This window comes from Phasianus colchicus, chromosome 13 (genome assembly GCF_987193195.1).
Source record: "Phasianus colchicus chromosome 13, bPhaCol1.hap1.1, whole genome shotgun sequence".
Taxonomy (NCBI): Eukaryota; Metazoa; Chordata; class Aves; order Galliformes; family Phasianidae; genus Phasianus; species Phasianus colchicus.
The window spans coordinates 17,898,464-18,146,352 of NC_143448.1; the positions used below are offsets into that span (position 1 = coordinate 17,898,464).

The 247,889-nt window shown below is 53.7% G+C and overlaps 7 protein-coding genes and 4 long non-coding RNA genes across 31 annotated transcripts; 2 read left to right on the plus strand and 9 right to left on the minus strand.

Annotated features, from left to right (window-relative positions):
• Positions 1-4,881: 4,881 nt before the first annotated feature.
• Positions 4,882-10,510, minus strand: LOC149916191 (uncharacterized). Of its 2 annotated transcripts, none has more exons than XR_016470677.1 (3): positions 10,477-10,510; positions 8,102-8,168; positions 4,882-6,225 (listed from the first exon to the last, which is right to left on the minus strand). It is a non-coding gene; the product is annotated as an uncharacterized LOC149916191 (long non-coding RNA). The 2 variants fall into 2 exon arrangements; XR_016470676.1 differs by having other exon boundaries at positions 8,102-8,578.
• An 18,342-nt stretch (positions 10,511-28,852) lies between these two features.
• Positions 28,853-34,746, minus strand: LOC149916192 (uncharacterized). Its single transcript, XR_016470675.1, has 3 exons — positions 34,528-34,746; positions 31,802-33,788; positions 28,853-31,372 (listed from the first exon to the last, which is right to left on the minus strand). It is a non-coding gene; the product is annotated as an uncharacterized LOC149916192 (long non-coding RNA).
• A 6,047-nt stretch (positions 34,747-40,793) lies between these two features.
• On the minus strand, positions 40,794-55,803 carry LOC116243857 (uncharacterized). Of its 7 annotated transcripts, none has more exons than XR_016470679.1 (7): positions 55,663-55,803; positions 55,195-55,260; positions 54,770-54,862; positions 54,460-54,540; positions 53,667-53,768; positions 50,546-53,540; positions 40,794-41,957 (listed from the first exon to the last, which is right to left on the minus strand). It is a non-coding gene; the product is annotated as an uncharacterized LOC116243857 (long non-coding RNA). The 7 variants fall into 7 exon arrangements; XR_004170067.2 differs by lacking the exon at positions 55,663-55,803 and adding an exon at positions 55,557-55,646; XR_016470680.1 differs by lacking the exon at positions 55,663-55,803 and adding an exon at positions 55,506-55,608.
• A 16,894-nt stretch (positions 55,804-72,697) lies between these two features.
• On the minus strand, positions 72,698-80,153 carry IRF8 (interferon regulatory factor 8). 2 transcript variants are annotated; one of them, XM_031614982.2, is made up of 9 exons: positions 79,056-79,801; positions 78,445-78,619; positions 77,255-77,438; positions 76,310-76,398; positions 75,755-75,866; positions 75,362-75,409; positions 74,853-75,239; positions 74,404-74,519; positions 72,698-73,637 (listed from the first exon to the last, which is right to left on the minus strand). In XM_031614982.2, exons 2-9 carry the CDS (start codon positions 78,616-78,618, stop codon positions 73,470-73,472), a joined length of 1,278 nt encoding a protein of 425 aa, XP_031470842.1. In that variant the 5' UTR covers position 78,619; positions 79,056-79,801; the 3' UTR covers positions 72,698-73,469. The 2 variants fall into 2 exon arrangements, with proteins under 2 accessions (XP_031470842.1, XP_031470841.1); XM_031614981.2 differs by lacking the exon at positions 79,056-79,801 and adding an exon at positions 80,042-80,153 and having other exon boundaries at positions 72,699-73,637.
• Positions 80,154-80,348: 195 nt separating this feature from the next.
• LOC116243888 (dual specificity protein phosphatase 22-A-like) lies at positions 80,349-90,648 on the minus strand. 2 transcript variants are annotated; one of them, XM_090149451.1, is made up of 8 exons: positions 90,440-90,648; positions 90,272-90,347; positions 89,220-89,253; positions 88,921-89,003; positions 86,737-86,786; positions 84,144-84,218; positions 83,540-83,711; positions 80,349-81,984 (listed from the first exon to the last, which is right to left on the minus strand). In XM_090149451.1, exons 2-8 carry the CDS (start codon positions 90,290-90,292, stop codon positions 81,811-81,813), a joined length of 609 nt encoding a protein of 202 aa, XP_090005577.1. In that variant the 5' UTR covers positions 90,293-90,347; positions 90,440-90,648; the 3' UTR covers positions 80,349-81,810. The 2 variants fall into 2 exon arrangements, with proteins under 2 accessions (XP_090005577.1, XP_031471198.2); XM_031615338.2 differs by lacking the exon at positions 90,440-90,648 and having other exon boundaries at positions 90,272-90,433.
• A 1,951-nt stretch (positions 90,649-92,599) lies between these two features.
• Positions 92,600-96,813, minus strand: COX4I1 (cytochrome c oxidase subunit 4I1). Of its 2 annotated transcripts, none has more exons than XM_031614996.2 (5): positions 96,660-96,813; positions 95,875-95,954; positions 94,814-94,981; positions 93,604-93,735; positions 92,600-92,866 (listed from the first exon to the last, which is right to left on the minus strand). In XM_031614996.2, exons 2-5 carry the CDS (start codon positions 95,951-95,953, stop codon positions 92,730-92,732), a joined length of 516 nt encoding a protein of 171 aa, XP_031470856.1. In that variant the 5' UTR covers position 95,954; positions 96,660-96,813; the 3' UTR covers positions 92,600-92,729. The 2 variants fall into 2 exon arrangements, with proteins under 2 accessions (XP_031470856.1, XP_031470857.1); XM_031614997.2 differs by having other exon boundaries at positions 96,575-96,716.
• Positions 96,814-96,848: 35 nt separating this feature from the next.
• Positions 96,849-104,192, plus strand: EMC8 (ER membrane protein complex subunit 8). The gene is made up of 5 exons (XM_031614995.2): positions 96,849-97,167; positions 100,872-100,948; positions 102,278-102,347; positions 102,845-102,939; positions 103,062-104,192. The coding sequence occupies exons 1-5, from the start codon at positions 96,958-96,960 to the stop codon at positions 103,219-103,221; spliced, it is 612 nt and encodes a 203-aa protein (XP_031470855.1). The 5' UTR covers positions 96,849-96,957; the 3' UTR covers positions 103,222-104,192.
• Positions 97,151-99,113, minus strand: LOC149916193 (uncharacterized). 2 transcript variants are annotated; one of them, XR_016470683.1, is made up of 3 exons: positions 99,025-99,113; positions 97,953-98,186; positions 97,151-97,199 (listed from the first exon to the last, which is right to left on the minus strand). It is a non-coding gene; the product is annotated as an uncharacterized LOC149916193 (long non-coding RNA). The 2 variants fall into 2 exon arrangements; XR_016470682.1 differs by having other exon boundaries at positions 97,174-97,252.
• Positions 104,193-105,039: 847 nt separating the features above from the next.
• Positions 105,040-118,491, plus strand: GINS2 (GINS complex subunit 2). Of its 6 annotated transcripts, none has more exons than XM_090149458.1 (7): positions 105,040-105,237; positions 110,334-110,417; positions 111,603-113,386; positions 114,358-114,472; positions 115,118-115,217; positions 116,287-116,413; positions 116,749-118,491. In XM_090149458.1, exons 3-7 carry the CDS (start codon positions 113,063-113,065, stop codon positions 116,872-116,874), a joined length of 792 nt encoding a protein of 263 aa, XP_090005584.1. In that variant the 5' UTR covers positions 105,040-105,237; positions 110,334-110,417; positions 111,603-113,062; the 3' UTR covers positions 116,875-118,491. The 6 variants fall into 6 exon arrangements, with proteins under 6 accessions (XP_090005584.1, XP_090005583.1, XP_090005579.1 ...); XM_090149457.1 differs by lacking the exon at positions 105,040-105,237 and adding an exon at positions 107,436-108,703; XM_090149453.1 differs by lacking the exon at positions 105,040-105,237 and adding an exon at positions 108,729-109,075 and having other exon boundaries at positions 110,220-110,417.
• Positions 118,492-118,972: 481 nt separating this feature from the next.
• GSE1 (Gse1 coiled-coil protein) lies at positions 118,973-204,710 on the minus strand. 2 transcript variants are annotated; one of them, XM_031614941.2, is made up of 17 exons: positions 202,776-204,710; positions 178,844-179,000; positions 131,650-131,868; positions 128,532-128,731; positions 127,109-127,287; positions 126,614-126,811; positions 126,275-126,466; positions 125,863-126,170; positions 125,187-125,511; positions 123,264-123,844; positions 122,508-122,620; positions 121,977-122,247; positions 121,749-121,871; positions 121,312-121,662; positions 120,809-121,078; positions 120,488-120,591; positions 118,973-119,435 (listed from the first exon to the last, which is right to left on the minus strand). In XM_031614941.2, exons 1-17 carry the CDS (start codon positions 204,708-204,710, stop codon positions 119,301-119,303), a joined length of 5,661 nt encoding a protein of 1,886 aa, XP_031470801.2. In that variant the 3' UTR covers positions 118,973-119,300. The 2 variants fall into 2 exon arrangements, with proteins under 2 accessions (XP_031470801.2, XP_090005578.1); XM_090149452.1 differs by lacking the exon at positions 202,776-204,710 and adding an exon at positions 186,664-186,753 and having other exon boundaries at positions 121,749-121,856.
• Positions 204,711-232,550: 27,840 nt separating this feature from the next.
• KIAA0513 (KIAA0513 ortholog) lies at positions 232,551-241,511 on the minus strand. 4 transcript variants are annotated; one of them, XM_090149462.1, is made up of 13 exons: positions 241,355-241,511; positions 238,350-238,679; positions 237,983-238,082; positions 237,723-237,796; positions 237,566-237,636; positions 236,897-237,104; positions 236,458-236,498; positions 236,212-236,290; positions 235,891-235,968; positions 235,435-235,464; positions 233,784-233,864; positions 233,429-233,523; positions 232,551-233,338 (listed from the first exon to the last, which is right to left on the minus strand). In XM_090149462.1, the coding sequence occupies exons 2-13, from the start codon at positions 238,673-238,675 to the stop codon at positions 233,289-233,291; spliced, it is 1,233 nt and encodes a 410-aa protein (XP_090005588.1). In that variant the 5' UTR covers positions 238,676-238,679; positions 241,355-241,511; the 3' UTR covers positions 232,551-233,288. The 4 variants fall into 4 exon arrangements, with proteins under 4 accessions (XP_090005588.1, XP_090005586.1, XP_090005587.1 ...); XM_090149460.1 differs by having other exon boundaries at positions 238,350-238,808; XM_090149461.1 differs by lacking the exon at positions 241,355-241,511 and adding an exon at positions 240,745-241,131 and having other exon boundaries at positions 238,350-238,808.
• Between the last annotated feature and the right edge of the window lie 6,378 nt (positions 241,512-247,889).

Here is a 247,889-nt window from a genome sequence, read left to right on the forward strand (position 1 = left end):
TCCTACGACCGTGTTTTTTCTCGTCCCGGATTGAAATGCAGAGATCCAAATCAACAGAAACATTTTGGGAAAATCGCGTTGATTTCACCGGACTGTTACCATCATCAAAGGGTTTTCGAAGGTCGCCACCTTTCCTTCTGACATGAAATGAAGCATTGCAGATAACGCAATGTATTTCTTTATTTTAAAAAAAGTTCAAAGGTCCATTAAGGCTTCCACATCGTACAAAAGAATTAATTCACCGGAAGCCATTTTTCTCTCCCAATTGTTTGGAGCAGCAAGTGAACCAAACAATCCGTTATTCACACAGATCTACCCAGAAACGTATTTCCCATGCCCAAGCCATCTACACTTTGACTTAACAAAAATAACTTCTAACTGGGCAGTTTTAAAGCACTGAATTGGTTCGTATTTGAGAGCTTGGTTGGCTGATCTGGGTAGAACTTATAGCTACCTGTGGTAGGTGGAAGATAAACTGAGATGAAGAGCTGTATGAGAAAATACATTGAATCTCTTTGTCCAAAATCTGGGTCCGTAGTTTGAACCTACAGCTCATAGCTCCTTGTCAAAAGATGTGCTAGAAGAGGAGAATTGGTGTGGACAGACCATTTTCTGGTACAATTGTTTCATATTAAGTGAAATTTCCACTTTCCCATCAGTGTGGGTAGGCCATTTTCCAGTGCAATCATCTCGTTTTAAGTGAAATTTCTACTTTCCCACCATGGCTTTGGAAAATAAGAGCTTTCGGCTCCTTTGAAGAGCGTGGTTCACTACTCCTAGATCCAGGCTGTCCAAGTTGCCCTGTGTAATACCAATGTTATTTCCTTTATATTATAAATAGGATTTGGGTTGAATATGAATAAACTCATACCCATTGGTATGCTTTGTAACTCTAATCAGTGCTTTCCTGAAAAAAAAAAAGAAAGAAAGAAAGAAAAAAAAAAGAAAAGAAGAATGTTTATCCAAAAAATAAAGAGGTGCTAATTTTATCTTGTGAAAGTGGATATCTCCTTACGTCCCTCCAACTTCGAGGAAGATAACCCGAATGGATTATATCATCTAAATCCAGCATCCTACGAGATCAAACAGAATAATGTACACATATGCCAAAGATGATTGAAGTATTGCTGGTGCTCACTTCCGCTTCACTAAGTATGTGTTTCATTGATATACGTAATTTGCCACCGCCATGAAAGAAACTCAAAGTCCTCTGTTTGTGCCAGTTGATTTCTATGATATCTGGAGGCTTTTAAAATAGGGATCCAAAATAGATGTGCCCTTGTCACCCCTGTGTTTAAGCTCTCTCCAACAGGAAATGGCACGGGTTCAAATTTTTTTTATACTGGAAGCCACATGTAGCTAGATAAGAATCATGTCTTGTCTATGACTAAGCATTGACATTTCAGTGTTTAAAATATAGTCAAAATGATCCATGGCGAACCCACCTGAGACTATTTTTCTTTGTCTAAAGTCCCACTTTCTAACTTCTTGAAAGGGAAGGTGGAGCTCCGGGGGTTGTGACATGACGATGTTATGTTAAGGAAATGGAAGTTTGCTTTATTGTTCACGTTCAAAGATGTGGCTGTGAGAGGAGGCTTTGCTACCGGGCAGAGCATCGCCTCCACCCGCACCAGCGTGGATCCCTGCCTTCTCCATCCTCACCAACAGGTTTAAAACACAGCGTAGAGGTAGGGGGAAAAAAAAAAAAAAAAAAAAACACAACTATTCGCCTTTGCCAAATCGCAGATGTCAAATTTAACACACTTGGGAAGAAAAAATGAAAAGGAGAAATGAGTGGTATTTCCTTCGAACTGCTGGTTCTCCTAGAGGAAGGGGCAGCTGGAGGGGTGAGAAGGGCTGCGATGTTTATGAAGTGTGCCGGGACTTTTGAAGGAAGCTCACTGAAGGAGGACAGATGGTTTGGGAGAACTGGCAATGCGATACCAAGCCTTTCACTTAGAGGTCGCCCGGTTCAAAAGCAGCCTAGGTCGGGGATGGCACCGAGCCATTTCCATCAAATGGCTGTTTGGTGCTGCATGAGAAAAATGGCTGGTGAGGCTCAGCCCCCACGGCGCTGGCGGGTTTGCATCCTGGTCTGTTAGTGAAGATGCATGGGAAGACAAGGAATGGGAATTCCCGACGCATGGGATGGGCAGAGGGCATTGGGTACTCATCCGGTGGCATGGTCCAGGCACATGGCATCAATTCAGCAAGCCAAGAGAGGTGGCTACCATGGGTGCACTGCTTTGCTAGCATCCCATCTTCTAAAACCAGCCCCCATTTCCCTTCTGTCTGAACCTGTAAAAGGAAAACCTCCAAGTACAAATGTCTAATCTCTAATAACGTTCCCATTAGCATCAGAATTACACTAGGCAGACAGATGGACCAGCATCTTCCCTTGTATTCTTGCAGCATTCTTGTGTTCATTCCTAGAAATCAAGGAGAAAATCTCACTGGAACTGCAACTTCCAAATTCCTTGCACCTTTGGAGATCACTCTATGTTTTAGCTTTATTTTACTTTCACTCTTTAGTTTCATTCTAAACTATACAGTGATTCGATGGCTTGGGTTTTTTAAAGTTTCTAGTTCATTTTTCTTATCAATCTTTGATTTTGGATTTGATTAAGTGCATTGGGATAAGAAAATGCATATTGTTAGCAGTACTGTTGTAGGGAGGAGAGGAGAGGAATAGGAAAAATGAATATATAGAAAAAAAATCCTACGTAAGTCTGCAAGCCACAAAATGCTTTCTAAGAATGCTTCTAGATTTTTAAAGCAAAAGCAGCTGTTGACAGGATACTTCTTTTCTGCATAAATGCTACCCACAAGTATCAGCTGGAATCCTACACAAGTTCAGATTCAGAAGAGTGCAGAGCACATTCACATTTGCTGGGAGGTTAAAGTTTGTCATGCATTATGTATTGGTTTACGGATTCAGTAACACATCAGCATCCCAAAGTGTCTCATTCCAAATTAAATTGCCAAGATCAAAGGCTTGGTGATTCGGGACCCAGGGATTGCTGTGCTTCCTCAGCTAAGGGGCTGGGTTTGGACCACAACACAGAATTGTAACAAGGGAATCATGAGTTTGTATCACAGCTTGCAGCTGGATTGTGTCTGATGTGGATCAGTCTTCTCTTACATATTACTGGTGCTTAAAACAATCAGGGATGTCCACATCCATAAGTGTAAGTAGGCAAATATACAAAAGAAATTAGGCTGCCAGGACTTTGTGTTTCTCCAAGTCTTGCCCACGCTGAAATCACTGGCAAAATTATCTAGCAGGAGAAGGAATGGCCATCCAACAGAGCACAGGCAGAGAGACAACATTGATTCTGAAAGAATGGACAGAAAACTCAAAGCAGGACTTCTCACAGCTCTGGACTCCATCACTTCCACATGCAGCATCGGGCTCGGTACCAAAATCACTGCAGCTGATAAAAGTTCCTGGTAAGATTCAGCCAAGTTTAAAATGAGCCACGGATCTCAGCACATCTCACTGCAGTAACGAGCTGCAGGGGACAGGCACATGCCCAGCTCTGTTCTTGGGGTATATGTTTTTATTAAGGTCGGCCCTTTGTTGGCGAGAAGTACATGTAAAGGGGGGGGTGGGGGGGGGAAGGAGAGAATCCAAGTCTGTCCTTGCATGGGGATTTCTCTGTGCAAAGCGGTCATCCTGCCAGCAGAAGGAGCTCCAGCTAAAATCCTGGCACCTCGCTTTTGTTACCGATGAAATCCCAAATGCTCTTGAGAGAACGAAAGGAAAAAAAAAATTAATAATAATAAATGGAAAGGAGCCAAGTTTAGGAGAGAAGAAAGGCAGAAGGAAATCCCAGCAGGAGCAGGATGAATGGGGAGCTCAGATGGCCCAGTTGGCACATCCCAGCCTGCAGGAACCTCAGCCCCATCTCACGTCCATGCCCACCTGAACGGTACAGTAGGAAGAGGGCTGTTCCAAAACACCTCTGCTGGCTTCAAGCTTTAATATCAACCAATGGAAGAAAGATTTCAGTTATTGAAGAAGAAGAAAAAAAAAATGTAGAAAGTTCTGTTGTTCTTACAGAGAAATTCTGAGATTGAAGGAGAGAAAATAAAGCTGCGTAACTCCAAGCTGAAAATTGTCTCCAGCAGGTCTTTGCTATAATACTAGCAATAATCTCTTTTCAATTTAAAATATTAATATTTATGCCTGAACAAAGCAAAGAAACAGCATGTAGGAAATGCAAAATATTGTCAAACAAACAAGAATGCAGGAAGTGCTGGATTCCCTAAATAAAATACCCTCCTTAGCTTAGAGCTGATAACGGTGATCTTCTGCCTTAGTCTGTTACATGGGCTGCATTCTCCTGCAGAAAGTTATCCACGCAAAGTATTAGCTTTGTTTATATGTGTTGATGATAGTGCAAAGGCACTGAAGAGCTCTGATAAGAGATTGTTACTTCTGAGTCCTGGAGACACTGCAAAAATCTCTCCCTACGAGATGAGAAAAGTCCAGGAATTGTGCATCATCTTCCTTTTTTTGCAAATTCATGCTGCTTTGTTATGCCAACATTAACTTCATCAGCTCTGAGATGCTGGTGAATGTCTTTAAAGAGGTTTGTCATTGCAGCTATTCAGCTCATTACCAGAAGTAATTCAAAAAGGAGGATAGATATTCTCTATTATATTGCCAGTTTACAATAGCAGAATGAAATTAATGAAAGAAAAATGGAAAAATAATAGACATTTGAAAAGCAGCAGCAACTTTTTCATAATGTTTGGCTGATTTAAATTCTTCTTATTTAAAAAATACATGTATGTGTATACGCACATATGATAGATTTATATGCACGTAGCAGAAAGAAGGAAAATATCTGATGGCTCTTTTTTTGTGCAGGAAAAAGAAGCTATTGGAAGGAGCAAGCTTTGCTGCTATTACCCTCTCTGCAACACTTCTAAGGTTAAAGGAATAAAAATCCATCAATTTGTACAGCCTGACCTTGCGGTGTTGGTTTTTAGCTAAATTCAGATGTGCAGGATTAACCCAGCAAAGTTTACATGACATTGATTTAAAAGCTGTGTTACAGGACCTTCCTGCAAGTTACATTAATTGGAATCTTTAATCGGGCCTTGGGATAAAGAAAAAAGTTGCTTATCAGACGTGCAACATATGATAAACAGATGTCTCTGCGCATCAGATAAATAGAAGTGCAGCATGCATTGCTAACCACTGCAAGCCCATGAACAGCACCAAGGATGGGGCCAGGAATAGTTTCTTAGCCATGTATTTTATTTTATTTTTTTTTTAAGATGAAGACAGAGCAGAGATGTCTGAGCTGGAAATGGGATTTCTCATCTCCAGTGCACACTCAGGTGTCCCCCAGTCTGAGCAATAGGCTCTGTGTGCCAGCCCAGTTGCCATTCACTGGCTATTGGAAATATGTCCTCTGTGTGCATGGTTTGGCAACTCAAAATGGGACAACAGGATCGATCAGGACACCTCCTTCACCAGACCAAGAGACACTGTCCTTGCTACTGAGGCTCATGCCCATGACCTCAGTCCCCTGGAAAGTCCCACCCGAGCCCCCAGCTGGAGCACACCCAACACGAACCAGTATCTGCAGGGAAGTCAGCTGTCAAATCTGCAGAGATCTCCCATGCACAACACCATTTTTCAGCCTCTTATCACGTTGTTCCGCTGGGGCAGCTCTTCACAGGGACGGGAAAAGGGCAAACAGTCGCTCGGAAAGCCCACGCCTGCCAAATTCCCCATTGCTTCCCCAGCGCGGCGGTGCCAGGGTTTCACGCGGAAAAGCAAGCCACAGCTTTTGGAGGTGAGTTTGAAGGCTCATTTCCTGAGTTATTAGGAACGAAATTCCTCAGAGGATAATGGTAATATTGAATCAGCCTCGGGCGAGATGTGCACGAATGGAAGGATGTAACCCAAAGGGGCAAAATTCTCATCACCTTCTAAATAACCAGATAAAAGTTTGCAGCATTTTTAGTTTTAGGACTGATTTCCATTGGGAATGTCCACTCAATATCCACAGACGTCTCCCCACGCAGCTCTCCAGGGTCGGTCTCACAAGGGTTTCCATTTGGGAGCCGATGCACAGCTCTGACTTTGGCCAATGCCTTCAGAGGATGTGCTAGGAGCAGTTTGTGATGTTCTTTGGTCTCTGGAGGCAGCCCAAGCAAGAGCAGAACAAAGCTTTGATGCAAATGAAAACCTACCAGTGAGCAGAGCTAAATAAAGAAAAATGATTATTTGTTATGGAAACGAGTGGAGGAAATCTTGAATTAGTCAGTGCATCTTGACCCCTCTCTGCCCTCCTGTAAAAGTACGTCTTCTAAAAGAATCTAGAATTTCAGCCGCCAAAGAGGAGAAGCTATGGGGCATTTCCAGCCACCTGGTGCAAAACCCAAACATTATTTCTTGGGGAAAACCATCCCTATTGTACAATATGTATTTAAAGCAAAATAATAATGAGTAAAAAGCATAACTTCTGCAGTGTCCAGTGGCTAAGTCCAGTCACCGCGCAGACAGGAAAAGCCTGAGTTGATATTGTGAGTGAACCATGTGGTAATTGTTTCCGTACATCCTCATTAAGATGAAAGGCTACACAAATAAACAACAACAAAAGCTGCTATGTGCCAATCAGAGGGCTATTAAAAAAAAAAAAAAAAGGTGGGGGGGGGAGAAAAGGAAAAATTTGGCTCTGGATACCTCTTCCCATGCTTCCTACCAGGAGTATCCAGTAAAACCAAGGCTGGGAGAGGTGGCACTGTGCCTTTCGCCTTGATTTGTTGGACACATTTAGGTAGCAGCAGTCTGGCACGAGTCTCAGCTGGGTATGAGTAAGCGGAAGGTGAGGAAGGACATGGGGAGAACCAGAAGTAACAGGGAAACACGACAATAGACCAAAGAAACTGCTCTTGAGGGACTCAACGGAGACATAAGATGGAGAACGCTTCTCCAAAGGTGAGTAACGTGGTTACCACCTACCACATTTCCACAGCAGGATGAAGGAGCTCATCAAAACATCTTGCTGAGTTTTTGCATGGGACAAGGCAAGGGTGAGCTCCATCCAAGAGCAGAGTGCACACCAGGAGCAGCATCACAAGAGCCCTGGGGCGCAGTCACCCACATCCCCATCGTGGGGATGGCTTTGACTCAGAGCTGGAGACGCTCCCCAGCTCCACAGGTTTGAGGAGACAATTATGCGCCCCTTAATTGTCCTCCTTATCAGTGCTGGTGAGTGTGCAGTAGTCTAAATCACACAGTCATGACACTGCACATGGCTGAGCAGGAAGAGCCCACTTGGCCTGGGTTAGATTAGTCTAATCCCACCTCCCTTGTTCTGTCATAATACCCCTCTGTCTCTTCACTCCCCATAAAAATATCCAGCTGGTGATTAAAATTAGTGAACTGTTGGCTCTAAGAAGAGAGCTGGCAGCTTATTCTGTGTATTTACTAGATATCTCTAAATGAATTTCCCATTTACTCGGCAGCCCGGTCCTGTGAGTTGCCAAGCAGTATCAAGCCTTCTCTCTCTGCAAAGAGGGACAAATGAGGCAGACCCCAGAGCAACCTGTTCCCAGCATCCAACATCTTCCTGAACAAATGCTGCATTGCTCATCTTCCCGTGGTCTATACATGAATAAAATTCGTTTTCAAGAGAAGATTTTCTTAGTATATATATATTTTCTTATATCTCGATTGCAGCCACACATGAAGAGCACACCCAGAGAGGATTTGCATAAATTCATCATTCTACAAGAGTACTGTGGAAAAAATAATTTGCAAAGAATTTACTTGGAAGTGTTTTGGGAGAATATCCCCAAGTTTTCACTCCCCCCCCCCCCCCCCCCTTCTTTTTCAGCTGTCTGAGACATGGAAGAGTTGGATTCAACCCACATGGAGGTACACATGTGACTTGGTGCACTCCTTAACTTTCCTGAGCCTCAATTTCTCCAAGAACAGGCCTGACCTCAATGCTTAATTGCCAGAACACATCCATGACAGAGCAGCAATTGCTTAGGTCGGTGAGGGAATCAAGAGAGCAGAGCCAGTGGGTCCACAATGGAGTTGTGCCAGGAGAATGGCTGTTTTTTGACTTACTTTGGTGGATAAGGATGCTTCAAGAGAAAAGAAATGGACCCAGGAGAGCTGGATTCTCTACTGATACCTGTAAAAAACAAAATGGAGATGGAAGAGGCTTGAAGGGTGACTCTGAAAGCATCACAGCTTGCAAGGGCGAGGCTTTTTGCTCCAGGAAGCCCAACATGAGAGCTGCACAGAGATCACTTTGGGCTCCCCATGCCATCTTCCTCCCCTTCCATCCTGAGCACCAGGTCAGGCTTCCTCCTCTCAAAGCAGAAAGCAGTGTTTTGTCAGGATTCCAGCATTCTGCTCATCGGCTTCTTATTATTTCAGACTTCAAGCAATCTGGTTTTGGTATGTCGTTAACTTATCAGCTAAGCCTCTATTTATCTGCATTCACCAAGATCTGAAGTTGTGATGTTTATTCCCACCACTCTGTGGGCGGAGGGAGGGAGATCCGCTGTGAAGATTTTCCAGTAATTTCTTTTTTTGTTCCTTCAGGAAAAAAAAAAAAAAAAAGCATTTTATACAGCTGTACAACTGTCATCTGGTCTCCGGATAGGATAGAAGGGATGGCCGACAGCACAAGATGCAGCATGAATCACATTCAGGCATTAAAACGATCTGATGGGCACCAAGATAGTCGTAGTTTCCAAAGGTCTCCTGGAATTCAGTGCTGACGTACGTTAGCCTCAAGTATGTGGCATACATAGAGAATTGAAGATGTTTCTGTCTCGCATCCTTTTGAACCTGATGGGAGCTTTGGAAAGGGGACATCATCTCAAATAATTGATTGGAGGTGAATATTTAAAGATAAAGAAAAAAAAAAACCTCTTAAAATCAGAAAGGCACAATGAGGGGATGGCATCCATGTTTAGGGAGGGCATCTCAAAAGATGGATGCAGTGATTTCCCCAAGAGTGACAAACAGCTGTGCTAACCAGGAATAAAAATAGGAAAGGAGTGAGAAGTGGTGCCTCGGAGATCTGCATGAGATGGATGGAATGCAAAGGGAACCTTTCCATATATAACCAATGGGAGCACTGCTCATCCTGCCCAATTCCCACCTGGCTCAACAAGCTTATTGGTCCAGGTCCATCTCAAAACCCTCAAAAGAAAAGCAAACTATGAAAAATTAAAAAAAAAATATTAAAAATGCAGTCCTGTTTCAGCACAGACCTCTGTTTGTCCACCAAGCTCTATCTTACAGCAACAGCATTCTTGCAAACTCAGCTTGATGAAGAGACTATGAATGGCATTTGCAGAGCAAAGGATAAGATTTCTGCAGGAATGTGCAATGGAGCTGCAAGATTTCCACGTAACGGACGCAAGGGTGTGCAATACCCATTAGTTTCTACTGTTTCTGGAGTTTGTGCCTCCCTTTGCATTCCAAATGCTAAAGGCAGTAGCCATATTACCATAAACCACTGTTTGCTACAAAGTTTCCCTTTGATGATTATTACTGGGAGGAACTTGGGCTACTTTGAGGCTTTTTTTTTGACCAAGATGATGTGGATGCTGAACCTGGATTCAACAACTGTGTGCAAGAGGAAGTCCATAGTCAAGTTAGACAAAGGGGATCAATCTAAACAGCTTGTATTTTATTACCCTGATATGTTTAACTTTTTTTTTCCACCCGTTTTTAAAGATGGGGGCTGTAAGATTTGCCCTTTGCAGCAGTATGAACTGTGTGTTAAGAGTAACAGAGCAGCCTCAAATCCCTTTGTATTCTGGGGACATTTTTCCAAGGCATTTTGTCTTCGTAACAATACCCAGAGCTCCCTAAATTTTGGGAAGGTCATTTGTTTCCTAGCAGATAGATTCCCTTATCCAGAGCTTACTAGAGCCCAAACAACAATTTATAAACTCTAAGCTCCTTTCTCCTTCAAGATGAAGTGCTTTAGTGTTGAAGCCAAACTAAATCTTTAAATGGTATAAGAGGCATTTGGATTTTTTTTTTTCTACCCAGCTGACAGTAGGTTTACAGTTTATAATCTGGCCTTTGTAAAGGCATTTGTCAGCCTGTATATTTCATTTTAAAACGCGACCACCCATGAGGACAGACAGACAGGAAGCGTTTGTTCACTTGCACCAACAGCCCGTTTGAAGGTTGGCTGCAAAATAACAGAATTTAGTCGCAAAATGCAAACTTTTTTTTCTTTTCCTGGCATTATCTTGCTAACATCTCGCTTTAAAAAGCAGTCTTTGTTTACAGGGAGCCAGTCCTACACTCTAAATTTGGAAATTCCACGTATTCTCTTAATCCACGCGCCATAGCAGGATGCTGGCTGTGCATCTGTACAATCAATGAATGTACAGATGTTATAACTAAGAAATACACAGAAAAGTTAGGCTAAACAGGTTATCACACCAAAGAACAGATGGAAAGCTTACCCTCATCCTGGGCTTGCTGAAAAGACTCCAAGAGAAGTCATCTCCAGAAGAGATCCTTCCCTACATGTATTCAGCTCTTAAATGGGATCTAGGAGAGATAGAGCCAGGCTCCACCCCTTCTGGTAGCACAGGTGAATTACCTTCACCTGTGCTCCCAGGGCTGACTCATTGCTCACCTCAGATGGTCAATCAGAGGTTCAGGCTGTGATTCAGCAGTTCCCGTTCAGCATCTTTGGCCTCACGAAAGACAGATCTGCTTTTATCTCCCTCCTGTTTAACTGCCTCACCAAAGGAAGAACAGTCTTAGCACTCAAGGGGCAGAGGGGAAACGTTCAGCATTTTAACAATTTAGCAGAACAAATCCAATCTGAAATCTGCATCATCTTGATGTCATCTTTTTTCGGATGAGTTTCCGTGTTTAGCGGCGATTCGGAAGGAGCCATTGTGCCAAATGGTGATCATTTTTTGCAACTTAATGGAAACTTGTCCAAGTGGAAGGAGGACACCAAGTGATAGGGCTTCACATTAAAAGTGATTGGCCTCCATCTCTGGAGCCAATGTATGCATGTCCGTGTCTCCATGCCCAAAGCTGGGAAGGCCAAAGCAAGGCCAGATGATAGGGGCTCTTTCAGACAGTAAAAGATAGAATATTGCATTCTTTCTCCCAATATCACAAGTAACACTCACTTTTTATCTCTATTGCTCAAAGGTTTAAAGGGAGGAAATAGCACAATTCCAGCAAGTGATAAAGCTCTGGACTTCTTTTTTTTTTTTTTTTTTTCCCTAGTTGCAAAATATGATAATAAATAACAATTAGCTAAAACACTCGTGTCCTAGGATCGAGCACTTCCTAAGCAGACCCTTTTAGGACATCAGCAGGACATCAGATCTTTTAGGACAAAGCAGCAATTTTCTGAGCATTATTGGCCTTCTGGTCCCCTAAGTAGTTGTAAACCTCTTTTATTCTTACTCTGTCCTTCCTACGAGGTTCCATTATTGGTTTGTCAACCCACAGAGTCTTTAAACCCCTTTTTCTCTGTTGAGAAATCTCAAATGCAGAATGAGCAAGAGAGCCGTGCTTCTGCAGATTCCCAAATTTTTCCTGCATAGGCATAACTGATTGGTCACCATCTCCACGAGGCACTGATTGGTCCTGGTGGGTGGGAAGCATGGGAACCTGAAAGACAGCAACAAAGTGCATAAGAACTATGTAGGACACTGAAATTCCCAAGAACCACCCATGTTCTATAAACACGGTGCAAGGAATCACCTAGGGATTAATTAAGTATCCATAAGGCATGAAATTCAAGCACTGGGGCATGATCATTTATGTTAAATGATGGAAATGATAAAAAAAGAGCCTTTAAGAGTATCAAGCAAGGTCTGATGAACATGATTCATGTCCTGGATCCACCTCCACTTTCTTGGGCTCTTTCTGTCATTGAAGGACAGCACCTTCTCTGCCAGAGCCAATCCTTGGGCTTTCCTACATATGGAGCACTAATACCACATATTGTGGATTTCAGAAGAAAATGGCAATAGTTGGTGGCCCTGCCAGCACATCTTAATGCAAGGATATGGCTGAGGAGCATGGCTTAGTGGGCATGGTGGGGACGGGTTGGTGGTCGAATGAAATGATCTTAGTGGCCTTTTCCAACCTTAAAGAGTCTGTGTTTCTAAAGAGGACTCAGGGAACATGAAGTTCTATAGGGAGACACTCAAAGAGGATACTGGGGGAAAAAATGGAACTGCATTAGAAGGGCAAGGGGAGAATGTGTGCACCATGGGAGGGGGAAAAAATGCATCAGCCAGGGGATTTTAAGTTGTCTCTTCATGCTATGACAGCAAATGTCACCGTGTTTTGCCACATGACTGCAAGCTTGTGGCACTGCCAAGGGTAAACCTGCTCTGTGTCCACCTGTCCTCCCACTGAAAGCCTGGCTTTATTCTGCACAGATCTGGCAGGCGACATCAGTTTTGATGTATCCATGATCAGTTTCTTGGCTGACAGAGGAGGTATTCAGAGGGCAGGACTGCAAGGCATCCCTGTGGCACTGGGGCTGTTTCTCCCTGACCATACCTGATCCCATTTCTCCCTCCAAAATTGGCTATTTCAGGGCTGGGCTGTGAGCATCCACGGTCAGCAGGCTGCCACTGCACAAGCCTTTCCAGGCATCCTAGAGAGCAAACACACTTTCCAAAACAGGCATCAGGTTTCTCATGGTGGCTAATAGCTTAAACTATGCTTTTAGCAATGGGGCTGTGCAATGTAACATCAGCAGATTGCCATGTTCCTTTCTCACTTGTACACGTTGTGCTAATTTGCAGTGGGCAACGAGGGCAAAATTCAGCTCTAGGAGGAAGCTGCATTTATTTTTGCACATCTACTCCTGGTCTCCTCTACAGAAAGAGCAGCAGGAAGATCAAAAACCAGAAATACAGTTTTGATGTCTTTAGAGAGCAATGTAGACCTATGGCAGGTGTTGAGGTTTCCCCCCTTTTCAAGAAAAATGTCACTCTTGAAATAGAAGATACTAATTCCTCTGGAGTATCAGCATCTCTCATGGCTACACTTCTTCCAAATACATAGGTTTCCTTCTGCTTCTTTTGGGGCAGATCTGGGGCACATCTGGGGACATGAATTCTGACCCAGCAATACCAGGCTAGTCCATCAGTTCCTGTTCTGACTGTTGGCTGTGTTTTATGGGGATGTGAATTCCCTCTGCCTTGCTGGAAATCAGTGTGGCTTTGCTAAGCTGTGACTACTGGGACTGCATTTAGGTTTTCTAGGAAACCTGGAACAACCCCACTGACCCACATCCTCTGCATAGACGATAAAAATGGTTTTATAAAAACATTTAAATCACTCTGCAGCATTTTAATAAACAGTAAATTTAAATAGAGATTTCATCCCAGGGACCTCATTTTCCTCAATAAAGACCATTTCTTCATTAGTTTTAGCCTTACGAATTCTATTCCCAACACTCAACCTTTATTTATTATTTGTAAGGGGTACAGATCATCCTGCCTTATAACTGTAAATATTCTACTTGCACAGAACGCAGCACATCCTCTTCGTTTAAAACCCAAGCTGTGATGTTTTACATAAATTTGCTTCCTCTCCAAGCTGTAAGGTCCAAAAGATAAACCTGGGGGTATCCCAGCTTGGGAAGCCTTTACCAGAGCCCCAGCCCACCTGGGCATTCCGTCCAGGATGCTCTGTTTAGGGCTGCAAAGCATTTTATGATGGGGCCATCACTTGGGGACTCACATAAAGCAGGTACAATGGTGGGAGCATAAATCTTGTATAGCTGATCCAAATAATTTGAAGGGGCATCCTGCTAAAACAAGCAGAGGGGAGCAGCCTAAAATGGTACCTGAAACATTTCTAAGAGGTCAAATAAGGAAAATAAAGACTCACCAGGCAGCTTTTCTACAGGCATGGCTTTGCACCTTGAGAAGCACCTCCATCCTCCCGGCCACACCTGCCAAACTCTATTTGCAGTGTGGTGCCAATGCCAACGCTTTGGCTTCGGAGGAATGATGTGTTTTTATTTGCTTCATTTCCAGCAGAACGAGACACTGGCAGGTGCAGAGGGGTACATTTATTTTTCATTAGTTCAAAATGAGTTCGACGATGAGACGTCTTTTCAAAGGGAGAAGTTGGAGGGCAGCTACTTTCTTCTGAAGGTTGGAATGAAGCACTTTGCGGTTTGTTTGGCTTTTGGATGGTTTCTGTCCCCTTCTCACTGCAAATAATCTTCATTCAGCCAAAGGTACGGCTGAAATATTAAGTTACATGAAATAGGGGAATGAAAAGATCTCCCCAGCTGCAGGGATATAAAAAAAGGCATTTTTATACAGCTTCTGCTTAAGGATTCGCAGTGGGGATGGAGAACAGTGATGCTTAACCCATCTCTACTCCCGAATGTGCTGAGAAAGGATCCCATTACCCATCTGAACGTGTCCTTCTCCAGCCCAGCTCAAGCCAACCGAGCCTTCATTTCTATTACAATGGGCTCTGGCACTCTGTCAGCCCAACCACCACCTGGACCCAATGGGAAAGAGCACAGGGAGAAGATCTATGGCACTAGTGAGTCACCACTTGGTGACTCAGCACAACAGGAGGAACAGCATAGGGGTCAAAGCAGCCATTCAGGGCAGTCACCACCATCCACATCATTTGTTTGGAGTTGCAATTTCTCTTCTTTTTTTTTCCATCTCCACTTTCCTTCTGGCCCTCGAGCATCCCTCGGTCAGCACGGATGGGATGGAGAATGAGGGATGCTTCACCAGTGATATCACTAGCACCAAGTAAATTCTCTGACCAAAAGTTAAAACCAAGAGAACAATCTGTGCTGCAGCCTCTAAATGCCAGATCTCCATTTGCTCACAGCACTGCAGGAACAAGCAGGACACTTAATAGCCAGCTGCTAAGTCATCAGGTATAAATATTTACAGAGCCCCGTTGCAGCATGGACATTCCTCCAGATGTGAGAGGATCCTGGTATTTCGTGGCATTTTCACCTTATACAAAAGAATCCAGTTTTAGACACACGCTGCCTCATGGACCATAAAACTACAGAAATAGAATTTTATGGAGGACGTACGCATGCAACAACACCCGTTCACAGCCATTCCCTCCCTTTTCTTCTTACTGTCATTGTCAAATATCTCTGTGTCGACGTCATTGCCAAATACCTACGTCTTTGTGCATCCCACTAAGACATTACAAGGCAAACGCAGAGCTGGCCATCTGATACATACATAGGCAGCACCCTGCAGAGGGGAAGTAATTGCAGAGAGCAGTACAAAGGGATTCAGTGAAGGGTAATGGGGTGGAATTAAGCAAAGGGAAATCCCTCTCTAATAGCAAAATACTGTCTCAGCCCTCCAGGAGAAGGGATTACTGCTGAAGATATCCCACACCCTGAAAATCCTCACAGTAGAATCATTAAGGTTGGAGAAGACCACGAAGATCATCAAGTCCAACCATCAGCCCATCACCACCGTGCCCAATAAAGGACAATTCACCAGTGGCTTCAGGGAGTTTTCTTTGATGGGGAAACACAGTCTGGGACATGGGGATGCCTCAGCCTCTTTGAAGCCACCAAAGGTTCTGGAGCTTCCCCAACTTTTCTCCCCAGGCGCCTATATTCAGCTGGGTTGTAGGCACTTGGTTATCTCCTGTTATCTCTGCTCTCCCTCTCCACACACCAATTGCATTCCTCCCACAGCAGTCGTTAGTGCTGGGTTTGGATTGGTGAGCCCACTGCTGTCAGAATGTTGAGATTTCATCCTTTTTATGCACTCAGAAACTTCCCCCCTTCACCCGTGGCGTGAAACAATCACAATGCAGCTCAGCCTGGAGCCAGGATCCAGGAAACATGGCAAGTTTTCAATGAAAATCGCATAGGTCGGCTTACTAAAAATAATAAAAGGTGCCGATTTCGTGCTGGAAAGGGAACAGAAGTTCTCTTGCAGTATGCCTGACTGCCTCCTTTTACTGATTCCAGACGCCAGGCCAGGGAGGCTCTGGCTATTTTCACTACCGTGTTATCACTCCGCAATATGTCAGCAAATTCTTGTACAAACATGATTTTTTTAAAAGCCATGTTTTATCACTTCTTTTACATAATCATGAATGATAGTGAATCTAATCTGAATTGGGCTTGAAGGAGGCACAAGAACAATTAAGTGTCTTTACCACGGGTGAGCACATCGTGTGCTTTTCTTCTTCGAGCCAGGCATCACTTCATAACCAATTCCATTCCATGTTGAACCTAGAGATAGGTCTGAGGGTAAAACAGGCATCTCTTTAGGCATCTGAGATTTGCAATAAATCATCACTGCTATATGCAGGGAAGTCTGCATGCACTATAATAATCCAACACATAAGGACCACACCAGAGAGATTATCACATCTGGGCAGAAGGAATTGGGGTTACATTTAAAGCACAGCAGGTTATGGATGGGGTGGACATGGGGAAGGCAGGATGGGTCTTTAAAACTCCTTGTGTCTCCCTTGCAAAGCCACTGCTTGCAACAGCCCTCCCATTTCAATTTTTTTTTTAAATTAGTTGTCTTTCTTAGGCCAAGCAAGACAGAAAGCACTGCTTTGAGTTATTTCAGAGGGAGCTGGCATCTGATGGATGGCAAAAGGCAAATCTGTTGCAGGGATCAGCCCAAAAGTTCATATTTTCTCTTGAAACCTAAACGTTAAAAAGAATCAAATCTCTTCTGGGTGATATTCAAGAAATGTTGTGCCTGCTCTGCTGAACCCTCTGCCAGCTTCGCCAATGACTCAGATTGCATTTCATCATGTGATTCCTGTATGTGACAGATGAGAAATGTGGCCTTTTGTCCCCAAAATACCATCTGCCTATACTGACAGCTTCATATGTCTACAGGACACCTTTTCAGGATTGATCCCTAAGCAATCCCTTCACCACATCCACTGCCTTCACACAGATGGGAACTCACCTCATGAGATCACCAGGTGGCTCACGAAAGCTGGTGGCTTCCTATGCCAGGAATGCACACTTTCTGACTTCATCTTTCAAAAATGTGCCCAAATTGCCTGAGCAAGGAAAACCCCATCCACCCCTGCCCTGTCGCCAAACGGGGAGATTCTTCAGAGCAGCCCCTGCATACCAGAGGTAATAACCTCCAATACCTTAAGTCAAAAAGCCAAGCCAAGCTCACTAGGTAATGCATTTGGGATTAACTTTAAATAGGCTCCAGCCACTCACAATGCATCCGCTGGCGATGGGGAGATTTGGAAGGACTAAGGCCGGCATTGAGGGATGGAGCCCACCGTTGAGTTTCCCATGGCGTGGGGATGGGGGGCTGCCCCCTCTCCCACCCCACATGGCAGGGGGGCAGCAAGGAGAGCTGGCCTCGCTCCATCCCAATGTGTCTGGGACGTAGACAGATGCTGTTTAGACAGGCTGATTCGGTGGGTGGCCGGGCGAGGAGACCGTGGCTGTACAGTTTATAGAAGGCTCCCGGCATAAATGAACTGTTGAAGACCATTGGAAGCCTCAGTGAAATCACAACATGCAGGAACACGGGGGAGGGAGGGCAGGCAGAAAAAGGCTCTTTCTGAACAGGGAGACAGAGAAAGGGATGTTTTGGTGGAGTTTGTGAAAATTACAATGAGGGGGGGGGTTCACTAAAGCCCGCATTCATTAGCCCCTTGAATCCCCCCAAATAAAGTAAACACTCCTGCACAAAAAAAAAGGAAAAAAAGCAGATTTAAATAGTTTCCCTGCATCAGGGATAAGGAACAGACACAGCTTTTCCCCGCTCCTGTCTGGTCTTGCTAGGTGGAAAGCTAATATTTGAGTTCATGCTTCAGTGGGGAACATTTGTATGTTAAAATGAAAAAAAAAAAAGCCATCCACCCCAGTGTGCCAGCTCACCAGCCAGCGTGTGACAATGAGGGACTGATTTGGGTTTTCCTGGGTTTATTTAGAAACAAGCCCAAGCTGACCTTTCCCACACACACACGCACTTTGCCTAAAAGTTGAGCCATCGGATCCTTGAGTTTGCAAAACTCCTTGTGTGTTCAATATGACAAATTATGCCAGAATCCTCCAATTTTCAAGGTGAATGGCGCTGATATTGAAAAGAAATTCAGTGGGACTGGCCTCCCTCCTAAGTTCCCCACTAAGCTGCCAGCAATCTACACGAGATGATGGTTAAACCACAGTAGCCACAAACCAGGTCATCACAGTGGATATTAGGAAAAGTTTCTTCTCATAAGGAGTGGTGGGGTGTTGGATGAAGCTGCCCAGGGACTTGAGGGAGTCACTGTCCCTGGAGGTGTTCAAGCAAAGGGCAAGTTTCTCACTGATGGACATGGTTAATGGGCATGGGGGGATGCGTTGGAGTTTGACTTGTTGATTTGAAAAGTCTTTTTCAACCTGAAGGTTTCTATGATTTCACTCCTACATGTCACATCCCTGCTTCAAGACAAAACCCAAAATCTTAAAATTCATGCACAATCAGACAACTTCTGAGAAGCAAACATTCACAGGAATATTTTCCTTTCCATCAAGCTGCTGGAAACCTGCAGGAGAGGAGACCATCTGGATGCTCAGCTGCCTAGAGGTGCAGATGCAAAAGATCTCTCTTCTCCCCTTTGTCCACCCCTCATAGACGCCAACAGCTTAGGCTATCTGATAAATGCTGCTAGGAACAGCTCTTATGAACCGAAGATGTTTCCTTTGCTTCCAAGGCAATTTCCTGCCTCCTGTGCTTGCCTGTGACCTCCTGCTCCCTTGGCTCCTGGTTGGGTTTATGACGCTGTAGTGGTAGGAAAAAAACTGAAAGATTAAAGCGAGGCTTGTAATATATAAAGGAAAACCCCCAAAATCACCCATTTGGGTGGTAGTTGCTGTGGCTTTTGCTCAATAGCTGCATGGAGAGCAAGATTTGGAGGTACAATGAAAGAGGTTTCCTTGGGGTCTAGATCCTGTGTGAGCTCTGGCAGCAAATCCTATGCTCATTTCACCATAAGTGACCAAAATTATCTGGGTTTGGTAACAGCAGCAAGACTGGGGGCAGTGGGGCTGTGCCTTGGTGATGGCTTCTCCTCGGATGAAACATCTGTTCAGAAAGCTCAATGGGATAAAACTCTGCATCGAAACCATTGTCCATCCTGACAGCCAAATGATTCCAGGCCAGAAAAGAAGAGCTAAAATGGATCTGAAAATAATTTACTGCTCTTGAACCAAACCACGACAAATTTATCTCCAGAAGTTGGAGGGTTTTGTTCCCTTTATTAACATTTCAAGTGTTATGATGAAAAATACGGGCGTAGGAAATAAACCCTCATACTTTGTGTTTACACCCATGTGCTTTTCTGCATCCTTCAGAATTAGTTTGCTTCCCAAGGTCACAAAATAAAACTGTCCAGCTATTAAAAAATGTTCAGCCTCATACTAATTAGTGACTGATAGAGCAATGGAAACCATATTTCTCCCCACTTCAGATGTACAGAGCTAAGATTAGAGTATTTAGTAATAAAAACTCCTTTTCATAGTTAAAAGAAAGAAAGAAAGAAAGAAATCAGAACATATTTCATCTGGTAAAGGTCAGCTCACTTTAATTACATGTGCCACCGAGTATCAGAAAGTGGAATATTAAATGATATTAACGCCGAAGAGGTATCTTTGTGTCCATACATTATGCACTGAAGCAACGGTTCAAACATGACCTCATCTAATTGTTTGAAACATCTCCAGCTCCCCAAAAAGCCGCTCCATCATCCCGGGATCAATCCTGCTCCCATTTCTTCTAAGGGGAAATTGCCCGTCCGCTCCGTTGCCTCGTTTAAATTGCTTGCAAGAAAATGAGCCATATCATCAGTGATTTTTCTTCTGTCTCGCCCCTGCTGCTGGTATGATAAGGAGAGTGCTCTCCTTGCAGGCGACTCCACATTTAATTAGCTCCAGATGCAGCCTAATTAGTCAGTCTGCAGGGCGAGCATTGTTCTGTTGTCACTTGAGCCTTCCCTCACGGCGAAGTAAAAGGGATGAGATTGAACATGAAAACCAGATGTCGTGTGTGTGCAGCCCTGCTCTGGGCTGTCCGCGGCCATCGGAGGATCCCCGTAATCTGGGGGCTAAGGATAATAAATGTTGTGTTTAAAAGCCACGGGCATGGATGGACCTCCGCATGGTTCAAGTAAGACAGTAGCATGTGCCGAGCGAAGGGGTCATAGCTTAAAACAACCCATTCCCACTAATGCTCCTGGAGAGGAGGACGATGCGTCGGACCCGCGTGGGGTTTCGGTACAAATTGGTTTGACGTCTCGTGCTGTTGTGCACAGCTGGCTGGAGGGCTGTGTCTTTCTTCACTGGATTACACCCCTACTGCCTCTGCAATGCCACTGAGAGAGCTCTACTTGTCATGTCATGTTTTGTTCCTTTTTTTTTTTTTCCTTCCTACTTTAGGAGGTTGGCTCGCTGGAGTTGGGGCTGCAGGGTAATAGCAGGACGCTGAAAAATCAGGCTTACCGTAATGCCATCTGACACGCTCATCGGCTTTACATGATTTGTACAAATCAGGAGCCTGAAACCCTACCAGCAGCCTGGTTTCTGCTCTTGGAGCAATAGGAGGAGGGAGAGGATTCACGTCGATGCGGACGTAAGATTGGTTTTGTCTTATAGCACCAGCTGATCTCCAAACAGCTGCTGAATCTGGGCTCTTCTCCATATCCAAACACCCCTAAAATGCCATGTTAGTGGCACAGAACAGGGACGTCTCCCCACCCTCTGGCAACACCTATGGTATATAACCATACGAAGCACTGTCAGATCCAAACCGTGAACATCAGTGGCCTTGTTCTGCCCATTTCCTTGCATTTCATGCTATGCCCATGCACGTATGAATTGGAGCATTATCCAGGAGATGCGGGCAAAGCAACTGACCCCACAGTACATGCCATGCACGGATGAGTTATTGAAGAAGAGTGCCTGAATGGATGTTGCTTGAGCTCAGGAGAGCAGCTATGCGGTATGCGTTGCTTGTTTATTATGATTTTGGATGAGGAACTGGCCTGACTTCTCTGTAAATGACATGAACACCCAAACTGCCTCACTAGAAACTTCATCCAAACATCATGACTGTGTTATCACCCCAGCCGGGGAAAAGAACTATTTCCTTAAAAACAATATTTGGCTTGATTGGACATCGAAACGACAGAACGAACAAGTCCTGTAACTCAGAGGGACAGAGCTGAAGAACAGGCTCCTTTCATTTCCCAGAGAACAAACAAACAGCAAACGCTCGAGCTCCTACTGACTGCACCATGGGGCTGCCTGCATCCCATGCCCAGAGCCCCATTGCTCCACCCCTGGGGACACAGTGACTATCCTGGGTGATTCCTCTTGGGGACAGAATCATGGAACTGTTTGAGCTGGAAGGGACCTCTAAAGGCCATCTGGTCCCACTCCCCTGCAGTGAACAGGGACAGCCACAGCTCCATCACATGCTCAGAGCCCCATCCAGCATGACCCTGCATTCTACTGAATTGAAATCCCCCCCTCCTTAGCTCTCTGCACGGTAAGGTTGGCTCTCTCTCAGCTGAGATTCGCACCCAAGTGGCACCAAGTTTTTCCTTATTAATACACTTGAGCATTTCAACAGGTGCTGCAATGAACTCACCAGAGGAAATAAGAAGAACGTAAGATCACTTTCACGAAGTCTGGAAAAAATAATCTATTGAACTTCTACAGTACATCATGTTAAGGAAGAGACATCTGGCTCTTATTATGTTTCACAAGGTTGACAGCAAATAAGGGCATTAGAGTTAATTTACTTATTTGGGGAGAAACGACTCAATCACAGAAGCTGTGATTGTGACTACATGCTAAGGGAACTCTAAAATTCAATCAGATCTCCTCCAGCAGTGCCAGTGGCTGTGCCAGAAGATTTCAGATTGGATATTAGGTAAAAATTCCTTCTCTAAAAGAGTGATGATGCATTGGCACTGACTGCCCAGGGAGATGGAGGAGTTACCTTCGTACAAAAATAGGGTAAATGTGGCACTGAGGGATGTGGTTAATGGGCATGGTGGGGTAGGTTGGGGTTGGACATGGTGGTCTTTGTGTTCTTTTCCACCCTGAGTGATTGTGTGACTCTATGATTCCACCAGCCATCCCCATCCCAGCAGCTTTCGGACCCCCAGCACACGAGGATGGGTGGTTTTACAAAGGCAGACGTGCAGTTGGAAACATAAGGAGTTCCTCAGCTGTGGCCAAGAGCAGGGACGGGATATTTATACAGATATCAAGTACATCCAAAGGCTCTCTAATAAACAGAGAAGGTTTCAGCGGGGATAGCCAACTTTCTGCTTTGGGTTTGGGCCAAGCTTAGCGCCCAGACACCTTGGGCCCAGGGGAGGTGCTGCCTCTGGATGGGCTCGTGGGGCACACAGAATCACACAGAATCACAGGCACACATGTCCTACAGCCACAGCCCCACGCGTTGCTCTCCGAATGCACTGCACTGGGTGGGCTGTTTCAGCATTTGGGCTCAGAAATTTGGTGTCGTGAACAAAAAAAAAAAAAATAGTAAGACTCTCAAATCTTATCAATATCTACGTGGTAAGCAAAGCACGTGTCCAGAGCAGGCACCCAGGCCTCCTGGGGGGATAATAGCCTGTATTTCCACGGTCTTATCCTACCCACAGCAGGGTTGGGAAAGTACTGCAAGGCAGGGAGCTGAGGAAAGCTGCTTCCCCTGGGGGTCATTACACCCTCACAGCACCTGATAGCTCCCAGGGAGCTTCAAGTGCCCTTTCAGCACCCTCCACCCGCACGGCACATCCATCCATCCATCCCAGAGCGTCCTTTTTATCACATCTCTCTGCTTTTACTTTAAATACAGGATATTTTTTTTTCCCCTCCCCTTTTAAGGAAGCAATAATTACTTTTTATCTCATTTTTAAGAAACGCACCTGAGCTTTCCAGCAAATTGCTTGTACATCTCATTCCAAGGGATAGATACATAAGAGATACGTAGCCGAGATTTACTTTTTGGCAGAGTTTTACTTTTTGCTGCCCTCATCTGGAGCTCTTTGGAAACAGCATGAGAACGTTACACCTCATCCCACAGGGCTCAGGCTTCCATCCCTGCTGCAAACGAAGCCCAAATCAGCTCGCTTCTTGGAAACAGAGAGCAAAATCATACACGATGCAGTCAGTTCAGAGGCAGTTTATTGAGCGTGGTGGTGATGAGTTGATGTGATGACCTTCGTGGTCTTTTCCAACATTAGCAACCTTACGATTCCATGAATCTTTTTTTAAAAACGGATCTGTCCGTTTCAGTCATCTATCCAGGAAATATACAGCTAAAATGCAGTCATCTCACCCGTAATGCCATGAATTAAAGCAGGAGCTGTGAGCAAGTGAAAGTTTAGAGAAGCAAAAATGCTCTGAGCTGCCATGCACGACTGTCAAAATTAAGTTATCAAACTTTGAGACGGTGATTAAATACAATGCAGGGGTGTCTCTGCCGTGATTAATCTCCCGAGTGAAGGTGAAGAGCTGTGAATTCGGGAGAGATTGAGGCTGGCTTTGATTTCTGTGAGCTTGCTGAGAGCTTTCTGGGCTTTCAAAGAGCTGCAGGGCTGAGCTTGGTTACCAACAGTGCATTGAAAAGCACAATTTGGTGAAAAAAAAACAACCAACATCACTTTTTCCCCAAGTGCTGGATCTCAGTTCAGTTTCCCAGCTTGGATTTACTGTGACTGGGAGCAGAGCTGTGTGCTGCATACAGGAGGGGCACAGCAGCCCCCAGCCCAGCATCCAGGCAGTGATTTATGCTTGGAGCAGCCGAGGTTCCAGATTAATGCTCTGGCTAGTTTGCAGTAATGCCACTCAAGATAATTTCTGATTTAATCCATGCCACATGAGGCAGTGGCGGTGCTGACCCTTGGCTTTTAACCCGGAGACCTTTGCTGTTCTGGCTGAAGGAACTACTGTCTGTCCCCTGATAACCCCTGTGACACAGCTCAGCTGGCTTTAATATTGCCTGCTGTTGTTTATTGATAAAGATGCAGAATCTGCAGGTCACATTAGCAGCTGGAGGAGAGCACCCGTGCGATGTGCTGTGCCTAACATGGCCCTGGGTGCTGCAAGCTGGGGACATGGGGATGTCACCTCCCATCTTTTATTATACCAGCTGGGGAACAGATCCACAGATCCCAGACGTGGTCACTGCAGCATGTTTTAGGGCTGTCCCAGCGCAGGATTGTCTCCAAGAATTCCTATGTCACTGAACCAAAACATCTGTCTTATTTGACTGCATCTCATGCTGGCACAGACTGGGTTTGCTGAGCTTAGTGTTGAGCTAGCAGTTTCTATTTTAAATCTGCTTCCTTTCCTACCAGCTCAAAGTAAATTTGGCTTTTCCAAGCCAGAAGCATCACTATTTGAATCATAGAAGCAAAGAAACGTGGAATCATTAAGGTTGGAAGAGATCTCCAAGATCCCCAAGCCCAACCCACCCCACTGTGCCCGCTGCCCATGTCCCTCAGTGCCACATCCACGTTCCTTGAACACCCCCAGGGACAGTGATTCCCTCTCCTGTCTGGGCAGCCCATACCTGTGTGCATCACCACTCTTTTGGAGAAGAAATGTTTCCCAATAACCAACCTGAGCTTGCAACAGCCCTCCCATGGTGTGCACTTGGCTTCCCTCAAAACTACAGGAATTAATGTCTGCCTCGAAGAATTTCTAAAGGAAAACTTCTGCCATGGAACACCTTGATCTGAAAACCAGCTTGGCTGTCTAACTGCCACATTGCACAGAGCTTTATGCAAGGGAAACAGAAAGAAAAAAAAAAATATATCAAAATGATGCTCAGAAAGACCAGGAATCCATCAGGTAAGAAAGAGGAATCCATCAGGATAGAAAGGGGCTGCCTTGGAAGCAGGCTGATGGACACACAAGGAGAAGGAGGGAAGAATTCGGGTGCCTCCCACCCTTTGCCCCACCAGATTTATCTCTTTCATTCCCTGAAGCTCAGCAGTGATGGATGTGGGCAAGCAGCAGTAACTGCCCATTGTACAGCCTACCCAGCTCGGGGGCTGGATGCTGCTGCAGATAAGGGGCTAGGCTGTATCTCCAGCAGAATTTTAGACTAATCTGGGCTTTTAGAGAGAAATGCAGTTGGGAGGAGCCTGGCTGAGCACACAGGTGGCTCGGCAGGGGGATGCTTTGTGGGTTTCATGGGTCCTTGCAGGTCGCTGGGAGGGCAGCTGTGGGTGAGATGCGTGTTGGGCAGCTCGGCTGTACCCAGCTGCAGATAACAGCAGACAGGAGACAGCTGTGCATGGAGCTGTCAGCCCAGCCACACTCCGCAGATTGGCAGGAGGGAGATAAGCTGCTGACAAGCTTTCAAAAGGAGCCAAGCTTTCCAAAAGTTGGGTTGGCAGGTGATTAAAATAAACGTGGTCTTTATTGTTAGGTGTCCTGGGTGATGGCTTCCCATGCACGAGAAGCTGGGTGCTCCCTTGCTCATCGTGCAAACCTCACTCTGGGCAATGGAAGCCCCAACCACAGCCTTTGACCAACGCTGGCAGCCCCAGTGGGGCGGTTTGATTTCTGCTGCCTCCCCATCCCTCAGCCAAAAGCTGAAGGAGGAGCAGAGAGGAACGAACGCAATAAAACAAAATCGCTATAAATTTCTTCATATCCATAAATCAAGTCTACAGCTTCGGCACTGCAATTCGCCTTTTCCTTGCAAAGCTGACACTTAACAGCCGAGCAGGAAAATAACTTGCAGTCTCATCCATCCTGCTTGCGATCAATAAGATCAGCAATTAATTCTGGAAGCAAGCAGGCAGCGCTGCACTTGGAGCAGGCAGGCAGGACGCTTTCCAGGATTAAACAACACAACGAGCTTGAACTCTGTTACAGAAGGCAACGTACTTATTTACTCTTGACCGCCGGAATAAATAAAACCCTCAGTAAAAATAGGTCAAATCACTGGATCCTCAGTAGTGAAACGATAAGGAGATCTGCAGCTGACAACAGGATCTGAAGCATGGAAGTTTTCCAATATCAAAGAAGAGCCAGCCAGGCGGCTTACGTATCCCTGCATCGCCTGGCCCTGATGGGAACCATTGTGTTGAGGTCTATAAACATCCAGGGTTTATCTGGGGCTGCAGAGGGGAAGGCTGAGGAAGGGATGAGGGAACTGCAGACATTGATTGCCCTCATTCCTCTGCAGGATGCTCAGAGTCCTGCACGGTCTGTGGTGCACTCCCCAGACTCCCCATACGGTCTCAGTTCAAGCAAATTCTTGATGCAGTGGAGGGACCACATGCTAAGTAAAGCAGGGCTTTTTCTCAGACATTGTTTTAAAGACGTTAGAAGTAATGAAGAGTTAAATGAAACATTAAAAGCCATAAAAATCTTAACAATAAGTGAGGACTCTGAAGCTATTCTCTTTCCTACACGTGCAAAATTACTCTTGCTTTAGCTAAGTCCGTGAAAAGGGCAATAGGGCTTTGCCCCCACCCTCCATCTTTTGATCTCCAGATGGGAGACCTCTGGGCTTTAGTTGCAGCTCTTTGGAGCAGAACCCATCTTTTCCATCCACAGTCACACCATACTCAGGGCAGTGAGTCTAGAGTCTGAATCTGGGTTCCCAGATGTAAGATAAGATACACAAGTGCCCAAAGGAACAACAGGAACTTGGGTGCAGCCACCATGCCCAGCACTTGCCAAGTATTTATACATACATATGAAAAAGAAGAAATAACAATGAAAGAACTTTTTTTTTTTTTTTTTTCTTCTGTAAAGGTAAGCACAGAAGAAAAATGTGAAGGAAACATTTGGCAAAACATGGTGGCCAAGTTCTGCTGAGGGATGCCAAGGAAAATCCAAACAATGGCCTGGGAGGGACCGCAGCGGGGCGGAAGGATAAGGCTGCATTCCCCGTGCCACAGGAAGGCTTTGGTTTAATGGGAATGGGGCTCTTCAGGAGAGGAATCCATCTTGGGTGGTGGGGGATGCGTTCTGCTGGACCCAAAGTGTTTCTCCATGGCCCACTTTAGATTCCTGCCCATCATCGTGGCGAGGTTTCATTTTTTTCCATTGTGGTTTTGGGCTTTTAATTTGTTTTGGTTTTGGATCCCTGACAATGCGACGTTTGCACGTTAGTTTGCCTGTGCAAGTCTTTACTTGGGTCTCATCCATCATTTTCTGAGTTAAAACATAGCTGCTTGTCAAGAGGAAGTCATTTGTCTCTCACGAGAGAGTCACCACTCCCACCCCCGCCAACCACTCCGGCGCACTGCAAGCACATCCATTAGCTTCCCTGGAAAATGCATCACCCGACGCCGGGACTGAACTTCAGACTAACAAAACCTCATTGAGGACACGGAGGAGCCATCCCTATCACTCTGCTCAATGGTCAGGTCAAAGCCTGACCTTTCTTTCCATTAAATCCTTAGCATCTACATTTAAGAGAAAATACTGTGTGTTTTGTGACCAGACCCAACGCCCTGATTTCCAGCCTCCCAAGTAGCCTGTTCATCTTTGGCTCTTTTCAAAGCCCATCTCCTTCTCCCTTGCCACTCCTCACGAGTGACACAGGAGAGGAAACACCTCTTGGGGGTGGGAGGTTGGAACAACCCTGGAAGAAACCCAGGGAGAAGCTCTGCAGGAAGGACAGAGCCTGAGGAAGCAGCCACTCGTGCCAAAATCACACCAAACACCCATCCACGCACATTTTCTCCAAGGCTTAAGGCTATCTTCTACTGTTAGCTCTTCATCCGTGGTCAGAACAGAGGAGTGTTCCCTTTATTGCAGATAACTGAGGCCAGAAGGAGCACAAGAGATGAGTTTTCCCACCCCAGTATCCAAGAAGGATCCATGACAGTGCTGACTCAGTTGGGTCCATCATGTACAAACATCTCCAACACCTTCCATTCAAACAGGGTCTTTGTGCATTCCTTGAGGCATGGCAGGACCAGGGTGCTGCATTTTGGCTGGGAATGATAGTGGAAACCATGCCTCCTGTGGCGACAACCAAGCTGCTCCATGCAGCAACTACTTCATCTTCAATGCTGCGCCAGTCCTGTGCTATGACCAAAGGAGGGAGCCATCAGTGCCCCTCCTAAAGCACAGAAAAATGCCTGGGGCTTTGCTATGTGAGCACCAGCAGCGTAGATTTAGATGTTAAGGCAAAAAAAAAATCCTGGCAAGGTGGGTGCTTGCAGTAATTTCCTTTGATGGGAGCCATCAGGTGCAGCTGAGAGGAGCTATTCACCAAGGTGTTCTATCACCCAAAAAAGGACACATCGAAATTCAGGACTAGAAAGTTTTCTTTCTAGGAAGTTCCATTTCACATCATTTTAATATTCCAGATCAGCAGAAGAAAAGAGCATTAGTTCTATTAAACATCACATCAAATGATGAATTTTGGATTCTTTTTTCAAAAATTCAACTGGCAAATCCAAACAAGATTACTGAGCCAAAAAAAAAAAAAAACAAACCAACAAAATAAGACTGCTGTAAGTTAAAGGAAGAGCAACAGAGCAACTTTCTCCCTCTGTCAGGCTAGGAAGTGAACGTCATTTGTATCACAGTCATAGGAAATATAATAAATATAAGAAAAACAAAGATGATGAATGAATGAGGCACCCCAACAAGTTTCTAAAAGCCCTCATGAAAAATTGAGCATCTTTGAAAGCTCATTCCTGGAGTTTCTACAATGAAGCTGTGAAAGCAAATAGAGCTGAAGCCCGACGAGGTGCTGCTTGGAGGCAGGAGTTGTGAAAGATTCAGATTTAAAGACAACGGCTTTATTTTCCTATGGCCTTGGAGGGATTAAGATAGGACAGCAGCACAGCCTCACCACTGGAGATATAAATCCTAGAGGGTCACTCTGCAGCCATCTGTCAGCTGAAAGGAAGGGAGGAGGCAGGCTCGTTTTCAGTAGTAAATTTTGGGAAGAACGAGGACTAATGGCTTAAAATTAAGAAAGAAAAACACAGGGCTAAATAGTAGGAAATGCTTTATAATGGTGAGGTCAGACAGACAATGGAGAAACCTGTCAGGAGAGGTCAGGGGCTCTCCAATAAGCAAGAGGTGGGACGGAGGGGGCTCTGCTGGAACGCTCATCTCCATGGGGATGGTTCCCCCAGTTTGGGCTGAGGGAGATTTTTGAGGAAAACGCATGGCTTCTTGCAAGGCTTTCCCATCCAGGTGCAAGGGGACAACAAGGATCCAATCCCTTGGAGATGCCCTAAAGACCACGTGCAGCCAGGCAAGCACAGAGCCAGCAAATAATCCAGAGAGATGCACCCAAGCTGTTCCCATTTCCAAAGGAAAACAGCAGCTGTGGAGGAGGTGGGATCATTAGGAGTGGGGGAAGGAAAAAGGGGCCTTTCAGCAGAGCCCTGCCAAGGGGGTGGGGATGGAGGATGGAGCAGGGGATGCTCTGTACATGCTGGGTTGCTGCAGATGCCTGCATAGGATGGGTTTTCAGGGCTGTCAGGTTGATTTCCTCTCAGCTCCCTGCACAGACACCTGCGGTCTGTTACATGACACGTCATTATATTTCTTAAAACTTATGGTGTCCATCATCACCCCCAGGCAATCACTGCGGAGCTGTGATAAATGATACACAGGCAGTTTATTATACACACTAAATCCTCTTCACTTGGTGGTCCAGAGGTTTACCTAATACATTCTATTCCTCTCCTGCTTGGATTTGTGTCTTGGATCCATTTGATGCTCTGTAGCAAAAGCTGAATAAATGTGCTTGCTGCCAAATGTGGCTATTTCCTATCATGTCCTACCCGGTGAGAATACAATTAGCACTCTGATTCTCTTCTGTATGACTTGAAAACTTAACTGTATTAGAAATATGAAATAGCAGAAGTTGGGAACGCCATCCTGACAGCTCAGAGCAGCAGAAAGCTGCTGGGATGGGACAGCAGCTGGACAGGAAAGCAGGAGGGGCTGCGACAGCCAGCTGAGCTCATAGGTGGCATTTAGGAAAAGCCAGAACTACGCATTCTCATTGGAATTCAACCATTTGGAGGCCAGCACAGTCATTAACAGCACTTAAAAATTAATATCCCAGCTTCAGGTCTTGCCTGGAAGGCAGCGCAGAATCACATACTCATGTCCTTATGGCTGCCCTCTCCTTGGGAAGTCCCTCCTGCTTTGACATGTTGTCCCAAACACCTCCTGAAGCGTGTTGGTGAGGGCAGGGAAGCCTTCCTGAGCTTTACAGTGTCAGTAAGTGCTGGTAACACACAGCAGAGGGCACAGCTCGAAGGGATGAAGCTTCTCATGGCTGAAGACAGCAGGAGAAGGAGGTGAGGGCGGTAGGGCTGCTGAGGATGCTGAAGGAGGAGGAAGGCTCAGTTGATGCAGGAGGTCATGGGAAGTCAACAAGAGGAAGCTGAAGGGGGTTAGATGGGATATCAGGCCTGGGTTTGGCCAAACAGAGAGCACAGAGGAGAAATAAGCCCTGAGTGTTAGGGCACTGATGCTCTCAAGAGGAAATCACAGAATCATAGATAGAATCATTCAGGTTGGAAAAGACCTCTTAGATCTCCAAGTCCAATCTCAACCAGGGACAACGACCCCACCACCTCCCCGAACAGCCTGTCCCAAAAGGGCCCTTTTTGTTGGAGATAAGGGTTGAAAAGCAAACAGGGAACACATTGACCTGGGGGCTCCAGAGATGGGAAGAGCTCCAAAAGAGCAGCACAGTCTGCTGGATGGCAGATCAGCTTTTCCTCCACAAGAGTTCTGTTTCTGCTGCGCTCGTGGGGGAGGAGAGTTGGCCTTCAGCTCCAACAGTAACTTTGAGAAACAACTCAGGAAGCAGCTTATTTAGATAGCACTGTTCTTCTGAGAAAAGAAAAACTATTGCTGGTTGCTAATGAATGGCTTTTCCACAGCTGATGGTGTTTACGGGGGTGGATCCTCCAAAGTCTCCACATATCTCTGCTAAAGGGATTGATTTTGCCTTCAAGAAGCACGGCTCATTCATGCCCACACCCCGATAGGACAGAGTTAAACATCTCCTCTGGTTTTAATGGAAAATAAAGCAGGCATGACGCATCTGTTTAGGAGATTTTTTTTTTTCCTTATCTCCGAGATCGAAAAGAATTCCAGAGCTGGAAGACCAGAAACGGAGAGCAGCTCATTCCCTGCCAACTCATGCATGCTGGAGGAGTTCAGGTTGAGCACAAGCTCAGGCTTGGATTCTCTGTCTGCTGCTCTCACTGGCCGCAGAAGGAGCAGTTTGGACCTCAATTTCTGTACTGGAGTTTGGGGTAAATAAAAGTCTCAGACAGAACCCATTGAAGTGGTTTCAATTTGCAGGCTCCAGGCTTCCCAGAAGTTAACTCCTGTAAGATTCAACATACACAGATGTTCCTTGGTTGGGTGGGAGAAACACTCGAATAGTCAGAGGATCATTGTAACCTCCTGGGTCAAGGATCTCCCTCTAACGGAGCCTGTGAATATGGCACCCAGACTGGAAAAGGCTGAAGAAAACAGCTCCCAGGAATAAGCAAGATTTCAAGGGAAAAAGGAAAAAAAAAAAAAAAAGCAATTCTGAAAACACTGCTAAGTTGAGGCACTCGATTTTTGCACTGCAGCAATGCGAGCATCTTATGCTCCTTGCATCCATATTCTCCTTGCAGTGAGGAGCTGCTGCATGCAAACAGTGCCCGGGGCACAAGCTGGGTTGAGAGAACAAACTCTTTAAAAAAATAATAAAAAAAAAAAAGTACAGCCACTCTGAAGGAAAGCAAACAAAACTTAATAGCTGCTACCTCATAGCGGTTGGCTCCGTGCACTCTGTTCCAGGACAGGGTTGATCCATAATTCAAACTGTTGGCTCTGGGAATCTTTACCATGGCTGGGTTCTTGTGGGATCTGGCTGAGCATTACATTTTAGTAATGTCATTTCTGATCAAGGTAGTTCTCCATAACAACTTTCAGCGTATTACAGGTCAAGGTTAAGAGGGAAAGGGAAATTGCAGAGGGGCAGTGCTCAGAGCGCTCTTTAGGATGCTGAAGAGGGAGGACTTGCTCTGGAATTAAAGAGGTTATTGTGATCCAGAAAAGGAAAAAAGTAGCTCTTGTGACACCGTTAGCAGACTGCAACAATATGCAGCTGCCTGGAAATGAACCAGCCTTAAACCCATCCGTACTGAACCGATCTCAAACCATCAGCTATTCAGTACAGCCCATTACAGTTGCCTTGAGGAAACACGCCATGCACTTGGAAAGCAGTTTAACAGAGTCTGGAAAATCTCTCTCAAACCACGACCTGTCTCCCAGCAGAGACAAAACTCACGCAGACGCTCTCACTTTTTGCTGGTGCAGGTTGGGAGCGGAGCTGCATTGTCAGGTTGTAACTCACACCCACTCGCAGCTTGAATCCACAGCATCACCTGCTCTGCAAGCTGAGGCCAATGGGAACATGCTGAGTTTGCAGCCATTTGTACTGCTGGGGGGGAAGAAGGGGGTGAAAAGCAAGATACCAGCTTTGCAAAGCAAAACAGCCATCTGATTTATCAACATGAAACTAACAGCCTCTGAAATGCTGAAGATGAACCTAGACAGCATCTGCTGATTCATTATCCTGCACCAAATACAAATTTCCTTCCAGCCAGGCAGAATCAAGACCCCATCATTTCCCAGGCTTGTGTCCATCAGGCTGGAACCACAATTATTTAAAATATTGGAAGGATGAAACACCTCTGCTTTAGGTGCTGGTTTATTGACTTTATGAAGCTGCCAGGGACTCCCAGCTCCCATTAGTGTCAAGCTGAGTTGTGGCTGCTCATCACTTTGGAGAAAAACAGCACTCTGGGGAGGCAGCTTTGGCTGCTGGAAGTTTGTAGGAGTTTTGCCACTATCTTCAATGAAACTGGGACTTCTTCCTAAAAACTCAGCCCTTCAAAAACAGGAAATTGTGCACTGAAAACCAACAGTGTTGCAAGGCAAAAGGATTATAGTAGAATCCTATGATCAACCTGCTTGTCTGCCTCAGAGATATGGTGTGGTAATAGGAAATGAATACAGGGTTGTAAAGTAAATTGAGTGATGGAGCATTAGGGCTGGTGGGTGCTCCCCAAACAGGTTACTTTCCTTGCCCTATGCTTATGGCTCCATTTTTCCCTATGAAGCTTACTTTGGGGTATGCTCACTCCTAACCCTTCTTGAAATGCTTGTATGACCAGAGTATCTCCAGGCAGCAGTTCTGGGGCTACTTCCAGCACTCTGAGCCCCAATGAGGGAAAGCCAGGCTCCTAGCCCCAACCAGGGCTAATGAGCCCCACCACAACAGCCAAGGGAGACATTAAGTCCTCAGGCTCCTGGGAACTGCAGGAAGTCAGGAATGCCAGCCCCAGCTATAAAGACTAATTGATGGCGACAGCAAAATTTGGCAATATCCTTTCAAATTCTCCTTGTCAACTCTGGTGGGATTTAGAGAATCCCAAATAATTGAGACCCTGGGCAAAGGGCTCCTTGGGGCTCTCCCCCTCCAGCATCCCTGACCCCATAAGTACATGAGTAGCATTCACCCAGCCAGGCTGAGCTGAGGCATGACAAAGGGGTCATGACATTAATTTGTACCTAATTGAGTCTGTTTGAAAATCTAAAACTCAAAATGCTGCCTTTTGCCTTTACTTTCCCAATCCAGACCTTCTTGGGCTCCCAAAAGAAGAAAAAGACGCTTTCCAAAAAAGCATCCATCGATGGAAAATTTGGCTGCTCCCAGAGGAATGGCCCCAAAACATCTCAACCCAGCTGCAGAAACAGAAAGAAAAGGCACTGAAGCACATAAGGGACAGGCAAGAATGAGAGCTCAGCTAGGAAGAGACGCTTGACCAAGATACCACCTCTGCCCTCAATATCTTGGTTGTTGCCACCCGGCACCCCACAGAGAGCCCCAGTAGCATCTCCAGAACTGGTGGGAAAGCTTTAAACAACCCCAGAAGGTTGGATTCAACTCATCACCTTCATCCCATGTTTCTGGTTGACAAAGCTGGGAAATGCAGAACATGGACTACACCGAGGCACATCACTGCTTCTCCTGCATCATCTCCCATCTTGCTTACCCCATCCTCCCCAGTGCTCCTTGCTCTTCTCTCCCACAACCCTACAAATGCCTTTTCTTCTTTTAAGAGCCGCCCCATTGTTCCTGGCAGGATGGGCAGAGCGGCCAGCCGCACAATGCAAGCACCCTTTTCTCAGGATGTACGTTGGTCATCCCAGGGCAGGAAAAATGCTTACGATGGGGCTTCCTCAGCACACTGCCTTCCCCTTCCCAGCAGGCTCTCACACCAACCCTGTTTATCAGATTACCATTCTCCCTTGGTAGAAACTCGCTTTGCACAACTGAAATATTGTGCATCGTGCACAGCTCTGTGCAAAAAAAACCAAAACCATAAATACTCAAAGTTGCAGAGCTCCATCAGTGTCATCAACTCTGCATTCCACCCAGTGCTGGATGAGAACCCCACCACGTCAAGAGTGCTGTGCCCACCTCATTGATGAGTGCAGCTTCCATCCTCATTGACAGAGTTCTGTGGACACCGGTGCAGTAAATGAGAGCAGAAGTCCTTTCATCGCTTGCCAGCCTTTGTCCTTGGGTGCTCGTGAAACCTTTGGGCATCCTGAGCTTGAGGTCAGAGCTGGTCTCCATGTGCTTGTCAACCTTCAGAACAAAGGGCTCTGTCTGTGCAACCCCACGCCTACACTGGGCTCTGCAGATGACATTAAGTGGACGTGTATAATCATTAGTACCACGTGTTTCAGAACAGTGCGTTCTGCTGCTAAGGGCAGCATCAGCCCCATGTCACAGACATCCTCCCTGGGGACATGGACAAATCAAGATTCTCACTCCCTCCCAGACATCAGATCTGACACAGATTTTCACATGTCAAGCTTCAGTCCATGTCCTACAACAGCTCAAGATAAATCAGAGACCTACAGCCGTGGTCCAAAATCATAGAAACCACAGAATCATTAAGACTGGAAAAGACATCTAAGAGCATCAAGTCCAATTCCAACCCATCCCCCACCATGCCTAATAACCACGTTGCTCAGTGCCACAGCTCCACGTTCTTTGAACACCTCCAGGGATGGTGACACAACTGACACCCCTGGACAGCCTGTGCCAGCGTCTGACCACTCTGAGTAGAAATTTTTCCTAATATCCAACCTGAATTTCCTCCAAAGTTCCCAGCCTACATCTCATGGTGATGTCATTGCACATCCGTGTAAATCTGAGACACCAGGTTCTATCCAGCAGAGCAAACCTTGCACCACTGGTGAGCTCAGTAAAATGCTCTCTCATTGCTCTTCTCCACCCCTGTCCAGGATGCATCTCCTGGGGGAAGCATTTCCACCTTTCTCCCCTTCATCTCAGCATCATTGCTAACGGTGATGGCAACATGAATGTCCTTCGGGCACCCCCTGAGTGCTTGGGGTGAGAAAAGGATGAGATAACAGTTCCTCAAAACTCCTTCACTTTATAATTCAGGTGACTTCCACAGGTCTTCAGGCAAGCTCAGCATCTATATGCAACCTATAGCGCAAAGACCTTCCCTTCTTCTCACACTGAACTACAGACCTTCTGAGGTGATGGCCCTGCAGGTTGTCTCAACCACTGGGAAAGAATTGGTTAAGAACTACCAAAGCAGTTCGAAATGTTTTTCCTCTGAGGCCTGAATGAGCCTTTGAGAGGAAAGTGCTTCTCAGCATCCTGACATCTGAATGTGTTGTTAAGGAAGAGGTGTGTATCACAAGCACGGTAATTCATTTGGGCTTGAAAGCCAGAAGTGGCATTTTGAATGACAATTTGCTTAGGGAGTCCATAAATACACAGTGTGATTTATCAGGCCTCGGTTAACATGGGAAACAACCCAAGAGAGGGATTTTGTAATTGTGGCTTTGCAATGATGCATTTAATATATGGTCTGTCCAATTCAGAAGCTTGAGGAAGAGGTGGTGTTTGGGGAGGAGTGAGCATATGGCCCAGCAGTGAAACATAAGATAACTGTTTGAGAGCAATTAGCAACTCAACCTGCCATCTGTGGTTACTTTTATTTGATTAAGTGTGCGCAACTGCCTGGTGGAGTTCCCAGAATTCTGGGAGAAAGAGATGTTGGAGGGATGGTAGAAGCAAACAGGGAAAGCAGTTGATTGTCTCCAGCATGTTTGAAGCCTGGAGTAAGCTGGAGAAGTCAGCGTGACACAGGAGCCCACAGACAGGAGTGCATACACCCAATAGGATGGGAGTGAGCAGCTCAGCTGAGTGCAAGGGGCTCCTCAGATTCCCCTTCATAGGTTTATTTGGAAGCAGAAAACACCCACTGAGAGGAAATAATCCACGAGAAGAAACCCTGAAAGCAGAGCAGATTCCTCCTTTGTCTTTCTGCTACGCTCAGTGATGATGTAGCTGTTGGAATTTGGTGGCTGGACCAAACGATCCTGGAGGATCTCTCTTAAGTGTACTATTCTATTCTCCCACATCTGACATCAGACAGTGTTGGTGTTCCCACAGGGCTAGCTTAGTCATCAATTTCCCAACGATGCCCATAAACTAGATAGGGCCTTCTCCAACCAAGAGGGGTGTTTGCTAACTGCATAGCACCTACAACACTGTAATTCAACAGAAAAGGCAATAACGACTACAGAGCAGCAAGATCCCAAGCTGCAGCAAGCAGGAGTCACTCAAACATAACATAGAAATAAAGGAAAGAAGCTGCTTACCTTCAGAAGGTCCTAGGTAGACAGAGAGATACACTCACCTCCGACCCTTAAATGAGGGTTGGGAAGGGGTGGATCCTGGCTCCTGCCCTTCCATCACTCAGGCACACTGCACACACCTGAGCTCCCCTGGGCTGGCCCTGCCTTCCCACCAGGTGCTCAATCACTGCTTCAAGCTGTGACTTAGCATTTCCACTGCACATGCCCTCAAAAGTCAGGCCTTTATGCCCCAGCTAAAGTTTCCATCCCTTCCTTTGCTTTCTTTTCTCCATGCTAGTGACAGGTTGAAGGCTGAACTACGTGATCCTTTCCAACCTTAATGATTCTATGATTCTCTTTATACTCAAGATATGTTTCTGACCTGAGCCAGCACAACTGCTTCCCTTGCTTGCAAAGCTGTATTTTTGTCTATTTAATCATCTAAAATCTTTTCTGTCCTTCATTCTTCAGTGCACATGGAGCAGACAGGCTGCAAGAGGTCATAGCAGAGAGGTTGTTTGGAGATTCCATAGGTTGCTCTGGCCTTGAGAAGAGATTACCCACATGGCCATCCTTAGTGGTATCAGACAAGTGCTGCAACTGCTGGACCTTGGCTAAAGGCAATGAAGACAACGGCTTTGCAGGGATCACATCCAAGGTTTGTTGTTTTTTTTTTCACAAAGCACAAGAAGAATGTTTTCCAGAAACAACAGAAATCTTTGCAAGGAGAAGAAAACACTTCCAAGTTGTGTCTGGTTGGAGAAAACCTTGCATCCTTATCCAGTAGGATGAGATTTAGAAGGGAAACATAGCCTGGTCTGCAGGAAAGCAAAGCTCAGGCAAAGGAGAAATCAAATCGCTACCCACAAAAACGTTAAAAAAAAAAATCCAAAAGGAAGTTTAGGATCCCTCCTCGTGACTCATAACTTCAGCATTATTCACCAGAAATGATTCAAAATGACGCCGCTATTCCCTACCTCTGGAAGTCCCACTCATCCTGTCTGCCCCAGCAGCTGCCGCGATGCGGAGCAGCACCCGCTCTGCTGGGCCACCAGCTCTGCCTTGGGGACCCAAAATAACCCAGGGAAAACCTCTGCCAGTTCTATAAGGAGAAAAACATGGCACCCTTGTTTTTAGTATCCATTCAGCTGCTTAAAAGAGCAGGAAATTTGGGCCATTTGCTTTAACCATTGTATCTTCTGTTATTCATCAATTTTGGAAAACAGCCTCTAAAATTGTTTCCGGCTCCCCTTTCCCATGTAAATCACTCCAAGGTTTTGTGTTTTTGCTTAAAAAAAAAAAAAAGAAAGAAAGAAAAAAAGGCCAAACATTCTGTTGTTCACAGCAATATTTTTCAGTTCATTCTAATTTAGCAACTCCGTTGAGCTCTCCTTTCCCTACAAGCCTGCAAACAGAGGAAGCAGTTCCTGCCTGCGGCTGCACGCAACCAACAAATGCCACATCTGAGTGTTTTTTTTCCTGTCCCCTGTTAATGCTCGGTCAGCTCCCTCCAGTAATGAAGGGGCATTGGTCAGGCTGCGTAGCCTTGGATGTCTTCCAAGTGGTGTCTCTGCTTTGGCGAGCATTGGGATGATGGAGAAGGTCTTTTGTACCCAGAGGGTGATGTTGTGCTTTGGGAAATTGCAATGCTCAGGTCTGGGGAGAAAAATTTGGATTTGTAGGGGTTTTTTTTGTGTGTGTGTTTTTTTTTCTGATGTCAAATAACTTCTCCAGGTTTTAGGGAAAAGATGTGCAAAGCCTCCATGGGGGTGTTCAAGAGCCATGGAGATGTGGCACTGAAGGACATGATTAATGGGCATGGTTGGTTGAGTTGGGGTTGGGCTTGGGCATCTTAGTGGTCTTTTAAAACCTGAACAATTCTGTGATTCTAAGTTGGGATATGGTCATAACCAGCCATGGCAATGTAGCGTGCTCATGGGACGCCACCTCAGATGCTTCTGGAGACAAGCACAGCCAAATAAATCAAGTTTAATGGAGAATCCCTTTGTGCCTACACAAAGATCCTTGCCCAGAGCCTGGAGTAGATATTTCACCCACTGTTTTCCCCAAATCTCAGCTTCAGCACTCACGTGGTGGGGCAAAATTATGGCGTCGGTCTTTTGAAACTCCATTAAACTGCACAGCACTTGAGGCTCCTCTTGTCCTTTGCCCAAATACAAGAAGACACCACGCAGCTCCAGGATGAAGCTGGACCTCCTCTCACCCTTTCCAGGCAATGGAACCTGGAATATCTCAGCCAGGATGTGCAGAATCAGTTTTCAGCGTTCACATATGGGGGGCAGGGGGGAAATGGAGAAAAAAATAAATATTCACACAGCAGCTTTTCCTTCTGGAAATCCCCCACTTGGTCCTCGGTGAGTCAGCCCAAATGGTGACCTTGGAAGTACGATGGGAATGTCGTCGGACGTCAAAGGAGGGAAGGCTTTGCCGCAACAGCACAAAACGTGACTGAAATGCGAGCCTCCAAGCCAACAGCCAAACGGCTGCAAAGTGCTTCAGTGCTGGGAAGCAGGTTGAGTGGGTGCTCTGTGAGAGTGGGTTTTGGTTTTAGCAGAGTTTTGCAAGATTTCGAGGAAGTTACCCCAACGCCCCCATGCTTTGAAGCTGAGGAACAGCAGCCTGATGATTACTTTTTGGCTATAGATTGCTTCTCAAAAAAAAAAAAAAGAAAAACAGCTCTGATAAAATGCTCGTTTTTGGATCAGCTCCACCCGCAGAAACAGATGTGTGAGTGTGCTATTAGTGACTTTATATCATATCGTGGAAATGCATAGGAAAGGAAGCTCGTGGTTGGAGAGGAAGGTCAGACATGGCAAACGTAATTCCTAAATTTGCCATGCACGCAGAGCCCAGGCATTGAATTAAAGGCTGGTTGGGTTGGGGTCTGCGGAGAAGTCAGTGGATTTGGTGGCTTACCCTTGCTTACAAGCTGCCCTTCTTGTTTTTTAGACTGAAAAATTACCCATTTTCTTGGAAGGGGGAGCAAAAATGGGGAGCCAGGAACATATGAATATAAGGAGAAAATTGCTGTGACTTTTTCCATTGCAACGTTCATGAGTATTTCTTCACTTTCCAAGCAGAAAACCCCAAAAATACATCCAAGCCAAGCCAGGGTTATCACAGAGAAATCACATTATGGATGCAGAGGATATCACTCCCATGTCACAATTTCCCTAATGCAAGACCAAGCCCCTTTTCCCACTCAGTTCAGACCCCACTGACTATAGAGATGTTGGCGAAGGCAGAGAAGGGATATACCAGACCACAGACATTGCAGTAGCACTCAGGCTTGCCTTGATTATTCTATAGCAGCAATCTGGAGCAGGATTTGCCACCAGGAGACCAAAGCAAGGCATTTCCCCTGCCCCTTCCCGTGCCTGTGTGTCCATGCATATTCTTTGTTCCCCTTCTGACTTCCCAGGAAAGCACTGCATACCTCAGTGAGATAAGGGCAGAGAGGAGTCCTTGGAACCTCATGCTGACCTCAGCAGCAGTGTCTTGCTTACACCTTCTCCTTAAAGGATATGAACATGTTGCAACTAACCATCTGCTCTGCCCCTACCTCTTCCGCTCCAGCTCCGACTTCCGTAAGAATCAGAGCCATCAAGGAGCAGCAGATCAGTGCTAACGAATGGGTAAAGGGCAGCTGTGTCTCCTCATGCAGACAACCCTTTCAGCCCACACATGGGCATCTGTGGGATGGGAGCCTGCCCATTGCAGGAGAACATCCTCTGGGATGCAAGCCTGCAAGTAGATGGGATGGTGCCCACAAAAAGCCTGAGACAACACCAAGAAAAATTTCTGCAGCTCGGGGCTGTAAGGAGGACTCTTCACATCAACGCTGCAAGCAGGGGAAGGCATTGACTTGCATTTCTTAGGTCACAGTGGCAGCAGAGGAAGTCTGGCAGGGCCATGGTGTGGGATGGAGATTGCTCTCCTGGGTGACTCCAGAAGGCAATAAAAAAGACAATAAGGAGAAAGATAATAAAACCTTGCAGCTTTTATATTCTCTTCACAAAGACAGACTTTTCAGGAAGGAATAATGTTTGCCTACAGATTTACCAGCCCCCAGGTGCGGGGTGCAAAGGACAGCTGACGTTACTGGCAGCCCGGCCATGACCCTGTGAGGAGGTGGCACTGGGTTCAGACAGAGCTCTGGGGACAAGGATGGGACAACACGGACGCTTAGTCATCCAGTTGATGATAACAGCAGAAATAGGTCTGGAAGTATCCTTTCCCTGTAGTGCCCTAATAGGGGGCCAGCTCACACAGGACCTAGCACCAGCAGCCATTCCTTTTTGTCACTACGGTGAACATCATCGTGCTGTGTAGGGCCCTGCAAAATCAGTGCCACAATGCCATGTCCTTGGGGCATCCGGCTGGCATGTGAAGATTCAGGGTGAGAAACATCAGCATTGGCTTCTCCAAGGTCTAAGAGTGAGTGCAGTCCTTCTCCTCATCCTGAAGCCTTCGGCTTTTGATGATGCCTGCAGCACCTGAGGACCTCCATCAGCTCACGCTGAGCATGGACAAGGATAAGAAGTCCCAGTGTCAAAGCAGCAAGGTGCTGTGGTGCTGTGTCAAAGGCCATCACTCCTTGCAGGTTGTGTTTGCTCCCACGAGGATGTCATGAGATGGATTTTCAGGGCTGCTCCACACGAATCCCTCCCATCACCACCAGTTTTATATCCGCAGGATTACAAATCTCTGGGAAAGGAGGGACGAACAAATCCCTTCCCAGGAAGTATCCTTAAATGCACCATGTTACCCTGACAGCTGGCACAGAGGTGACAGCCCCATCAAGCCACTGTGATAACAATAACTCCAGCAGCTTCTCTGTCAGCGTGTTGAATTAAAACCATTTGAAACAGGCTCAGCTATTGCATCTCCTGGCAGAACCCACGACAGTCAGTGTAATTTATTGTTTCTGTTGCATGCTCATTTGTATTCCCAAGCAGCCTTGGGGAGTAATTTCTCAATGAGCAGACAGCTGCTGGGGGAGAGAAGCCGAGCCGGGAGGCTGGGAGCGGGCTGAGGACACGGGGATCTCACTGGGAAGTCTGGGCAGAGCAGCAGCAGGACACACGGACACAGCCCCAGGAGCACAATGAGACGAGGTACTACCAAGCAGCCAACGTTCCAATGGTGACATCCACTCAATTGCTTGAAACTCTGCCATCTGGAAGCGTGAGGTGGGAGAGTCTGGCACATAGAAGTTCAAAATCAGGTCAGAAGCTGGACTGGATCATTGATTCATAGACTCATATGGGTTGGAAGGGACCTTATAGATCAACTAATTCCAACCCTAGTTGGGATTGCCACCCATTAGATCAGGATTAGGACATAAAGGCCAACATTGTCTTCTACAAAGCTATCATCAGGACAATCATATACCTAATATAGCCCCAGCCTTCAGCTGTCCTTAGCCCAATGGCTTGCTGGGACAAATGAGGTTTCCATGCACCAATGACCAATACTGTAATTACAGCAGTGTCCCTGGACACATGTTCCCAAAAGTGAACCAAGGGCACCCCAGCTAACCTCACACAATTGGAACCAGCCACCTCTTCCTGGTTATTCTTGCACTGAAAGAGATGGGGTGCTTGACCCACCCCACCCTTTCCAGGCTGTTCATGATTTTGTAGACATCTACCCAGGTGCTGCACATCCTCAGGGTGCCACTGGAGGAAAACCAGCCCTATAAGGCCAAACCTGCTCCCAGATCAGCAATGAAAGGAACGGTTTGGGGCTTGGGATGGTGAAAGAGCAAAAATCATCTTCCAAGAAACGCTCCTGAGTTTGGTTTTCACCCTGAGGCAGTCTGAGCAGTTGGCATTTCTCTTTCATCTCTTCTTCCCCCTGGAACAAGAATGCCTAAATATATATATTCTGAACCATTGGAATGTTTTGTTCCAGGGCGACTGAAATATCATGCTAATATTAGAGGTACCATGTGATTATAGAATTACATGAACACCAGCATGCAATGAGAAGGCTCGAGCGGGTCTCTTTCATATTCTTCTCTCAACATTTTTCAATGATACGATGGCATTTCCTGCAAAGGATTCAATTGCAGCAAAGCCATTTCCAATGGAAAACTGTGCTGCCAGGCTCACTCAAGCAACAGAATTGGATGGATAATGGCCAACGGCATGAACACTGGTGAAAACACGGCACGGTTCCTCTGCACATGCAAAACACAGGGCAAAAATCCATCCCTCCTACCACCGTGGTTGAAAAACACATTAATCTTGCAGAACACGGCCAGCAGACAGGAGCCAAAAGGTTGACACTGGGGTGTGGTGGAGGGGAGACATATTTACATGCTATTGCTCAGCAGGTCACAGAAACAGGATGCTGATAACATCCTGCAAACTTCCTCCCTGAACCAGCGTGGAAAAAAAAAAATTACAGCCCCAAGGTGCATAATGACCAAAAACCATTCACAAATCCACCTTCTGGGATGCGGGCATTTCAGAGCAGACCAGCAGACGCGTCGCTTTTCTCTCGTTATAAAGGAGAGAACTTGAAAGCAAGGCAAACAGGGCAGCTGTGAGCCGAGCGCCGGCCGGACCTCAGCCCAGCGCTGGCACCAGTGATGCTTTTATTGTTCCAGATGTATTTTTAAATGGAGCAGCATTAGGAGAGAGGCCTTTTAATAGCTGGGTTTACATGCTTCCCTTGTGCTCTCAACAAGGGAGTTCAAAGGGTTCAGAGACACGCTATGCTCTCAATTGCACCGATATAAAAGCTGATGAAGTCAAAGCAACAGGCTTGGCAGGAGAGACACTGTGTGGGCTTGCACAAAAGCAGGGGAGAGGGCTGTGCTCTCACTTCCAACAGCTTCAAAATCCCTAGAATCCATTTGATTTAGACTTTGACAAGAGACGAGCAGAATTTCTGCAACGCAGTCAGGCTTGAGCAGGGCAGGAAGAGGGAAATTGTTTGCCAAGAGCATCAGAGTGATTTTTTCCTCCCTTTCCAAATGGAAACACAAAGGCTTGCTGTGAAAGAGAAACAAAACCTGCTTGCAGAGCAGGCTGGAAATAAAAATCATAATTTATCTTGGTTGGAGCAAAATAATTTTCCCCCTCAAAGTCACTGAACTATAATCCACTCCCATCAGAACACTCAGAAACCAACTGAGGACACAGCTCCAGGCACAGCTCCCAGCCTCTGAGGGATGTCAGGGCATTGCAGGTCCCCAGGGAAGGGGCTTTCCCCTCCAAGCAGGGCTCACTGCCCACAGAGCACACAAAGTCTCTTTCTAACAATTTCCAACCTCTGCAATTTCCAACATCCCAGGCTCTCCTTTCAGCCATGTGCTCTGATGCTGCAGTTACCAGAGCACTTCTGGAGAGGTAAAAAAAAAATAACCATATCTATCCACACAGCACCAGGTTATGTAGGTGTACACACATCTGTGTGTTTGTGCATGTGCAGATGTGCCTCTTCTTAAGAGAAAAGCTGCATTTTAGTGCAGGTCCAGGCTGTCGATCACAGCCCCATGCCTCTAAACCACAGTGGGTCACTGCGTCCCTTCTTTTTCCCTTTCCAAAATTCTTTTATGAAAGCAAGATCTATGCTGGAGCAAGTCTCCCTTCTGCCTGGCCACTCAGAAGAGGTTTTGCTCCATAGAAAGAGGGGCCTTTCCATAACCAGCCTGGTGTGCAACCTCCAAAAAATTACCACTGGCTGAAGGCACCCAAGCAGATGGGGCTGGTCCACGCACAAAAAGCTTCCAACCAACACCACCCATGCATCCAGCTCCTGCATGTCCAGGGTTGCAAAAACCAAGGCAAGATTTGCAGGGAGAGGTGATTTTCACCCACTGAGGGCACAGGATGGTGGTACTTTGTCTTGGGTTTGTGGCATCTGTAGGGTAGAGCAATAGAATAATAGAGTCATGAAGAAAGTAGAGTGGAAGAGAGGAGTGGAAGAGAGGAGTAGAGTAGAATCAGAAGAAGAGTAGACCAGGGTTGCAAAAACCAAGGCAAGATTTGCAGGGAGAGGTGATTTTCACCCATTGAGGGCACAGGATGTCTTGCGTTTGTGGCATCTGTAGAGTAGAGTAATAGAATAATAGAGTCATGAAGAAAGTAGAGTGGAAGAGAGGAGTGGGAGAAAGGAGTAGAGTAGAATCAGAAGAAGAGGAGAGGAGAAGACCAGAGGAGAGGAGAAGACCAGAGGAGAGGAGAAGACCAGAGGAGAGGAGAAGACCAGAGGAGAGGAGAAGACCAGAGGAGAGGAGAAGAGAGTAGAGTAGATTAGACTAGACAAGCCAGATATTTAATGCTACGTTCCATGACCATCCATCAGCGGGATAGAGCAGGGAGTGCGATGGAAGGTGTTGGGTGTTTTGGAAACTGAATTGAATGAAATTAAATGGCTTTCGCAACCTGAATGTTCCCCACTTGCTACTTTGATGCCAAAGTAGGTGGTATAAACAGAAATTTCGCGCTCTTCCTCTCCTCCTCACACACCTAGCTGACTCAAGAGGTGGAATCGGAAGAAGATCAGAGGGCTTCAGAGCAAAGCAGCTCAGCATGGATGGGATTTAAAGTAATAATAGTAATAATATAATAATAATAGTTACAATACAGCTCTTGGACAGTACAGCAGCTCCTTCATGCACCGAAGGCATTATCCCTCCGCAGCTGAACTTCAGGCTGAGGAATGTGACTGTCACCAAGAGGGGAAGGGAACGAGGACGCTGTCCCTATGGCTATCGGCCCGCCCTCATTAACGCGTTTGAGCGGCCGCCAGCCGCGAGCTGGGAAGTGAACTTTCCTCTGAACCCCATTCCTTGCACCAGAGGGAGCTTCTCACCCTGCCTCGCACCCCGCTGCACCGCGCCCCTTATCTCCCCCTCAGCCTTCCTGTTTATGTTTCCCATTAGATTACTGTAATTAATGCAATAACGGCAGATAGTGTTTGGGAACACGGTTAGCTACCGCTCGGAGGAGGAGGGCTTGGTGATGCTCGCAGGGATGAGCAAAGCAGCTCTGCAGTGGGATCTGCAGATGCTCATTCCCATACCCGGAGATGCTCTCCAAGCAATGCAGGTGCAGCTCTGAGCCCTGAAGGTTTGGTGACGCTTGCAGTGATGCTCAGAGGTTTGCAATGGGAAGAAAGCAAGTAAACCAAAGTGCAACCGAGCACTAAATGCATGGATAGGGGTCTGGGTTAAATGCAGAACAGCCCCTTTTGCTGCACTGGAAAGCATTGCAAAGGGATGCTCCTTCCAGTGAATCCTTCAGTAGATGCAGTTATACCCACATCACAACTCCATACAGCATAACACAGCAGATGCTTGCACCTTTCTGCTGCATATCCCCATAAAACATCCAAATTCTTCTCCCTATCCCCTGTACTACTTCTGTCCCATGGACAAAAGCACAAGAACAGATACTGCAATGCATGGGAGGGAGAAAAGCAGGAATACTGTGTACCCAAGAAGTTTTTATATGCCATTTTCTTCTATTTACCTTACCTTAATTTTAGATGAAATGGGCTTCCCTAACAATTTTGAATAAAATTATTGCTATTTTTCTATTTTTCTGGTGGGAACAAGATGGAAAACCCCCCTTTACTCCTCATTTCCTCCCAGGAGAGGATCTCCTGCAGCACACCATCACCCTGTGCTGCTGCTGCTGTTCCCTCAGATGCCAAAACGCAATCATCAGGGGGAAACCAGAGCCATAAACTCCAGCCCTGGCTGTTAATCAGGGTGATCCCCCCACAGATCACTATCTGAATCAAAGCCCCCAGCTGATGTATGGGCTCTGCTGTGTGTCAGGGACCCTTTGGTGGAAACAGCCCCCTCGCTGTTATATGGCACCTATGGGACTGTCACTATCGGCCCTGCAGACCTCGCCATCCCTGGGAGATTTAGTGGGGGTCACAGGAGTGTGACACGTAGGTAGCAGGGTAATAGGTGCTGTATAAGGGCAGGGGGAGATACGTATCTTCAAGGAGGGAGGAAATTCAGCAGTAGAGCAAAGCAAAACAAGGGCAGGGGGGCAAGCAGGCTTTGAAGTGAAAGCCCTGGCTGGTGGCTGATCCCATTAGCCCAGGAGAGGTGGGAAGGAAAGCAGCCCTAGGATGTGTGGTGGGAAGGACGTGGGTGCAGTGGGTTTATTGCTGCTATGCTGGATGCAGGCTGGATGGAGTTCTGCTTGACACTGGGTCTGTAGCAAACAGGGCAGAAGCACAACAGAAAAAGATCCCCATTGTAAGGAGTGCAGAGGGCACCTCGTACCCCACAATCCTGACACAAGCAAAGCTGCCTTGTGGCTTTTATTGCTCCACAATATTGATTTTCACAGCAACCAGCCGAATTAGCCGAGCACGCTCTGCAACACTGCTGTTTGGCAGCTGCAAACTCCACTTTTACAACACATTCAGCTCACTTATTTTGGCCTTTGGTGCAGTGCACCCTGCTCTTTCCCTATGTGAGATCAGTACAACCACTGCAGTCTGATGCCATTCATCAGCTCTCTTACCTATGCATCCTCTCTTATTCCCTTGCTCCTCAGGGGCCCAGTGCAGCTGCCATGCTTCTCAGATAGGCACAAACCCACCTCCCCAGGCACAGAAGAGAGTATCTTCTTATGAAACCTCCAGCAGCCTTCATTGCCCTGGGCAGCAAAAAGCAAGAACTTCAATCCTTGCTGCTGGGGAAATAAATTTCCCTTCAGATGTGCACGGAGCACCCTTGGATGGTGGTGCAGCTTTGTTCTGCCTGCACTGTTTGTTAAAGCAGCCTGGAGGAGCTAGAGCTGCAGGAGAGCCCTTGAGGATGCAGTGAAATCATACAGCTCGTTGGATGACAGCATGCCCTTAACAGCAAACAAATATCCAACTGCACAGCAAATCCTGCCTGGGGGACATCGGATGGGATGGAAAACACAGCAGCCACTCGATGCAGAGAACTAGCTCACCATAAATTCATGCTGCTCACTTACCTGTGTACTTGCAGACCTCTTGCAAGGACAAGAACAGTCTGCACTGCTGTCCTGGGCATTGCCACTCTTCCCTATGTAACAAAGCACAGTTGCTGCACCCTCAACTCAGATGCTCTGATTAAACTAACAGCTGTAATGTGCACAGCACACAAGGAAAAGGAGATATCCAGGGAGTGCACAACACCCAAAATGCAAGCAGAATGCTCAAGATGCATGCACAGAACCTGAGATGCATGCAGCACAACACCTGATGTGCATGCACAGCATTACACCCACACCATGCACAGCACCGAGATGCAAGCACAGCACTGCATCCATAGCATGCACAGCACCTGCAGCTCTCGCAGCACAGGGTTGAAGGCACTGCAGCTGCCTGCGGGTTCTGCTCGCACTCGCTAGGGGGAGGCAGCCTCCAACAGAAGGCAGATGAGGATCTGTCAGAGCAGCTCGGAAGGGCTCCATCTTCTCCATACAAAGGCATTTCCCTCGTACCAGCCCCAATCTGAGCCTCCCCAGCGCTAGGCTTGTTGCAGCTCTATTTGGGTTCCTGGGCTCGGTTGCTTTTGCCTCCCCAAATCCCCCTCCCAGGTTAATCCGAGCATGTGCCAACAATGAGACCAGCACAGAATGCAACAGCTCTGCTGTCCTGAATGACAAAGCCAGGCACCCTTTAAGTCTGTATCCTCTCCATACTGAAGTACTTAGAAAATTCCTTCTCAGGTGGCACAACTTAAGGAGCCATTTAATGATTATAAATAGGATGGATATGAGGGATAAGGCACAAAAAGACGTGCTGATCTGTTCCAAAAGCAATTTCTTAGACCTTTTACCTAAAGTCTATGGGGGTGTTTTTTGTTTTGTTCAGAAGCCTTCTGAAATCATCTGAAACAAAAGCAGTTACTTGCAAAGATCAGCACTGGGAGGTGGTTGCCCTCCCTCCTCAGCCTTAGGGAAAGAAAGCTTAATGAAGGATGCAGTCAAATTTTTAAGGAAGTTTGAGAACAGATTACATTTTGAAACCCCGCAGTGCCTTCACTGGGCTAATTTAGGGGGGAAAAAAAAAAAACAACAACTGAATTTCTGCTTTCTCTGGAGCTCTTGGGGTGACATTTTTGCTCAGCTGCGCTCAGTAACCCTGGCTCAGCTGCAGACTGGAGGGGCTCACTGCACACCCACTCGGTGCAGAAAGGGCTGAACGTGCACAGCCCTGAGTAAGGTCACAGCCCTGACCTTCATTTACCTGCACTCAAAGCAGAGCTCTGGGCAGAAATCACAGCACAGCAATCCTTCCCCTGCTGTGAACTTGGAGCTGCCAAAGCGCATCCCCTCCTGTGTGTTGAGCATCCTAAGCATCCTGCATTGCTAACCACCAGCAGAGAGTGGGGAAATAGGATTTAATCCTGTCAAGAAGCTTCCATAGAAGCAGGCTTTCTGGCTCCCCAGATATTTTAATGCCACATTCACCTGAATCACTGTCTCTAAACATCCATCTGTTACCAGCACAGCTTCATACAAACAGCTCGGGAAATTCAAAGGGGATTCAAGGCTTCAGGCATCCCAGCTGTGAAGTGATTTTTCTCTGCAGATGAGGGTTCAGCTCAGTTTGGGATCTCAAAGCAGGTGCTTTGCTCCAGAAGAGTCTCAAGCAGGTGGCCCCAAGCAGGTTTGCTCCCTAGCTGCATGCAGCCCCTTGTCTTCCCACCCCAAAACGCACAGGCGAGGACCTAGAGAGGGGTTTTGAAGTAAAACCCATCAGAAAAAGGGAAACTGGCTTCTGTCAGCATGCAGTTTCTGGTAAGTCGTAGTCATTGCTGCCACAGAGCCCTTTGCTTTGGCACAGAACACCCCCATCTCTGCACCTTTGCTTTGGCACAGAGTGAGGTAAGAACATTTGCTGAGGTTGACCCATGGCTGCATGCAGCAATGCAGTTTGGTCCCAGTTCACCTAGCCATGCCAGCAGAGCTTGGCCTGCTGCCCCCACACCTCATTCACCCCTAGGGATGGATGCACTACTGAGATCTACCTCCTTTCTGTGCACTCCATACACCTTATCCCAGCTTCCCACCTTCCACACTGCTGCTCCAGCTCACAGCACTTAGAGCAGCCCCAAATTATCACAGAGCAAAAATCCCAGTTCTACCCCCCCAAAGCACAGCCCAAAGGAGCTGAAGCAGAGTCTCATCGAATGCAACGAGCTGTGTTTGTCTTCTGGTTCAGCACTACCTCTCACAGAAAGAGGAAATGGTTTGGAGACAGTTTTTTTTTTCTCTCTCTATTTCCCCCCCCCCCCCCAGATGAGCAAAGTGTAAACTAAATGCTGACACAAAGGGAAGAAATTTTGCAGCAAGAGAAAGTTAAGCCATGGCTGAGCAGTTCCCACGAATGCTGTCTTGCAAGGAGGAATTGGGCCATATCCTGACTCTGGGCAGCCTGATCTGGTGCTTGGCAACCCTGCACATAGCATGGGGGGGGTTGAAACCAGATGGTCATTGTGGTCCTTTTCAACCCAGGCCATTCTATGCTATAGAGCACAGAGCAATTTGCACAAAGCAAAAGCAACCCCAGAGCCAGGTTGCAACAAGCAGCAACGTTCCCCTTGCAATAGCACTGGGTGATCCTGAAAGCAGGAGGCTGAGGTTTTGTAGGATGCTCCCTATGCCTCAGGAACACAACTAATAGAGGGATTTCTTCTTCACCAAGCCTTGCTCAGAGCCACACCAGGACTGACATTAGGTTTGCCCTGGGGGTGCCAAGCCCTGAGAAACAAACCCATGTGGAGCACTGGGGCCTTCCCAAATATCATGCAAAAAATAATACTCCACCTGAAGAGATCATCTTGTCATCTTCCCTCAGCTTTAGAACCGAGTCACTTCTGCTCACTAGGAAGCTTTACAGAAAGCCTGCTAGCAGGCTCAGAGCATTTTCAAGAGATGCTTCATAAGTAATACCCATAGGACAATGCTGCCCTGATAGCTCCAGCAACAGGAAAAAGGAACAACCAAGCAGTCCATCCCTTTACCAAACACAACCCCAGGACACATCACCTACAAAGCACACAACTGCTAAGGCAGCAGCCAATGCTGCAACAAAAGCACCCTGCTCCTAATTAGCTTCATTAACAGCAGCTGAGTTGAAAGGGACCACCACCAGCTGACAGGGAGGTGTTTATATGAAGGTGAGACTCACTTAATTAGTGAAAATAGGGGTGAGGAACTTGCTGTAGGGGCAAAAATAGTTGTGCTGCTGACAGTAGGAGCAATTCTTTAATAGTGATGTCAATACAAAAATACAGCTGTAGCCCTGAGCCCTGCACCCAGATTGCAGATGGAAGGCAAAGCAGCAGATTCGTGCCTGCAGCAGTGATGCTGTATTTTTAGGTGCTCACAGGGCTGAAGGTGGCACTGAGCACAGCCACTGGGTGGCAATCTCCATCCAACAGTGACACCCCTGGGACTGCCACATCCCCTCCCTTCGCCATACATGCAAATGTGCTAACATCTGGTAGCCAGGCACCTCATACAGATAGAGCCAGGCTATGCAAATAAGGAACAGGGCCCAGCTGAGCTGTCATCTACTTACAGCTCTTGGGTTTTAATTATTATCATATTATTTTTTTTCCCCAATGCTCATTTGCTGGTTGCCCTTCTCCCTGCTGCTTGCTGGGCTCTATCACTGTGCCTAGGGCAATGAATGTCCCCATCCTAGAAGGGAAAAACAGCCCTTTGAGATGGGGTGCCATGCTTTGTGTGAGGTCTGTGTTACCACTAAATCTCCTGCTTTTCTCCCACTCAGTATTTCCCATTTGCACCCTGCACAGGATCAGGGCTCACAGTATCCTGGGGATCCCCAGGCTGGAGCAATGGGAGCTCCAAATGCAGCCCCTCACCTCTGTGTTCAACAGTGGGGACATTGCTACAGCTCTGCCCATGGGATATTATGAGGACAAGCCTACATCCACAATGCCCAGAGGATGTAGGCTGTGCTTCTAGCAGCTGATGCCATGCACACTGTAGAGCAGCACAGCTCAGACCCAAGGACCCAATGACTCCAGTCTGTGTAGCAAAACCAGCAGCAAACCACTGCATAAACTTTTGGTTGTGTTGGCCCTACCCGTATTCCTGCTGCAGCTTTCAAAGCTGCTTCATCACCAGCGTTACCCTGAACCACACAGATAACAGCCCTACCAGTGCCACCATCATCCTTATCTAGCAAAAAAGGCTCCCTCCAGGCTTTGGCTATCCAAAACCCAAGCATTGCAGATAACCCACAATGGTGGAGAACGACACCAGGAACAAGCTCTCTGCCCCAAGATGAGCACAGCCACCTCTTCCTCCTCTCCCAAACCGCTGCCCAGAAGCAGGAGGGAGGTGATGGGGTACACTGCTCCAATACCAATGAGTAAGATCCTTTGGTTCCCCTCTGGTTTTGTGGGGACAAGCAGTGATGCTGCGATAGGTCTCAGTGCTCATCGCTGCGGTCGCTGCTGAAGAAATAGCACCAACAAGAGGAATTGCAGCAGGTGGTGAAGTGATGCAAGGCACTGCTGTCGTGGGAGAGAAATGGTACCCATGGGGTGAGAGCAGAGCGAGTGGCCTGATGGAAAGGTGGATGATGGTGGAAGGTCTCTGGAGCTTACCTGCAAAGTGCTGCCTCAAAAAGAGGGAGAATGCTGACATCAGGAGCAACAGGGAAGCAGATTTGCACTTAGTACCAAAGAAGCTTCAATGAGCACTGGAACAACCAGCACTGGGAATGTTCCCCTTGCAAAAGGGATTCCTGCAAGCAGGGGGCTGAGAAGAGTTTTGGTAGGAAAAACACTGTGCCTTGAGAATGCAGCTAATAGAAGAATTTCTTCTTAACCAGGGCTGGCTCAGAGCCCGCTAGGACTGGCACCAGAGCTGCCCCAAATGGAGGGCAAACAGGAAGAAGTTGGTGACAACTGGGAGCAGTTTCTGGCTTCAGGGCCAGTGTTACCCACAGCACCAGCTTGTTCCCACTGGGTGAAGGCGACGAGAGGAGAATTTCTCTGGGTGCGGCTTTCCCAGAAGGGTGAAGCTGATCACAAACGCTCTGATTCAGCCTCGAGATTTCTCAGGGTAATCATTAAACAGGAAAATGCCTTTATAGCTTGAAAGAACTTTGCTTGCTGCCAACATCTGCTCCCAACTCAAGGCTGACAACGTTTCCAGGAAACCTTCTCAGCTTCTTTATCATTTTTATTAAAGGTTGTAAGTCAGTGCTGGTGGCACATTTTAGGCAAATGAGTCACGAGAGTGAAGTCCTATTTTAACCATAGAAATTATCTAATGAGGGCAGCCACAGTGCAGCTGGGTGGGAGGGATGTCCAAGCACAAAGGCACTTTGTTCTGCCAGGTTTTGGTTGTGGATATAGGATACACAACCACAAGAAGGAGGTTCTTGGGTTCTCCCAACAGGTTGGCAGAAGGCAGTTGTGGTTCCTGGCCAACGTGGCCACCAAATCACTCCCATTCACCTCCAAGATAGCATCAACCAGTGGTGGCCACAGAGACGTTGGATGGGAAACAGAGCTGCCGCGCACACACAGAAGTGAGGGCTCAGTTTCATGCAGGTGGAACCAAAAACAGTAGGAGGCACAGACACAAAAAGTCCTGCCTTGGTTTCAATGGTGAACCACACGGTTTGGTCTCATTGTTTTCATTCTTGACTCGGGACGGGGGGAGAGGAAAATGACTCCGACCTGGTTATTTCCCCCGAAACCATCACGAGAAGGTGCTCAGCCAATCGGGGCTGTCGTCCAACATTCCATTCTTCCCTTTTATGGTCAAAATCTGGCCTCTCCAATAAAAAATAATCAGTCAAACGTGGACCGCACGGAGATGCGGTGGGGGCGTTGAGGGGCAGGCTGTCCCATGACCTGCTCTGTTGGCACACCGCAGGGCCAGGAAAGGGGAAAAAGCTCACCAGGCAGGAGGTGACGCCTCTTGTGGGCACAGTCTTGGCTCAAAAATGGAGTCCCAGAAGGCCTTGAGATACAGTGGAGGAACTGTTGGGCATCTTGAGTACCTAAGGTGACGATAACCAATTAATTGGGGGTCAAGAAAGCACCACAACTGCTGATGGGAATGGTCCTGGGAACAATTCCGAGGTTGAACATGGCTTACACCCCCAAATACAACAAACTTGTATTTGTTAACACAAGTTGATCCCAGCTCTGAGAGGCAGGATCACCTGCAACTTCACACCGTGGGCTGATACTGGGATCTGAGCACCCAGATCGAGATGTAGATGTCCATGTTCAATGCAGAGGAGTTGGACTAGATGACCTTTATAGGTCCCTTCCAACTCAAACAATTCTGATCCTGTGATGTAGAGCATCACTAGATGCCAAAACAAATCCTTCCAGAACTGAAGATGTCTGGATCTTCACGTGGTTTTTCCAGGCACAGCCACACAGCCCTTGCCAATCTTTACTCAGCAGTGAGAGAACTGCTGTACCCTGCCCTCAAGAAGAAGCGGATGAGACAGATAACTAACGAGCCATGAAGGAAACCACTTTCCTACTCTGACCCTGAGCATCCTTTCTGGCTTTTGTTCTGACCTGAGGCAGGATCTGCAATTACCTGTCTTTTTCAAGCGAGATGAACTCAAGGAAGCTTTGACCCCTGATCAGTGCAGTCCCATCAGATCCCCAAACCCTGCACCTTTCCCCAGCCAGTGCTTACATCCCAATCCCCCATCAGTACTTATCACGCACCTTCACAAATAGCAGAAAAATTCACAGATGTGATCTCACTGTATTTAAATTCCAGACTTGGACAGAACGTGGAGCAAATTACTGGAGGAAGGAAAAAGGGTCACTTGAAGCAATCTGCCACAGGGTAAAGTTAGGCTCCCACCTCACCCAGTCCCAAATCTTAGCCTAAGGCAGCCCTGTAAAATGAATAAGCTCCCCAGGAACGTCTCTATTCCCAGCACACTTATGTATTTCCTCATACTGGTTGTGCTTAAGATGCCGATGTGACATAATCACATTGAAGTGTTTGGTTAGAAGGCAGAGCCCTTACCAAGTGAAAAAATAGAGGTGCCACTGCTGAAAGTGGGTTGAATAATGTCAGGTTGGGCACTGGTTGGGTCTTCATCACACAAACCTATTGGAACTGAGATAAGAGATTCAGTATTGGTGAGCAGAGGAGCGGTCCCTGGGTTTCCCTTTGCCTATCAGCCCTTGTAGGGTGATGCAGCCACCAAAATAACAGATTTCATTTCTCTCGCGTTCTTTCTGATGATCCCCTGGTGTAAAATTAGCAGCAGGGAAGTTTCAGAAATGAATTCTCAAATGCACTTCGGTTGCAAGAAGAAAAAAATTAGCACCATGGGGAAAATCTCCCAGGCTGAAACTCCACAAATGAACAGAAAAATGCTCTGCTGAGACAGAGGTGGGAAAGCATAGGGGATGTGCAGTATTCTTGACCGAGACTTTCATGCTTACCTGTGAGAGAGATGAAAGCAAAGCACTTGTGCCACTTCTACTTTCAAAGAGCTGATGATCCAATTACTAATGGGAAGGAATAAAGCACAGGTATTAAGGAGATGGATTAAGAGCTGTTTCCATGGCTCGCAGTGCGAGCTCAAGGAGCAATTAAAGGAGAGGAATCAATGGGAAGGCAATCCCCCAGGGCAGCACTTCACATGGCACACTCAGTGCCACATGGCCCTCCAGCTGGAGCTACCAGCCCACCAGTGCACAACAGGAATATGTCATGCTGACCCATTAATGGCAACAAAAGGCTGAAAAAGAACCTTTCCCAGTATGTATTTAAATCAGCCTCATAGCACATCCGAAAGGATGACCTTAGCTCAACAGATTCCTGGAAATCCACCGTGGAGGCAACTTGTCAATGTTTAACTGCAGGTTGGTTGTGCTGCTCTCAGTGCACAGGGGAGGACGTGTTCTCACCTGGTAATTAATCAGGGTTAATTAAGAGCAGCGCATCTAGCTGATGGGTGCTTAGGGCAGCTCCCTGCCCCAGGTGGGTACGACCCCATGCAATCAGCCATACTCAAGAGGCAAAGCAATGACAGCTCGCTGCAGATGCTTTCTCACCACTTGATCAAGAGCTGCTTGCTATTTGCTTTTTTTTTTCCACCATAAATCTCCAGCTCCCGGAGTCCTGTTGTTACATCAGAATCATTCTTCCTTTTTCTGCAAAACAAGAACTGCACAGACTCTCAAGTGGAGAGACAAAGCCGAGGAGGCGATGGGTGTTCGTGCAAAGGCTGTGCCTTTTGACATGAGTTCCATGTGTCCTCCAGGCTCTGACTTGTGGCGTTCTGGGATATGATGATTTAGGAAAATTACTGACCTTGGCCGAAGCAGGATGACGTGGTGGCCAGAGAGATAAAGCAATTAGGGGGATGAATCCTGCTTTTTTCATCCTGCCAAGATTCTTAAACCGCCTGACCTCTGGAAGGCCAGAGCCTGAAAATGAAAATAAAAGGAAAGACAAAGGTCATTTGTTAGAGGAAAAAAAAAAGTGCGCTGGCCTTTCACAACCCCGCCTCCCAGTAGCTGTATGAATATCTTTTCATGCTTCTGGGCAAATCCCATGTCCCCAGGAGACCTCCAGCAGCTGGGAGGGGTCCAGACCCAGGCATGGGGAGCAGGAGGGTCATGCAGCAGCACAGGAGGGACACAGAGGGGTTTCATCCCTGCACTGCCTGGAGATGAGGTTACCTTCCCAGTCCATCGCTCTGTGCAAGCTCTCCAGGTGAACAAGCATTGCTGAGGGGAAATGGGCATGACAGAGGGCTTTCACTTTCCTTTTCAGCCCTGGGACATCTCCCAGCATCAGGAGGTGACATGTGAAGGAGAGCAGCCTGAATACCGAGGACCTTCCCCTTCAGCACTGCATAGCAGGTGTCCACCTCCAAGCAGTACTTTCAAGTCAGAAGCAACATCTCTGCCTGCTTCTTCCCCATTGCTATTGGTTATAAATCAGAATTCCTGGAATCTCTGCTACGGATTCGTGACCCTCCCCCCCCAGGGGTTTGAGCAGGAGTGCTCAGAGTTTACTATCATTGGACCACTAGTCCATTCTCTCCAATCACCAAAACATTTTACTCTCCAGAGTGAAGTCAAGCTAAAATCCTTAAATTGCAGGCTGCTGCATGGTCCCTGTTGGAGCTGCTGACCTGGAGGCTCAGTGGATAAGGGTACAGCTCTGTGCTTGAGGAAGGATGCCCCAAGCTGAGGGTGAGCTCTGAGCACCACATCCCTGCTGCCTATGGAGTGAACAATCTGCATGCCAAGCAGCAGGGCAACAGCACTTCTCCATTTCCAAAGCACAGTGCTGTGGTCCTTTCAGGCTGTCACTTTCCTGCTGCACTACCTGGGGCTGGGGGGGGGGGATTTCTTTACAAAAGAAGAGCATGCACAACAGGAGCAACCTGCTGCGAGCATTTGGCCAGCCAGCCAGCAAGGTGCTGCCAATCTGCTTGAGTTGTCAGCAGATTGAATGAAGCGGCTCCACTCCCGCTTTGAGCTGCGTGAGTCTCTCTTACAGGAAGCAGATTTCCTTGCAATTTCCTCGCAGTTTCCTCCTCTGCTGCTTTCTAATGGGATTTGAGGTGCTGTTTGCTCACTCTCCCTTTCCGTGCCAGCATCCCCCGCACGCAGCCCATGCAGGGCAGAGCCGTTTGCTCTCTTGCAAAGGCACATCGGTGCGGTTGTGTTTCCTTTTCTGGCAGAGAAAGCGAGCAGCGAGCTGATGCCGAGAGCACAGCCACTGTATTGCACAACGCCAGGGCAACGCCAGCTCCAACCGTCAGGGGCTGCGTGGTGGCAGCGGCGGCAGAGGAGGGTGTGCAGTTGGTGCCTTTGTGGCCCCCGGGGTCTTTTTATACTTTTAGAGAAGTTGGGCTCATCCTAAGTTCCTCTCCCACAGATTGTTCCTGTTGTTGTCGCTGCTCCGACCCCGCAGATCATGTGGCTTGGCATGACCTGGCGCCTCACTGCACTCCTGCTAGTCCTGGGCTGTGGGGACAGTGGGGACAGTGGGGACAGTGGGGACAGCAACTCCTATGCACCTACAGCTTTCCACCTCTCAATCCGTTTTCCTCTCAGTCCATCCCCTCAGGGAGCTCCTTTGGCTTCTGACATGCAGAGAGCTCTCTGTTCCCCTGGGCAATGCCATGCACGTTTGCAGCCCCAACGTGTGCAGCAATCTCCTTCCCCAAGCAAGCACAGATGGATGGCATGGTAGGGTTGCTGCAGCTTTTTTCTACCTGACCCAAAGGTGTTTTTACCTTATCTGAGCCCAACCTGCCTGCCCTTTGGGTCATTTGTGCTTGGGGTCAGCTTTGCTCCAAGGGACCATCTCGTTATTCCAAGTGCATTGGAAGGATGTGGCTCCATAAGGAGAGCTCAGGAATGGGGAAAGGTGTCCTCGGTTAAGACAACCTCAGGCTGTGCCTGGGGGATAAAGAAGGATAGAGCCATGGGCAGGGACCCACAGTGCCATCCCCCAGGGCAGGGCAGGCACCCTCTTCATTCTCCCCCATGTTTTCCCCCAGTACCACCCGGTGCACATGTCTATGTTTTGCAGCAGTCTTTGTTGCTTCCAATGGTGGCAGAGCAGCAATGAGTTTGAGGAAGTGGTTTGCACAGCCCTCAGACTTTCTCTGAAGTGCAGAGCACCCCAAGGCCAGGCTCCTCGCGTCGAGCCCAGGTGTGCAGGGCTCTGCCTCCAGTGGGATAATGGAGATGGGTCTCCATCCTCTCTGTTTTCATAAAGTCATGGAGTGGTTGAAGTTGGAAGAGGCCACTGAGATCATCTAGTCCAACCATCACCTTCCACCTTTTGGTACTGCAGTGGCTTCTCCATCCATCTCCACGTTCCTGGGATGCCTATGAGAGAGCAAACCACTGCCTCATTGAGCTCCATTGGCTGCAGTCAGTGCCCACACAAGGAGCAGGCAGACAGGTCCACACTAAATGCTATTTGTGCAATGCTCCATCACCCAGCACCACGGAAAATCCCACCTGCAGCCCAGTGCTCTCCTTTCCCCAACCTTGCAGCACGTGGTTCTCCATGACTCAGCCCTGTGATCAGAGCAGAGCTCAGCCAGCCTCTGCTTTCAGTCAACAGCTCTAATTAATGCTGCAGAGCCTTTTACTGGCTGGGGATCATACACATGAATATTTCCATTGCTGCTCTCCAGCTGTTAATTCTAGCGAGGTACTTTCCCCAGTGATCCTCATGCACCTCTTCCAGCAGAATTTGTCCCTCCTAATTTCAGGGATGGCCTTGCCTTGCTTGAAAGTTGCATTTTCCTTTTGCAAGCGACGTGGTAATATTTTGCACAAGCAGAAAAATATCGTTTTTTCTTCAGTAGCAACTGCTAAAACTCACTGGCTGTAAAGAAATCCATGCACTGAATAAACTTCTTGTATTTTAGCTGTATGAAGTTGCAGCTCTGTGGCTGATCTTCATCTCATCTCAGGGGGCATTTGGTGCCAGCAGAGGCTGATGCACACTGCCTATGAGAGCATGGATGATTTAGCAAGCACATAATTGCCTGGAGGGGTTCTTCTTGCATAATGGATGCCATGCTACTGCAGCAGCGTCAGTCCCACAGCATGCACACAGGCCACAGTGGTTTGCACAGTGTCAAATTCACACTTCAGAGCAATCTGTGCAACGCTCCATCTCCAGCTTCTATGGATCTGATAGAGCCAACTCTGCGTGAAAGCACTCAGCAGAACCAACCCAGCTCTGTAGCTCTTGGTGCTGAGTAACCCAGCCTTCTTTTGGTCCTGGCCAGGAAATGATTCGGAAAATGAAAATCAAGTTACCCTCCCCAGCAAAAACTACAGCAGCAGGGCTGATAATTTTGGGTGAGAGCTGCAGCGGAGCAGAACGGCGCGGGCTGTCCCCCGCCCTCGAGCAGCTCACGCTCTCACCCCGCACTGCTTCCTCCCCTCCCCCAGCCCCTTCTGGGATGGGTTTTGCATGTTTTTCCCCAACGGGGTAGGATGAGAGGGGCCAACGTCGCCGCCAGCATCACCCCAAGCATTGCCCCCCACCTCTGTCCCCAGCACCACGCCCATCAGTGATGCATGGCTGCAAAATGCACCTTTATTTCCTAGCAATCCCCTTTATCACGATACAGAGCTTTGTTTCCCCTATGGATGCAGCTTGTTGCGTGCAAAGAGCCATATAAACCCTTTCTCAGGAAAGTGGCTCTCAGGGGGATTTTGCAGAGCCAAGCAGCTCTGCTCTGCAGAAGGGTGAAATGGAGAAACCCTCCCGCTGCGCTCGGCTGGAAGCTTTTTCGTTTCTGCACTACCTTGTGGCTTTCTGGGAACTCATGGGAGCCCTCCTGCACAGATCGTTTTCATTAAGGAACAAGAATCCTGTTTTCTTCCAATCTTCCTCATCACCAAACCCAATGGGGACAAAGGAACTTATCACCCACGAGGTGCCAAAAGCCATTTTGCTAAATACGCCGCCTCCTTCTGTGCCATGCAATGGATGCAAATAGCAGGGACAGTCCCTGTGCCCTTTTGGAAGGGACCAAACCTGCTCCTGCTCAGCTCCATCAATCCCAGAACAGACCTCTTGTATCACAAGGGGCCCCCAACCCCTCTTTCAGTCCCTGCAACGCGCTCCGTCGCATTTCATAATTGCCTTTTTGCAGAGGTTCTTATTGAGTAATGCCTATTTTGTTGAAAAACTACACCACAAACAGCCAACGGGGAAGGAAATAAATAATTGCTAATAAATGTCAAAGTAGATCAGCAAATGAGAAAGGCCAAGAAAGAACTATTTTTTTTTTTTTAATCTTGGAAAATAACTGTGGGGTTACTGCAGAGATTGTATGTAATGAATACCTTGCAGGGGAGTTAGTGCTTGGTCATTTCCTCAGCTGGCTTAATGTTGTCTGCCTCCTCCGTGGGCTACAGCAAGCCTGAAAAATAGCCTTTTCTTTTGTAAAATGAGAAAAAGCAGGCAGAACATGGTGGGTTTCTTCTGAGCACATTGCGGGTCATGGGGTAAATGATTCTACCTGCTCCCATGTTGGAAAATTTGGGGTTATGGCATCTCTGGGCTTCCGTGTCAATGTTTGGTGTTGGCTTCTTGAAAAACTAGGCAAAGAAAAACTGGGGAAATCAGAACTGCAAATCTTAAATAAAGATCAAAATAAGCAAGAATGGTAATAATCATCATGAATATGACAGTGCTGTTACTTGGCTGGCTGCTGGTGTTTGGGATTTTCAGCCCTGCACCGAGTTTCTCTGCGTTTCTGAGTTTCAGACATGGCGTGCACCCACAGCCCATCCCTTTCTGGAAGGAGAAGCACAGAACCATTTGGCCAATGCATCCCTTCAGTGATGCCTTTGATTTAAGGACCCATTAAGATCAATGCGAAACTGCGCTTCCCAGAAGGACTGCGGCAGATTCACAGCTGAGAGCCATAAAAGTAAATGATGGAGCAGCAGAGAGGGGAAGAAGGGACACAGCCACCCCTAAATCTGCTCCTGGAGCTGCCCGCACTGCATCCCATGCATTGCTCTGTTTCCCATGGTGACCTCAAGTCTCAGAGATCAGAAATTCGCCCGAACACGAGCTGCTTCAGCACAAATCCCCGGCACTTTTCCCTTTTAATTGCCCCCTCTTTACTCAGCAGAAAGCCATATTTCCTTGCTCTCGCCTTGAAGAAATAAAAACCTCAAGAGCAGAGAGGATGCAGAAACAAACAGCGAGCCCTTCGCTTATTCCTCGTGGCTCTCCTAACTACTGCCAGCTCAACTTGTGGTTGAGATTACAGCCATAAATCACAAGCTGCGCTGTGAAATAACAGCTCTGATTTCACCCAGTGTGAGGAAGGAGAAGCAGCAGGGCTTGTGCAAGGAAGGGCACAACGACCCGTGGGCTCAACCCAGGCTCAGAGGGGAGCCAACCGTGACCTTCAAGCATGGCACCACCAAATGGCTGAACGTACATGTGACTGCCAGCTGGAGCATCCTCTGGGCAGGATGGTTGGCACGGGTGTTGTCAGCTGCATGGAATTATAGGGAGCTTCATCCCACCCAAGAGAAATTTGTGAGTATGGCACAGATTTAACAACTCAGGTCCTCAATAAGGCAGCCCCTTGTGCTGACGATGAGCCCCAGATAGCAAACAGCAGTGGTGCACGGAGGTAGAAATGATCATAAAATCATAGAATTGTAGAATATCTTGAGGATTCCCCACTAAATACATGCGTGAGCTCCTCAGAAATAATAAAATAACACCAGTAATGTAGGGAGGTAGTGGTAATGCCCTACTAAACCCATGTGTGAGCCCCACATAGCAAACCCTAGATGACCTTTGAGATGTGGCAGATGATCTTTCAGGTCCCTTCCAACCCAAGCCACGCTATGAACCTGTGAAATCCATGCATGAGCCTCTCATAGCAAACACTGGTGGAGCAAGGAGGTAGTGGTAAAGCACCACTAAATCACGGAATCATTCAGGTTGGAGACTTTTATGAACACCAAGCCCAACCCCAACCCATCCTACCATGAGCACTGACCATGCCCCTCAGTATCACATCTCCATGGTTCTCAAACACCTCCAGGGACAGTGACTCCACCACCTCCCTGTACTGTTCCAATGCCTGACCACTCTGTTGGAGAAGAAATATTTCTTAACATCCAACCTGTGATACATGCATGAGTCCCACATAGCAAACACCATCGGTGCAGGGATGTAGCGAAGATGCCCCAATAAAGCCACGCATCGTGCTCCTCTATTCCTCCTCCATGAGCAGCACTCAGCCCTTAGCCACACTCAGCTCACGCAGACCAAGTTTCATCCCACATTGGGTGATCTTCTGAAACTCGCCCTATTTTTAGCTCACCCCTCAGTCCCAGCTGCAGGACCCTCGGTAGCCACACGGTATTTTTAGCCGTGTCCATCTGGGCGAAGGCGCTGTGGTTTGAGCATCTGCAGCGAGGTGGCCGGGCAGCGGGATCAAAAACGGCTCCAGGGCTTTTTGGCCGTGGCCATTGTGGGGGGAAATGTGGAAGTGGCTCCTCGATCCTGCACTCGGGGAGGGTTAAATAAAGAAAAGAGCCGGTGCGGCCGGTGGGTGCCCTTGGGTGCAGCTGAGGCCAAGTGTGTCAGCAAGACATGAGCATGTAGGGCAGCAATGGAGGAGCCTCGTACCCAAATCCATCCATGTAAGCCCTAAAGGCATCACCCCTGTGTCCCATCTTGCAGCACCTCCCAGGTTCCATTACAAAGACCTCAGCATTGCCCTCTGCATCACCCCAACTCACCCCTCTTTACTTTCCTGGGGGGGTCACACGGAAGGGGCCAGAGGACGCACGGCCCCATGGAGCCAATGGCCCCAATGCTTCCCCTTTCTCAGAACAGAGCACGACGTTTCTCCAAAAACAAGAGTGACAACAACAAAAAAATAGCAACACTGGAGCTTTTACTTTTTTTTTTTGCTCCCTTTTAGGTGAGTTTTGCTCCTTTTCGGGTGGGATTTGGGAAGTTGCCGCAGGTTCGGTAGCTTTCGACTTCGCGTTTTCACTTTTTAAAAGTCTGTTGCGGTGACTAATATCTGTCCGCCCGTATCACACTACCTTGCTCTGGAAATACCCACCACTACATGGAAAATATAATTCAAAAAACGTTTCCAAAGGGGTCTCTCGCTTTCCTTCACATCTCACCAGAGCCCCCAGGGAACTGACACCAGTGGGGACCTCGGTGACTTTGTAACCGAGTGGTGATGTCCCCAAGCACTGACTTGCTACAGTGGCCGTGGTCTGGAGATGCCACTTTCCCATCCTACAGCCCTCCATGGCCACACAGCATCAGGCAGATGCTGTCTATTCGTGTCCAGCATCACCTTCACACCACCATGACCTTATGAGGATCTTGTTGGGATCTCCATTTCCAAACTCTTCTGAGCCTTGGTGTCTGCACCACTGCAGTGCCTCATTGTTGGGCTGTCCTAATAGATGGTATCCCATAATGTTCAAACAGCTAGGCCAGGCTCTGAGCAACCTAATCTAGCTATAGATGTCCCCGTTCATTGCAGGGAGTTGGACTAGGTGGCCTTCAAAGGTCCCTTCCAACACAAATGTTTCTATGATTGTAAGATTCTTTGACATCCCATAATGCCCCATGGGGCATCCAAACCAAACTCTTCACCCACAGCCATCCAACCATTGCAGTACCACCTTGTTGGGCTGTGCTGGTGCTAATAGATGGCATCCCATAATGTCCCACGGGATGTCCAAGCCTGGCCCAACCCCACAGCAGCACCAATTTTCAGACGGACGTTCTTCCCCTTGCCCTGTGCACTTCCTAGCAAAACAAGAGTGTGTGCCTGCCTTCAAAGCAAAAGGCTCAGGATTTATAAATAAAAGAAATAAATGAGTTGTTGGTTTTTTTTTTTACTGTTCCAAATTAGCCCCAGGCAGACAATGTGTACATGCAGCAAAAGACTCGGTTTCCTGTCTGTTTGTCAAGGCTCCTAACAAGCTTCCTCTGTATAACAAACCCAGCCAGGGGGCGGAAAGGGTAAGGACGGAGCTGAAATGTGTGCAGTGATTGCACAACCACCCTGGCTATTAGGGGCTGTCACTGGGGGGCTTGGGGCAGCGCATCATCCCCCCTGCAGCCACCCATGGGGATGGATGCTCACAGTGCCCAGCAAGCTGCTCGCATAGGGCTGAGCCTTCCTCCCTTCCCAAAATAGTTCTTCAGATATCCACGGATGAGTCATTTGATTTCTTGGCCAAAAATATCTTCCTGCTTGGCGCTTGGGTCTTTAAAGGATGGGAATGGGTGGTGGGTAGTGCTGCTGCATGGGACTGCTGGTGGTACCCAGAGCAGCGTTGGAGGGATGCTGGGATGATCCATGCGGGAGTGTGGGAAGCATGGGCAGCGCTGAGAGTGATGACGCAGCGTTGTTCTTGTGGTATTTCAGGCTCAGCCAGAAGTGGGAAGTGTCAGAAATCTCATGAGATGCGGCCTGGCCTTGTGAGATTTCCAGCTGTATTGCAAAGCCTTGAGGTCCGGATTCATCTCTGACCCAGTTTTCTCGCTCTTTGTTGCTTATCCCCATGGATATTGCTTCTCATAGTTCCTGCTGGGGCAGTACACCATTATTATCATCTCTGAGGGTACCCCAAGGACAGGGTGAGCTCCTGCCAGTGTTGCTACAGAACCCCACAGAGTGGGGATCCATGCAGACCCCATGCAGAGAGCCTGTAGGGACAACACGTGCAGGGCTGATGCACATGGGGCCAGAGGATGCTCTTGACTTCCTGTGCTGAGAGCTTGCAGGTGCTTCCTCACATGTCTGCACCTGCCTCATGAACTCGTGGCTACATTGGGAGCTGCTGAAAATCAAAAATGCTAAATCGCTACAAGCAATAGCAAAAACAGCGACCCCACCAAAGGTGAGGGGGAATCACGTGCCCAACCCTGATGCTAGACACCTGAGAATCCACTCAGTCCTCTCTGCGTGATGTAAACGAAACTGGGGACCAAATTCAGCACACTGAGTTTCACCCTGTCACTGCTGCTGTGAGATACTTACAGTAATGCCAGAAGGGAAAGCATGGAAGGAAATTCTGATTGAAGCAGGGGCACCCCCAGCGCAGCTCACAGCAGCCCCTGCAGTATTCAGTATTCAGGAGGGATTTAAAGTGAGATCTCATGCACAGCATTGCAGAGCCATCCGGCTGTGTCACGGTGTTTGCTTTCCCCCATCTCAGAGCTGCATCTCGGGCAGTCAAACACAGCTCCAAATAGCTGAGGACCTGATAAGAGCCATGCAGTGTGCTCATTCCTGGCACAGATTGAAGTTCTAGCTCAACCCCGAGGCTTGGTTTGCTATCAGGGTGGTGGGTGTTGGTGGATGAAGGGATGCAAATTGGCTGGATGCAAAATTCCCAGTTGGAAATGGTAGAGCGACGCCTCATCGGGTTGGTCGTTAAGTCAGCATGTGTCCCCTTCCCTACACCAGCCAACCATGGGCACCAAAATCACCTCCTGCTTGGCACACCCATTGGAAATTGGGTGGGAGAAGACTTGGAGAAAAGGTCTTTTCACAACGATTGCCCAGTGCCATGCAAGCAACAATGCATGCTTATCCCACTGCTGTCTCTCTAAGTGAAGCCGTTGCTCCAATTTGACTCAACAACAAAGAGCTGCAGAAAGAAGAGGGGCTGTAGCGGTCCCTGAAGCATTTGGAGCAGCTCTTTGCAGTGAAACTCCACATGGCCAGAATACAAAACCGAGAGCAGCTCGGTGTCGGGGGGGATTTTTGTAGCTTTGTGGATTTTCGGAGCCGAAGCGCGTGTCTTCCGGAGGGCTATTTCGGAACCAGCTGAAATTACTGCACCTGCAGCTTCAGATGATGAAACAAGGGCTGGAAAGGTAAGCATTTGGGGGATAATTGGGTCTGTTGTGAATACATCCTGAACACAAACTGAATTTTAGTGCAGAGAAAGGTGTTGGGTTCGACTATCCCTTCCAAATCGAGATATTCTGCCATCCTTTGCCGCAAGAAGATTTCTGAACAAAGCAAAAACTGCCTCTTTCTGACGGTTGAGGGCCCTTTCTCTGATGCATCCAAACCCCATGCTGAAATTTGGGGGTTGGTGTGGAACAGGAACTGCCCTGCTTTTCACCCAGGGAAGTCACGCACCATGAATCTTGCTGCCCAGCACGGTGACTTGTAAAGCCCATTTGTTTCTCACAACCTACAGCCAGGTTATAATTACCCCAGAGTTTCCAGTGGAAACTGAGAGTTTCCCACATTCACCCCAAGGTCAGAGCAGTAGCCAAGAGGCACGGCAGGCTCACTTTCCTCTTGCTTGGCCTGATACTTGTCTCCTTTCCCCATACATCCACCAGAGAGAAGACAGCACTGTCACTTGTCACAGCCAGGAAAGAGGAACCAAAGCAGCACTTCCCACTGAAGTCACTCTCGGGCACATCAGAAGAAATCCAGAAGATTCCTGCTTTTCCATGCATGACCAGTGCCATACTCAGCCCCGTGGAGACAGTTCCCTCTCTGCCCTCTCCCTTGCCCACAGTCCCCTCCTAAACATCACCATGGGGTTGAGAGCACTGACCAAGTCCATGCAGAAAAGCTGTGCTGGGGGCCACCGCCCAACACCTTGAAGGTACAACCTGTAATCTGGGTTGCCCATAAGTCACATTGAGTTCAGGACAGCAGGTTGGCAGAGCTCACAGACACCCAATATTGGCTGAGGTTGGTTATGGAACATCCTGCTGGTCTTGGTATGGAGATATTTACCCTTATCTGTTGACTTGCATCCATTATCTCCTCCTTGGCTGCCTTCTCATTGCCTGCTTTCCTCCACTTTCTCCATTTCCTGCTTGATGGTGAAGACCACAGCCCATCATCGCCAGCAACCCATCTCCTGGTGGAGTGGATCTGCTCTAGGGCCCAGGGAACCCCATGGCTGGACAGGCAGTCATCCATTCATCCACCATTGGTGATGAGCACTGAGGAGCTGAAAAAACCCCGCAGCAGGAATTTGGGTAAGAGCAACAAACCAAACCAGCAAACACTAAATGTTCAAGATTTTTGTAAAGGAGGTGCTGAGACTCTCCTCCCAAATGAAACCAGGGCTAAGAGTTGATACCATCCCCTCGCTTGCCCCTTTCCCTGTTTTGTAGCCATTCTCACTGGGAAGACCAACTGCAGATACACCACCTCCAGCACCCTGCAGACGTGTCCATGAGCCAGATTTATCTCAGGGAGAAGTGGTTACTGCTCAAAAGAAATACAGAACAGAAAGATCCAGGCGAGGGAATCACTTGTTTCAACGCCCCATGTTGCTTCCACCTACATGCTTCTTCCCAGCGGGGGCTGCTGTGCAGTGCGAGGGGCTCCCCTCCACCATCCAGCATCACTCTGCAAAAATAGGGAAATGTTGATTTTGGTAGGAACTTCACTGGGGACCTTGGGCAGTTTCGAGTCGCAGAGTGGATTTAGAGCCAAGCCCATGGTTTTGGTCCCAGGACATGAGATTGGGCAGGGAATTGAACTGCTGGGGATGAGAAGAGAAGGGCACCATTGGCATGGCCATGGGGACCTTGCTTATGTGCATGGAGCACTGGTGTGCAGGAAATGTGAGGTTTTATTATGGCCATGGTGAGCAAACAGATCGTTACCAAATTACATCTCCAATTCCTGAGCTGGAGATGGCATTAAGCTGAGATCTAGATGCAATTCCTAATTATAGCTGAGGCTTGATGGGAGACTGCTGTTTGCAGAACAATGCTGACATCATCCTCCAGCTGGGTGATGGAGATGGCTCTGCACCCACACCATGTACTTCTCCCTCAGTTCATAGCAATGGAAAAAAAGATTAAGATCCAGGAGACATCTATATGTCAAGGCAGTTGAATGAAGAACCATAACTTACTGGTAATTAATACGACTGAGATTCACAACTTGTTTCAAAATTCAAAATCACTCTGTAGTTTGTGGTTCCTGGCCTGTAAAAGATCAAGTAAGGAAGTTTACCACTGCCACTCTAGCAAGAAGTAGGAAAAACACTTTAACATCCACCTACTGTCACGCACTGTAGGAGAAATAGGGAAAATGAAATTTTCTCCAACTTAAGATTTATTGTTCTTTTAATTACCACATTACAAAGATTATTTTATTTTTTTTTGTGCAGCGACCTGGGATATCCTCTATCTTTTTTTTCTTTTTCTTGAGCTGGCTCAGTTTTAGAGCTGAGTCAAAGTTCTTTTGTGTTCTTCTTTCATACAAGCCCAGATTCTCTGCTATCTGAGTGGGTTGCTGTTGCATCAGGGTGTTTGCACTGTTGGAAGCAAATTGCACCCAGCAAAAATAGAGTAGGACACAACATCTAGAGACATGCAAACTCAGTGGGGAGGGAGGGTATTTCAACCTGGGCCTTGGTTTCACAGCCTTGGTGTCATAATAAACCCAAGGGTCTGACAAAACAAAATATGTATCATGGTATTTCTCTGTATTTTCACAGCTGTGGCTTAGGTGGAGCTTGTTTTTATGGTCTTATATCTGGTGTTATGGCAAAAACGATCAGAGAAATGGATTTGGAGAAACAAGTGGCTGTCGTTCTTGCTGGAGTCTGGAATCTCCCTTCCTCCATGTGAGCCCTAATGTTTGCAGCCACATTTTGCTTGGGGAACCCAGCACACTGCCTGCCCAAAGGTCTCAGCCCTTGTGAATGCAGTCCTCACTCTCAGCTCTCCCCACTGCCTCTTCTGCCCAATTCTCAGCCAACCCAAGGCTGGCGAAATGCTTTCAGAGCATCCCTCCCATCCCGTTACCTGCACAGGGTTGATTTTATGAGGGCTGTGATTCGATGCATGAACCAAGTTCCACCAGCAGGGTAGAGTAGAAATCCAAATCTTTGAGCTCTGCCAAAGATGACTGCAGTTGAATTATCTCACCAAGCTTCCTTCATGAGGCATCACAGAGGTTTCCTTGGCGTTAGGACTGGCCAGCTCTTTGGGGCAGGGAGATGTCCTTCAGCTGGTGACCATGCAGAGCAAGGTGCTTCCCATATTACAACATGCTCACAGGAAGAGCCTGGAGATGCTCATCGTGGACAGGCTGCTGTGCTGAAATGGGACATTGAGCAATCAAACCAGTTGGAAATCCTGGTGTCTAGAAATAAAAAGTGACTGTTTTTCTAACGCCTATAGGGGCCGGTGGGGCCCAGGCTAAGCAGCAATGAGTTGGAGGAAGCAGCTGTAGCTGGTTTGTGTTGTATTCCTGAGCAGTTTGACTGTGAGTTTGGACCTTCCATTGAGCTGTGGTTGTCTGTACTTGGCCTGCAGAGGGATAAGGATGGCTGTAGAGCTCTTCCTGTTTCTACAGAATGAGACAGACAAAATCTCAGAAGTTAGCTGGATCCAGACCTCAACATCCTTCTAACCAGCCAGTTAGAAGCCTGTTTATCACATAGGAGACTTGTCACCATGGTATTCCAATAATTCTGACTTCTTACACGGTATTTCAAGCATGTCGTAGAGATGAATAGGCACTGGTTGTACTTACAGACACAGAATTCTGCTTCTGAAGCCACGGGCGGTGGGTCTGTCTGCATTTGTTGAAGGCTATGTCATGGGAACCTATGGGAACATTACGCAACATTAAGGGTCAAGGCTGATAACACTGCAGGATATATTTTCTCCCAAGAAAAATGATTCCTAGTGGTGCAAGAGACTTCCAGCCTGACTTATCTCAAGAGACAGGTTGGCTTTGAACCCAAATAACGTTCCAGGAACCATCAGCTGGGGAGACATGAGCTGCTGTGGGGCTTGCTGATGGACGAGCTGTTGATGAAGAGCCAACACAAGGCACTGAGGTTTCACTTCAGTAAGGCCATAGAGAAGAACCCAAGTGAACAGAAACCAATGAAAGTCTTTGAGCTCCAAACCACTGAGATTCAATGCAGCTGCAGCAAGCAACCCATGAGGTCAGGTGAGGTGTAGGGATGGGTATCCAGGGTGCACCTTTGGGTCAGCATGAGATCTGCAGAAACTACTCAGAGCTCGTACAGAGGCCACAGAAAGTCTGGGCCAAAACAATGTGCAGTGTGGCACGGGTACCTCAAAACCTTCCTCCGTCTGCTGGGGCTTCTGGTCCTCTGCCTATGAGTGAGCATCAGCCTCGGATGCCTCTCTTGTGTTACATTTTAGAGATGAGTAGAGCCAGGGATGTTCACCTTATGCAAGGCATTAAACTTGACCCCAACTCCAAGTCCTGCCAAAGCCTTCATCTGAAAGAGGACAAACCCTGCATCCAACCATGCACCCTACATCGTTGTTCTTACAACTCCCTTCTGCCACCCAACCCCATCCCATGGTCTCCTTCCCACACCTTGGCCACCCACCAGCTGTCTCCTCTTGGTCTGGATGCTGTTTGGACTGGGAGCTGTGCTGCTGGCTTTATGGAGCAAGGTGCAGCAGCGGTCCTAAACCGCACTCTTGGCTCTGAGGCAGCATGGCAACACTAAAAATAAAGCACAGAGTGCTCCAAACAAAGGTACCTCTGTTCCCCTTGCTCTTCCGCGGTCTTGGGGTGGAAAATGAAAGAGCCCTGAATACATAGCAGGTGGCTCCAGGCAAGCCCAATATGGTGGTTTCTGAGGAAGGACTGGCTCTGGGACATCTGGGGAAACCGCAAGTGGTGTTTTGGTGTTCAAGCCTGCAGCCTGTCATATGTTTCACAAGCGGGCACATGTTGTTCCATCGCAGCCGCACAGACCGCAGGGTCACCTCGCTCCCTCCTCCTTCAGCACCTTGCCTGCAGAAAAGATGCTTCTTCGTGAGCCAGGAGGCCCAAAGGGAAAATTGCCCCCGGGGGAGGGATGGACGACGTGGGGTGGAATGGTTGATCTGAAAGGCTTAGAAGAAAAGGGGAAAGGTTGGCCCTCTTGCTCATGGTTTTGTTAGTTTGATATGGGTTGCAGCAGGACACACACAAGTGTGTTGATCGCTTCAGTTCTGCAAGGGATGAAATGGGATAAATCACCACAGTGACCCTAAGGACAGGAGAAAGGCTTGAGGGGTGCATGCTGGTGGTACAGCACCTCACCACCCACCTCCATGATTGAGTACCTCATAAGCCAGAGCTGTATTCATAGCAGGAGCTGTGGAAATCATTGCACTTGGGCTACTGACATACATACAGGACTCATGGTCTGCAGTCATTTCTTCTCCTAAGTTCCAAAGCCTCAGGCTGTAATGCCTGCAAGGGATGCACAGAAGAGCAGACAGGACCACAGGTATCCCACTGATACAGCTGGATCCCATGCATGATTTAGTAGGATGCTCGTGGCATAAATACCCATCCCATGTAGCCCAACAGGACAGATTACTAAAGGACTCTCACCCCAGAACAACCAAGAATGTACAGCCATCCTTTAATCCTAGCATGTAACCACTTTTCAGCTAGGTTTGCCATCTCAGAGCACTGTCTTGACACTCTGAAGTCAGCAGAATGTGAGATAAGCAGCTCTTTAGGACAGGGGAACAGAGAGGCCGCATGCTTAGCCTGGAGGAATGCAGCAGGGTCAGCTTCAAACCCCTGGTGAGTTCTTTGGTGTTTTTTCTTTCTCTCCTCTAAGTCTCATGATCTGCTTTGACACCCAAGCAAGGAGGAGGACAGCTTTGCACCCATCTCCTCAGCATTTCCCTTCAGTTGCCTGAATCTCAGTGTGAACCCCACCCACTACCTTGGGTATTGGGGTCACACCACAAAGACTTTCCCCAGATAAAGCCTTTGGCAGGGCTGGTCCAAAGCACAGAGCAGTTTGTTGATGTTTGTCCTTCACACAGGCAAGGACACAGATCCAACAAGGTCTTCACAGCCTTCCAGAGCCTCCTGCATTACCCCAAAAGCAGGCTAGAAAGGAAGGCAGATGAGGGTATGAATGCTCAGCCACCATTCCTGCAGTGTTGACTTCATCAACTAATAGAAGCAGATGCCCCCTTTTGGCTCTCACTTCTTCCCAAACCCCTCCCACAACCCCCCAGCAGATCAAACCCTCTGAGATGGATGTGGATGAGAAGACAGGGGGCAACAAGAACCATCAAATCAACCCTTCCCACCTTGGAGCATTATGGCCCAGGTCAGCAAGGTAAGGGCATCCAGTACAGTACCATGAAAGACAGGCAGGGACCTATCTTCATGCTCTTTTCTAAAAAGGCCCTACAGATATTGCATTTTTCCCCCTTCTCCATTGCATTTTATTGCATATTGTCCCCTGAGATGAAGCCAGTTACAGAGCAGGACCTCCACAGACCCCACACAAGGGAAGACTTGGGCAGGAACAAACTGAAGACCCCTCCACCAAGATTAGGAACCCCACTGACAGCACCAACAAAAAACACTTTACAAGACAAATACAAAATATAGCACTTTAATTGCAGGAAGATACAAAAAAAAAAAAAAAAAAAAAAAGAAATTACAAAACCATTTAACAAAAAAAAAACTTAGGCATAAAATAAATAGGCAGCCTCACTGCATACACATCTGCAAAGTCCTTTGGTCCACGGTGCTTTGTGGCTGCTGCAAGGCACGAGGCCATGCCCAAGGAACTCCCCAGCACTGGGCAAACAGAATGAGGATTGACACATGGAAGCTGCTGCCTGCTCACGCTTGGGAGAGACCAACACATGCATTTTGGGACAGTGAAGCCAACCTATTAACACTACACTGCTATCTTTAAAATAGAAGGTATCTGTTTGTATTAACTCTGGTTTGGGGTCAGAAAAATTAAGATTCCTATGTTCTCGTAGCCAACATTTACATATATAATTTCTGCATCGCTCTCCGAATTTCAAAATACTCCCAATATGACAGACAAAAATATAAACTTCATTGCTAAAATAAAGAGGGATTTGAGGAGGTTTTTCCATGGAAAGCATACCACAGACTTCAGCAGGTCTGCAAATTCTTTGGGGGAAAAAAAATTACTTCTGTTAAGGATTTACTTGAGCACTGTAAGGCCTTTCCAGGAGTCACCACCTCCTTCCAGTGGTGGTTCTCAAACCAAGTGGGGCTGTTACTTTGGCCCGCTGTGTTTACACAGATTTTTGGACTGAAAACAGCAAAGATCAAGAACCAACTTGCCAAACAAAGGGACATTTTTAGGCACTAATGAATCCCAACTGGTCTGGAGTCACCCAGACCCCACGTCGTGCCCATGGAGGCTCACACAGCAATCTGTTGATTCTCTCTGAACAGCGGCCGTTGGTGTGGCCCACAGATGTCCTGGAAGATCCTGTAAACCTGCTCCTGCTGCACCTCATCAGGCAGCATGGGGCTGCTGCAGGTCTTGCCAGCCTCCTCCATCACCTGCCTGACACACAGCTGCTCTACCTAGACAAAAAAAAAGAAAAGAAAGGAGTTGTGAGGGCACTGGGACAAGAGCAGCCATAGCCAGGCCTACCAAAGCCTGCAGGCCCAACGCCACGATGCACCATAAGGCATGGCCACAGGGGCTGTCACAGGGAGGAGAGGTCATTCTAGGATTCTATGACTCCGTGACCCAGTCAAAAAGTTGGGCAAGGATGAGCAGGACTGGGTTCTGAGCTTGGAAACCCCCACCTTCCAGAAACTCAGAGGTCTAGTGGATCTTGCTTGCTGTAATGCCCACCCCACACCATGGTCTCATGTCTTCTCTGCCACCCATAGGGTGCTGTGCCTGCAGTGGACTCCTGAAATGCCCCATGCCTTGCCCCAAGGAAAGGCTGTAGGGTTGAAAAGCCAGCCAGAGGCCACCACTTAATGCAGTCATTCCAGGGATTTATCCCCTCATTTTCCACAGCAGAGGGCACAGCTCGCAGTGCCAAGGGGCAGGAACAAAAGGAAGCACTGAGCAAGCAGCAGAACAAAGCAGAGAAACAGGAATCATGCAGAAAACCAGTAGGGAATCTACGAGCTGCACAGCACGTGAAAACTTTGCTTGTAGATGTGATCTAACCAAGGGGTCTGAGACAAGCAACAGCATCTCAAGAGGCTCACACCAAGCAGAGACTGGAGCCAGAGTCCCACTTTTAGGAATAAATGAGCAATACAGTACAGAGAAGAGACATAACCCAGTGTCAGGGACCAGAAGCAGGGCAGATCATAGCAGCTGCCATACCTGGACGAGGATGAGCTTACACCGCAGCGGCACCGTGTCTGGGAACTCCTCTCCAAAGCACAACATGACCCTGCTGTCTGGGAAGCGACCCTGGTTGTTGTAGTACTGCTGCAGCTCTGCAAAGAGAGGAGCACAGCTGGAGGCTGTCTGCAAGTTGTGATGCACCGTGTGTGGATCAAGCACAGTGTGTGGATCAAGCACCACTGACACAAAGCAGGCTGGTGTGGCTCTGCCAGGAGAAAACCTGCTGCACAAAGCCTCCAGCCATGAAGCCTCTGCTACGTGACAGTGCACTGCATCACTCCTTCCCAGATCTGATATCTGGAGTTACTCATCCACATCACTTAGGTAAACAGCAGTGATGCACAGTTATAACCTCAAGGCGCTCCAAGAGGAAGCGGAGCAAAGCCAAGAACAACATCAACCCCTCCTACAGTGCTCATACCAACCTCTAAAGAATAAGTTGGTGTCAAATATCTTCACCACTTCATCACGGTCCAGTTTGCTTGGCCTGTCCTTGTACACCACTGTGTTCCCACTCCAGAAGACCCTTCCCTGGCACAGCCTCTTGATGAAGATGCCCTGCTTGTTGCTGTGCAGCAGGACACCCCTCTCCAGGTGCCCAAAGAGCTTCTTGGTGATCTGCTTCTGGCGGTCATTCTGGATGGCTTCAGCTGAGGGGAACCTCACGTGCTCCAGGCTATCAGGGGCGTAGAGCTTCTCACCGTGGTTAGAGGGTTGGCTGAGCGACAGCCTGCAGCCCTCAGGATATGAGGTGGTGATGTGCCCCACCAGCCTGCCACTGTAGAAGAAGGTGATCACCATCTGGGAGTACCCTGGAAGAGAAGGACAGGTGAGATAGAGTCACTGTCTGCCATATAGCACACGTACACAAGCTCCAGAGAGGAGTGTGATGGCCACAGCCCAGTCTCACACAGGGGAATGGGAGCTGCCTTACCCGAATGATGCTGCTCGTAGCCAGTGTACCCATTCACCAGGGGCAAAGCTGTGGGCAGAGAGAGTAGAGATGTATCCAGCTCCAGCACACTTTGCCTTTCCCAAGCCCTGATCCCACCCTCCCACTATCCCCAAGCTTTTCCCACTCAGCAAACACATCAGGCATCTCATCTCCTGAATGGGAGACACCAGCAAACACTCCCAGGGTAATTACAAGAATTGTGCAATGAACATTGCACTGTGGGGTGCCCTAAATCCACCAGAATGCTGACTTAAAGCACTAAGGAAGGTAGAATCCAAGCACTGCCCAGAGGGAGCCTACACCATCCATCATCACAGGCACTGCTCTTGGACAAACAGCTGGGTCCCGTAGAACACCCCACACACTGCTTACAGGGGCTGGGCTGCTGCATCCACCAGTCTGGTATTGGGGGGTTTCTGCAGGTCTCCTGTGGGGGTGAAGGGCTTCTCTTAATGATCCCCAGGTATTCATCCACACAAGAAGGCTGGAGGAGGAAGAGATACCCATTAGATCAGGCAGGGGCAGAAAGCTGGCTAGGGCCTGAAGAGGGGCTGGAGAGGCCAACCAAGAAGGCAAAAAGGATGCCAAAAGGCTGGTGAATGCTTTTTGGTTAGAAAGAGCAAGTTTGGGATTCCCCAGGCCGTGTACCCAAATAACCTCTCAAGAGGCATGGAGCAGAACAGGCCCCACACAGTGCAACCAAGAAGGGGAACAGAAGCACAAGAAGCCTGCAGCCTCCACCAAACAAATGCAAACAAAGCATGCTCCAGCCATGAGTAACCACACAGAGACCTCAAGCTTGCTCAGATGAATGACCACAGCCAGTGCAGCTGCAAAAGCACAGTGCTCTTCACGAGGCAGCTTTAAACATGACTGGGCAACCAATCTTTGCCTAGTTAGGTCTGTGTCCATGGAAGAGGGGCTCACCTCTTTCATCAGGTCATCGATGGCAGAGGGGCTGCAGTCCATGTCTCCAACTTCAGCCAGGCTGCTCCCGTTCCCAACGCCGATTTTGCCTGCAGAGAGCAGCAAGGATGATGCAGCAGGGCAGCCATGGCCTCGCCACCAGATTTCAGAAACCCCACGAAAGTTATGAAACTGAGAACCGCAGCAATCCCGTGTTCCTCTTCTCCCCAGCAGCTGCATTTTGGGCCCAGAAACCAGCCTGCAATAAATGGCACTGGTACACGGTGATGAGCAGTGGGGCAAACTAAATTCAGCTTGGGGCTAGAGCAGAGGAGAGGGGTTTTTCTGTGCACCCCAGAGACTGGTGCTGCTTCTCTTTTTTCCATGAGCCGTGCTGCCGGTGGGAACCTGCAGTGCCATTTGCATACAGGGCCCCATGTGAACACACAAAAGGAGACAAGATGCTACAGACAGATCTGCATGATTTTTCTTGTTTTCTCCCCCCTCTCCTCCTTTTCTCTAAGACAGAACTAGCAAGGAATGAAAAAAGGAAAAAGCACACACACCAGAACAGCAGAGAGATGCATATTGCAACCTGTGCTGTACCCAATACAGCAGTGACTGCTCCCTGCTGAGCTGCTGTTCCTCCAGTAAGTGATAGCAAGAGGGAAAGGATTTACTGCAACTCCCTGCCAGGGTGGGTGTCAGGAGGACAAATGGCTGGGAGGGCTCAAGCAACCCCAAAGCAGGGGAAGGATTCAGGTTTGTGCATCTTTATTTCCCAAGCAGCAGTTAAACATGGAGGAAAAATAAAAACACTATTGGTCCTAACATTCCAGCAGCTCCTTCCCCACCTCCCAGCACTGCAGTGATGCAGGACGTGTCCCCAAGCCATGGGGCCAACCCCACACTGCTGGGTGTAGGGCAGCAGCACCCAGAGCCCATGTCCTTCAATGGGGCACTCACATTTCTGCTCTTCCTCTGGCACGATCCTGTACACCTTGTAGGGCTCAGAGATGTCCAGCTGGGATCTGTCTGTCACCTCCTCAAAGTCGGGGCTCTTGTTCAAGGCACAGCGCAGCCGTGTCTTCCAGGTGGCTGGCTCTGCTTTGTCACCTTCTTTGAATTTGCCTTTGAAAACAGCCCAAGCCTAAAGCAAAACAAAAATGAAATCATCATCCATGCAAGCTCTGCAAATCCCTTTGGACCAAAGAGCAATGAGCAGCACATCTTGGGCACACTGTTGCTCAGAAACGGGGCATCTCATAGAAGTCCTCAAAAGTTTGGGCACTGCCACAAGCCCAGCTCTGCACCAGCCACATCACACCAAGCTAAGGGAGCTGGAGTTGGTTTTTCATGCCCTTCACAGCACAGCTCAAACCAGAGCCAAAACAGCAGTGTGCAACTTCACTTTAGCACAGACTGATGCAAGGGTGCACATCCAAGTAATGATACTTGTCCTGATCCAGAAACACCCAAACCCATACTAAAATACCCCTCATCTTTCCAGGTTTAGACCAGTAAGTGACAGCTGGACACTTTGTTTAATACCAGAATGTCATTTGCGCTTTCATGGGGAGGTGGGAGAGTATATTTTAATACAGATAACAGATATGAATATATATATAAAGCCACCTCTACAAACCATTGCTCTGGTCAGTGCCCCGAAAGCCATCAGTCACCACGGATAGAGCAAAGTATAGGAATAGGGCAGAGGGATGGGAATTCCTGGGGAAGAGCCTGACTTTTTGGTTCAGGACAGAATTTTCCCATTATAGCTAAAATGTAAAGTCCCTCCTCTCTGAGAAAAGCTGACACTTCCTTCCTTCCCTTTCTTTTTTTGGTAAATACACTCTTATCAGAAAGAGCCCAATAGGAAGCTTAGGGCAGGTCAGAGAGCACATCAGGCCAGGATTAGAACGTGCCAGGAACAAACCTAAACCTGGCACCAACACTCAGCAAAAAGGAAAAACCACCCCCAAACGATCCCGAGGGGGATCCTACAGGAAGCAAGCTGCTGCAGGTCCTGCTGACAGCAAGGACATCTCCCACCAGCTGAGATCCAGACAACCCAGAAACCACTGACAACAGGGATGAACCACCTCACCTTATAGCCCAGAAGCCATTGGTAATGGGGACAAACCATCTCACCCTACCTTGAAAATCGAAGCGTCCACCTCCTGGTTGTAATCCTGCTTCCCTGCATGCTTCCATGGGATGCGGAACATGCTTTTCTCCTCATTCTCCCAGATGAGCCCTGGGTACTGCTCACTGTCAATCTGCTCAATCAGCCACTGCCGCAGCCGCCTCCCACCGTTGCGGTCACACATCCTAGGCAGAAATGGGAGCTGTCAGTCAGGCTGTCTGTCTGTCTATCTATCCATCCCCACACCCCCTTCGCCCTCCACTAACAGCAGGTGGGTCGACGGAGATATCTTAACACATTCTAATAGCTGCACTTCACTTTCAGGGCATCCAACTGGAGAGCCAGCAGATTGCAGCGATGTCTCCAAGTACAAAAACAAAGCAATTTGGATGCAAGCAATCACTCTCTGCTCTACTTTATCACGTGCAGCGTTGGCAACGAGCTGCCTGCAAACACCAGCAGCTGCCACGTGCCCCTCTGTACACCAAACCTCCCTTTTTTACACGGGAAAAGCCATGGCAGCAATTCTACAGCTGTCCCCCATCGCTCCGCCCCAGCCATGTGGGCAGGCACTGGACTGGTGCCCACACCCCATTTACTGAATATGACGAAAGCACTCACTAGCCTATCTGCAGCCTGCATGGAGCCCTGCTGGAAGGCACCTTTATCCTCCTGCTGCTGAGGAAAGCTCTGTCGCAGCAACAGGCTGACTTGCAAACTCCTCTTTTTGGGATCAGCCCCGTAGGAGCTATGCTGTCACCTAAAGAAGTGACGCTGTAGAGGCAAACAGCTCCCAGTACTATAGCAATAGGGGGAAAAAAATAAAAAAGGGTGAAGCCTCTTGCAGCAAGGAGCAGTGCAGGTAGCAGCAGGGTCACCGCAGGGAGCGGGGCCACGCAACCACATCCTCTCCAGGACAGGACCAGGGCCCTGCTGATGGGGGGTGAGGTCACCTCATGTCTGGTCTCAGCTCGTTTCTAGCAAAACAGCTTAGTGGAGCAGCCATGAGAAAGCAAACTCAGCCCATCTTCTCGTAAGCTTGTTCGCATTACCTTAAAACTTCACATCCCAGCACCCAAAGATCCTTCCCAATGCACTCCCAGCACCGTGCAGCCCTATTTCATGCACACCCAGCTCCCTAAAAGCACCCTTCCCAGCCACCCTAAAACCCTTATCTCTTACAACCCAGTACCCTACCTGCCCTATTGTGCACACACAGCACCCTAAAACTTCAACCCCAGAGCCCACAGCTCATCTCCATCCACCCCCACGACCCTGCCTGTCCAGCACCCTACAACCTCAGCATTTTGAAGTCCTATCCCCCAGCACTCTGAAGCCTCCATTCCAACACCCCCAACCCCACCTCCCACACCCCCACAACCCTAAAACCCCCAACCACCCCGTGTCCGCACCCTGCTCAGTCCCAGCACCCCATAACCCTACAGACGAGCACCTTAAAGCCTCACCCCTGCACCACCAGCGCTCTACATGCCCCATTCCAGCATCCAACGACCCGAAAACCACTCCGACCTCTAAAACCCTCCAGCCAAACACCCTACCACAAACCTCACCCCCCCCCCCCAGTCCCCGCACACCCCATCAATTACCTTCCGCACACCCCGCTCCGCACCCCAACGCGCGCCCGCGCCCGCACCCTTATAGCGCTCCGCAGGGCGCGCCCCACGTCGCCCCGCCCCCAGAGCCATTCAGCCAATGGCAGCCCTCTTCCTCCTCCTCTTCCCGCCCCCCTCTCCGGCTGCCCAATGAGGGATCGCGCCAGTGGGGGGCGCGCGCGCGCGCTCGGCTTGCGCGGCTTTCTCCGCAGCTCGCGCCTTTCCGGGAAATCAGCATCGTGGCGCGGGGGCGGGATGTGTCTGTATGTCCAAGGTCCGACTGTCCTCCTGCGGCCCATTTCATCCCATTTCCGTTATTTCTTCATCCCCAGGCTGCTCCTGGTGGTGCTCAGCCAAACCTAGGGTGCTTTGCTTATTTTCCTTGCCAGCAGGTGGTCTCACCCAGGCATCCCGTGGCAACGTGTTGGGCTGCAGGTGGACACCAGCCAAGGGTGTGCATCTCTGTACAGCCCAAAGCTCGGCTCCAGCCTTGGCTTCGGAGGGCTTTTCTGGGATGATCCCTGCTTACATGCCCGTTTCTTGGAAGTAATGCATAAGTGTTCCCATGTGGTTGATGCTGAGAAACGGGGAATGCGTGCAGATGGTGTAATAAAAATAACGAGCCAAGGTGCAAAGCCTTCACTCTGATGTGTAACAAATAGCTGCTGGGAGAGCCCACGTGAGAGGTGGGGAAACCAAACACATCCTGATGTGATGAGGAGGGTCGCTTTTAGCAGGAAACAAGCAGGGGTGGGGGGATTGCACTGCTGACCCCCCACATTGGTGATGTGGGAGTTGGCAAAACCAGGAGCAGGGCTGGAGAGGCAACCTCCAGTCCTCTCTGCTGCTTTCCACCAAGGACAGAACGTACAGTCATGTAGGAATACAGCTGTGTGGCACCTATGTGGGTGTAGGAGGTGCTCCTTGGGCAGCAGATGCTGCTGTGATGCTGTAATCGCTTGGGGCATCCCCTGTGGTTCCCACAAGCCGGGGTGAGTTAGGGGAAACACTGCAGTCCCGGGATGCCCACAAGGCAGGGCAGGCCGTGGGATGGGTGCTGAAGTGGTAGCATGAGGTTATCACACCTACTGCACATCTAATCTCTGCTTATCACAGATCTGCGATGACTTCCTATTGACACCAGAAACCAACTTTCTTCTCTTTTTCCTGTGCACGAGTTCCATTTTTCTGCTTCCTAAAATGATAACCGAGGCATTCGATGCAATATCTACAAGGTTTGCTCAACTTCCCTCCAGCTCCCTTGATCATCAGCACTTATTGGTCTTTTCCCCACTAATTGCCCAGGGTGCTTTCCCAGGTACTGCAGCACTTCTATATAGAATAACACAGCCCATCCCTCTATCCCTGCAGCCATCCCCATGGTTTTGATCGACCCCCCCCTTCCTTGGCAGCTCAGCACCAGCTTTGTCCCACTCACAGGCTCCAATACCCAGAAATTTCCACCAAGGGACTTCCTAGAAATGCTTGAATAAAGGATTGGATCCTCTTGTGGTGACCCTGAGAAGGGCTTTAATACAGAGTGAGGCTCTGTCCCTCTGTTTCTCAGTAACAATTGATTTTTCCCATACGACAGGGCTGGAAAAGCAACAGCAGAGCAGCCTCTGCATAACAGCAGCTGTGGGGTCCTGCCCCAAACTTTACCACACTGCATCCCATTGGAGCTGCACCCCATGGGTGCTGGGCACGGCAGCTATCACTTTTGCAAGGCACAAAGACAGTGTCCCTCTGGGAGCAGCTGCTGCCTATCTGTCCATCCACGGGCTCCTGCTGCTGGGCAGTGGGTGGGTGGGTGCTGAGGGAGCGGTGCAGGAGCCCTCCCTGCTCCCACTTTGCTCCTGCTGGGCCAACAAGCGCTGCAGCTCCTCCTGATCCTGGAAGGGGTTCCTGCCATAATCACGACGGATCCAGGCACGGTACTGCCAAAGCAAAGCCACAGAGGGTACCACGGTCAGTGGGTGGGCACCCCCAACCCCAGGCATGCCAAGCACAGCACAGGTGCCTGCAGCAGCAGTCCCATTTTGCAGGAGCTCGCATGCCACTCAATAAGAGATGCAGCATCGCACACAAACCAAGCATTAGCTGCATTGCCAAGACAGAGAGCAGCCTTGCTTGTTGCTCACAGGAACCACAGAGCTGGCAGCAGCCTCGACAGCACTATTGACTTTATTTAATCCACCTTATTTACTTTCCCCTGCCAAGAAGCTGCTGTTGTTCCTTACAGCCACGTAACCATAAGCAAAGCGTCCCCACGCTTTCTCCAACGCAGGGAAGGGCTGCACTCGCTGACCTCAGGCAGGTTAGCTCCTGTTTGCAGAGTGCTATGCTCACCCACTCTGCTCCTCTCCCAGGGCCAGCTGGCACCCAGCAGAGAGCTGGAACCAGTCCTGTGGAAGTCATTCCCGACATTGCTGGGGCACAGCCACGCTGCATGGGGAGGGAGCAGCAGTACTGTTGTGCACTGCTGACACCCAGAAATGGGAAGCCAGCAAGCAAGGAGCAGCACGCAGAGCACCCAGCAAAGCAAAATGCTTGCAAGAAATTGGAGGGTGCAAAACCTGCAGGGTGCCAAGGAGCAAGAAGCTGAGCCCCAGGATGCAGGCAGCACTGGGATGGATGTGGCTTTAGAAGGAGGAAGGGAGCTGATATAACAGCCCTGGTTTATGAGCATGGCAGATCCCTGTGCCCCACTCTCCATATCCCATGATGGCCATAGGGCTCCAGCCTCCTGGGATCAGGTGAAGGCCAGGGGAAAGCCCGAGAGCAGTGCTGGTGGCAGCCCCCTCCTGCAGCTGAGGAAAGTCAGCTGGGCAGAGGGGATTTCCAGTGGGAATGTCTGCATTTCCCATATCCACTCCCCCAGACATGGGACTCACCCGGCAGCTGCCCGCACACAGGAAGCCCCATTGCAGGGGTGGGAGCTGTGCTAGTTTCCTTGCTAGAAAACAGGCACTGGCAGCCAACTTTGGAGCAGTGACAGCATCTGTGCCAGGGCAGGGGCTGACACTTAGGCCACTGTCACACGCAAAGAAATCCCATGGAGCTGCCCCTTGCACAGTGACAACATGCCATATATTGGGGTTTTCCCTTCAGGGATGCTGCAGAGACCAAGCACACATTACCCATATGCACTCCCTGGTGCCAGCTCAGTGCCATTCTTGCAACCCCTCCACAGTGAGCAAGGTGAACTCTCGAAAAAACAAGCTTTATTCTAAGTGCACCTCACCCTGTCTAAGCACTTTTTAAGTTTTTGCATGCATGCATGCAAAAAGCAAAACCCCCAGGTAATAAATAGCATGGTCAAAGGGCAAACAGCTGGCTCACGCTGTTTGCAAAATTGCTGCATGCAAAACAGGCATGCTTATTTGCAAACACCGCAGATGCATCCAAAGAGGCCCTCAGCTGCAGAGCTCCCCTCCTTTGGCACGAGGTCACTGCACGCCAGTCACCGGCATGGATGCATGCAGGACCCACCTCCTTCAGCAAGGTCTGCTCGTACTCCTGCAGCTGCTGCTGGAAGCCGAAGTTGGGGCTGGCATAGGAGCGCACAGCCTTGGTGGCGGCCAGGCAGCGCTCCCAGCCCAGCTCTGTCACTGTCATCAGGTATGCCACCAGGATGGTGGTGCTGCGGGACACCCCGGCCAGGCTGGCACGGTGTGAGGACAAGGCACTGTCACCATGGGAACCCCACAGCAGGGGACAACCGTGGGATGCAGCACTGCATGGCAGGGGGGCTTTCCAGCCATGGTGGCATCTTTCCCATCAGTGGCCCCATGAAGGTCACACGGTTATGTCCCCTCCTCTAGCCTGTCCCATCTGTTTAGAGCTCAGGTTTATGGGACATGGATGATCTTGTTGACCTGATGCCACTCCTCATCTCCTCCACCACAACTGATGCTCAATATTGAGGACACTTATTGGGATCCCATCCCCACTGCCCAACCACATTTGTTGGGATTCCATCCCCACACCTCCTCCGAGCACCTGGGAAGCTCCCAGGTGTCCCTTGGATGACCCTTTTCCCCACCTTTTAGCATCACACTGAGGAAGCCCACAGGCTGCCAACAGAGGCTCTTACCAATGGACAAGGCAGCCTCCCCCACGGAGCCGGCACTCGTGGATGAACTTGATGCTCTCCTTAAAGTGCTGCATCCTGATTGGGGGAGAGGCAGTGAGGTGAGAGCAGAAGGAGCTGCTGCCTCCTGGAATCATCCCCAGGATTTCCCTGGGGCCAGCACAGAGATGGGTCCCTTGCCAGAGGAAGGGACTGGCCTGCATCAGCCAGGAAGGAAAAGCAGGAGAGCGTTCTGGAGGATTTCCTGCATCCCAAGGTGATGAGATGGAGCAGGCTGATGCCACCAACCCAATGGGAGGGAAAAATCCCCGTGCGCAGCTCATCCCTATGTCAGCGCTCATCCTGAACCATCAGTTTCTAAACAATGCCACCCTGTCCCCTCCATGGGGAGAAAGATGCAGGACAGGTCATTCCCAGGGCATTTTGCTTTACACATTCCTGAAAGCCTCCTGCTAGAAACCAGCAACTGCCAGTGCAGAGGGAGTGCATTAAACCAAACCAGCGAGTTTTGCAGCAGAACAGACAGAGATACGAGGCTTTTTGGCTGCTCAGCTGCAATGCAGCATGGTGCTTTGCTGCAGCACTCACCTTTCTGAAAGCATCAAGACACAGAGGTGGAAAAAAAGAGTAAAATAACTCAGCGTACACCGATGAACCCAAGGTCCACAGGAGGGTTACACGTGCTCCGATGCCATCCATCTCTCCTGTTTATTGCTGTTGAACAGCAAGCATCTCCCAGAGCTCATAGAGAACTGTTTGTTTGGCTCTTCAGCAAATATTCACAATGATTGCTGCCCAGCCTTGCTCACAACGGGGGAGTTTTGAAGCAGCAAACCTGCTCCTGGGTAACTTGGGGCCCTGCCCAGATTGACCATGGACTCACTGACCCAAAGCCTGGCGCACAGCCCTGCATTCCTTGGGGGGAGGAGGAGGAGGAGAGGAGGTGGCCCCACACAGCCCCCATCCCACCGCTGGGTCCCAAACTTCCTCTGCTCCACGTGACCAGGCTGGGCCAGCCCCATGCAGCCTTCCTGCTTTCTCAGAAGCTCAGACACATGCTGCCAGAGATATTCCCCTCAGCATCCTCCTGAGACCCCCCAGGGCCAGGAGACCAATCTGGGCACAAACACCATCCCAAAATTCCCTTCCCTTCTGTCTGCCCTGCAGGGATGCTCTGCAGCCTTCTGTAGAAGCACGGGGCTCAGGTGCCCCAGTCAAAGGCATATTCAGAGATAGCCATTCTGTGAGGAGTTTTAGGAGTTCTGCTGCCCCAAAGCCAAGAAGAGAAGGAGGTGTGGAGGATTCTTTGAAGCTGTAGTCATGCTAAGAATATTTTGTCTCTTGGCCCTGGATGGAGATGTCAATCCATCGCCAGCAGAGCATCTCCTGTTGGGAAATAGGGACTTTTCTATACTGCCTACACAACCCACAAGGCTCCAAGCTCTCCCAGTCCCACACCTCTTCTGCACCCCTTCTCTGGAACCAACAGCACTGAACCTTGGACATGAAAAGGTGGCTGTGTCTCCTCCCATTGACCCTCACTGAGCTGTCTGCCCATCCTCACTTGTGGTCCTTCCCAGCCAGCGAGGGGGGAACACCTCCCAGTTGCATCCCATAGGAGTGGTAACACTGAGAGCCAGCGAGGCCCTGAGTCACAAACATCTCCACCATAAGACACCAAGTTCACCAGGATTGTGAAATCCATGACTTAAAGTGGCAAGCAGAAAATAGTTCCTTGAATAAGTCTTCCTTCCGGCAGCCAGCCTTGTCCTTCTTTATTTTCCCCTTTCAGTAGACATACCACAAATGCAAAGAAACAAGAGGACAGAAAAAAAAAAAAAAAACCAAAAAAACCCTCCTTCTTGCTGAGGCAGGGCTTTCTTGTAAAGCTTCTCTTTCCGCTCAGCAGGAGCATGAGCAAGCAGAATCATGCCTGCGGAGCAGAATTTCTCCCAGGGATGCTGAAAACTGGAACCTCCACCAATAGAGCCTGGTACAGTCATTGCACATGAAGCTTTTGCCTTTTTAGGGGTGGATTGGCAAGAAAAATTCCCAGAAGTCACCCATTTTTCTGGTTATAATGAATGGTTCTTGGGTGCCTACTGCCCTAAGCAGGGGATGATGAAAACCACCTGCTACAATCAGCACTGCATCCATCAGCCCCACCATCACCTCTCCCCAAACTCATCTAGAGCATCCTTACGTGTCCAGTATTTATGTTCTGTACGGGGGAAAAAATTACTCATTTCGATAAATACCCAATTTCTCCTTCCAAGGAAGAAGCCTGAAAGGCCAATACAAATCACTGTCTGTCTGCACCAATGAACCTTGCCCCAGTTTAGAGCTCTGCCTGGTAGAATAATTCCAAGATTTGATGGAAAATTGAATTTACCGACCGCAAACACACAGAGAAACAGATGTTAGGCCATGCAAACACTATTAACTGCCTTAAAATGAGCTACAGCTTTCATCAAACTCAATGACACGAAGTTTTGGCAGTGCAAAGTGAATATTCATTCTGAGAAATCTGATCTCGTATCGACCGACAGCCACCAAAATGCTACCTTGGGAGGCAAAGGGAGTGCAGATGACTTACAGGTTTTGGCTAGAAGAATCAGAGGCTGAGATACAGAGATAAGTCATGTCCTGAAATAAAGAGAAAGTTGTGGTAGTAAGATATCTCCCATTTTCCCTTTTCCTTCTACATAACCCTTCTATTAGGTGCCTCTAAGGGCAAAGCCCCTCTTTAAAATGGGATGTTCCAAAGCATCTTGGACAGAGTCAGGATTGCTCTGATCCAGGGGCACCAGAGCCTTCCCATCCCTGTCCCCATCCCCGTCCATGCTCTGGTGACAGCCATGCCCTGTCAGATCAATGTGTGCGGATGCACAGCCATGAAGTCACTCTCATCAATGACTTATTTCCTCCTGGTTCCTTTAATACACAAGAAATCATCCTGCCACATGTTGGCGTAGGTCAGATTACACTTTCTTTAGAGCATCGCTTCCTCGATCCTCCCTGTTCCGAGCTAAAATTAGACCCTTTTCATCTGATTTTTTTTTTTTTCTTAGCAAACAGGGTGGAAATCTCACCAGAGCTGACACAGCCAAGCACAGCACACCAAGGGTTGCCACATCTCCATTCATCTCCCTATAACACCGCTGCCCAAAGCTGCTCTTGCTTCCTTTCATGAAAATGCTGGAGAAAGCCAATTATTCCAAGTGAATGTCAAAGGGAAGGAGTAGAGCTGGATGGGCATGGCCATCATGGGGACATTCCCACATTGGAAAGACCCACATTGCTAGGAGAAGTACACGGGGTTTCCCAAGCATCTCCCCTCCATCCCATTGCCTCTCCCTAGCCCTATCCCACACTGATCCCGCAGCCCCCAGTGGGATGGGGACCACCTGATGTATTTCTCATGGAGGTGGTAGAGTCACCATACCTGGAAGCATTCAAGACCCAGCACATAGGGACGTGGTTAGCAGGTGTGATGGGATGGGCTTGGGGATTATAGAGGTCTTTATCAACCTTAAGGGTACTGTGATATGATAGCCCCAGCCTGATCCTCCCCAACCTGCTGCTGGGTGCATTCCTATACCCCAGCAAACCACAGCACTCTGGCAAGCAAGTTGCAATGGAACCACAGAGCTGGGACACGGGGACAAGCAAGATCTTGTGGGATGATTTCCAGCTGGGATGAGCTATGATGCATTGCAGTTTCCCAGCACCTGGATGAGTGAGGAAACCCACCAAGCTGGGAAAACCAGCATGACAGTGGTAGTACTCAATACATTCAGCTGGACCCCGGGTGGCTTCCCCTTCCCCTCAGGACCATGTGCCACCATCCCACCTCGGGGAGGGAAGCTGGGCTGCAGGCATGGGAACGCTGCTGGGGTTTGCGGTCCCCGGCCAGGAGCTGTGATTGACACATTGCTCAACCCACCATGCTTTTCCTGTTCCCCTTTCCACTGATCCTGTGCACTGCTGTGGGCTGCAAGCTGCCTAGGCAGGCTGCTGCCTATATGGCCGTGCCCCAGCTGTTGCCCCTTCCCTGAACGAACCAGTTCTTTGACCCCATTTTCTGCACCCTCCTTCCTTCTCTCTCCTCAGTTTCGTTGCTCAATGTCTTTGAAGAGAAAAGCATCTCCCATGCACAGAACCATGGGCTGTTCATCCTGCATGCACCCAGCACACACACGCACCCAGCAGTTCATTCCTGCCTCAGTTTCCCCTCCCTCAACTCCTTTCACCTTCCCTTCCCATAGGACAGCAGCAGCCATCCACGAGATGAGGAAAAGCCATCAGGTGTCACTCCCAGAAGTGACAGAGCATTACACCACTCTGGGGACGTGGAATAGGATAGAACTACCTCCTCCACCTCTTATTTTTAGGATCCCAGGATTTTAAAGGATTCCTCAATGCTCATTCCCAAATCCAACGACAGAAAAAGGGATCAACGCTGGAAGGATGGGGAGTGATCTCAGGTGATTCGGCCCTGCATGGAGGGTCCTCAGGGGCTGCCCGACGTGGAGGTGAGCAGGCAGAGCCCTCTCAAGGCCCCGTCCTGAGCACCGGGGCTGGATGCAGATCCGGCAATGCCGTACGTGGGGCTCCGCTGCCCTCTCGTGGCCCCTACCAGGGGCAGCACCGTGGGTCGGGCACCTTCAGTCACAGCCTCCATCGGTTACAAACTCTCCCGGGAGGCTCTGTGCCCCCCCAGCTACCCCATCCCCAGCACTGCGTGCCAACGCAGCATCCCTCGGTGTCCCTCACTCACCTCCAGCACCGGCTTGGCCCCGTTGTGCACGGAAAGGATGTGTGTCACGCCATGCCTCCGCAGGCTGTCCCTGTCCTCTGAGTCTGCAAGCAGGACCAGCTCCAGCAAATACTTACAGATATCCCACTCCCATCCCACCGCCTCCCACCCCATGGCATCTGGGGGGCAAATACACCCAAACCCAGTGGTACAAGGATGGCCAACCCCATCGGTTTGATCTCTCCTGGGATGGACAAACCCATTTTGCAGCCATTTCCCCATAAAAAGACCCCTCTGCCAGGCAGGGTTCCCAGACTCACCACGGATGTTCCCCAGGTAGAGCCCTGTGACCACCTGCAAGGTGGCAAAAAAAGCAGAGCTGTTCTGTTTGACACCTCATCCCCTCTGCTTCCCACAAGCCTTCAACCCACAGATGCTTCTGCATCACTCAGGAGCATCACCTGTGTTCACAAGATGGGGCCCCACAGAGGAGATATCCCCAGCTACAGATAAACCAAGCAGCTAATGAATGAAGCATCTTCATTGACAAACAGCAGAGGTTGTTCTCACGGAAAGCACTCTGCCAGCATTGAATGCCAAACCAAAACCCTCAGAGCTCAGGAAAACTCAGCACACGGATGGATTGGGGCTGCTGGCTGCTGTGCACTTGGGTGCAAAGTGTTGCAACCACCAACCAAAGCCCAACCTGGAGCAGCTTCCTGCTGTGTTTGGCTGTTCTACAGCAACCAGTCTTGCAAATGGTTCCAAAGGTTGCTTCTGCCAGCTGGGTGAATGCACAGCTTATCCATAAGGAGTTTGCTGGGCTCTGTGCATCATGAACCCAGTGAGCAGCACCACATGGGGGCATTCCTAACCCTGGGTGGGTGGATATCATGGAGAAGGATGTTATGCTCACGGGGAGCCTATCCTGAGCCCGAAGAATCCCACATATCTAGAGCTGTGCTCTGAGATGGATGGATGGAGAGAAATCATTGCTTTATATTACCCAGAGGAGCAATAAAAAGAGCTCAGAGTGGCTCTAATTTATCCCAAGTGCTGCTCTGCTGCTATCCTGGTGTCTAATTTTAACCTGGATAATGCATACACCAGTGGTTATTTAAGGATACGAGCAAACATCGATCCCTCTGCCAGCCCTCAGCACCAACCCCAGCACAGCCCCACTGCCTGTTTACTTTACACAGACACATCCCTATGGGGGAACAAACGGGGGGAGTTTCCATACACAGCTCCTGGGACCCCCAATCAGTCCAGGAAGTTTGTGCCACCGTGGCTGTAACACCCAAAAGACAAGACCCAAAAGCCAGCTGCCACCTGTTGAACACCCCTAGGCACTCAGCCCTGCCCTCGGTACCTTGCTCATTCCACTCCCCATGGCTTTTCTCTCCCCAGGGTGAGGATGTAGACAGGCTCTCAGTATCCAGGGTTATCTGCAAGAAAACACTCAAAAAGCCCACAGAGAACAGTAAGAGTTGCTTTCCCCATGGGGCACTCAGAGCCTCAGCAAACTCAGCCTGCTCACCAGCTCTGTGTCATCAGGCAAAGGGAAAAGCAGCTGCTGCAGAGCTGGGGAGGATGAAATGGGGATCTGAGGCTCAGGTTTCCACTCTGGACTCTCTGTGGACTCTCAGTGGGCATTGCTCTCCTAAATCAAGGCACCACCTCACCAAGGTGGCACGGACAGTGGGGACACCCCACTGCCTTTCTGTGCTGCTTTGAGGCCAGGTTTCATGCTAGGATGCTGCTGTCTGCTGCAAGCCCCGGGCTCAGCAGGGTCTCTCTCACTCATACCAGTTTCTCCCAGTTATGGGAATGAGAGCAGAATTCAAAATAAGGTACTTACCCCAAAAAAACAGAGTGGCACAGGCGACGTGCAGCATTGGGAATGAGTCCACCTCCCCCTCCTTGCAGTGAGGAGACAAGATGAGCTGTGGAGCAGCTCTGTCATTCCAGCACATGCTCCCAAACCTCCATTTCCAAAGCAGATCCGTCTTGCTGCTTGCCAGCCCCCTCCCAGGTCGATGCTGTTAGCCTGACACAAAGAAAGAAAGGGAAGAGAAAAACAAAACCAACAAAGCAAACTGCTCGCATAGTGAAATCCCTGCAGTCCCCATGAATCTGTGACCCATGGCGAGGTGAAGTCAAGGTTGCTTCAAGTGCCAGAAAGCCCAGCCTGAGCCAGCAGACATCTCCCAGCAGACCAGATCATTTCCTACACTCCATTTGAGATGTTTCCTACAGGCACTGAACCAATGCTGACACAGAAAACAGCAGTGCAGCCTCAGGATGACACTTCAAGGCACTTGAAGCTGTGTTTGTTGTCGTGCTGTTGCTGGGTTGGTTGCAGACATCACTGTTTTGCTGTCAGATATTACCACTCTGATGAAGCCAGCTCTGCTGCAGGCACCCCGACATCCTTTGTAAAACCCTTTGCTGCACTCTGGAGGCAAACAGGAAGGGGAGCTTGTTGCTTCATGCCTGCTGAATCACCTCACCTTAAAGCCTTCCCAGAAGCTGCCTTATTGCAAGGGAAAGGCTGGCCAGCTCCCCATGAGCAGCAGCAGGGACTCCCTGGGCTTTCCAGCAGCTAAATGGATGGAAAAACACGACAGTCTTGTAGGCAGGAAACAAATTAATTGAAGGCAAAGCTTGTTTTAGTAGTTCGGATCTTTGGAGGGCTGCTTTAAAAGCAAAGACTGGGATTTGCCTGGAGGAAGCCTAAAATGTGCATTAGTGGATAGCCCAAGGGAAAACAAAATTTGGCAGCTACAGACAGAGCAAAGCAAATACAGAGGCGCCAGCCTTCGTAGCTCAGGCTCTGGAAAACTTAAGCCACGTCTGGGCTATGAGCTTCCTCAGAACACTGCATTTAGGTCTGGGTTGCTCCCACAAAGCATGGCTTTTCTTACCCTCCCCTCAACCACAGCCATCCTCTCTGAACAGCATCCAGCTACAAGAGAGGCAAGGCAAGGAAACACCTCCCAGATTTGCATCTAAACCCTGAACTACAATGGGTATTTCTCTCCCTTCCTCACTTGAGTCTGCACAAAACACTTAAGTGAGGTCTGCAGCCTGCCCATGCTGTTGAGATGGGAAAAGCAGTTGAAGACAAGAATGCAGAGCCAAGTCCCCTTTACAAGGACGAGGGAAGCAGCGTTCATCTCCACCACATACCCTACATGCTTTGATTCAGCACTGCTGCCTTTTGGAGAGCTGACATGCTATTTCTGGTGCTGAGTTATGGGACACTGAGCCTCCCCAGGAGCTGGGATCTGCTTACCTTACATGTAGTTCAAACCACTGCGACTCCTGGCTGTGTCCCAGAAATGCAGCCTTAAAGAGGAGTTTAAAAAAAAAAAAAGGTATTGCAGCTCCTAAGGACCTATTCCTGTGCCAGAACAGTAGGATGACTGTCCTGAACATTCAACAATACCCACTGCAGAGCTAGGTGGAATTTCATCCCTTCAATTTCAAGGCAATTAATACAAAAATCATACTTTCCAAACTACATTTCATCTTATTATCCCCCCCCACAAGATGTAGAAGCGTTTCATTCCCCTTAACTGATTAATGCTGTCTATATAACAATCATTACAAGGATATATGGAGAAAACCCTGCCCGTCAACCTGCACTACAAATTACCATCACAACAAACGCATCTGAAGACCAATAAAATGAAACTTTCAAGTTAACCAGATGTTTATTTTCATCTATTTAGGTGGAGAGATTGTTCCAGTACATAAGCAACGAGGTCACACACAAGTGATGGAATCATTTCATATTCAAGCAGAACAGGTTGCACTGAGTTGCTTCATTTCTTCCACTCATTCTTCTCATAATCCCACTGGGAAGAGATGCCCTCCACGGGATTAATTCGCATGTCCAACATTCTCTTTGTCTGCATTGACAGCCACTCATCAGAGAAGGTGTGCGGAATAGGGCCGTACACTGCAATTAAAAACAGAACAGAATTACATCACCACACTAAATTAACAATTCAGGAACACGGGTCCAAGTTTTGCTAACAGAAAGCTTTTCTCTCTGAAGCAAACAGTGCTGATCATATGTGCACCATCACCTGTTCAAACCAAAGATTCCCCAAATCAAATTTTTGAAGCATTCAGCTCAGCAGATTTTGGGGTTGATTCTCTAGCAGTTTTGCTCATCAGACAACAGTGCTCTCCTAACTTTCACAAGTAGATGAAGCCTCAAGATAGAGAGCAGCTCATTCAGCTGCGTGCTTTGCCTCATGGCAGCTGGAGGGCTCCCTTGAGGTAGGATCTTTAGCTGGGAAGGAAGCCAAGCGTGGCAGAAACCCAAATGTTTATGACCAAGAAGGCAGCAAGCTTTTGTAACAGCAGGTCTCACAGACAGGGAAAGCTCTGGGATTATCAGCACACTGCTATTCTTTCCCCTCTTTCCTCCAGAACTCTCTCCAGTAACTTTACCTCTCCACAAATCAACTTCCTGAAAATTTATGCTACATACCTGCTGACATCCACCCAGTCTCAACTCCAGAATGGAGTTTTCAGAAGCTAAAAACAGCAACTGCCACGTGGTCAACAGGATGGCTGTTCCACACAGCATTTTGAAACAGAGCAATTGAGGGAGAACTTCCTGATTTCTCAATCAGATCTCAACTGATCTCTCAAATTAGGGGGGAACACTATACAATGTTTACTTACTATACATTTTCTGCCAAATGAGGATGAGGCCAGAAACACCAAGAAAGAAAAGCACTCCACCAAGGACGGTCTTCCACTCATTTGTTCCTTTGTTCATTTCTGCATAGCTCTCATTGAATTTGATACGGTACACTGAAAAAAAAAAACCAGCATCAAATAATTTTTTTTACTTCTCCTGCAGCTCACAGGCAACACATAGCTTGCTAGAGGCAAACCAAAGCTTAAAGCTGTATGACACGGAAGAGATGTTAAGATATCTTCCAAATTAGCTGGCCTCCTTCATGCCAAAACCAAAGCATTTGTGCCAAAGGAAATGAGTTGCATTCCACCTTCCACTCATGAGCAAAGACAATGTTACTCTCCATTTTATGTGACTGTGAAGTTGTGCAAAGATTGCATAATAGAACTAAGAGAAGTAATGGAGCTTTCCTTCCCCCCCTCCAATTCCCAGTATTACTATTTACCACAAAGCTCCTTAACACAAAGGGTTTGAATGGGAATGCTTATATTTAAAAGGCTTCTCACAGTTTTGCCAACCAGATGTACATGTCATGAAGCTCAAAGCAGCATTTGATTTGGAAAGTGCCTATGAATATTCGAGAGAGCTTTACATCTTCCTGCTTTGACACTGGTGGACACTGAGCTCTTCACAAATCCAATAAAACACGTTCTCACTTGCACAACATGACAGCTGTTAGAAAGACAACAGATTTATCTGCAAATCAAAACACCTGCTTGGCACTTTAAGCAGCTGAAATTTGGGGATGCCAAGGTCAATACAGCAAAATATATAGGGCTCAATTAACTCAGCTTGACTACTTAAATACTGTTGATTCTAATTCAGAATACTGGTTATGACAACTGGAAGAAGACAGGCTCTTTGCTAAGGTATTTAGCTAACTAAATACCTTCTATCAAATGCACTGCGTGACCTCAGGCACATAACAGAGACCAACAGGCATATCTAGCTTTCTGTAATAGCAGTAAGAACAGAAGCCACACAAACCACTGATCTCCACTTGTGCTCCGTCATAATTAACAGAGTTCTCTCATGCCTCAAGTCTCTGCCCACAGAGCCACTCAGTAAAGCAGGGCTTAGCAGCAGCTTAGAGCCACCTTCTTTGAATGTCTTTCTAGTAAGTCATCAGTAATGAACATGCAACAGATTAGGTCTCATTATTGTCAGCTGTAAGGTTATTCAGAGGCTTACATTCAACTTTCTCATCAACAGACAAAGCGGTCCAAGATGCCTTTTCCTTTTCTTTCAGAGCTTTCTGCTGAGCAGAGAGCTCCTTTACAAAGGCTGCTTCTGGCAGGGGAACATCACGACGATCAACGTATGCTGGATGGCTGAAATCCTCTGCTTTGACAACACCAGCTGTGTTTGGGCACAGAAAAGACAAAGTCAAACTCCTGACTCCTGCACAAACATCTCTTACTGCTTACAATACAAACAAAAGGCCAACAGTGCAGTTAAAACATGATACAGTTAAGAAAACTTGGGGGAACAAAAAGAAGACTTCTGGCCAAAGCCTTCAACTGAGAAAGACAGAAGAGAGAAACTACTTAAAATGAGTCCAATTTTTAGAAGAATCAAGTAGCTATGATTCTATGGATCTAGTCAAAAGGTAACACGCAAAATGGCTTTAAACTGTTCATCTCCAAGCCAGCTCTGTTTCTAGCTGTCATATTGATTCCCTTCTCAATACACAGAAGTCCTCTATACTTTTCCATCCCAGTCTCCACCTGGCCCTCTGCTCTCCATCAGTTAACCCCACTGCCACCTCTGCAATGCCATCTGCTGGCAAAGGTGCTGCCCAAACACTGCCTCTGATGCCAGGCTGAGAAACCAACCTTGCCAACCCCGCTATCCTGCATCCTTCCTTACCCATGCATGAGCAGCAACAGGCACACAGGAAATGTCACAGGAAGAGCATTCAAAACAGCAATTTCTGCAAGAACATGTAATGCCAAAGAGCTGTCTCCAGCAAATAACATCACAGACTCAGAATTACTGAGCTACTCTGTGCTTTATACAAATCTTTTGGACAAGTTTCGTGTTATTTGTCTCCTATAGCTGTAAGGGGATACATCACTAATATATCTAACAACATAATTAACCACTGCAATTCCCTTGCTATTGGGAACCAGCCTGTAGCTGGAAAAAAGCTCTCTTTCTCAGCTTCAAGAATCCTAATAGTTGCACTTTGTATCCTTCCTCTCAAGCACCACTTTTATTGTCCTTACTAAAAGGAAAGCAGTGCCACCTACCATGCCCATGTGCCCTCACACAGATGGAGGTGGAAAGGGCTCTTCTCCCAATGAGGCTGAATGCTCTTGAAGCCAACATCCTGCCAGGACAGAACAACAACAGGTAAATAAATCACTGCCAGCTGAAGACAATAAACACATTAAACTGAAATAATATCCCTCAGTTTATTGCCTTTGGGCTTCCTGCCTCTATTCTGAAGGACAGAGCAAACAGCTCCAAGCTTTACAGTAGCATCACACCAGCTGAGCTGTGCAATGCATCCCATTTTCCAGCAGTCTCCAGCATCGTGTTTGGTTCAGCCATGCAAGATGCCCTCAGCAGCCCGGTGCTGGTGGCAGGGAGCCCCAGGCCGGGCCTGGAAGCACCTCACAGAGCACTGGAGCTCCAGCACCGGACAGCAGATGCTCAATAACGGTTTCTGAGAACGTTCCCTGCTCCAGGGTACGGATTTCTCACGGGTTTCAGCATAAAACCCAACACACCCCCGCAGCACCGCCTAGCCAGAAGTGCACCTCTGCCCTTGAGCTGTTGCTCAACCCCCAGCGCGGCGGGGACACCGCGTGACATGACGTCATATCGCCGATATGACGTCATCGGGCAAAGCGACGAGACCCCTTCGAGAAGCGGCGGGCGGCCCTCAGCGCGCGGTCGCCGGGACGGTGCCGACGCAGAGGCGGCGACGAGCGGTGCCTCACGTACCCTGGGCGTCCCCGCTGTTCCCCTAGGCCCTCCCGGTATCCCTTAGGCCCTCCCCCGGCTCCCCGCGGCCTCCCAGCCCGACGACCTGCCGACCGTCCTCTACGCCGGGCTTCCACCGGAAGGAGCCGCCGGCCGGAAGAGCAGCGCACGCCGGAACTCGGCACAGGAGAACGAGAGCGGCGCTGGGGGGTGTACTCTCCCTCCGCCGCGGTGGCTGATGGGATGCGGGAGGACCGCCTCTCTGGTTTCACGACAGCGCTGCGGGCGCGCTTTACGGCAGGTGGCAGTCTGAGGAAAGGCGGCGGGCGCGCTTTACGGTAGGCGGCGAGCTGAGGGAAGGCGGCGGGCTGCGAGGAGCGGTTGCGCTTCGCGGGACCGTCGGGATGAAGCTGACCACACAGGCTTACTGCAAGATGGTGCTGCACGGCGCCAAGTACCCGCACTGCGCCGTGAACGGGCTGCTGGTGGCCGAGAGACCGCCGGGGAGCCGGGGCCGAGAGCAGGCCGGGCCACCTTCGCTGTTCGTCGACTGCATTCCGCTGTTCCACGGCACACTGGCGCTGGCGCCGATGCTGGAGGTGGCCCTCACGTTGGTACGGCTGGGGGGCCGGGAAGAGATTTCAGCCTGGGAGGGAGAACGGTGGGGATGGAGTGCAGCCAGGCCTATGCTGCTCATAGCTAAATGTGGGAGAGAAGCGAGTTTGTGGAGCCCTGAGAGCTGCCTGCTGTGCTCTTACATCTGCAGGGCTTCTCTGTGGTTTTCGCTAGCTGCGTCTGCGTGGGGAATCTGCTTTTTTTGTTGTGGTGTTATGCTGGGAGAAATCTCAGCCTGAAGGGCTGCATCGTGCAGCAGAAAGGGCTTTTCCATCCTTACCTTCAAGCAGCATCACCTATCTGGACATCACCTACCTTACATCAAGGTCAGAACACGTGTACTTATGCACATGTACGTGTTTTAATTCATTTTTATCAATTTCTTTCTTTATGGCAGCAGTTAGTCTAAACAGGAAAACAAAATGAAGTCTCTTCATGCTGCACACCTGGTAAAGTCTCATCTTGTGTGTCACAGGCTCACTCTTCATCTCTTATCTCCCCTGGGCAAAGTGATGGGGAGTTCACTCGTGTGCAGACACAGTCTTACAGCAGTACCCTGCAGCTTGCCTGCTGCTGTGGGACAATCCCTCATAGAATCATTGGATCATTAAGTTTAAAAGACAGCCAAGATCACCAAGTCCACCCAAAGCCATCCCACAGTGCCCACTTTGTCCCACAGTGCCAAATCTCCACTGTTCTGGTACACCTCCAGGGACAGCAACCCCACCATTCCCTTGTGCCAGTGCCTCACTGCTCTGAGAAGAAATTGTCCATAATATCTAACCTGGACCTTCCCTGGCATAGCTCTTCCACCACATCATCAACATCAGCACTTCCCACATTGCAGTTTTCAGCCTCAGCCCCAAAGTCTTGAAGACCAGCAGCTGTCCTAGATTGTTTCTCCTTTCCATCTGGCACTTTAGGGCACTTCCTTTGTCAACAGCAAGAGCCAAGGGGAATGAAATGTGCTTGGATTTCATCTGTATGGTGATTTGTGGTTGGCTGGTGCCCTGTGAAGCTGGAAGCAGGGAAACAATTCAGCTCCTTTGCTGTAGGCATCATCACCACACACCTGAAGCCTGTGTATGATTTAAGCTGCAGGTTTTCTTACCCTTACTTACTTTCAGACATGTTATTAGCTGTAGAAAACTCACACCTCACTGATACCAGTAAGTATAACTAGGTTTTGACTCACATAGACTTCCTGACCTGAGCATCTCCCTCAGTTTAATAGATTGCTTCATCAAAAAGTACTTATTTGTAATTAAATTCCTGCTTTCTCCAAATGCAGTTACATCAAGGAAGTGTTAATGTTAAGATGTTTTTGGATTTGACTAAATACAGTCTTGAGACACTGGAATGCAAGCATGGTCTGACTCCTGGCCATGTTGGTTTGCCATATGGAGCATGCTGTGGAGCATACCAAACCTGGCAGTCGCAAATAGACCTACACCAGTGTAACAGCACAAGAGTAACTAAAGAGTGTATGCTGCTGGTGTAGTCATTTTCTGCTGTTTCCACTTACATTTTCTCTGTTATTTCCCAGGAAAATGCAATAATTCTGCTTATAAATGCTGTGATGTAGGGATCACCTTTACCTTTTTGGACCAGAATAATTTGTTTGTCCTGTAGGAACAAATAATGGCTAGTTTCTAATGAATAAGATACATAGTATATTTGAAATCTGTAGAGGGTTTGTCTTTAAATCAATTCTTTCTAGAGGATTTGGGGCAGTGAACTTCTACGGGCTTGTAGCAATTGAACAGATCAGTACAATGGGAAAGGCATAACACCAGAGGTGTGATGACAGAAGGACAAGCAAAGGTGTTATAAAAGAAGAGAAGAAGATTGCTCACCTGTATCAGAAGATTCCAGGTTCACAGAGGAAAGCTTCACCAAGCAGGGATCCCCAGAAAGAAATCCTTCCCTAGGGGCAGTCAGCCCTTAGATGAGCTCTAAGAGAGGTGCAGCCAGGATCCACCCCTCCTGGTCCCACACATGAATTGCCTTCACCTGTGCTGACTGGGTTCTTTCCCCAGATGCTCAATCAGTGGTTCAGGCCCTAACTCAACAGTTCCTATACAAAGCTTTAGGCCTTCAATGAATGTTCTGGTGTAGATGTTGCTGTACAATCAGATTATTAGAAAATAAATCCTGTTTCTTTTAACGTCTGAAATATATTGCTACATCTGCAGTAACCAGCATGTAAAATCATTATGGAACCTAAGAAATAGCATGGCCTTAAGTGTTTGCTTGTTGTTTTTGATACAAAAAGGCAAAGATGGGGAACCACCTGATACTTCCCACATTAATTAGGACTTAATAAAACATGTTGTAGTTTGTCAGTTGCATTTGATGGCTCCTATGATGCTTGGAAGCCTTGAAACACATCATTTGAAAAGAGCCCATGGCCTTTTGCTCCCCTTCTTTAGTTAAACAAAGGCAAAGGTGTCAATAAATGCTGGCAGAGCAGCTATAGAAGTGAGCTTTTATCATTGTAAAGCTGAGAAGGAGGGCTCTCTTGCCTGTCCTGTGCAGTGTAACACACGATTGCTGAATAAATCAGTGAGGTTAGCATAGCTGAAAGTGTTTGTAACTAAGTGCCTCTGTTCCAATAGGACTGAGAAACTGTGGCAGGTTTTGGTGGGACCTGGTTCTTCCAGGTCAGTTGCTGCTGTTGCTTGATCAAGTCTGTGCACTGTTGATCTAGAACCAGATCCATATGTTTGATCTGCTCATATCTGAGTTATCCCATAACACTGATGGAAGGAGCAGGCTCCAGGTCTAATCTGAGCACAACAGAACACAGGGTACACCTGCCCACAAACTTGTAGCTTTTGAAATTGCAAGTGCTGCTTTAGAGCAGTCTAGGTACAAAGAATCAGCAAAAGTAGCTTGTATTAAGATTGTTGAGATTGGTTGGAAATTGCAGGTGGAAAGACATGTGAAAGTCCAAGAGGGTGTTTTTGGGGGGTTGGTTTGGTTTGGGGTTTTATTTCAGAAGCAGGTTTTAATTACTACTGAGGGAACTGAGAACTTAAAAAGTCTCGTTTCGAAGGCAGCAAAAGCTAATGTAGGTCTTTAGTTTTTAAAGCAACAAATTATTATTGTTGTTATTTATTACATTTTCATGTCTGAGCTTCTGGCTTTAATGCCAAGCTTTCATCCCGCTACCAATTAAAACCATCATTCTAAACCCTCAGAATGGGTTCATAATTGAAACGTTAACCCTCAGCTGCAGCACAGCCTTTATTTTACTGTGTAAATCCATGTCATCCCTTGTAGAGGAGGGATTATTCACGTGGCTTTTTTGTTTATGCAGTCTGATACTGTAATTATTGCTAGAAATGAGATTGATTTGACTTAGAGGATGCCACGGGTCAGCATCAGATACGATTTTGGAATCCATTTGAATATAGCAGTTGAGGTGGGGTTTTTTTATGCACGCTCTCTAAGGAAAGGAAAGGAAAATTCCAGCTGCTTTCTCTGCTTCAGATGTTTCTGTGTTTTCCTGGCTCACTATCCTCAGTTATAAGGAGAAGCCCTGGTAGGTGAACTTGTAGTGCACACAAATATGTATGTTTAAAGAAGCAATGGCAAAGACATTGTAATGCTTCTTTTATTCACAGCCAGACACAGGATTTCCTTCTCATTTTTCTCCTCCCCTCCCCTCCAAGCTTAATTGTTCCAATTACTTTTTCAGATTGACTCTTGGTGCAAAGAGAATAGCTACGTGATAGCTGGATATTACCAGGCAAATGAACGCGTGAAAGATGCCAGGTGTGTTGGTGCAATATTTCCTTCTGTTTGCTCTTTTCTGTTGTACTTTGTACTCTGCCAGCAAAAATCATCCTCATAAATCGTGCGTGTTGATTAACTTTGACAACTGTCATCTGCTTTCATATTGTCTTCGTGGTGCTGGTGGGTATGGCCTTTGTTCAGGTGCAGAAACCTCAGGCTTTCCAGAATCACTCTTCTGTAGTGGATGCTATAAAAGGCCAGTATTTGAATGGCTGCCAGCCAGTTTAATTACAGTTGTCAGGGATATAGCCAAAATTTGCAGGCATGTTTGCTTGTGCTGTAAATATCTTACAAGCTCAAGTGACTCTAAATAGCTGTTGGAAAGTGTTTTAGAAGTGACCTAACTCTTACTAGTAAAACTGCTTAATTGTCAGTGAGTTCTATTGAAGGAAATTCTGACATGGCAAAGGCTCACTCTTGAAATGTAGGATGATGTCAGTCAAGCAGAGATCCTTTTTTCTTATTGTTTTCCCCAGGAATGGTCTTTTTTTTTCCCCTCACCCCTGTTAACTAACTCAGATTATGAAATTGACAGTAAAGTGGCCACGGATGTGTACATATATCACATATTTTTCCCTATATACATGAGAAAAATCCAGTATCAAGACTATTGAGGTTATATCATACTTGTTTAAAGTATCATGCTGTGTTCCAGTTACTTTGCTAGTGTTTATCTTTCAGTCTCAAGCATATTTGTAAGTAGTACTTGTGATTGCTTGGGTCCCTATCAGGGATAAAGGCGTTGCCGTTTCCTTACAAGGGAAACAGATCTGCTGATGGCATTTTAAAGAAGATGCAGCTTGTCTGTTCCAACTGTGGTTTGAAAGACTGTCATAGGTTTGTTTCTTCCAACCCCAAGACTTCATCTTTGGCACCATGTAGAGACTGCAAGCTTTGAAACAGAGTAAAGGTTGCCCTTTAGAAGAAATCTGGTTCTGTGGAGCAGCTGGGCATGAGTGAGCTCAGAATGGGAAGCACTCAGATGGAGTTTCTTTGTAAAATGCCTGTCTGAGTTCTTGGTCTGGCAGAAGGAGGTAGAAGACCACAATACCTTGGTTCTGCATACAATCTGCAGTGAGTGTTTTGCTGCTCAAAAATGCATTGCCTAAGCATAGATCGTGTGCTGAAGAGAGAAGGTGGGGCTTTCCTGGCTTTCTGTTTTTAATCAAGTGTAACACCAACGTGATGGCTCATTCTTGTTTGTAAGCAAGCTCTGTAATTTTCACAACCCTTTAAGCATATTTCCTGTTGTTTTAAGCTGAAGAGTCACAGTTCAAATAACACAATTATTTTTACCTTCTGCTGCAGTCCAACCCAGGTTGCTGAGAAGGTGGCTTCCCGAATTGCAGAGGGCTTTAACGATACAGCACTCATAATGGTAAATACTTCATTTTTCCTCTTTTTGCATCATTAATCCTATGACCATGACACTGGACTAAATACCATTCTCTGGATCTTTAATAATGAGGTAACCAATTTGCTCTTTCCCCAGATGCAGTGACTTGTAGCCAGTGTGGTTCATAGGAACTGCCTGTGGTTAGCTCTCTGTTGTCTCAGAGGAAGTGGGGACCTTCCCTCTGGGAGGTTTGAACAAAGGAAGTGCATTTACTGTGATGGACTCCTTTCTGTGACTTCAGTTCTTGTCTCATATAGAATCATAGAGTGGTTTGGGTTGGAAGGGACCTTTAAGATCATTTATGAAACAAATGGAGCCACCAAGAGTGTTGGTGGCTTAAACACGGAAAAGTTGTCTCATGGAAAAATAGAACAGTGGATGAATTGGTATAAGGTGTCCTGTTAGTAATTTCTTTTTTAATTTCATCTCTTTACTTGGGATTTGGAGAAGTCTAAGATGGTTTTTCTATTGCACACCAGGTTGATAACACCAAGTTCACAATGGAGTGCTTGGAACCTGCCATTCACGTGTATGAGCTTCACGAGAACAAGTGGAGGTGCAAAGACCCACACGTGTGAGTAAACATCAGAGCTTATTCATTTGAGTAGTGGGGAGGAATGGCCCTTAGAAGAGGAGGTGATGGAGATTTCCTTTGTGATTGTTATTAATTAACAATATGGTTATCTCGCTTCCTAGTGATTTTTGTGAAGATTGGAGCGAAGCTCAGAGAATTGCTGCATCTCTCTTGGACAGCAAGTCCTATGAAACACTTGTGGATTTTGATAACCACCTGGATGATATCCGGAACGACTGGACAAACCCAGAGATCAACAAAGCTGTCCTCCACCTGTGTTAGAGGGGTTCCTACTGACTCACTTACGGGCATTCCCACTACGTACTGAAGAGACAAAGATGATATTTTTGAATGTAAATAGAATAATATTCAGTACCTGGTGTGGAAAGCTGGAGGATTAAGAGTGACACATCACATTGCCAAGGGTGATGTGCCTATAAGCTGTTGAATCCTTGTCATGAGATTCATTGGAAGAGCTGCACACCGTCAGTTCCAGCTGTCCCTGTGGATGCCTTCCCGGTTGCAGTGAATGTTGCTATTCCTTCAAAACCAGAACTACTCCTGCTTATTCCCCTTGTTCATATCACAAAGTTTTGACTAAGCTTTTGTACTCTAGAGAGAATAATTTTTAAAGATTTATGAAAATAGGTTTCAAAAAAAAAAAAAAAGCAAACCAGTTTTGTCCTCAGATGAGGTATTTTGAGGTCAAATATATAAACAAAATCAAAAGTTAACTGCTTCAGGGGTTTTTTGGCCTGGTTGGAAATGGTCTTTTTTCACTGTAGCAAAATGCATACTTCTGAGGATGATGTGCCATGCTCAGGTGTCACCTGATTTGCAGTGGTTTTGCATGACACAGCTACAGAAAATGCATTAAAGCTGTATTCCCAAATGCTACAGTCATTTCTGCTGACCCTGGACATACAACCATAGTTACTGCCTGGAAAAGTTAAAACACAAAGTAAAATCGGATGCTCACCTCGTGTGATTTTTTTTTTGTTTGTTTTGATTTGAAGCCTGAAATGACGATATTGAATGAAAGTTCTAAATTTTAAGACTACAAAAGGAGAGAGTAAAATACAGTATTACTTCTATGCAGTTTTTTTTCTGTCTGTCTTTTACACAGTTCTGATTTTCAGCTGGTATTCATTTAAGTAAGCCTGAAACATATCTCTGAGTTGAAGGTAAATGTCAGAGTATGTTTGTATCAAGCAATCCAGATTATACTTTTGTTCAGCTTTTAGCTGTCTTACTAATTCTTGCTTGTTTCTAAGGATAAATTCAGTGGGCAATGAGGAAGCTTTGTAGCACTGTTTCCTCCTATTTTAGGATGGAGATGAAGATTTGAACTCAGTGGCTTTGTTTGCCTGCCTGCTATGCAATAGTAAGTTGTGATGGGCTTTACAAGAAGCATTGGCACATAGTCAGCAGTCTTTCCAAGTCACGAGTCTGATATGCTGGCAGGAAAGGAAGAGAATACATATCTAGCTCAGAAGCAGCAAGATGAACCTGTTTTGGTGCCTTATGCTACACAGCCACAACTGTATTTAAAACACTGAAACAACAAATCCTGGAAGCAGCAATGATCCAGCAGTGTACGTCTGAAGTAAGCCCTGCAGATCACATTGCAGGAAGAGGACTGTTGTCTTCCTTTGCAAACATCTCATGAAGTCTGCCCTGTTGTTGCAGTGACAGGTGTTGCCTTAGCAAGATACCTAGCTAGGTGAGATGGCTAACCAATACTACAGTATAAGCTGAGCCACAGGAAATCCATTTCTCATTTTCTGTAACTAGATGTCATAATCAAGCTTTGATTGTATATATGCTAATACAGGCTAATGTTGCACATACTCCCCCTTCACCCTCTTAAGGCAAAAGCAAAGTGTGTATCATCAGGCTGCAACCTGATGGAAAGGATGAATGCTGCCTGTGACTATCAGGACTCATTGCTGGAAGGAGAGCAGCTTTTATTGCTTTGTCTTCAGTTTGCTTTCATATGAGATGCTTTGTTTTGCCACCTGTAAGGACATGGGCTAAGCTCAAGCAAAAGGGGCAAGCACTGCAGCGCTCAGATCTTATCACACCTGTCCTTATTTGCATTGAAGGTTGGACAAAAAGCAGCCATTTCATAAAGGCAAGGCAGCTTGGAGCCCCAGTGGCTCTTTATGGAAGAATGAGGAAGCTGCCAGCTTCTGAAGACTGTGTTCTCCTTTCCTGCTGATGTCCCCAGCCTACCTGTCAGAACAAATGCTGGTTGCCTGGCTGGCAGATCCACAGGATTCTTCAGAGGAACTCAAGGTAACTGCTTTTAAAACTTCTGGGGAGGAAAACCTGGGGAAGGATTCTGCATCTCCTCTTTGGAACCACTTTTACGTTTTGTTAGCAGTTAATGATGTGCAGGTCTAATTATTTTTTCTTCCCTGAGAGATCTCACCCTCACCCAGAGGCTGGTGAGGCACTGGAACAGGTTGCCCAAGGAGGCTGTGGATGCCCCATCTTGCAGGCATTCAAGGCCAGGCTGGATGTGGCTCTGGGCAGCTTGGTCTGCTGGTTGGTGACCTGCACACAGCAGGGGGTTGGAACTGGAAGGGCATTGTGGTCTTTGCAACCCAGGCCATTCTGTGATTCTGTGATTTGCAGATGTGGTGTTTGTCCAGGCATTTAACTCCCAACTCTTCACCTCGGACCTAAGACACTTGGAAATACGTAGATTCCAGTGTATTGAGGTGTTGGAGTTGGTTTTTTTCTGCTTTCAACCCAGTATTTCAGAGCAGTGATAAAGTCTGCAGGTGCCTGAAAATACCAGCACCAAGCACTTGGGTTTCTGAGTGGGAGGATGTATGTTATTCTTTGCTGGATCCGCAGGAACGCTAACCTTGAATCCTTCAGTCACAAGGGGGAGAAGCAAAAGGCTTGAGCATGCTTTTTGTAAAGCCAATTCAGTTTGAAATCAAAGATGGGATCGATCTGAGGCCCAGGAACACGAGGAGTGCCCCGAGGCAGGACACGAGCTGCTGTCTGGCCCAGGGCACTTCCAACCTTCTGATAGCAGGTCAGAACCTCCACGCACAGCCCCGGCTCGAGGCATCCAGAAGTGAACAGAGGGTTTGGGGGCCTAGGGGTGTTATTTTCAATGAGACATCTGAGCGATCAGAACAAGGAGAGCCAGTGGCTGGCTGGGGCTAAGCCTATGGTGGGAGTGATTTCTGCTGGGGAACACACTGCATCCGTATTCTCTCTGAGCTCATTGCTGTGTGCGTGCTTAGGATCTCTATTTTTTAATTCAGCAAGCGAAACAGCCTGCTGCTGAAGTTTCCCTTTCCCCTTCCAATCTGCCAGCTATGCTGCTCACGGGATATTCCCCCACCTATGCCAGTGTGAAAACCAGCAGAGCCTTACTCCTGAGAGCCGATGGGGCTGTGGAAGCAGATGAGTCTCTCTGCTGGTGGGATGGAGAGGAGGTGACCCTTTGGGAGGTGACCCCCTGCCCTCGTGAGGTCCTCAGCTGTGTGGCAGAGATGCACACCGAGGGGAGGTGGCAGTGACAGATGCAGGAAGCATACTGGGTTCTCTTTGTTCCCTGGCTAGAGCCCTAATCCCTGCACTCTGCTGCTGCTGTTTGTAAAATGCCTTGAGATGCTCAGATGGAGGGCATTACTGATACGGGAAGAGCAGGCAAATGCTAATGGAAGAGGCTGTTAGCAGCATGGGCTGCAGCTTGGGAAATGTCCTCCAGGGGAAACACGCTTAGCCTGCACTTCTGAGCTGCATCTGGGGTTTGTGCTGTAATTCAGCCCCTGGAAGAGCAGTGCTCGAGCTGTACACTGCTGCCTTCATGCTGCGGGGAGCTGGGCTGGGTTGGGTAGGCAATGCTGTGAGGCTGCTTCTTTCCCATTCTACCAGTGCTCTTTTCCTCCAGGCTTAAATTTGACTTCTCTGTCAATGCATCGTGCTCCTGTGCTGTGTGCTGTACTGCCTGCAGCCAGCCCTCCAGGGGCAGGCAGTGATTTCACTGTGCTTAAGTGTCCGCTCGGGGCTCTATTGATTTTGCTTTTAATTTTTTACCGTGGTTTTTAGACTACATTTGCACCCAACCTTCCCATCCCAAAGCAAGCCCTCCCTGTGCATTTTTCCTTGGTTTTGGCTGGCACATCGTGTCCTCGGAGAGGATGGAGGCAGATTGCTGGCTGTGGGATGGAGCTTCCAATAACAGGACTGTGCAAGAGGTGAAATCGTTCCATATTTGTGTGGCTATGCAGAGTGCCCCAACTCAGCCCCTTTCTGCAGGGCACGCTGCTTTCAAGTGCAGAGGGGCAGAGGGGAGCAACCCAGGTGCAGCACACAGCACTGGAGCTGGGTGCAGGAGGGAGCGGTGCCAGGAATGCCCTGATCTGCACAGCAGCAGCTCGGGAAGGCTGGAGAAATAATGCAGCCCTTCCTAGAAATGCACTCCGGAGCTTAAGAGCAGACCTAATTGAAAAAAAAAAAAAAAAAAAAAAAGATGTACAGAGGGGATAAAAGGGAAAGCTGGGCTCAGATTAACCTGGAGCTCAGCGAGCTGGGAAGCGGTGGCCAGGTCTCAAAGCCAATTCCCAGCCCAGGCCCTGTGCTACCTGCTGAACCCATGCCCAGCAGGGCAGCAGATCGCGCTGGATGTGGTTCTGGCAGCAGAGCCCAGCACGCTCCAGTCCTGTGTTTAAGGTATGTGCTCGCTTTCTGCTTCCCTTTCTGCTCTCTGCAACAGCAGCCGTGCTGCTTCCTGCCTCTCTGCCCAGGGCTGCTGCTGTTACCCCAGAGGATTTTCTTTGGGATGCTTTCTCCTTTTCCAAAATGAGCCCGGCTTGTGGCTGAACCAAAGGGAACACTATGAATGTGCCCAGGGCTGCTTGCCCCCCTTCCCCCCGATCCCGTGGGGAAGGCTGCAGAAAGGTGTATTTGTGCCTTTCAGGTGTCACCAGCCCAGCTGGAGAAGTGCTCAGCCCGCAGAGCTAACCACAGTTATTTTAGCTCACTGGTGTTGCTGTTCACCTCCCAGCTGCAGCAAGCCAGCTCTTTCAGCTGCTTGCAAGGTCCTGTTTCAGCAACAAACACAACTGCTGCTCCTGCCCCGGTTCAATCCAGGGCTCTGGAGTTTGGGGCTTTTTGTCCCCTCCAAACAACAGCAAGAAGGACTTCAAGAGGCATTAAATTGCAAACGGAGGGGATTTTGCTGTTCAGACCGGATTGGTACTGCTGGGTCTGGTGAGGGCAGGGGACCTCCAGGGATGCTGTAATCATTGAGTGCCCTCTGCATCTTGGACTCTTCTGCTGGACAGGCAGAAAAGTGCATGACCCATTCATCTGTCTGTTTTTTGGGCCTCAGCTTCCAGGTGCTTCCTGAGCTCTGTCCTCTGCTCCGTTCAAGGCTTTCCCTTGGCTCCTGCCTGCAGCCAGGAAATCTGTGAAGAGGGATTCCCTGGATGTGACACTGCCCTGGATGTGAATCTCCGCTTTTCAGCTCTCTGAAAGGAGCATCTCAGGCTTTGCCTCATGATTGCAGAGGAGGTGGATATGCAAAAACCTCCTCCGGCTGCTTTTAATGCAGGCAAAGGCAGAGACTGTTCACATCAGGGTGAAAGTTGGAGCTGTCATCCTCAGGGCAGCAAGAGCCCCCCTGCGTGGTCCTGCCCCTAGGCTGGTTTTTGGGTGGGCAGATGAGACCCCGTGAGAAACACAGACCCTTTCTGGCCACAAAAACTGGAGCAGGAGCATCATCACTTTCTGGGTATGGACCTTAGCATCAGCACCCACACACCAACCCCGTGCTTCTGGGATGTTTAGGAGCCTGTCCTGCCATAGGGATGCTCAGGTTCCGGGGGCTCCAGCTATCAGCACCAGGCTGGGCTGTGCAGCGGGGTGAGAGAAAAGCACCGCTCACCATCACCCACCCACAGCCTTGGCAGGGCTCGAATGGGACTGGAGGGGGGAGAGCAGGGAGGGAAGGATGGGAGGAGCTGGGACTTCACCGACCCGATTAACCAGGTTAGAAACCAACCTTGCAAAACCCACAACACGGATGGGAGCAGGGCTGGAAATCCCCCTCTCAGCTTTCAGTAGGAGCTGGGATGCAAGGCACGTTTGGTGGGCACGGCGACGGGTAAGTGGCATCTCCTTCTACGTGGCCAGGGCTGAAGCTTTTTTTGTCCCATTCCCCCTTCCCAACCCACCTGCTGGGACCCCGCTGTGCTCTGTGCATCCCCTCCAGTCACATCATGCAGCTTTTTTCCGCGCGTGCAGCGCTGATGCTGCGTTGGTGACTCCTGCAATGAGTGTCTGTGGGTTTCTGGAGCGTGAACTCATCGGCGATGCAAACATCTCTCTGACACGGAAGCAAAGTTGAAGCTCCAGCACCAGCCAGCAAAAACGGTGGTGGGGAAATCGCTCTGCCTGAGCATCTCCTGGCTCTGTGAGCGCATTCAGTCCTGGGGAAGGGGCTCAGGGAGGGAGGTGCTGCTCAGCTCCCTGCGGGGCCTGTGAGGTGAGAGCAGGAATGAGGCACCAGCCCTCTTCCCATAAGCTTTTCCCATCAGCTGTGAGCAGGAGGGATACAAATTCCTCAGTGAGGGGATGTCACCCAGGGTAATTCAAAAGAAGTGTGAAACGTTGCAGTGTGTCCCGTAGCTCTGAAATGCCCATCTCTGTCCCTGAGGTTTTACCCACCCTTCCCTTCCATATCCCATTTGGAAAATGCCCTTCTCATACCAGCTACCTCCAGGAATTCTCCACCTGCATTTCTCCAAAAGCTCTTGGCACACCATAGGAACCCAAAGGGATGCTTCCAGCTCCAGACATCCCCATCCTGCTGCAGGTTTTGCTATTTCTGCTCCCAAGTGGCTGGTGGCACCCCAGGATGGGAGATGCTTTGCTGCGAGGTCAGATGGGTGCCTCCTGTATTTCCTGCCCATGGGCTTGGGCTCCTCTTTTCAAGCACCAGTTGCTTGCACCAACCCCCACCCTGCTCTGCTTGCGTCCTCCTCACCCAAACGCATTTGCAGCACAACCACAGCAGCAGAGATGCAGGTTCGCAGCACAGGGCGCAATACTGGGGTGCTGAGCTCTTTCTCCACCCTCCCAAAAAGTTCCTCCCCAAACTCAGAGGCTGGGATTGAGTCACTGAAACGCCGTGACATCAGCCCGTGGTTTTTCTGCATTGCTTCCTGTTGTGCCCAGGCAGCTCTCTCGGGTGCCTATATATATATATATATATATGTATGTGTATGTATTTATATATAAACTCATAGGTGCATGCTTTTAGCCAGCAATCAAGTCCTCTCCCGTTCCTCCTGCTCAAAGCATTACCGGCGTCGCTTCCCGTCGCTGTGCTCCCCACAGCCCTCGCCTCTCTCTTTATGCAGTGAGCAGTGCTGGAGAGCCAGGAGCAGCGGCGAGGCCCCGAGAAGAGGATGAGAACATGGGGCTCAAGTTATCCTGTCTGAAAGGTGGGTCTGGGTGGGTGCCAGGGTGGTTTTGGGCAAAGGGATGCGCCGTGGTGCTTTACTGACTCCTAAAGGTATTGCTGCTGCTTGCAGGAGGGGTTTGGCCTCTGGAGGGATGATGCTGCGGGTAAAGGAAGGGGATGTGGGTATTTTTTCCAGCCTTATAAAATGAGGGGTATAGTTCTGAGGTTACTCAAGGCTTTGGGGCACCCTGGGATGCTCACATCTGGGATGCTCAGGGGGAAAACTGGGTACCCCGGCCCCCAGGTTCGTCCCGAGCGTCTTTAATAGCATCAACATCCCCAAACTTCAATTTTCTTAATGGAGTCGAGCAACCGCGACGTCTGCTGTGGCACAGAGAGAAAGGAAGTGGGAGCTTTTAACGTGCTGTGATGCTGAACAGCACATCTCCCATTAGCTCTTAATGCCACTTGGCAAAGGGTTGGGATGTCATATTGGGGTGGGGCCGTGGCGTGGCACTGGGGGGGCTGCAGGGGTGGGTTCTCCCCCAATCCCAATGGGATGCGATGGATTTGTACATGTGGGAGCACATCCGTTTCTCACATGTGCCCAAGGACAATTTGGGATGCTCTGTCCCCTTTTGTGGTCAACCCCAAGCACAAAGGTTCCACCCACTGTCCTATGGAGACCTTTGTCACAAGGGATGCTTCACCCAGAGCTGAGCCCATGGCACCACAGGGGAGCTGCTATGCATCACCCATGCTGAAGCATCCCCAAAGCGGGGTCAGAGCCACAGGAGTGCAGCCCCCAGATACCCCCCCCAGCCCCTGCTCTCCTCTGCGATGGGCTCAGAGACAGCAGTGAAATAAAACATCCCCCTGCGGCTCTCTTACATAAGGCAGGGTTTAATCCTTAATTAAAAAGAGATTAAAAATATCAGTGTCTGTCCCCTTCGGGCATTTTCCTCCTGCAGAAGAATTAAACCTCCCTGGCCACTCGCTGTGTGTGGAGCTGGGCTTTCCTCTTGATTAAAACAGCAGATTAGAGCTCTCTTTGGCCCAGCAGGCAGGTGGGCAGCTGGGGGCTGTGGCACCCCAATGAGGGATGAAGAAGGTTGTGCTGTGCCATCGTGGGGCTCTGGGGATTCTCCAGTGGCTCATATAGGGTTGAGCAGAGCATCGCATCAACGTACACTCCTTATTCCCTGGCTTTTCCTTCTTTCTATAGGGTTGAAGATGTGTGTGAGCAGCAGGAATGGCAGCACCGGGACCCCAGAACCGGATGGGAAGCACCTCCACGTGCCCTCCATCATCGTCACACCACCCACACCCACAGGGACTATGCTGTGCCGGGACACACGGAGGGCGACGGGGGGGACATCGCCACCCTGCAACCAGTGCTGAGCACCCAGAGGGGACCCCAACAGCTTCAGTACTGCCCCCAGGGCTGAATCCTGCCCTTCTGGGGGTGATGCTTCCTGGTGTGCTGCTTCGCTGGAGAGCCCCAGGAGAGGACGGCGTGCAAAAGCAGATGGAAATTTAATTTTTTAATGACAGCAGCAGATGGCAAAAGACACAAAAGTGTATTCACACCATGTCAGAGCCATTTATAAAGTGCCTGGCGGAGCTGCAGCGCGTGCTGGTGGCACCACGGGTATAGTAATGGATGGGGGATCCTCTCCTGCAGCCCCCAGACCTACCCAGTGTGGGCTGATGGGACCTGTGGAGTGGTGGGGAGCACTGGTCCTTTGGGCTCAAGATGGAGGCATGGATGGGTGGACGGATGAGTGGAGGTATGGGTGATTGGATGGCTGGATAGGAGGTTAGGTGGGTGGATGGATGGATGGGTGGGTGGCTGGACAAATGGAAGAGTGGACGCATGGATGGACAGATGGAGGCATGGATGTATAAATGGGATGTGTAAATGAATAGATGGATGAATGGGCAGACACATGGGTAGATGAATGGGTGGATGGATGGAAGAGTGGCCAGACAAATGGACAGACGAGTGGGTGGACAGATGGATGGATGGACGGATGGACGGACGGATGGACGGATGGACGGATGGATGGATGGATGGATGGAGGCATGAATGGGTGGGTGAATGGATGGATGGACAGATGGATGGATGGATGGATGGACGGATGGATGGACGGATGGACGGATGGACGGATGGATGGATGGACGGATGGATGGACGGATGGACGGATGGATGGACGGATGGATGGATGGATGGATGGATGGATGGATGGATGGATGGATGGAGGCATGAATGGGTGGGTGAATGGATGGATGGACAGATGGATGGATGGACAGATGGACAGATGGATGGATGGATGGTTGGTTAGATGGGCAGGTGGGTGGGAGCATGTGCTGGCTGATGAATAGAGGGAACAAGCAGCCAGACCATGCCTGGCACATGAACACAACTGGCTGCCCAGGGACACCCAGCCGGACGGACAGACAGACCTCCGGCCCCGCAGCCCGTGGGAAGGCCGGAGCACGGGGCGCTGCTCCTCCTGGCCGCCAGGGGGCAGCAGCTCCGAGCGCCGCGCGCACACGTAGTGGTTGGGCGCATAGGGCCCCGAGGCGCCCCGGCAACAAGTGCAGAACTCTGATTGGTCAGTGCCCCAGGAGGCATCAGGATTGGTCCCACGGCGAGCGACACAGAACCAATAGAGGTAACCAATGGATGTCCACGACCGAATGGAACAGCCAATCATCTCGCTCCAAGCTGCGCCGTGTCCCGCCCCCACACAGAGAGCGCGAAAACGGGCCCGACGGCGGAAAGCGGGGTGCTGTGGGCGGGGCTTCGCCGTCGGGCAGCCAATAGGGAGCGCGGGCGCTTGGCGGGCCCCGTGCCGGTTCCGGTCCCCGTTCCCATCCCAGTTCTGTGCGCGGCGCCGGTCCGGGTTCGTACACATGGAGCCGGCCGAGGCGGAGTTCTTGGCCGAGAAGGAGCTGGTGACCATCGTGCCCAGCTTCAGCATGGACCGCGTGCACCTCATCGGGGTCAGCGGGACCGGGCAGGGCCTGGGGGGGGGTCGTAGCCTGAAGGGACGGGGGGTGAGGGGACAAAGAGTGGGGAATCTGGGGAGATTGGGGGGCAGGGCCTGGAGGGACTGGGGGTCACAGCTGGGGGTGGGGAGTGAAGGGGGTGGGAATGGGGCTGCGGGATTTGGTTGGCTGGGTTTGGAGGTGTGGGCTTGGAGAGGCTGGGGGTGAGGGATGAGGAGTTTGGGGTCGGTTTTGGGGTGTTTGGGGACAGGGCTTTGGTGGGTCAGGGATTTGGGGTGAGGGTTGGGCTTTTGGGGGAATGGAGTTTGGGGACTTGGGGAATGAGAGGATGGGAGATTTGGAGGGGAAAGGGGGGTTGGTTCTGTCAGTTGGGGTATCAGGCTGAAGCATGGGGGGACTTGGGGGTCAGGAGCTGGGGGGGATTGTGGGATAAGGGAGGGGAAATCTGGGGTTGGGGTGGGGCGTTTGGGAATTTGGGGGAACAAAGCTTGGAGGGTTTGGTTTGGGGGCTGAAGGGGTCGGGGACAACGGCCGGAGGGCTTGGGGATAAAGGATGGGGAATTTGGGATTGGAGGACAGAGGTGTGGGGTTTGGGTCAGGGGCTGGGGGGGGTTGGGGCTGCACACAGAGAGCTGGCACCTTTGGATGTGCCTCAGCCCGAGCCCAGGGGGCCACGCTTCTATGATAAATGTAATTTCTGGCAGTAACTTCTGTGAAACGCTTTGAAATAGAAAATGCACTGGGAGCATTTCTTATTGCTTCTCAAGGGAGAGGAGCAAAAAGTCTGCGAGCAAGAATTATGGGAAGCCAGAGAAGGAAATTCAGATGCTATTCAATTTAGGCTTTTCAAAATCCCTTGGAAATTCATACCATCCAGACATGACAGAGACCAAATGAGCAGAGGAGTACTGCGGCATCCGAGCCCTTTGCAGCTGCCTTATTCCCATCTTCAATTAATTTTCCAGGGGGATCTGGGCCCTTTCAACCCCGGTTTGCCAGTGGAAGTGCCTGTCTGGTTGGCCATCAATCTGAAGCAGAGGCAGAAGTGCCGGCTGATACCCCCAGAGTGGATGGATGTGGGTAAGGACAGCAGCTTCCAAGGGTACAAAGGGAACACAGAAAAATCTCTGGTTTTCACCACTAGTGGGAAGCTTAATTGAACTGATGCAAAGCAACTGTGAGAGAAGAATCTAGTGTTTCTCCACTGGGGTTCTTCATATTTACATGCGATGTTATCTTCCCAATCAAGTCAGGTGTTTGACTTCTGCTCCTCTGGTGAGCAGGAGTGGGGTTGGTGGAATAATAAGAGACCTTAATGGAGCAGTCCTGCTCTATTCGTGCAAGGGCACAAACACTCATTAGTGCCAGTGCTTTGTGGCTGAAGGGGACATCTCCTGGCAGGTGAAAGGTTTGGTCAAGCTGGCGTGGATCCAGTGTGGTGTGCCAAGTGCCTGTCAGCATTTTGGCCCTGGTAAGAATCTGTTCTCCCTTGGGAGCTGAGAGCTGCCGTGACAAAGCTGCTCCTAGATCCTGGGACAGGCATTAGGTGTGGGGTGCTTGGCTTCATTATAGAAGCTTTTTCCTGTCTGTACATTGTCCACGTTTACACCAGCTTGAATCAGAGATTTGGTCCTACAGGAACAACATGCTGTTTTTGCTGAGGGAGAAGTGGGTCAGGAGAGTTGGAGCTCTGCCACTGCCTGACATTCCTGTCTGTGTTTTTAGAAAAGCTGGAGGAAATTCGGGACCAAGAACGCAAAGAGGACACCTTCACTCCAATGCCCAGTCCCTATTATATGGAACTCACAAAGCTGCTCTTAAACTAGTAAGTGGGAAATGTATTGTAACAGTTTCCACCTGACTACATGCTTGCATAGACAATTTTTCAAGCTTTCTTTGGCAGCAGCCCCAGAGGGCTGTGGGAAAGTGAGAGTTAATGGGGGTTTATTTCACAGCGTGCCAAGATCTCGCTGCAGCCGTTTTCTCATGGTAACTTTGCATTTCAGTAACTGGGGATTGCTTGTTCTGTGCCCTGATAATTGGGGCTGCGCCGCTTTATTGAGCAGCAGCTAAGCGTAGAGGCCTCCAGTATAGACAGCACATTCCATGGCTGCAATCTGTTCGGCAGCCTGAACCCTCCAGGCTTCTTCCTTGGCTCTCCTTCAGGAGGAAAGCTCCTCTTTCCTCGGCTTGAGAAGCAAGAGACCGGGGTTATTCCGAGTCTAACCTCATGCCTGCTGTGGCATTTCACTTGTAAAATGTGCTGGCTGGTATTTTTCTAAGCGCAGGCTCTCCTGACTTTAAGCCCTTGATTACAGTGGGGTGGTCGTTTAAGCACTGGCTTCTCCTCTGGAGATGACGCTCTTGGCGTGCGGCTTCTTTGCTCACGCTAGAATAACCCTGACAGCTCTGTCCATGTGAATTGATCTCATCTCTCGAGGTCCTTATGGCAGCACTGAATTGCCTTTAATGGGAGGATGCGGCACGACTCGTGAAGTCCCTTCAACTTAATACTCCCTGATAGAGCCACGAGAGCACAGACCGTGCTTCGGTGGCGGCCGAGTCCTTCCAGTTCCCCTCCTGTGTGTGGCTTTGGCCAGGTTATTGGCTTTGCTCGTACCTCATACCAGCTGGGCAATTACAGAGCAGAAGGATTGCAGTGAGAAGCAGATGCTGCAACAGAGCCGAGAATTCCTGGGTAAATAAACCACCCCAAAAATCCCAGCAGCGTAAGCACCAGGCTGGATTTTAATGTTGAGTCGCAGGGTTGTTGTTTTTTTTTTTTTTTAATACAGCAAACTGCTCCGCTTCTGCCTTAGAGGGCTGAAGAGCTGCCAACATTACTTATGCCAGTGACATAACATGTGAGTCTGTTCTGATCCTCTCTCTTCCAGCGCCTCCGACAACATCCCCAAAGCAGACGAGATCCGGACGCTGGTGAAGGACACGTGGGACACACGGATGGCCAAACTGAGGCTGTCTGCAGACAGCTTCGTCCGGCAGCAGGAGGCCCACGCCAAGGTGAGGTGTGATGGGATGCAGGCAGGGCTCTGCCAGCTCTGCTGGGAGGAGTCCAGCTGCTGTTTGTGGGTTGGTGACTGATGAGAGCTGCTTGTGGGAGCGCTGGTTGGGCATGTTGTTCCAGGGCTATGGGTATGTCGGTCAGGTGCTGAAGCCACGTGTTGAAACCTCTCTTGATGGGTTGCTGGTGGCTCCCTGAGGAGTAGCAGTGGGAAAATAGTGCTCGGGTTGGTCTTAGGCTTCTCTTAGCTGGTCCCTCGGGGTGTCACCATTCTGCCAGACTCGCCCTCCCTGCAGCACAGCTCTGCTCCACGTTCTGCTACTTTCTCTTTCAGCTGGATAACCTGACCCTGATGGAGATCAACACCATTGGGACTTTCCTTACTCAAGCCTTAGACCACATGTACAAGCTCCGGACCAACCTGCAGCCTTCTGGGAGCACAGAGTCCCAGGATTTCTGAGCTCTTCTGCCCACACCAGCCCTCCAAGCACACACATCCACTGTGCCAGCTTCCACCTCTCCGTGCACATCTGCCAGAACCCTGTGAGCCGTCAGCCACGTGCAACCCATCCTTGGCAGCATCTGCAGGCGGGTGAGCTTCCTCTGCTGCTCACACACAGCCTGGGGAGGGAGCAGGGCAGAGCTGGCACAGGGCATTCCCTGCACGAGAGCTCCACGGAGCCCTCGCTTCCCCTTTGCAGAACTTCGCCTCTTCCTTTGGTTCAGAGGCTGCTGCCAAAGATGTGCACAGATACAGGTGGTGGCTTGCCAGCATCCAGCTAATGATGTCGGGCAGATCTCTCTGCCCTGCAGAGCGTGGGTGTACTTCATAGAGGGAACTTCTGAGGGCAGCACAGGCCACACACTGGCTTGAAAGCAATGAATTTCAAGGCGGTGTTTCGCTGTGGATTCGCTCGGAGCCTCAAAACAGGGAAAGATGTGCCGGCAGTGAGAGCGCTGGGAGGCACATCCATCTGCTCCTTGGAGAAGGACAAAAGAAAATGGCTTTTCCCTCTCTGAGCCAGCCTGGTTGGTACTATTTAACGTCCCAGCACCTGGGCCACGGCCAGCTGGCTGAGCAGGACCCCAAGGGAAGTGGGGCAGGACCCCAAAAGGGGGTGGCAAAGCTGGGAGCAGTGCTCTTCCCATTGCTGCTGGGGGAGAAAGAATCCTTTTGCCATCGTTAGGAAGATTTTATTATGATGAATTTTTTGTTGTTGTTCTGATGTTTTCAGAAATTACAGCCATAGAGTCATAAATACCTAATTGCTACATTCACCAAATGATCTCTTACATTACAATTAATTCAAACAAAGATGCTTAGAACAAGTTTAGGGTTTTTTAATTTTTATCTCTTGGTTGTTTGCTCAGACAGCATCTCCTTGCCCCAGCAGCTCTGCCCTCTACTGCCCCAACTCCTGCCCAAGGGGATGTGCAAATGGACAAAACATGGCCCCCGGGGAGCATGCTGTGTCAGAACCTTGATATTATGGGCTGTCATGGGAAGGGGGGGTGGATCTCAGCATGGAAGCAAAGCTGCAACCCAGCCCTGGCTATGGAGCTGCAGCAGCTGCAGCGATGAGGGCTGAACGGCCAACCATTTTCCATCCCTATCTTCCTTCCTGCCCAGCACGCAGGGAGGGAGAGCAGATCGTGTGTTAACATTCACCACAAGAACACAGGGAACTGAAAGCAGAGGTCACCTTTTCCAAACGCTGTGAGCTGATCTGGTGGCAAACAAGGAACAGCTTCCCCTGGGAGCACAGCCATGTGCCAAGCTCTGAGGGCAGGGCAGCAGCTGGGCTGCCCCAACGTGCTCTGATTGTCTTGGAGGCTTTGGGGCTGCTCCCCATGCCACCCCATCCCTGGCCCCATAAACATGGAGTCTCCTCTCCAACACTCATCACCATGCAATGCCCACAGCTGTCCCAGTGCTTGGGGTTGGGGGGTACAGAGTCAGAAAGCAAAAGGGAAAAGAGGCAGCAGAGAGAGGGGATGGGGGTTGGACCCAGCCCAGGGGTCTCCGGTACAAACACAAAAAGGAGAAATAAAAACCAAACAAAAAGAGATGCAGGGGAAGCAAAAAAAAAAAAAAAAAAAAAGCAGAACCATAGTTAAAAAAAAAAACCAAGCTTTTTTTTTTTATAACAATAATAATTAAAGCAATAAAAAACATACAAAACTTTTTTCCTTTTTAATATATATACACATGACAAGGCTGAAGCACCTTTTTTTTTTCTTTTCCTCTTTTTTTTTTTTTTTTTTTTCTTTTTTCAGACTCTTCCATTGCCAAACCATCACCCCACACCCCTCTAAAATGTGGGATCCTCCCCCTTTCCCCCCCTCCCACTTTTTCCCCCCCCCTCCCCAGGAATGAAGCTCTGCTCCGACGATTCATGGACTTTATTGGTTATAGCCAAGTGCAGTGCTGGGGGAGCCCCCAAGCTGGGGGTGTGGGGGGGGGGGGGGAGGAGCTGGGGGGGCTGCCCCTTACCCTGCAGGGCTCCTCCAGCCTTAGTGTTGTGGGCGGTGGAGTCTTTCATCAGAATTTATAAAATAAAATAAGAAATGAGCAATATAAAGTGTGTGTGTGGAAGGGGAGGGGGGGGGTGAGGGGGGGGACACAAGGTCAGAGCCCAGCCTCCCAGCCCCCCCGCCACCCTTTGCTTCATGCATGGCACATTCTCCGTTTGCTTTTGTTTTGTTTGTTTGCTTTTTTTTTTATTATTATTATTATCATCATCATTATTATTATTATTTTATTCTTTTTTTTTTTTTTTTTTTTTTTTTTTAGCTTCAAACCTCCCAGTGAAAAATATTAAATATTCAAGGTAATAAAATAGATTATTATTTCTAGACTATATGTTCGGCCTAGCCCAAGAAGGGTCACCTGGGATACCCCTTGAAATAACCCCTAGACCACTGCATTGCAGGCAAGGCAAGGCACTTCCGCAGGTGATCCAGCTCTGCTTGCAGTCGCTCTCGCTCTGAGACAATCTTCTGCTTCTGGGTCCTTAATTCCTGCAGGGAGGCAGCAAAAGGGCAACGTCAGGGCAGCACACAGGGGATGGACAATGCAGGGAAATGGGGACTTGCAGGAGCATGGGGACACTGGAGGACAATGGGGACATTGCAGGGGATGGGGGCATTGCTTGAAGATTTGGGGATATTGAACAGAATGGGGACATTGCAGGAGGATGGGGACCTTAGGGGACCACGGGGAGACTGCAGGAGGATTGGGTACTGCAGGAGCATTTGGGGATACTGGAGGATGGGGATCTTAGAGGACAATGGGGACACTGCACGAGCATCAGGACATTGGAGAAGGATGGGGGAGGACTGAAGGGAATGGAGGTACTGCAGCAAAATGGGGACCTTAGAGGAAAATGGGGTGATTGCAGGAAGATAGGGACAGTGGCGGACAAGGGGGACACTGCAGGAGAATAGGTGATGTTGGAGGACAATAGGGACCCTGCAAGAGGATGGGGGTATTGAAGAGAATTGGGGTGTTGGAGGAGGATGAGGGGACTGAAGGGGAATGGGGGTATTGCAGGAGGATGGGGAATTGCAGAAAAACCTTAGAGTACAACTGGAAGATTGATTGAAGGAAGATTGGGTACTGTATTGGATGGGGATATTGTAGGAGGATGGGGACACTGGAGGACAGAGAGGACACTGCAGAAGAGGGGGACGTTGCAGGGGATGGGGGAACTGCAGGAAGATTTGGGAATACTGCAGGAGGATGGGGATGTTGGAGGACAATGGGAACACAGCAGGAATACAGGGACACTGGAGGACAATGGGGACGTTGGAGGAGGATGGGGGTATTGAAGGGAATTGGGGCACTGCAGGAGGATAGGGGGATTGAAGGGAACAGGGGCACTGCAGGAGGATGGGGAACTTAGAGGACAGTGGGGAAACTGCAGGAAGATGGGGACATTGCAGGAGGATTGGGCACTGTAGAAGATGGAGATATTGCAGGAGGATTTGGGACGCTGCAGGATAATGGAGACCCCCCCGGGAGGCCTGGATGCCCTGCAGAGGCCAGGTGCCCCCCCAGAAGCCCCACTCACCGCCATGCTGTGCGAAAGCTGCTCTGCCGTCAGGCTCAGGCTGTAGTGCTGGGCCTCCAGCCGCCGGCACTGTGTCTGCAGCACTTGGCGCTCCAGGTTTTGTTCTGCAAGGTACAGGGATGGGCTGAGCACTTCAAAGCCCTCACTCCCTGCCAGCCCCAAGACGCAGCCTCCTCCCAGTACAACACTTTGCCAGCTGAATGGAAAAGGTCTGGGTGGCAAGCCTGGTGGCAGCAGGGTGTAAGGTGATGCTTGATGACGTGACCCCACGGCTAACCAAGCCAGGCAACACCCCGCTGAGCCCCAGTCCCCGGTCTCTACCTTCTATGTGTTCCTGGTAAGCTTCAAAAATTGCCTCGATCCCTTGCCACTTGGGCCTGGGGCACTCCTCCTCATCCTCCTCCTCCTCATCTTCCTCCTCCTCATCCTCAGAGGCTGAGTCATGGCGGTCCCGTGGCAGCGGTGGGGCGAGCGCCCGGTGCCCCTCGGCCGTGCCGTTGTGTGGGGCAGGCGGGCGGCTGGAGGCCTGAAGCTCAGGGATGTTGTAGTGGATGGAGGCATCCAGCTTGTGGTTCTGCTCCGCTGTCCCCCCTGCAGGCACAAAGTGTCAGCCCCTTCCCTGCTGACTTCATTTTTCTCAGCCCCATGCGTTGAAATGAATGAGTTCTGCTACAACCCAGCTGTGTTTTCCCTGCACCTTTTTACCTCTCCACGATCTTTCCCAGGGATGCTCTGGGAATGGGGTTACAAGTGCCTTTTCCCATAGTGCCAACCCACGGCTCTCCTGCCTGTGCCCCCATGGGGTTGCTGCCCCAGTGTGGTACCTTTGTGCTTTTGCAACGCCTTCTGCGTGGACTGCAGCACGGACTCGTGGAACTGGTGGGCAAACTCCTCAGCAATGAAGGGCTCCCAAGGCTTGCTTTTACCATTCATGCTGTGGGACAGTGGCACAGGGATGTCCTTGGGCAGAGGGCCCCTGACGTAGCTGAGGATGCTCAGTGCCTTCTTCCCCGAGTGCCCATCGCTCAGCCGAGGCTTCTCAGCTGGCTCCTTCACCCTGGGCAGCTCTGCAGTTCTCAAAGGCTCCACTCTGCCCGGCTCTGATGGCTTCTGCACCTCGGGCACTGAGGCAATGATGCCAACAGGCTTATCCGAGTCCAGCAGCAGAGGTGGCTCTTGGGGCAGAGGAGGAGCAGTGTTGGCACAGCAGCGCCCGATCGGGCACAGCAAGTGAGGGGGAAGGAGGAGTGGAGGAGCTTACCGGCAGCAGGTCCGCTGGGGCTGTCCCGTGGAGAGCTCTTCACCACCACAGCAGCCGGCGTGGGCTTCTGCTTCATGGCCTGCAGCATCTCCACCAGCTTCTCCTTGTCTGCCGCATGGGAAGCTGAGGTTTAGTGTAGCCTCTGCTCAGCGGGGCACGCTCGCGGCACCAGGCAGCCCCGCGGCATGGGGACAGGGACCCCCACCCCAGCACGGGGCATGGCGTTACCTTTCCTCTTTTCAGCGCTGATGTGCGTGAGGTTGAAGATGGTGAGGAAGCGTTTCTTCTCCTCGAAGTTGGGGCTGTTGTTCATCTCGTCGGGGCTGTAGCGGGTGGAGAGGGGGAGGCGTGGGGAGGGCGTGCGGCGCTTGTTCTGCACCGTGGGTGGTGAGGGGCTGCGCTCCCGCAGCATCCGCCGGCGCTTGCGCCGCTTCTGGCTCAGTAATTCCTCCTTCTGCTGCTGCGTGGTGAGGCCGAAGAGCTGCAGGAACTCCAGCTTCTGGGGCCCGAGGGGAGAACAGAGCTGGGTCAGCCCCAAAGCAGCACAGCAGCTGTCTCCATCCCCACCCTTCACCTCCCACCCCCGTCTCCATGTCCATCTTCATTCCCATCTCCACCCCCATGGCCATCCCCATCTCCACCGTCAACCTCATCTCTATCTCCATCCCATCACCATCCTCAACCCCATCCCCATCACCATCCTATCCCCATCCCCAATCCCAACTCAGCCCCACAGCCAGCTGAGTGCTGTGCCCATACCTCAGAGGATGTGTCCAGCTTCAGCGGGGGCTGTTCAGCCACGCACCGGAGATGTGCCCGCACCTCCTCCTCATCACTGTCATCACAGGAGTCATCCAGGTCATAGTAGTAACCTGGGGATGGGGAGAGGCTGATAATCAGCCTGGGGGGGCATGCTGGGACCCCCCCATATACTGCTGGGGCCGTGGGAACCTGCTGGGACCCCAGGAATGGCTGGAATCCTGCTGGGTAGGGATGCTCACCGCAGCATCCCAGCTCAGCTCTGTTTTGGGATGGCTTGCAGGGGGACTGGAGGAATTACGTCTCTGTGGGCCGCCTGCAGTGAGAGGGCTGACTCTCCCCTTGCTGCTGCTGGGGCACCAGGGAGGGAAACACCCAGGAGCACCTCGTGCCAGGGCCAGGGACACTGGGGACACACTATCTGCCTTGATGGGGGGCACCAGGCTCAGCAGGTCAATGGGGCACAAGGGGGGATGGCAGTGCTGCCCCCACACCCCGCTCCATCTCATCGCTGCTGTTCACATCCCTGCTCGCACGACCCTATTAATATTTAAAGCCAGCTTATTAGCCTCAGTTCATCATTTATTAATTGGGCATGTCTAGAGCAGAGGATTTACCAAGCTGCTCTGATTTGGCTTTCGGGAGCATTTGCATCAAATGCCTGCGGGCTGGGCTGACGGCATCACAGGGGAACCCCCTCCTGGCTGCCCCCATTGGGGTCCTGGTGCCTGGGGGGGTTCCAAGCCCCCTCCTCACCTTTCTCCCTGGCCTCCCGTCGCCGGCGCTCCTCCAGGTCCAGCTTGCTGACCAGCCTGCGGTGCTGCTGCACAAACTCATCATAGATGTACATGGGGTCCTGTGCACGGGGCTGGGGGGGTCTGTAGGGCGAGCTGGGCTTGGTCACCTCCCCAAAAGGGGTGGCTGGGGGTCTCTGCTGGCTCAGGATGCTTTGCGTGGATTTCTCCAGCTCGGCTAGGAATGGTGTGTGGGTGAAGCCTGTGTGCTCCGCAGTGCTGGGCTCTCGTGGCAGGGGGTATTTCTCCAGAGCATCCCTTTTCCTTGCACTGTCTTCCAGCTTCTCGGGGCAGAAGACTCTCTCAACCTTCACCAGTGGGATGCCCTGCCGGCTGGGCTCAAAGGGGGCCGGGTGGCCGTGGAGGACGTGAGGCTCAGGGAGGCGCCGGGGGGGCTCTGAGGGGCTCTCCATCAGGGAGACAGGGTTCCAGAGGGACGTGGTGATGGGGTGGTGCTGGGGCTTGGGGGAGATGAGTGGCGGCGGACCACCAAAGTGCTGCCCTGGCTCACGGATGCTCGGCTCGTGGCGGCTTGGTCCTGACCTGCAGGAAAGAGAGAAGAGGGAGGGATGGAGAGGAGAAGCAAACCCTGTCTGTAAGCTGGATGTGGGGAGAAATGGTCTGTTAGGTGCACGTGGGGAGGGTTGGGAATGGGACACAGGACAGGGGACCCCTCCACGGGACTGGGATGGCACAGGCGCTCACCACACAAAGAGTGACGCTGCAGTGAAACCTTCCCTAAACACCCAGGGAAGGAGCAAACCTGTTAGCAGGATAAATATTTCATGTGCCGGAGAGGAGCGTTTAACGCTTTTCCACTCGAGCGCTCCAGACCTCTGTGCAGCAGAGCAGTGAGGGCTCAGTGCTGCCAGCCGGGTCGCAGCTGCCACTGTGCCATGGAGAGCTCCTGCAGGCACCAGCGCTGCTGGCTGAGGGCATCACCTGCCCCAGTGGAGAGTGGGGTCCCTGTCCCTCCCCACCATCTGGGGGGTCTTTGGTGGCACTTACATGGGGCACAGGCATGGGCAGGATGCTGCGTGAGGGACTGGGATAGGAATAGGAATGAGGTGAGGATAGGGATGAGATGAAGATGGAAATGGGATAGGAGGGAGATGAGGCTGTAAGAACACCCCCCTCCCCCCCCCCCCCACTTGCTGCTGTACTCAGGGTGACCTTGATGTCTCCTCCCTGCTCTGGGGAGGGATGCACGGATGGGGGTGGGCGGCTGCAGCAGGCACTTGCCATTGTGCCGCCCCGCAATCCGCTCCTTGTTATACTCGATTAGCTGCACTAATCCCCTTGATATCCAAAAATAACAATGGGAGCCGGCAGCAGAGCCGACTGGATAAGCCCACACCACCAGAGCGCTCGGCAACAGAGCGAGAAAACCCGCGTCAATGCAGGGCTGTGGGCACCGGGTGCCCCCCTCATCCCACTGCGCATCCCTCTATCAGAGCAGCTTTCAGGCTGTACAGGGGAAGCTGCAATTAGCGGTGCCATCGCCTCGGCAGCACCTGGCTGCTCACTGCTGGCCCTCGGCCACCTCCCGGGCTCACCGCCTGCTGCCGCGCAGATGTCAGGCAGTGGCACCACACAGTGCTGCCAGCACAGCCGGCCTGGCTGGCACAGCACGGCGGGGACCTGCTGGCACCGGACGCACCGCTCGCCTGGTGCAGGAGGAAAGCATGAAGGCTGAGTTTGGGGGAGGGAGGAGGGGGGGGGGGGGGCTCATCCTGCTCAGAGCCAGCTCACAGGGTGGCAAAAATGGCAGCAAGATGGGAAAAAATCATATAAAACCTTCAGGAAGATTGGCACAGGGAGCATGGAAAGGGGCATCCTTCATCCTGGCAGAGAGGCAAAAGCCACCCGGGGCGTGCAGCCCTACCTGGGGTTGTCAGGCCGGTGCTCGGGCTCAGGCTGGCTCGGGGTGCGCCCCATGTCGAGGTGCTGCTCCAGCACCTGCTGGCGGAATTCTGACACCTGGGACTGGCGGTCCTCCTTCTCCTGGCGCAGGCGGCGCTGCCGGGCCAGCCATTTCTCCTCCTCGTTGGTGCGGTGGATGAGCAACGCCGTGGCCGCGCTGCTGCCGGGCAGGGGGAAGACGTTGTGGTTGGGGATGAGGCTGGGCACGGGGTGGTGTGAGGTGGGTGGTGGGTGCAGCGGGTGCTGGAGGGGCTTCGGCGTGGGCAGCACTGAGTCCTTCAGTTTCTCTGGGGAACAAAAAAAGAGGAGACAGAGGGTTGGCAGGGTGCATGCTGAACCCTACCTGTGCATGGAAGAGGGCTGCACAGCATCCCCGTGGGATGGCAGCCTGCAGCTCCTGCTCCCCTGCCTGCTGCCAGCCCAGCTGCTTGGCGTGCCGGGGTGAAGTCAAATGGCACAAACACCTCTCCAAGAGTCCCGGTGCTCCGCAGCAGCCCCGCTGAGCGCACAGCAGCAGCTGGGCTCCTGGCACTGCAAGCTGGCAACCAGAGAGTTGGGCTCTGGGACCCGACCCCCCTCAGCTTTACCATCTGGAGAGGAATGGGGACCAGCCCCGATGCCACCCACAGGGTTGTTACCTGCTCTGCCGGGCTCCGGCAGCTTGCCGCGCTCCTCAGCCGGGTGCCCCCGCAGGGCATGCAGCTCAGCCACAGGCAGGAAGGGGCTCTCCATGGCTTTCACCATGCTCAGCTCCTTCTCCCGGGCACGCTCCCGCTGCCTCTCCAGCTCCCGCTCGCGCTCCTTCTCACGCTCCCTCTCCAGCTCCTTCTCACGCTCCCGTTCTCGCTCCTTCTCCCTCTCCCGGTCTGCTTCCCTCTCCCGCTCCTTCTCCCGTTCCCTCTCGCGTTCCCTTTCCCTCTGCCGCAGCTCCTCATCTATTTGCAACCTGCAAAAAGAGAACCAAAGGAAAACACCCCCATCAGGTGCCCGTTAGCCTCCCACAGACCCCCTCCATCTCCACCCCGCAGCAGCCACCCCATAACCACTCACCTCTCAGCAGCCAGGCTGGAGATGCGCTCCGATTGCAGTGCGGAGAGTGAGGAGTGCGAGAGCTCGGCAGGGTACCTCACACCTGACAGGTGCAGGTGCATGGCAGAGGGGTGCAGGGGGGGCAGCGAGCCTGGGGCCGGCAATGGGTAGAAGGGGGACCGCAGTGCTGAGAGGCAGTAGGAGTCGTCCATCCTGGGGAGACAGGGGTGCTCAGCAGGGTGTAAAACCCCAAAAAGGGAGAAATTTTATCCTGGAGGGTTGTTGCAGCTTGCAGCACAACCCTTGGGGTCATCCTCCCGCCTCCCAGCAGCATCCCTGCTGGTAAGGGTGAGTGCCCACCTGAAGGCAGGGTGAGGGAAGGGGTGGTGTGTCAGGTAGCTGGGGTGGTAATATGCAGCAGCCGCAGCTGGGTCCAAGCCAAGAGGTGGCAGTGAGGACATGCGGAGGTCCTCAGCTGTGTGGTAGGGCCGAAAGCTGCGCAGGTAATCCTCGGTGACAGCACTGGGTGGCACCACGTGGTGCACGGGACGCTGCAGGCTGGTGGGAAAAGGGGACAGTGAGCATCAGGGTGATGCCACCCCTACTTGAGAGGCACCCGCGTTCTGCATCTTCCCATATCCCACACCATCTTGCATCCTGCATTCCACATCCCACACCATCCTGCACCCCACACAACATATACCATATCTTACATCCCCTATCCCACATCCCACACCCTGCATCCCGTATCGTCCCACACCATCCCAAATCCCACACCCGGCATCATCCCTGCATCCCACACCCCACATCCCTGCACCATCCCACATTCCACATCTCCCCATGACACCGACTTACTTGAGAGGTGGGAAGCGGGAGTCCTGGACCACAGAGCTGGGGGGCAGCCCAAAGGAGTATGGAGTGCCCAGGAGATGCGTTGGGACTGTGGGACCCCCTGCTTTCTCCTGTGTCAGAGGGGGCTCAGAGATGAGCCGCTCACGGCTGCTGCTGCTGCTGCCTCGTGACCCTGCTTCTTGCTGGAAGGCAAAGGGGCAGAAAAGAAGAGCTGGCCGTTAGGGGATGGTGGAAAGCATCCCTGTATCCATTAAAGGATGGGGCTTAGGGGCTGCATGGGGGTCACCCAGCTGGAGAGGGGGGTGCTGACGCTGGGGATGGGCTGACAGCAGGACACGCTGTACCTGCCTGCAGATTTACAGGCAGCTTTGTTCTCCAGAGCCATTAATCACTCGGAGGATGCAGACACCAACGGCGCCCGGAGCAGCACAGCCGGTGTAAATCCGGCAGAGGCCCTTTGATAGCAGCCATAAAACGCAGGGCCAGCCCCGGGGGGAGCCAATGGCAGCACCCCATCCCACTGCCTCATCAGTCAGGCGGTGAATTCCCATCCAGGATGAAGGTCACACGCACTGACCTCAGCTCGGGGGGCACCCTGGGGTCACCTGGCAGCACCGTCCCCATTACAGGGGCTGAGCCAGCGATGGAGGGATGAGCCCTAGCAGCAGGAACCAGACTATTCCTCCAATCAAAGGAATGGCAGTGCAGGCTGCAGGACCCCAGGGCAGGCTGCAGGACCCCAGCCAGCCATCGGGGACGGTCCCAAGGTCACCGCAGGCGGCACAAAGGCCGTCCCCCCCGCAGCCTGTGCTGAGCACAGTGCATGTGAGGCTGCGCTCTAATTACCTCCCCCAGCTCCGGGCGTCACGCTGCAAGCACAGCTCTGCCAGACAATAAAGCACGCTCGGTTAACCTATATTCCACTGGGGTCACTGAGGAGCAGCAGGACGGCATGCAGGGGGGCTTGGTGGGGTGGGCAGCACCCGGGTACCCTGAACCCCTCCATGTACCCAGGGCTTTGGTTTTGTTCCTCCCCGCATCCAGTATTTCTCATCCCTTCCCCTCGCCTCTCCGCTTTGTGGTTTAATTAGTCCTTCCAAGTGGCATAATCCCCCCGGGAATCTGCTTGCAACATGCGAGAGGAGAGGAGAAGAACTAACGATGCTTCTTAATTAGCCGGCGCGTCGTCCCCCCCCCACCCTCCACCACCTCCCCACTTCTCTCCGGATGGCAGCCTGGGGACATGGCAGAGGGGACAAAAGGAGCACAGTGCAGGGTGGCACCACAATGGGGAGCAGCTCCCAGCACTTTTATCATGGTTGGCACAAGCAAACGGCCCTCACACTATCAGCACAGCGCACGGCAGTGGCACACCCTCTGCTCAGTGCCTCGGTGTCCCTTTTGGGGATGGGCTCCCCATCCTTACCTGCCTGCCCTCGCTCCTCCACACCCCGTTGACCGTCTTGGTGGGGGCGATGGTGACGACAGGCGGTGTGCTGGGCACGCTGTGCCCCCCAGGGGGCACAATGATGGGGCCCATGGGGCCACGTTTGGGCGTGCTGGCAGGTGAGCTGTGGTTGGTGGCTGGTGAGGAGACGGGCGACGACTCGCTGCTTATCGAGGAGCCTGGGAAACAAACACAACAGGAGGGAGGCAGCTGTTAGAGGGGCCAACCATCTCCCCTTCCGCAGGCCTGGGGGGCAGCAGCAGGTGAAGCCATCCCTATGCCCATGGAGACCCATCCTCTGTCGTTACAGGGCTCAGCTTGTATACAGGAGCTCATTTCCATCCCTCTGCAAACCCAGCTGAGCCACAGGGAGAGGGAAGGTGAAACCCAGCTCACTGCCCCCATAAACCCAACTCAGATCCCAAAGGCCAAGAGTGAGCATCACCCCCAGGGCTGAGCCCATGCTCTGGTGCCAAGCAGTGCCAGCCAAGGCTGCTCCCAGACGCCGGTGTGAGGATGCGTGAGCAGCTCCTGGTAACCCTTGGGCAAAGCTTTGGCTCAATTTGCATAATACATCCGTATTTGAAATTATACCCACCCCAGGGATGCTGGCAGTATTTGCAAGGGAAAAATAAAACCCTCTGAAATGGAATTAAGGCGGAGAGTGCAACGCGTGGAGAAAAGCAGAGCTGGAGCAGCAATACAAATTCCACGCTAACTGGGGCAGGCGGAGCCCAGCATGTGCTCGGCTGCAAATTGCCTGCACACAAATCCCCAGGCGAGGATCAGCTCCGGGTGCAGGAGCCAAAACGCACCAAACTGGCCACTGACCAGAGCCCGGGGTGCCCAAAGCCACCACGGTGAGGCTGCCTGTGAGGTGACAGCTCTGCCCGGCCAGGCATGGATGCTGTAGGCTTGCATGCGCCAGCCACCTCCCTTGGGTGTGCAAACTGTCTGCTGGCCCTGCAAGCACACAAGCTGGCTGCCCTGAACACGCAGTGCAGCTCCTCACCCTGCACACATTCCCAACCCCCCCGCCTCCACTTCCAAACGCCCTCAGCACACGCAGCCCAGCACCGGGATGCGCAGGCAGCAGGGATGTCCCAGCTGCATCCCAAAGGATGCTCAGCAGGGCAGCGGGATGAGCGCAGCAGCACTTTGGCCACACCACCTTATTAATTATTCCCGAGTTGCTGCGAATCGCTTTCATTTCAAGAGCGGTGAGGCTGGGGGAGAGAAAGGCTGCCCGCCACAAAGGAGGCACCGATACGGATTTGACACCCACTGAAGTCTATCTTGTCAGCGCAAGGCCAACAACAATTAACAGCCTAATCCCCTCTGAGCTGGGAAGCCATTACTCACCATGCGATAGCGTTAACAATCAATACCATCACAATGAGCCCGGCAATTAATGAAGCTAAAGTCTTACTTCAGAACCTTAATTCTCACTGTGTGGCTTTAAACGGGAGGGTTTGTGATCGTTATAATTAACTGGCGGTATTCAGCCAGGAGTTAGTCAATGAAACTAATCTGGATTGGAGATGACAAGAGGCACAGTGTGATGGTGTCACCTTTGTTTTCTGACCTCCTGCTTTCCGCTCAGCGATAGCAGATTAGCAGCTGGGGCTGACAGGCAAATGTAATTAACAGCTGAGACCCTGAAGGAGGAGGGAAAAGAAGAAAGCAAAGGGGAAAAAAAAATCTACCCTGCAGGCAGAGTTGTGCAGGGGTGAGCCTGGATGCCCCGGCCAGCCCCTGAGCTTTGGGGTTCTTTGTGACTTGCTCCATCCTATGGGGATGAACTCAGCCCTGAAGCAATGAGGGATGTGCTGCAGGACCCCATCCACAGCCCCTTCCACAGTGAGACCTGTTTGGGATGGAAGCGTGTCCCTGTGCATCTCTATGCATCCCTGTGTCGCTACACATAGAAGAGCCACGTGCTGCAGGGCTGATCCGTGCATGCAAAGCACCTCTGGTCCACCACAGAGAAAAGCCCTCTGAAGACATCACCCCACCCACAGTGTGCCATGGCCAAGCATTGTCCCAGCCCTGTGGGAAGGGAAATGGGATGAGGATTGGCTTTCCAGGAGGTAAAGAACACCATGGAGCAACGCCCAGCACTGCACTGCAGCCCACGTGTATGGGAACCCCTGGGATGAGGTACTCAGGCACCCAGAGAGGGGAGGAGGATGGCTTCTGTGAGCAAACTGTGCAGCAGTTACACACAGCCCAGCAAAGGGAGGGGAAATCCGAAGGGATTGCGGCGGCTCAGCATGAGACAGCACTGCTGGGGCAGGAATTTGGGTAAGGCTGCACACGGGGAGAGCACTGCAGGAGGGAGGAGAGGGCAAGCTGGCAAAGGAAACCCCAAGGAACTGAGCAAAAAATATTGCTTTGGATGGGTTGAGCTGCCTGTGCTGCGCTGTGCCATGGGTCTTGCAAATAGTGTTTGTGAAAAGGTTCTTGCCAAGGGTCTGGGTTATGATAAGGAGCACCCAGTGGGGCAAATATCAGGGACAAACACTTTGTGTTTGCAAAGCAGCTCTGAAACCCCACATACTCTCCCCTTGAAAGCTGCAGCCCTGCTCCATAGCAGCACCAGGGCAGGATGGCAGAGGAGAGGGGTGCTGTGGGGTGGCAGGGGATGGGGGTACCCTGCATCCCTGGGCACCACACATCCCTCCCTGCTCTATGCCACGCTGCAGGGCTCCCGATTAAAGCACTGGGCTGCAGCATGGGTTTGTTATGTAGCAGGGCTGCAGAAAGAACACATCCAAGGAGCCTCCGGAAAAATGAGATTCACAGAGGGGAGGGAGAAGGGGAGGGAGGGGGTGAGGACAAGCTCCGTGCTGCGCTCTCACCAGACTTTCTCTCGGGGTACAGCGAATGATATGGCATTTGGATTACTCCAGCTGAATTGAATTTCTAAACTGCCCCCTCGAGACACGGCGTTGAGAAAAGACATCAGTGAGAAAACACCATCCTGCGGCTCGGGGCACCCGCGGTGCCACGGGGACACAGAGGTGGTGGTGCTGCATCCTGGGGCAACCCAAGGGTTATTTCTCTCCGTTCCCATCCCACCCAGCCCCATACGTACCTCTGGGTTCCTCAGCTTGCTTGGCGAGCTTGCGCAGGGCGGCTGCAAAGCTGGAGGACGGCGCTGCCTGGACGGACAGAGTGCTGCTGGCCGCCGGGCTGCCATTGGGGACGATGGAGCCGTTGAGAGGGGAGGGGGTCAGGGGGCTGACGGTGGCGGTGGTGCGAGTGGCGGTGGAGAGCATTCCTAAGGAAGGCGACTTCGACTCATGGCTCATGCCTGCAAACGAGAGCAGCACAGGTCAGCAGCGCTGATGGGTTGGCACGGGGTGGGCACAGCACCGGGCTGAGCAGCCCCTCCTTCCCCCCCATCCCCAGTTTGGCCCCAAGACCTCCCATCCAGAAGCAGAAAAACTTCCCCTTCACCCCCATTAAACCCCTCTTCCCCTCCCTCCAAGCTCATGTAATAGTGAGGAGCCCCCAGTGGGGCGCGGACCCCCCCGGAGCCCCCCATGTGCTCACAGTAAGCAGCTCGTGGCGGCGGGGCTGCAGCTTATGGAACAAAGCGAGCGCACCCGGGCTGCTCGCCTGCAGCAAACAAGCTGCCACGGGGCCACCAGCTGCCGCCGGCGTCACATGGCCCCACTGATCCGGCACGCCGTGCCCGTGCTGATAATGGAACGGGGGGGCTCAGCATGAGGGAGGGATGCTAGGGGGGATGCAGGAGCGTGGGCATCACGAGGCAGCCCCCCTGTTAAAACGGTGCTGCTGCATCCCATGCTGCAACCATTGCAACCCCAAAACCCCACCGCTGCAGTCTCCAATCCCTTGGAGCGCACCCCCAGGTTGTTAGCACTGTAACCCCACAGTACTGCTTCTGCATCTCCAAATCGTCACCACTACACCCCCAAATCCACACCATCACATCTCCAGTCAGCACCATTTTATACTCAAATCCTCACAATTGCATCTTCACATCTTCACCAGGGTACCCCCACATATATGCCTGGATCCCAACCAATGCAATTACAAACCCCCATCACTGCTCCCCAAAATACCACCCCCCAGTGGGCACCACTTCACACCCAAATCCCTGCTACCACATTTACAAACCTCCACCACGGCTCCCCACATACCCCCAAAGCCCCCCTCCCTACTCTCCATGGCACATCCCAATCCTTACCCTTGCAACCCCAACTCTCCACCACTGCGACCCCAAATCCCCAGCACCATTACGCACCACTTCACACCCGAATCCCCACTACAGCACCTTCAAATCTTCACTACTGCAACCACAAGGCACCCCCACTGTACACCCCCATCTCCAAAAGCACACCCTCAAATCCTCCTCATTGCACCCCCCAGGTCTCCAAATTGCACCCAAAAGCACGACAGCTCTATAGGACCTGGGGAAGGGGGGATGGTTTGGATATGGGCATGACACAGTGCACCCCACACCCCATCGGGGTGCCCATCCCCCCCTCCCTGGCTGTCCCAGCCACGCGCTCCAGGGCTCTCCACCTCCAAAAACAGCAACTGCTGATGTCAGGACCCTTAAAATAGATTTCTAAATGAGCAGAATCATTAACACCGGGCTAAAATTAGCCCTGCTCCCTGGTGGGCAGATCTGGGGGGGAGGTGGGGGCACACGGTCAGGGGTCCCATCGCACCGCACGGTGGCCACTTTGGCACGTCACCCCAAATGGCTCCTGTGCCAGCTGGAGGGCGAGGGGCAGCCACGGCAGAGCAGGGGAGGGCACAGGGCTGGATGGGGGGGCGGCGGGTGCCACTCAGCATGGATTAATCTTTGCCCCCCCCCCGGCCCCGTGAGAGGCGGCCGCGCGCTCCCCTCTGCCCTCATTATCCAAGCATTTATTAACTCCGCTGCTCTCAGCCATTGACTGCCGCCTTGTCGACACGACAGGCTCATGTAAATTCATTACGTGAACAGCTGGGAATCAAACCCAGCACAGGGTGTTGGGGTGGGGGGGAGGGGGGAAAGAGGGGGCACACCCTAAGCTTTGCACCAACCCACAGACCCCCGGTGAGATTGGGGTCCCCCCCTGTAATTATGGGGCACCGGGTGCAGCGTTCAGTCCTGCAGCCCTGCCCTATAGGGCTGAGCACCCCACGCAGCTCCTCACTGCCTGGTGGCCCCCACACGGCCCCCCCCCAGCCCCAATAAAAGCCTGGCGATGCTGTGCTAATCAGCGCTTCTCCTGCCTCCCGCGGGCTCTGTAATTACTCCTCCCTTTCATCCCTGGCTCCTCGCAGACACCAGACCTGGCCCTGCCACCTCCGCGCTCTCTAATTACAACCTGATGGCGCGGGTGGATTTTTTTGGGCAGCCCCCCCCTCCCCTTTTACATGCAAGCACCGCTGCTCCCTGGAAACCTCCTGCTTTGCAACGGGGCTGTGCACACCCATGCACTCTTGCTGGTGCACTCATGGGAACCCATGAATGGGGCAGTCACCACAGCACTGCCACCATTCTTGGGGTGCAGGAAGAGATACCCACGTGCTGCCTCCAGGCATGGAGCTCCACGGCCCTCCTCCCCCATGGGGACCACAGGGACACGCAGCATGGGGTGGCCGAGGCCATCACCATCCACTGTGCCCACACAAGGGTCACCCCACACCTCGGGGCTGGGCGCGTGCCACCCTCCTCCACCTGCTCCTGCTGACGCCGGCGGGTTTTTGGCAGCAGGAGCTGCTCCAGCAGCAGGAGCAGAACCAGTCTGGCTGAGCGTGCAGCTGCAGCCAAACCAACACAACGGCAGAGAGGACAGGGCACACGCGCTCTCGGTGTTGGTGACAAAGGGGTGTGTTTAAAATGCCCCCCAAACCCAACAGCCCAGGGATACTCACTGCAAAACCATGGTTGGGCAGGAGTTGGCAGTGCTGGTAGGGGTGGCATGCGTGGAAGCAGGGACACGCAGGGCAGAGGTGACACACGTGGCAGCAGCCGCTAGAAGGCAGCAGGCAGCTGGCTGCAGCACAGGAGGCAGCTGCTGGAACGCCGGTGTCACTGCAGGGATGGGGACCCACAGGGCACACGCTGGTGCTCACCCCACTCCTGCAGCATTGTCTTTCCCACCCTGTCTCCATCTCCCTGCTCCCAGCCTGTCCCCTTGTCTCCTGCTGCATCCCAATGCCACCTCAGCCAGGTGCCACCTCACGAGCAGAGACACCAAAGGACTCAGGGATAACAGGGTGGCTGCAGCAGGAGGATAGGGAGCACTGACAGTGGGGCTCTGCAGGACAATCTGGGGGCTCAGTGTCACTGCATCATCCCTCTTGTCCCCATCCCCCTTGCAGGAGGCTGCTGGGAAGCGCTGTGCTGGCAGGTTCAGCACCTTTGCTTTGTCCCCCTCTGCCAGTAATGCACAGGCACCTTGAAAGGCCCCTAATGAGCATGAAGTACCCTTCAGAGCAGATTGCCATTGAACTCAACCTGCACCAGCCGCCTGCTTAAAAGCAGCTATTTTGAGCTCACGGGTGCACAAGCACTGGAACTAATAATTTATTACCAAATACGATCAGGCAGCATCTCCAGCCCCTGGTAAATGGAGCAGGAAAAAAAAAAAAAAAAAAACACAACACCCAACAGCACAGCAGAAAGCTGTACAAGAGAGGAGATGAGCATCCTCCCCAGGGACCAGCCTCATCCACAGCCCTGGGACTCGCATCTGTGAACTCCATCAGGCTGAGCCCAATGTTTAGAGGGGAGCTGAGCAGTTGAGGACAGTGCCCCATGGCACGAGCCACCACAGGAGGCCACCAGGGCCACTATCAGATGTCACCAGGACCACCTGGAAATATCATCAGGGCCATCATGGGACATCACCAGAGCCACAATGGGAAGCCCCCAGAACCACCGTCGGATGTCACCAGGGCCACCATGGGACGTCATCGGGCACCAGCAGGTGCCACAGGCAAAGAGGTCCCTGTGGGTGCCAGCTGCATCCCAATGAGGATGCAGGGATGGGGAGGCTGTGGGGAGCCCCAGCTGAGGCCAGTGAAGGGGTTAAGGCCCCCGCCGCCCGCTTTGGCTTTTGTTCTCCTGCTCTGCCTCTTAACCCCGGCTGCAGCGATACTTCCTCTCCTTTCACTGCCTCTGCTCCCAATCTGGAGCCGGCCTCCAGCTGCACACGCCTCGCACAGGGAACAGCTGCTTTGCATACATTTTCCATGCTAATTGCCTCACATTGTGGAGCCCCAGCGCTGCCTGAATGCAGCGGCCAGAACCAGGGCGGGCAGCACGTCCCCAACACGCACCTCCTGAGAGCCACCAGGGAGCTGTCACAGCGGGACAGGCACTAGGTGACATCCTGGGGACGTGCCATGCCAAGTCCCAGACTCCTGCAGGGAGGGTGTGAGGCCATGGCATGGGATACATGGCACAAGCACATGGTGGTGATGGCAGCAAGATGCCACCAAGTTTGGTGGTGGCCACGTGGGATGCTGGGCACACTGGAGTGGCCCCCATAGTCATGGGCAAGGGGTGGTGGATCCTCAATGCAGCACCTGAGCAGCACCAGGTACCTTCAGCAGCAAGGGAGACAGGGGACAGCAGGGGACAGGACTGTGTCCTCCCCTGTCCACGTGTATTCCCACTGAGCTGCTGCACATTTTCCATCCCTCATTAAAGTAGCTCTGCCGCCGCACCTCCAGCACGCTCCATTAATTAATTAATTGATTGATTGGAGCCTGCGCTCCTGCCCTCCTCCCAACCCTCCCTGCACGCTGCTTTCTAATGAGCCAAAACAAAGGTGCCTGTCCCCATAGAGCACCCAGTGTCCCTAAATGTCCCGAAGCACTTTGGGTCACCCTGCACAGCCCCATCCTGGAGGGGTCCAGAGCAGTCCCCAGAGCCAGGAGGATGGGATCCCCAGATCCCCCCCAGGATGGGGATGGGAGCACAGCACGGCACAGTGCCATCAGCCCACGTGCTTCCATCGATCTCTGCTCCATGGCTCATTGATCTGGCAAACGACAACAAGCAAAGTAATCAGAGCTCGTTTGGAGGCAGAGGGGCCAGAGCTGCACTGCCATCAGCACCAGGGCTGCAGGCAGCATTGTTCCCCAGCTGCGGCCCTGAGTACACCTCTGCAAGCTGTCCCCAACCCTGTGTTGTGCTTTAAAGCTTCTTTCCTCCCTGCTCCAGCAGAGCTGAGCCCAAGCAGGGAACTGCCACCACCACCACCTCCTCCCATTTCTCCAAAGTGCAAATGCCTGTTTCCCCCCATGCCCAAGCCCTCCTGCCCAGCATACACCCATTTCCATCCTCACCTGTACTACCACAGCACCAGCCCTGTGGGAGCATAAGGACCTGGGGAGCAAAAGCACCTGGGGAGGGGCTGCATGCAAACAGCTGCAGCTGTAAAACTGCAATCAGGAGCCAAGGGGAACAGCAAGCTCTCTGCTTTTGAGAAAAGCAGCTACAAGGGGAAGGGCAGAGGGATCCATGGGCATTGCGCAGGGCTGGAGGGCATTGCAAGGATCAAATTTGGGCATTGCACTGAGCTGCCAGGCATCATGTGAGAGAGAGGTGGGCACTGCACAGTGCTGCAGGGCATGGCACAGTGCCACTGGGTATCACGTGGGTCAGAGCCAAGCGTTGCACGGCACTGCTAAGTATTGCACGGATGGTGCTGCAGGGCACTGCACAGTGCCACCAGATATTAGATAGGTCAGAGCCAAGCACTGCACGGGGTTGCAGGGCATTGCATGGGGCTGCAGGGGAATTGCACAGGGCTGCAGGGCATTGCACGAGGGTGCAGGGCATTGCACCAGCCAGGGTCAGGCACGGCCCAGAGCACCCAGACCACCTCCCAGCCCCGTGCCCATCCCCATCCCTGCACCCCAGCCCAGCCCCACTGCAGGAGCGCCCGCGTTGCTGTCAGCAGCGCATTGTTCTCGGTGCGAGAAGCCCTTGCCCAGCAGATGGCAGGTATAACAAAGCAGCTTGCTGTGGCCAAGCCAATTATTTATCTAATTATGATTTACCACTTAACCACATGATCTTTCTGCAGAGTTGTGGGCAATTAAAACCAGGGTGATTATGTGGATTATGCAAATGGGTTGGAGCAGAGCGAATAAAATTGGAGCGGAGGCTCTCACGCAGGCTGGGTCTTGCATGGGGCAGGAGGGGGGCAAAGGGGACAGTGCTGGGGGCTGTGGGGCAGGGTTAGGGGGCAGCAGGGCAAGGCAAGGGGCTGAGGCCAAAGCCAGCCCTGGGATGTCAGCTGGGATGGATGCATGAGCTCAGTGCGGGGTAAGCATCGCCCTTTAGCATCCCTTTAGCATCAGGGGCTGACCCAGCCATGCAGTGCTCCGAGCTGCAGCACAGTGCCCTGTAACACATCCCTGTTCCCGTGGGGCTGCCCCACTGCTTCCAAACCCAGGTGGGAAGCTTTGGGGTGACAGGCACTGGGGATTTCCCAGCACCTGTTGGAGACTACCCCAAAAAGGCACTCTCTCCCTGGCCCCTGCTGGGTGCAACAAAGAGCTGAGGCGTATTAATAAGGCAGCCTGGCGGATTCCCTGCCCGCCTGCCTCCGTGGGAGATTTATGCACCATGCGAAACCAGGAAATACAGAAGTATTAATGGTAATACCTCTTGTCCTAGCAAAGGTCGCGGGCAATCTCCATCAATCCCATCAATCCCACTGCTGTGCTGTGCTGTGCTGCACCACGCCATGCTGCAGGGGAGGCCGGAGCGGTGCACCCAGCAGGATGGAAGTTTGGACAGACAGACGGACCCCTGCGCTCACGACGCACACCACCCCTGCTGTGTTATGAACATGCAGATGGCACAGCGCTGGCCAGAGGGAAGGCTTTACCTTGGGATAAGAAATGAACGCTGGCAAATAGGAAATTTACTGCGTGTATTTTCATTTTCCCACTACCGGCGCCATCTGCCAGCAATCGGTGCCCCCACATTGCTGGGATTTTATTTACGCACTGCTGCAGAGGTCCCAGCCAGGCTCCGTGTCCCCATGTCACCATGAGCCCTGCACAGGAGGGCTTGGAGCAGCAGCAACACCCTGTGCTGCAGTCGGACCTCACTGTGCGTTCACAGCCTGTATGGGAACCCATGGAAAAAGCAAAACAGGAGCACAGCTGGGAGTACAGAGCAGTGGGTGAGGATGCAGAGAGGTGTGAGTGAACACATGGCACTGCCCCATGTCCCAGCCTACGGCACAAAGCAGTGGGGAAGAGAGCAGGAGAGGAGCTCCCTGTGTCCCCTCCATAAACCCCGTGCCAGGAATTAGCACAATTAGTGACCGTGAGCCCCACGTGCCAGAGCCATGCAGGCCAGTCGGTGCCCCCACACGTGCCATTTCCTCCCTTTTTTTTCCTTCTGCCTACAGTAATCCTCAGCCTTTAGAGCAAATTATTAAAATTCACTTATATTTAATCTGCCTGCTGGAATTAATTGAATTTTTACGCTTGGCAAATGTCACTCAGTATGCGATCCCTCTGAACAGGGACCGGCGCTGCAGGTGCAGGGGGTGCAGCCCTGAGGCTTTACCCCCATGGGGACATCCTTGGGGACACCCTCAGCCCCAGGGTGCAGATATAGATCTGGCAGTGGGGACACGATGTCCCTCATCAGTGACACCAGGATTCCAAGGTCCCCATGTGGTTCGGCTTCACCCTGTGGGAGTGATGCTCAGGACACACAGAGGCACCTCTAGGGCTTTTAGGAAGACACAGAGTTTGGAGAGCTCCCTGTTTCCAATCCTACTTCACCCTGAGCCCTTCCTCCAAGCACCTCTTTCCACTCCTTCCATCCACGCCTCTTGAAAAATTACCAAAGTGTCCAATTTTTCTGCCTGGAAAAAAGAGAGAAAAGAGCCCCTGCGTTGCTGGGTGATAGCGCTTCCATACCAAGGTGGGATGAGAGATTCAGGGGGGTCAGGGTCCAGGGCAAGTGTCTGGCCCCCTCACTCTGAGCAGTGCTGCAGCACCTCAATGGCTTGCAGGGAGAGGAGAGGGCAGGTTGTGATCTGGTGGCACGGGGACAGCACTGCGCATGGCACGGCAACGCATGGCACAGCATGACACAGAATGGCACTGCATGGCATGGCAAAGAATGGCACTGCATGACACAGCACTGCACGCACAACATGGCACGGCACAGCCTGGCACAGCACAGCATTCCAGGATGACCCAAACCCACACACCTTGCCATGGGCAGTGTCCCCATCCACCATACAGCCGCAAAGCGTACACACATGGTCCCACTGTCCACCAAAAGCAGCATCCTCTGGGTGTCCCCACTCAGATCCAGGCCTGAGGACACCCTCCTGGCTCTACACAGTGGCAGAGGAGAAGTCTGCATGCAGGATGTGACTGCGCCGTCCCAGCCACGTGGGGATCACGGGGACCCCGGGGTTGGGTGAACAACTTCCCAACTTGACTGGCGCTCACCCCCCTCCAGAGCCCACCCCGGATTATCATAAATTAAGGCGTAATTACTCCATGGAAATTTACAGCACAAAGATGCAGTGCTAACAAGTGTGTTTCGCAGCAATGGGGGAGATACAAAGCGCTATTGTCTGGCGGGCACAGAAATCTGCTCTGCTGACAACACCACATCCTGGGGACAGGAATGGGATGGGACGTGGATGGGGACAGGATGGGATGGGGACAGGATAGACTTGGGGATGAGATGGGATGGAATGGGGTAAGGATGGGGATATGGAGATAGGATGGGGTGTGGATGGACTTGGGGTTGGGGATGGACTTGGAGTTGGGGGTGGGATGGGGATGGAGATGGAGATGGACTTGGGATTGGGGATGGAATGGGATTGGATGAGGATGGGGATAGGATGGGATGGGGATGGATTTAGGGTTGGGGATGGATTTGGAGTTGGGGATGGGATAGGATGAGGACAGGGATGGGATGGGGATAGGATGGGATGGGGATGGACTTGAGTTTGGGGATGGACTTGGAGTTGAAGATGGAATGGGGATAGGATGGGATGGGATGGGGATGGACCTAGGGTTTGGAATGGGATGGGGATGGGATGGGGATAAGGATGGGGATGGGATGGGGATAGGGATGGGGTTGGGGTGTTGGGAACAAGGACAGAAACAGGGATGAGGATGGGACGGAGATGAAGGATGAAGATGAGGACAAGAACAGGGATGGGAATGGGAATGAAGATGAGGATGGGGACAGAGTGTCTCCATAGCACGGCACTGAGCAGAAAGGATGGCCACCAACCAACTCTGCCCCATCCCCTTCCCCAACACCAGCCTGGCACACGTGGGGTTAAGAAAATCCCCTTGGGAGGGGGGGAGGCGGGGATGAGTGCCAGCGCCGGGTGTCCCCCCCCCTGCACCCCTCTCGCCGGCGGCACAGTGCTGCCTGCCACGCTCCTACAGCTGTCACAGGCATTAAAAAATAATAATCAATGTGGAAAAACAACGGCGCGGCGCGCGGAAATTTCAGGCGGCTCCACCGAACGCGGCCATAAAGGAGCCGGGATCCTCACGAAGCTGGCTGTGCAATTAAGCAGTTTTCTGCTGTACGCCGATAATCACCTAATTATACTATTAATGACAGTTCAACCTGCTCGGAAATAAAAGGACATTCTTCCATAACAGGATGCCAGCTGTTTGTTACAGATGTCAAACATCTTTAAAGCGTTATTACAAAAAGAAGGGGGGAAGGAGGGAACCCTCCGGAGCGGAGCAGCTCAGCTCCCCCCATCCTCGTGGGCTGTACCCATTTAATTCGTGGCAATTAAAGCATTCATGGAGAGGTGACGGGGGGGCTGTGGTGCTCTCCCTGGCATGCAGTGGGGTTTGGTTCCCTGCTGGGGTTATGTTGGAGCACAGTGGCCTTTGGCATTTGGTAGCACGGAGGTGCCATAAGTGCCCCACGTTGGTGATGCTGAGGGGAGGATGCGCTGCACTGGAAAGAAACAAAATAAAATAATAATAATAATTTTTAAAAAATAATAATTAAAGGGAATTAAAAATTAAGAATGATAAAAAATAAGAATGGAAAATAAAGCAGGGCAGGGTGGCCCCGTTCCCCCCCCCCCCCCACACACACACACAAACACCCCACCCTGGCAGTGCACCCCGGTGCTGTGCCCATGCACGTGCTGCCATGCAGTGCCAAGGAGCAGCCCTGCAGGTGCCAGCAGCCAGTGCCAAACAACGGGGGGGTGAATGGTGGGGGGGGGCACGGGGAAAAAAGGAAGCACCTGCTGTACAGGCCTGGAGGGGAGCAGGGTGCAGCACTGAAAGCTCCGAAAGTTGTCCCTAGGACCAGAGTTAGGCTGGGGATAAAGGGCTTATGGGGGAAGGAAGGAGGGAAAGAGGGAGCAAACGGGAGAAGGGTTGGGAAATAAACCCATGAGCCCCCCAGGCAGGAGGCACAGTGCTGGTCCCACGGCACACAGCACGCTGGCACCGTCCCGCAGCGGGGAAGCGTCACCGCTGTCCCCAAGGCAATGTCCCCATGTCCCCAGCACCCGCCCCCAGCTTCTCTCTCCCCCCCCCTTGGCAAATCCTCGCGGGGAAGCTGCAAAGTGGTTGACACGGTTGCCATGGTGACCGAATTTAGGGCTGGCGAGGAGAAGAGGAGGAGGAAGAGGAGGAGGAGGAGGAGGAGGAAGGCAGGAGGTGCCCTCCTGTGCCCCACAGCACTCGGCGAGGAAGAGCGACGCTGACCCCCCCCTACCCCAAGCACCCCGCAGCAGCCGGGGGCGGCCGTCCCCACCCCAGCAGCCGTGCCGGCGCGGTGACTCATGCCTGGAGCCAGCGGGTGTCTGCGCGGCATCACCCAGATCCCTCCATCTGCTTTGATCCTCCGGCGAAATATTCCCCGGCGCAAAAAATAGGAACCATTTGGGGAGGCCCTGAGTCAGCGGCTGCCGACTGTTCCCTGTGTTTGAGTTCCTCGTGGTTGAGGGCTACGGGGTCCCTGCGGCACCTGGGGGATGCACACCCTGTGGTCAGGGATACCCCACGGGCAGAGGACCCCAAAAGGCAGCACACATCCCAGTGCCATGCCAACAGGCGGCTCATGCTGCCTTCTGCAGGGCTGTGGCCCTCAGGGGATGCTCTCAGGGATGCTGCCTTCACCGTCCATAAGGTCACAGCTGCATCCCTGCATCTCACAAGCGTGTTCCCCAAACACAAACCACTGGGGCATGGGATGCCCCCCATTCTTAGCATAGGGTCCCCATAGCGCTGGAAGCCCCCTCTGGCTCCATCACCAGCACATAGGGTGGCACGGGGCAGCCCACCACGTCCCATCCCATCTCCACCAGCCCCAAACAGGGCACTGAGCAGCACTCCCACCCTTCTGCTCCAACAACAATTTGCCTTAATTGCTTCAAACCTCACCAGGCGACACTTCACCACTCTCAACCTCGCTTTTATCTCCCGGAGGCACACAGACCACCTGATGGACGCCGAGCGCGGGGAACGGGGCTGAGCAGCTTTGGGGGCAGTTTTGGAGGACCCCCCCCCCTTTCCCCCTCCCCCCCAAACCTCAGGCTGTGAGCATCACGCCGTGGGGGTGCGGAGCAGCCGGGTGCATTACAATGGGCGCGTTGGCAACGAGCGGCACGACAAAGTTCCACGCAACAGGAGACGCCGTCGGTAAACACGGCTCAGCGTGGCGGGGAACTCGGCGTTACAAACACAGCACGGAGCGCTTCCAGGTGTCCCCATCAACCCCCAGGGTGACGGCAGCAGAGCGAGCGATGGCATGGGGATGTGACCCCCCCTCCCCGCCTCCCTCATCCAGGAGGGAGCTCAGAGCTGGCAGTGCCCCCCCCCCCCCAGGCAGAGCCGCTGCCCCACGGTGCCCCCCAGGTTGCAGAGGCGCAGGCGCTGCAGCTGCGCTGCCCTATGCAGAGCCACATGCAAAAGGCATTTCCTGCAACAAACTCCCCCCCCCCCCCCAACCCGCCCCACCCCGGCACCCCCGCAGGAAAACGGTGCTGCCTGTGGGATGACACCCCCATCACCACCCAGCTGCTGGGGGAGCACCCCAATCCTGAGCCTGACCCCCACCAAAGTGTGCACCCCTCCAACTGTGGGGTATGGGGGGGCTGCCGGTGATGGGGGGGGGGGTCCCCACAGTGCCCGTTTGGGGCAAAAAAGCAAAGTTTGATGCTCCGCACTGGGGGCACCACAGACCCTCCCAAACACAGCCAGCACAGCCCTTTCCATCAATAGCATGCGGGGGGGGGGGGGGGGGGGGGAGAAACTCTGGGCTCAGAGAGGAAGGATTCCCCCCACTCTAAAAAAAATACAGCTGGGGGGTGAGCCCACCCTGTGTAAAGCTCTCTGGACCCCAAAACACATTTGGGTACGGCGAAAAGGAAAGTTCCCCTGAGCCCCCCCACGGGGATAAAGGTGGCCTTGAGGTGGGGGGGTCCCCGCTAAGACCCCCCCAGGTCAGTCCCCGCTCGGTGCCTTACCTGGTAGGTAATAGAGGGGGGGTTTCAGCCCGAACATGGCTTGTGTTACAGTTCCATTGCGGCCAGGGGAAAAAAATAACGAGAAGGAAAAAATAATAATAATAATAATAATAATAATAAAACGACCCGAGGTGAAGTGTCAGGAAGCGAGGGGGAAAAAAAAAATTTTATATATATATATATATATATATTTAAAAAAAAAAATGAAATATATATCTGTATAAAAAATAAATAATTTTAAAAAAAAAAAAAAAGCCACCCAAAAAATGAGCGGCGAGCCACACGCAGGGGGTTGGAAAAATAAACCGAGAGGCGAAAAAATAGCGCGAGGAGGGGAGGGGAGGGGGGAGGAGGAGGAGGAGGGAAAATCAAGTGCGTGGGGGGAGGAGGAAGGAGGAAAATGGGAGTAGCGGTGTCGGAGGGGGGGGGGCACGGAGACGGAGCGGGGAGAGACGGGGGGGGGGACCCTCAGAGCGTCCGTGGGTCCATCTGTGGGTCTGTGCGTCTGTCCCGGAGATGGGAGGAAGAAAGGCGAGAGGCAGCGGGAGGAGAAACCCAAACCCCCCCCCCCCCTCCCAACAGCACCGGGCAGGGGAGGAGGAGGAGGGCGGCCAAACCCCTCTCGATCAATTTTCATGCAAGAATCATTATCGGTAAATTGGAAATCTGGCGGCTTGACAGCAGATTTGTCTCTGCCCTAATGAAAGGGAGAGGGCAGGGAGCGGTGGGGGCAGCGCAGCCCGCACTGAGCGCTGAAACCCCCCCCCCCCACCACCCTCCAGTGCTGGGGGGGCACCGCTGCTTTGGGGAGAAAAAGGCTCTTTTTGGTCCCCTTCGCTTTGGGGAGAAAAAGGCTCCGTTCCGCCCCCTCCCAACTCTCCCACCCAGATTATCTCTTCTTTTTATTTCATTTTGCCGATGGAGGAGGAAAAAGGGGGTGGGGGGGGGGAGGGGGGGATTTGTTAAAATAAAAACGGAGGGGAAAAAACACATGAAATAAAAATAAAAGCACCCCGAAAGAACCCAAGTTTGGCGCTCCGGCACCGCGGGCACGCTGCGGTCCTGCCCCAGCTCCGGGGGGGGCTCCGTGCTGTAATCAGGCTCCCGATAGCATCTCACACATTCCCTCTCCACTGATGCATTATCAGATCCGGGAAGACATGCTCGCAGGCAAATAGGGCTAATAAATGCTATTAGAGCAGCGCGGCGGCTGCACAGCCCGCCTGCTCCATAGTAACCGGGGCCAGGCTCCGGCTGCTTGAGTACGGCATCAGCAGCCCGGGGAGGGGAGGAGGGGGGGGGAAGGGGGGGGAGGAGGAAGCGAGGGGGCACACATGGGTGTGCACGGCGCCGTGCGTGGGTTTGCACACACACATTTACACGCGTGGGTTTGCACGCGGATGTGCGAGCAAGGGTTTGCATGCACAAGGGGTGTGCACGCGTGCCCAGGTGCACGTAGGGTGCATGTGCGTGCCCCCCCCCCTCTCCCCCCTCCCGCGCCCTCTCTTCCCAAGCTGCCGCCTGCTTTTAACACCAAAGTTCAAGAAGGCGACGTGTGATATCTCTCCCCTGCAAGAGAAAGCCACATCCTGTACGATAATGGCCAGCCCAACGCGCTGCTGGGAGCTGCAGGCCACCGCAGCCCCCGCCTTCCGCCCCAGTCTGCGGTGTGGGGTTGGGGGCTCCTGGGGTGTCCCGAACCAATCCTTCCCCCATCCCGGCCCCATGGGGCTCTGCAAAAGGTCTGGGAGCTGCAAAGGCACATGCATGCACCCAGACGTGCATGCACGCCAGTGCAAATGCGCACACGCATGTGCACGCACAAACGCACCCCCCAGGATTGCACTGGGGGAAGAAAGGAGCCCATCAAAAACTACAACCTCTTCCTCCACCCCATGCTCTTCCCCCACCCCCCCCCCTCCCCCCCGTTAAATATTGCTTTTCTAATTCCAGGTCGGCGGATTATTATCATGTCTTTTCTTCCTTCCTAACCTACATCTGTCAAGATCGGCGCTGGAGGTATTTCTGGCCCGTCCCCTGAGTCATCACTCTGCCCCGCTCCCCCCCCCAAGGCAGTTCCTCTGCACTGCTCAGAGCTATGGGGTGCTCATTGCCATGCCATGTGCAGTTATGGGGTGCTCATTGCCATGCCATGTGCAGTTATGAGGTGCCCAGCACTATGGGGCGCTCACAGTTATGGGGTGCTCAGTGCCATGGGGTGCCAGCACGGCTGCCCCACAGCAGGAGGGGGCAAATGCAGCAGGGACAACATAGGCCTGCCCATCACCCTCCCCCCCCCCACCAGCTGCCATCAGAGAGGGGGCTCCCCCGGGACCCTCCATCATTACCCCAATCCCCCCAAACTCCGCTCACAGCTGTCACGCTTTTATAGGGTTTTAATTTGCTGGGCTCACGGAGCCATCGGCAGCAATGAATAGGGGCCCCCCCTCCTCCGCCTGCCCCCCCCCCCCCCTCCCCTCTGCTCCCCCCACCGATGGCATGAGCCATAAAAATTAATTTGCAAACATGTCATTACACAATAGCTGTACAGGCAATAAACCTGTAATTACAGGCCAATGGCGGAGCGGGCTGGGAGGGAGGGACGCGCCAGGCTGCCAGGTTGGGGTTTGGGGTTTCGCCTCCCCCCTGCTCCCTTTGTTCATTATGCAAACGAGAATTGCTTCACTCCTGGAAGTTGGGCTGCACTTCAAAGGGGCTCAGTGCCTCCGCTCCCCACCGTCGCCCAGGGTAGCAGAACCCCAAATCCCAACAGCACCCCACAGCAACCCCCACTGTGCGCAGTGGGGAAACTGAGGCACGGCACTGGGGGGCACCCCTGCGCCCCGCTGGGAAACCAACCCATCCCTCCGTTACGCCACGGCCCAACCAAATTACCCACCGCCCTCCCGCTGGGTTTGCAGAGCCCAAGGGGGGGGATTGCAGCCGCCCTGCCTCAGTTTCCCCACTTACCACCCTGCGGGGAGATGGGACGCAGGAGACGCGGGCACCCGCCCGGCCACCCGGTTCAGCAGCCTCACCCCTCGTTAGCGGGAGCCTGACGAGCCTGACCCACTTCCCCGAGCGCCGGAGGATTAATTGGTTCGTGTTCGCGCGGAGCCGTCGGGAGCTGGGGCAGGTGCCAGGCGGAATTAGCAAAGCATGAGAGCGCAGCGCGCCCGCGCACCGCCACGCACAGGCACCGGGCACTGCTGGTTCCTCCAGTCCTGCACTGCCAGCACATCCCTGTGGGTCAGCATGTCCCCACGGGATCACCGTGTCCCTGTGGGGTCTGACCCCAAACTATGGCCCATCCAGCAAGCTGCCACCTGCGGGGTCACACCTCGGAAAGCAAAGCTGTCGTGGCACCGGTGACCCCGCTGCCCCATTCCCACTGTTCTGACGATGCTTGGCTCCTGGTGTTCCCACCCCTGTGCCGTGCATCCTTTGGGACACTGCGCCGTTGGCCGCACGCAGACAGATGGATAACCGAGCAGAGCACCCGCCTCTGGCAGTAAATAAGCGGCTCCGCAATGATTTCCTGCTCTTGTTGACCTTTGCCTATGCAGAATAAAGACATAAATCCATATTTTAAACCCATCTGAGCGCCAGCCAGGCCCACAAAGCCATTTCCAGCCTGCGATTTGGATGGGGCGGTGAGCAGGGAAGCGATGGTTTCTCGAGGTGACATTCCCCAGGAGGGAAATGAAGTGTTTTATTTGCAGATATATAGGGCACGGCCGTTCCTCTGCTTCCCCTTCCCTCCGCCCTCGGCTCATAAATAAAACATATGGCCACGGAACCGGCTAATTACGGGAGGACGGCTGCGAGAAATCAGCTTTTCCACCTTCCCCTTTGCCAAAGTTGGGGAGGAGCGGGCAATGGGGTGCTGGGAGATTCTCCACTGTCTCGTAGGAGGTGGCGAGCCCCGATCTCTTGGGCTGGCCGAAGGCATCGGGGAGTTTCTTCCCCTTTTCTTCCCATTCCCCGGTGGGGAAAAGGATGGCTTTGAGCAGCCTAATTGTTCCCCGCGCATTAGATACATTAATGAGGTCTCTGATCAACCGGCCGCCTCTCCGGCGAGGAGGCTTCAAGTAGCAATTTTCCATTTGTGTTTCAAATTTTAATGAATGTTCCTGTCTCCGGCTGCGATGCGCGGCGATAATCGGCACAGCGCGGGTCAGCGCGGGAGCAGGGGCTGCGCGGGAGGGCTTGTACGTGGGTTTGATTTCTGTGGGGAATAGTTCAGATGGAGCACGGCGATGGCACAGGGGTGGCCCGAGCCTCCCATTGGCCGCCACAACCCCAGAGCCACAAATCAGAGGGTTATTATTTCCTTCCGATGTCCCTCCAGGATCCTGCATCTTTAGATCAGCATCGATAACACTGCAGGACCGGGCGAGGTGACCCCCCTTCCCCCCCAAACCTTGGGGGCAACACATCCCCACCCCACAGCTACATCCGGACCCCCCTCCCCCGACCAGGACGGGGTTTTTCTAACCTTGTTTTGGCATGCCTGCCATTAACTTAATTTAACATCCATATTGCCGCTACTTAATTAAATAGATGAACTCATTTTACATTTGCAAGTCTTAATTCATCCTGAACAAAATTGGCCGTGTTTCGTTCTTTCTACGCTACCAGCTCCCCGGAACAAATGAGTGCCTTTGTAGTTAACTGCTGGTACAGGTTAAAAGCTAATTAGCAACCTGGGTTGGGTGTTAACTTCCTTATTTATCACCCGGCGCCACTCGGGGAGCGAGGGGGAGCAGGCTGGCACCTCCCGGCCCTGTGTGGGCACTGCTTGGCTTGGGTGCTGGGCACTGCTCCTTGGGTGCGTGGTGCTCTGTGCATGGTGCCCTGTGCACGATGCTCAGTACTTGGCACATGACACTCAATGTCCCGGTGGAGGATGCTCGGTGCCCAAAGCTTGGTGCTCAGCGCGTGATGCCCAGTGCTCGGTGCGTGATGCTCAGTGCACAGTGCACGATGGGCAGCACAATGCTCAGTGCTCAATGCACAGTGCGTGATACCCGGTACGCAAGGCACAATGCCTGCTGCTCCGTGCACGTTGCTTTGTGCCCACTACACAATGCCCAGTGCTCGGTGCACGGTGCTTGGCACATCACAAGCATGCCATCACCCCAGGCACCTCGAAGAGCTCACCCTCCCAGCCCTGCAGAGCATTCCGAGCACCACCAGCCCACAGATACTGGGGGAGAGGTGCACCTTGGGGTCAGGGAGCACAACCCTGAATCCCAGCTGCCCATGCCCTGCACAGCTGCAGTTCCCACACTGGCGGTGCGGCCACGCGTGGGCAGTGGGACCCGGCAGGGCGGCGGCGGGGCGCAGGGGAGGCCCGGCTGGGTGATGCTCCGCAGCCTGGCCTGGCAGGAAGCCGGCTCCAGGAAGGCTCATCTGGTTTGACTAACAAATTGCTAACTGCTTCCCTCGAGGCAGGTGGAAGGAAACAAGCTCTGCTGCTGTAAACAACCCCCCAACCCCATGCTTCCCACCCCTTTGCCCGGCACGGCCCCCCCGGGGCAACGGGTAGGGGCAGGTTGAGGCAGGAAAGCGCTTGTGAAAAAACAGTGTCAGTTGGGACCCCCTGCGTGCCGCACCCCAAAGCTTGCACACCCCAAAGCTTGCAAAAGCTTTGCAAAGGTTGCAACAGCCGTGCTGGGACAACACATGGGATAATGTAGCACGGTGGCCATGGAGCAAACCCACCACACTGTCACACAGGGGACAACACGGCATGTTCCCTGTGGAGCAAAGTCACTGCACGGTGACGCAGGGGGCAGTGTGTCACGGTCCCCGTGCTGCAAACCCCACTGTTGTCAGGAGTGGGTACAGCCCTGCAGCCCCAGTGCTCAGCACTGTCACACCACTTGTCCCCTCTACCTAAGGCCCCGCTGATGGTGACGGTCACCAAGCACACGGATGGAAGGGACCGATAAAAATCTGCCTGGTCCCGTAAACCGAGCTGCATCCTGCTGCTGAAATAACAGCAAGAGGGGATGCAAGGAGGGAGCTCCAGTTACCTGGACAGGGGCCAGGTGGCTCCGTGTCCCCACTCGGCGCCTGCAGAGCCACCAGGCCATGGCACGGAGCTGCCTTGCCAGCCCCACACCTGTATTTCAGGTCCTGCTCCCAAACCGGCTCCTTCGGGTGACATCCCGCAGGGACATCGCCCTCACCCCGGGGCCACCTCAGTCGGTGCCTTTGGGGACAGTGGGGTGGTTCAGAGCGGAGGAGTTGATTGAAATACAGTTAATGGGGCCCCCACCTCTTCCTGCTGCACCCCATAGCACAGAGGTGGCACCAAAGGGACTCCTGGAAGCTGGATCTGAGGATCAGCGCTGCCGGGGTCCCCTTTCTTCTCTCCAACCCACAGAAAACCCCATAACGCCGCAGAGCGCATCCCTCCCCGCCGGGACCCCATCCCAAATCCCCACCATCAGCAGAAGCAAATGACAGGGGCCGTAACGAGCAGGCGGGTAACGCGATAACAGCTCTCTGCGCCGAGGAGATAAATAGCCCCAGCAGCACAGAGCTGGATGGGGCCGGGAGCTAATAGAGGCTGTCAGGGCGCTTTAGGAGCGGAGCATCGTTTTGGGGCCGAATGGGAGGACGCCGACAGGAAGTGACAAGGAAGCTGAGCAGAAAGCGACAGGCAGTACACAAAGAGCATGTCCTCTGTAAGTGGCGATAAACCTTGAAAAAAAGAAAAGCTAAATCAGTTGTTTAGCCGATGTACCACATGCTGACAGGGCAAATGTGAAGGCTTTTATGGCCACATGGGTTTTCATTTGCAGTTATTCATAGCGGAGCCGGGCGCTTTATCTCACTTTACATTATGTGCAACCACAATGCAGACACTTGCACCGCAACGCATTGCCTCCCTTGGAAAATATTAATATGTAAATGTCAGGCTCAGAAGGGCAGAAAGGGAACGGAGGGCTGCAGGAGCCTTGCAGGGGAGATAAAGCCCTGAAAGGGAGGGCAGTGAATGGCGCACCCTGAAGGCCTGTCCCCCACACTGGGCACCTGTGTGTGTGCAGGAGCACAGCTGGTGCACGTGGGTTCTGCACAGCAGGATGCGTGCATGTGCGCACACCTCCATACGTGCACAACACGAGGGCTCTGCGCGGCAGGATGCACACCCCACTGTCCCTGCAAAGGACGTCGAGCCCCAGCAGACCCACGTGCAGGCACACACAGACGCACAACCCTTCCACCCCCTTGCAGACAGCCCCACAGATCCTGCTGCAGCCCCTGGCCCTCGCCAGCAGCCAGGAGACAGCTCTGTGCCCATCATAAGGCCACGGGTGCTGCAGGTTTTGGAGGAAGCCCTGCCTGGGCGAAGCGCGCCGGCGCGCCGTGCCAGTGCCTGCCAAGCCCCGTTGGGCAGCGCTCCAGCCATGCCTGCTGTTCCTGGGCTCCGTTCCTCTCCAAGTGCCTCCAGCCCCGGGGGTAGTGCCAGACTGACAGCCTGGAGGCTATTTATTCGCAGGCAGAGGCAGCGGGAGCTGCTGGCGGATGCAGGCGCCTTTGTCCTAAAGGGAAGCTTGCTCCTGGCCTCGAGGTTGCTCCCGGTCTCTCTTTCTGCCTCTGTATCACACCGCAGGGTCCCAGCCCACAGGGACGATGCTGGGTGCCCAGGGGTGCCCACTGTGCCCCCACACACCCTGTCACCAACTCCCTTAATCCTCCAGCAAGAGGATGCCGCGGTGCCCCACAGCTGCTCTGCAGTGTTGGGGGGGACCCTCACCACCACCCGCTCCCCACAGCCATGCGTGCACAGGGCCTGGCACAGCAAAGGGGTTGGAGGTGGCAGCCCAAAGGGATTGGAACTGGGTGCAGAAGGCTTTGCAGACAGCAGCCAGGGGGGCACCTTGGGCTGCAGCCCCCCCCGGCCGTTACCAGGAGCAGCGCTGGCAGCCGGCGCTGGCATGGGGACAAGCCCTGGAGGACGCTGCCCCCAAGCACCTCGGGGAAGGGAACAATCCCCGGGCATTTCTTTTTTGGCAGGCCCCACGACCCCCCCGCCGTGCCCCCCATCCTCCTCCCGCGCTCGGGCGCGGAGACACAATTAAATCAGTGTTCTGCTAACAATCTGCCAGCTAATAAGACATTTTCCTCCCTCTCCCTCCTCCCCCCCACTCCACCCCAATCCGTGTGTGATGGGAGCGCTTTGATATGAGAGTGGACTCTAATGGGTTCGGTGTAAGGGAGCCTTAATTTATTACGTGCCTGTAATTGATGTTTGTATAAAGTAGCTCTTACAGCTCCTCAGAGCGGGAGATGAAAAGCAATCAGTCAGCCATTTGCCTCCAAAGGAAGGAGCGAGGAGAAGACAGACAGAGAGAGAGAACCAGACGTACTCATCAAGCCCAGAGGAAAAAAAAGAAAAAAAACACAACAGAAAACGAGGGAACAAAACAAAATCCGCCCCGTGCAGCCCCACGGGCAGCTCCACCACTGCTAACATTGCTGGGTACTGCTGCCTGCATCCCTGGGTACCACCACTAGCATCCCTGGGTACAGCTAACCAAAATCCCTGGGTATCCCCACTGACATCCCTGGGTACAGCTAACAGCATCCCTGAGCACCTCTGCCAGCATCCTTGGGTACCACTAGCCAAAATCCTTGGGCACCACCAGCATCCTTTGGGTACCAACACCGACATCCCTGGGTACCACTGCCAGCATCTTTAGGTACCACTAGCCAAAATCTTTGGGCACCACCAGCATCCTTTGGGTACCAACACCAACATCCCTGGGTACCACTGCCAGCATCTTTGGCTACCAGCACCAACATCCCTGGGTGTCCCCACTGACACCTTTCGGTGTCACCAGCAGCATCCCTGGGTACCACGGCCAGCATCTTTGTGTACCATCCCCTGGCACCACTGCTGTCCCTGCACCTCGGGATCCGGACCCCCTGCAGGACGCAGCACAGCGTCCCCACAGAGCAGTGATAGGGCAGGATGTGCCCCCTCCCATTCTGGCAGTACACACAGGGCCGATTAGGCGAGGCGGGCGGCAGCAGCCGGTGCTGAGCTGCTGTAATGACGGCGGGCGCTGGGGAGTCACGTGCCGCCCAGCGCCGGCTGGGGAGCCGTACGTCACCGAGCCCAGCAAAAAATCGGTGCTAAATTGAATCAATCCATCTTGGAAATGGCTCTTGTCAGCCAGTGTCAGGGAGAGCGTCTGCGGGAGAGGGATCAGGCGGGGGCAGGCCGGAGAGGGCCAGGCAGACGGCACCAGCGCTGCGGCACGGGTTGGGGTCCCTGCCGGCCCCATAGCACACCTCAGTGCCACAGCATGGATGTGGGGATCCTCTCAGTGCAATGTGGGGCAGAGCAGGAAGGGGTCCCACATGATGCTGCGTCCCCTCTCTCCTCCAACCCCTCTCCTCCCTCCATCCCTGCAACACCTCACGGCGTGCCGTGCCTTGGTTTCCCCACTCCCATCCCCAGCAAGGTTTCTGCACTCAGGAGCAGCGCAGGGACAAAGATGTCCCCATGCCCAGCAGCACCCTTTGCCCATGGATGCTGGGCACCACGCGAAGCCCGCAGGGGTTGGGAGGATTACGCAGAGCAGGGAGACAAAGGCAACACAGCTTGACACAAATATAGATGGATCCTTGTGTACGAAACCCGCAGACTGGCAAATTAAAACGTAGCGCGAAAGGGGGCAGTGGGGACGGAAGCAGCCCCGGTGATTGATTTTCCATCCAGACATTCAAACCAACCGAATATGTCACCCAGACAAGCACTCTAAAAGCCACGGCAGCCCCAGATTTATCCTCCACCCGGGCTGGGGGCCATCAATCCCCGGCCAGGCAGTGGGGCTTGAACATCATCGATCCCCAGCAAGAGGCTCAATACCACCTGCACGGACACACAGCAGCCCTGCACTGCCTCAGCAGGGCCCACAATGGGGATGGGAGGAGCGGACCCCGTGCCCCATTGCCATGCAGGGAAGGGGACATGGCATCGGCAGGGGGAGCACTGGGGGCAGCCCCACCGCCCGCTCCTAATGAAGAGAATTAGTAAGGGAAATCAGCCCTTGCACCGCTGCTCCTAATTAAGAGCCAGCAAATTCCCCAGCCCGCCTGCTTCCCGTCCCCAGTACAGGCTGTTATTTACCTGCAGCTAATAGGTTCGGCACAGTAATGATAGTCTTGTATCAAATGACTGGATCTTGGCTTCTGACAGCTTTAAAGACCCATCTCCGGGACACGAGGGTTTCTAATTACAGGTTTTGTCACAGGAAGGCTCGGTTCAACACCAGTCACTCTCCCCGGGTGACACTTCTGCCCGGATTGGAAATCTAAACACAGCCCAGACAGTTAAGGTTAAAAATACGGCACCGTACAAGACAAGAGATCATAATTTGGGTCACCGCCGTGTTTAATTAATTGGAATGGAGCAATCAAAACGCTGTGTGCGGTAATTACAGCCTGGGCCAGAGAGGGGCTGGGGGGGAGATGATGGGGATGGGGGTTATGGGGCTGGGGGAGATGGAGCTGTGAGCGTGGGGCAGGGATGGGGTTATGGGGTGATGAGGAGGGAGCAGCAATGCCACCGATCCCATCACCTCGGCAACTCCACATGCATCACAGCAGGGCACGGCACGTGTCCCCACTGTCCCCATCCCCGTGGTGCCATGCAGATGCAGCCCCAGCTCCCAGCCCACCCCGCCTGTGCCGGAGCCGCCGGGGCCGCAGCCGGTGATTTATTTTCACCAATTACCAGGGCACTTTTTTCCTTCGCTGGGACCACGCTTAATTGATTGGAACCTATTGAAAACAAATTAACCGGCACCGGGGTGCAAAGACCTGTTTATGGCTGCTCGGCGGGGAGGACACGTGAGTGACCCCGAGCGGGGTCAGCCAACAGCACGTGGGCTGCGCCGGCAGGGATGGACGTGGCATGGCCCCATGCTGCTGGCTGACCTCTCTGCAATGGTTATGGCTCACGTGAGGGGTAACTGAGGCACGGAGCAGCAAGCAGAGGTGCAGACCCCATGCAGCAAGGTGCCATGGCACCCCATGCCCGGATGGGTTCAAGACCCCATTGCTGCGCTCAGCACAATAGCCTGTGTGCAGCTAATGGTGGTGACCCCATTAAGTGAACCTGGCTAGCATTAATTTGACCCCATCCACACACACTAATCAGCTGTAACCGTGGCACCCAGCTCAATCCAAATTGATTTACTGAGGCTGGAAATGGATACAAATGTGATTAAAGGCTTTTTATTTTACATAGGTCCTCTATAAAATGATTTAAATCAATTGCTGGATAAGGCTTCACACTACCACTGCTGCTGGCCCCATGGCGCCAGGGGGGGAGCAAGCCCCATGCAACCTCCTGCCCTTCCCCACAGCACCCATGGGGACTCAGCCCTCCAACACCAGCCTGAGGGTGGCACCCCAATATCCCCAGCTGCATGTGGGTCCAGCAATGGGGCTCATGCTATGCTCCCAACCCCATCATGTTGGGGCATCCTGCCCCCTGCATCCCACATCCTGCGTCTTACATATCACTTCCTGCATCCCGCACCTTGCATCCCCTATCTCACATCCTTCACCCTGCATCTCACATCCTTCACCCCGAATCCCCTATCCCACATCCTGCATCGCCCATCCTGAACCCTCCATCCCTTATCCTGCACCCTGCATCCCCCATCCTGCACCCTGTATTCCCTATCCCCCTATCCCACATCCTGCATCCCTATCCTGCACCTCCATCCCTTATCCTGCACCCTCCATCCCTTATCCTACACCCTGCATCCCCCATCCTGCACCCTGAATCCCCTATCCCACATCCTGCATCGCCCATCCTGCACCCTCCATCCCTTATCCTGCACCTTGCATCCCCTATCCTGCACCCTGAATCCCCTATCCTACATCCTGCATCACCCATCCTGCACCCTCCATCCCTTATCCTGCACTTTGCATCCCCTATCCTGCACCCTGAATCCCCTATCCTGCACCTGCATCCCTTATCCTGCACTCTGCATCCCCCATCCTGCACTCTGCATCCCCTATCCCACACCCTGCATCACCCATCCTGCACCTGCATCCCCTATCCTGCACCCTGTATTCCCTATCCCACATCCTGCATCCCTTGTCCTGCACCTCCATCCCTTATCCTGCACTCTGCATCCCCTATCCTGCACCCTGTATTCCCTGTCCCACATCCTGCGTCCCCTATCCTGCACCTCCATCCCTTATCCAGCACCCTGCATCCCCTATCCTGCACCTTGCGTCCCGCATCCCCTATCCTGCACCTTGCATCCCGCATCCCCTATCCTGCACCCTGCATCTCCTATCCCACACCCTGCATCCCTTATCCTGCACCCTGTGTTTCCCATCCTGCACCCTGCATCCACATCCCGCACCCTGCATCTCACATCCCCTATCCCACACCCTCCATCCCTTATCCCACACCCTGCATCCCGCATCCCGCATCCCACACCCTGCATCCCCTACCCGACACCCTCCACCCCACACCTCTCCCCCTGCACCCCACACCCTGCATCCCACACCATCCCGCACCCCTCCGCGCGGTCCTGGCGAGCGATCAAAGCCCATTAGGCTGAGTGCTGATGTGCACCCATTGTTCGTCAATTATTCAAACAATAATTGCACCCTTATTTAAAGTCTAGTCTTGCGTGCGCGGTACTGCAGGCTGCCAAGGCCCGCGCTAGATTTACACCCCGGCGCGCTCCCGCTCTCACATAGCCAATTAATTAAGTAAACACATTCCTCGGCACGCTCTCAGGTGTGCAGCTTCCCCGCCACCGCGTCGCCGTGTCATTTAATCCCAGCGGGGCTCGCAGCGAGGGACGCGGGGATGCTGAGCCCCAGGCACCTGGACCTGACCCAGGGGGGGGTCCCGGGGCTGTTCTGAGGGCTCAGGTGGCAAAAGGGAGCTGTGATGGGGACGAGGGGGTGGCTGCTCCCTGGGGACAGGGAGGCTGCTCTCCAAAGCCGATTAAAGATGAAGCAATGCCCTCGCCTGCGCTTTCCTACAAATTGCCCGTTTGGTTTCTTGCGCAAAGAATTCCGGGAGGTGGGGAGGAAGGGGGCCGTTAGCGGGGCCCCCCGTCACCTACCGAGGGAGGAGGCGAGGAATGACAGTCACCAAGAGGTCAATTCATTCATCTGGCGGTGTTATTACAAGCCTAAATTTATTGTCACCGGGCCACATTGGCGCTGGCACAGAGGACGCGAGGTTGCACCCCTCCTGAATAAGCAGATAAATGAAAGACATCTGGAGAGCAGAATGAAGGGGCAGATTATTAATGCTGAAATTTAGAAGCCAAGGTCTGAGCCACGAATCCATCAGTGCAACCAGTTATGTCCAATAAATTAGGAGAGATAAGGACTGAAGGATGCTATATTAAAGGCAACATTCATTTCGGAACTGGCACAAGGGTTCGCATGTCCCCTCAGCACTTAACCCATCCCTGGACTTTGGGGACTAGCTACCAAGCCAGGGGTAGGCAAGGATCAAAGGGACAGAGCCACCACCAAAGGGACAGAGTTATTCCGTTCCTCACCACATGCCCTCACCACCCATCTGTCCCTGCTGTCCCACCCCACGCTGCAGCTCCAGGCAGACCAGCCCTGCCAGTTGCGCCTGCCTCAGTTTCCCCAACGCCAACGGGAAAGGCACGGATAGGCTCCCACCGCCAATGCAGTCCCCACCTGGCAGAAAATCCCTCCCACAACCCCTGCACGGGGAGATGGAGCCCCATCCCATCACCTCTTGGTGCCCCCGAAGCGCCAACTGGGAAAAGCACTGCGCTAGAACAGGGAGATGCTGGAAACCTGGGGGGCTCCTGATCCCCATTCCAGCCCACTGGTGGCAACAACCCCACTGCACCCACATAGCCCCAGTGCTCCCTGTGCATCACCAGGATCATTACAGCCCACAGTGATATGGCCACGGCTCCCAGGGCATTCAGCTGTGTGCCCCCCCACACACACCCTGCACCACGGCAGCTCGCAGCGCATTTTGAACAGCCTAATCTGGCATCTGACGGATCGGGGATTTGTTTAAGCTCTTTTCACCCCCTGGACTTTAATCGTCACGGCTGCCTGACCTCCAGCATGCTGCCGGCACCACTGAGCCGCGCCAGCGCCCGCGGTGCCACCGGGGGACAGGGCAGTGCCTCCAAGCAGGGAACGAAGCAGGGGGCTGGCGGGGGGAGAGCCCCGGTGCCAAAATTCACCCCTTCTCTCAGCACAGTGAGGGATGAGGGTCGAGATGCAGGGCAATGCCGCAAGCCCTGGGCAAGGAATAACTATCAAATAACTCTGCATTTAAACCCTTTTCAGCAGGGCTGAAGGTCAGGAGGGGAAGGGCAGAGGTTAAACTCGGCACGGCCAGGCGCTGACCCCAACGCAGGAGGGACACCGGGGACGGGACGGGGCAGCACGGGGGCACCCACCACCCTGCCACCCACCGACACCACGCTGACCCCGTCCCCTTTCCCTTCGCACCCAGCGGGGCGTCCCCAGGGCGCCCACCCCGCAGCCCAGCACTTACTGAGGCTCTGCAGCAGGGACGACCAGCTCATCATCTCCGGCACGGGGAGGGTCCCCCCGGCGCTCAGCCCAGCCAGCAGCTGCTCTCCCCTGCAGCGGGCTGCGCGCCACCCGAGAGCTGGCCGCGGGAGATAGCAACCATTTTATTCCCTTTTAACTCTGCCTGCGTCTCCGGCACGCTCTCCCTCCCCCTCCCTTCCACCCAGGACTGGGCCTGAGTTACGGGGGCTTTGCTTTTCCCTCCCTTCCCTCCTCCTCCCTCCTTGCACTTGATAGCAGCCTTGTCAAGACTGCTGAGTTGCTGCTGACCCCTGCCCCGGCGCTGCTAATTAAGGCTGCACAGTGACAGTTCAAGTGCCTCGCCGCGAGTTTGCAGCACCGCCGCTTCTAATTGGAGACGCTTTTTATTTCTCAATAGCCGCCACGCCGGGGCTGAGGGTGCAGGGGGAGGGTTCCCTCCATCCCAAGCAGTGTTACGATGCCCTTTGAAGGGGGATGAGCAGTTCGGTGTGCTGCCCTGGTGACACAGTGGCCATGCCCACTTGGTCCCCGTTGGCACCCTGAGCACCGTGCGGGTACAAATCACTGCAAGGGTGATGCAGGAATTGACAGAAGGGCACTGTAGCCAGGAGGGAAGCTCCTCTCCTGGGTGGAGAAGGAGGCGAGTGGCTCCCCATCGAGCGTCTCCAGGCTGGAGACGGCAGCAGGCACATCTCACTGCTCCCTCCAGATGGATTTTTGGAGATGCCAAGGCTGGCGGGGCCAGGGCAAGAAGCCAGGGCGCACAGCCCTGCGCCAGAACCCCATGCTGCCAAGAAATCCCACTCCTATGCTCCCCCTCCCTGTGCTGAGACTGGGCAAAACTCATGGCACGGGTGTGCAGGCCCCGGGGCAGCCCAAAAACAGCCACGCTGGGGTTGTAAGGGCACCCCGAGCACCCGCTGCCCCCCTCCTCACCACGGGCCTCCAGCCGTGCCAGCAGCCTGACAGATCTATTGTGTCGTGAGCCGTTTTATCACAGCGAGCGAGACAGCGAGAGCTGTTGTCCTGACCCCGCAGTCAGGCTGAGGAGAAACAGAAGACGGCTTGTATCATCCCAGCGGGTCAGAGGGCAGGGGGAGGCAGCCATCGCCCTCCAGCCCTGCCAAATTCCTGGGATGCACGCCCGGGCAGGCAGCTGCACGGCCCCTGCACGCAGGTGTGGGGCTGGCAGGGTGTGGGGACAGCCCCACAGCACCCTGAGTGCCCCTGCTGTGGGGATCGGCCCCCCCTGCTGCTTGGTGGCTGGTTCCTGCACCCAGGATTTTGGGTTTCCCAAGCAAGTCTGAGACCCAAACGTGCTCTATTCTGGAGCACCCCCAAAAGAGCGTTCCCATGAGCAGAGGGGACATGGATGAGGATAGGGATGCTCCAACCGCACCACTGCCACCTATGCGGGGGGCACGGCAACATCCTCCCAACCAATACAGGGGGGTCATCATCCTTCCCCTGCCACCCCAAAAGCACAGGGATATGGTGACACTGTCACCCCACAGATCCAAACCCCAGCAAACCTCGTGGGGACACCTCCACGTGGGCAGGGACAGCAGCACAGCAGGTGGCAGCGGAATGGGGACAGCAGCGGGGTGCTGAGCACAGCTCTGCTCTTCCCCTGGCCGTGACTCACGCGGGAATTCATCGCCCTGCGGGCAGAGCGGCTGCGGCGGTGTCACCTGGGAGGCGTCGGGCCGGCCAAAAATACTTGTTTTATGACATAGCTGTCTTTTCTGACAGCGGGAGAGCCAGCTCAGCGAGAAACCTCTCCAGCAGGTCTTCGTTGCTCGCCTAGAAGGTCGGTCCCGGCTCTCCGTTAGCGTCATCCCGCCCCACTGCCTTGCACAAGTTCTGCCGCCGGCACAGAGCCGCCCAGCCACGCGGCTTGGCTGCTTTTTGGTGGCGTTCGGGGCTGGGAAGGGCTTTTTGGGCAGACACCAAAATGCCATTCTGCAGACTTGTGTCTCCCAAACGGCATCGCTGTCCTCGTGGGTACCAGCCCCAAGCTGTCCCCAACGTGAGAGCGCCCTGTCCCGGCAGCGGGAGGGAAGGGAGGGGATAGGAAAGTCCCTGATAATGGGTTTCCAACTTGGAGGCTGTGCCAAAGGATGAGAAATCGCCTCCCTGACCCAGCCCTGGAGCTCACAGCTGCTCTCCATCACCGCTTCCCAGCGCCACGTCACCCACGGTCCTGTGCCCTTTGGAGCTGGAGCCCATCCCTGTGAGCACGGGGATAACCAGTGCATGGGGGCCAAGCCCTGGGAGCACACTGCTGTGGGTGGAGGGGTCAGAGCTCGCATGGGGACCAGGGGCTGTCCAGGGCAGGTGGCAGCAGAGCCTGCGTGGGGCCATGTAGGAGCCCAGGGCCTGTCCCCCCACCCCTTCATCCCTCCCGGCAGTCTTTGTACGCCTGCGAGCAGGCACCTCCGGGGTGAACACATTAAGGAAACACAAAGCAGATCCGAGACACATTTCGGCTGCAATTTTCTCTGTTCCATTATTGACAAACAAGCTGCTTCTCGCAGGTGACGGCGAGGCCAGCGCGGCAGCTGGGGCACCACGGTGTGTGCCAGCCCCATGTCCTGCCAGCTGGTCTGCCCCCGGCACAGGGCACGCCACGATGCTCAACCCCCTGGCCCCAAACCGCTCCCGGGTAAATGATGCAGAAGCACCATCCCCGCAACAGAGAAGGGAAAGGAAGAGCTAAGGAGCTCCGCAGGCTAGAGGCCAGCACCGTGGGACAGTGCCATATCCCTCCCCAAAATCAGAGCTCTGTCCCACTTCTCCTGGAGCAGAGGGCTGCTCCCCGGCCGGGGCTCAGCGCCGTGCCGAGTCTGTCGTTAGCGCCGTGCCAAACCCAAAGTGGCTGCTTCGAAACTGCAATCCAATAAAAGTGCTACTTGTCTATTTATCATCCTCAGGGCTTTTTATCACAGTGCAGATGGCTGCTACCTTCGCAAGGCACAGCAGTGTGCTGGCACGCGCCTGCCGCACAGAAGCTCGAGCGCCGCAGAGTCTGTGCTTACACCTGCGAGGAGCCGACAGGCCGCCTGCTCCGGCTCCAGCGAGAGGCCCCTTGCAGGATGAGACCCAGCTCGGATGGCGTTTGCACCAGCCACCAGCACGGTGTGTTTGCCCCGGGCATCAGCACCGGGCATTTGCACCACGCATCTGCATAGGGCGTTTGCAGCAGGCATCCACAGCCTGTAATTAAGGCGGACGCGAGTTTTCTCGGCAGCAGAAACACAGCGGCGCGGCTCCGTGCGGGCGCAGGGCAGTGGGTGGGAGCTGCTGGAGCAGGTGATTAAAGCCGTATTAAGTGTCTGTCTGCACGCGGGAGAACACACACCTAATTACCCAGCCGGAGTCGGCCGGGAGGGAGGAGCGGCCCCGATCGCAATCGCATAATGAAGTGCAACGCGGGGCCAGACCTGGCGCGGGCGGTAATTAACAGACGGCAAAGTCAGGATTGCAGCGGCCGCGCTTGGGTGTGCACAGCCCCGAGGTGGGGCAGGCAGCGGGATGGGGTCCACACAGCAGCTCTGTGTGGCAGGAACATTTCCCGAGGCTGGGCACCGCCCTGTGAACCCAGCAAGCGCCGTGCACAAAGGTCGGAGATGTTCACCCATGTTCTGCGTCCCCAGAGCCAACCTGCTCACGGCTCTGGTCCAACCGCGTGGCGTTAGGCATCACTCCGGTCAGCATCATCCCGTCAGTTATGGGGCCAGCTGGAAGCTCACCCCTTGGGCTTGCACGGAGGGCAGGCAAGCTGCCAGTGCACCCAGCCCTGGCTGAGAGCCACGGTGAGACACCGTTGCATGGGCGTCGAAAGCGGTCCATTCGGCTCCGGGCGGCGATGCCGGGACGCGCCGGGTAGACGCCGCTGCACAAAGCGTCTGCGGGGCCGCAGGAGCTGCCGGCTCCACCTATTGCTCAAGAAGCCAAGCTGCCAAACCCACGCTGCCGCTCCCCCAGCGAGTCCAGCGGGTCGACAGCGCCCGGGGAGCCGCTGCGTCGCCCCGCCTGCGTCCGCAGCACCGCTGCAGGGACCCCACGCCCGCTCCTCCCTGCCGCTGGCCCAGCCGGTTCACAAGAGGCCAGGCTTGCCTAGGAACGCCGCTTGCATCAGCCCCGACCCAGCTGGCACCGCTCGCAGGCGGGTACGTGCTGTGCCGTGCTGTGCCGTGCCGTGCCACGACAGCAGCAGGGTAGCACGCCAAGGTCAGATCCTTGCAGATAAAGGCACGGCCACATCGCAGGGACCCCCCTGCATGGCACAGCATGGATGGGGACCCCACTGCATCTCAATCCGCCCCCAGCACACCGCAAGTGCCAGCATCCCTGGCGAGATGACAGCCCCCAAAGAGCAGCACAGCGGGGAGACGGGAGGACGTCCCCTCCCTCTCCTCTCTTTTTCTCTCTCTCTTTTTTTTTTTTTTTCCCGAGCTCTCCAGAACAAAGTACACACTCTACCTCTTCAAACCCACCACCATCTGTCCGTCCGTCTGAGCGCTGCGTCGCCGCCGGAGCCTCAGTCCCGCCGCTCGCTCACAGCGGCCGCCTGCGAGCAGATGGTGCCAGGGGAAGGACGAGACCCAGCCTCGCAGGGCCTTGCCGCCGGCAGGTCACGGCACAGCTCTGCCTCCCTGACCCTCATTCTCCCCAGCACGGTAATTACCCGGCGTGCCGAGCACACAGCCTGTGCCGGGTCATTGTGCCGGACATCAACAAAGGGCGGCTGATGGCGAGACCTCCCGACCCCTGCCACCCCGTGCCCAAAAGAGCAATAAATCACCGGGAGGTGACAGGGCCAGGCTGGCTGGCGGGGAAGTGGACGCCCTGTGCAGCCCCGTGCTTGTTTGTGGGGATGGAACCATGGGAAAAGCCATGCAGTAAACAAGCCCCGGTGCCTGTGCTGGGGTCAGAGAGGCTGTGCAAAGCCTGAGGTCCGCGTGGGCAACAGCACTGCAATGGGAAAGGGGAGGGCAGGGAGCCTGTCCCTGCTGTTTTGCGCTCTTTGGGGACAAGCGTAGCAAGAGAGGGGGTGAAGGATGCTCCCCACGTCACACCCCTCTGGTCATGGCCTGTTAATGGGGAACTTCATGGGTGAAGCAACCCGGAGCATGCCGCAGCCATCTGCTTCGGGTGCTGAGCTGCTTTGACCTTGCTGTTAAAAGCAGTTTGCAAAGCAGATGTCGTGCCCTCCCTCCCAGCCCTGCAGCTCTACCTGCCCCCAGGACCACCAGTGTGCCACTACCGGCCACCTTGGGGCCACTGCACCTTTGCAGGACAGGCAAAGCAAAACCAAACGCAAAGGCATACTGCAAAAGGCTGGAAAACTCACTGCAGGAGCAAAACTCCTCCATCTCCTGGAGGAATTTGGGGCAGCGAGGTGAAGGACATTGGGTCCCCAAACCACGGCCACCCTGTGCAGCCGGCTGAGCAGGACACGCTCTGTCCCCGGGTGCCCGTCACCGCTCCCACGAGGAGCAGCAGCCCTCACGCTGACTGAGGCAGTGCTATTTAGAGAGCTCTCTGCTCTGAGTCACAGCCCAACGAGCTAATTCCCTGCAAAGCAGCCGCCTCACAGTGCAGCACAAAGGCAACCGGCTCCGCTGCGCGCACTCATGCACGCACGCAGCACAGCACGGCACAGCACGGCACACCCCAATGCCCCCAGAGCAAAGGGCCAGGTGACAGCTCCCGGCTCTCTTCCACCACCCATCCCAGCCCATCCCCAGGGGTTTCGGCCCGGGGTGAGCCCCCGTATTTTCTCCAGGTCCCTGAGAGTGCCTAATGCCGGTGTCTTTTGGACTCATTAAAATTCATTCTGCATGATTTAGGACCTAATCTCGGTGAAACTCCACAGTGCTTTATTAATAGCACATTAGCGGATAATTCATGCATTCGGATGAAAAATCATCCTGTGTTATTCTCTGGGAGGAGGGGACAGGGGGGGACAGGGCGCGAGGAGGGAGGGGGCTCTCCCATCCTCCTGCACCTCCACGCCGCGCGTCACGGCAAGGCAGCAGCCCTTCTGACAACTGCCACCACTCATTAATCTTGACGAGTTTTCTGCTGAATATTCTTCCACGGGCTTTCAAACTGTTCACTAATTGCAATTAATCACTTACCGAAACAGATGTCAGGAACAATGGAATTGGGAAGTCTGGAGGCTTGATAAAGCTGTCAGAGGAGCGCGCTCGTGTGGCGGCGGGTGCCAAAAGGCGCCTGTGACACCTTCCCCCAGCCATGTGCTCAGGGGACCCGGTGACCCCTGTACTGCCTGCACAGCATCTGTGCATCCCCACTCTGTGCCTGGCCGGAGGAAACCCATAGCCATGGGGCACGGGGCCCTGCAAACTATGGGGTGACGGGGAGGAAGGAATGGGGATGGGGACGTGGGAACAGGCTGTGCATTTTGGTACTGTTAGCAGCAAGAACGCACGCTGCTGAGAGATGTTGCAGCCCCACAGGACAATTTGGGGGAGCCGAACGTCCCCACTGGGAATATCTCTGACTGCACGAAGGCTCCGGTCTTGCCCCGCTGTCTCCCACTGCTGAAGCAGGCAGCAGTGAGCCCCAGCAGGGCGTCACGTTCGCGGTGCTTCACGCAGGCGACGGCACGTTCCCTATCCCTGCCAGACGCTGCTTTAGCACCAGCAGGGATCCAACAGCCTTCCCAGGCGGGCGCTCCGCGTTGTTTACCCATCACACATGAAAGGTGCTGAGCTGACAGCTCCAGAGACGGAAGATTTCCCCCTCCCCATCCCCATCCCTGTCCCAGTCCCCATTGAGGCTCAGCTTGGGGACCTGCCTCTCTTCAGAACGCCTGGGTGCCTTCACCCTCCTTGCCACAGCCCAGTTTGGAGATCCCAAAAGCCACTCCACAGGTGACCCCAGTAAGGGGCTGCTTGTCCCCGAGGTTCAACTGAGCTGCGCACAGCAGCATCTCAGCTACTACCAGGACTGGGGACATTCTATGGGAACAACAAGACAGGGGACAGGCAGAATACGCTGCGCAGCCCCATGAGCAGCTGAGCACAATTAGCCCTGAGTCCCTGCAGCCCCAGTGCACTGCCAGGTCTGTTCACGAAGCGTGTGATGGGGACACACCGCCTTGGGGACAACGTGTGGTCCCAGCAGGCAGACCTGAGAGCTGACAGCATCCTTGCAGGGGCGAGCCAGACCCAGGGCTCGCGACCAGCGCGGCCCCAACACATGTTACAATAAATATTCCGCACAGACACCGTTCCATATGTATGATCCTGTGGGGTGATGATTTTTCTACTGATCACTGGAAGTGACAGCTGTGTGAAGAGCACTAGAAACAAAGGCACCGACTGCTCTCCCCGTTACACTCCGCTAGCGAGATGACGGTGTGACACGGAGCGGCAGCATCTGGTGGTGCAGGGACCAGGACAGGATGCCTGTTAGCTGTGGGCACAAAGGGGCAGGTGCTCTGCCCTGCTGCTTCAGAGCCTTTTTGTGCCCAAGAGCTGATGCTTGCTCCCAGGGAAATGCTGAACCAGTGTGGGGAGCGATGAGGATGTCTCATCCATACGTGCACAGCTCCATGGACCCACATAGGGTGACGTGCAGCGGGACGGGGTACAGGGAACACCATGCCCAGCCCAGGCTTGTTCAATATTTGCCTTCAATTTGCCAGTGTTCCCTCCCTGCAGATAGCAGCAGGGCTGTGGCACGTACAGGAGGGAGAAGCGCCGGGTTTGGTTAATTATTAGCGAACATGCAAATTCCCCCTACATGAGATAACAATAAACACCACGATTTCAGAGAGATAAACAGGGCTTTAAATTTCCAGCAGCCTTTACTGGTGTAAAAATAAGCGTCCCTTATTTATTTAGCTCCTTTGAGAAACCACATCAGTCCCCAAACACAGTCTTTTACTGTCAAGCTACAGTAGAAGCCTTTATACACAGCAAAGATACTGACAGCTACCCCTAGCACAACCATCTTTTATTCATGCTCATAATATAAACTGTATTCCCTCGGAAACAAAAGGATTTAACTCGCTGCTGGCCAGGGCTGCCTGGTGCTCTGCGAGGGAGAGGTCGGTGCCACGTGGCCACTGCTGTCCATTGGCCCCTGGGGACAGCTATGGGTGGCAGAGCAAAACCCCAGTGCCTGGCGCTTCCGAAATCCAGGAGGGCACAAAGAGGAGTGAGGAAATGGAGGTTAAAGGCACAGGAAGCTCCAGGCACACAGCTCGCGCTGCTCCAGCACATCCAGGGCGAAAATAAAGCAAATAAAATCCACCCATCCAACGCTGAGCGATTGGGCAAAGCCCTGCACTCTGCGGAGCTGAATCCCATCCTTCCTTCAAATAAGCAGGCAAAGCAGTGGTTACAAGAGTGGTTCGTATTTAATAATGCAATTTATATTCCACTCTCAACATAAACTATTGTAAAGGCACACTAATGTAAAAATACATCTGGCTTGTCAATAGTTTATCTTCTGGATCTGCATCTAAATCCCTGGGCATTCTTGACTTATGGCTGCACCAGTGTCTAATGAATAAAAAGGTGCAAATTATAGGCCTTGCTTTAATGCTCATCATAAAATTAGATGATAGTTGCAAAAGCTGCATTCTCCTGCCCACAGTGCAGCAATGGTAAGCTATAAATAAAGTGTATTTAATGTATCCCAGCGCTGTGCAGAGCCAGGAAACAGTATGTTACTGCACAGCCTTCAATGGATCCGCCACAAGTTCAATGAAGTGATAACTGATCCATCATGTGAATTTATGTTAACTGTCTGCTCACAAAGTCATGGCCTCAACACTGTAAATAGCCTACAATCCTTCTAGCATGGCCTGCCTGCCAATAAAACTGTCACCGGCAGGCTTGTAGCAAGCACCTTAGGACAGTGGAAACAAACCATTAAGTTCTTGGGTTTCGGCTTCGCCTCGCTCAGCCCCACCAGGCTCAGCTGCACAACTGTGTCCAATGGTGCCCTGGTGCTCCTCCTAGCAACCCCACCTGTCTGCTGAGTCAGGCAGGGCAGGATGTCCCCAACCAACAGGGGAGATGTCCTCAGCAAGGAGACGTCCCCAACCAATAAGGGAGATGTCCCCAGCAAGGCGACTTCCCAACCAACACAGCAGATACCCCCAGCAAGTAGATGCTCCCAAGACGTCCCCAACCAATAAAGCAGATGAGCCCAGCAAGGAGATGTCCCCGACATGATGTCCCCAAGCAGCCCAACGCCATACAGACCCCACACCACACCTCCAGGCAGGTAAAAGAGCTGGGCACGGGGACACTCCAAGGGAAAGCACCGTTTGCCATATCCCAGCTCTCATTAACGTGGTGCTGAGCAGCCCCTAATAATAGCAACAGTAAATTCCCCTAACCAATTCGGGTCCATTTCTATAAATAATGTAGAATCTTTTTATTTACTGACAGGTTGTAAAAGTATCAGTGAGAATAATGTGAAATCAGGCACTGCTGAATAATTCATGGCAGCAGCTCAGCTCTCCCCTTCCCCGCGCTCCCCCGGCCCCAGCATTTACACGGCAGCACCTTGCACCCTGCTTATCTCATAAAACCCAGGACTAACAGCCTGGCACTAATTCTTCATCAATTGGGACTTTTATGGCCGGAAGTGATGAAAAAAATAGAAGGAAATAAAAATAACCCTGGGTGCACCCTATCAAAAATGCACGGTGCTGTGCGCGCCTCTGCACGGCGCTGCACCCGCGTCCCCAACCCCACCATGCTCTGCGTGTTCCAACTGCAACTCCACCCACCTTCCAGCCCCTCCAAAAATCAGCAGTAATTAGCAACGTCTGCTGTGCTGTCACAGGATGTGAGACCAATGCAAAGACCTATGGCAACAGGAGGATGGTCACCATCCCCGTGCCACCCTCGGGGACACCGGTGCCCTGTTCCTGCTGCCATCAGGGGCAGCTCAAGCCCTGTGCCACCCCCCAGCCAACATCACTCCCATCCCTCATCCCTCCCCCAGCAGTCAGGACCCCCCCGATACACCCTCCCTCCCCCCCAGAACAATACCTCCCCGTGCTGTTTTGATGTGCGGCACAAAGCCGGGAGAGCTTTCCATGTAACATGATAAAAGCAAGTCCCCAGCCAGCACAATTATTTGATAATTCTCCCTTAACACCCATCAAATTAAAGCAATGTCCAAGGGCTGCCTGAAGTGGCACTGATAGGTATTAAACTTTAATGAGATTTAATGGCACTGCCCTACTTTTTAAGCGCTTGGGCCTACATTTATGAACATTTAATTTCCCGGGCCCTGACCTCTTTTTCTCCGCCGGCACAGCTGGATCCTGTTAGCACTGCCGACCCCGACCCCACACCTCGGGGCGATGTGGGGCTGAGATCCATCCCAGGGTGCTGCAGGGCGATGCCAAGGGGAGCCTGGGAGACACAGGCAGATGTGATTCACCAGCAGCAAGAGCAGCCAAATTTATGGAATAACTTAATTAATTTGCTCCCGGAACGATACTATACCACGGGTCAGATTGGCTTAGGGCTGCTGTGGTGAGCGTTTGGCTCTCATCATGCTGCTTGATTGCATTTCGGAACCTCCGGTTGGGTGAAGCTGCCTGCAAAGCCATCACTGCCTGCCAGCCCGCTGCATGGGGACAAATCCCGACCCCAGCCCCCAAATATCCCTTGGAGCGATGGCAGCCTGGCCCTGCAGTGCTGCTCCAGTTTGTTGCTGCCCTCTAGCGTGTATAGGATAGGCCATCCCCACTGTCACTTGTCCCCAGGCTCAAATGCCCCCTGAGTCACACGGTGGCCCCCAAACTGGGGATGCAAGATGGGTACAGGTGAGCGCTGCGCATCACCTCTTGCACCTAATGCGTGGCCCAGAGCAAAGAAGGAACACCCCAACAAGGGTACACTGAGAGTTTCACACCTTCCTGGGGAGAGCCTAGCACTGTGCAGCAACACAGCAACACAGCTGTCCCATCGCTGGCCCCAAACCCTCCCCACAACCCCAGCCCCGAACGCACGGAATGCAAAGGCAGGGCAATAAAAGGGAGCGTTATCAAGTCCCAGCAGAGCCAAGAGCCTGCACCGAGCTGGGGAGGAAAGCAGAAAGGAGGGAGAGGAGGAGGAGAAAAAAAAAAAAAAAAAAAAAAAAAAAGCCCACCCTTAACCCCGAGATCACTTATCATTCAGGCTGCATCACGCATCTTGAAAGTGCAGACACAAAAATGTAATGTCATAACATTCGCAGTTCAATAACCTTTGCTTCACGAGACGGCTTGAACTGTCAGAGGAGCTGGAAGGTAAATATTTCAGCGCACAGGCACTGAATGCAAAGGCGTGGGGAGGGAGAGCTGGGAGGCGCGGGCGGCCTCGGCTTTCCCATCTCGCCTCGACACGTTAAAATATCCCCCACCGTAAATCCCGGCCGGCGCTGGGGAAAGGCCGCAGAGCGGATAAAATATGAGCAGATATAAAGCCAGACACCTTTATTGTTCTGCAAAGTCTTCCAACAAGTGATGAATCCACAGCTTGACCCTAACCCATCATATTGTTATACGGAGGAAACAAAGCTGGAGCCGACAGCCGCGGCTGGAATGGGGTGGGATGCTGTGGCCCCACGGCGACAGCGAGCAGCTGGGGACAGGCATTGGTTTCATCTGATCTCTGTGTCGCCAAAATAACCCACTGCCCTTCCGGGGAGCAGGATGGAGGCCAGCCCCTCCCAACCAGCCCTCCCCAACGGCACGAATTCCCCGCAGCCGGGGTTAATGGCAGCAACCCTAGCGAACGCAGAGCCTGTGGGTTAATGGGGATGGCAATGCTGTGGCTGCAGGGGTCAGAGCCAGCGGAGAGCCATAGGGGTGAGAAGACATGAACCCAAAGGTGGAAAATCATAGAACCGTAGAATGGCCTGGGTTGAAAAGGAGCACAGTGCTCATCTAGTTCCAACCCCCTGCTGTGTGCAGGGTCGCCAACCAGCAGACCAGGCTGCCCAGAGCCACATCCACCTGGCCTTGAATGCCTGCAGGGATGGGGCATCCACAGCCTCCTTGGGCAACCTGTTCCAGTGCCTCACCACTGGAAAATCCCTAAAGAGGCTTGAAGCTGGGAAGCAGCTGGCTACCCTCACAGCAGCAGCATCCTGCGTGTCCGCAGGGGTGGCACAGTGCGCAGCAGCACTGCTTACACAGACCACCCAGGTCCCCTTGGGTTGCACAGACCCCCACATAGTGCACAACACGGCAAACTGGGGGCACCCACAGATACCCACCCACGGGGCTTCACCCACCCCGCTGCTGCTCCGCACCCCAGGACACCCAGCAGCGTGCCCACACAGCTCAGACACCCACCTACACCCCCATGACCCGCAGCGGTGCCGCTCCGCTCTGCCGCTCTGCCTCTCTGCCCCGGGATGACGGCAAGGAACAGTTTGACAGCATCGAGGAGCGGTTCAACGGCACCGAGGAACGGTTCAACAGCCTCCACCCCACGTAGGGCGAGCGGCAACAGGCAGCGTCGCACCCTCCCCAAAACACCTGCTAGGTCGTGCTGGCAGCGGGCGCGCGCCTGGGGCGGGCGGGATGAGAGGTGGTGGGGAGCGCGCCAGGGCCCGCAGCAAGAAGCAGCATGTCTGCCTCTTGGCAGCACAACAGAGAGCAGGTGACAAGCACGCCGGCGTTCGCTTTATTACAGGAAGCGAGCGCACAAGCATCTGACTGCGCTCTGCCCGCGGGAACCCCCCCCCCCCCTCCTTCTATGGTTAACCCTCCCATCTCCGGCGGCACGCGCACCCCTGGTTTGGTGCATTCCCCCTTCTCCCTCCATGTGCAAACCTCCCCGCGCTCCAACCCAGTTTTACAGGACGTGTAATTTTGCCAGTTCCATACATATCGCACTGGGTGTGCATAAAGGCTTGCAGCCCTCCTGAGAGCTGGGTTGGCTAGCGGGGTGGTGCTGCCCCACTGCACGCCCCAATGCCAGAAGTACGTGCCTCAATGCCAATGGGTTGCTTCATTCCCCCCCCACTGCTGCCCAGCTTTTGAGGTTTGGAGGCCCCGAGCTCCAGGAGCCAAGCTTACCACACCAGGCACAGCCCCAGCTCACCACCCACGATGGCTCCTGGATCTCACCTGCATTCTTCCCACTGGACCCAGGGTTGGCAGAGAGTTCCCAGAGAGTGGGGATGTGGCTGGGGGTGGGCAGCCCACCCTCACTCCCTGGGGAAGTGGCACCCAAATCCCATCCATCCTACCCCATCTTACGCCATCCAATCCTCGTCCCGCCCCATTGTTCCGGGGGCACCATGCCCTTCCCTGGCAGCCCCAAGCCTGGCACAAGGACCCCTCCTACTGAAAGGGTCCCCGCACTGCACGCCAAGCAGATCTCAGTGGTGTAAATACACACATATGTGTCAACACACGGGCGCGCACAAACATTTCTCCTCTGCAAACACTCCCCAAGACAACAAAATGAGCTGGCGCTGCTTTCCCTGCACTCACTCCCGCACCGACCCGTTCCTCTGACACAGCAATTAAAGGCAGACATTAATATTTAAATATCACCAGCACAAGAGAAGAAGCACAAATCAAATAAAAACGCTGCCACGCACCGTGCCGGCCCATCAAACCCTCTGTGCTGGAGACAGGAGGGCGCCAGGGGAAACACGTCCTGTGGGTGCCTGGGGACACAAGCAGCCTCGGTGGGTGGTGCAGAGCTGAGGACATGGGGGCTCTGGGGCTGCCCACCTGCTCGGAGAGGGATCAGAGCCACAAACCCTTCCGGAGAGAGGAAGAAGAGGAAGCAAGGAGCAAAAGGGTGGTAGTGAGAGAGCTGGCGGCACGCTTCTGCTTTGAACCGGATGGCCTCAAACTTCCCCAGCACACGGGAGCGCAGGGGCATGAGCCTGCTCCCGCAATGCCAAAAGCAGAACCCCTTTTTGTGGGCCAAGCAAGGAGGTGGTGAGCAAATGGTGAGCAAGCAGCAAGCAAACTGCAGTGCCACTGGGGGCGAAAGCAGCTTGGCACCCCCCCCCCCCAGACACCCGTACGGCCCCGCTGGTGCTAAGAGGCTGTGCCGGAGCAGCAAAGAGGATTTACTGCTAAACGCAAGGGGCTTTAGCGGCAATAACTTTCCCTCCTCTTGACTTAAATGGATTTTAAACTTCAAAAAGGATAGAGGGGGCAGGCTGCCAAGCAGTGGGGCCTTGCCAAAGGGCCGACCCCGCGGGCGCTGGGGGGCCGTGAGCCGAGCACAACGGCCGAGGCAGATGAGGGGAGGCAGATAAGGGCAGGGGGGTGGGAGCCGTGCCGCCCGCTCTTGCAGAAGCCCCGCGATAAGGCGGCTGCTGTTATCGGCACGGGAGCATTGGGGTTGTGCTTCCTCCCGCACTGCTCTGCAAGTGGGGTGCTGGGAAAAGAGGGGGCTGGATGCAAGGCAATGGTATACAGGCTCCCCCCTCAACCCTCCCCCCCCCCCCAGCAAGGGAAGCCAGGGCACGGAAAGTGCTATTTCAAGGGCAATCCCCTTGGCAGGCTTCCCGGAGCGGTCACACAGGAACACGCGGGCTCGTATGCGGTGCCAAGCTTTGTCCCTGCTGCCCCCCCCACAGGGCCTCGCTGCCCTTCGCTCCTCTGGCACCTCTTACAAACCCCAAACCTGCCCCGTGACCCCACCCCAAGGGCACAAAGCCCCCTTGGAATGCCCACAGCCCTGCACATGGTGCTGGCACCAAGGGTTCCTATGTCACCAGGGAGTCACTATGGCAGTGAGGAGTCTCTACGGCACCTGGTTCACATCCTCCCCCACCTCGAGCACTATGAGCACAGAGAAAGGCCATATCCCAAAGTTCAAGCTGCAGGCTGCCATGCCAAACCCCGCATTTGGGGCTGGCGCTGCTGGAGCTGGTTCACCCCACGGTGACAAGGAACACAGCCATTGGGAAAGGGTGATTGGAAGGAGCAGGAAGAAAAGGGATTAAAAACAGCCCCCTCCTGAGCTCTCCCCACCCCAAAACCTGCAGCCCCATTCTAGGTGCTGGCATGTCAGGAAGCGATAAAATGTTCTGGTTGCTGAGCTGCATGTCCCGCTGCACCCTCCCTCGTACCTCTCCCCAAGACGGCGGGAGCCCTGGCCCCCCGCCAAAGCCACTGTCTCCACTGTAATTCTCCCTGCCCCAGAGCCAACACACACACACACACGCACTCACCACCACCCCCTCCCTCCCTGAAAAAGTCCAGGGTGTGCGCACACACACGCTTGTGCGCACACACGCACACACATCTTGCACCCCCAGTGTGCAAACAGGTTCTGAGCACACACAGCTGGCAGCTGCAAGCACATCATTTGCAAAGTGCTTGCAAAACCCCCCCCCCCCAAAATCCCCTTCCCAAAACACCCCCCTGGCACCACGCAGCAGCCACCGGCACCGGCCACGCCACCGTTTGCCATCGTTCCACCCAACACCTACCCACAAGGTTATACAAACACACTGCCAAGCACACACGGCCTCGCGCACGCTTGCCTCACACGCACACAGCCCCGCGGGGGCACACCCACAAACCACACAGGCTCACCCATCTGCTCACACGCGCACGCGCGCTGGCCAAAAAGAGGAGCTGCCTTCTTCCCGTTGCATTCTCCCTCCATTAACTTCTCCAACAGATTCCTGCCGCTCAGCCCGGCGCCCACCTGCTGCAACGGGCACCCACCTGCTGCAGCTCCTCCGTGCCGAACCGGGTGCTGCTGCAGCAGGAAGGCTGCATGGAGGAAGCCGTGCTGCTTTCAGGACGCACAGCGGGCAACTCGTTAGGGGACACGGAGGGCAGCCAGGCGTTGGCACCCGCCATGCAAAGCAGGCACTGGGATGGGGCAGAAGGAAGGCGCCCCGGCCATTAGCGCTCTGCCGGCGCTCTGCCGGGCCTCGGGGCAAAGGGCAAGGCAGGGGTGGAAGAGCAAGGATGGAGGCGAGCAGATAAACACGCCGGGAGACGATGAGCCGGGAGATGGGCGAGACGCAGAGGCCGTGACCTCACCCTGCGGAGCGGGAGAGGCGGCAGCACGCCTTGGCCGGGCTCCCCGGGTAGAAGCGGACGGTTGGGTTAGCAAAACCCTCTGCAACTGACGAATAACGCAAGAGCTGCTGTGTGGGTAAACTGAAGCACGGCGAGGTGAGCAGCGCGATGCTACAGTTGCTCAGCCATCTGTGTCCCCATGCCCTACCACCACGCTGTCCCCTTGCCCCTCGCACTTTGACACGGGGTTTTGGAGGCCTTGGTGACATTGCAGGACACTGGGAGCCAGACCCAAGCACAACACTCAGCCCCAAAGGCAACACCACGGCCTGAGCCCCACGCTGGGATCTGAGTACAGCACTGAGCCCTGAGCCCTACACCAGGGTCTGAGTACAGCACTGAGCCCTAAAACTCACACTGGGGTGTCTGAGCACAACACTGAGCCCTCAGCCCCACACTGGGGTCTGAGCACAGTGCTGAGCCCTAAGCCCCAAACCTTAAGCCATACACTGGGGTCTGAGCACACTGCCATACCCTGAGCCCCACAATGGGGTCTGAGCACAGTGCTGAGCCCCACGCTGGGCTCAGCGCCCCGCACCCAGCCCTAAACCCACCACCCAGCCCCACCACCACCACGACCCTCTAACCCAAACCACGCAGCACCCACGACCCCCCCACATCGCACCCACCCATCGGGACCCCCCCCACGCCCATTCTCCGAGCCTTCCCATCGCAGCCCCGAGGCTCCCACTCAACCTCACCCCCTCCCCTCCCTCCCCATCCCGGGGCGGCTCTGCCCGAAGCGGGGTCCCGTCGGCACTCACCCAGCGGCCGCGCCGTCCAACGAGAGCCGCGCTCCTCCATGGGCTGCGCGCTGCCCGTGCGTGTGTGTGTGTGCGGAGCCGAGCAGAGCAGAGCAGAGCCGTGCCTCCCCCGCCGCTTCCTGCTTCCCTCGGCGCCCGCCCGCCGCCCCGGGAGCCGCACGGCTGGAGCGTGACTCACCGGGGGCCGGGCCGGGCAGGGCAGGGCCCGAGGGGGCGGGAGGGGGGAGGCCCCGGCTGGCACTGAACGGCGGCCACGTAGGGGGGGTGGGGGCACAGCCGGGGGAACGGAGCCCCCCCTAGGGGTGGGCAGCACCGGAGGGGATGGGAACCCCCAGTTTGGGGTGGGAGGGGGGATGTGAAAATGGGAAGGGAGCAGAGTGTAAAGGGGGGTCCGTGTGTCATACTGAGTGGCCATCACATCAGCGGTACCCAACACGGTGGTGGTCCCTCATATCGTGTTGGTAGTGCTCATCACATTAGTGGTACCCGACACATCAGTGGTATCCATCACATTGGGTGGTCCCAATGTCATACTGGGGGTACCCAACTCATCAGAGGTATCCAACACATCAGTGGTACCCATCACATTGGTGGTCCCCATATCGTATTGGGGGTACCCAACACATCAGTGGTACCCATCACATTGGTGGTCCCAATATCATATTGGAGGTACCCAACACATCAGTGGTACCCAACACATTGGTGGTCCCCCACATCATGTTGGCAGAGCCCATCACATTAGTGGTACCCAACACATCAGTGGTACCCATCACATTGGTGGTCCCAATATCATATTGGAGGTACCCAACACATCAGTGGTACCCATCACATTGGTGGTCCCAATATCATATCGGGGGTACCCAACACATCAGTGGTATCCATCACACTGGTGGTCCCAATGTCATATTGGGGGTACCCAACACATCAGTGGTACTCATCACATTGGTGGTCCCCATATCATACTGGGGGTACCCAACCACCAGTGCTACCTAACACATCGGTGATGCCCATCACAATGATGCTCCCCTGTATCATGTTGGTAGTGCCCATCATATTAGTGATACCCATCACATTGGTGGTCCCCGTTGTCATACTGGAGGTACCCATCACATCTGTGGTGCCCATCACATCAGTGGTCACCATATCATATTGGTAGTGCCCATCACATTGGTGGTACCCAACACACTGGTGGTAACATCATGTTGGTGGTCCCCATATCATGATGGTAGTGCCCACCATATTGATGGTATCCAACACAATGGTGGTCCCCATATGATATTGGTGCTACCCAACGCATTGGTGGTACCCATATCACATTGTTGGTCCCCATATCATATTGGTGGCATCCAACACATCAGTGGTGCTCATTACATCAGTGGTCACCATATCATATTGGTGGTACCCAACACACCGGTGGTGCCCATCACAATGGCTTTCCCCCATATCATGTTGGTACAGCTCATCACACCAGTGGTATCCATCACATCAGTGGTACCATCACATTGGTGGTGCCCATATCACACTGGGGGGTATCCAATACATCGGTGGCACCCAACACATTGCTGGAACCATCACATTGGTGGTCCCCATATCATACTGGGGGTACTCATCACATCTGTGGTGCCCATTACATCAATGGTCACCATATCATATTGGTAGTGCCCAACACACTGGTGGTAGCATCACATTGGTGGTCCCCACATCATGATGGTAGTGCCCACCATATTGATGGTATCCAACACAATGGTGGTCCCCATATCATGTTAGTGGTACCCACCACATCAGTGGTGCCCATCACATCGGTGGTGCCCATCACAGTGGCGGTGCCCACCATGTCAGTGAAGCCCACCACCTCTCTTAGCACTTTCTCCCATCTCCTTTTTCCTGTTCTATTTTAAATTTTTATAGCATTCTTTTTAAGGAATACGGAGGAACAAATGCACTTATCAGCAATTCTCACAAGGTATAAAGAGTCGCTTTTATCTCACTGCCTTTACTAATCTAGAGCGAGCCGATGCCTGTTAATTTTTTAATTTTCCTAGTGAATGCGTTTGTGGCTTTGTCAGCATCCATATACACATGCACACATAAACCCACTCTATCGGCACATGCAAGTTCCCAAAAATGGCCTGGGTGTGGGGAACATCCACTCCCACTTTGCACTTCCCATTGTCAGATCCCTGTTTCCCAGTCCCTCTCACTTTGTCAAACCCAAATAATTCGGGCAGGTGGGTTTAATGTCCCCGTGGGGCTGTCACCTGCATCCTACGCCAGTGGCCAGGAGCGCTTGGGCTCTGCGCTCATTGCTGGTGGCACCGGGAGGGGACCGCGGTGACGAGCACAGCTCTGCTTTTGCAACCACAAAGCAGTTTCATCTACGTTGTAAAGTGCTATGTGTCACACGAAGCTCACCAGGACACCCTGGGACATGCCACCACCTGGGGACACGGCAGTGCTTTGCGGACACAGAGCAGACAGGAGTGGCTGAGGATTCCTGCACTGATATGTCACTGTCACCACAGCACTGGGGCACAGGGGGGGTCCATCCCCGTCCCCACCGGGCAGGCAGGGCGAGTGCAGGCTGCCCACACGCCGAGCCTGAGGCTGGGAACGCCAGCACCCGGCCACAGCGTGCAGATGAGATGTGGCAGGCGTGTAACAAGCCATTAGTCACTGTCACCTTTGCCCGGCAGCCACTGGCAGGGTAATAAATCCAACGCTGACTCCAGCAGGCCCGTTCCAGGCCACAGCTCCCAGCTTGCCTCCATGCGCCGGGCTGTGAGCAGCTTGCAAATGCAGCCTGTACCCTCTGGGGACGCAGCGCTGGGGCTGCTGCACGGCTGTCCCTGGCCCCCTCCAGTGCTTGAGGCTGGGCTGGGAGCACAGCATCCCCCCGGGATTCCTGGGGTTGGCTCCCTGCCTGCTGCACCAGGCTGTCCCCAGCGCTGGGAGATGGCATTGGTGGTGGCTGCCTGATCAAATCAGCACGGCACGGTGCGGCAGGGCACGGCATGGCACAGCACGGCACAGCATGGCCTGTCTGGACAGCCCAGCAAACCAGTCCTGGGAGGCGGCAGGCGGGAAGCACGCATCGTGATGCCTCTCCCAAAAATGCTGCAGCTCCTGACGGACGAGGCAGCCGAGTCCTAGGAGCTGCAGCCCTGCCCAGCCCTGTGGGTCCCCCCTGGCCCCCAGCATGTCCTGCCCAACGCTGCGGCTCTCCATGGCGCCCGTGGCCTGACTCACTGCCCCCGGGGACAGCGGTGCCGCTGGGTCACCTCCCCATCTTCTCACACCCAAAACCACCGGGTGTACTCCCGCTGTTGCCAACAGGGGACAGCCCCTGGGGACCCACCACAGCACCGCAGCACCTACTTGTGGCTCCAGCGTCCGTTCCCTCTGCATCCAAAGCCGTCCGCTGGTTGCGCTCAGGGCCGATGTCCGTCCCTGGGTTCTCCCTGGTGCTCAGCACCCGGTGCCGGGGCTCAGTGCCTTGCTTTGCAGCGTGCGTCTCGAGGGTAGACGATGACACCTGGAAGAAAAGCAGCACAGAGGGACTCAGCGCCTTCTCCCGCTCCCCACCCCAAAAGCAGAGGGCCAAGCGGGGGCACAGACACGCACACAGGATGCTTTTGTTTTGCTGCCGGCAGATGCACGTGGCCGGTGCGGGGCTGCAGCTGGATCCGGGCACTGCTTCCAGCACAGCCAGACAAGAAAGGCTCTAGGGGGAAAGGGCGGGGGTGGGGGGGGCCATGAATCAAAGCGGCGTCCCCTCGCCGGCGAGCAGCAGCTGGCTGGGTCGGCTGCTACCGATTACTCAACCGGGCAGTGTTTACTCGAGATCAACAATTCCCCCTTGCCTTTCCTGCTGGCTCCGGGCAGGCGAATATACCGCACGGTGGGGATGGGCTTTCCACACCCCGACTGCCAAGCAGATTTTGTAGCCCTTAGAAAGGGAGATATGTTGCTTTTTAGCTCTCTTTAGGGCTGCCCGTGCCCACACTTGGCTCGCTGGTCGTGCCCATGCCCAAACCACCCAGCTCCCCGCAGCTCCCAGCCCACGGCAGTTGGATCTGTCACCCTCCTGCTCAGCGTGCACACAGAGCACAGCTCGTGCTGTCAGCAGCGCTGTTCATCTTTCATCAAGTGACAGCAAGGAGGCAGAGCATCCCAGCCCCAAGACGGACGCGGCACGGTTATTTTTGCCTCTGGAAGAGATGCACGAACAAAACATCCCTGGGATGTATGCACAGCATCTACAAAGCAGTCCCCAGGATGTTGCATCCGTGCAGCTGCAACAAAGCGCCCTGGGATGCTGCATCCAACAAAAACATCCCCAGGATGCTGCATCAGTGCAGCCCTGCAGCGCAGGGACCCCCCACTCCCCATCCAGGGACTGGGGTTGCAGAAGGAAAGGGTTGACTGATCCAGTTCTTCTCGGGATTAGTCCTATAAACCTGGAGAGCCTAAGTGAGATGGATGGCACATGAATTTTGCTGGGAAGCCCTCAGACTCAATGAGCCACACATGCGAGCAGCCGTATAAATTTACCGCTCGCTTCCTGGAAAGGTTTAATTTATGGAATCCATATGGCAGCGCCGCGCAACCGCGAGCACTCGGCGCATCCCGTGAGCCCTCAAGTGGCTCCAATTGGCAGAGTGCCACCCTGGCCACCACCACACGGCTGTGGGGTGCTCCTTTCCACCCCACAGAAGCAGATGGCAGTGCCAATGCTGGAAGCACAGCCCCAGGGTGCAGCCCCAGCAATCCCCTACCTATGGGCAAGGGAAAGGGTTGGGGCGCGTGTTGATACCTACAGCAACTCGTCATTAATTAGCATTAATCAGCCCTGGCCGCGTGTCACAGCAGCACTGAGCAATGCGCAATGGGGGAGCAACAGATACGGGTTCAGCTGGGCAGCCCCAATCCCTTCTTTTCCTGCAGGGGGTGTTGAGATGCAAAGAGATGCAGATGGGTTCTGCCAGGCAACCAGGACCCCCAGTTGGGGTCTGTGCCCCCCTAGGTCCAGCAGGGAGGAGCCAGAGCCCCCGATGTGAGCAAGTATGGAGCACACGGGCCTCCCCCATGCTTTAAGTTCACCCCGTGCTATCTGTCAGCAAATCATCCCCGGTTACACAGATAAGGAATAATTGATGCAAAGGAGCCATCTGTTTGCGAACATGGAATATCTGCTCAATTAGGAGGGATCTGTCCACCCAGATAAAGCATCCTCAGAGGGGGGCCGTGTCCTCAAAGCCTCACTCCCAATTAGGGCTGAGCCGGGTGCTCCCCTGTTTGCAGCACCCCGAGGTGCCGGGCAAGGTGAGAGCACAAAATCCCGAATACCTGACCCGGGAGGTGATCCCATAACACAGAGCAGCCGTGCCACAGCCCCAGGCCGGCGGCGAGGTGACATCGACGTGACATTGCTACGTGATGTTATTAACACAGAAAGAATTGAGCTGTCAGGCAGGCGGCGGCCGCTCGCCCTGAGCAATCACTGCCCTATTAATACCTGCCCAGGGGAGAGGGGCAGGCATCAGGGCAGGAGGCAAAAGGGGGGAGAAAAGGCTCAAAGCAGAGCCAGGGGAGCGACGTTCAGTGCTGGATGCAGTATGCCTGCATCCCCCCTTCCCACACACCGGCCAAGGGCTCACTGCTTCTGCACCCATCATTAGGTACCCACAGGCTTTGGGATGGTTGTTGGGATGGGAAAGCAAAGGGCACGTGTCCACAGGTCCCATAGCCTAGGAAAGCAGAGGGTTTTCCCCTAAAAGCACAGCCTTGCTGCACAGTCTCCCCATGGGGGAGGGACACGGCAAGGCACCATGGTGCCCACCAGCCCCCGCTGCTGTGTTTCAAGTTTCTGAGCCGTGTTTGCTTGCAGAAAGTTGGAACCTGCAATTACAACCATGATAACCCGTAATTAAAAAGAGGAAGGAGAAAAATAAATTTAAAAAAAAAAAAAAAAAGAAACAAAAAGCTCCAGAGGGAGCTGATGGCATTAACCCTTCTCGTGTTGAGGATGTGCCCAAGCCAGGTGGCCCCCACACACCGGCACTGCTGGGATGCAGGGAACATGGGGTGATGCTGAGCATCCCAACAGCGGTCAGCATCCCACCCACCACACCCCCATGTCATTGGCACCCTGCGTGGCACGGCATGGCGCCCGCGTGGGCACGGCGGCGGCTGCACCGTGTGTCACCACGGGGCTGTGGTTACCACCAGGATCCCACACAATCTGCTCTTGTTCACCCTGCAGGACCCCGAGGAACACAGCCTGACCCCAGTGCCCACCTCCATCCCATGGGACCCCACGGCGTGTCCCTGCGGTGTGCCCCCCCCTCCCGTCCTGGTGACATGATCTCACCCGACGTCACCGCAGCGATGGTGACAGCGAGCTAACAGGCAGCAATTTGGGTTATACATAGTCCCAAAGCAACAGCGGCTAATTGCCCCAGCACACAGTGGGGTCAGGGCATTGGGGGGGGAAGGATGGGAGCCCGGCATGTGCTCAGCCCCCACCCCAGGGCATCACTCAAGGCTGGGGGGGGGGGTGCAAGCATCGCCCCATCCCTCCCCTAGCTATTCTAGCCCGGCTTTGTGCCCAACCCTAAGCGGCTTTACCTAAAGCTGCCGTCCCAGCCTGTCCCAGCCAACGGCCCTAAGGAGCTTTCATCCCCTCATTAAGGGGTTTGGGGCCGAGGGGCGCAGCACCCAGCACACACCCTCCCCCCCCCTCCTCCCCTCTACCCCCAACCAGCTGCTTGGGGACACAGGGCGGGCGGAGGGGGGTCCCATTGTGGCAGCCCCCAGCCCTGCACGGCAGCTGCCAGGCGAGGTGGCGGGCGCGCAGATGCGGCTCCGCGCAGCCTAAATTGTTTGCCAGCTTCCTCGGGGCAGCACAATGGGGGCCGCGCAGGCGGATCCGGGGTCAGGGGTGAGAACAGCAATAAGTGGTTTATGCCTTTTGTGAAGAGGCTGAACTGACAGCTCAGTGGATTAACAAAGACGTCCTCTGTTCCCGGGCAGGTCATGTGGAAAGCACTGAGACGACCCCTGTCACTTCTTTTTTTTGCAAGAACAGACATTTGTTCACGAGCGAGCGGGGAGGTGATGGAGGGGGAGGCAAAGGGGGGGGTGGCCGCCCGCTGCAGGCTTCCTCCAGCCCTGCTGCTGCTGCTGCTGCCTGCCCTGGCCAAGCCCCGTCCCTTCCACGGCCCCGATTTCCTCGGTTTTCTCAGGTCACGGGATTTGCCATTTGGCAGAGATGCTGCTGCTGCAACCCCACTGCACCTCGAGCTGTACATGGAAGCTGGGAGCCCGGTGCAGCCCCGACCACGAGGGGACACAGCTCTGTCAGTTCTCTCTACCCAAGGAAACTGAGGCAAGGACACCACCACCACCACTCCCAGCACCAGCAGCAGAGCCGTGTGCATGGGGACGCTCAGTCCCATCAAACCCACAAGGAAGTCCCCAAGGCTGTGCTGCACACTGATCTCACGGCCATCATCAGGCTTCAAAAAGAACAGATGAAATAGGGCCGATCCTCCCTGGGCACTCCGCTCACCCCCAGCTGTCCCTGCAGCTTCCATCTTGCCCAGAGTACAACCTGAGGCTCCAGGGGGGACCCAAACTCTGCATCCACCCACTCCGTGCAGGGCAGAAACCCTTCGGGAAGTTCTGCTGCTCTGCTCACTCCCACCCTCCTCATCACAGGCACACCACAGGGACACGGCAGCACTGTACTCACCCACCTCTGCCTGCAGTGCTGTCCCATCCCCGCAGGCACACGACACTCCCCAACGCACTATATACCTGCCCATGCTGCCCAAAGGGGCTTTTCACCCTGGAAAACCCCTCCTGCCCCATAGCAGCTCATGTTTTTGGGACATTCCCAAAAAACACACCAATCCCATTGCACACAGGCATGGCATCCTGATCAAACCTCCCCAGGGACAATGGGGCGTTGGGGTGGCTTTGGGCACATGGCAGCATCCCAGCACCATCCAGTAGGACCTCATTAGGACACCACTGAGACACCAAATGGGGGCACCTCTCCTGGTGTCCTGGGGGGAACACAGGCAGGGCAGGATGCCCACAGATCCCAGTGGGTGCCATGCAGCCGTGCCCAGGGGCCACACCATCAGCAGTAAAGACTCAGTGCCCCCTATCCTCCATTCTCATCCGGCTGCACTGCTCAACCTGCTGTTCCCAGCTCCCTCCTGCCATCTAAAGACAGACTTACAGCGAGCTGCACATTAAACACACACCATCTGCAAGGGAGACCTGAAGTCAAGCTAACACCTGTGGTGTGCCCTCAGCACGGCACCGAGCACCCCAGCGCACACCCAGCCCCTGGGTAGGGCTCTGCAGGCACCCAGTCCCCTGCTGTCCCCAGTTATAGAGGACTGGAGAGCAGCAAGCAGGAGGAATGAAGGGCAGGGAGGAGGGATTCTGCCCCAAAAGCAGGCAGGGAGGATGGGGGAAGCCCAGGGCAAAGGGTCCCCATTAGGGTGCATGGGGGCCCCCGACTCAGCGTGCTGATGCATTGCAAAGGGTCACAGATCCCTGCTCAGGTCAGCAGGGAAGGGAGCCAAGGAGGCTTTCCGCCTGCCGGGCCTGCTCCCACCAAACAATTTATGGCCAAGACTTTGCAACAGGCTGAGTAATTAGTGCTGGGAGGGAAAAGGCTGAATCAGCACCCAGCAATCAGCACTGAGGGGATGGGGCTGCAAGAGCAGGGATGCATGGCCCTGAGCTGGGGGGAGCTGCGGGACTGATCCAGCATGCAGCTCAGCATCCCACCTCAAAAAATAGCCCCCTGGCTGGGGACCAAGCATCTCCAACAGTTGTTCCCCAAAGGTGTGACATTGGAGACACTCTAACAAGCTGCTCCCTACTACACAAGGAAGCTCCCATCCTGCTTGTTGGAACAGGAGCAGCCCTCTGCTCCTTTCTTTGCATTCTGGAGAGAGATGTTGCAGCATCAGGATGCTTGAGATCCAGGGATCCCTAAGCCCAGGGATCCCTGAGCCCAGAGGTGCTTGAACCATGGGATGTTCGAGTCCCAGGATGTTCAAGGCCAGGGTTCCCCAAGCCCAAGGATGCTCCAACCCCAGGATGCTGGAGCCTCCACCAGCCGTGCCCAGCAGCTGTGGGGCATTTGCAGCTGCAATCGATGCACACGGTTGGGAGGAGCAGTGCTGGCTGCCTCCTGCCTCCGTCTGCTGCCTGGTTTTACGAGGGCCATTTCCAAGAGGTCGCTGGAAATAGATTTTTATCACCTCGAGATAAATATCGTTTATGATGACATTACTGCTCTGAGCGGTTGCAGGGAGGCGGGAGGAGAGGTGGGCAGGCTGCACCCGCACACAGCCCCCAGCCCCATCCTTATCCCCATAGGTTTGGGCAGCACTGAGTCCTGACACCATCCATCTGCCCGGGCAGCACGAGCAGAGGGAAGCCGCACCATTAGCCCCGCGCACCATTAAGCACTTAAAAAGCCATTGGGATGCACTGCACCATTAGGTGACAAGCGAGCTGGGAGGGGACGGATGCGCAGGCAGTGGGTATCCAAGCAGGGGGCAGGGCATCTCATCATGCTACCCAAAATGGGATGTCCCATGAGCCCCCCCAGGATCAATGCCTGGGGATGGGGAGCAAACACTGCACTGGGAAACCAGGGGCTTTCAGGCTGACGCATCACTTGTGCAGCCAACAGGCACCTCCCCAGAGGGACTTTTCAACAGGGCCACGCTCACAGCAAACCACACAGTCCCCTCTGGGCTCCCCTAGGCCAGGCTTTGCCATAGGGATGGTGCCAGCATGGAGGTGCAGAGCAAAACCCACCGCAGGGCTGAGGATGGCAAACTCATGACAGCAGTGGCACCACTCCCAGCACGGCTCTCAGCCCAGCAGAGCTGGCAGGAGGACGGCAGCCAAGCGGTGCCCACAAGGAGCCGCCTTTGGAAAAGGGCACGGTGATGGGCAGGGGGCCAACAGCCACCCTGCAACCCACAGCCCGGCCACACACAGAGCTGGAACCGCCCGCCTCGGGGCCAACAATCGCCCCTTTCACTGGACATCCAGCACCAGGATCGTGCAAAGCCCTGGGGAAGAGCAGAGCCTGAGGCTGGGGTGGTGGCACAGAGCCTGCAATGCGAGGCACAGAGCAACACACAGCACAGAGCAACCCTCACCCGCAGGCAGAGCGAGCAGCAGTGCCAGCAGCAGTGCCAGCCTGCACCAGGAACCCCATCTGCTCCTCTTGGGGCACTCTGCATCCTGCCCCCAGCCCATCTCTCTCCAATCCCATATACCGTACCCCAAACCCATTGCAGATTGTCCCTGCTGCAGCAACGCCCCGCTGTGAAATGGGGTTTGTCCCCACCACCACCACTCCGTGGCTCCTGGCAGAGGAGACAGAGCAGAGCCAGAGCGTGTTGACAGGGTCACGGTGACCCTTCTGTCCCAAAGCCCAGTGCTGTGGCTTGGCCAACTCCATCCCAGCCTGCATGGAGGGAGTGCAGCAGTGGGGGGCTGGAAGGGATGCTTCTGAAACAGGCCCACCAGAAACAGGCATCCCCTGGGGTACAGCATCCTTTAGGGACAAGCATCCCTTGGGGATCAGCATCCCTTGGGGATCAGCTACCTTCAGGGACTGGCATCCTTTAGGGTCCAGAATCCCTTGGAGATCAGCATCTTTTGGGGACCAGCATCCTTTGGGGTTCAGCATCCTTTGGGACCAGCATGTCCCACCTCATCCCCTGCCACAAGCAAGGTGCTGACAAAGAAGTTTTCATCCTCCCACCAAAACAAAAAAACCCCAAACAAGGATTACGCTGCCCACAGAACCAGAGAAACACCCCCAGCCCCTTCGCCCCCCCCCCTTCCAATCACCCCAGAGCAGATCCAAACAACTAAACCACACCAGCAGCACTTTGCAAACTTTGCAGCAAGTTCACAACAGCTCAGAGTCCCACAAGGACCCCCACTGCCACGCTCCCCCCCATGCATTCCCACCCACGTGTCCTGTCCCCCCCCAACAAATCCATGTCCCCAAGCACACCGCTGGGGAGTCCTGGGGAGGGGATGGGGGGAGCACATCCTTCTCCCACCAATTCCCACACTGGGGGCGTGGAGCCCCCTCCCAAACCTTCTGTAGGGCCAGGGGCCACCTGTATGTCACCTACCTGCGTGGCACAGCCGGAGGGGACGAGCAGTGACCCCGTGGTGGCAGCGGAGCAGGGAGGAGGCACGGCTGCATGCACACAAATCTGGAGCTGCCAGGGAGAGCCGGGCGAGAGGGGAGGGGAAGTGGGGGGGGGGTGAAGGGGGGGGGGGGGGGCAGGCAGGGAAATTAATAAGGAAGGGGAAAAAAAAAAGGCAATGTGCCCCCTCCCCACAGTGCCTCCCCCCTCCAGCCCCGGGGGGGCTCGCCAAGGTGCCTGTGGGGTGGCTGGGGAGGATGGAGAGGGGGGGGGGGATCAAAGGCTGGCGGGGGGGTCTGGGCAGCCAGCGCTGCCTGCCACAACAAAGAGCCAGACACAACAAAAGCAGCATATGGCCAGAGCCGCGCGGGGCTGTAAATTAAACATAAAGGGAAGATTAGATAATTAATGAGCGCTCCCGGGCCGGCCTGATGGGGAGGGGGCTGCCTGCGGTGGGGGGAGCCCTGTGCCCCGCACACAGCCCTGGGCATGGAGGGGGGGGGGTCCTGGGGGGCACCTGTTGGGAGGGAGCTGCAGCCTCGCCAGCTGCTCTGGGCGCAGCCTAAGAGGATTAGCAGAGGCTGCCCGCCCCCAAAAGGCCCTAACCTGCAGAATGGAGCTTGGGGGGGGGGAGCTGCCTCCATGCCCCCCCTTCATATCGCTCCCTGGAAGGGTCACCAGACACCCTGCATGGATGCCGCACGTGGAGGCAGGGCTCAGCCTGCTCACCCCCCTCTAAAATATAAACCACAGGAGGGGAAACTGAGGCAGGCAGGAGGCAACGTGATGGCCGGGCTGTGGCACAGCTGGGGGCCAGAGGCATGGCATTATTTCAGCACAGCATTATTTCAGCACGGCGTTATTTCAGCACAGTGTCCGATTGCACAACCCCTCTCCTTTTTCCAAAGGTGTCTTCCCTTTTTTTTTTCTTTATTTCTCCCCAAAATACCAAGTTAGAGGGGGCCTCGACACTGGATCTGACCCTCTGTATGGGGAATGGGGAGCTGGATGTCCCCAGAGCCCCTTGGTTACAGGGATGTCCCACTCAGCACCAGGGATGCTGTGAGGGGGTGCCAGGAACGCAGCCCCAGCCGAGGGGAAGGAGTTAATCCCATTATTGGCAGCTCACAGATGGTGGCTGTAGCAATTCCCCTGCTTAGCAGACTTAGGAGATAACGCAGGAGGGGTGGGGAAGGAGGCAAGGGAGGGGCCACCCCCCCCCCCCCCAAACACACACACAAGGGCTGTACCCCCTCCTTGAGCCTGCAAGTGCTGTGGATGCTGTTCTCAGCCACCAGCTGCACGCCGAGGGGACAACTGACCCAAGGCAGGGACACATGGACCCCACTGAGAACATCATGGGGGATTTCATTAGGAACCCCATTCAGAACCCCATTGTCAACCTCATTGTAGACCCCACTGGGATCCCTACTGGGGACCCCATTGGGGACCCCAATTCAAACCCCAATGGGGACCTCCTTGGGGACCCCATCATGGATCCATTGTACTCATACCCCATGACAAACCCCATTTCCAACTCCACTGCCCTCCAAGCAGCTCCCATGTCCAAATGGCCATGGGTCAGCAGGGAGGTCCCTGATTCCCTGGTATGGGGACATTCCTGCAGCCGCTCCCAGCACAGCAGAGGTGGCACCAGCACTATGGGATAAGGCAGGAGGGAGGCACCACCAGCTACACAGCAAAAGCATCAAGGTGACAATTCCCTATCTACCCCCACCAAAGCCACCCAATGTCCCCTAAGGACAAAGGGTGAGTGCCACCACCGAGCCCAGCACGTGGCAGGTGACAGCTGTACAACCACGGAGCCTTGGGGACGCTGCAAGGCAGCCACCTCCAACTGTCCCCATTGCATGCCCCACTCCTCACTACCCCCCCACAGGACCCTGGGCCTGGGGAGGGCACGTGCATGATGTCCCTTAACAGAAGGTACCACGTTGCCATGCTGGAGGTTGCCACAGCAATGGGAAAATGGGAATCTCAGTGGGAAGAGGGAGAGTGTGACACTGCAGGGGGTCCATATCCTCTGCCCCGGGGGGGGTGATATGGATGCAAAAGCCCTGTTGGGGGTCACAATGTGCTCAGCACCTCCACATGGGTGATGGGTGACCCACACTGGTACCCCTGCCTTGGGCATCCCACTGCTGCAAGCAATGGCACAGGGGAGAAACACCTTTGGTAGAGCTTTGGGGAGGAAGGGAGACAGTCCCAAAGCCTTTGTGACACAGAGGCTAAAGAGGACGTGGGAATGCCCCAGTGGCCTCTGTAGGGTTGGGATGCTGGCTGCAGGGCTGCCTGGAGGGAGCACAGACAGAGCCTGGCTGCTCCCCACCCCTCTGTGCCTCAGTTTCCCCTACACCAGCAGCACGCAGAACACAATGGATGGGTTCATGGCTCACCCAGACAAACAGGAGCAAGCTGCCCATCTGGGAGCATCCTCCACACCTGTCACCCCACCTCAGTGCTGCTCCCCCCCCCCTCCCCCAGCCCCAGCAGCTCCCCCAGTGTCAGCAGCTCTGCAGCGCGTGTGCCTCACTAATCTGCCCATATGGAACACATCCCTTTAATCTGCGCCCATATGGAGCCCGGACAAAGCCCTCACAAATCCACCCTGGGGATCCCCCGGCTCCTGTTGCACTACGTACCCCCAGAGCATCCTCCTTTGGCAAAGCAGCCAAACCCCCATCCCCAAATCCCCCCCCCCAGCTAAGGGATGCTCTGCCCCACGGATGCTTTACCCAACCCCCTGCCCACCCCCCAGCACTCCAACTCCCACCCATGAGCACAGCAGTGATCTGTCAGATGGGAGCAGACAGGTTGGGGCCCAGAGCTGCCTTCCCTGCCAGCCCAGACAGCGCTCCCCGGGGATTAATACCACCATGTAAATATTAGATACTTTTGTCTCCTCCGAGACCAATTACACAAATCGTGGCAGCTCCCGCAGGACTCCCTGCTCCTACTTACTGTATCATCATTAACAGCTTATTAGAGAACAGCTGCTCAAAGAGGGGGGGGGGGGGGGGGGGAGAGAAAAAAGAAAAGGAGGAGAGGCAGCAAGGAGATGTGCACGTAGGAGGACATGTGAGGTGACCTCTGCCCTCCCCCTGCCCCATCCCTGCTGTGCCACTCACTGCATGGGCCTCTCTGCATGCAGCTCCAGGGACCCACTGGGAGGAGGCGCCCCATGGGTGTCACGTCGTGCAGGATGGAAAGCCCCAAAGGGACAGAGATCTCCGAAATGCCTCGTGCCCAACCCGTGTGGGAGCACCTGGGGGTCCTTTGGGGCCTGGAAGGAGGGTATCCCCCAAACTTTGGGTGCCTGAGGGCAGTGAGAGGGTGGTACAAAGGGACAGGAGGGGGGCACGCAGGGGTAGGAGGGTGGTACAAGAGTACAGGACAGGATACTGCACTGAAGCACCGTGCTGTCCTGGGGATGCCAGGTGCCAGTTTGGGATGAGCCCACCCAGCACTGGACGAGAGCATCCCTAAATCAATCACAGCAGCACCAAAAGGCAAAGTTAATTTGGAAACGCATGCTCCTTGTTCTCCTTAAGCGCAGCAACGATACCAGCTTGGGGGGGGGCTCAGTACCCCTCTCAGGGGGCCACTAAGAAGCGGGACCTGAGGTCGCTCGGTGCCGAGGTTGGGGGCAGCGGCCCCGCAAGGCGCTCAAAGGGCGGTGGCGCCCCCTAGCGGCCGCACGCGTTAGTGCAAGCGCAAGCTGCGCGCACGGCTGTCAGGCTGCTGCCCACCCCCCCCCCCTACCCCCCTCCAAACCCCCCTCCCAGGGGAAGACAAAAGGTTCTGGGTCACCATCTGTGCCCCCCCCCCCATCCCCACCGTACTGCTTCCTGGGGGAGGCACAAGGGCTGTATGGGACAGATGCGCTGAGGTGTTTTTTTTTTTTTTTTTGGGGGGGGGTGGTGGTTACAGCAACGCGAGTGCCCTGAGTGGGAAGGGGGGGGGGGGCTCCCCAGGGCTGCAGGGCACAAGGAGGTGGCAGCTTCCCGTCTGATTGCTAATTATCCTCGTTATTCCGTGTCAGACACTGGCTGAAGCACCGGAGCGATTTGCTTTCTCCCTGTAATTAGGCACGGCGCAATTAGCAGCTCATTCAAGTTCAAGCTCCGCGTCCTCGCGACCTTCCCAGACCTGAAACCACGTCCCTACTCGGCCCTCCCTGCCCGCCCATCATCCATGTGCCATGCTCCATCTCCAGTCTCCCCTCCTCGTAGGATCGAGAGGGGGCACCACTTCTTGGGGCAGCAGGAGGACATCCTCCCCCCAAATCCTCCTAAACGCCCCCAAAACAAGCACAGTGCCCCCTCCCAGTAGCAGGATAACAGCCCCAGGAGGGAACTGGGAAACCCACAGGTGTGGGAGGAAGGATGTGTGACCCATAGGTGAGCACCCAGCCAAAAGCACCGATGGCTGCAGGAGTTCTGTGCTGTGCTCCCAGCAGTGGGATGGGATGCTCAGCCTCTCCCCCCCCCCAGGAGCTAATTAATGCTGCTGCTCAGGCAGAGCTCATTAGCGCTGGTGCAGCATCGCGCTGCCCTTCCCAGCAGAGAGCAAGGTCAGCACATGGGGATGTGGCACGGAGAGGGATGGAGCTCATAGGGCTGTGCCCCCACCAGCACCACAAGAGGTTTTCCTGTGAGAGGGTGTTGTCTGGGGAGCTTACACCATAGGGAGAAAAAAAAAGAGAGAGAAAAAGGGGAAGAAAAAAAAAATAAGGGGAGGGGATGGAGAAAAGGCCCCGCAGAGCTCGAACAAGAGGGAGCAGCAGCCAAGGAAAGCAGAGGAGTCAGCCAAATGCTTCGCTCCGTGGCAGGGAGGGCGCGAGTGGGCCGCCCTGTAAATGTTTTGAATTTCCAAAACAGGAGGGAGAAGCCAAGAGCTGCCGAGCTGCCGTGTGTGCCAAGAGGGACAAAGGGCATCACTGCCTGGCGCCTGGCCCCAGCCCTGTGGGGGGCTCTGCTGGTGTGGGGCAAAGCAGCTCCAGGGCCACCCCCCAGGTCAGGGGTATCCACAGCAGGAGGGGATGCTGAGGTGCTGGGTGGGTGCTGGGCTGTGGTAGGTGGGTGGGGGTCCTATGGACGTGGAGGTGGGACATGGGTGCACAGCCACTGCTATAGCTTGGAATTGGGGTGGCCCAACAGAGAAACCCAAAGCTGTGGGATGCTCCGCTGCCCATCTCCCATCCACCAGGAATGGGGAAATGCACACGAGTGGCCCAATCCTGAAATCCCCAAGGCGCAGGGCTCTAATCCCATCCCAGATTGCAATGCAGGATGCTGCACAGGCGGTCCATCCCCAACATGGGGACCCCCCTATGGGGCCTCATAATGATGTACGGGGCCGTGGCAATGGGCAGGAAGGTGGGGGCAGCACCCACAGGAACACCAACAGCACACCTCCATTCCACGGATTAGAAGCTTAAATTGTAGCCTCCCATACCCCCCCCCAAAGCCCAGCCCACCCCATCCTGCCCCCAGCCCCATTGCCAGCCTGCCCCCAGGCGAGCCCCCCAGCAGCATTCCTGCAAGGTACCGCAGGGCTGGGAGCGGGCAGGGAGACAATATAGGGCCTATGCGGCCTCCTCGCAGCCAGATGTGTGTTAATAAGGCAGCTGCCCCCTAAGCTAATAAGGTCACTCACTGGCTCCAGCAAGACGAGCAAACAAGCGGGGGTTTGGCTGCGGTACAGCCGCACTTGGCACTCGCCGCGCGTCGGCTTCCTGAATTCTTGCTGCCTTGCAGAGCAGAGCACGGAGCAACCCCACAGCCCACCCTTACAGCACCCCACATCCAGAGCCTGCATCCCACTGGGGCAGTGGGAACACCCCTACCACCCCCCCCACACCCCCACCCCCCCCAGCAGTGCTGTGCTGCAGTATTGCCCAGGAAAACCCCTCGGGAACGGCTGCAGAGGATTCCGACATATTTTCCCAGCAGCTACACCTCGGTGAGCCCCCCTCCCTCCCCTCCCTGCCCCAATCATGGCGCCTCCGACTCCCTTTGTTTTAATATCATAAAGCAAGCCAGATGCCGGCTTTAATCCCCTCAGCTGGTGAGGATTTGCAAACACATGAGGAGGCAGAGCTGCTGCTCCCCGGCCCCACGGCGCGCTGCGAGCCCCATCTGCCGCCTGGGGAAGGGGAGCTGCCCCATCACTGCCTCTAGTTGCACATCCTTTTTTTTTTTTTCTGGGGGGGGCTCCGGCTTCTTTCTCCAGCAGAGCAGCCCCAGTGATGGCCCCGCACTCAGGGTGATGGGGATGCTGAGATGGGCCAGCAAAGGCGATGCCCAGCAGCAAAGTCACCGCCATCAGGGCTGGAGCATGGGTCCATGTCACAGAATCCTAGAATGGCCTGTGTTGGAAAGGACCACAGTCATCATCTAGTTTCAAGCCCCTGCTACGTGCAGGGTCACCAACCACCAGACCAGGCTGCCCATGTCCCCAGCAGACCCAGCCCTGGCTGTTCCTGCTCCCCCAGTGCTGCAAAAGCATACAGATCAGCCCAAACTGCCCCAAATCCCTCTGTTTTTTTTTGGTTTTTTTGGCTGGTTTTTGTCTGTTTGCTTGAGGGCAAGTCGCTCTTTTTTTTTTTTTTTTTTTTTAAGAGCAGGCTCTCCTCCATCCCACTTAGCAGCCAGGAGTTTAGAGGCAGCAGAGCTCAGTGCTTGAAAATGACGCCTTGTTTGCCAAGAAATCATCCCAAGGAACAAAATAATTATATATATATATAAAAAAGGCTCCAAAGATCATTAAATCCACCCAGCAGCAGCCCCCTCGAGAAGCCCACCCCTTCCTCAAACCAGCAAAGCCCAGCTCCCAGGGCTCACATTGCTGCCCCCAGCCAGGAACAGTGCCACCATCACCATATGGGGCTGCAGAGGGCTCATCCCTTGGCCCTGCAGGGATGCTGCAAGGGATACACCGAGGAGTGGGGGGGGCTCCAGCCCTACAGGCACAGGGATGTCACTCCCAGCCCTTCTCCAAACTCTGGGGCTGGCAGAGGGGATGCTCCATCCCGGAAGCATCACTTCCAGTGCTTGGCAGGGAAGGGGAAAAAGGAGGGGTGAGCAGAGCAGCAGTACCATGCCAGCCTCCCCCTGCTGCCACCTCCCCCCCCCTCCCCACCACCCGGCATCCCCCTTCACTCCCTGCAGCCTCCCAAAAAGCCAACGTCTCCACGCACCCCTCCAGCCAAGGGGATGGGAATGTGGAAGCAATTGCGCTTGGCAAGGCAGCAACAGTGAGTCAAAAACAGTTGTTTGGCTTGTCAGCCACCCAGGCCCCGCAGCACTCTTGTTTGCCTTCGCCTGCCTTAACCCCTTCCCACCCCAATCCCCAGCAGCCCCCCGGCCCCACTACGTGGGGACACCCCCAGCTCAGTGGGATGACACACAGCACTCCCTAAGCAGCCCCAGTGGGATGCTAAGAGCTGCTGGCCCCGAGAAGGGGAGCACCTCCATCCCACCCAGCCCATGGTGGGGACCCCGCATCACCACTTAATGGCACGGGGAATGGGGTGCAGCTGCGCAGCACAACCTGCCCCCCCCAAACATCCCTCCAAATGAGGCCATTTAGGACATTCAAGCAAATCCCAGACTGCTTCCCCACCAACTCCTCCCCTGCCTGCCATATGGCAGCGAGGCCACGAAAGCATCCTAAGCAGGGACACAGCCACGTGCCTGGGGCTTTCCTTCATCCCTGGGTGGCCCCGATTGGGGGGAACCTGTGCCAGGCACAGCATGTCCCCCATCTGACAGCATCACAGCCCATTTCCATCTATGCCACCCTGACTTGGGGACCCATCCAGCCCTCCTCCCAACCCCCCCAGCACCCATTGGGACCCCAACTAGGAGAACAAGGGTACCATATGGAACCCTCCACAGATTGGGGCTGCTCTACTTCTCCCTTTGCTTTCCACCCTTAGGACACCCCAAAAGCAAAAGAGGGACAGGGGGTGAGGGAAAGCCACGTGCATTAGGGGGGGGACAATACAGGATGCTGGAGCCAGGGATGCAATAAGGGGGAGCCAAGCAGTGCGTAAGGGAGAGGGGAGGAGGAGAGGTGGTGGATGACCAAAGTCATTGAACATTTTTTGGCACGCCTCTCACCCCCCCCCCTCTCCACCTCCTCCCCCCCCCCCCACCCCCCCGGGTATCCTGGCCGCTGGCCCAGCTCAGAGCTGAACTTAAACAAACTCCTGTTGCAGCCATCTGCTTGATTTTAAAATAAATCAAACAATCTGTTGAGCCGTGGGTGATCAAATTTCCATCTGTGCGGACGCCTGCTCGCCTCCTCGGAGCCTCCGCTTGCCTCTACCAGCCAACCACTCCTGGCAGCATGTGGCCTCCCTAATTCCTCCAGGAAAGGGAGAAACCGGACCTCCACCCCCCTCCTCCCCCCCCCCACATACACACCCCCCCCCCCCCCAGCTCCCAAAACCCAGCGCTATTTTTGCAACCACCCACCCAATGGATTTTGGATTTCAACAGGAGCGAAACATGGCTGGGTTAAGGAGGTGGTGGGGAGGGGGGGGATCCCAAGAGGGCTGGAGCTCACCCATATGGGGGGGGGATTCCTCATCCCCTCCCCGTCCAGCACAGAGAGGGGCTGAAGGAATTAAAAATAAAAGGGCAGCAGCTGCTGGGAGCCGGCCCTGAGTTGGCCCGACGTGTTGCTGGCTGCAGGAAAGCGGCCCCACACCGCCAGGAATAGCAGCTGTGCAGCCAGTAATGTGTGGCTGTCCCCACAACAGGGACACAGGGTGCACGTCACCTCCAGGTGCCAGGTCCTGAGCCAAAGGGGACTGAGCTGTGGGGTGCGCCGTGCGCCTTTAGGGGCTGCAGGACCCCGGCCCCAATGCAGCCATGGGGAACAAGGGACCCACGTGGGCACAGGCAGGGCACTGAATGTGCTCTCGTTGAGTCCCTGTTGGCTCTGCCCTTCCTTCTGCTCAGAGGGAGAAGGAAAATGCAGCAAAAGGGCAAAAAGAGAGGGATGGGAAGGAGAAATGGGTGATGGTGAAGATGGAGCATGGATGGCACCAGGCAGAGCGCAGCAGCACTGAGAGCAGGGTGCTAGGGGAAAGGGCCAGCCCAGCAGCAGGCAGACCCCAATGCACCACGGAGGGTTGGAAGGACACGGAGTTATTGCAGGGCCATTTGCCATAGAGCTGAATCAGCTGTGAGGAAGAGGAGGCCCGCTGCTGCACTACAGAACCAACTTCTCCTACATGCACGGGGTGCTGAGCCCCAGCAGCACAGCTCACTGCCACAAATATCCAACACTGGGGGTGTTTGGGAGCCAAACCCAAGCACAGTGCAGGTGAGCAGAGGGTCAGTGACCACACGGCAGGGAAGTGTCCCCAGGGTGGGGGCAATGGCAGCATCCTTGGCCAGAACCACAACATCCTCCTTACTGCAATGCCACCGTGTCATCCACCCTGGGGACACCCCCTGCACCAAAGGGGACCCCCATGGAAAACCCCCATGCCCAAGGATGGGACAGGGCTCCCCAAAGGGGTGCTGGGTGCACAGTGCAGTTTTGAGGTGACTGCAAGGAGCAGGTTACACTGCACCAGCAACAGTGGGAACAGGGAGGGGGGGGGGGGGGAAGATTAATAACACACCGCCACCAAACCCCTTTTTGGAAGAGGAAAGACGTGACAGGACCTGGCTGAGAAGCAGGAGAAAGCCCAGATTTCCTCATTACTGTGCAGATGTTCTGGACTGAAAACAGAAGACAGCAGGAGCACACTCAGCCCCCCCTCCCAGGACACCGCAGTCAGGGCATCTGTGCTCCATCCAGAGGCAGCAGCAGCAGCAGCTCCAGCCCTGTCCCTCCCCCCAGACCCACCACCCTGGGGGCCACACGCACCCCAGAGCCGTGGTGGTGGTGGCAGCCAGGTCCTGTCCCCACATGGGGTTGACCTTGGCACGGTGTCGTCCCCCTCCTTCTCCCCCCCCCCCCAGAGGACTGAAGGGCTCTGTGTGCAGCTTGTTTGCGCTCACGGCGGTAATCCAGGGAGGGGGGGAGAGAGGGAGAAGCAAACGCAGCTGTTGAAGCAGTGCAGACAGGGAGGGAGGTACACATACATGCTTATCCTGGGCAGGGTGATAGCCACCATCACCAGCACTTGATCATCAGCTGACAAGAAGCTGACCCAAGAACACACTGCAGGCAGATGGGTTGGATGGTGCCCTTCCCCCCCCCCCCCCTGCAGGGCACTGGAGACGCCTTGTGCAGCTGTCTGTCTGTCCATCCATCCCTGCAGCCACAAACCTCCCAGCAAGAGGTTGGGTTGGCCATCACCAAAGCATCTCCAGCTCCGAGGGCACTGGCACAACCCCAGAGTTGGAAGGAGTGGGGACCACATCACCCTGGGACACGGCCCTGAGGAAGGGCACTTGACACACATGGGCTCCATGCATCCTGCTAACGATGCACTAAGTCAGCCACAGTGCCCACTGAGTGCTGACAGACCAGCTGTCCCCTGCTGAGGATGGTCCTTCTCCTCCCACCCCTACTGCAGCATCTGATGTCCCCAGCGGCCACAACCGTGCCCAAGAGATGGAGCATGCCCAAAGCCCACCCTGAGCCCCACTGATGCGAGCATCCCCTGTTCCCATCTGTCACCCCCCAGCCAACCCCATGGGAAGCAGCAGTGTGGAGCCAGGTGGTGATTTCCTGAGGCTGTGCACAGGGCCAGGAGGAGCACCGAATAACCAGGCTGACCCTACAGAGCCCCTATGGAGCACACTGCCCAATCTGGAGGGTTTCACCCCACAGCAAGTTCCCAGCACACAGTGGGGCTGAGTCAGGTTGCACAGCACAGAGGACATCCAAGGGGTGCACCGTATCTGGGAGCAGCAGACCCCCACAGCAGCAGAAACATTCCAAAGCTGAGCACCAGCACTGAGCTCCTACACCTGCAGTGCAACAATGTGGGCACCCCCAGCCCCATTTCACATGGGCCATTGGATATTCCCCTGCAAGCACAGTGGTCACTATGTGACACAAGCCAGCCACGGGGGTCCCAGCACACTCTGAGAAGGTCTGAGGGCGCAGCTGCTACTCTGAGCACAAACAGATGACTTCAGCCTCCTGAGAGCAACTAAAGCCCAGCAGCTCTCACACTGATGCAGAACAGGGGGAGAAAAATAAAAACAAAATACAGCAGCGCCAGGTTTATACATGGGATGAGCTGCAAAGTGCACACAGGCAGCAGCCCCAACAGAGCCCACCCCCCCCCCCTCCACCCCCTCCCAACCTTTGCTCCCTGCACTACAGCTGAAGATCCAGGAATAAATGGTCCCAGCGCAGGCAAACAGCTGCAGGGGCTGTTACCAGCCATGGGGGAGCAGAGCAGCTGCACCGAGCAGAGCGTGACCTGCAGCAGCAGCCTGGCCCTGTGCATCCTCCCCTGGTGTTGCAGGGGGGGAGAACTGTGCTCCTGACAGCTCTGGAAATGATGCATTCTGCAAACCCATCCTTCCAGCAATTCAAAACAGGACGCATTTTGCAAAAACAGAGCACAGCACTGCAGCACACAAAGCAACGCAGGGTCAATGCAAACTGAAATGCGGCGCTGCTGCATCCCTCTGCATGGCTCTGCACGGCCATCCCTGCAGCCCAGCAGGAGAGGGAGGTGGATGTGGAGCAGTCAGAGCCCTGCACCAAGGCCTGGAGGACGGTGCAGCTGGAAGGGCTCCCAGCCCAGCTGCTCACAGCACAGGGAAGCCCGGTGCTGCTGGGAGACTGCCACCAGCACAGCACTCCCCTCCTGCACAGAGGCCACGTCCCTACACCAGGGCTGTATCTGCACTGTACTGAGCTCAGCAGGTGACCCCTGCAATTCTGGGTCCTCCCCGAGGGCCCCAGTCCCATCCCATGCAGGGCACAGCAACCCCTTCCCTGCGTGCAGCCCTCACCCTAGGGGCACTCTGCCCCATCATTGCTCAAATTTGTCCCTCTCACATCCCGACTGAGAGCAACATCACACCAGAGGGACAATCCTGTGCCATCCTTTCCAGCCAGGGATCCCTTCTGTGGAGTACTTCAAGGCAGCATCTGGCTGGATGCTGCCCAGCGAGAGCTCCTGGCCTGATGTCCCTTACAAGGAGCACGAGCTGCTGCAAGATGCTCTGCGTGTTGGAAAAGTCTTTGCACCATCCCCTGTCTGAGAGAGAGGAGGGCATCGCATGGGATATTTCACATGGAGAGGGCAAAAGAAAACCAACAGGTCAAAAGAAAAGCTCTTCCCTCCCTCTTTATTATAGGGAACAAATAACTGTATCTGCAAAGTGCATTGTAAAGCCTAGGGATGCCACCAGCACACTCCCAGCTGCAAGTGCTGCCTGGGGTCTGCAGGGAAGGAGGGTTGCAGAGTGGGGTGCAGGGCGCAGGCAGCCTTCCTGGGCAGCATGCATTTCAGGACGGTGCCCTGCAGGTGCCCTGGGAGGAGAAAGGCAGCATCCAGACTCCACACCCTTTGGGGAATGGGACAGAAAGCAGGGAGGGATTAGGAAAAAATATATATATAGCAGCCAGGTGGTGAGCTGTGGAGTCAGCACAAGGGCTGCGGGACACGGCTGGCAGCACTGGCATTTGGGACAGCTGGGACAGCAAGGTCAGGCCAACCAAGGCACAGAGCCCACCGTGGGGCACAAGGGAAGGGTGCTGGGAACCTATGGGTGACACCCCACAGGACATAGGGTGACACTGAGCAGGAGGGCAGGGGATGGGGGGGGGGGAGTGCAGGCCTCCAGCCCAGCTGTGTGCATAGCAAACACACCGTGACCTCAGCAGCAAGAAAAGTGAGGGGCACTTTCTCCTCGTGTTGTTTGCAGCACTCCACACCAGCAGCACCACCAGTTGCAACTGGGACCCTACAGACAGAGCAGGATCCCCTTTGCTCTCCTGTTCCCCCCCTCCCTGTACAGCCCACACACAGAGCAAGAGGAGCAGCCACTTGGCAGGGAGCGTGCAACCACCAGGCTGGCACCTCATCCTGCTGCTTTTGGTCGGTTTGCTTCAAAAGGAAGCAAAGATGCAATGAAAGCAAAGGTCCTCAGGCCACGACCTGGGCAGCTTTTTGCACTGCGACACACCTGAGACCTGCACACCCTCCCCAGCAATTCTGCACAGTGAAATGCAAGAGGTCAGGCTTCCCCCTGGCCTCTTGCATTTGCTTTTGCAGCACCATTTCTGCTGACAAGCACTGGGACAGGGCTTAGCCAAGAGCACAGCAGCTCTTTGAAGTCAGCCAGCAACCTTTTTCAAAGGAAAGGCGAACGCCTCCCAACAGCTGTTTTGAAACACAGTGTGACAGAGCCCAAAAGAAAGGGACTGAACCCTCAGCTCCCCATCTGCAACCCTGGGGCAGATGCCCTCTGCTAAAACCCCAGCCAGGGTCAGAGCTGAGCCTCCTGCTCCATTGCTGCCTGCAGGAAGCCCAGACCCTGCCCTGACAGCAGGTGATGCTCACAGAGCAGTCAGGGGATCTCCTGAGGACAGCAACGTCCCCAGGTGCACACTGAGCACTGACCTGAGAGCACAACACCGGGCTGATGCAGTGCTTGGGCACCACAGCCACAAGATAAGGGCAGGAGGGCTTGGACTGAGCTCTGGAACATCAACCAGCACAGGAAGCTTTATGGCACACTATAATTTCATCCCTGTGTTCCACCTTCTGAAACCCCTCTCTCCACCCCAAGACCAACAGCCTCCCCTCTCCCCTACACATTCAGTGTCCTTTTCTCTCCAGCACTTTCCCAGACACAGTTTACACTTTATTCAGAGCCCCCCCACACCTGTCCAGCTCACAGTGTAAGGCACTCACCCTACAAACAGCACACTGGTGCTCCCCTTGCAAAGGGCAGAGTTGGGAGTAAGATATACCCTCACAGTGCACACCTAAAGGACATCCAGACACCAAACTGAGACACCACTTGGGATCCCAAACCTATCCTATAAAAGCCAAAACCAGGAGGCCCTGCAGCAGCTCCTACACAACCCCCCCTCCCCAAAGAAACTCACCTACAGAAGAATCACAACCTCCTCACTGCTCTTCAGCTCCAACCAGCAGTAGATTCACCATAACCCCTCTGCCTCCACCCTCCTAACAGGCTTCAGGTGCTGAGCTCCCTCGTTAGCAGCTCAGTGCTAATAGCCCTGATGCACACATGCGTGTCTGGCTGCGCTCACCCAGCAGCAAGACCATATGGGTCACCCCACTGCAGGCAGGGCAGCAGCAAGCCACCAGCTCTGGGTGCAAGGAAAAACATACCTTCAGTAAACAGAGCTGTAAGGAGGGACAGGGAAGTAGCTTCATCCCTGTGTTAATAGGATGCATGATGATAGGGAGGAAAAAGGCAAGAGGACAGCAAAAGTCAACACCAGGACATGGGACAGCCTCACAAACTGCAGCAATCCCTGTGCTCACCCCTAGCAGCAATGCCTCCTGCGCTGCTCTCGCTGTAGCAGCCCCTTAATTTGCTCATTAGCAAACCCAGGAACAAGAGGGAGGCACTGAATAGCATCCCTTCCCCTGCACAACCTCCACATCCTCCCCCCGAGTCTGCTTTTCACAGCCCCGCACAAAAGCTTTTCAGTGCCGCTCAGGTCAGAGACAGGAGTCCAAGGGGAAGTTTGGGGCTTGGGCTGGTGGGGAGAAAGGCTCACATGTCTGCATCCCCACAATGGAGTGCTCAGAAATGCCATATCCCAGCACGCAGAGGTGTGGGCCACCAGCAGCTGGGGATGCGCAGATCTCATTCCCAGCTGCTGGTGCGTCACCCCTGGGTCAGCACGGCGGGATGCTCCCTGCATCCCAGCCCCCTCAGCACCACCAGATGCCAATGAGGCAGGGGATGGACAGACAGACAGATCTGTGAGCACGTGGGGAGTGACCCAAGCATCCTTTTTCCATTGAGCCCTGTGCACGTGGCGCGTTGCGTCAGCTGCAAGCAGCATCCTGAGAAGGCGAGATGCAATGAATCACCCTCACTCCATGAGGGACCCGCATGGATGGCAGCCAGGCAGAATGGGGAAACCACCCAAAATCAAAGGATCCCAGGGGATTCCCTTCACTGGTGCCTCTCCTACACCGTGGCTTCCCAAATGGCACCACCGGGCACCAAACTGAGAGCCCACGGCTTGCAGAAATGGTCTCTGTGATCGGGCTGGGGAGGCTGGAGAGAAAAGGAGTGCTGTGTGGGGAGGGCTGTTTTGCATTTCTAAAGAAAATGCCAGCGCTTCGAAGAGCCGCGGGGTTCTGGCTACAAACCCAGCGAAAGGCTTTGAAAACTCATTTGAGGATTTGGGATGGTGGTGTCTCACAGCGCCCGGGCTGGGGCCTGCTTTGCAGACACAGAGCAGCCGCTCTCCAGGAGCTGTGCACCCGCAAGCTGGAAATTTGGGGCTAAAAGCAGGAGTTTCCCCATCCCACGAGAAGGAACGCAAACTTGGTGGAAGGAAACCTTTGCTCTCCCGTGCAACTTCCCAGGCGCTGCCCTGCAGCACCCTGCATAACCCCGCGCTGCACATCAGCCTCCCAGCTGCAGGAAGGGCTCGGGTTGCTGCGGGAGGAAACCCTTTGATTGGGGCTCCCTATAAAACCGGAGACAACGTGGGAAGTTTCCTCGGCGGCGTGTTCCTTCCATCTCCAGAGGATGCGGAGAGCATGGGCAGCCCTAGAGCAGCTCTGGTTATCCGTGGCTGCAAGAGGTCCACGCTCAGGATTTCCTTGGTTCTGGCCACTTTGGATGCCAAACAAGCCCACCTCCCTCGTACAGGGCTGCAAAGACCCGGTGCCAACACCTCAGAGAGATGGCTCTGTGCAAGGCCTGGTTGGAAGGATTTTTCTTGGGATCCTCGTGGAAGGATATTTATCCGCTCCCTGTTGGCTTGACAGCTCCAAAAGCTCATTGCTAAAGGCACCCATTCATTAGCACTGCCCCAACCGGGCCGAACCCAAAAGGACAGCATCCATCTATGTCACCTGCTGGCTGCCAGCACTGTCACAGCATGGGGAGCAAAGGGGACTGGGGATGCCTTACCTTGGGGACGATAGCCGGGGGTGGCACGGCCAGCAGCTCCGGGGGGGCCACGCTTTTGCCAGCCAGGACCACGGCCCCGCACTCTGCACACGCGCCGATGGTCAGCTGCTTGCCATCATCCACCAGCAGGCTGTTGGCCACGCGGAGGGTGTAGAGGAAGACAGGCAGCCTGGCGACCTGCACCGCTTTTAATCCAAGGCATCGCTTCTTCTCCTGGCGGCAGAAGAAGCAGACGAAGGTCTCCACTTTATACTGGCGGGACCAGGCGCTGCTGGGGTGCTGGGAGTTCCTGCCCTCGTGCTGCAGCCACTGGCCCAGCAGGTCGTGGTAGCACAGCACACACGTGGCTACCAGCCCTGTCGAGTCGGCTGGCCGTGCCCGTGGGGCTGGCGGGTAGACGGTGAGGAAGGGAAAGAACGGTTCCTTCTCTCCAAATCTCCCCGGCGGGTTGACGTTGAGCTGGAACTCCCTGCCGGCTCCCAGCTCGGCCCCGCAGATGTAGCACACCGAGGTGGGACCCCCTGGTTTGCCGATGGGGTGACCTGGCTCTGAGGCAGAGAACACCTGGTGGTACCTCCCCAGGAAGCTCTGCACCGAGCTGATGAGCTCCTCGTTGTGGCATGCACGGTACATGGCCCACAGGTCCTGCAGGACCCCATAGCACTTGCGGCAGCTGCTCACCTCCCAGTGCTTGTTCAGCCCCTTGGCTCCAGGCGGGCACGGCAGGAGGCTGAGGAAGGGGAAGTGCATGGTGCTCTTGGCGTTCCCGTTGGTGATTTTGGCCGCCACCGGCCTCGCCTCTTTGCCACACTCCTCCCCACACAGATAACACGCCTCGGGCACCGGGGGGACACCGGCTCCATCCTCTTTGAGTCCCCTTGGGCGGCCCTTGGGCATGGCGTTGGCGTTGAGGGGCACCACGTAGAGCCGCTGCAGCACAGGCACGTTGGCCAGCTCGAAGCTCTGCCACTGCTGCATGAGCGAGGAGAAGCAGCAGGGGCACACGAGGGTGCTGCCGGCGGGAGAGAGGGGCTGGGCGCCCGGCGGGGGGCTGTGCAGCCAAAGGAATGGGAAAAAAGGAGCCGGCGAGCTCTTCTCCTGCTTCTGCACGTGGACGCGGTGCTGCCCGCCGGGCGCCAAAGAGCTGCCGCAGATGTAGCAGGCGGTGCCCGGCACCCAAGCGGCCCGCTCGCCGCCTTCCTCCTCCTCCTCGCCTTCCTCCTCCTCGCTGGTGATGTTGATCTCGCTGTCCGACGAGCAGCACGCCGCCCCCCGCTTGATCCCCGCTGCCACCGGGGGGGCCCTGAGCGCGCCACCCGCCCCCTCGGGCTCCGAGAGGGGTTCGGCGTCGGACAGCTCGGATAGCTCGGAGCCGGCCGCCGGCCCTTCGTCCTCCTCCTCCTCTTCCTCCTCCTCCTCCTCCTCCTCCTCGCGGCGGCAAGGCGGCGTGCCGGGGTCCCAGCCCGGAGCCCCCCGCCGCAGCCCGCTGCCCCCCGCCGCCGCCGCCGCCGCCGCCGCCGCTTCGCACTGGTGGGGCCGCTTGAGCCAATACATGCGCTTCTCCACGGGCGTGCGGCTGCGCTCGAAGGAGTCCCACTGCTCTCCCAGGAAACAGCGGCAGACGGCGCAGACCAAAGCGCAACCCTCCGCCGAGACGGCGCGGGCTCCGGGCGCCGGCTCTTGGTGCTGGAGGAACGGAAAGAAGGGCCGGTGGTCGCGGGGGGGCCTCACTTGGAGCTTCAGCTCTTTGCCGCGGCTGATGCCGCCGCCGCAGATGAAGCAGCAGAGCGGCGCCGACGGGGGTTGCGGAGCCCCGGGGCCGCCCGCAGCCGCCGCCGCGCCGCCCTCGCCGGCCGCCAGCGCGGCCATCAGCCGCTGTTTGCGGGAGAGCGGCGCCGCCGCCGCCGCCGCCGCCCCCGGCCCCGCCGCGCTCATCGCCGCCCCCGGCTCATCCCGCGGCTCCGCCGGACACGCAGGCTCGGGGGGCGGGTTTGAGGAGCTCCCCCCCCTTCGCCTCCCTCCGGGCCGCGCCCGCCCTCCTCCTGGGTTGGAAAAGGGGTGGAAGGAAAAAAAAAAAAAGTGGTTGGGGGGGTGGGGGGGTTGGAGGGGGTAAAGGGGAGAGGGGATAAAGGAGAAAGAAATAAAAAGGGGGGAGGGGGCGGGGAAAGAAAAAAAAAAAGAGGAAGAAGGAAAAAGGGGGAAAGGGGGAAAAGGGGGGGCGAAAAAAGGGAAAGGGGAAAAAGGGAAATAAAAGGGAAAAAAGGGAAAAAGGAAGGAGGATAAAAGGGGGGAAGGAAAAAGGGAAAAGGGGGAGAAGGGAGAAAAAGGAAAATGAAAAAGGAAAGGGAAGGGGGAGGAAAAAAAGAGAGAAGGAAAAGGGGAAAAGGAAAAGGGAGAGAAAAGAGGAAAAGAAAAAAAAATGAAGAAATGAGGGGAGAAGGTAAAAAAAAAAGAAAATAAAGGAAAAAAGAGAAAGAGGGGAAGAAAAAAGGTGAAAGGGCAAAAAAGAAAAGAAATAGGGGAAAAAATGAGGAAAAAGAGGAAAAGAGAAAAGGGGGAAAGGGAGGTGAGAAGGGGAAAAAAAAAAAAAAAGAAAGAAGGGGGGAGGGAAAAAAAAAAAACCAAAAAACAAAACACGGAATAAAAAGTTCGCTGCGAAAGTTTGGGTGCCGCTGCGAAGCGCGGAGGAAGGGCGGCTGCGAACCGCCTCCCGGCACCGCCGCACCGCCCTCCCCTCCCCGGCGCCCCCGACCCGGCCCCGCCCGCACCGCCGCCCCCACCGCGACCTTCCAGCTTGGGGGGGTTGAGGGGGGCACGAGCAGAACCCACCGAGAGCCGTGGGGGATTCATGAGCTGCCCCACACCCCTCTCCATCCTTCTTCACCCACCCCCTCTGTACGCGCTTTGTGTCCCCACCCCCCTCCCGTGGCGGCACGGAGCGCGGAGACACCGCGACACCGTCCCTGTCCTTCGCAGCGCCGCGCACCAGACATTAACTCTGCGCCCCGACCGAGTCCCAACCCCAGTAATTTATTTCGCATTTAAAAGTCCTGCTGCTGTTCCAGTTCAATACCAGATTCTATTTCCCGCTTGGCCCTAAAATGCTGCATCGCTTTGCCGCTCGCTGGTAAATAGCTGATGTGTTCTCAGCCGGAGCTGGCCGCGTTTCAGCGACGCATGCAATAATCCCGGTATATCCTTACCTGCCTTACAGCCCGCGATAAGATTTAGTGCTTGTAAAGCACTTTGCTGTCCTTGGACAACAGGCACCGCGGAAGCTCAAAGTGTACCGGGGTCCGGCCGCAGTGAAACCTGCCTTATTAATCACCCCAGCACACCCAGCGTGGGTCACCCCATAAAAAAGATATATGAATGGCAGCGGGGCTGTCTGCAAGCAGCACTGAGTGAGAGTTTGTGGCAAGTCACCCTGATGTCCCCATCGCTGTCCTTGCAGGGCACCGTGCCTGTCTTCACTGTGCAGGATTGGACCCCGAGTGAGGCACAGTGATTGCAGCACGGTGACACAGCGCTGTGATTGCAGCGGGGTTAAGGGACCGGCGCTGCTGGGACATGCAGGACTGCTGTCTGCAGTCACCCGTGGGATCACCCCATCACCCTGCAGTAGGGACTGCACCCTGCTGGGTTGGGCCGACCCTTGATGTCACCTCCTGCCCGGTCACTGGCCGTGAGATCAAACAGATTGTGTGACATCAGCTGGAGAGCGGGCAGGGGGCACGAAGGGCTCTTTGGGGACCGGCATCCAGTTTCCACACAGATGGCTCCGGCAATAAAGCCGTGTGGCTGGGGGGGGGGGAGGTGACACACCAGGAGGAGAACACGATACCTTGGGAGAGCTGGCTCGGAGCGGCTTTTTTCAGGGTTTTCCAGAAGACAGCGGGGCCTCGTTGTATTTTATTTATTTATAGGCCTGATGTTGCGGCTGCTCTATGCGGTGAGGGCGTCGGGAGCGCGGCGCGTGGCGGGGCGGGCATGATTAGAATGCTCTTTAAAGGTCTCCCAGCATCGCCCCTTCTCCCTGCCAGCACTGCTGTCTCCACGCAGTGATTTCACGATGAGACCCAATAGGATGCGACCCCAACCCAGGGAAAGCCCCCCCACCAGCAGGAGCACCCCAAGAAGCGACACTGCAGGGAAAGACTTCACCCATCTCTGCAGCCTCTCCCCCTGCTGTCCTCAGGGATCACAACCCCAGGGCTGCCCCCAAAGCCCCACTGCCCCCCCAGGAGCCGTGCGTGGGGCCGACAGATGCTGTCCCGCCTGCGCTGCAGATGGGCAAGGAAACAACACGCTGAATTCAAGCACCAGAGCGCAGCGGGGCCGGAGCCTCTCTTTGTCCCCATGGTCACTCCAGGGGTGACATGAGCCCCCAGCCCCCCCGTGGCCCCGTATCCCACTAGCACGTAGCCTGGGAGCAGCTTCCTGGGGCCTTGGCTGCACGCGGCCGGAGCAGCTCATTTATCATCCACCGCCGCCTCAGCCCTGCGGTTGCTGTTTTTTTGCAACAGAGAAGCTGGGAGGGAGAGAGAATTTCTCAAGTCGGCCTCGGCAAGAACTGAAAACATATGCCCTGGCGGCAAGCGCGTCCCCCGGGGCGAGCAGGGATGGAGGAGAGGCTGGCGCAGGATTTTCCATCGCTGCTCCCTTGGAGGCAGGGAGTGTTCCAGCAGAGCCTGCCTTTTCAGGCTATCCCAGGGCCAGGAAGGGTGACAGTGAGGTCTGCTGCTCTATAACACCTTCAGCAGCTCCGCATCCCCACGCACATCCTAGTGGGATGGGTGGCCTCCGCGTGGCCTCTGCGTGGCTGGGTTGCATCAGGGCTGGGAGAGAGCATGAGTTGTGCAAGGTGCTGTGCAAACAGCCCTCGAGGGCCGGGTGGTTTGCAGCAAGCCAAGGCTGGCTGTGCTGGGACCACCCATGTCCCCGCCATATCTACATCCCATCCTCATCCTCATCCCCAACCTCATCCTTGTCACCAGCCCCACATCTGTCGCTATCCCCAGCCCCAACCATGCCCATCCCTGTCCCCACCCCACCCCAGGCTGCTCCCGGTGCTGCCCGCTTCCAGCACACCCTCACAACCAGGCACGTGCTGCAGATCCCTGTCCCCAGGACCCGGAGGTTAATATGGAAATTACCAACCACTTATTCCTTCCAGCTGTTGCTGTGAGTCATCAAGTGCCTTAAAGAGCATTTCAAACAACACAGTGCCTTCGAGACAGCGTGACTGCTCCCCCAACTCCCCCCAAACCCCCCCCCCCAGATAATCCTCCACGGGGTCTGGGGTCTGAAAAGGGGATATGTTTCCAAAGAGGCTATTCTCTAATTGGGAGGCAGCAGCAGAGCTGGGAAGAGCCCTATTGTGCAAAGGGAGCAAAGGAAAGGGTCAGGGGAAAATGAACCAGCAGCTCTGAACGCATAAATCCAACCGCATAGAGCCATTCCCATGGGGGAAACTGAGGCATGCAGGCTCCAGCCTGAGTGTCATCGTGTCACCTGCCCAGGTCACAGCTGGCAGCACGGCCTCAGTGGGATGCTGGGCCATTGGCCTGGGGTTCAGTGACCTTGAACTCTGTGCTCAACAGCTGTGTTTTTCTCTCTGCTGGCTCTTTTTTTTTTTTTTTTTTTTTTTAAGGCTGATCTATGCACTTATTTTCAGCAGGAAAAGACAGAGCAGCCTCACGGAAATGTGTATGCATTATATATGTGTATCTATGCTTCATCGGCTGCTTTAACTTCTATGTGATTTTTTGGACTTCAGAGACTTGTTCAGTGGGTCTTTTTGCTGGGAAATCCCCATTGGGTCCTCCCCTGCTCACGAGCTATCCGTGCAGCCTTGCAGGTGACTCAGGGATGCTCCCAGGCAGGTGCACGATGCAAGCAGGAGCATCAGAAAGAAAAAGGGCAAAGAAACCCCCCCAGCCTGAGAGTAGCAGCTCTGAGCTGCTCCGCACCACAGAGCACTGAGAAATCACTGCTCCACTCTCAGCCCCTGCATGCATTCCCATCAGCATCCCCCTGCAGCACTGCGTGGTGCCATGGGGAGCTGCTGCCCCAGCACAAGGGCTGGGTTGGCTTTATTTGAAAAATTATTATTATTTTTTAAGAGGGTTGTTTTCCTTTTTTTTTTTTTTTTTTTTTTTTTTTCCCCTCTTCCAGAACGAGCTGCTCTGCAAATGCCAAGTGCTGATGCCAAAGGGCCGGGTCAACAAAGAAGAATGACTGTGGCTGTTAGAGGCTGCTATTAAAAGAGGGTGGAGAGGAGAGAGGGAGAAGGGGGGGGGAAAAGGAAAGGCACAGTGTGTTGGCACAAATAGCAACGGTACAAACCCTGGAGTGCCATGCAGGGCCACAGGGCACTGTGTGGGACTGGCACCAAAATTCTGCAGCTTGCATCCCACAGCAGCCAGCAGCACTGGGGCTGTGTGCCCATCCTGGTGCCTTGCAACCATCCTTGCCACCAGCTGTGTGCCCGGCCCTGTAGTGTGAGCTCCAGGCTATTTCCAGCAGGGCCAGGCCATGGGATGTGCAGAAGGCTCACATGATGCTGAAGATGCAATGGGAAGACACAGGCTCTGGTTTCAGCTTTCTATTCCCGGCCCGTTATTCACCAGTGGAAGATGCCATCTGTCTGCCCCTCCCCAGCACCCACGGGGTGATGGGGACAGATTCAGTGGAGCAGCACTGACACTCCTCTATATGTATCCTCACCAGATCCCAGCACGTGTTTTCCCAGGGGGAGCAGAGACTTTTCAGCCCACTCCTCCTGACTGCTCATTGTTTGCTGCCCCGACCCCAGCTGCGTCCTGTCTTCATCATCCAGGACCCCAAAAGCCAGCAGAGCTCGCAGCCCCTGCCCATCCTAACACCCCCCCCCCCATGTGCCTCCACCACCCACAGGGAGCAGGGGCCAGGCCGGGGAGCGTGGGATGGGACAGCATCAGATGCATGGGAAGGATACAAAGAGGCTGAACGCTCCTCCAAAATTCAGATAGAAAGAATGTTTGAGGTTAATACAATGGTTTATTGGTTTCTGGCTTGCAGTTCTCTAGCTTGCGACTTTCAGAGTGCACCTCCTGAGCCCTGGGTTTGCTCCTATATCATCCTGCTTTTCACAGCTGATCCTTCTGTGTTCCCACTTTGGATCCATCCACCCGACTGCGAAAAACAAACTTTGGTGAAAAGGAATAGAGATGTTCTCACAGAAATCGGCATTTCCCGATGGAAAACCATTCCATCAGCAAAACGCCGAGCTGCTCCGGTTACTGCCTGGTCATGGCAATGAGGCAATGCAGCTGGGAAAGGAATTACAGGAGCTGAGAGCTGCGCCGTGGCCCTGCAGCAATGGAGTGCACTGCTCGGGGTCCCCACAGCTGCTGCACCCACTCGTGGGTTCCCAATGTCCCCAAACACAGCGCCGTCCCATTGAGGCGCATGGGGAAACTGAGGCACAGGGCCATGAGCTCAAACCACCCAAATGCCCTCGACCACCAAGCTCCTCCCTTCCCTTTTCTGAATGCTTCTCTTGCTGTGTTCCTCTCAAAGGCGTTGCCAACCCGACCGCTGCCTCTTCCCAGCCACATGCAGGTCTCCAGCAGGGATGTGTGCTGTGATTCAGGGGCACTGGGGACACTCTGAACCTTCATGTTGTCAACTTGGGGACAAATCACGCCCTCTGCCTCCTTTTTGCTGCTAAATGGGGCCGTCCCAAGGGATTCTGCATCCTGACCCCTTGTGCCAATATGTTCCATCCCAGCAACTTCATATGAAATTGGGGAGCAGAGCTGGGGGACCCCTCCCCGACCTCTCTGCATTCCTCCCCACTTCCTGCACTAAATCACAACGTGAATTAAAAGCAAGCTTATCTTAAAGGATTTTTAATACATATATATATTAAAAAATACAGCTTCATCGGAAAGGCTTTTATTTTTGGGGGGGTGGAAGGGGGGAGGAAGGTTTATGCCTCCCCGGAGACCTCTCCAATAAAACGCGCTCTGGCTCTGCGAGCGTCTGACTGCAAATCAGGTTCCAGCCGTTCCCTTCCTGTGCCGACCTGCTGGAGTCTGCTGTTATTCTTGGCAGGGTGCCCCGAAGGAAGAAAAATCCCCCCCCCCCCCAAGCTCCGAGAGAGCGGCTGGGAAATGCTGATGACATGACACCTTCCAGCATTCCTCAAGGTCAAGAGGGGAGGGAGGGAAACGAAAGGGGAGAGGGCTTGGTTGTGTTGTTAGTGTGGGTTGTTGCTTCACTCAGGCATTTCCCTTTGATGCTCGCTCCTTGTTGCGCTGGATGTTGCATGCACCAAGGGGAAGGGGGAGGTGGTTGGGGCATCCCGTTCTGCAGGGCCCTATGCCTCCTGTTGGAGCATCACTGCTGGGGGAGCACCTCTTGCATTGCTCAGCTTTCAGCCCCCATTGCATTGCTGGCATACAGACACCCGACAACCCCAGCGACATCACAGCGTGATTTCTTATTTCAAACCAAGCTGAAGGCACATCTGATGCTCAGACCTGGGTGATTCCTCAGAGCTGGAGGATGCATGGAACATCGCAGCTCATCCACAAGCATCTCTGCACGCCGCGATCCTTTTTGCCAGCGCACAACAGAGAGACAATTGCAGCAGCTCCTGCAGAGTCAGGGCCCCAGACTCAATGCAGTGCTGTGTTTATAAATAGGGAAATACGGTGCTTACTGGCAGAGCAGTTCCTCCCGACGCGGCCCCGCTGAGCTCTGAGTGCTGTTTATTGCTGGCGGAGCCGCGCTCCTGCTGTGCGTGCCATTGCCCTGCAGCACTGACACCCAAAGTTGGTACCCGAGAGCTGCAGCCAGCTGATAGGGAAACGCAGCGTCCTCCAGGGTCCCCCAGCAAACAGGACTTGGCACCTCTCTCCTTGAGATCCAGCAAATCTCTTCTAATCCCCACTCTTCCAGCTGCCAAATCCTCCTCCTCCTCCCTCTGGCCAAGGTGCAGAGCTCTCGGAGGCGAGCAGCACGCAGCCATTAATCCTCACCACGGGCTGTCACCTCCGTGCTGCAGCCACTGAGGGAGCAGAGGGTGAGCAGCCACAGCCATGGGAAACAACGCACCCCTCTGGGTTGAGGTGATGCCCCAGCCCTGGGCTGATGCTGAGCAGATGTTCCTGGTTTTGTCCCCAGCATTGGATGGCTTTTATTCACCTTCTTTTCCCAAAGACGTTGGAAGGAAGAGCAGATGTGCATGCTAGCTTGGGACAGGGTGACATCTCCACCCCTTTGGGAGTCACCGCGCATCGCCCATAGGATCCCAGTGCCTCCTTTGCACCACGCTTTTAGTCCAAGGTGGGATGAATGATGCTGAGTGAGAGCGAGCAGTAGGAATCGATGCTCCCATCTCTTTGCCAGCCCCCCCTTAATGCCATAGGAACTGCCTCCCAAGGGCATTGCCATGGTGTTGACTTGGGCAGGAGCAGCAGGGGGGTGTCCCCAACATCCCCGAGGGCTGCAGGTTCCCTGGAACCGGTGCGCAGCCGCATCCTGCTCTGCTGCAGGAAATCCTGGAAGGCCGCCTTACAATGCAGCGCTTCCTGTCCCCAAAGGACCGCCAAGCACGGGAAAGGCAGCATGGGGCTGACGGCACCGGGCAGCCCAGGGGAACACATTGCTGCCCCACAGCACCTCACACTCCAGCCCACCTGGGGCCCGCTTCCAGGCTTTGTATGATTAAAAAAAAAAAAAAAACCCAAACAAGAAATAAATACAATAGGAGCATCGGTTGGGTGTCCCCAAGGACGCAGAGGAGGGGCACAGCTGCAGCAACGCTATTGCAGGGGATGCTCCCTGCATGCCCCCACCCAGCTGGGCACCTTTCACCCCCAGTGACACCCCACCCACATGGCCAAGGGTGTCACCGTGCTGTCCCAGCTGCTGCCATCCGGGTCACGTCCCCGCGTGGCGGTGCCGGGGCTCCCGCTGCTGCTTGTTTTGCAGCAGGGCGGCTGCAGGGCCAGCTGGCTGCCGCCGGGCTGGAACAGCGTGGCCTATTTTAAACTTGCTTGCACAAGGAGTCAGCAGCTCCAGCTCGGATTTTTTCCGCACTTTATTTGTCCAAGAGCTCTGCGGGGAGGGGAGGAGGAGGGGGGAGCAGCTCCCGCTTGCTCTGCAGCCAGCAGCTCACCTGCGCCAGCGGTGGTCCGGCTGCCGGCAGAGATGGTGATGATGCTGCGTGCAATGAGCCAGCTGCTCGTTGCAGCGTGCATGGAGAGGGGGGGGTTCCAAATCCAGTTCTGGGCGAGCATCCGAGCAAGCATCCTGCTTTCCAAAGGCAGCATGGAGCTGAGAGCACGAGCATGCCAAGGGCGCACGGTGTAGCAGCATGGATGAGAAGACCCCACCAGAGAACCAGAAGCCGTGCGCGAGTGAAATCCCACCCAGTTTAACCACCCTTCCCCCCCCCTTCCCCCCTGATTTGCTATTCCCCCCTCCCACCACATCCTCTCTATCCTTCTCAGAATGGCCACAATCCCCCGGCAGCCCCACAGGGTTTGCAGGGCAGCAGAGCTCGCAGCCGTGGCATCCACCACTTTTTTTCCATGCCATTTCCTTCAGACCAAGCTGCTTATGAAAGCTGCTTATGAAACGACTCCTCCTGCCCTGGGGCTGAGGTGAGCTCAGAAGACCCCTTCCAGCTCTTTTGTCTCCAGCCCAGCATCTCTCGCTAGGGTTGACAGCCAACATGATGTAAAAGGCGATTTCCTCACCCTGCTGGTGGGAAAACACTGGGAGGAACAGAGGGGGATGACTACGGCTTAAAAAATGTCAATTGTGCTCAGCAAGCTTTTTTTTTTTTTTTACTTTTTTTTTTTTTTTTTTACCTTTTTCCCCAAGAAGGAGGAACCATGCTGCCCTGTAGGAATAATAGGGTTTTTCCAGATGTACCGAACCCTCTGTTTGCTGGAAAAGGGGTACGGGAGCAATGCAAACAGCCCTGCAATTCGTTTTGCAAGCAACAACCAAAACCTACAGCTCAGGATTTAGGCTGCTGGCTGAGAGCCCTTTGGAGCTTTGTAGGTTGAAGAACAGCTCAACTCTTGGAAGAAAAAAAGGAGGGGGGGAGGAATAGAGTTATCAGCTGTTGAGTGCTAGCTGGATGTGAGCGCTGCTGTCCCGCGCCGGATGGCCGCGGAGCCGTGCGGATGTTGGCCCCGCACACTGTGGTTATGGCTCTGGCTGGAAGCCCTTCTGAGAAACCCATTGCTGTGATTTACAGCTCTTCCGATGTGCACGAATCTGCTCCTCTCCCACCGACCGACCCATAGGGGGACATCTGCCATACGTGTCAGTGTCAGAGGGATGGGTGGATGGATGGATGGATGGATGGATGGATGGATGGATGGATGGATGGATGGGGGGAGAGATGTGCATGCACGTGGGGAGATGGCACGAGCTGGGAGTATGGGCCCCATCCCACGCAGGGCTCAGTGCCCATCACTGCCTTTTTTCTCATTAAGTGCTGGTTGTTGAGGCAGAGGTGCCACGTGCCATGCTGAGGGCAGCAGTTGGGGTCTGAGCGCTGTGGAAATGCCCTGTGCAAGGCAGGGCTGTGGCTGAGCGCTGTGCCCTGCACCCAGCCCAGCCCCACACACCTGGGGTAGGGTTAAGTATGAGGGTGGTCCCAGGGATTGGGTTAACCTGCACCCAGCTCACCACCCGTGGGATGCAGGGAGGAGCATCTCTGTGTTCTCATCAGAGGGCTTATAACCTAACGGCATTATTCCAGGTGATGTGCTACCTTTCTGCAGCACCACTCCATCCAGGTGCAGAGCAAAATGGCATTTATTGATCTACTGGGAGGGAGCAGGTGTCTATTCCTCCTACTCCAGCATCTCTCCTGCTCCAGCATCCCTCTTGCTCATCCTACACAGCAGCAGTTTGGAGGACAGTGGCTGTCAGCATTATTCTCCTGTGCTGTGACCCCCATTCTCTATGGCTCTTTGGTGCTTTGAATGTACTTCTGCACTCCCAAAGTGAAGCAGCATCATAGGAAAGGGCCCGCAGTTGCAGTTTTGGGGTGGGGGCCACACCGTATCCTGCTGGCTGTGAGTCAGGGGACGCAGCCCCACTGCTGTGAGCCACAGCTGCTGCCAACTTTTTGCTTTGTGAGCCTGATTTCATAGGAAGCAGAGATTGCCCAATGCTGCTGGAGCAAGCGGGGTGATTGGCAGCCACCGTGCAGCATGGTGTTCATTAATCACCTCCGAGCCCACAGGAATCACAAAGGCAAATCCCATCCCAGATGCAGAGGAGGGGTGGGCAGTGTTGTGCTCTACGTGTACCCCGTGAGGCCAGCTCCTATGCAACCCCCTTGAGCAGTGCTCAGCACCAGCCCCTGGCCACAGGTTGGGTGCAAGGCTCTCCAAACAAAGACCATATGGTTACAGTAATCCAAGCGCTTCGTACGCCGTAAAATGACTAACTGTGAGAAGCCAGGAAGGCTCCCAGGGGCCCCACAGCCAGCCCCGCCGTGGCCTTGGAACAGTAACCGGCTGTGTTCTCCCCAGCCAGCCCGTTCTTCCCAGCAGCCCCACCATTAAACACGCATGCTGCAGCCTGAAGAAAGCGATAAGTCCGATTTAGGGGAGGGGGAAATGGGGAAGCATGCACACCCCCCTCCCCAAGCAAAGAGTGCAGAGCAAAGCCCCTGCCCGGCCCCCCGCTGCCTCGATTTATGAATGAGCGCACGCTTCGCCTTGGCACCGCCGGTTTCCTCGATGCACGCGGGTAAGAAGGGGGGAAATCCTGGAATTATGAGGCTCCAGCACCAATTAGGGCTGTTTACATTGACGTAAAGTCTGGGTGAAGTCCCCACCCCTGCTCCGAGCGTATTTATGGCATTACTGCTGCTGACACTGACAAATGCAGGAGGGAAAGTCCCTGAGCGCTCCGATCCAGCACAGCGCTGCGTGGGGGGATTCAAAGCGGCTCAGCATCAGGACTGCCAGCACCAATGGAAACCCACCCAGGCTAACCCTAACCCACTTTCACCCCAGCCATAAAGCACCCCAAGCCCCAAGCCACCCCTCTGCGTTATATCTCAAGGGTGGAGGGAACAAGCAGCATCCCTGCAGGAAGATGTTCAGCCAAAGGAAGCACAGGAAAAAGCTCCAAAATTTTGAAAGCGCCCACTTTGGGATAATCCATCCCTATCCTCTCCAATTTAGGGACCTCAGAATGCTGTTGTCATTGGGTGATGGCACTCGGTTGGGCTCAGTGCCTCTCCAAAGCACAGAGGGCTCCTTTGGGGGTGCTCAGCCCCCTCCTCACCACACCACTCACTGCTGCAGGGCACCCTGCTGGGTTACAGGCTCCAGCAGCACACAGAGCCCACAGAACAGACATAGCAGCTGTACTGCCAAAAAATCCCCAGAAAAGCTTTTTTTTTTTTCTTCCCTCCTCCATAAAGGGAAATACCTGAATCTGCTCCCTGCCACCCACACTGCAGCCTGTGCATGAATTCAAGGAGAATCTCCAAATTCAGGCTAAGGCATCCCTACACTGAGAATGAGATGTGGGCATAAAGTGAATGCAGACAGGGGGTTGCTGGGGGTGGCAGCATGGGGACAACCACAGCGTGGGGCTGGGATACTGCTAGATGCATCCAGTGCTGCAGTTGGCTGCAAGGAGAGGGAGCAGCATGAAGCAAGGGAAAAGGGGACAGACCCCCAGGTTGTGTGACCCTGGGGCCATAACATATTAAGAAAGAGGGATTATGCTTAGGATTCCCAGGCAGCAAAGGAACAGAAAGCAAAGGTTTTCTCTTCTGTCCCCCCACAGTAACCCGGGGAACTCCTCGCTACTGCATAGCAGCAAATGGGACTAGAAGGACAGAGTAATTGCTTTTGCAGCAAATAAATGTCAGGCAGTTGGAAAGCCTCTGGAAAAGAGCAGTTTGCTCCATGCAGGAAGGACTGCAGAGCAGAGCCTGCAGCCCATGGGCTCCATGCAACGCATGCAGCTGGTGGTGGTGGATGCAGTGCCCCAGGCAGCACGCCCTGCACAGTGCTGAGCTCTGTTCTTAACGGATGACAGAGTGGAAATTAGTTGACGTCGGCTGCAAAGCGCCGTGCTTCCCAGCTGCTGGATGCGCTCGCTTTTGCTGAGGCAACAGCAGCCCACGCGCTGCTCCCCGATGCCTGCACCTTGCTGGAAGCCACAGCATGAGGAAGGGGAAGAACAGGAGCCGTGCTGCCCCGTGGTGAACCAAAAAGCAGAACTTTCTGAAGCTCAGCTTACAAATGGAAAATCCCCTTTCCTCTTCCCAGCGTTATTTTTACCTGGGGTCCCAGCTCGGGGCTGATGCTGCTATTGCAAAGGGTGAAGCTGAAGCTGAAAAAGCAGCAGAGCCCTCTGCATCACCACAGCCGTGGTTCATCCATCGGGGTACCTCAGGGTGTGCTCATGGCTCTGACCTCTGCCACCAGGAAAAGCTCTGCAGTGGGGACAGAGGGACACCGAGGAGCAAGGAAATGGGATTTTGGGAGGCTGTGGTGCTGACATCTGCCCGCCAGGGCCCCGAGCCGGAGTGCTGGGTATTCCCAGAACAATAAAGCCATTGGGGGGGGGAAAAAAAAAACCCTTTTGTTTTGCAGGCAAGCGGCTGGAAGAGTTCCTGTGCAGGCGATTATATTGGCGCTGCTGCGGCTTTGCTGTAACGCTAATTATGCAGCAGTGGGGGAGGGCTCAGCCCCTGCTTCACTTCTTTCTTTTTTTTTCCCCCCGATGCCATTCAAAATAAAAAAGCAAAGCTCAGCAGAGGGGCAGGGAAGCAGGCAACGACGCAAGCAGCTTGCTTGAAGCACATGTGCTGCTTCGCCTCGAGGTCCAACCCATGCTTTCAAGCAACTCTGCATCCACCTGCAGCCCCACGTCTGTGCTGCACTCCCTACTCCATCCTGCATCTGACCCACATTGTAATGAGCTGTACATTGCCCTGCCCTCCTGCAGAGTGATGCTTCACTCCCCCTGAACACACGCAATAAAACCCATCCCTGCTGCCCAGCATCCCTCCAGCAGCATCTGGAGGTGCCAACCCCATCGCCGCAGGGCTCAGCACTGTGGAGGTGTCCTGCCATTGCCAAGTCCTACGTGCACCCCACAGCCACCACTGTGCCTTTGTGCTCCCCTGGACAAAAGGAGGATTTCTGCCTCTGAAAGGCCCTGCAAAGTCCGGTTGCAGAGGGGATCAGCTGGCTCCCAGCTGGCTCCCAGCTTCCAAGGGTAGAGCTGCAGTGCTGACGAGCTGGTTCTTGCTCTGCAGTGAAGCAGAAGCAGCATGTACTTGCTCATCTCTCCTGCAAAATCCACACTACAAGGCAAAGCCAAACCTCACCACAGTGCATCCATGAGGGGCACTGGGGAGGACCAGCAGCATCCCAGGAGCGCACGCCCTCCATCCCCACCTCTCACACAGCCCTAAAGCAGAACCTGGTGCCATGCTCTATGACAGAGCCACAGCAGGAGAGCAATTGGAGAAAGCAGCAGCAGCAGCATAGGCCCATGAGGCGCACACCCAGTTTGGGAGCAAAAAAACCCCACAGGTCCTTCAGCTGTGCACAGACCCCACAGCAACAGCCAGCCATGAGCAGCTCAGAGCAGAGTGCCCACAGCTCAGTCCTGGGATGGAGATGGCAGTCGCTTGTGGAAAAACAATCTCTGGCCAGGCTGTGCTGCCAGCCCCAGACAGGGACTCCTTGTTCTGCTGGGCTGGGAGGTAAAGCACCGCCTGTGCCTGCAGACACTGCGCATCGCTCGGCTCAGGCTGCTCCCTCCTCCCCCAGTCCATGTGTGCTGGATCCAGGCAGACTCCAGCCCAGAGTCAGGATGCACACAGCTCCCACTGAGCATCCCCAGGGCAGCGCTGGGGCCATCCATCCTCCAATCCACGCTGGGACTCCTCGGGGGATGAGGGGTGAAAGCAATTTGTGCCATCCTCACAGCTCCTTCCCCCGGCCCCATCCCACTGCCTCCCACTGACATACCCAGCACGCAGCAGATGGCTGCAGGAGCGGCACAGACGGCTCCATCTCAGATCCACCCTCCGGAGGCATTTCGCCCCTGCGCAGGGACACATCCCCCCACATCACCAAGCACTGAGGGGACCGAGGGCCGCCACCACGTTTTGTTGGCATTTTTCCCCCCATCTATGGGGGTTTTCAAAGCTCTTTTCCTCTCCTTTGCCCCATGCTCCTCCTTTATGATCCAGGCTGGGTTAGTGAATGAGCCATTGTAACAGGGCCAGGGAGAGAGAAGGGAGCAGATGGGAGCACTCTGGCCCGGGCGCTGAGCGATGCAGCCAGGTGTTCCAGGAGCCTGGTCTGAAGGTTACCCAGATTCAAGAAACACAGCATGCACAGGGCCTCACAGAGAGGCAGGCTGCCCTTACAGCCCCCTGACCCTCAGCACTAAGGGTCCTTGCTGTCAGCAGAGCTCCATGAGATTTGCTCCCATAAGTTACTTGCAGCAGCACCCCCATGTTTTCTGCTTTCCAGGGCAGGAGCTGCCCAGACCAACCTCCCCAGGCAGCCATTCAGTTCTGCTCTGAAGCAACCCCAAGCCCAAATACGGCATCATTTTGGCCCCTGTTCCTCTCCTCCCACGCCTCCGAGCCCACCTGCACGTCACACCCCATCCCAACCCTGGAGCACTGAGTACAGCAGGGAACCAGGGCTGCACCCCATAGCCATATACTGCAGCTGCATGGGGAGGTATAAGCATCCCCCCCCAGCCCTCCTTGCAGCCTCCCCATTTTGGCACTGGGGTGGCTGACATGCTCCCCCCCCAGGCTGCCCACACATTCCAGAAGCTTTCCCTTTTGGAGTCGCAGTGGCTGGAGAATCCCAGCTATTCCAGCATCTTTATCTTCTTTTGGCTACCATTACTCTTCTGGCCACGTCATAAATCCAGCACCGCTTCACTTTCAACCTCTTCCAAGCTGCACTTTTTAACCTCCCTCCTCGAGCAGGATGGGGGTCTGCTCCTCGCCCCCCTGCACCAAGGGGTGCCAACAAAGGCTGCTTGCAAGAACAGCTTGTCACCACTGATGGACGACACAGAGCCAGCTCTGGGGATCTGTCTGTGCAAAGCTTGGCCACCTGGCTGGCACAATACAGGGACAACCCAAGGATCACGCTGCTGGAGGGGAAAGCCAGCCTGACTTGAGGAAGGGGTGATGCTCACAGGGATGTGGGTGCCACTCATGAGGGCGTGGGTACCACGTAGAGGGACGCCACGTGCTGTGCCAGAGACTGCTGGTGGCTGTGGAGTGACACATGCAGCCCTGAGCTGGGAGAATTAATTCTCTCCATCCTGTGTGGCTTCCTCCATAAGGTATCAGCGCTGCTCTTGATTAGAGGAAAGCTTCCCATATTACAGGCTTTTGGCTCCAGGGAGGAACGAGCTGGCCAATTGCAATTATTAAGACATTTAAAGTGCATTTAACCCAGGAGCCCTTATTTTCCCCTTTCAGTGTAACCACTAATTCCTCCTAAACGGTCTGCTCCGTGCTCCCAACCAGACAAAGGCTTTAATGTTTGCCTGAAGAGCCTCACGACAAAAGGCACTGTGAGGAGAAAAATGCAAAGCTGGTGCAACCCCTATAGGGAAATCCAGCAGGGCCAAGTGCCTGGGGTGTATGTGCAGCCACGTGGGACATGCAGGCCACCATGCCCCAACAGCACAGGGCCACCTCGACCACATCACATCAGGTCGGAGCTCATCCTGCTGCCATCCCACAGCTGGAGACAGCCCACATCAGCAGTGCAGACCCACGCTGGCCAACCAGCATCACGCTCTCTCCCAGAACCAGGTCTTTATTTCCCTTATTGCTCCTGGATCCCCTCCGACCAAATCCACCAATGGAGCTGAACCGAGGGCTGGAAGTGATGGATTTGTACCAGGGATGAACCTGCAGCTTTCGGCTGTAAAAACACCAGAGCTTCCCACGTTCCAAGCAGCTGGGAGGCCTCAGCACACGGTCCCCATCCAAAGCAAATCACTGCAGGGCTCTCCATCCTGCGCTGGGCATCCCCCATATAGGGTTGGCTTAAGCCAAGCATCGCTCCCTCTGTGCCCAAAGCACCGAGTGGGATTTACCAGCTCCAAAGGGCCGCGGGTCCCCAGCTGCTCACACGCAGCTCTTCGCACTTCATTCTTCCCATGGAGAGGGGCTGGCTGAGGAAAGCTCCGGGCTCTAAACCCAGCTGAAGCTCAGCCCGATGGGTAAAACAGATGCTGCAGCAGATGCGAAAGTCATCGGCTCCTCCCGGGCTGGGGAGAGAGCGGCCAAAAAGCAGAGGGATGGGCAAAGGGAAAGCAGATTTTTGGCACTGGGGAAGCAGGAGGAGGCCGCGCCGTGGTGTGAGCCCAAGCCGGGCTGTGCCGGCTCCAGCCCCGCTCCCTGGGGTTTGGTTCCCAAACAACAACAAATTGGTTGCAGATTCCGGGCCGGGTGGGGAAATAAAAAGAAAATCAAACCGAAAGCCTTTGACTGCAGAGATTAAAGGGGATCAGAGGCCAAGCACACAGTCGGCACCCCGCTCCTACTGCTCACATGATGGAGGCTGCCTTGCACTGGGGCTGTAATTAAACAGCTGTGTTTGCTTTAAAGGACCACGCAGGGCTTGCTCAAACCCCATTTCTGTAGAACATCACTTGATTTCAAGCAAATATTTTTGATATATGCTGCCCTGGATTTGGGACCAGAGGAAAAATAATACAGGAGGGTGGAAAAATAAAGAGATTTCTTGAAGCACAGTGCCACGAAGGTTGGAAAAACCTCTGTGGCCATCGTGTCAGCCCACCACCATCCTGCCCACCTGGCACAGCTCAGCTGCAGGGATGCACAATGGGGGTGATGTGCTCCGCTGTGGCTGGTTGGCAGCCAGCAAGCACAGGGTTAAGCCCCAGCCAGCCCCTCTATCAAGGGCTGAGCGTATTTAGTGGTTTAATATTAACTGAAGCGTGACAGCAGGGCTGCACCCCACTGCTGTGCCTTCAGCAGGAGGGCTGAGGGCTCTGAATCCCTATAGAAAACCCAATGCCACTCCAACTCTGAGGTGCAACAGCAGAATTGTCAGCACCCCCAGCACAGGGCACACACACACACATGTGTGCAAGGCAATGGGAAGCACAGCCACACTCAGCACATAGTCAATACCTCATTTGAGGTTTTGCCTTTCAACCATTTCCCATTCATTTCAGAAAATAGATCAGGCTCCCACTGCAGCAGGAAGATCGAAGGGACACCCCTCCCCCAGCCAGGAGTGGGGGACAGCAGCCTCCAGCCTCCCCCCAACACCGTGGTAGCATTAATGGGAAGTCAATGCAGCTGCTAATGACCATACTAGCATTGACCTTCAAGCAGGGCCAAGCAATGAATTGTGCCATTAGGAACAACCTGCTAGGAGACGTAGGGTGGTACTCACCTGAAAGCACAGCCCTGGAATACCATCACCACAGAGCCAAGGCAGGGAGCATCTCTCCCTGCTATATAGCTTTCCTGGGAGCCTGCTGCCCATCTACTGATGATGCAGTGATGCCCACCTTGGAGCCTTTTGATGAGGTAATGATGCCCACCTGGGGTCCTATTGATCCTACTGATGGGTTAATGATGCCCATCGTTAAGATCTCATTGTTCTTGCTGATGGGGTAGCAATGCCCAGCTTGGAACCTACCCATGGGGTAATGATACCCACTTTGGATCCTATTGATCCTATTGCTGGGGGGTAATGAAGCCCACTCTGAATCCTACTGATCATAAAATCAGAATCACTAAGGTTGGAAAAGACCATCCAAGTCCAACCATCCACCTATCACCAATATTTCCCACTAAACCACATCCCTTAATAAAACACCGAAACGTTTCTGATGGGGCAATGATGTTCACTTTGAATCTCATTGATCCTATTACTTCAGGGTAATGATGCCCACCTCGGGTCCTACTGTGATGGGATAACAGTGCCCACCTTGGATCCTATCGACCCCACTCGTGGGGTAATTATGCCCTCCCTGGGTCTTATTGATCCTATTGATGGGGTAGCGATGCTCACCTTGGATCCTATTGATCCTATAGGTGGGAGTGTGCCCACTTTGAACCCTACTGATCTTATTGATGGGGTAGCAATGCCCACCTTGAATCCTATTGATTCTATTGATGAGGGCGTGTCCATTTTGAATCCTATCAATCCTATCGGTGGGATGATGATGCCTACCTTTCATCCTACTGATGGAGTAACTATGCCCACCTTGGATCCTATTGATTCTATTGATGGGGTAATGATGCCCACCTTGAATCCTCACCTGGGATGCCATGGAGGGGGTTACCATGCTGGGTCAAGCACACAGCCCCCCTTCTCTGCGCAGAGGACGATGAGAACCCCCTTCTCATGGGAAGGACCCACGAGAGCCCCTCGGCTCTCTGCTCTCCCCTCGCGTTGAGGACAGCCGGTTGCAGAGGTCACTGTTGCCCTCTGGTGGCTCAGGGACACGGGGACAGCGGTGACACGGAGCTGGTGGGGATCCCTATGCGCACCCAGTGGGCAGGAGGGGAGGGGAGCACAGAGGGTGGGAAATAGGGAGGGGAGAAATGAGCAGAAAAAGTAGAACGAATTAAACAAGCTTCCTGCTCTGCTCCCACCCCAGCAGGTGCCTCCCCCATCCATCCTCAGCTCCTACCTCTGTCTTTTCCTTCTTGCATGCAGAAGCTGCAAACAAAAAGGCAAAGGCTGCAGCTTCCTACATCCAAAGCTGTCACTGCAGCTGTAGCACTGGGAACCATCCCTCCATCTTCCAATTTACCCATCTCAGCCAGAAACAAATAACCTGCAGGCTGCAATTTCAGGCTGCTGGCTGTGCAACGGCCTGTAAGCCTCTAAAGTGGAGGGGGAAACATTGGTGAGAAGCCCCCCAGAATGGGGGCTTTGGGGTGCTGTTTGTGTGGTGGTGGCATCAGCTGAGAGGTACTGGGGGAGGCACGGTGGCTTCCTGCACCCAGCTCCTGTATCATGCTTGCACAACCCTGTCAGTAAGCATTATAAGAAAGCATTCAGCTCACTAGGGAAGGAAAAAATCTGTAGGGTTAAGATAAAGACATGATGACAGAGCAAGGCAGGGTGTTATCTTGGGCACAGTGGAAGGAAACGAGAGCTGCTAGGGAGGGAGGGCTGCTTTCCCCTGGAAAACATCAGTCTGCCAGCTTGAAGGTCAGCAGAGGTCTGCAGCAAATCAGCTTTTAATTGGAAATGAGCACAGTAATCACTCCTGCCATCCCCACTGCCTATGGCAGCAGGCAATTCCCAGCCCAGTTTTGGACACTGCAGTGTGAGCACACTCCATCACCCCTCCCCATTTCTCCACCCCCAAAGACAAGCAGAAGCTCACAGAGAGGTCCTTGGCCATCTCTGATGGCTGAATCCGACCCTTGCAGCCCTGTGGGGAGTTAGCCAAAGTGCAGGAGAGCAGGCAAATAGCGAGGTGAAGAGCGGTCGAGACCACAACCCCCTAACAAGGTCCTAAGCAAATCCATCCCAGATGTGAGGCCTTCCCATCAGGAAGCAATAAACACACAGTTGCAATAAAGAGAGCTGCAAGTGCTCCATGGGGTTGCGCTGCGGTAGTGCCTGTGTGCGTGGGGAGGGGGGTGTGCTCCTGCTGCCCATAAATGCCCCATTTGTGCCATGCACCCCTGTGTCCTTTGAGCTTAGAGGTTGGATCTTGCCTGAAACGGTGACCCTTCTCAGCTTCTCAGTGCCCTTTGGGGTGAGAAGGGGGGAAATCACAGCCTCTCACTCGCAGCATCTTGTGGTACGTGGTACATAGACCTGTCCACACCCCAACAGTGCTGCTTTTCCATCTGCACCTGGTCCTGTGACACAGCACCAGGAGCTCCTCACTCACCCCACTGACTGCTCCCAGCATGACAAGATGGAGAACATCCCTGCAGGAGAGCCCTCAGCCAGGCTCAACCCCATGGGGCAAATGGGGGCGGACTCCTTCCTTCCTGAGCCTGAAGGTCTTTGTGGCCTCCCCCCCCTCCCCTCGGGCCCCAGCAGCTCCTCCCAACGCCGAGCCGTGCCTCGGTAGGCTGTGCTCCCCCCAGGCAGCCTTTTGCAAGCTGGTGCTTTGTAATCTGGTGATGCACAAACCGGGCAGCTCTCCAGCCCTCCGAGCTGTTTTGCATTTAGGCTTTGCTGGCTTTTAGCTACCGCATCCAGGGCAGAGGCAGGAGCTGTGCTCCCCATCCCCGGTGTCTCTGCCCCTGCTGCATCACCCCCAAGCCTTGCAAGTTGCTCAGCATCCCTGCAGCACCAAGGATACCATGACCCATAGCAGCTCTGCTGCTCCAGCCCACGGCCCATTGCATCCCTGAGGTCAGGCTGTGAGTCCTGGAGGAAAACTCCACTCCTACCCATATTGCCTGGGTGATGACCATGGGGCTGCTCCCATCTCTCCATCTCACCCCTGTGGGGCAGAGGACAGTGCATGGGGTGGGAGCCTCAACAGTCTCGACACTGCTACATGTCTGTTGATGCATTTGGGATGGATGCTGATGGTGAGTGTCCCCATCCCAGCACTGCCTGGATCCCTCCATGAGAATCAGAGCCCGGTGCTTTCACCCCCCTCCTTCTCCCCTTACAGGCTGTTTTTCTCCCCCTCTCCTCCTTCCATCAAGCAGCAAATATGCTTTCAGAGCAATAAGACGGCTGTTCAGCCTTTGGAACAAATGTTCTCTGCCAGGCTTCGAGCACAGGGGCGGAGGGGGGACTCACACTGATTTAATGACAGTGATTTAAGCAATTTGATCCATTTTTATGGCGCATTTACAGTTAGGGAAAAAGGGGGGGGGGGGGGGAGGGGGGAAGAAAGAGGAGAGAGAGAGAAAGGCAGGAGTGGAACAGAGGCAGAAAGGTTGGGGAATGCACCCCAGCAGGCGCCTGTGTGGGGAGCGAGGCTGCAAGCTGTCCCCAGCCCATTCTGCCAATGCAGCCCCGCCATCTCCCATACTGTGCTCCCAGTTCCTGGGCTGCAGCTGGACCAGAGCATCCCTGGGGTTGTGGGGCACGAGCATCCCCATCCCTTGCCATGGGTGTGATGGGGGTAGGGGGGAAAGGATGGAGATGCAACCCAGCTTGTAGGGGAAAGAGCTTTGCGGGGGTCCTGGTGTAACCATCTGCAGTCTGTAGTTTTACAGTGGGGTAATTGCTACGAAATGCAAAGGATTAGAGATTAACCCCACTTCAGCTCTTGTCAGTGTCAGGGAATACATTGCAGACACATTGCTGGGGCGTAATGGTGTGAGTGAGGCTTGCTGTGTGCCATAGGGCGCAGGTTGTGCGTCTCCAGCGCGTCCCCAGAGGGTCTGTTTGGAGGGATGGGGCAGCAGCGGGTGGCACTGGGGGCTCTGGGGGCTCAGGACACAATAGCACGGGGTTGGGGGTTTTGTGTTCTTTAAGCTCCTTTAAATTAAAAAAATAGAAAGGGGGAGGGAGGGAATTGGGGAAAGAAAAGAAAAAAAAAAAAAAGAAAAAAAAAATCCCAAACAGCAAACAAAATAAATCTTCCTTACCCACGCCAAAACAGAGAGAAAATAGCCAGGGACATTGGAAGGGAAGCTGTTTATTATAGACGCGGGATGCGCTGCCAATTTCAGCAGTTGGACAATTTTCCTTTTTCAGCCCATAAATAGACACCCCCTGCTCCAGGGTGGGCCATTCCCGTGGCTTGGCGGCTGCTGCGGAAAATTGTCCCTGGAGAGGGGGGGGCAGCAGCAAAGCCCCCAACCCTGACCCTCCTGTAGCTCCTGCAAAGCGATGGGGCAGAGATCAGAGCCCCAGAATGGGTGGGCAGAGCCCCCACGTCCCCCTGGGGATGTGGCTGTCACAAGGTGCTGTCCCTGCAGTGCTGGGGCACGGTGGCCTCGTGGCCGTGTCCCCAGGATCCCCTTTACCAGCTTTGTGGGAGAAAAATTACATTTCCACTCAAATTTTCACTTTGGTGGCACAGACCTCGGCTCAATCACTGCCTGCTGCTTCCGAGCTTCGCTTTGCACGAGAGGAGCAAGCAACAGAAAGCTTTCAATTATGAGGCTCTAACAGCTGGGAGCGCAGACTTCAACCTAAAAGACCCCAAACCGAGGTGTTCTCAGAGTCGCATCCTCTGTCCTAGTGCAGAGCACACAGGGATATGGGGAGCATCCACGTGCCCAGTCCAAATTCAAGGCCAGCAGAACTGCACAGCATCACATCGCCTGCCTCAGAGCTCAGCCCTTCCATTCCCAAAAACAGAGCTCAGGATCACTGGATTTGCACACAGAGAATGCCCCTTCAAAGCCTGCAGAGCCCCAGGGCAGCTCATCTCCATCCCTGCACTACGGGCAGGCAACAGCAACGCTGCTCTGCAGGATATTTGGGACAAACCTGAAGTGTGCGAGCGAGAAGGTTGTTGTGGGGAGAACAAAAGGACAAATCCCCACAGGCTGCAAATCAGAGGGCAAATGCAGAGCGGGATCTCAGTGGGGCCAAAGGGTGCTTAGGGCACCATGTAGGAGCAGGAGGTGCCCCACTGCACTGACTCAGGTTGGGCACCCACTTTGTGACCCCTAAGCTTTCATCCAGCTTTGCACCTGGAGAACTGCTTTTGAGCACAGACAGAGAGACAGACACCCAATTTCCTGCTCTACCTCCAATTTCCCTCCCTCCCTTAAGTACAGGCACCTCTCCAAGCCCTCCTACCACCAGGCTCACCCCTCCCTGGCTGCAATCAGCTATGGGGACTGCTCAGTGCCACGGTCCCCATGGAGCCACCTGCACACCGTGCCGTGGGGACACTGCCAACCCACGAGCAGCTGCCTTGGCCCTGCTTCAAGCGGCGTGGCATTTCAGTTCAACTATTTTTAGGAAGCTGAGCACCCCTTCCCTGAAACGCAGGGCTCAAGGAAAGCATCTTTGATGGAATGACCTTGCAGCACCCCAAGGTCTGCGGCCACGTGAATCCTGGTCTTTGGTGCAAAGCCAAGGGGTGCTGCTCCAGTCAGTGTCCCCATATCCCCACGGTTCTGTGTCTCCATGGCCCCACATCCCCATGGTTCTCTGTCCCCATGGCCCTGTATCCCCATGGTTCTGTATCCCCATGGCTCCATTTACCCCCATCCTGATAGCTTCATGTCCCCACATCCCTGCATCCTCCCATCCATGTAACTCCATAGCCTCGTGTCCTCATATTCCTATAACCCCACATCCCTGCAGCCCCATGGCTCCATATCCTCATATCCACGTATCCCCACAGCCTCATATCCCCACGCACAGCCCCACTGATTCTCCACTCCACCACCGGGAGCTGACATCCAAGCACAACTCCCAGCCCCGCTGCCATGCAGGTCGCTCCCGGTTTCAATTATCACCTGCTGGAGCAGCAGCTGCTGAGTGCAGAGAACTCAAAGCAAAGTCAACAAGGGCTTGTTGTTTCAGCTGCTCAGGGCACGCCTTGCTCACCCTCCCAGCACCAGGGATGGGCAGGTAAATGCTGCAGGAGCCATGGGGCAGGGAGCAAGCTTGCCAGCAACAAGAAGAAAAAAAAAAAACCACTCACCAAGCCAGCAACTGCACAGAGGTTATCCGGGGGACAGAGCAAATAATTGGCGAGGCGAACAATGCATTTTAATTAAACCTCTGCAGGAAACGAGGGGAGGGAATCAAGTTAATTGCATGAAGCGGGAGCAGGAGATTAAAAACGTTCAGTGCTCGGATGGCGGCGGCTCCCATCCGCCTTCACTGAGCAAAACAAGGCCACCCTGATGGGTATGGGGACAGTGGGGACACAGCAGGGCGTGCATTGCTGGGGCCATTGCAGCGTTGGCACCCAGGGGCTCAGTGCACGGAGCTGTGGGGTGGCTGCAGGCAGAGCCTGGCCATGGGACACCTCCTGGGATCCATTGGGATGGGGCAGTGCTTGTGGCAGGGGGACACCTCAGCCCTATCTCATCCCAGGAGCCAGGCAGAGCCTCATCCAAGCACCTACCAGCCCACGAGCACCCCCCCATGGCACACAGGGCAGTTGGAGGCAGCAGCCCCAGCCACTGTGCTCTCTCATTACCCCCACCACCCCCAACCTCCCATTAATTAGCACCAGCACAGCCCTCTGCCCACCACCAGAACAGCCAGCGTCAGCACCTCCCCCTTCCCTTCTCCGCACTCATTTCTCAGGCTGTGATCCCGCATAGTCCCGTTCCCAACGAGGAGCCCCAGTGGGGGCACGGGAACGATGCCAGGAGCAGAACTACCCGCGTGCAGGATGCACACAGAGGGCACGGCACATCTGCTGCATCACTCCATCCACACAGCACCAAAACGCATCCACCGAGAGAGAACCCGGATTTGAGCCTGGCTGTGTGAGAGCTGGACAAATTACAGCAATTAAGAGAAGAAAGAGGCACGTTGACTCCAGTTCCACAAACCTCAGGATGCATTTGATGTGTGTGTGCACATGGGGAAGGGGGGTTGGGGGGGGGAACGTTCTGCAGCCACACTGCGCAAAGCGCTTTGTGTTCTCGGTGGCACAGGCTGTCCCTGCAGGCATTGGGTGCCACCAGGCTGGGACAGGCTGTCCCCAACTTCTGCAGCACGAGGACACGTGGTTCTGTGCTCCGAGCAGAGGGCTTCGTGCCCCGCTGGGAAATGAGAGCTTCAGAGCAACAGAGGTCGAGAGCTCCTGGTTTTCCCTTGCAGCTGCAAGAGAAGGGCAGGAAGGAACGCACTGAGCTCTGTTAAATGCTTTGCTCCTGCTGCATGAGTGAGCTTTCCACCTGGGCGAGCACGAGTAACCAGCCAGAAAAACAGGGCTGTTTTAGCACTGGCTGAAAATGCACATGGAGGAAAGGGGGGAAATGCAGGATGCTTTTGATTGAAATGAGAGTCGGAGCCAGGAGGTGAAGTGGGGGGCAAACACATCTAGAACGTGCAGAACGCTGAGAGGTGGGGGCCGAGCCTCCTGCACCCCCCTCCTATCCATCACTGCCAGACCACCCCCTCACAGCCCTCCCCAGGGTTGGGACCTGGCATCCCTGCTGGGAGCAGAGGTGGGGACGTGCTGAGATGAGGACATTTGCAGCTGCCTGCAGGGAAGCTGTCACCTCCTGCTCCTCTGCTCCGTGCGTCACATCGCTGCCCTGCGCAGCCGCACCATGCAGGCATCACTTGGGGTGTTTTTGCTGCTGTCGCTGCCAGCAGACAGAGAGAGAGGAAAACAAGGAGAAAACGCCACAAAGAGCCACAGTGCCACCCCAGGCAATTCAACCCCCTGCTCACAGCTGAACATCCTTGAGTGCAGAGCCCCTGGAGCATCCCCTCCACCAGGGCTGGCAGCCCCCAGTGGGCACAGGAGGGGATGGGTGCCAACAGCCATGTGCAAACCATCTCCCCTTCCCCCTTCTTCAGTGAAGCAGCGGTTGCTGGCTGCCTGCCCCACCAGCAGCCCTCTTCTGCTCCATGCCACAGCCCTCACTTACACCCAGTCCCTGGGGGATGAAGAGGAGTTGTTTTGTTGGCATTTTTGGGGCAGAGGATGGAGAAGATGCCCTGGTGCAGACACAGCACGAGATCCTACATCCCACCCCTCTCCCTGGGGAGACTGTCCGCTGCTAGAAGGACAAGAACAACCCCATGGTCTCCCAGTCCTGGTGGCACTGTGCAGTAGAAGCACTGCTATGTCTGTCCACAGGAACAAAGCCACCAGTTCACCCGAGCGCATCCCCACATCCTCTGTGCTGAGCACCATGCACAGCCAACTCCAGCGCTGTCTGCTGGGGGGGAGCAGCATGCAGCCCTGGCAGGAGCAGACAGGGATTTTCCAGCTGATCCAGCCCCCGCAGAGCACGTCCTGCTCTGCTTACAGCTGAGTCCATCAGCCTCCGGGGAGCCAGGAGTGATGGGCATGGTGAAACCCTGCTGAAAGCGAGCTGGAAAGCATCCCCGGCAGCGACCTTGCCTGAACACAGCAGCTTGGGTTGGGAGAGCAGAGCAAAAGGATGTGACTCACATCTGGGACGTGGCCATGAAGGACAGATGTGTTCTCTCACTGTCCAGGGCTCTGTCTGTGCACGCAGTGGCTCCAGCTCATCTCCCAGCCATCCCAAAGCAGGAGTGATGGCTCCCTGCAGTAGCCCTGCAAGACAGACCGGGGACACTTGTGCTCCTGAAAGGAAAAAATAACATACAATATATACATCTTAAAAAAGGTCGTTTTCCTGTATGAGAGTTTTCCAGTTTTGAATGCAAACCCTCCTCAGAAGGGCCTGTGGTTGATTTCAGCCCTCAGAGCCACAGAAGCCGGGTCTGCAGAGGGATGCTGACAGGGACAGCACAAGGACTCATCCATGATCAGAGCGGTCTGCGGGGATGCACGGAGGGTCGGGACACACCGCAGCTCCAGGGCTGCACCAGCCCGACCTCTGCACGCTGTTCCAACGGAGGAACAAACGGGAGCGCCTCTGCCTGGATTTCCCCGTGCACGACAGCGGGCAGCAGCAGCCAGAGCTGCATTTCGTTCTGCAGACACACGGTGGGGCCGCGAAACCGAGTTCTATTGCACACAGGTCCGACCTGCCTCCCTCCGGGTGCAACGTTGGGCTGCTGCCCCCCCTTTAGAGCTATTGCGATACCCACCAGCATCCCCAAGGGGAGCCCAGCATCCCCCCAGGGGACAGGCAGCCCTGTTGTGTCAGGAGGTGCAGCCCTTTGCATTTTGGTGTGGTGGCCCTATGCCCAGGTCAGAGCATCTCCTGCCCCACACCACCAAATTGTCCTCCAGCAATCACAGCCACACACTGACTGCATGGGCTCCCCTCCCTCTCACCAACAAATTATGGCTGTTGTTGGGCGATGAACATCTGAAAAGGTAGCGAGCAAAGGAGGTCTTAGGGTCAGTTGTAACTACACCTTCATCACTAACTCCCTTTGTTATGAACAGATATTGCTCCCCAGATGCTGTGACAACAGGGAAAGCTTTGAGCAGCTCTGACAGATACAATAAAACACTCAGGGCCTGGGAAGCAAACATTCTCTTATCCCTGGAGGAAGGGAGATGGGGATAGGGCTGTTCACCATGCTCAGAGCACCCAACGTTACCCTTACCTGAACCAGGCTCTCCTCCAGGCACTTCCATCACAGCTGCTCACACTCCAGCTTCAGGCATTGCCCCTCCTACCCAGGGAACCAACCCCAGCAACTGCCCCTTGCCACACTGATTAATGGTCCTATAGGTCTCCATCCCATGTAGGTCTCCACCCCGTTATGCACACAGCAGCCTGGAGGTGCCATGGGGCACCTGCACTGCCCCAGCCCCACACTTCTCAACATCAGGGGTTTATCACTGAACAGGAACAGCTGTCACAGGTCATGCCACGCTCTCTGCTTTTCTGAAGCTAATCAGCCCACACCCATGTTTTCCCAAGGAGAAGCCCAGATAAGACATCTCAGCACAGGTGGTGACCCAGGGACTGAATTCATCCATTCCTGTACCCCATTTCTGCACGAATTGGGCCTGAAGGAGCCCCCCATGAGTGTTCCTATGGACTGTGTGCCCTCCAGGGAGTGCTGCAGGGCAAGGACACAGCATGGCCACAAAGAGGCAACGTGGATGTGGGGTCCTAACCCCCCCATCCCATTAAGCATCCAGCCCTGAAACATCTCAGATCCTGAGATGGATGAACCAGAGCGCAATGGACATGGGAAAGAGAGGGGGGGGGTCATAGGGAGAGTGTTTTGTTTATTTATTTTTTAGAAAAATACACATGCAAATAATATATTCTTTAGGTTTAGGGGAGGGGGGGAATAGGAGATAAATGCAGCAGGAATGAGGAGAGAGCTCCTCTCCATCAATCACAAACAAAGTGCAAACCGGCAGCGGCCCCCCCAAGCAAACAGCTGTCTGGCAGCAGGGCTGGGAGGAGCCCTGCCTCGGGGACCTGCTCTGCTATTTCTCTTATGGGATACACGGGGAAAGCTGCACGAGGAACGCGTTCCCATGGAAACCTCCACTTTGGGGACAGCGATGTCCCAATGTCCTGCAGCCGCCGTGCCATGGAGCGCATCGGGACCCGCATCAGAACCTGCTTGGCTGCATAGCTGGGGCTGCAGTGATGCAGGCAGAGTGGGAGCAGCAACCACTCCTATTTTTCAGCTTGCTTTTTTCTTGCCTTTTTTTTTCATTTGTTTGTTTGTTTAAGTGACAAAACACACTGCTGGGTCTGTCTGCTCTGGAAATACGCACAGGAGGCTCCGGCAAGGGATTGGGGGCTGTTGGCTCCTATTTCTACAGGCTGCCCAGGGCGCAGCTCTGAAGTCTGGCGGATGGTCATGCGGGTGTATGGCAGCTCCACACGTGTGTGTTTGGGTGGTTTCAATCAGCCCAGCCTTGTTCTGGGGGCAGGTTGTCCTCCCCACCTACTCTGGTTGCCATCTCACCGTGCCGCTACTCGGTGGCCATCTGCTCAATGTGGTCGCTGAGCAGCTTGTATTGCTCTACGAGGGGAGAAGGAAAGTGATGCTTGGGTCGTGCCAAAGCATCCCAGTGGGGGGTGCCGTGCATCACATCCCCCTTCCCAGCCCCACCTTCATCCAAATTGCCGATGGTCGCCTGCTTCTTGAGGAAGTCGCTGCAGAGCTTCTTGGTGAGGCCAAACGCCAACATGTTGTGGATGAAGGTGCTGAGGAAGGACAGAGGGGCTCTTAGCGAGGGCAGGACCAGGCGGCCCTTCCTCCTCCCCACCCTCCTCTTCCTCCCCACTGCCCTCTATGGTAGGTGATGCTGAAGCGTGGGCCCGCACTGGGATGCTGCAGGCTGGGATTTGCAAGTGAAAGGGCAGAAGCAAGACCCAGGGAGAAGCACTGGGGATGCTTTGCCCATTTCCCCAACAGAGGGGACATCCCAAGCGTGGCACATGGGGTTCCAACACGCTCTGCTCACCCCAGCTGCCCGAAGGTGATGTTCTCATTGAAGCGCAGGCTGTCGTCCCGCTCCTCCTGTGTCATGTGGCACCACTTCTCCCTGCAAGGCACGAGCCCACCTGGCATCACCAATCCCCCCCAGCGAGAGGTATCCTAGGAAAAAGTTTTCTACCACCAAAAAACAGCCTTGATTTCACACCTGACCTTCAGAGCCCTCCTTATGGCAAGGGGGAAGAAGCTTGCAGTTCTTGGGGATGCCCATCCCAATAGGGCTGTGCCCATCCCCACCTTCAGGCACTTCCCTGCCTGCTGCACAGGGCCCTGCAGATCCCAGAGCCTTGAGCCGTGCATGAAGGCTCTCATTCCCCTCCTCAACCCCAAACCACAGCCACATCCCCAAATCACAGCACTGCACTCAAGGATGCCCCAGCTCCCCTTACCCCATTCCCCAGCAACGTGACCAATGCACAGCCTTCACAGGATGGGGCTTAAAGCTTGAGAGCTCTGCAACCAGCTCTAGGTGGTGACACAAGTCCCACTCGTGGGACTTTGGGAATAAAGTCAAGCTGGGCAGGAGTGAAGTGTCACTGTGCAGCGGTGCACAGTGCTGGGGTGGTGCCAGGGGAGCTCAGTGCATGCACACCAGGGAAATGCAGCTCCAGGATGAAGCCAGTCCCCTTCTGAGAGGTCACAGCCAGGGATGAGAGGAAAGGCAAGGAGAAAGGGACAGGAAGAAGAGATATATCCATATGGAGGAGAAGGAAGAGGAGAAGAGTGGGGGTGCACAGCGAGCAGGACGCAGTGCTGGGCAGAGATCAGGAAGCTTAGCTCAGATCCAGAGAGCTGAAACACGAAAAGGATGAGAGCTCCATGGGAAGGAGCCCACTCATCAAAGCACCCAAAACAAATTTGCTTTGCTTCTGGCTGGGTGTTCAGTGTGAGATCGCTGAGCTCTGCCCAGACCCTTGGGCTCAGCAGGGGCAGATGCAGGGTTCCCTCCTTCCTTTCCTCCTGCTGCAGGCTGATGCTCCATCCGAGCAAAACAAAGTTATCCTTACCCATGAGAATGACTTATGGCCAAGACTCGAAGAGCCCTCACCTCTTGGTCAGACCCTCAGCTGGAGGGGTTTGCTCACCATCAGACATGCCATGCTCCTGCAGTTTGGAGCATGCCCAGATCCCAGCACCACTGACCCATCTGGGGCTTTGCAGCTGAGAGGATTCACTTGCAATTATGACACAGCCCCTGTTTGCAGCTTGCTTTGTATATAGGAGTGACAGAGTAGAGATGCAACAAAATCGAGGAGCAGATCTTCCAACTGCAAATGCTCTTTCCAGCAACAAGCAGGAAGGACGGGAGGGAGTGATGCTTTCTGCACAGACAGCCCCACTTCATGCCCCAAAACCTGCCCAGGACACAGCTCCATACCCCAGCAGCCAGGTATCCCATTCCCAACTGCACCATGCTGCAGCAGGCTTGGGCTCTTTCAGCAAAGCAGCATTAATGGGAGAGAAACCCATTCATTTGCAGGAGCTTTGCATGATGCACAACTCTCATGTATCCGCTGCTCCCCGGTGCGGAAATGCACACGTGAGGCCCCCAGGCAGTGTTTAGGGCTGAAGGGACCCCTGGCAGGTGATGTGAGGGAGGGATGCAGACAGACACACACCTCTTCTCCTCTTCCTCCCCAGCGTTCCCTCTGGAGCGGCAGCAGACCGACAAAAGTGACACGAAACAGATCATGCAAGAGAGGTGGATGGAGGGAGAGGTGAAGAAGGACGGATGGGAAGAGGTTGTTAGAGGCAGAGAGAGGGAAAAGAGAGAGAAAAAGAGGAATTTAGTGACACCACCTCCCCCCCACCCCCCTCCCAACTCTCCCACCCCCTGAGATGCTGGGAGCGTTCGTTAGTCGGACTCAGCCATCAGAGTAATTGGGAACGGCACCCGGAGCAGAGAGCAGCTGCCGGTGGCGCATGTCCTTGTGAGACATTTGCTGCTGCTAATTTGGGGCTTAATCAAAGCAAACGCAGTTACAGTGGCCTGGCTGCCCACGAGTGCCGATGACGATGCGAAATGAGCAGGGAAACCTTTATGCTCCCCAAATTGAAGGGGAGGAGGGTCCTACCTGGTGGTGGGGGAGCGTTTCCTGCGCTCGCAGTGCACAGCATCGAAGAAGGCGGCGTTCCAGAAGCGTAGGTTGTGCCTATGGGGCAGGGATGTGGGTTAGAGGTGGTCCTCCCCCTTTGTGACCCCCACACCTGCATCCCATAGGCTGGGAGGTCACACATGGGTCTGGCACATGTGGTCCAATTGGGGTAAATGAGGGCTTTGTGCTCCCCCTCACTGGGGGGATCCTATGCTTCCCACCCCTCATCCCACCCCCAGCCTCACACAGCATCTAGGCAAGTGGGCAAACCCCAGCAGGAGCCAGCTTGCCCGGTGTTACCAGATGGGCTGCTGCTTGAGGTGCATGTACAGGTAGATCTTCTCTCCTTTCTTCTCCTCCTCTGGGCTCTGCATGGAAACTGTGGGGACACACGGTGACATTTGGGCACAGGGAGCTCAGGAGGACACAGCACCAGCCCTCCCTCTGCTCCCCCCAACCCCACAGTTCCACCACTGTTTCCACCCCACGCTCCTTCCCTGCAGATGCATTTGCCATGCCTGAATCAGCAATGCTGGCTCCACTCACCCGTCTTCTTCAGCTTCTCCTTTGGTTTATCCTCACCTTCGCTGTGGCACAGAAATCAGTGTTAGCTCCCAAGAAGCGCAGTGACAGCCAGAACACCACCACCCAGACCCCTTGGCAAGGGAAATCCCATGTGAAACATTGCTTCTGTGCCACCATCCCCAGAGCCAGAAAGGCAGACAGGAGATGTTGGTGCCCATCCCATGGGCTGGACCCACGTGGAAGACCACAGAGCAGTGGCAGCATCTCCTGGAACCAGGCATCTCCACCCCAAGGGACATAGGACTCCCATGTCATGAGATGCCCAAAGCACAAAGCATGGGGACTGGCCAGGAGCTGTCTTCCCATGGCCATTATAACCCTACCTCTCCTATATCCCCAAGCCCAGGTGGCTCCTGGGCACCATCAGCCCTCCCTGCCCACCCAACACAGAGGTACCCACTCGCTCTTTTTGGCCACAGGACCCTTCAGCTTGGTTTCCAGGCCGCCAAAGAAGCCTTTGACGTTCTCTGTCTTGGCTGATGTGTTTTTCAGCAACCGCTCTGCAATGTCCTTCTTCTCTGCCAGCCAGCTGTTGGCCGACTTCAGGTATGAGTCAATGCTGCCTGTGGGCTTCTCCTTGGCCTCCAGGGGCAGCGCGTGGGTCTTCCCTGTAGGTGACACCCCAAGAGCTCAGCCCCCCCCCGGCTCCAGGGATCAGCTCTGAGCGGTGTTACAAAGACAAGGAGCCAGAGAGAAACCCTCCCCATCCCAATTCTTGTAGGTTTTGGACAGGAAATCCAGTCTGCTTTGGGGGTGTGACCTCCACACAACATGGAATGAGGTGTTTCTGATGTCCCCATGGCTGGGGAACAACTGGAGATCACCACATACCCCCAGCAAGAAGCAAGGACAACCCAACCCAGCAAGGCTTGCATGGCTCTGGGGCCATAGAGACTCTTTTTTGGTTGGTGTTGAAATCAGCCAAGTTAAACCCAGCTCAGGAGCCCACCCATCAGCCTCCCCATACAGCCAGCATGGACAACACCAAGCTCAGAGCCTTCCCATCACCACACACAACACGTGCATGCAGAGCACCTCATCCCCAGCACAAGGTGCAGGTGCCCCTTACCGATGTAGTAGTATGTGAAACACATGGTCATGAGGTTCTTGGCGGGGCTGAAGTCATCCATCTGGTGACACCTGATGGGGGAGGGGGGCTCAGTAAGGACCCCAACAGAGCAGCTTTGTGCTCATGGCTGCAACAAACCAAACTTTCCAGCACTTACTCAAACAGCACCAGGGCAAAGGACTGCATCAGGCGGTAGAAGGTCTGCTCTGACACACACTTGGAGTTGCAGCGCTGCAGGCACAAAGCCAGGGGTTGTGTTATTGGGGAATTCTCTCTAGCATCACAGCCATCGGGTGCATAACTGCACTGAGATGCCCTTTGTGCTTCCTTCCCACTCATCCCGCTGTCCTGCAGCACTGCTCTGGAGCACTGCCCAACCTGCCATCCCAGTCCTCCATCCCCAGCACAGGCACTCACCTGTGCGCTCACGTATCTGGCGAACCACTCCCTGCCCTTCCCGTCCTCACCGCTGCACAGCTCCCCAAACCTCGCCTTCTCCTCCTGCTCCAGATCCTCTCTGCAATGGAGGAATTGGGAAATGAAACACCGTTAAAGCTGAAGCTGCCCCTATGGATCCTGGTGCTGGGAGGATGCAGGGAGGATATGTGGGGATGCTGCGGGCGCATCTTTTTGGATGCCTTTTGGATCCTCCATCTCCCACTGCTCAGAAAGGGGGAGGGAAAAGGGAGAAGTGGCAGCAGCTGGAGCAAGAGCTGAGCGGCCAAGAGAGGCACCGAGCCCCAGGGTGAGCCCCGATGCCATCCATCACTCTCAGGCTGCTCACCCCCCAGTGAAGATCTTCTCCACATAGTGCCGCACGAAGTCCCGGCGCTCAGATGCTGCCTCATCCCTGGCCGACCCAGTGCTGTGGTTGGAGGAGAAGGATTCACCTGAGGAGGAGCGGCGGTGGCCCCAATGCATGGGGGATTCACCCATGTCGTTCTCACTGTCTGCTGACTCGGTGGCATCGCTCTCCTCTGCTGTCACCTCCTCCAGGTGCCCGTTGTCACTGGGGATGGCCGGAGGGAAGGGCTCCGAGGGGGCATGGCTGGGTGCTTCGGTGCTGAAGTCAATGAGGTTCCCAACGGGCACATCTGGGGGGGCCTCCATGGCTCTGCAAGGAGTGCAGTGTTCTGGTGGGTGCTCGTCTGCCCGTCCCTCACTGCACCATCAGGAAGCAGGGAGGAGGGGATGGCTATGGCAGGTGGGGCCGTGCGCTGGGGGACAGGCTGTCATGGGGCATCTGAAAGACAGGGGAAGGACAGGGTGGCATCAGTGCCCGCATGGTGCCCATCAGCAGTTGCACAGGGTGGGCACACCGGGCTGCTCCCCATCAGATACATCAAAGCCACGCAGAGCTGGCATGCTTTCTGTGTCCTTCAAGAGGGTTTCTCATCACTCAGCCCAGATGAGCTCCGTGTGTCACACTTGGGATCTGCCATCTCCCAGCCTGATGGGTGACACTGGGCTGCGTGTGACCATCCCCAAGTCTCATCTCTGGTCAAGCATCCCCTTCCCTGGCACCAGCACCATATCCCCGTGCATGCACTTGAACCCAAGTCCTGAGAAGAGTCCCAAGGACAATGCTGCAGCCACCAGGATCACCAGGCAGCTCAGCATCCAGAGGCTGCAGTGCAGAGAGACTGGTGAATGCTCCCAGCTGGCTGCGTGCCCACTGCGGGGCTCCATCCATCCCAACCCAGTGTGTTCCCAAGCATCCCAGGCTATGCCAGAGCTGGATGCAAGCCAGGATGCACACCATGGACCTGCAGCCAGCAGTGCTATGCAGCGTGGGCTCCTCTTGCAGCTATGCCTTCCTCTTTCCCTGCACCACCAGGCAGAGGGCTGTCCCCAAGCCCTGTCCCATATGCCCTGCCCTACAACACACAGCGATCCAGCTGCGTGCCAGCATTCATCGAGTCATCATCCATGCACACACAGTGATACTCCAGGAGAGAGACTTTGGGGTGCAAGACCTCAAACCTCACAGTGGGAATCTGCCAGCTCAGCAGAACTCAGGCCAAGGCTGCAGGCAGGGCGAGGAGATGCATTCTGCTTGCAGGTGGCCAAAAAGGGTTTAACCACCTGCTCACCAGCTCACAGTTAAGCACTGTCATAGAGCAGAGGCCACAAAAGCTGCTTTAGATGCTGCACAGATAGCTCATGCCAGCCATGGGCATCCCCTTGAGCATGCATCGCCCAGTGCTTCTATATTCCTATGGGTAACCGAACAACAAATCAGTGCTGGGGGTGACAGCCAGGGAACACTGCAAACCAGGACTTGGCTGGAGCCATGCACAGAGAGCCAGCTCCGAGAACTGCTCCTCTTCCAGCAGGAAAATAGGATATCTGGGTGGGGGGGACGTCGCATGGCCTGCTCAGCTCTGAGAGCTTTCTGGAGGGGAAGGAAAAGGAGGAGCTTTCCTGAGAGGAGAGGAAGCACTGCAATGCCCAGAGGAGGTTACAGCTTCTGGAAATGGAACAGGAAGGGAAATGGAGCAGAGAGAGCCCCCCAGCATCGTAACCCTGGCTTTAACCACCTCGGTGCTGCCCTCAACTTAACCTCAGCTGTAAAAAGGTGCAGAGCTCAGGACCTTTCACCCGTGCTGTTCTGGCTGTGCTCCCCCTCCAGGCAGCCCCAACCCCCTCTGAGCTGTTCTGAGCTGTTGCCCACCACTCTCCTGATCATGCCCCCCCATCACTGCATGCTGTGCCACAGGACCACAGCAATCCCCACGTGCTTGGGGCTGCAAGGGTGCATTGCTGTGCTCTCTGCCCTCTGGGCACCCACAGGCTCAGCAGCCCCCAGGGAGACCCAGCCCGTCTCCCTGCTGTGGGGATGCTGCTCTGGGAAAGGGAAAGGCAGAATAAAACCTTCTGGCCGTGCATTGCTCAGCCCTGGCACTGCTCCACGCTGCAGCCGTCCGTTCTGCTCTCAGCTTGCACTGCTCTGCACGGGGTGTCTCAAAGGTGCACAAAAGCACAGCGGGCACAAAGCTGTTCTCCTGCCAAGGATTGCTCCGTGCACTGCAGGGAACGGCCTGTTTGCTCCGTGGGAACTGGTCGGTCCTGTCCCTACCGACCCCCCCCCTCCCCTCCCCAGCAGCTCTGAGCAAACAGCAGGACGCTCACCTCCATCCAACACAGCAACCCTGCCAAGCTGGGTGTCCCGCACCTACCTCCCCTCCTGGAGTGTCTTTCAGCACACACCAACCTCCTGCCTTAGACAGAGCTGGGAATGACAAGAGCTGCTCCCAACGTCCTTGTTCCCTACGCCGGCAGCAGAGACACGCTCTGTTCTATCCGGGTTTAACCCAGCCGTGTCCTTGCTGACTCCACATGCCCCATTCCTGGCCCCTGTGCCGGGACGTCCCAACCCTCACAGTGTAATAAAAGCAAGCCGTGGCTGTTTGGTTCATTATTCCTCCCCCCAGGTGCTGCAATGTGAAACGGTGCCACGCTCAGTGCGGGGCTGAGACCTCCAAAACTCAGCGCGTGCCAGTTGGATCCACCACAGAGCACGAGAATTGGAGAGGCTGCAAGCAGACTGCAGCCCAGCTCTCAACTTGGCTGTCCCCCCACCTTTATCCCCCCACCTTTATCCCCAAGGGCACGGCAGCCTTTAGAAGGAGCCCCACGCGTCGTGCCAATGGAGGAGCCCACCCTACAGAGCTTAGGGAAGCAACGACGGAGCACGCAGCCATAGAACGGATGAAGCCCCCACCCACAGCCTGCCCTCACTTGGGGTCCCACCACAGCTCCCCCCACTTTACACCCCCACCTCTTTACCTGCACCCAGCGGCCGCCACGTTGCTTCGCTCGGGGCTCGTGGCAATGGGGATGGATGGATGGATGGATGGATGGATGACAGCACGGGGACGACAGCAACACGATCCCTCCCTCCGGAGCTCACGTCCCCGTCCCCCCCCCCTCCCAGCTGCCCACGCAGGCACGCACACGGCGCACAGCAGCTGCGGCGCTGGGAGGAAGAGGAAGGAAAAAACCCTTTGTGCGATTTCGCCACGCTTGGCGGCTCCCCCTGCTCACGATCGCAGCCAGCACCCCCTCCCTGCCTCCCCCCCCCCCCAACCCCCCCGCACAGCCCAGCTGAGGTATGATGCAAAATCCCTCCCCATCCAAAAGGGTTTTCCCAGCTTTCTTTCGCCGCCTTCGGTTATTTTGGGAGCCCTGATTGCGTTACCTGCGGGCGCTCCGGGAATAAAACAGCAATCAGAATGGAAAAGGGAAAAAAACCCAAAGAGAAGGGAGGAGCACAGTGAGATATGGGGACGGGGACTCCATCAGCAATGTGAGACCCCACAGAGGGATCACCCCAATGGGATGTCACATACCCAGGGGAGGATATGGGGAGTTTTTGAAGCCCTATGTTCCTGTACAACACCCGAGGTCCCATTTAACCCCCTCACTTCTGCATCACACCCACCCAAGTCCAAATCAGAGCCCCCATTCCTGCAGCAGAGCATCCCATGGGCACTGCAAACCCACTGCATGCTATGGGGAGTGGAACCCCCTCGTGGCATCGACCTCTCCTGCCCCAGAGGGGAGCAGGGATGTTGGCCATCAGTGGGATGCAGCTCCATGCCTGCCTGGCCCCACGCATGGGGGGGAATACAGCTGTCCTCCACCTATGGGGGAAATGCTGTGGCTGTGACAAAATCCAGGCTCAGCGGGAAGCCGAGAGCATCACTAATTGATGGTCTGCTGAGGATGATTATTGTAATTAACTCAGACGTCAGGAATCGCAAGTGACATGTAAAAACACAGCCCAGATCCTGAATTCTTTATATAACAGCATCAGGAGGGCTTTACTGCCTTCCACTCCCTCCTCCTGCTGCTGTTTCCATGGGGTGCTTGTAGGGATCTCACGGGCACCCACCCACACTTTGGGGTGCCTGTAAGGATCCTATGGGTACCCACACTCCTTGGGATGCTTGTAGGGATCCCATGGGTACCTACAGACCCTGGAGTGCTTATAGGGATCCTATGTGCCTGCAGCACTGCTCTGCCCTCAGGTTTGGGTGCAGTCAACTGCTCCACCCCTGTGTTTTGGGGATGAGGGCCCTGGGGGTGGCTGTGGCTGTCACCCACCAGAAGTGCCCGATTTTCTTCCCAGCTCAGAAGTGCCTTTTTCATGGAAGGGGTTATTGGTCAATTTTTGCTCCACACCCACAAGCAAAACACAGCACAGGGCAGCAGGGCTGTGCGTTGTGCAGGGGAAGGTGGTGACAGCTCCGGAAGGCAGACAAGGTCTCAGGGGCAGGAGGATGTGATGCAAACTCTTGCTGCAGAGACTGGGACAGAGCAAGCATAGGAGGAACATGACAATGTGCCATCCCCAACAGCACCTGTGCTACCAAGAATACCCCAAAACTGGCCCTGCATGCGTGCAAACTGTATGGAGCCAGGCCTCTGTGCGTGCATCCAGATAGGAACCCAATCCTGCAAAAGCACACGGCGTAGGACAGCATTGCACCACACATTATATTGCATTTCAAATATCCCCCAGCTCAATGCAGCTGCATGGCACTCACCCTCTGAAAATGCACAGACTGAGGGGTTCGGGTCAGATTTGCAAGGTAAGGAAGGCGTTAGGTTTGTAGGTTGCATCCAGCAGCATCTTCCCTTGCTTTCTCCCAGCCCAGAGCACAGCACAGAGCCGTCCCTGTCCCTTCTGTCCCCAGGCCCTCAGCACCTCCCAGCAGAGCCCTCCTCCCCAGCACAACCACAACACCGCGTTGCAACACCGCGCATCGTTGTGACACTCAAACCACCTCCATAAGCCGTTCTTCCAGACGGGCCCTCTGCAAATCCCTCCTAATCCAATCTATTCAGTGGCACTAAGCTGTACCCTCCCGTGCCCGACGCCCCTATATTGGCACAACAGTTGGGAAAATCCTCTTGGTTCCTTATTTCTGGGAAGCTCAACCTGCAGCCGGGTGCAGCACGGCGGTGCAGCATTGCCACTGCGTGCTGCAATTTATGCATGCAAGGAGGAGCAGAGCAGCTGCTTACATTGCCTTCATGCGGGGCTGCAGATGGCTGAGCTGCCCTGTGCTTGCATTCTGCATCATGCCTGGCTGCTTCCAAGCGCAGTGCATGAAAGCAGGAGGCCCGTGCACGTGCTGCATTTGCATGCTTGCATTGCAGTTGCGCACAGTGCCACCAGTTGGGTCTGTCCTGCTGGGATGGACAAAGAACAAACACAGAGCACAAAGGTCTGCATTCAGCTCTCTGTTCTCACTGTGTGACGGCAGCAGGGAGGATCCCAGCAGCAAGGTAAACCTCTGCTGTGCAAACCCAGTGCTGGGATGTGCCATGGGCACTGCGTGTCACTGGGGAGGTGCTGGTGGAGGAGAGGCCACCAGCAAGTCATAGCTATGTGTCCCACAAAGCCCAGCTGTGCTCTGCAAGTGAATGCCCGCAGCTGTGAGATGCCCTATGCACTGTGTCTATGAAATGCTCACACGTTTCCCAGCCCTGAGGAATGGGGAGGGGCCCAACATCAGCATGAGGTGCAGATGGAGCTCCGGTGTTGGAAACCCAACATGAAATAAAGCAAAAAAGGAAATAGCTCCATCAGCGGGGAGCTGCATCCCTTAAGGCTTTGAATTCAAAGCTTCCAAACTCATGAGCTCCATACCCAAAAAAAAGAAGAAAAAAGCCCCACCAGGGCTGCCTCCAGAGCCCCACGCAAGGATTTGCTCTTTACCTGTAAGCACATCCCTGAGCTGCTCCTTCCTGCAGGCACAAAGCACCATCCCCTGTGTCCCAAGGTGTGCAGGGCTGGTTCTGCCAGCGTGTGCTGCTGCAGTGAGGAACTGAAGAAAGAAATGAAAGAAAGCAAACAGGGCAGGCAGTGACGCAGCTGCCAGCAGCTCTTTTCCATCTCCACAGGTGCCAGCCCTGCTGCAGGGTGCAGCTGGGAGCTCCGGGACAGAGCCACCCCTGTGCCACCAAGGAGATGCAGATCCCAGGTTCCACATTATGCCACCAAGTGCCATCCTCGTGTCACCAAAGGGGTGCAAACACCGGGTGCCACCCCTGTGCCATCACCGTGCCACCAAATGCTGTGTGCCACCAAGGAGGTAACTCCAGCACCCATTTCCCCATCCACAACCCAGCTGTGCCACCAAGGAGATGCAGACCCAGCTGCCACCCCTGTGCCATCACAGTGCTATTTACACCATGTGCCACCCCTGTGCCATAAGGGAGGTGACATCCTGCAGCACCCATTTCCCCACCTACAACCCAGCTGTGCTGCCCCCCTGCTCTGCCCTCCATCCCTCCCTCTGCCATGCATTGCTCCATCCTCTCCTATCGCCACAGCACAAAGCACATACACACACACACACACACACACCCCCCTCCTGCTCAGGGGAGGAAAAACAATATTAAACAAAAGAGCAGCTTTATTTCTCCCTGACATTTAATAACCTTCATCACCCAGCAGCAGTTTCCCATCCCATAGAGCCAGGAGAATGGAACATTCTGCTTTTGTCGACACCGAAGGAGGGATTTGCAGGGGTTTATAGGAAGGCAAAAATAATATCACAGTGCTGTGCTGGTGCTGCAACTGAGCAGAGCTCACAGCTGTTGTCACCCTGTTGTAAAACAGCTGGAAGCAGCCCGACACCTGCATCCTGCAATGTGAGCCTGCTGTAGGGTGGCAGCGGGGTTTGGGGCAGGGAATCCCAACCTGAGGTGGGGTTTTGCCCTCTGGGAGCCTTCCAGCTGCATGGAACAGCCCTGAACATTTGCGAGCTCTGCAGCTGCTGCAGGAGCAGAGAAACAGAACAAAACCCAGAGGTCGGATCACAGCCAAGCACAGGGCTGGAACAAGGAAGAGATAAAATCCGCCTGCTGCAGAGCTCAGGCAAACAACTGCTTATCAGTGCCTCAAGGCTCCGGCCTCGGGGGGAGCACTGTTCCCCTGTGCTCGTGTGAAGGTTTCTATTTTCAGCCCTTTGTGCCCTGCTACAGCCCTGCAGTGCTGTCCCTCCCTCTGTCCAGCTCACACTGCGCTTTGGGTGGAAGCAGAGGACCTTGTGGTGGTGGGAATGTGCTGTTTGGAGCTTCACCAACACCACCACATCCCATATTTGCTGGCAGAGCTGCACCCTGAATGCATCTCCACCACCAGCCCAGAGCAATGCAGAAAGGTGCAGAGGGCAAAAAAACATAGAATCATAGAATGGCCTGGGTTGCAAAGGAGCACAGTGCTCATCCAGTTCCAACCCCCTGCTGTGTGCAGGTCGCCAACCAGCAGCCCAGGCTGCCCAGAGCCACATCCAGCCTGGCCTTGAATGCCTGCAGGGATGGGGCATCCACAGCCTCCTTGGGCAACCTGTTCCAGTGCCTCACCACCCTCTGGTGGAAAAACTTCCTCCTCATATCCAACCTAAACTCCCCTGTCTCAGTTTCAAACCATTCCCCCTTGTCCTATCACTATCTACCCTTGTAAAGAGAAACATCTGCCCACAGGTATTGGCTGTAGGCACCAACCTGGGGCTGTGACAGTGCTGGGGAGCATAGAACTGATGATGTTGGCATCCCAGGGGCACCCAAAGGGCTTCTGGGTTCTGTTTGAAAATAGCACACTGCATTGAAAATAGCAGGATGAGTGAGCTCAGCTGACGCAGCTGATCCCTCAGTGTGCTGTCACCTCTCCCCAGCCCAAGCAGTGGTGGTGTGGGAGCACTGCAGCAATGCATTGCCCACTCTTATTTCAGGGAGCACCATTCCAGTTCTCCTTTAAGCCTATGGATTCTGCTGGCAGAGCTGCTCAGAGCCGTGATGGAGCAATCCAGTACTGCAGCTTACCTGGCCTGGAGAACACCACATCCTCCCCCAAGGCACGGGCTGTGCCCTGCAGGCTGTGCAAGTGGAGAAAAACAAAGAGGGAGAGGGGAACTACGCTGCACAGCACCACTCAGCTCCACACGGGCTGCCTGCAAACACCCACCTATCCCCATCACCTGCTGACATAGAGAGGATGGGGCTTCCTGATTGCCTCCAGCTGCCCCAGGTTCAGGAGCATAGCTTGCCAGCCAGCCCCTCCTTGTTTGTTTTTAATTAGCAGCAACACGAGCGGGGCAGCAGCAGTGCTGTTGTGGTGACAGCAGAGCTGTGTGGGATATCACACCTCACCCCCATGTGATAGGAGCTGGGGTGGGTGGGTGAACATGGGCAGGCAGTGGGGTTACTGCAAGAGGGGCAGGGTTAGGGGGATGGGATGGGATGGGATGGGATGGGATGGGATGGGATGGGATGGGATGGGATGGGATGGGATGGGATGGAGGGACATGGGGTCAGGGCAGCAAGCAGAGGCAGCTGCAGGGAATGATTCCCTCAAGGTGAGGGATGAGAAGGTGAGAAAACAGGGAGAAGCCAACTCCAGAGCACAGCACTGCGAAGAGAGGTGAGACACGAAGGGAGAGAAGAAGGAGAGTGACTCCAGATATAAATTTAGAGCAGCTTGCAGCCTGCCTGGCTCAGAAGTGACAAGAAATGTTTGCAGTGTGTGGGGTGTGTTATCCCCAGGTACCAGAGTGACAGACTGAGATTGCTGGTGGGGAAGGGATGGTGGCACAGAGCACACGGAGCAGCAGGCATCTCCCCTCCACACTGGGGCTGCAGAGAAGGAATTGCATCAGGCTGGCAAACGAGATGCTTATTGAATAATTCAGAGCAGCTGACGTCTGGCGGCAGCAAACCCAGCACCTCCTTGACCTTCGCTGTCAGTGTTTTGTTTCTCCTCCCAGAAGCATCATCTTTAGCACAGAGCATGCACTGCCCTCCATCGCCCCAAGCAGCACCCTCCAGGTGTGGTAGCTTGCAAACCTGCACGCTGGGCTTCCCAGGTGCCCCCACCCTCACATCTCACGGTGCAGGAGTGAACAGATACCAGGGGTTCAGCTCATCCAGATGCCCTCAGTGCCATAGACGTACATCAGGTTGGCCAGACACAAAAAGATGCATAGTGTGCAAGATCTCAGGATTGGAACATTCAGGTCCTGGAGGTTGCAAGATCCCAATAACACACAGTTGTGGGATGCCCAGAACCAGGGTGTTTGTGTCCTACGATGCCACATCCCTGGGTGCTCGGATCCCGGAGGCTGCAGCCCTGGGGCTGCTCGGATCCCGGTGGCTGCGGGCGGCGGTTCGCAGTCTTATGGCGCCCCCTGGCGGCCGCGCCGCAATTCAGCCCCGCTCCGCCGCCCCCCCCCCCAGGGCCGGGGTTACGCTGCGGCCCCCAGCCCCGCTCCCAGCTCCGTTCCGTGTCACGCACAGAAAGTTAATTAAC

What these genes read in the sequence shown, in the direction of transcription:
- COX4I1 (XM_031614996.2), bottom strand. Translation starts at nt 95,953, where the DNA reads ATGTTGGCTTCAAGAGCATTCAGCCTCATTGGGAGAAGAGCCCTTTCC. An exon ending in TGTGAGGGCACATGGGCATG is followed by an intron (nt 94,982 to 95,874) that starts GTAGGTGGCACT and finishes GCCCAAACACAG; the next exon opens with CTGGTGTTGTCAAAGCAGAG. An exon ending in CATTTGGCAGAAAATGTATA is followed by an intron (nt 92,867 to 93,603) that starts GTAAGTAAACAT and finishes TTTTAATTGCAG; the next exon opens with TGTACGGCCCTATTCCGCAC.
- EMC8 (XM_031614995.2), top strand. Translation starts at nt 96,958, where the DNA reads ATGAAGCTGACCACACAGGCTTACTGCAAGATGGTGCTGCACGGCGCC. An exon ending in GAACGCGTGAAAGATGCCAG is followed by an intron (nt 100,949 to 102,277) that starts GTGTGTTGGTGC and finishes CTTCTGCTGCAG; the next exon opens with TCCAACCCAGGTTGCTGAGA. An exon ending in ACGATACAGCACTCATAATG is followed by an intron (nt 102,348 to 102,844) that starts GTAAATACTTCA and finishes ATTGCACACCAG; the next exon opens with GTTGATAACACCAAGTTCAC.
- IRF8 (XM_031614982.2), bottom strand. Translation starts at nt 78,618, where the DNA reads ATGTGTGACCGCAACGGTGGGAGGCGGCTGCGGCAGTGGCTGATTGAG. An exon ending in TCGATGACCTGATGAAAGAG is followed by an intron (nt 75,867 to 76,309) that starts GTGAGCCCCTCT and finishes TTCCTCCTCCAG; the next exon opens with CCTTCTTGTGTGGATGAATA. An exon ending in GATGCAGCAGCCCAGCCCCT is followed by an intron (nt 75,410 to 75,754) that starts GTAAGCAGTGTG and finishes CTCTGCCCACAG; the next exon opens with CTTTGCCCCTGGTGAATGGG.
- GINS2 (XM_090149458.1), top strand. Translation starts at nt 113,063, where the DNA reads ATGGATGTCCACGACCGAATGGAACAGCCAATCATCTCGCTCCAAGCT. An exon ending in ACAAAGCTGCTCTTAAACTA is followed by an intron (nt 115,218 to 116,286) that starts GTAAGTGGGAAA and finishes TCTCTCTTCCAG; the next exon opens with CGCCTCCGACAACATCCCCA. An exon ending in AGCAGGAGGCCCACGCCAAG is followed by an intron (nt 116,414 to 116,748) that starts GTGAGGTGTGAT and finishes TTTCTCTTTCAG; the next exon opens with CTGGATAACCTGACCCTGAT.
- LOC116243888 (XM_090149451.1), bottom strand. Translation starts at nt 90,292, where the DNA reads ATGGGGAGTGGAATGAGCAAG. An exon ending in TGGGGAGTGGAATGAGCAAG is followed by an intron (nt 89,254 to 90,271) that starts GTACCGAGGGCA and finishes GCCACCTTGCAG; the next exon opens with GTGGTCACAGGGCTCTACCT. An exon ending in GGGCCAAGCCGGTGCTGGAG is followed by an intron (nt 86,787 to 88,920) that starts GTGAGTGAGGGA and finishes TCTTTATTTCAG; the next exon opens with GACATGACTTATCTCTGTAT.
- KIAA0513 (XM_090149462.1), bottom strand. Translation starts at nt 238,675, where the DNA reads ATGGAGGCCCCCCCAGATGTGCCCGTTGGGAACCTCATTGACTTCAGC. An exon ending in GAGAAGATCTTCACTGGGGG is followed by an intron (nt 238,083 to 238,349) that starts GTGAGCAGCCTG and finishes CCTCCATTGCAG; the next exon opens with AGAGGATCTGGAGCAGGAGG. An exon ending in TTTGCCCTGGTGCTGTTTGA is followed by an intron (nt 237,637 to 237,722) that starts GTAAGTGCTGGA and finishes CTCCCCCATCAG; the next exon opens with GTGTCACCAGATGGATGACT.
- GSE1 (XM_031614941.2), bottom strand. Translation starts at nt 204,710, where the DNA reads ATGAGCGCGGCGGGGCCGGGGGCGGCGGCGGCGGCGGCGGCGCCGCTC. An exon ending in TCCCGCTTCCCACCTCTCAA is followed by an intron (nt 126,812 to 127,108) that starts GTAAGTCGGTGT and finishes TTTTCCCACCAG; the next exon opens with CCTGCAGCGTCCCGTGCACC. An exon ending in AGCTGGACACATCCTCTGAG is followed by an intron (nt 122,248 to 122,507) that starts GTATGGGCACAG and finishes CTCGGGCCCCAG; the next exon opens with AAGCTGGAGTTCCTGCAGCT.